At 32.3% G+C, this 243,793-nt stretch overlaps 8 protein-coding genes and 1 long non-coding RNA gene across 21 annotated transcripts; 3 read left to right on the forward strand and 6 right to left on the reverse strand.

The window, feature by feature from the left end:
- Positions 1-7,308: 7,308 nt before the first annotated feature.
- On the reverse strand, positions 7,309-13,308 carry LOC113397888 (UDP-glycosyltransferase UGT5-like). The gene is made up of 4 exons (XM_064216768.1): positions 13,076-13,308; positions 9,040-9,638; positions 8,396-8,618; positions 7,309-7,886 (listed from the first exon to the last, which is right to left on the reverse strand). Exons 1-4 carry the CDS (start codon positions 13,209-13,211, stop codon positions 7,375-7,377), a joined length of 1,470 nt encoding a protein of 489 aa, XP_064072838.1. The 5' UTR covers positions 13,212-13,308; the 3' UTR covers positions 7,309-7,374.
- Positions 13,309-24,894: 11,586 nt separating this feature from the next.
- Chas (chascon) lies at positions 24,895-156,163 on the reverse strand. 4 transcript variants are annotated; one of them, XM_026636611.2, is made up of 12 exons: positions 155,849-156,163; positions 136,810-136,906; positions 107,372-107,408; positions 106,532-106,701; positions 105,705-105,780; positions 104,096-104,283; positions 43,875-44,027; positions 42,448-42,549; positions 42,149-42,299; positions 41,534-41,620; positions 30,510-31,737; positions 24,895-26,467 (listed from the first exon to the last, which is right to left on the reverse strand). In XM_026636611.2, the coding sequence occupies exons 2-12, from the start codon at positions 136,888-136,890 to the stop codon at positions 25,279-25,281; spliced, it is 3,462 nt and encodes a 1,153-aa protein (XP_026492396.2). In that variant the 5' UTR covers positions 136,891-136,906; positions 155,849-156,163; the 3' UTR covers positions 24,895-25,278. The 4 variants fall into 4 exon arrangements, with proteins under 4 accessions (XP_026492396.2, XP_026492394.2, XP_026492393.2 ...); XM_026636609.2 differs by having other exon boundaries at positions 136,810-136,910; XM_026636608.2 differs by lacking the exons at positions 136,810-136,906; positions 155,849-156,163 and adding exons at positions 107,545-107,717; positions 127,823-128,036.
- LOC113398029 (alpha N-terminal protein methyltransferase 1-like) lies at positions 45,257-46,036 on the forward strand. Its single transcript, XM_026636589.2, has one exon. The coding sequence runs from the start codon at positions 45,257-45,259 to the stop codon at positions 45,932-45,934; it is 678 nt and encodes a 225-aa protein (XP_026492374.2). The 3' UTR covers positions 45,935-46,036.
- LOC135193582 (uncharacterized) lies at positions 128,464-134,026 on the reverse strand. The gene is made up of 2 exons (XR_010309308.1): positions 133,869-134,026; positions 128,464-128,642 (listed from the first exon to the last, which is right to left on the reverse strand). It is a non-coding gene; the product is annotated as an uncharacterized LOC135193582 (long non-coding RNA).
- A 10,640-nt stretch (positions 156,164-166,803) lies between the features above and the next one.
- Vkor (Vitamin-K epoxide reductase) lies at positions 166,804-177,469 on the reverse strand. Of its 2 annotated transcripts, none has more exons than XM_026636622.2 (4): positions 177,356-177,469; positions 173,880-174,060; positions 172,181-172,278; positions 166,804-167,260 (listed from the first exon to the last, which is right to left on the reverse strand). In XM_026636622.2, exons 2-4 carry the CDS (start codon positions 174,044-174,046, stop codon positions 167,058-167,060), a joined length of 468 nt encoding a protein of 155 aa, XP_026492407.1. In that variant the 5' UTR covers positions 174,047-174,060; positions 177,356-177,469; the 3' UTR covers positions 166,804-167,057. The 2 variants fall into 2 exon arrangements, with proteins under 2 accessions (XP_026492407.1, XP_026492406.1); XM_026636621.2 differs by lacking the exon at positions 177,356-177,469 and adding an exon at positions 174,792-174,925.
- Positions 177,470-177,503: 34 nt separating this feature from the next.
- Tay (tay bridge) lies at positions 177,504-228,541 on the forward strand. 8 transcript variants are annotated; one of them, XM_026636613.2, is made up of 15 exons: positions 177,504-178,167; positions 189,025-189,147; positions 196,062-196,181; positions 196,594-196,629; positions 197,694-197,720; positions 221,624-221,683; positions 221,806-223,431; positions 223,624-223,778; positions 223,867-223,996; positions 224,144-224,343; positions 224,663-224,778; positions 225,207-225,472; positions 225,618-225,749; positions 226,143-226,202; positions 226,319-228,541. In XM_026636613.2, exons 1-15 carry the CDS (start codon positions 177,928-177,930, stop codon positions 227,312-227,314), a joined length of 4,287 nt encoding a protein of 1,428 aa, XP_026492398.2. In that variant the 5' UTR covers positions 177,504-177,927; the 3' UTR covers positions 227,315-228,541. The 8 variants fall into 8 exon arrangements, with proteins under 8 accessions (XP_026492398.2, XP_026492400.2, XP_026492401.2 ...); XM_026636615.2 differs by having other exon boundaries at positions 224,666-224,778; XM_026636614.2 differs by having other exon boundaries at positions 177,505-178,167; positions 223,870-223,996.
- Positions 228,542-231,344: 2,803 nt separating this feature from the next.
- On the reverse strand, positions 231,345-233,135 carry LOC113397880 (NADH-quinone oxidoreductase subunit B 2-like). The gene is made up of 4 exons (XM_026636406.2): positions 233,011-233,135; positions 232,608-232,915; positions 232,216-232,404; positions 231,345-231,590 (listed from the first exon to the last, which is right to left on the reverse strand). The coding sequence occupies exons 2-4, from the start codon at positions 232,907-232,909 to the stop codon at positions 231,452-231,454; spliced, it is 630 nt and encodes a 209-aa protein (XP_026492191.2). The 5' UTR covers positions 232,910-232,915; positions 233,011-233,135; the 3' UTR covers positions 231,345-231,451.
- A 1,608-nt stretch (positions 233,136-234,743) lies between these two features.
- On the forward strand, positions 234,744-238,886 carry LOC113397878 (cell cycle checkpoint protein RAD17). Of its 2 annotated transcripts, XM_026636403.2 has the most exons (10): positions 234,744-234,933; positions 235,005-235,103; positions 235,177-235,468; positions 235,582-235,747; positions 237,297-237,425; positions 237,702-237,883; positions 237,975-238,133; positions 238,204-238,397; positions 238,487-238,608; positions 238,686-238,886. In XM_026636403.2, the coding sequence occupies exons 1-10, from the start codon at positions 234,925-234,927 to the stop codon at positions 238,783-238,785; spliced, it is 1,452 nt and encodes a 483-aa protein (XP_026492188.2). In that variant the 5' UTR covers positions 234,744-234,924; the 3' UTR covers positions 238,786-238,886. The 2 variants fall into 2 exon arrangements, with proteins under 2 accessions (XP_026492188.2, XP_064072871.1); XM_064216801.1 differs by lacking the exon at positions 238,686-238,886 and having other exon boundaries at positions 238,521-238,608.
- Positions 238,887-239,623: 737 nt separating this feature from the next.
- On the reverse strand, positions 239,624-242,758 carry LOC113397879 (RNA-binding protein with serine-rich domain 1-A-like). The gene is made up of 7 exons (XM_026636405.2): positions 242,620-242,758; positions 242,431-242,538; positions 242,119-242,256; positions 241,896-242,039; positions 241,400-241,641; positions 241,201-241,318; positions 239,624-240,871 (listed from the first exon to the last, which is right to left on the reverse strand). Coding segments are annotated over exons 1-7 (879 nt in total). The 5' UTR covers positions 242,622-242,758; the 3' UTR covers positions 239,624-240,744.
- Positions 242,759-243,793: the final 1,035 nt, after the last annotated feature.

The following is a 243,793-nucleotide window of genomic DNA, read 5'->3' on the forward strand; positions in this document are numbered from 1 at the left end:
CTTTGTGGTGATCATCTAAGTCCAAACATCCCAATAGCAATTCTTAATATAGCTGTGCAGCACAATAGACATAAAATCTTACATCGGTGTAATAAATGGTGAGAATATTTCCTTCAGTGCAAGTGCTTATGAGTGGAGGTAACTGCTTTAAGCTAGGCTGCCAATTTGCAAGCCTTCCTAAAATAAATGAAAAAACTGTAGCAGCTGTATACTATTGTAAAGAAAATACAATAGCATACATTTACCACGGAGGAAATTTTAAAAATAGTGTCTTTATAAACATACCAAAATAAATCGACTTGTTTCGTTAATTTCTGTTGTACAAGCAGCGCTGGATTTACATTCGAAGATATATAAGAGAGCGAAAATTATACAATATAAAACTATTAGAAAAAAAAAGTTGTCGAAAAGGCTAAGGTTTTATATGTAGAATACATTTTCAGAAAGCAAGGAAAGCGTTTACCGCATCATGGGACCGCAGTTAAGCTGTCTTTAGTCATCATTGACATATAACTTACTTTGGTCGGCTTAGTTTAATTGTTTCTTCAGGCTTCCGTAGTAAAATCTACTTTCCCTAGAGTAATATTTTTCGTGTTACAAAAATCTCTCGGTATTTCGATTAAAACTTTTCAGAATTTGATCTATATTACTATACAATATAAAATATATTATCTATACTAATAATATAAAGTTAAAGAGTTAATTTGAACGCGGTTTCTACCTACTTAGTATACGCTACTAATTTTACATTTACTCCGTAACAGGCTTCGTCTCCGTTTGGGTGGGGATATATACAGGAATGCAGCAGTAATTTTTGTATTCCGACTTGAAGGATAAGTGAGCCAGTGTACAAGGGATATAACATCTCAGTTCCCAAGGTTGATAGCGCATTAGAGATTTAAAGAAAGGTAAAATTTTCTTACAGCACCAATGTCTCTGGGCAGTGGTCACTTACCATCAGACGAGTCATTTTCCCGTCCGTCTGTGTTATAAAAGTGTAAATATATGTATTACAGCTTATTAATTGCATATCAAGCTGTATTTATCATATTTTAAAAATATTTTGCTTGCAATCTTTACTATTATGAAGAAATAATCGACTTTGATGCAAATAATTAAGGAACGAGAACACAAAAAGACGAACCCGTCCTATCCGTGCATCGCGTTGTTTATTCATCATCAGTATATTCTGCAGACGAATAGTCTGGCGAACAAATTAGTTCAGTACTGACGTAAATTATTTTTACTTGCAATTCCATTCACTTGTATATATATCCCAGTGATAAATAAGATATCAGTATAACAAAACTGTAGATATGTTTCAAACCAAAAAGCACGTTATTTAAAATTACTTAAATTGTTGCGATAATTTAAAATTTGTACTATAGTAGATGATTTTATTAAACGCTATAAATGGTATAAATTATATGTTATACGTGATTATAGTTATTAACGTTTTTAACGCCAACATTATCAGCCTAAATAAAGATTCGCATCAGTGCCGTCTCAAACTATGCTGGGGCCCTTGGGCACACATGAATTTGGGGCCCTTTTGCTAGATATTTACTAAAATGACAACGAAACAATTTATTTTTAATTGTACGCCTACCATGTAGAAATAATTTGCTTATAGCCAGGTTTCGAATAAACGATGCGGTAATTTTCGTAAATTCTTAGGAATCTGATTGGTTGGTTATTTATATAATGAAGCGTCTATAGCTTTCAACTTTTAATATCGACTATCGTCGCCAGCCTTTTGATTAAGATATTAGTTATTTCTTACAAATACGGCAATTTCGAAAATATACATAGCAGTCAAAGTGCGCACAAACGTGTGAGAAATTGTTGGTTCTTCGGGCCCCCTCAGGATGGGAGCTCTGGGCACGTGCCCCGTGTGCCCTTATGGTAAAGACAATAATGATTCGCATATTTTCAACTTAAGAAATTACGAATTCCCATTAATCTATTCTGTTTTAATAACCTATTTAGACCGTGTGTTGTATTTTAAAATTTTATAACCTATATTAAAATCAAGTCATTACGTCATTCAAAAAAAACAACAATTGGAATATATAATAAATATTTATATAATTAATTATATTTTATGCACATTTTGCCTAAATAATTACGCATAATAAAAACAGTTTACTATGATTTAAAACGAAAATGAATACAGTTTTCGTTTTTCTATAAATTTATTTTCTGCGTTCCTTATTTAAATTACACATTGCGTGAAATGGAATTAATCAAACATCACTGTAACCGTACGTACTATATGAAAACGATTATAATATAAAATTAACGTCACCATTACATAGTAGGTACTAAAAGCGGAAACCTGCTGTTATTAAGTAGAGCTCCGTATTCAGACATATGAAATTAGACTGTCGATTTAAGTACCTAATTTACGTTACGTAGAAATTCTAACAAAGATTAAAATAAAATGAGTGTCAAATTTCAATGCTATTCAAATTTCGAACCACTATTATTTAAATAAAAAGTCATTAAATTCTGTTTTGTACTTACGGTTATGGTTATGCAAAAAAAATTATTAAACAGCTTTATTCGTTTGAGTCAATGCAGATCTGATATAAAATAAAACTTGTCACGTTATAACAACAAATATCCAACTTCGTTTGGAAGTTTTATGTTACTCCTTATAATATTTGAAAATAGTTAAGCGGAAAAGAATTTAAATTATAGGGCTTAATAACGTCAATAGTCGAAAATCAGGCTTTTACATAAAAATGGTTAAATGTACAATATCCTGGGCTAAGACTACTTCTCCGTTTGAGGAATAAGGTTATGAACTATCTCCTTCCTACTACTCGAAAGCAGATTGGCGGATACACATGTAGCCGATTTACATCCAACACGGGCAGGTTTCCTTACGATACCGGTGGTAGCTTTACTTTAAATAGTTTGTTAAATGATGATTCAAAAGTGCTTGTAAAACTTGAATAAAGTTTATTTTGATTTTGATTTATTTTATTACAGAAATATGTGGTGGTGCTTGCCCGGATTTGAATCTACAATCTATGTTAAGATTCAGATGTTCTTACCTCTAAATTATCTCGTCTTATAACAAAACTATTTCGGAATTAATAAAAACAACAGTTTTTCAGTCTTAGTTCTCAACTTCCCTCAGAATTACAGTTATCCGACTCAAAGTAACAATTCAAATTACAAACAAGATACTTCATTCCGGAAACAAAGAAAATTAACGTAGTCTACGCTGATTTCTATTTTTCAATGACGGTAATTCCCACAAAATACACAAATTGGAAGTTTTAATTACGAACTCTTTGGACTGGCGTGCTGAATGAGGACTACAATACATCTACCAAAACATTGTGATCTTATTATCCATAAAATGAATATTAATTAAAACCTAATAATAAGTCACTACAGATGTTATAATGAGCCGAGATGACCCAGTAGTTAGAACGAGTGCATCTTAACCGATCATTGCAGGTTCAATCCCAGGCAAGCACCACTGAATTTTCATGTGCTTAATTTATGTTTATAATTCATCTGGTGCTCGGCGGTGAAGGAAAACATGAGGAAACCTGCATGTGTCTAATTTAAAAAAAAATCTGCCACATGTGTATTTCACCGACCCGCATTGGAGCAGCGTGGTGGAATATGCTCCAAACCTTCTCCTCAAAACGATAGGAGGCCTCAGCCCAGCACTGGAAAATTTACAGGCTGTTAATGTATAAAAAAACAGATGTTATTATATATCCCCACAGATGTATTATCTGTATGTTTCTTTGTGTTTGTGAGTGTGTGTGTGTTTGGTAGTTTGATAGATTCAGAATGACTATTTATGTATATTTTGGTTGTATGCCCTTTGACTTACTTGTAATTGATCTAAGTGGGGTTCTGGATTCCTAGGCTGGCCTGCATGGTATTCCACCAGCCCGTCCATGATTAGGCTATCTCTTTTACAGATAGCTATAATAAGATTAGTCTTCATTTGTACCGTCATCACCGTCTTTAAAAATAGTAGCTAAACCTCTTCAGACGTTATTAATGCCTCATTAGTTAGGGCTGCATCCTAAGACTGCTGTTATTAATTCTAATTCCGGATCACGCTAACAAAAAGTTATTTTTTGTCAAGAATTAGCTTATTAGCCCTTAATTAGAAACTTGACCGCTAAAATAAATAACATTATACTATTTATAGCAAAATATCGTTCAATATAATCGTACTTACGTCTTCGATTAGAACAAATAGACTACGAAGTCAAACTATAGTTGATGAGCTTCAAATTTTTGATTAATTACCCGCCCTCACCTATCCTTTTTACGCCCCTTGTGAGTTTATTTTCGTAAAAGATTAAAATATGATCGATTATATCGTGGTAATATGCCTCGAGCTACGGCTTTCGTAACTGTTAGACTTAAAAGGAATTATCATTAGTCAATTTTTTTATCGTAAGAAATAACTCAGAATTTCCCAACTTAAATTCTCTTAAATCTAATCATTATAACTCCGTCAGACCTATTTAGTGATAATTCAATGCGATCGAATGTTCGACTCAAACCTGAAAAGGTTGTAACATAAGTAATTCATTCAATGAGATATTCACATTAAAGAGGTAAAATTGACTTAATATATAATCGTAATACAATATTATTACGACTTTTGGCATTTTATTAAAACAATTACAACTGTCACAGTACAAGAGCCATTGTTAATTTTAAGTATCTCTTATACTATCGTTAGTCTAGCTTCTTTTGCTAGAGCGTTTACTTAATGGTAGGGCTTCTGCAAGCCTGCCGGTAGGTACCACCCATCAGATATTCAACCGCTAAACAGCAATAATTAGTATTGTTGTGATATTGAAGGATGAATGAGCCACTGTAGCTGCAGCTAAATAACAGATAACATCATAGCTCCCAAGGTTAGTGGCGCACATTGGTATGATGTAAGGAATGGTTAACATATCATACAGCGCTAATGTCTATGAGCGGTACATAAAAATAAGCCAGATTAGATGAAGATCAATCCCTGGATCCAACCACGTGCCAGAACCCGCTTCGGGAAAAGGTTTCGGGAATAGTGCCCTTGCGCTTAACTTATGGCTCGTCTTGGCGGAGGCACTACCATGCCTCAGATAAGACTTTTTAAACTTATCGAAGCATAAATATTAAACTAATTGATTTATTACTAGTTGTTGCCCGCGATTTCGCTCACGTTTTAGGAGTTGGCCGTCAGCTGTAAGGCATAAAAATGCCTGTGTCATATAGCGGTTATGATACGTTCCTGATTTTAATCCGATCCAACTTCGACAAATCCTCACCAAAATAAAACTTAGCTTTAACGTAACTGCGGGTCAATTCTACTTATGTATATCAGTTAAGATACGATCCCAATTATATTCCGATTCAACTTTGACTTTACCGCAACTAGATCGTTGCGTTAGTACAATAGGAAAATGGTTGAACGGCAACCATAACTTTTCGATTCGGTTTCGATAAAGTGTCATTTTTAGTAGAATTGGCCCGGGTTTGGTGACGCATTGTATTGTAAGGTATTGTGAATATTTCTTACAGTGCCATTGTTTCTTCAATTTGATATAAGTAGGCAATAAGGCAGATAGATCGCCTAAAGGAATATGGTCATTTGGCATAGACAATGGCACTATGAAAAATATTAATTATAAATGGCGACTAATTAAAAAAAACTAACAACAATAATAAACACAATTAATGATGTAATTGTTTTCAAAATTTCTCTTATTACGAGACTCCGTTCGACTTTCGCTGAATTGTTTGACATTAAATTATAAAGTTGAGAGTAACGGGTTCAATTGAAATTTGTTTTAACATTAATTTCGTTGGAAGTTGGACCTTCTTTGCTGCTGAGTATTAGTATAGAGACGAGTAATGAAGAAAACCCATTTAAAGTGTTTAAATAACTTTTACTTTAAGCATTGAAATTACTCAAAGATTAGATATGATTATTTTAATCGTGTTTTGTTATAAGATGAGAATGAAAATGTACTTCTTATCGTGATATGTTAACAGTCAGCTAAACAAAGTAAAAGAACACACTGTTTAATAAATTCTTATTTTCTTTTTTAATTATACAAATAGATTTTTGAATGTCATTTTAAAAAAAGTAGTTATTTAATTAATATAAATCAGAGATACATATTTTAATCAAAAACATAATAAACAAAAAGATAATAATAACACAATCAGTATCGCTGCAAGTTCTTTCTCCATTCCTACTAAAATATCAAACTTTTTATATTTCTAGTGATATTATTTCTAAAGTACATACTTCAGCTTTACGTATAAACATTGTGTAGGAGGTTATTGCTTAAACAATTCTGTAATTTCTATATAAAAACAATTATAATATAAAAAAAGAAATCAGTGTCTAATAATTACTTTAGAACCACTGAATCACATTTATCAATAGAGCCGTTAATTGCTATTGTTCACATTCCATTGGAATTCCATTGAAATACTTTAAACGAAAGTCTTGAAAGGACGACTTCCATGAAACGCTGATTTGTGTCAGATTTACTAGACCGTCTAAATACTAAACGCTCATTAGTCGTTGCGTCATCGGATATGATCGACCAACTACAATTCAGATTAAAGTAGTTTATTTATTTCATTAGAACTGCGAATATTTAAGAATAATATGAAACATAAAAGTCAATGTTTCGTTTTTTTTATCGTATTGTTTACGTTCACGTACAGTTTATATGGAATTTTATCCGATATTTTGACACGTGCGTGAATTCTGACTTATGGGATTATGTGCTGCTCGAGTTGAATCGATTAATTAATGACAAAAAAGAAGATATTCTATTCAAACAAAGGGAATTCTATAAATGATTCATTAGTAAACTACAAAACGGACCATGTTACAATCATCATTCCAGAGCATGTAAATTTCATAGACAGACTAATTTAAATATAACAAACGAAAATTGAAACAGATATAAAGTTTTGTCATCATTAAAATTAAACGAAACAATCTCGACATTTGAATGCATATGTTAGCTTATAGTTAAGACTCTACTTACACAGCACAGACGTATGGCTGTTCAAACAGGAATGCTTACGGCAAATGTTGGTCTAATTATATGTGGACTGTTTCGCGATATGCAAAGTGTCAACGCTACGTTTATTCACTGACGAACCAAAACTGCTAAACGATTACCCTTTCGTCAGACAATTTTGTGGAGGTAGGTATATGAAAAACATCACTTAAACAAATAAAGTAACTACCTAGTCAAACTTACATTGTCTTATTATAATTTCACATCAAATCACAAACAAGATTCAACTACCGGCTATTTATATATATAAATGAAATATTCATCTAAAAGCATAATTACCCTATTTTTACAAGCGCTTCTTTTTATTTTTTACTTGGGTTTTATGAACACATAAAACATTCAGAATAGATCTCGTCACTTTAACAGATGTTGCAATAATGATAATTAAAAATATCAATATTGAAGCATACACATCAATCATAGTGTAAGCGACCCAGCTCATATTTCTTGCCGGATTCTTCATATAATCAGCTCCTTTATTTCTTATTACATATTCTATCCAGAACATGGCTGAATCCAACGCGGTCATCGGTCTATCCTTAAATGCTTGGGATATTTCTTTAGCCTTATCTATATAAGAATTATTATTTAAAATTTCACTGAGAGAATCATAAAGCGTTTTTTCATTAATATCTTGATACTGGAGAATTTTGCCGAAGCCCGCTTCTTCGACGAGAAGCAAGTTGTTAAACTGATCAGCATATATTGGAACGCCGATGAGAGGTACTCCATTAAATATAGCTTCTTGCGTTCCTATCAAACCGCCGTGTGATACAAACACTTTAATATTACGATGTGCTGAAATATAATTCGATTTTAATTAGCACATTTTAAATAGATTAAAATGTAAAGATTTATACGAGTTCGATTTTTTGTTAATAGGTAGGTACAAGTAAATAGGTAATATGCCAAATAACATGCCCAGTAGCGTCCAGAATTTTCAGTCACATAACTTATTAATCGGATGTTTCTAGGTATAGGAAAGTAGGTAATAAATAGTGTATGGTCATAGGATTACTTTTATCATATCATTAAACCCTTTAGTGTCCAAACTCCAAAAGATTCGGCATACGCAGCTATAGTAGTAAGAAGTTATAAATGAATACGAAAATTTACTTGGTGGTATGGGTTTATGCAGGCTCATCTGGGTAGGTACCACCCACTCCTCATATATTCTACCGCCAAACGGCAATACTTAGGTTTTTTGTGTACCGGTTTGAAGATTGTATTGAAGATCCTATCAGGTGGCGCATTTGCTTGTCAGCCTACCGATATCATAAAATTAATAATAGATCAAATGAACTTACCAAGAATTTCCTTTTGAGGTAACCATTTACGTGTAACCAAATTACTAGGCTTGTTATCTAACTGGTCGTCCTCCCATTTCCATAATACTGTTTGTTTCAGTCTTCTAAAAACATTTAGAAATGCTACCTTCTTGTCTAGTGGTAACTCAGAACTCCTAACGTTTGACCCGAAATTGATGTACACAACTCCATTATTTGATTCATCCAAAAGTTTCTGAAGATCCTGAAATAGTATATTATTAATTTTTTTTAATATTTTCTTAAAATTATAATGTAAATAAAATAAAAAACAAAACATGAAATTTGTTTGCTCTTAGCAAACAAATTTTCATCAGATTTACAATATGTTTAGTATGAAAAATTTAATTGGATAATATTAAAAATTATTTGTCCTCTCAGTACGCCATCCAAAAAGCCATTGTGACCAAATAATTAAATAATAAAACTTTTCAAATATAATCTTCATAATCAGATAATAAAATATATTCAAATTAGACAATTTTATTTAAATTATATTTTCGTGATTCAACTTTAATAATATAAACCGAAATTCTTACTATTCTATATTTTATGACAATGTTACAGAATATGTCATATAAATGTTATATAATTCGTTCTTATAAAAAATATGCTTGTTAAGTTACCTCTGGCAAACTTGCATTACTGTTGGACAGATGAACTCCTCCAATTTCGATTATATTGGGTAACAGAGCTGAGGGTGTATCGTAGCTGAAGTGGCTATTGATCAGCATCAATGACACATGCTTTTGCAATGCGTACAAACTCGGCACATCATTCGCTATTTCTGGTAAATATTTTACAACCAATTCCTCTTGTTTCTTCAAATACCAGAATCTCCACCAGAAATAATCATAAGCCGAAAAATATAAATTCCTAAACCTTCCCCAAAAACTCGTCGGGTCCCTTACATCTAAAAAGTCTGATGTCACTGTAGCGAGTTGTAGAGGGTTTCTATTTACAAAATTATGCCTCATGCAATTACCAAAAGTCGTGACTAATACTAATGGTGTGTTATATTTGTAAGCTAGGGGATACAAAGCCTCTTGGTAAAATTGTTCACATATGACCAAATCAAAATTGTTGTCTTTTTTCAAAAAAACTTTGACGTCAGTTGAATTTAACGTTAATTCTGTAAAAGCTAAGCCACCTGCCCACAGGATATTCTTATGGAAATCTTCAGCTGTCATATTAACCATAGTAAATACGTTCGGTCTTTCTGTGCCTGCGGACAATGAAAAATATATATGAAACGTATACGTATTCATACATTTCAGAACTTATAAACTAAATTTATCGAAGAATAAAATTTGACGAGTTTTATTAATATTTAATGGTACAAACTTGAGAGTGAGGTATATGATGTTCTTCTTACCGATTACAAGCCCAACAGACACTAAATATTTAACTGTGCAAGATATATTATAGAGACTAAGCGTGTGCACAAACGTAGATGCCCTCTAAATTCCTTCATTCTCATAATCCCTGATAGTTTAAGTAATGCCAAATTTCAAAATCAGAGAAAAAACCAATAACATTATTAGGTCTATCAGATGTTTGAACTTTACGAACGAGGCAGTTTGATATGATACCACTCACGCCTCGGCTAGCGGCTGAACAAAATACACTCTTTTCCAATTTGACGATTGACAATACCAATAAATTTTTAATGAGATATATTATTCTATACGAAGTCACACTGGGAACATTAGTTTGTCTAGCATCAGAGGAGGACCATACATGCTATAATACTGACGACCTCCGTAGTCGAGTAGTGTGTACACCGGTTATCATGGGTACGCCACTCCGAGGTCCCGGGTTCGATTCCCGGCCGAGTTGATGTAGAAAATGTTCATTCGTTTTCTATGTTGTCTTGGGTTTGGGTGTATGTGGTACCGTTGTTACTTCTGATTTTCCACAACACAAGTGCTTAGCTACTTACATTGGGATCAGAGTAATGAATGTGAAGTTGTCCAATATTTATATATTTATTTAATACTATCTGTATCGACAACAATAAATGTTAATTAACGTTAAATGACAGAGAATATTATCTGCTTTGATAATATTTAATTAAACATGTCACATAATTAAACATGTCTCCCCATAATCACAATATAATTGATAAGCATTTCATTCTACGATTCTAAAGGCATAATATAGTTGAAACATATTTAACTGATATAACTTTGTATTTAAAATCGTTCTTGTTCTTCTTGGTAGACTTTACTTCCGAACCTGTAAAAGCCGTGAATATAGTATAGGTTGCTTTTGATATGACTCGTATAAAAACCTTATTTCGTATCGATTATTGTCACCTCAAATAAGAAGCAAATTATTGAATTTATTCATACGTGGGCATTCAGATTTGATAACCCTATACTTACAGCCAGTCTTTTTTATGATATAGGTTGGCGGACGGGCAAATGGGCCTACTGATGGTAAGTGGTCACCACCGCCCATAGACAATGGCGCTGTAAGAAATCATTCCTTACATCGCCAATGCGCCACCAACCTTGAGAACTAAAATGTTAATGTCCCTTATTCCCATATTTATACTGGCTCGCTCACCCTTCAAACCGGAAAACAACAACACTGTCACTGATTATTACTGTTTGGCGGTAGAATACCTGATGATTGGGCGGTATCTACCCCAAACAGGCTTGCACAAATCGCTGCCACCAAGTATCCACACTCAGAATTAAATAGAACGATCGATGATATGTTACTGTTTGTTAGAATAATGAATGAGAGTTCGTAATGTACCTTATATTCATTAAATATTTTTAAAGCATACATTAACGTCAGTAAATAAGTTTCATAATCAAGTTGGCGCGCGAAAAAAAAGTATAATATGATTTCAACAAATCGACTAACTATCGTAAAAAAGTTTCTTGGTTCAGACTGTTTTACAGCCATGGAAGGTGACATACATATGTCTATTTTAGAATTCCAAATTCTAATCCATACGAATATTTACGCGACATACATGAATTATATTTTAAAAGAGGGAACAGTTCATTGTTATACAAGTGAATTCGATAGCCAAGACTATAGAAAATAAGGAAATCGAAAAACTAATTCATGAGACATAACTAGTTAGCGGAAAAATAATATAATAGAAAAACTGATGACCAAAAGTAGAAGATTATTTTGGCAGAGGTAAGACAGATTATGCCGTTACTAATTTGACGACTAATCCTTATGAAGACTTTTAATTTAATACTGTTAACAATTTGAACGCGCTTAAAATCTATCAAGCCCAGTATCTTATCCAAGATCCTTAACTTATAAGCCAGCAGCTAAAATATGTTTATTGAGTTATTAAACATAAAATAGAATGTAATCAATAATTTTTAAGTTAACAATGTTCTCATGTGGCTGTTTGAGTTTTTGTGTATTTTATGAGAATAAATATTATTCAATATAAAGGGATTTTGTTATTTAGAAAATGTATTGGTTCATTTATACCAATACATATTATGTAATAACCAAAACGTAAAATTAAAATTTTATTTTTATTTTATTAACGATTTTTTTCTAGCTCTGATTAATGATGAAACCTGTAGAATAATTGTTGCCTACTGGGATCTATATTTGTGGTTTTATAAGTATATTTAGAAATTTAAGTTAGTTAGTCGTCTCCAAAACTGATTAATATGAACGAAGTAATTTTTTTTGTTTAATCTTGAATGTTTTTTTTATTATCCTTGATTTGTGGACGTTGAAATTTGTTTTATATTTAATGTTTGATCATTATTTCCAGAGCTTTTACAAATGTGTAAAGAATAAATATTTTCAAAATTTCATCTATATTATATCGGTTTTATTCATATGTCTAATTTATTTTTAAAGCAAAAATTTTTTTCAAATACCCGAATCACCATATCAGACAAAATCTCTCATTTTCTCGATATTTATCACGAGACATGATCTATAACTATAGGTTAGGCTTAAAGCATAAATTACATCAGAAAAAAAGATTATATACGTATATTTTAATGATATAATAACTATATTTATATAATACTTCTCATAAATTAAATGATAAACCTATTTAATTTTTTTTTTATATACATTACATACTTTACATTAACAGCCTGTAAATTTCCCAATGCTGGGCTAAGGCCTCCTCTCCTTTTGTTTTCCTTCACCGCCGAGCACGAGATGAATTATAAACAAAAATTAAGCACATAAAAATTCAGCGGTGCTTGCTTGGGTTTGAACCCGCAATCATCAGTTAAGATGCACGCGTTCTAACCACTGGCCCATTTCGACTCAATGTTTCACTGTAAGCTTATATATTAAGGTTATCCTATAACATATAGATATGCATTATTATTTAGCTAATGGTTTTATTGCTAAACAGTGTGTTTAATAATTTTAATAAAAATTAAACGGTAGTTGAAAGTAATTCCTGTATAAACCGGTCATATTTACTACTTACCTACTTTTTTATTTTAATCGAAGGCTTACCTAGTAAAAACAGGCGGTCGAACAAAATGAAAGTAATGTATGTTTTGCTTTTGGTAACTTGGAAATTATCAAAATTAAGTTTAAAAAAAAAACCTATGGATATAGAGTGAAATCATTCATTCCCAATCAAGTTTAACTGATACAAATAGCAATTGGTCATTAACTAATATTTAATTTTACACTCACCTAATATATCCCAAATCTTTTTATCATCTACTAGGACCTCGTGGTAATTCGACGGTGGATCTTTTTCTTTTTGCGATGTTATGACAGTGACATTGTGGCCTCGGCGCGCTAGTTCCAGACCGATTGGACGCAGCATTATATAATGTGACACCGACGAAAACGGTATAACATATAAAATATTTGCCGACTCAACGACGTTTGTTAACAGAGGCACTAACAATAATAACAACAACCCATTCTGAAATTGAAAACAGTTTATTTATTAATCATAATAGGCATGATGACAGTACCTAAGAATCACTGAAATTATAATTTAAAATAATAATATAGGATAGAGAGACTCTAAGAAATAAATAAATATCATTTATTTTTAAATTACATGTGTGATTCTATTTATTTTAATAAAAATAAAAATACAAAACATAAGAATCCGCCATATTAGGTCAAACACCAATCAGAAACGCGTGACGTCACGCTTTTGTAATATTGTTTTCATTTGACAATTTGTATATCGTTCGAAGTTCGAACTTGCCTTGTGTTTACTCGTTTCGATATTAACGTCACCGTTTATGTGATATTGCGTTGTTAAATACTATTATTAGTGCTGGGTCATTCCTGATTTTACGTAAAATTAAACGAACCAGTTTTTTACATTAAAATAATAAGCTAAAAAGGAGCCTACGAAAACTTTTTTTTTTTGTTTCGTAAATTTTTATTGATTCTTCTACAACCAAATGTGTATTGTATTACTTTTGGAATAAGTTTCATTGTAGCAAATTCGTTACTTCAAATCCAAAGTAGTTCCTTATAACTGGTTTAATATTCATACAATAATAGTCCTTACGGCGATCAAAATAGAGTGTTTAGTTAGTTACACGTGATCGAAACCAGTTCGCGCAGCAGTACCAATAAAATAGTTTTTCAATTTAGTTTATTCTTCTACAACCAAATTTGTATTGTATTTCTTTAGGAATAAGATTCATTGTAGCATATTCGTTACTTCAAATCCAAACTAGTTTCTTATAACTGGTTTAATATTCATATAATAGTATTCCTTACGGCGATCAAAATAGAGTGTTTAGTCAGTTACACGTGATCGAAAACGTTTCGCGAAGCAGTACCAAAACGACGGCCGCCGGTGCCGAGTGTCGTCTCGTTCGTTTTAAAACTATATGTCCTATAATCAAGAAACAGTTCGTTCGTTCTTTATAAAATAACTAGTTCTTAAAACCGTTTCAGAAAAAAACTCCCAGCACTATAATGGCGTCGGTCTATGACGTCACGCTTTCGTAAACATTTGACAGTTCGCATGTTAAACGTTTATTTAGATTCCTAATTTAATTTATTTCATACTAAAATTATGAATTCTAATGTGTATCGATGGTGTGCGGTTCCTCAATATAACAATACGTCTATAAAAACTCCGAAGAAGTTATTTATTAATGTTCCTTTGAAGAAAAAAGTTAGAAATATGTGGCTAAATCTTGCACGACGAGACCCAACAGCTATATCTTCAAGTTCTGTACTTTATTTCTGCGAAGACCATTTCGACGTAAGTATATCTCTTATTTACTATATAATAATTAAGTAAGCTTGAGATCATTAGAGAAAATTGTCAATAATATTGGCCATCACGTTTCAGCTTATGTTCCATTCCTTTATTACTACTGCAATACTATATGTATATTAGAACTTACCTAAAACTTTTATTCTTGTTACAGTTACCAAACGATATGGAAAATTATATTCAGTATCTTGTGATGGGTTCAGTTTCGCATATGCGCATGAAGTCACGGTGTATGCCCACAAGATTTGAATGCCAATCGGATAGAAGAAAACGAACTTCTAATACAGAGCGACCCTATGTTCTTAAGAATCAAAGAAGGATACTAATTGAAGAAAGTGAAAAAGATTTTGCAAAGAAAAGTACACCTACAAAACATTTAGAACCTGCAAGCATTTCATCAGCAAGTTCAGGTACTCACCAATACTATAATGTCAGCAAATAAGTTTCTGTTATTGGGTTAAAGTGTATATTGATTGAATTTGCCTATTACTTTTATCAATAACAGAAAACATAAAACAATCCTATTATAACAAAGTTTGTTACAAATTTTTTGTAGAACTATGCATGCATAAGGCACTGGTTTATATATATTTTTTAAGTAATTATTTTTATATTTTAGTTTTGCACACAATTGAATAAAATCAAGAAGGGCTTACTACGTATCCAAAATCAGTTGATAAATCTGTACAAGTACATATAACACATAAATTTAGAAGCAAAGCTGTCTAGACCAAAATTAAGCTAGTAAGCCAGTTAACATCATCCTTGAAACCCTATTCCTGCACAAACGCTACATCTCCATTTAAAATTGAAAACTGTGGTAAACCAGTGATACCAAGCAGTGGTGTCAAGCATGTTATCAAGAAAAAAATGTGTATAGAAGCTCAATCTGACAGTGATATTTCATATGCACCATCTGTGAGTCAGTGAGAAACATCACCATCAATACAATCTCTTATAATGAAATCAACATCAGACTGCAGTGAATTAACTAAGGAGACAAAAAAAGAAGAAGGATTAAACATTCTCAAATATACAATACTTAAGATAATGAAAAACCCAAGGTCTTACTTAGGTCTTCCTAAAAGCTGTTGTTATTTATTAGATTTAATTAATCGTTCGTTCTTTATTTTATAAAAATAAAGAACGAACGAACTATTTCTTGATTATAGGACATATAGCTTTAAAACGAACGAGACGACACTCGGCACCGGCGGGCGTCGTTTTGGTACTGCTTCGCGAAACGTTTTCGATCACGTGTAACTGACTAAACACTCTATTTTGATCGCCGTAAGGACTATAATTGTATGAATATTAAACCAGTTATAAGGAACTACTTTGGATTTGAAGTAACGAATATGCTACAATGAATCTTATTCCTAAAGAAATACAATACAAATTTGGTTGTAGAAGAATCAATAAAAATTTACGAAACAAAAAAAAAGTTTTCGTAGGCTCCTTTTTAGCTTATTATTTATTTATTAAAGATTTAGTATTGACTGCTTATTAATATTATTAATCGGGTAATCCTCAGCTGTAATAGTTGTAATAAATGCAAATAAGCACGGAGCGTAACGGAGAATTAATCCAAATAAATTATAAAGTCGACTATTTTCAAAATTATATAATATGACTCCAGCGTTGAATATACATTATTTCAGTAAAGTATCGTAAGTACAGTAAGTTCTCGAACCTATGAAAACAAACCGGTTTTTTTTATAACCGTTTCAAAGTAGTGTTTTGTAAATGTAAAAAACTGCTTCGTTTCATTTTACGTAAACTCAGGAATGACCCAGCACTACGCCATTAGTATTCTAGCGTTTTTGTACAAAATTTAAAATTTATTTTTAAAAGATCATTTTTTCCTAATAAACTTTATTTTTTTGCAGAATTAAGATTTATTTTGTATAAAGTAATAACATGGTAGTGTAGTTTTTCAAAATATGTCATCATGCCTATTGTTGTGATAAATGTTATGTAATACATTACATAACATTTTTCTAAATAAATATTATGTAATGTATTATTTTATAAAAATTACAATTGTAAATATAATATAAAATATAAAAATAGTACTTATTACTTTTGCAAATTAATAATATTTTTTTCAAATAAATTCTTGTAATTATGACTAATTAGTCATAATTAAAAATTAAAAATTAAACTCAAGTGCCACCAGAATTAATATAATGTAATAAAATATAAATTTATTGTAAAACGATAAATAATTTTATTAATTAAGGCATATATTGACGTTCAAGGAAATGTTACAATTTGTGTTCGTGAAAAATTTATTGAAATAAATATAAATATAATCAATATAATATAAATCAAATCAGTCAATAATATTAGATAATAACTACGATTACATATTACCAGTGGCGGACTAACAGGGGGGCGGAAGGGGGGGGGGCGGCTTTTGCTAAACAAGACTTTAAAAATGTGCTTAGTACCTACAAGATGATTCAGCTTTGCCGCCCCGGGCCTCTGACGGGCTTAGTCCACCACTGCATATTATTACACTTATAGGTGAAACATACTATTTTATATATATATTTATATGCTCATTATTTAATACAGATTTCAAAAATATTTCTAATGTGTTTTTAATATATAAAACTATTTCAAAATACTAAATTTAATATTTAAAATTATTAAATTAAAATAAATACTTACCATTTTCGCAGTAATATTACACTATATTATTATAACACACTAATGTAATCATACAGTATATTGAGGCATAATTCTCTTTGCACACTAATAAATATTCCTAACCAAGCATACGTCACACCTCTAGAAGTTCGAAATGTAAATGATTAGATTAGAACGCTGAACTTTACACAAGTCACAGATAAGCAATATCAGTTAGATAAACTGTTTTTGTTTGATTTTTTGTTTGTGAACATGAATATGCATTAATTCCTTCGACTTCACAAAAACTCGTCAAGACGAGTTATGTACACCATTCGTTCTATGTTAGATTACACCTATTATTCGTTCATATTTTTAATGTACTGTAATTATTACTAACATAAAATGACAGAAGATTAACTTTATGTAAGTATAGCTAGACCTTCGGGTAGTTACCGGCTTCGGCCGCATATTACTAAAGTTATGTTATTAATAAGCGTAATTCATTTTAAATAATAAGGCTTTTTGATTAGAAATAAGAATATATGTATTCTTATTTCTAATTATTGATTATGTTTAATTTATGTTTTTAATACGTATTGTGCAATGTGATAGCGGATGGTGAGACTACCTCTAAATAGTTGAACATTTGTCAAGATAATTTTAAAATGTATTTTTTTTATTTTGATATGATATTGTATGTACTGTTGGTTGTCCTATTGAAAATAAAAATAAAATAAAAATGTATAAAATAAATAAGCTTTTTTGCCTATTAAGGTAATTGGACATTTGTGCAATATTTTAAATCAATTTCTTTAAAAAAAAATGTCTCAAATACCAATTTACGATGTTCAGTTACTACTGCGGATTTACAAGCCAAAATCCTCAATCGTTTTTGTTAATAGTAAGTGTCTGCCAGTAAATAGATTTGTTTATTTAATGACAATAAATAAGGATCTAACTGATTTTTATAAAGTAAACTTATTAGTAAGATTAAAATTATGTATACGTCGATGCTGATTGGCTAATTTAAGAATTGATTTATAACACCCTTATTACGATTGTCTTTGTTATCCAATCAACGCATCCATCAAGGCCATTACGTTAATAACAGCCAATCAACGATCATAAAGCGATGCGCTGACATAAGGCATTTTTTTCAATGATTCTAAAAATAACCCAGACGATTGTAAATAACTTCCGCATGTTCCATTAACCAGTTCTTAGCAGTCGTCCTAACATTTTCGCTATAATTAAATTTGTTCAATTATACTACGACGTATTACTACTATGCAATATTATATATTTGTCGTTGTGTCTTTTTTCTGTTTAATGTATCAAATAAAGAAAATAAAATAGGCGTTTCGAAATCAGATAAAACTAATTATGGGATGAAACGTCGAAAACTGGTGTATAGTCATGTTAAACATTTTTTTAGTTACCACAACAATATTTGGACTTAAATCATTAAACACTTTCCTTATTAAAAATAAATATAACATAATTTCTTCTTCTATTTTTAAGTAGTTTTTTCTATAGTATTCATTATTGATTTCAACGTAGTTTAACTAGCAGGATAGAAAACTAAATTAAATATACAAGGCGCAGTTGTTCTCGCAAATAATTCGATTTTGCTTCATTCGTTTCATCCATTCATACTCGATTCACAATCGAAACATTTCCGTTTATCTTAATATTCTTATCTATGTTTATGAAATCGTTTGCCCTGGCTAATTTTCAGCACACAGCGAAAACTAGAGTCTACAAAGCATATTTTTGGAATATAGATCCATTTTGGAAATTTCAAGTTTCTGAGAAACGGGAAGGAAGAGAACTTCGTATGAATTTAAGACGTTTGAAATCGGAGCGGGCAGCTATAAGGTATTGGAACATTGGCTCAAAAGTTTTGAATTAAGTATTAAAAATTCTAAATGTGACTGTATCCAGTGCGTTGCGACAAACAAATCACTGTTCTTGTTTTTCGTGGATACTGATTGGTACGTAAGAAATGTACGGCACGGTACGTTTAGGTAACTATGGAGGCTATTTTGGGTAGACACATAATATGTTTATTTGTAGTGAATGTAAATTTGTTAAAAAAAAACGCTGGTCTTGGGTTGGTTAAGTTGTTTAACTTAAGAAACAAATACGTCGAAACGACACGTTCAACCAGAGTTTATGTGAATTGGAAATGACTTGTCAATTACAGATGTGACCTATATGGCTAAAAATATTCCATATTATATAAAGAAATATATTGCTTTAAAGATAACTCTACGCATAAATTATCATAATTAGATTAAATAACATAAGATGTAATTATGATTCTATTTTGATATTGAAAAGGGTTCTGTAGGAATTTTCCTATTTATCTTTCATCCAATGATAGGTTGTGGTTTGCATGCTCATTTGTAAAGGAACCTCACAGTCACCAAATATTCTACCACCAAGCAACAATATAAGTAGTTAACAATATAGATAGTGTAAACATCAGGCACAAGGGACATAATATCTTAGTTTCCAAGGTTGAAGGCGCATTGACCATGTAAGGGATGGTTTATATTTTATACAGTTGCAATGACAACCAATTGTCAGTGACCACAATGCAACGGTATTTTAATGATTATCTTATGATATTTACCAATAACAATTTTGTTCGCGTTACAATGTCTTTTGGATGTTCATCAAAGTCGTTAGCATGAAATAGTCAACATCTAAATGAATTGACTGTTATTTGCGAACTTCCACAGAAAATTGGTTTGAACGAAATCTAGTAAGTAGGTTTTTTAATACGTCATAAATCGTAAACCGCAGTTTACCTTATATTCAATCAACTCAAATTTAAAAATAAAAAATTGAATTTCATAAACATAAGGTTTATTTTACTTGCTGCTTCGGAACCCTTCGTGGGCGAGCCCGACTCGCACTTGGCCGCTTTTTTTTTAATACAATTCTCTACTTGTAGTTGCAATCTGTATCAATTTATAAAAGTAATCAATTATTCTATCACGCAACGGATGTACTTGGTTTCGATTCAGGATCATTACTTACGATGACGAAAGGAGTGTTCATGGTCATATATATAAACAAATCAATTGACACTGTAAAAAATACAGGAAAAAAAATATTATGAAATAATTGAATGAGTTTTTTTTTTTTAGCATTAGCAGCCTGTAAATTTCCCACTGCTGGGCTAAAGGCCTCTAAGGCCTTTTTTTTATTACTACTTAAATAATCAGATAAGATTACGACTTCTAATAATTGCACGCAGATCACCGTGCACCGTGCATTTACTAGTGCTGAGTCATTCCTGATTTTACGTAAAACGAAACGAACCAGTTTTTTACAAAACAGTTCTTTGAAACTGTTATAAAAAAACCGGTTTATTTTCATAGGTTCGAGAACTTACTATACTTACGATACTTTACGGAAATAATGTATATTCAACGCTGGAGTCATATTATATAATTTTGAAAATAGTCGACTTTATAATTTATTTGGATTAATTATCCGTTACGCTCCGTGCTTAATTGCATTTTAAAAAAAAAAGTTAAAAAATATTTTTAAATTATTTGTAATTTCAACTGAGGATTACCAGATTAATAATATTAATAAGCAGTCAATACTAAATCTTTAATAAAAAATAATAAGCCTATAAGGAGCCTACGAAAACTTTTTTTTTCTTTCGTAATTTTTATTGATTCTTCTACAACCAAATTTGTATTGTATTTCTTTAGAAATAAGATTCATTGTAGCATATTCGTTACTTCAAATCCAAACTAGTTGCTTATAACTGGTTTAATATTCATATAATAGTAGTCCTTACGGCGATCAAAATAAAGTGCTTAGTCAGTTACACGTGATCGAAACCGGTTCGCGCAGCAATACCAACAAAATGGTTTTTCGATTTAGTTTATTCTTCTACAACCAAATTTGTATTGTATTTCTTTAGGAATAAGATTAATTGTAGCATATTCGTTACTTCAAATTCAAAGTAGTTTCTTATAACTGGTTTAATATTCATACAATAGCAGTCCTGACGGCGATCAAAATATAGTGTTTAGTCAGTTACACGTGATCGAAACCGGTTCGCGCAGCAGTACCAAAACGACGGCCGCCGCGCCGGTGCCGAGTGTCGTCTCGTTCGTTTTAAAGTTATATGTCCTATAATCAAGAAACAGTTCGTTTCTGAAAAAAACTCCCAACACTAGCATTTACGTTTCGAGTAATTAACCCACTGCATTATTCTGTACCTTACAGGCAATGACAACACAGTCCAGTATGTACCTGTACTAACTAATGACGAACTTTAATTTGATCTATAAAAACGTTAGTTATATCAGAAAAAAATATGTTTGAAACATACTCGTAAAAAAATTCACAACTTTGCCATAATGAATATGGCATAATTAATATTTCGTCCACTGAGCGAACACTAGCTCTTATTATTTAGTAGTATTCATTACTTCAAGAGCTTATATTACATAAGAGGGTTCAATAAAATAGTGCACATTATGACGTAGTCTTTATCATGGATATGGATAGTCATATGTAAACCCTTGATACCGTTGATCTTGTAGCTAGTTTATACGACTGCAGATCTCGTAGTCTCCGATGTTTCTTTACAATTACATAATTATGATTACATACAAACGTAACTATACGACCCAAAAACCATAAGTATACCCTGTACGAGATAGCTTGATCTTTTTGACAGATGTAAATTTTTCTGATCGACATAACTTTGCAATGACGAACATATCATTTTCTTAATTTAATGATCTTAAAAATCGTAAAAATATTTTAAAAAATACATATAATACAAAAGTTCCTAAAGATTCAAGCGTTATCCGAAAATCCTTATTAAAGATCATTTTTAAGTTATTGTTACGAACGGGGGTCCTTTTGGTTGGGGTCTCTTTAGGTGGTATAACTCTTTTTAGAAAAATAACTTAAAAAAATTGAATTCTAATTTGAATTACGCATTCTATCGTTCCATCGACTGTTATATATGTTATATTTTCTGTTTCTAAGCTAACTTGAATAGGGTATAAAGGTTAGCAATAATATAATTGAATATATATAATGAATCAACTATAAAATTGATAATATTCCAGCTCATTTGTGTTTACAAGAAAAATGCCATTCAATAAAAATAAGCAAAATAAAAACAGGTTCATTTATTTTTGTATGTATACCCCAGAAGTTAAAAGTTCACCTCTAACAGAATAAAGAAAGTGCTCTTTCTAACCGGAATTGAGCACTTCAGATCATGAACGGAGCACAGAGCTGTTATCACATAGAATCCCACAAAAACTGATCCTTGTTCAGGAAGACCATTGCATGGATTTTAATAAGTAAAATCCAGCATATGACATTACCAAAACCCGTTTGGTCGGATAGCATTTGTAATATGTCCCATTTTTTAAAAATACAGTGTAATTAATGTATTTACCTGAGTGTGTCACTAGTTATTTGATGATACGCCATAGATAATCATTATTTATGGTACGACATCTACTGTAATGATCTGTAATTATGAATAATTGTCTTACAATCAAGTATCTAAATGATATATTATTAGAACTGTCATCGTTTAAGATTTTTCATTCTCATTATAATTTGTCGAGATCAAAGTTAATTCGTATTTTTTTTTAATGTAATTAACTTTAAATAAGTACAGTCAAGTCTATTCAGTAATCATATATCAGCAAAATTATTATACCTAGGTTTTAACCTTGACAATAATGAGCGCATGTTCTTCTGTGATTTAATTTTTTGTGCTAAATATATATAATCTTTGAGATCTTTGTGTATGTACAATGTAGGTATATTATCATTACATTAGAGATTATAATTTCGATTGCTGTATTCCGATTTTAAGGACGAGTGAATCCAGTGAAAATTAAGACGCAAGTAACATAAAATCTTTGATCCGGTGTTAAGCGGTTTATTAGTGGTGTCGATGGTGGTTTCGGAGAAATACTTTGAAAGGAAACTCTCGAAGTTGTCGAGAAAATCTGACCTAGGTGAAGTCGTACAGGTTCTTTGAGTTACACCGCCTTCACCACGATGATTTAAATCGAACTTTTACAGTCAATGAATGCTGTCATGACATACAGTACCAAAATGTGGACACTAACAGTGAGTCTGTAAATTACTAAGCGAGCTATGCTTGGACTATCCTTAAAGAATATTTTGAGAACACCTACATACTTACTATTACTAAAATTTATTACTAAAGAAATACGACCGATTTGTACGCGATGGAGGCCCGGATCTAAGTGGGCGCCCGGCTGTCTACCTGCTCTTTTTATAAGCAGTTGTGAGGGTAGTCGTGTCATCGTTGGGATAATTGCTGATAATATATTATATACAATTGTTCAGTACACTATTTAGACATAATTTAGTTTTTAGGCGGCTAATAATGCGTATATTATTCTGCAACAATAATTTTTATGTTGTAACGCCATCTGTGTTTTAATGATAGCACTATTAAGTAGAAATAAACCAACATTTAAATTCTATAATTGCCGCAAGTGGTGTGTCGTACGGCCACAATTTTTGTTTATAATCATTCCATATTTTGATTTTCATTGTTAATTTATTAATAAATAATATATCGTTAACTATTTTGCATCCGGAACGGAATAAATAATAATTGATTTTCATTGGATTTATTTCCAACTAGTTTCTGCCTTCGGATTCACCCGCGCGTTAGGGGGAGGGGAGGTTGTTTCAGGTGTTTCGGATACTCCTATGGCATCATTTATCGTTACAATTTAACTTATTCATTTTCAATGTAATAATCATTGTATACTTTAAGACCACTTGAATAAATAACTCCTTGCTTAAATTATATATGTTTTATTGGCATAAGTATGATGTAGAACGTTAATGGGACAAAAATTAAAGGTTTAAAAAGTCTGCAACTTATTATTATTGATGACATATGCGAATCCAAAGAACAAATTTATTGCAATATATAAATACGTTAATTAAATACTGTTACACTAGACATCGTTTTCAATTTTCCTTTTTCTTTTCAGACACGCAATTAGGTTACTTTACGTTTTATTATAATTATAAATTAGCCTTTTTTACTTGGTGGTAGGGCTTTGTGGAAACCCGTCTGGATAGATACCACCCACTCATCAGATATTCTGCCGCCAAGCAGTAATACTTGGTATTGTTGTGTTCCGGTTCGAGGTGTGAGCCAGTGTAACTACAGGAACAAGGGACATAACATCTTAGTTGGTGGTGTAGATCAAATTGAATTATTAAAAAAAAAACATATGAAGATATATTAAGATGTATAAGAATTTAAACTAGTATTTTACTACATCTACATAACATATACTGTATTAAATATATTTATTCGTCGGAATTTAATTTTTTTTTTATTTTGAATTCAATTGTTGATCTCTTGTAAAAACCCCGGGGCTGTAGCCCAAAACGGTCACGGTTGCAACCCCACATTTGGAATATGGTAATGTTTACACTAACGTTCCTAGGTAGACGTGTAAAGCCTTTAGTCAAGCAACTGAACCGTCTCTAGTCAGAAATCTCTCGAGACATATATGTAGTCAATATTTATTTAAAACAAAACAAACATATATTTTAGTGTTCATTAACACAATATTTATTTGATGAATACATTTATTAAAATTCTTATTCAATAATTATATCGATTTAAATTGTTATAAAAATTATGATTTAACTCACAAATCATTAAAACCTTTAATAAGGTATAAATGTATAAAATAATCGTTTTATTATCCTCTGGACGGAATTAGATCACTTATTTCAGATAAAATAAAATTAGTAAAGCTCTATGACTTTTTACATGAAGCAACTAACATTAAATTAACAATAAAATGTTAACGAATGCAGTTAATGACAAACTTAACCTAGTGTGATGCGATTTAACATTTCAGTCTATGTGACACAAATATGTTATATGAAGAATATGGCAAAATTAAATTTATATCGTTCACGTTAATTAATAATCTCTAACTTTTTCAGTCACCTTATAATTACTTCTTCTCCGCTCAGTGTAAAGAGGCGCAGCTCCGTTCCTTGACTCGAAGCCGTGCGTGTTGCGTACCCCGTTCTCATAGTACTTGACCGCGGGAGGTTCCTTGTAGCCCCGACTCTTTGTCACCGAGTTCACTTCCCTAGACTCGATAATCTCCTTCGAACGGCCGTCTCTGGACGGTATAATCTTTTTACTAACGGTTTCGACGGTATCGGTGACGCTGGGCCGTTCCGGATCACCCGAACGCGTAGTGTATCGATAAGTTTCTGAGAAATTGTCACTACTGTTACTTTCCCGCCGATTTACTGGCGACTTTATTCTGGTCTCTAAACGTGATACGAAAGGACTCGTCTCCCTGTTCAATGATTCAGTTTTATACAATGGTATTTTTCGTTCCTCCGATATCCGTTCCTTGTAATGAGGCGATGGGGTGCCGTATCTTGATGATAATCTACTACCGTCGGATTCGTCGTCTGCGTGTAACGTTTGATACAATTCAGGAGCTCTTTCGCGGAGTCCTTTGAGAAATATCTTTTTCTTATCTGTTTCATCATACGATTTATTAAATCCGTTCGTGTTGCCATTACTTATCGGTGTCGTCTTGCCGTATCGCGCGCCAAATAATCCGTCACGTCTACGCTCGGTTTCGCGAGAAACCGCATCGGCTAGATCACGCTGGCTGCGATTGATTATCGACACGATTCCTGGGCTCTTCAGCTGCTCCGGTGTTTCATCAAGTCGGCTCAAGTGGGGATTTGATTTATACATCGTAGAATAGTTTCGGCTCATTCCTGTGACGTAACGTGGATGGGTCTCTTGTTCGGGAGCTCCCATAGCAAAACTCTTACTTCTGTTTAGACCTTTGTAGGTCCGCGCCGGTTTTGGTGGACCAGTCGTATATCCGTTTACTTTTCCTTCGGGTGACGATGAAACGTTATTCGGTATATTAATGGCACTAGTAGACCGTTTGTTGGACGTGAGCCGTTGCCAGTACTTACTGGAACTTGGCTTCTCGTTGGTTTTCTCTTTACGGTCGTGTAATTTCCTCGGTAATGTTTGGGCGCTTCGTGTGTAATCTTCCTCAGCTACACCGTTAGGGTTCAACCTGCTCGTGGAGTGACTGAAGCGGCCAAGAGTGCTCGAGTACTGGCCCCTGTAATGTCATAAAACAATCGTTCATTAAGATTTTATTTGAATATCGTGATCAAAAGACAAGACGACCCACGCACATTCATTGTTGTCTCTTGTATCATAAAAACATGTAATCTTGTGTTTTAAAACGTAATTGGTTTCAATGGAGATTCTCTACCCACACGACTAACGGCCGGGCTTTGTTTACGTGTGATAAAATGCCGGCAAATCAGCTTGTTACTCAAACTAACTGAAGATACATATCATGACATGTATACATAAGCGGAAAAAAAGACGGTCATTAGACTCGAATATTAAGAATTCAGTCACAAATGCAACCGATAGATTTTTAGTGACATTTTTTGTAAGACTTCAAACGTGACACATTATGAAACAACTAGGAAACTATAATTTACACGATTCTTGTTAAAAACTAATTTACATCAAGCGCCATCTAAAACACTTGTTTCTGTCGTAATGAGTCATTCCTTCATTACCGACCAATAGTTCGTGTTAACTGACTGTTTCACCAGACAAATACGACTGACTCAACGTTTGTAGGCTAAATAAGGGCTGTTTTGTCGAGAAACCGCGTTTATCCATAATTGGTAAACCCATGGACAACTGCAGAATTAAATGGCAAGATATGTATGCCGGAAAATATCGCCTCTACTTGACGGAGGTAAAACAATGATTTGATTGATTTAAAAGGTAATGTTTTTCATTTTTCGAATACCATTTAATTGGCTATAAATACGGACTTGAAACGAGAAACCAATAAATAAATTTTCAACTATAAATAAATACAAAACACACTAAAAGTTTATTAATAGAGAAGTCAATTATATAGAAATTGAAATATGATTAAATGTATACACATACAGAGATTACAAAAGTACATTCAAGAAATGCAATTTATTCCGGGCTACCTTTAGCTAGAATATTTGAATTTGAATAAAGCAGGGAGGAGGTATACAAATCGGTTCACTATATTTTATAATGATAAAGAAACGTGAAGTTACTTTTCGTGAATTTTCATGCAGGATAATTTATTATATATACAGAGAGTAACTTCTTTATTAAATGACAATTCTTCTCGTTAGAATCTACGTTCAGAAGCGGTAGGTCATCGTACGAATTCATCCGAAAGGTCCTTGTAAAATCCAGCTTAAATAAAGTATACTTATATTTGTAATTTGGTAAATACTATTATATTATAAACTTTGTTATATAAATAAAATACGGTCACTAGCTTTCTCTCTATAATGGTCCGAAGATCCAGTTAAATTTCAATTTCCTTAAACGATTTTAGGATATGGATAAAAACAGATTAATTAGTATGCAAGTTGGTCAGCAGTTTCAAAATGAGCAACTTTTGAAAGTGTGCAAATTATGTTTTGTTACATATTTACATATTCCATAACAAAATCATAGTTTTCCGGTATTTCCGCTACGGTTATACTAAGTAGGAATGCGTATAATTTCATAGTGAAATATAACAAAGGTACGCATTACGTATATATAGACATGGTTTTATTTAATTTAACCTGCTTGTATGTGCGGTTTTGTAACTGGACTTTGTATCAGTTTTAGTGAAATTTTGTTCACACTTTTAGTTACAATCTTAGTATTTTATAATACCCTGTTCAACTTAGCTTGATCTTTTTGACAGACGGGCTAGTGATGAGAAACAGAAAATATAACATATATAACAGTCGATGGAACGATGGAGTGCTTAATTCAACTTAGAATTCAATTATTTTTTTTTTCTTTTTGTTCTAAAAGAGTTATACCAGCTAAAGAGACCCCAACCAAAAAACGTAAAGCGTACGTAACAATAACTTAACAATGATCTTTAATAAGGAATTTTGTAATCGATATTTGTAGCAGTTACTGCCTGTTACTCGCGTCCCTACCGTCCGACCGATGTAACATTGTACAAGCGTCTATTATTTTCAGTATTTCTATTTAAATGTTACTTTGAAGCAATAATATATAATAGAAAAAGTCTTAAAATTTTCGGATAACGCTTGAATCTATAAGAACTTTTGTATAATATCTATTTTTTTAAATATTTTTACATATTTTAAAATCATTATATTAAGAAAATAATATGTTCGTCATTGCAAAGTTATGTCGATCAGAAAAATTTACATCTGTCAAAAAGATCAAGCTATCTTGTACAGGGTATAATCATAGAAGGAAAGACAGCTTTGAAATTTAATTGACATGATATAATTTGTCGTCTTTATTATTCAATAGACATTTTAAAGCGATGTTTATGGTATTCGAATGAAATTTGATTAAGAACTATTTGTAGTGGATAATATATCAGAGCTATACGCAAATCGTATGTTATATGTGAACCAAAGTTTCGTTTATTTTTTTCGCCATTGATTGGTTGGAAATTTTATTCGTTTTTATAATTTCGTAATTTTATATTAGGTTTTAAGCAACTGAACGTAATTTCATCAAATCTATTATTTATAAAAACAATATTCTAATTCAAATTTTAAGTGGAATGAATGATTGTTTTATCTCATAAATTTTATAAACCGAGCATAAAGTAAAACTCAGTGATTTATAATTCTAATCAACTACGTCGTTGTGGTGATTATAAATTGTAATATACATTACAATAGCAAGAATGTAGCCACAAGGAAAAATTCTCGAAACCACAGCTTATAGTTCAATCTTCCGCCTGCACTATTTTTAAAATTTTCAGAAATATTTTATTTAACTACCGACCACTTCTGGATTTCTTACGTTTACTTATGGTCAGAAGATGTAAATATACTGCGTGTAACATAATTTACTATATATATATATCTATCTATTTATTTCCCATTATGTTAAGCACAAAGCCTGTGATAGGCATGGGGTGGGTCGTCACAAAATATAACGTATTTATAAACCTTCCTCATGATCCTCATGATCCTAGGTACATTATTATGAGCACAGGATGAAATTTCCCGCTGCAGTTTTTGAGATTACTGCGAATACGTATACCGACAGACACGTTGTGTCACTTTAGCATTTTAACAATTTTCAATAAATTTTCGTATTTATATTAATACTAATAAAATCAAAAAATACTTAAGAAATCTTTCAATGTTTATAAAAGTATTATGTTTAATATATTTCACATTCACTTGAGTCTTTTCTATTATGTACAAGTTCCTTGTCAACACTAAAGATATATTGCATTGATATATATTGTAACCTTGTATGAAACTAGTTATAGATTCATAATTTATTGTGATAATTTATAAATCAGCGATTACTTTCATAAACGTGAAACCTGCAGTATCTCACGATAAATAAATTCCATAGAACGTATTTAAGATTTAAAAATAATTGTTATTTTTTTTATTAGATCATTTGTTTAAAAGTATAAAGATTTGAAATATTACTGCCACTATTAATTACTTAGATATAATTTAATTAAAATAATAATTGATACGAAACAATTTTAAATACAATATAAAACATATCGTGCAATCTTTTTTTTTTTTTAATGTGTGTGATTAATTAATTTAATAGATAAATTAACAATTGTATTTCGAATATTTAAATTTCAAATAATTTTAGTTTTTTTTTTAACACGGTTACAGTTTGTTCAAGAACATGGAAAAAAAGTATTTAACAACAGGTAAGAATATAAAAAATTATAGTGTATTGATTTGATTATTTTTAGCGACAATGATTTCTTCCGTTGCTTTGTAGTTATGACTAGCTTATTAAAAACATAGTAAATTATTTTTTAACGTAAATAATTACGAAATTTTTCGGCCCATAACTTTATGATAATTTCAAAACAAGAAGCAATAATTAAATATTATGCATGGTTTCATATCAGTGTAGGAGGTGGCATGGATCTTTGTAGGACAAGATTCTATTTAAGGTTGAGATAATAAACAAGTGGGCATTGTTAATAAAAATCTAATGCTTGTTAACACTGCTTTGTGAAGTATATATTAATAATTCTATAAAATTAATTGGTATGTAACTTCTTTATACGTAATTTTTTTGTATATTGTAATTTGTAATTAAAATTGTCTCACCTTTCACGGTGGTCACGGCTGTCAACAGCTGCGGCTCGTCTCGGACTGCCCTCGTACTTGTGTTCGCGGCCGTAGATGCTGGGCGCGAAAGGGTCCTCTCCGAGGTAGTACCGGTGCGGGGGGCCGTTAGGAGGCGCCAGTTCGCCGCCGTACTGTTTATACGTGCGCGAAGAATGTTCAGGCGACGGCGTGCGTGAATTGCGCCACCGGGACCGTCGCTCTGCGGACGCTGAGCGAATCTTCCTAACGAGTTTCCTAATCGAGTTACCGATAGCCGAGCCGACCGATTTCCGTGCTGGTGAAGGACGTCGTCCATTATCTGCGAAACGAGTCTTTTGATTTTGTTTACGTTCGTCCCGGTCACGTCGGCGCGGTGGTGTCCTGTCTCTATCAGAGCTACCTCTACGGTCTCGTGGGGGTGAATAATCAGGAGGAGGCTCTGCGGCAGCTTCTTCGCGACTATCCCTTGATCGACCCGAATTATCATTACGAGACGAACTCCTATAACCACTGTCATATCGGTGCTCTTCTGAAATTCTGTGTTTTGTTTGACGCTTTCGCTCTGGTGCAACTGGTGGCCGATAATCGTCTTCAATTGAAGGCTCACGGAACGAGCGGTCTGTTTCTAATGGTCGAAAAGGTGATCCACGAGGCGGACTGTGCATAGTCGACGACGAAACGTAAGTAGAGTCATCGCGTGAAGGTGGATGACGCCTGATGAGAGGCGACGTTCTCCCTTGTGGCGAATCACGCTTACTATATACATGTCTCGGCGAGGAATCATTCAAGCGATCATTACTAGCATATGGAGACCGCACGACCGGCGGCGATGGAGATGAACTACGTGGCTCCGGCATTCTCGGCTTACTGGCACGCCGCTGAGACCAATCTGCTACACCTTTGAAATATCCTCCTGTTCTATTTACTGTTGCGACTGGTCGTTCATCAGATGGTGTTGACGATTTTGTTTTGCGAAGTACTCGATCTCCATACACAGGTGCCGGTGGAACGGATGATGATGTTTTACCGTAGTAGCCTTCGTCGTCCGGTTTCGTTTTCACATAGTAACCGGGTACAGGTGGCTCTTCTATTTCTTCGGCAATTGAGTCATGGGAGGAGCGGGATTCGCTGCCGAAATGACTCTCAAGCCACTTAGATGTTTCTTTCTTCCGAGTCTCTTCCTCTATGTCAATATTCAGGGGTCGTTTCGCGTATTCTTTTTCCTGTTCTGAAAAAAGATAGCGCTTTAGTAAAAAACGAAAGCGACATGCGCGCGTCGTGTTTCACGGTGGAGTGATTGAGCCGCACCTCGCCTCATCGCACATGCTATGGCGTAATCATAAGTCAATAAGTTTGCCAAACTACTGAAGGTCAATGCGAGATGCAAACAACCGAGACATTTTACTTAACCGCCACGAGACAGTAGTGCGGTAAATCATACATTGCATTTTAATTTGTAGGTCATTCTGCCTAGGGATATTACGCGCTCAAATTATATACTTTTGTAAATATTTTTTTATGATTTATATAGTGTATTTCTGACTACTTAAATATAGGTTTTAATTTATAAAGCTCAAATAAAAATATAAAAAAACGGCAAATTTCACAACTAGGATATATCCTTCTTGCTTTTTGAAGAGGTTTGGCACTAATTCCACCTATATAGGTTGGTCACATGTGGCAAATTTCCATCCGATACATTTAAGTTTCCTCACGATATTTTCCTTCATCGAGATTCCCGATTTCAACTCGTACTCACGTATTCTGACTACTGAACCATCTTGTCTGTAACTATATTTACAAATATTGCAATTGTATAATTATTGACGAAGTTTCGTAAAATGTGGTTTTAAAAACCTGCAACAATAATAGTATCCCGTATTCCGCAACGATTCGTTATCGAGACGAACAAGTTACGGTTATTACATTTAGCATTTGACATGCATCTTCGGAGATTAATCAATTACGTAAAGGATAATTTAAATCGGTTTTAGTATGAATATCGTATATTAAATGATTCTTGCTTCCGTTGTTAGTAAATAAACTGGTTTCAAATTTTGGATTGCGTCTCAACATATCTAACGTAAATCCGTTGAATGTTAATCGTTTTGATGAATTTGTTAATTAATTTAATCTATGTCAGTTATGTCCGAGTACAATTAGTTGTATATATGGCAAAGTGAATGCAAGTGAAATAAATACGAATTTATAACATAAACACGTTTATAAAGTTCATTTTAATTAATATATATAATTCTTGTTTCATTTCATTTTTTTAAATATTTTATTTTTCTATAGTGTTATATGTTGTCACAAGATATATATATATACATAAGAAAACATTGTTTTCTTATTAGTGTTTACTCTTACCGCCAAGTACGAGATAAATTAAAAAATAAATGAAGCATGTGAAAATTCAGAAGAGATTTTTTATGGTAAGTGGTCACCGCTCATAGACATTGACACTGTAAGAAATTTAGAATATCTGATGAGTGGGTGGTACCTACCTAGACGGGCACAGGCCTCTATAATCAACCAAATACCAGCCCGGATTTAAACCCACAACATTCGGTTAAAAATCGCGTCGCTATCTAATTTTAACTTAAAACCAAATACATTTATAGCAAAGATATGATACAGTATTGCAAGTTTTTAATTAACAAATACACATGCTTTTTATCATGGCAACATTAGTACGCAGCACTAAAAAAAACACATTTTTAAAATTAAGAACAGTCTTTGAAGTTAAAGGAAAATGGTAAAATTAAAACTGTTTAAGTTTTTTAAAAGCGCACATTAAACACTAGACACAGGTACATTCTGCCACAAAGTTTTCTAATTGAGCATGCCAAAGTGACCTCAGACCTCGGCGTAGGCCCAACGATTGACCATATATGGTGCTTGATGGACGCGGCCCAATTTGACCAGTTCTAGGCTAAACGTCCACTAGATAGTGATCTTTTAAAATATTTTTTTATAATAATCAAGATATGCTGTCAGAAAATGGACAAACTTTAAAATAAAGGACTCAGTTATTATTGTTTAAAGCATTACCTTTATAAATTATCTTGTTTCCCATATTATAATTAATTTTAATTAATAATAATTACTAATAAATGAGACTTTTTTTTTGTAATACGTAACTGAAACAATTAAACAACCAACTTACATAAAACTTATACGAGAAGATGGCGCGCATTTTGGAGAAGATTTTAGTTTATAATATTATTATATAAATAGACGTGTCTCTCTATTTTACCGACTTTTAATTTAGACTATTGAAGTGATAAGCGGTAACTTCATGTTTTTGTGCGATATAACTCAACAATCACACACAGAATGATGTTACATTGCTTTATTTTATTTTCAATGGGACAACCAACAGTAGATACAATATAACATAAAAATAAAAAAAACATTTCAAAATGAATTCTTGGCAAATGTTGTACTTTTTACAGGAAGTCTCACTATCCCCTATCAAATTGCACAATATGTATTAAAAATATAATAATAATAATTTAATAATAATAAATTAAACATAATCAATGATTAGAAAACTGATTTATAATAACTTTTTTTAACTATTATATAATAAATAATAGTTAATAAAACCAATAAGATATCAGATATATCATAAAATTAGAAATGAGCACGTATAAAATTCTATGTTTTTCGATTGAACTGAGGGCGATTATTGATAATTGACATAATTATGTCACGATAGTCGCCCTTTTAAATCTTTTACTTGATTACTAATGGTGATGTATAACAATGTTAACCTCGATATGATGGATTTTTTTCCTAATTGCGTTCTATATAATCTGACTAGCTGTGCCCGCGACTTCGTTCGCGTAGTTGTCGGAAACACTATCATGATTATCGTTTGATTGCTCACGTTGGTTTTTGTTATTATAATCGACAATAAGATTTAATAATATGTTTTACAGTACTTCAGCGTAGATTATATTTTTAGTTTTATTTTCTTGTGGTAGAAGAACATACTGATTTTGCCCGCAACCCGATCTTGACAACGCGACATATATTTGGCCGTGTGAAAAGCAGTCTTGACGTAAATCGATTCCTACGTGTTTAAATGTTTGGCCCTGTGATTTATTAATGGTTACGGCAAAAGATAACTTAATGGGAAATTGAATTCTTTTAAAATTAAAAGGTAAATCATTTGGAATCATTGGGATGCGAGGTATAAGCACTGTTTGACCAACTGCCGGACCAGTCAAAACTGTTGCAACGATCACGTTATTGCGAAGGAATTTTACTTGAAGGCGGGTCCCGTTACATAAATTTGGTGGTTTAAGATTTCTGAGTAAAATTATCGCAGCACCTATTTTTAACTTCAGGGAATGTGGTGGAAGGCCGCTCGGGTTTAAAGAATTGAGAAACTCTTGTGGGTAATGGACAGCATCTTCTTGATCCATTACATTATCAATAGATGTGTAGGTAGTTATATCGCCTGGAAGTTTGGTTAAAATTAGGTCGTTAATTTCGTCAACGGTACTATTTCTCGCCGCCAATATTGCCCTTTGACACATCCATTGGTAATCTTTATTTTCTATTTCGACGATATTAGGGTAAACTTTTGATATTAAATCCTCTATGCTAGTCACTTTTTCTCCTAAATCGCGATCAATTTCAATTATATTTTCAGAATGAGGTACTTTTCCATCTCCTATTAAAAGTAACTTTGAAGGAAAATTTGTACTTCCTCCTCCCAAATGTGCTCTCATATTCGTAGATAGTTTTAAGGTATGGACAAATTTCCATAACGGTGAACTTTTAAGGCAAGACCTTACAATGTCTGCTCTAGTTCCTCTTAAAATTACCGGTAAAGTTTGTCTAAATAAATTACCAACATCTGTGTTTTTATTGCTTATTGTTATACGGTCAATTATGACAACCCTTTTCTTAAACATAAAAGAAATATTGTACAATAGTGTACGATTGCGAATATTTTTTTTGTTAACAATTCGATGCAGGTGTATCGGCATCTGGATGTAAGACAAAAGAAAAAGTCAATTGTAAATAAATAAATCACAAACAAAATTCATACTCTGCCAAAACAAACAAAACGTTCAACAGGAAATGTAATAGTAAATCTGAATGACTTTTATTTGTCTTGGATTAGGAGAAAAGTTCATGAATTGTAATACCTGACGGTAGACATGTTTGCTTAAACACTCAATTTTGATTCCAATTTTCTGTCATTACATAGGACCACTATGTACGTATAGGGTTTAAAAAAACATCAAGAAGAAGTGTATTTATCGATAGACCAGATTTACAAATTTGGAGTATATCATATATTTACAAACCTACCTTGGCTGACACCGCCTCCAAAAATAACAATAATTTTAACTATAATATATTATCGTAATAACTTTGCTGACATTTAAATAGTCTAAATATTTTTAATTTCATTTTACATAGTATAAATCTAAAAAATATTGTGATCATTGTTTGTTATTCATAGGTTTGTGTTAAGTTAGATTTAAATTGGGTAGGTACATACTTATTTCCTTGCGTGGAAACACAGAATGTACCTACATATTGGTAAGTAGAATAAGTTACTTGATTATTAAGTTGTAGAATAATAAGCAATTATTTTTTACTTTTTAGAGCATATTACTTTTTTTCTCTTTTGAAGTCGGTTTTTTTTTTGTCAAATTTTTTGTTTCTAAAAGATTCGGCCGAGTATCGCTAACGTGCTCCTTAGAATTGTTCCGTTCCCTTCCGTACCGTTACTTTGTCAAGGATCCTATGCTCAGAACCTTACCAAACTTTCACCATAGTACCCTTGAAGTATATCCTTTATAATAAAAAAAGAATCATTAAAATTGGTTGGCACAATTTTGAGTTATTCACCTATTTATCGCGCACATACATAATGCACATTTAAGACTTATATCGTTTTCATAGGGATACCATCATCGTAACAGGATAAAATTAAAATGGGGCCCCACGGGAAGCACTACCTTTCAAACAAAAAAAAATTATCAAAATCCAGTGAAAAGTTATGAGGTAACAAACATATAAAAAAAAAAAAATACAGACGAATTGATAACCTCCTCCTTTTTGAAGACGGTTGAAAACAAATAATATTAACTTAAACGTAATAAGATAAACAAACCGAACAATAAGAAATTTAGATTGTTTCTCCTTTGGTGTTATTATTTCATAAGGTGATTATAGTACAACCGTGTTGAATATGCTTGAACGTAATAGAAATTACTTGAAATATTGAACCACTAAATTATTTGTGTAGTCATTTTAAACGATATTCACCTATTTGCTTATTTGTTTATTATATAATTTTTTTTCTCAGTGATGATTAATCTGCATCGGTGAAAGTATCGCTCGCCATTTTGAACTTTTTTACGTGTGTAATGTAATTTTTATACCTTATTTATACTGTGAAACGTTTGAATTGTTTACTTGCAAAGTACGAAGGAATGTTCATAGAAATTTTATCTTATATCGTAAGTTAAAACTACAGCAGATTATGATTTAAATGTAATCGATTTTAAACGATAAAAAATAATGAGCAAATAAGCTGATAACAAAACCTAATTTTGATAAATAATGTAACTATTAAGAATGTTAATTTTTTTAAGTCGTTATGTGCATTGTTACTTCGCAGAACTACACCCGCGGGTGAGAGTGGCGAGCGCGGCGGACTTTTTTTTTATTATTAAAAGAGGAATATATCTTTTATACACATTTTTTGAGTAACTTAAAACGTTTATGCTGCGCACGCATCGAAAGTCCATAAATGTGAATAATTTTCCCCGTTTTCGCAACATTTCTCACTGTCGCTGCGCTCCTATTGGTCGCAGCGTAATGTTATATAGCCTAAAGCCTTCCTCTATAAATGGACTATTCAACAAAAAAAGAATTTTTCAAATCGGACCAGTAGTTCCTGAGATTAGCGCGTTTAAACAAACAAACAAACAAACTCTTCCGCTTTATATATTAGTAAGTATAGATATGAAAGAAATGTCTCGTATTACGGGAATTAATGTGAGGGACGTTTAAGGAGAATCTTGATAAAAGTTCCGGACAGTCAATATTATTCTTAAATAAATTAAATAAAAATTTCATTGACACTATTTTTCGTCTATTTCCAGACTTTGTATATTAAACATTTATATGTACATCATTCGCATCTTATACTTAAAGAATAGTCAAAAGAGATATTTCGATTGTTGAGCTATACAGTGCTATAATGCTCTGTGATTAACAAACCTTAAAGCTTGAAAACAAAACTGCCTATTTTTACTAAGCACTTTTGTTTTTGGTTCGTTTTCGTATTAATAGTATCTTAAACAAAACATTTTATATCAAGTCTTATTTTAAAATACTTTAATTGTATTATTATAGATGAGAAGCTGTTTATTAGTGTAAAATTATTTCTCCCTATACGTATATATGTATATCATTATGTAATAGAATTAAAAGTAATTATCAGGTGGAGGCTCTACGACAGCTTCTTCACGACTATCCCTTGATCGACCCGAATTATTGTTACGAGGCGAACTCCTATAACCACTGTCGTATCGGTGCTCTTATGAAATTCTGTGTTTTGTTTGGCGTTTTCGCTCTGGTGTGACTGGCAGCCGATAATCGTCTTCAATTGAGGGTTCATAGAACGAGCTGTCTGTTTCATTTTGTTTCCTCGATGAAGGACACCATCGAGAGGAATTTTCATGTGTTGGATGAAATAATATGTGTGATTTAGGGGTTATTGACATTGAACATTGAACGGAAGAAAAAACATACACCACTCCAAAATTATAGAACAAATTATAACGAATAATAATTTAAAAAAAAAGAATTCTTATTTTTTTTATAATGAACAAAAAAAATAAACAAAATGTAATTAATACACTTGTCTTTCGAAATTTAAACGATGTAACGATTGAGTTATCTCGCTTCTTACATCAGAACGTTCCATCAACAATGAACCGAAGGCGATCAATTAATCATATTTACTCATTAACAGTGAACAAATCTATTGTGAAGCAAGGTCGTATGTACCGCCGTTTTACCTGGACGAGTAGTCATTGTGACTATAATACGTATTACTTGAACATACACGCATATTTCAATAATTACACAGTTAAAAGTTAAAAACTCAAAGATTTCAGATCATACTAGAAATGACATAAATGTTATTAATTCTTGTATTAAATCACAATGCCAAATTGTCTATATAACTCTGAGTTACCGAATAACGATCTTACTATTTGGTAGAGTTTTGATCTTTTCCGGATAAACGTTGCATTTTTTTTTAATTACAGATTCTATTTAAAAATTGCTATAACAATTACTACTTTGATTTTTCATCTAAAAGTTTTAATAATATTTTAGACCAATAAACAATAAATAACATTAACCAACTGATTATGTGTGCGCCACTTCCAGTATAATCCATGCTTAAAATAAAACTTATACCTTCGTTCACAGCTTGACAGTTTACATGAATTAACTCGTTCTGGTTAAAATATGTTAACAAGCAGAATTTGTTAAAACATTATAAGGAGTTCCTTCTTTTCTGTATAATCACTTATTACCAGATATTTTTACCGTAGAAACTTAGATATCATATTTTATTAAAGTTAATATTTCTCAAAATTTAATTAAAAATTGAAAATTTTAGTTTACTTTTTTTTTTATTTAATACATTTTTTTGTATATAAATGGTAAAACAATATAATTAAAATATAGGCGAGAATCCCGATCAAACAAAAACCTATTCTACAACTAGTATATCTCTAAATCAACAATATCGTACAAAATACCTTTTTATTATATAATAAATAAATATTGGACAACATCACATACATTACTCTGATCCCAATGTAAGTAGCTAAAGCACTAGAGTCATGGAAAATCAGAAGTAACGACGGTACCACAAACACCCAGACCCAAGACAACATAGAAAATTAATTAACTTTTTTCTACATCGAATCGGCAGGGAATCGAAACCGGGACCTCGGTGTGGTGTACCCATGAAAAGCGGTGTACACACTACTCGACCATGGAGGTCATAAATATATTTACATACTTAATATACTATTTTTATAAGCTTTGTCTAAGCGACAGCATGTTAACAGTCACAGACAATTATATTCTATTAATGTTACATCCATTTAGAATTAGGGATATTATGTTATCCCAGGAAATTAAAGAGTCGTTAACACATATCAAATATATATTACCTAATCTAGCTTCTCGTTTAGTCGTAAAAACGGCAATCGATATATAATATATATAACACTAATCGTGTCTATATTTGTCATCTAATAATAAACCATAGCAGTCATGACAAAGTAATGCGTATTATTCTAATGTATGCGTAACAATTCGCGACAGCGGCCTACCTTAAATGGTGCTAGAACATGCCAGTGGGTAGATATCGAATACCTGTCTAACTATAATTTGTATAATATTTAATTTGGTTATCTATGATATGCCAAAACGATATTATTATAATGAAATATTACAAGTTATAAAAATTATAATTAACCATTAAAATTATGAGTTTTATCTAATTCAGAATCGTCTGGGTATTTTAGATGCTAAAGGCGTTTGTATTGATATCTTCCGGTATTATAATTATTTCTTATATAAGAGTCATAACAATTCCAATTATATTAGAAGCAGCTAGTTAGCGTTTATAAAGAATGTTTAAGTGCCTCGTTGGTAGTGGTTATTTAAAGTAGGTTAGGGGCAGTTTCTATAGCACCAGGCTTGGATCTTGGTTTGGGTCAAGATAACGTGGTTTATTATTCGTTGTTTATTAATATTATATATCCGATAGAGTACAGTACGACATAAGCTCGTTTTTGCAAAGCAATTTTGTCTCTTTTACTTTGATAAATAAATTATTATCTAATTTTATTATATATAAAATGAAGAATATCCAAGTAACTTCAAAATAATATAAAATCTTTAACTAAAAAAAATACAAGATATATATATATATAGCTTAGGTGATTTGAGTATTTATACCGGCAAACCAAGATGTTCGAGGTAAAACGTTTGAAAACGGTCACAATGACGGATAGCCATGCAAAATACCGACAACTGTATATGTTCAGGAATGTCGTATAATTATTTAATTCTATTTAAATTATGCACAGATAATGGTGTCAATGTCGGAGTACCTACGTAATTAGTCACATACATACGTGACTTTTTTTAAATCTTTCCGGTGGAGATTTGCTGTAACATGGGATTATAAGAGGGATAAGGTTAGCAGATGAATTGGCACACATTCTTGGGACCAAATAAATGTCTTGCATGTACTTGATTCCAGTATCATTCTTTCAAAGTCATGATTATAATGACTAGGATAATTTCTATAGTCTATCCTATAGCCTACATAAGGTTTTTTCCTCTAAAATTAAAAGTAACTTAACTGAATTATATTTATTTATTATAAATAATATTTCTAAATTTTAAATTAAAGCAAACTAAATAACGACCGTGGTCGCATTTAAAAATTTGAATAAAAATCTTTTATTCTACCTATATCAAAAGCTAAATAGTTATAATAATATTTCGTCTCGTATTCGGTTAAAGTAACATTGTGTGAAAATGGAAGTCTGAAACCTGGACGCTTGTATTACTTAAATAGTTTGCATCAGCACATCCATGGGTTTTAAATTTACTATTAAAAAATCGACAATTTCCCAAATCGACTCGTAAAACAAATTCTTATTGGAATTATATATTTGTTTTAACTATCACCTTTAATTCATCGTAAAAAGTACAATTAATATTATTAATAAGTTGCAAATATTTGACTCCAAATATAAAAAAATAATATATATTTCCTAGTGATATAATTAAAAACAAATAATAACAAATACAAATACTAGTTTAAAAGAAAAATTACAACGCCATCTAGTGTTAAAATTATAAACTAACATAAATGTGTAATTATGGTAACGCCACCTATCGTCGAACAGTTGTACTCATATATCAATAGTTTCACTACTCACCACTATGGCGCAGACGGCGTTGACGACGCATTCTTACAGATAAACTTTCCCAATCGTCATCCATATTTGGTTGTCCTTCCTTCTCAACTGAAACAAAAATAAGAAATATTATTTTTAAAAATAAATTATATTATTAATATACATAATTAATCAAATTCTGAATTTCATAAAAATAACTTGTTAATATTATTAAAATAAATGCTAGTTTTTAATTGAAATCAAATGAAATCAAAACACATTTGCGACGTATTTGCAACATACTAAATTTAAAATTTTAACATGTACCAAATTGTTAAACAAAATTATGGTAACAGCGTTCGTATACTAACGTGATATAAAATAAAAAAAAAATAGTTGATAAAAACAGCATAAGCAACGAAATCATAAAAAACAACATCAATAATTTAGTTTTACACTTACGTTATACTAGAATTATATTGACCTCATAAAATAAAGATAATGTACATTACATTTTTAATCAAATTCACTGCAAGATTTACTAGAGCGAAGTTGCCTTTACAACTTAGTAATAAGTAACGAAAAAAAAAATCTTATGTAAATATAGTATAAATAATTATTATATAAGATATTTTATTAAGTCATCTACCATCATACCTTCTTCGGTGCGCGTCCGCGAGTGCACTTGTGTCGCCACTCGCAGCCCACCCGCCATGTGGTCTGTGGACTGCTCTAAATCAACGCGCTTACGTCGCTCCGTGCCACCAGTTTCTTCCGCAAGGCTCTCGTTGCTTGCTAATGATTTTGCCTAAAAAATAAAAATAAAATACATTTCAAACAGTCTAATATCAAAAAACTATTGGTAAATACATAATTATATAATATTATTACATTAAACACGTAACACGTGTTAACATAGAGTTGTGTATGTAACGGCAACATTTCAATAAACGTACCTCGTCTTTCCCAAGTTCCTCGTCACAGAGTCTTTCTTGTTCTTTCGTATGCTTCGTCTCCGTCACAATCGTTCCATCTGGACGTAACGCTCGTAGCTCCTCCTAATCACGTTGCATATTTTAAATTAAGAATAATACATCGTAATAGTGTCTTTATTGAGATTTCAATTAATAAAAGATTAAAACCCATAATTCTTGTTCGAATTCGATCTTAATTTTTTCTCAAATAAATTTTACTAGAATAATCTTGAAAATCTATTGAACTTTAAATATGAACTAGCTACCCGTTCTGGCTTCACGCAACGGGAATAAGGGTCTACATAGAACGATAAAATCCATGTAGAAACATACTAAGCAAAACAAAAGTTATCCATCTTCCATGAACTTTCGGGTATGCATGCAGAATTACTCACAATAATGTCATTACAATAGTTGATTAACAACGCATAAAGTACAAACAGACAAAAATACAAACATTCATTTTTATTATATAAAAATATCATACTTTGTATTTTAAATAAATATAAATGAATGTAACTTTAATTTGAGTTAACTAAACCAAATTACTTTATAAAACAATAGTCATATATTCCGTTGTCCCGTTATGATAATACAGAAACCGATCACAAAATTTTGAACCGATGCTCTACTTTCAAGACTACTGTTAATCAAATAAATGATTTGACATATTTTTTTGCATCTAATGTATATTACAATACTACAAATAATTAGTTAATTTTTAAATAAATAAAACTTCCGCATTTAAAACAAATATTATATAATCTGTTTTAAATATATCCAAATTATAATAAATTGCGTATATAAGTACGAAACACTTATACGCTTGCTCGACTAATATCTTATAATGCTTGCTGTATTTGCTTATTCGTATTTTAACACATACAACAAACAAAAACAGAAGATAGTTGCGAATGGTACCTGACTACGAAGGTATAATAACTCTTTGGGAAATGTGTCCGTTTCTTTCGCCGTTTTTTTTCAGGTATGAAGTGTTGCTTTCCGAACCCGTGGTAGTTTTTTTTTTCTTGACAATCATTTATTATTAATGCTTCTATAGTGAATAAAGATTTTTGAGTATGACAATTTTAATTTAAACTTCTATTGAATTGATTGGATAGTCCAGTCGATACAAAATAATACAGAACCGCGTGGTGGATGAAAGTGTTTGGTCAAAAGTGGCATATGTACAACAATTCTTTTCATTTTAAAAGAGCTACTCGCCTCGACTTCACACGGATGCGATTTATTAATAAAGAAAATTATATAATTTATACCCTATACCCTCAAGAATAATGTAGCTTAGTGCCAGTGAAAAAAATATTGAATTGGATAGAGTTCTAGATTCCCCCGGCATACAAACAAACAAATAACCTCGTTATAATATTAGTATAGATAGACTTGTTTACCGTATCATCAGTAGTGATGGTCGTATTGAAGGCAACGGTGTCCTTTACGAGAGTCGGTCCCCTTGGCACCAAAGCCAACTGGTTCTCCGTCTGCGTCTTCAGAGCATCGCGTATGTCTTCTTCGCTCGTCTCGTTAACCGCTGTTATAAGTGCCTGTAACAATAGAACAATTTAAATGAGATCAATGAAATAATTATCCTTTAATTTGGTTCCAATGCTAAATGCACAATTGGCAGATTTTCAACGAAAACTTCAGTGGTTGCCTACCTGGGTTTGAACCCGAAACCGTCAAGATTTACATGTTCTAACCACTGGCTATCTCAGCTTACTGAACCATCTGAGCCCTGAGGTCATAAATAAATTATTGTATTTATAAAAGGCTGCTAATGTCCGGCATGCGTTCCAATTTTTCTTTTTTATTGACAATAATCTTAAGCGACTTACGTCAAACTATTCTCCGTGCTCAAATGTAAATATATCAATTTTCATGGTGATTGGTTGAATGGTATTGAAGTTGAAGTAACGTCTGATGACGAGCTTTAACTTAGTATAAGGTATACTACCTACGTATAACCAAATATACGTCCTCTTCTATAACAAAACTACAAGATAAAAGTTTCGAAGTCTAATAATACCAAACAGATACATATTATATACAGGCAATGATCATTATTAAAAAATTTACAACGTATGATATGAATTTACACGTTTCGGACATTAATGTGTTCCATTTTTTTCCGCAAACAAAAGAAAGTCGAAAAAAACAAACACAGGAGAAAAAGGTACTAACTGTTTTATTGTATTACACATAGATAAGATATCAATATCATATTTCAGTGCACCAGTAAGTGTAACGTATTGCTGTGTAACATTAGGGTAAATGATCCAATGTTAGCACAGGTACAAAGAAACCATCTCAGATACCATTTGCCATGGATATTACTTATAGTGGCAATGTTTACGGGCGGTGGTCACTCATCATCTCGTTGACCCTATACCCGTCAGTTGCCAGTTAAAATTTAAAAGAAAGAAAATTTTATATTTATCATGTAAAAAAATAAATACACATGCACGTAACTAACTAACTAACTAACTAAAACAGCCTCTTCTTCATTGACAGGTTTATCAGGTTTCGTAGGAGCCCTACATTATTCTTTTTTTTTTTTCGAATCTTGTCAGTAACAAATTAAAAATTGTTTAAACCTCTATCTGGTATGAGGAATTCAAAAATATCTGATATCATTCGAGACTGTAATACGAAACTGCATTAAAATAATTTAAAATGTAGGTTACTTTAGATAGTGATACCTACTGGTCGCAAATATTACACTGACATAGAAAAAAACCTCAGTGTCAAATATTAAGCGTAGAGCTACGTCATTATGCAATCTAATTTATACAATGACGATAGTAAATTTTATAAGAAAGCCGCGAAATACTGGGCTAATGTACCGGCAACAATAGACGGAGTACTCGGAGGCTACGGCTATATTTCGGGCATTGACATCGACGGTTCTAAAGTATTTTTAAACCACATACTATCTCTAGTCAATCCACCGAACAGAAAACTGGCCTTGGATTGCGGAGCCGGTATCGGAAGAGTGAGCAGAAATCTTTTAATGCCTTATTTCCTGAAGGTCGATTTAGTGGAACAAGACGAAAAGTTCATTAACACCGCGAAACAATTGATCGGTGAATACAATACTAAATTAGGTACACTCTACCAAATCGGTCTCCATCATTTTAAGCCACAAAAACAATATGACGTCGTCTGGTGCCAGTGGGTATTAGGGCATTTGAGCGATTACGATTTAATAAACTTTTTGGAGCGGTGTAGCAACAATCTAGCAAGACGCGGCGTCATTGTTGTAAAAGAGAACATATCTCCGTCAGACGAAGTCGAATATGACGAAGACGATTCTTCGGTGACACGCCCTTACAGATCAATGTTAAATATATTCGAGGAAGCGAATCTTTCTTTAATAAAAAGTGATTTACAAACTGGTTTCCCGGACGGTTTGTATCCCGTTCATATGTTTGCACTTACACCATTAAAGTAGTTGGCGAAATATAAAATACATCCGTTATTGCTCTGAATTTAACGATATTACCTAACAGTACATAATTATTCGACACGGAAATCAATCGGTGATCAATCAAACTTTTTACGAACGTAACAGACTTATGTCAAACACATATATTAAGCAGGTATTCAGATGTCATGCAGGAGAGCAGCGTTATGAATTTAAGTCAGTTGAATTACTACAGACAAATAAATATGACAATACGCGTAACGAAATAGTACATAAATTAATGCAATGAACAGTTTCACGTGCGTTTGTGTATGTATTGTCTTTTTGTGTATGTGTGAGTACTTGCACGTCATCACGATTGTTTATCTTATATTTTAATATTCATTACAATTAAAAAAAACTCTTTTAAGTAATCGTATGCTGTTTATCTTGCTATTGAATGATTTTTTTTTTTTTTACTTTAACAGCCTGTAAATTTCCCACTGCTGGGCTAAAGCCTCCTCTCCCTTTGAGGAGAAGATTTGGAGCATATTCCACCGCGCTGCTCCAATGCGGGTTGTGGTTATATGCTTACTTTACTTTACGAAAATTATTAACTTTTTATGAATGCATTAATTTTCGCTAAGCCTTGCTAATCAGTAAGGAAATGTTTGAATAATGTTAAAATGAACTAAATTTTAGCTAGAGCTAAAGCGGAAGGTAGGAATTTCTATCACTGCACCATGTTTACAGTGAATGAGGTTTATCGTTGATGAAGTACAGGATCGTGGGCCGAATTCGTGATTGTACTGTTAATAACGTTGGATCTTGGACGTGCCGAGGCAGCTGTGATATTCGCAAGTGCATTCACCGTTTCAGTAGTTACGAAACACTTGCATCAGACTGAGCTTTGTCGGATTCAATTTAACTACTTTTGCCTGCTTCATTACAAAGATCTGTAAAAATTTCTCACTCATTCGATAATTTTTCAAACGATTGTAAAACCTTATAAAACACCAGTTGTCGCCCGTGGTTTTGCTCTCGTTTTAGCGGTAAGTCAGACGTTACGATATAATAAAGCTTGCTTCGTACCAAATTCTATCAGTTCAGTCGTTTGACCGTGAAAGAGCAACAGACAGGACAGAGTTACTTTCGTATTTATTATATTAGTACAGATTTAAACAAGTTTTCTCATTGTTAAGCTCAATAGTTGTATCATACAATTTTTAATTCATACGAAAGAATGAAAGATATGAAAATTTAATGAATGGAAAAAGGAACAGAATGAAAGTTAATTTCCATGAGTAATTATAGGTAATTATCGTTATGTAACTATTTATTTTCATATAAGTAAGAGATATAAATTGTTAGTACGTAATTAGAAATGATTGATCGTGCCGCTGTATTATTAGGGCACCATTATTAGCTATTAGTTTACAATTACAGTTATTTAAAATATACATCAGATCATTAATGTTCATTAGTTATTCATCGAAGATTTCATCGTTTAGACTTTAATATTAAATGAAATGCGTCACAGATTATGAAAATAATTTACGGAAATGTTTGTGAGTTTTTGAATATGTCAAATTAAATATTATGGATGCGTTCAATCATAATTTTTTACATTAATTAAATTTGTCATGCTTATTTCGTTTTTTTTTTTTGTAACAAATTGCTATTCGCTTTTTTATATGGTTTTAAAAATGAATGTTTTTATAAAACATAAACTAGATTTTTTTTTATATAATAATAGTTGATCAATTCACGTTGAGCCAAAAATGGGTAAACCCCCTTTTTTACATACGGTAAAAGAGAAAGTTGCGATAGTTTAAAAAAAAAGTTGGGTATGTTTATTACATTCGTTAACATTGCATAGATAATTGAAATGTCACGATGCGGTCCATTTGGAAACAATAAAAAATGCATGCTTATTATCGAAATCATAATATATATAAAACTGAAGTATAAATTAAAAATTTCATACAGTACTCTGTAAACGTCCTACTTCTGCATAAAAGCGAAGAACTTCGAAAGGAGAAGAGGTCTTTGCAAAGGCTTAGATCTTGTTACCTCACGCTATTATAATGTGTATTGGCGGATGGCTAAAGTATAGCAGAACATAGATAAAAATACAGAATAATTTAATGTATTCTTCGTATTATTAAAAAGTATATAAAGACTAAACAAACACGTACACGAAAGACCAATTCACTTATTGATAGCCTTCGATATGTTCAATTAACTAGGTACCTACTTCACAAGTTTAGAGTATATTTCCTTGCAAAGTATAAATGAATACATGTACAGTATAATCGAATTACTAGTTTGTTTTACATACAAATTTACTGAATTACGCACGAGTATAAAATACAGACTTATATAAAACGAGTTACAATATATCACGAAGACGACCTTATAAAACTATTTGATACAGAAAAACTTAAATCTAAGATCTGTAATTGCTTTGACCATACTAAATACTCAAAATACACGTACTGAAATCATTAAAAATAAATACTATTTTATTCTCTCTCCACTTGTTTGCTATAATTAACGATTTTAAATTAAGTAATAGAGGGTATTGCCCTGTGAAGTAATTACAGAGAATTCGCGGTCAGACAACATTATTCCAATATAATTGCCGCTCAACGCAAAAACAATAAAACAAAACAACGTTCAATATAACTGTATCCAAGTGTTCCTTGAAATGGACTTGAGGTTTCTGAACTTTCCCTAACAATTGTTTTATTGAAGAAATGTATTTCAAATATCGAATATAAGCTAGTGTCACCATATATTTTTCATCATTTTTTTTTTGTTTATGTAGGTTAAGGCAAAAGAAATACAGTAAAGTCTTTGTACACTCAAGTTAGTAAAATAATAATAAACTATATATGTATATTGCAATTTAACCTCTTCTTATCTTGTAAGTATAAAATTTTATTCTTCTAGAAAAAGAATCTCCTATTCAAAGTATATAAAAAAAACTATTTTATTATATATTATAATCATAACTCTTACCAATAAGAAATTAATTTATTAAATATAGTAATTTATAATATTCAAAGTACAAATATAAAATAAGTTTAACATGTGTACAATTAAAATTACCGAAAAATGTTTAATTGACATGTTTTTAAAAGATTAACATAATAATGAGCCCTATTTTCCTGTTACTGTGAGATTTAGAAAGCATCGCGGGTCAAGTGAAATTTTATGATAAATTGTTTTTTTTTTTAAATCGCAATTGTTTATGCGCCAAAAACGCCTTCATTGTTATTGTTTGTTATAATTATAGCTTCCAGGTTATTAATTATCAAATAATTTGTGGGATTTTTGGTTTTTATATTAGTTAATTTTAGATCATGTTTCAGATACGATACAGTCATATAGAGTCCAACAAAAGATGCCTAGAAATTGTTTAAAGCAAAACATTTGAATCAATGTTTATTAAGTAATTCATAGTTAACAATTATGAAAAAAAAAAATTTCAGTAGAGCGAATAAACCCATAGAAAGAACGATTACAATACGACATAGAATTTTAGCGGAGAGCTTCACATAATATTAGTTTAAACGTGTCGTTAGCATTTATAATAATTGCTTTTTTTTTTTTAATTAATTTATTAAAAATATAAATTAAAAAAAAAAAATTTCGTTTGTAATTGTAGCTTCTTAACCTTCAACTTCATCTGGAACTTTAACGAACGGTAACACTGTCCAAATTAAAATTAAGTATTGATGTGTCGATCAGACATTCAGTCGGGAAAGATTTTGAATGCATATAATATATAAATTTAATTAATTCACTGAATTCAAGATGTAAAAGTAATATCATCGAACATGTCCCAGCAAAGTAACCGGTTGTCGATACATGGTACGTCTGCGCATATTTCGCCAAAGTCATCGAAACGAGACTGCGTGCCTAGCTTTGATGGATATCTTAATCATTCCTGGACATATTAATGTCACTTTTAAGATGATGAATACCTGAAAAATGAAAGGTATTCATTCACATGGACTTGTTTTAAGATAGACTAGCAATATGATAATTCAAGCGATCATAGCGAAAGAGCTAATAAGCTTCGAAATTTGAATTATTATAAAAAGAGGCTGAATGCATTTCGTTTGACAGCACCAAAACATGAAGAGCTTCCCTTAAACCTCCGTCTACACTTAATTTATTAACACAATAGCTGTATGTTTTCTATGCTTATAAAAATATTTTTAATATATACTTTAACTAGAATAGTATACTGTTATATAAATTTATAAATATGGCCGAAAAGATTTGAGGCTGGTTGAAAGTTGAGACTTAAGTATTTCTAAATTTAAAATATTTTCTGTTTAACTTTATTTAGTCAAGTTTAATGCGATACTCAAATCAAACGATATAAAATGTGTAATTAATATACTACAAGGAATTTAAATGTATTATAATTTTCGATATTTACTTAATTCGATTGCGTTCAAAAGTAAATTGATTAACATAACATTAAAGTCAATAGACTTTGAATCTAAAATATTGTAATCATAATATAAATTCTATTTTGAAATTGATTGAAGTTGACATATTCAGTGTCTATTACTCCACGCAATTTATTTTCGATGTCAAATAGAATATATTATTATTTGAATAATAGTCTGGTATCAAAGAGATTTGAATGCGATAGTACTTAAGATAGGCAAATCTGCAAATTCCATGCAATTGAATTTAATTTAGCCATAACTTTGCCCTTGTTTGCGACAACATTTATACTAAGGACTATTGTAATAATTGTTTTTAATTAAACTTAATACCCTTAGTAATGAATTATGAAAACGCTTAGAAATGTTCAAATGTAATATATCATCAATAAAAACTACTATTGTGTAAAGGGAAAATGTTTTTTTTTACATGGTAATACATCTCTGGAATCAAAATGATATCTTTCAAATAAAAATATCTGTTTCAAATAAAAATATACGTAATATTTTTTTTTTTTTTTAAATTGTCGCCAATCCTCCTCAGTTCTGAAGTGTTTCTTTTCGAACCGGTAATAGATCATTGACAAACAATAAGCAAATGGAACGATTTTTATATTGAATTAATATTTTTACTTCGAAATCGTTCTATACAATTAAGATTAATTTGATTTTTTTTTTTGATATAGGAAACAACTTGAATGAACAAATTAGCTGTAGTGATAGCTGACTTTAAAAAAATAAATATGTCAATATTTTAATTAAATTAAATATGTTCTATTTTAAAAGGGCAGGTTTACAATGAATTATTATTATTTTAATAATATAGATTTAGCAACCACTCGGATGTTTAGTGACAGGAACAAGCCCGTATGGGTAGGTACCAACCACTCATCATATTATATACTAACGATAAGCAATTTGAATGGCGAGCAAGCCCGTGTAACTACAGGCATAAGGGACTTAACATCTTATTTCCCAGTTGGTGACGTATTAGCGACGCAGGGAATGGTTAAAATTTCTTACGCCGCCTATGTGTTTGGGCAGTGGTGACCGGTTTTCATCAACTGCTATAAAAATCCTAATGATCCCAAAATTTCGAAATTGTTAAACATTGATTTGTCTCTTTCTATACTTATAATTATATATTGATTTTACATTCGAAAGACGACACGTGATAGTTTAACTAGCCCCCTAAAAAAACATTTAAGCCGTAACAAAACATGTACTAGGATTAAATATCCTCGTTTTAATCTATATAATATATTATCTGTGGACAAGTTTGACGTAACAAACGTCACTGTACAAGACGGCGCAAACTCTCCTCTGTCAAAATAACCGCTTGTTACATTGAATGATTTAAACGCAATTCAATACTAAGATTTACTATCTAATATGTAACCGCACCGTGACTGATTTAATTGAATATTGTACAGCATCTCATTACAAAATAAGAGCAACATCTAGCTTAGGTTTAAGCAATAAAGCGCTCGGTGGGGGAGGACACGAAATACCACTTAGTTGTGTTCCTTTGACAAAGCTACTTGAATAAGATCCACTTATGTGTAATGTACGTGTTATTTGTGTTTAGTTTGTTGTTGGTTAGTTTGATGCAAACGTTCTTAAAATACTTTTGTATTTTGTTATAATTATATTTTATTGAAATCGATTTAAATAAAAAAATATGTTAACGTAATTAATACTTCAAATGTGTATCTTATTAATGATTTACATAACATCTTATTTTATTTTAATAATGGTACCTAAAATTATCAAATATTATTACAATTAAAATAAACGTTTTTTAAATTATTTTATGGCTTCCCGACTTTCGGTCATGACATGTCTTATTTTGTTCGCGGCTCTCAACGGATAGAAGCAAAAGCACAGGATATATTATAGTGGACAAACACATTTGCACTTGCATATTCTGATGCGATGGCAATCCGAGAAATCAGGAATAATATGGGAGAGAGTTCAGGCATATTACCCACGGATTTATTTACCTTCCGTGGAACATTAGCACCCAGTATTTTTTGGTCAAATACCACTTCGCGTTGAAATAAAATTGGATTAAGCATGAATCAACAGAAAGCAACTCTTCTTTCAGCATCCTCTTCGTAAATAACGTGCACAGGATTAAAATGATAATACAAAATATCTTAATTGTAACTTAGCTACTGAACTGTTCATGTATCTAAATTTAATTTTAAATTTGTATTAAGTAAATAAGTAAGTTTTTTACATTGGTTATTATTTTAAGTCAATTTTGTGGGAATTTTAAAGAGCGACCTTTAGTACGAATTCGGTCATGTTCGAATACGAATTTCAACCAGCGTCCTTTCTGATCATTTTATTTCGGTTGCTTTGAAATAAATTCCTAGTTTTTGTACATTTTCGGAAAGCTAATTAAACGATTATGTTTTTAAAATAATCTGCAGAACAAGTTTCATAATGATTTTTTTTTTTTGTTTTTCAGGCATATTTAAGGGAAAAAAATATTGAAATATTATCGTTTTCCGTCTCGCATTTTTAAATTTGGATCGATAATTATTGTTTAAATATTGAAAAATATCCAGAGTTTAATCGTTTCATAAATCAGAAGAAAAAAGTAGATTTTAATCGAAACTTATTTTTTAATAAATTTTTGAAGTTGCAATTTTGAGTTATTTTGAAAAAATCTAAAAAACTTGATAACTCAAAAATGGTTCACTTTTGCATCATGCATATGTGGGTTAAAATTATTGCAAATAGTCACCCCTATCACCTCCTAACGGGAATACGTCGAATTACCAATAACCCTGTATATATATTATTTATTATCAAAATGTTAACATAAAAAACGTCTTAATATTTTAAAAGTCACAATAATCTCGAATAATGTGAAACGTATGACCAGGCGAGTAACGATTAATAGGCCTATCTTTATAGAATATTGCGAAATTAGATTTAACAAATGGTCCCTCGTTTAACTAAACAGTATTAAGGAAGAGATATTAATGAGATGTTTGTAACGACTGGTCTCGCGTCCCACGCGATAGCATTCGACGAGAATTTCATTCATGCCAGACGATAGGAGTAAAGCTAGTCCTTTTAAGGCTTTCACTGTAAGCAACCGAATACAGAATAAATATATAAAACTGCAGTGGTGTGATTATATTTTAATAGTTTTTCGATATATTTTTCGGGGATAAAACTCTACTAGATTTTTGGCATTATTCTAAGCCCGATAGATGTTCTGCCAGTGTATTTACATCAATTGTCATGCTGATCGATCAATCGGTTTAGAAGTTGATGTGCCGCAGCATCATCTAGCTACAAAGTGTTACAACTTTTTCCATGAAATATGTTATACACCAACTTCACGTTGATCAGTGGAAAGGTATCGAGGTCTATTAATCTCATACAGATATACTTAACAACATCAATTTATACTTACATTAAATTAAATAAATCTTAAAATCGATGTTCTGTTTAAAACTATCAATCCTTTTTATGTTAAAATGTAAATCATGTAAATATCCCACTACTGGGCTAAGGCGTCCTCTCTGTTTGACGAGAACGAAGGTTTATCAATATTCAAAAGCAGTTAGTAAAAGAAATGAAATTTTCAACAAAAAAATATAGTTATATTCAACACCTTTGTAACAATACAGAATCTTTATTCTCTATTTTAGAAATTAAAAAAAAAAGTCGCAAAATTTTACAACCATCACTTATTGAAACTGATCTATAATTTTAAAAGCGCTTTATTGTTTAAAATATGTTTTGCTTAAAATGTATTCAAGAATAGCTTAGTATATTAAATAATCTTGTGTATGTGTGCGTAGGTTTCCAGACAAATTACAATTAATGTGATTCGCCTTCCTATCTGATGGATCACAATGTCACAGGCTTTCTAGCGACATCTGCTGTAGTGAGATGAAACACGCGATAAGTTTGCTGAGAATCTAACCATCATTCTATGTCTAGCTTTTCGTCTCGACGTATAAATTTTCATGTAAACATGTTCAACTTGTTTTATTATCCAATTATATTTAAATTAATAATATTATTATTCAAAATTACTTTCTTAGATGAGATCGAAATATTTATTGGAAATTATAATTATAAATAAACGATAGAATTATCAACATTAAATATTGTTTAAACATATTATAGATAATAATCACAGAATTTAGTTTAGAAAGAAACGAGTCAAAATGGCACAATATTCAGAACGCGTGCATCTTAATCACTAGTTACCTAATACAAGTACCACCACCAAGGGTTTTGTGCAAAACTGTTGTCGTAGGTACCAGCACTCATCACTAATTCTGTCGTTTAACGCCACTTATTTGATGGGTGTGCGAGCCAGTTGTAAAGGCCAAAAAAGCCAATTCTTTCAAACCAATTCTCAAGTTTACATACAAAATATTTTCCTCGTTATAAGATATATGATAAAATATATTACAGTAATATTATTACCATATTATTGGCTAAACTATTTATTGGAACAGAACAACACATTCTCCCTTCGACGCAACCGACCTTCAGACCTGTCGCAAATACTATCGTAGTATTTACGAAGCAAAGAATTCTGGTGCAAATATTTTAACTCTACAATTTTTATTTAAATTGCATACTATGTAAGGTCTAGTAAAACAGTTGTTTTAATCATTATATATTCTATTTAATCTTTCAATCGAATGTTAGACCAATAAAAAACAAAATTATATATATAAAAAAAATCTTTAAGTGTCGGAATAGAGTTTCCACTGACATTCTTATCGGTTCTTCTAAGTAGAATCTACATTCCGAACTGACGTGACGGTCGCATTGAATTCAATGTAACTTAGACGCTGGCGATACAAAGCGCTTGTAAAAATCTATCGAAAAAAATGCGAGTACCCACATTTAAAAAACATGATTTTTTACATATTTGACGAGTAATGCAATATATTAAATTAAATCTACTATCAATAACATTTTCATGTATATCTATATTTTTCGAAGACAGAAGGTCAATCCTCGGCCTTTAATATATCTTTATGAAGTCTTCGAGTATCTGTGTTTTGTTTATTTATTTATTAACTAACAGTTTCTTGAAACATTACTCACTTGGGTTGGTCTTAAGATCAAGATAAAAATATGAGCATGCTAACAATATTAAATTAGTATTCAAGATTTAGAGTTCGCTTAGAACTCTGCTATAACATTTCTTCTTATCGAGATCGGTTCTTAAAATAACGTCAAACGTAGTTTCAATTATATCTACATATATAGCTAAGTTTTAATTTTTATTTTATCTTAATTCATATATTTATTGTATGGATAAATATTATCTTTTTTATATAAAATGTATTGACATTATTAAGACAAACCTTGTATCATAAATATATTAAAGGCATACACGAATTAAATTTAAATAAGAATTAAAATGATATCTTATAAGTAAATTGTATATACACTTAAATTAAAAACATTTTTTATTTTTTTTTTATAAGATAAATAAAAGTTTCGAGGCAAGGAGAACAATATTTGAATTACCTTGATTGCACCGACACTAAACTATTCATGGTTACATAATCAGCCTGTAAATTTCCCACTGCTGGGCTAAGGCCTCCTCTCCCGTTGAGGAGAAGGTATGGAGCATATTCCACCACGCTGCTCCAATGCGGGTTGGTGGAATACACATGTGGCAGAATTTCGTTGAAATTAGACACATGCAGGTTTCCTCATGATGTTTTCCTTCAGCGCCGAGCACGAGATGAATTATAAACAAATTAAGCACATGTAAATTCAGTGGTGCCTGCCTGGGTTTGAACCCGAAATCATCAGTTAAGATGCACGCGTTCTAACCACTGGGCCATCTCGGCCCATTATTATTATATTCATGATTACTAAATAAAAAATCTACTAGCTTCTCAACTCGGTTTAACTCTCATTAAATATAACTCCGATTCCGTGTTATTACTATAAATAGACTATTTAACTAGATCCTAAGAAGAGCGCGTCAAACGAACGAAAACACTTTATAATATTATAAATTAGAATATCACACAAAACTATTTTAACTTGTTCAAAGTAAATATTTCCAAACACCTGTAATTCGGCCTTGATAACATTCGATCAAGCATAAAACAATTTTATGCTCGTAAAGGGCGCGTTCATTAAACAAGCTACCAATAAATACGAACGTCGGATTATCTAAAATTGAATATGTAAAGAAATAATATCTCATCTAAAACCTTGGTCACAAAAGGTCTAAGTTGAGCTCAGTCATAATCATTAAAAATAACCATCTAATGTCCGGTATACATCACAATTACTCATTTTTCATTTTTTTTTTTTTGTATTAAGATATCTTATATTTCTAAGAAAATTAGTACGTAAGTACATTGATTTAAAAATGCCAAAATAATCACTCAAACAAAACAAAATTTCGACTCAATCGGATGAATGGTATAGAATTATACGCGGGATGTACAAAGACACAATCCTGAACTAAAATCTTACTTAAAACTAGCAATCAATTGAAATTGTAACGTCTTCTGTATAAAAGTTATTTTTGAAACAGAATTGTATTTGTAAATCGAATAGACTTCGGAAGTGTCTTCGAATGTTAGAAATAGAGGCAGGAAGACTATCCCGCTGCGCCGCGTCCTTGTTCGCTTCTCAAGATCCACTATCGAATTTCCACTACGTACTGTTTTTAGTTGAAGCCTCCTTTTATCAATAACGGTGGATTATTTATTGAGGATTGAACTGTCAATATAAAATATTGTACTTAATATATCTGTACCAACTAACGTCGAATAAGCTGAATGTATAATTTTGTTCTTTAATTGATGTAATATTTATTACATATACAATTAACTTTGCCTATCAATTTTAGAACAATTGTTTATAAAATACTAATTCATAAGTATGATTACACATTAACAGAATATACAAATATACATAGATGATAAACCGTAGAGTTCTTGATTCATATTGTTTATTTTTGTACAGAACTGTTTATATATTTTATTGTAGTGTATAGGTGAGCTGGTATACATTTAATTTAAGAAAAAGATTAACTAGTGAGTCGAGCTTGGCCACGTTACTCGGTAGAATTAATATTCCAAATAGATAGTAGCTAACATTATGAATCAAATTATCCCTGAACTTGCATAAACAATATTTAGATTTTAAATAATATTATAACTTTTTTAATTTATATTTATTGTGTATATATAGGATTATATGACGAAACAATGTCAAGTTTAATAAACATCACCTTAACGAAGAGTAGCTAGTCGTGTTTCGAAACGTGCAATTTCAACAAATAGAAGAGAAATGAAGCTCGGTAACCTACTTAAGTTTCACAGGAAAGAAAATACTGGGATCATGCCCAATAAGTCAACTAGAAATTACTTGATCGAGCAAGGTTATCCAGTTGTCAGACGTCCGAGAAAGTTATCAGCGTGTACAACGCTCACGTATTAATCAAGAATTGTTGCGACCAGTTTAGCGCTTGTATCAGCTTGTCTATTGATAAAATTGGCGTGGAATTGCATTTTATTAGAGAAATACACTGCAACATCTAATTTCTATAAGTATTTTTTATATTGAAAATATTTCTTTCGTAATGTAAATTCATAAATTTCATGGTTGAAATTAAAATTCAGTCATAGAGAATTTTGGTTGAAATTTATGATTATATTAAATTAGTGAAATATTTAACAGATAAATAAATATATCAATATATGTTGCAAGGTATTCTATTATTAAAGAAGTATGTCACAGACAAAATAAAAGTTTTTTTTTTTAATTAACACTAATTTTATTTCTGTAATTTCGTAAATATCTGTTCGGTTACGGTGTATTCAGTCGTCGAACTTTTTGTATAGAAGATAAGCCTAATATTGCCAGGGCCATTAAGCAAACGTCTGTCGTAGCTAATGCGCTGGGAACTACAAGGTTCTTGAGCTTCGAGAGTTGACAAATACGGAATAATGTAACTTCGCGGCTGAATGATTGGTGCATGAATGGTTACCACAAATGTTACCCACAATTTGTCACATTACTGTTAAATTATTCTCTAACTTTGTTACAACTATAAAAGTCTCAAATTCACAGAGCACACTATAATAGTACTCTATTAATTTTGAATGTCAATGACCTCTATTTTACGAAATAATTTGTTATTATTATCTCTAATTATAATTATAACAATATTAATTTTATTTAGACACAGCTGTTTGACCTTTGATCCCAAGACGGCCAGGGTTCAGAGTGCGTTGAAAAAATAGGTGCCAACAGTTGACCAAGGTACACGCAGATTCAGGGCGTCACGGTAGCATGCGCAAGCGATCCCGTGGCGCCCGCCGAAAGACGGAGAGGGTACCGCTGGTTTTTTAGTGTGTAAACCCGGCGTACCTGGGCGCACTCGGCGTCCAGGGCTCCGGGGAGTCCCACACACTCCACTTTCCATCACGTGGGGGAAGCGCGTAACGCGTTTTTCCAGAGAGAAAAAAAAAGGTACACGCACTCTGGCTGAGTCTACCATCTTATCTGCCACAGGGCGTCAGCTTCGTTGACGCCCAACCTTTAGTGGCGGACTCGGGAGAGTTCGCCACATTCCCACGTGGAGGATGAGGGGGAAGGCGCGCACTAGGCGCGCTTTCCATGAATATTCAGCCGCTGGTGGGGTCGCGATTGCATGCTCTTGGCGATCCCGTGACCTCACCACTCGGCGGGATGGTGGAAACCCGAGGATGGTTTTAGTGGGTAGGACAGGGCATTAGCATTAGCGTGCCCTGGCACGGGGCATTAGATCCCGGTTGAGTCCCACATACCCGTCCCGGTCCCCCGACCGGGCGGCATGCGTAAATGCATATCCTCCTCGTAAAACAAAAAAAAAAGGTACACTCACACTAGAAAAACAGTATGACGTTTAGTGAGTGTTAAATGTAGCTGTCACACACACCAGGATAATAAAGCTCGTTTTTTGTAGTACGAAACTCGATCTAGATACATAAATAATAATATATGTATCTAGATGTAGGTAAAATCAAACAACATCGTGACCATACCAACGATATTTGCTTTTTAAGTCTAAGTTATCGATTTTCGTTATTAATTGTAAAAGACAAGCAATTAAAACTGCATAAAATAATAATTACATTTATTGAGCAACAGCTACTTGAAGACGACTACAGGTAGATTGAAGAAAGATTTCCATTACATTCACACCATAGATAACAGAGTTATTGGCCCCACCGTATACGGATCTGAGTAAAAAGCTGAGATACTTCTAACCTTTCCCACTTAAAACTTACATAATAATAATCAGTTATTGATGAAAACAGATATATTAATTAAAATATGTAAATCGAAATGTACCGTCATCGTTTACCACGTTTAATTATTTATAAGAGCATTTCTTTAATCGATTTTAATCTTCTTGCTACCGATTTTATTATTCAAATTTAATTGAAAGTTACAAAAGACGAAATGAAAACAGTTTTTTGGGCAATGGTAAAGTAAGAGAGTAAGATCTTGTATTGGTCCCGACGTTGGACAAAAATGTTCAACCTCTTTTGTCGAGGAAATGATTTGGATCTCATTTCGCCACGATACTCCAATGAGAGGTGTAGAATGTTTCGGCTGGATTCTTTTAACCGCCAAGCACCGGGTTAATTACTAATGCTTACCCGGATTTGGATCCGCAATCTCTGATAATAATTCATATGTACCACTGGGCAATATCGACTCTTATACTTGTATGCAACAACATTTAGGCATATAAAATTACAGTTTAACCTAATCACATCATAATAGGTCCGACCTCTTAAACGTGTACAAATCAAAATTTACTGCTACAATCGTGATCGTTTGACCGAAACGTGAATAAAATTTTAGCCACATTAAATTGTCGGTATGAATAAAAACATTAACCCAAATACCAACAATTTATATGTTCCAAAGCGACATCTGTCACAGTTACTATCGAATACAGCACCGGTGGGCTATAGACCCGTCAACTCTTTAGCCAATAACTAAAAAACTATACATTTTCACTGATCGTCACGTGTAGACCAAACACTGTTGTTGAAATTATTTTTTACGTCAACATAGAAATGATGAGACAAAAACTTATTACTGTAATATTAAAGTATTGTTTATACGTCATTATACCATATTCAAGAAATCATTTTATAATATATAATATAATATATTCATAGTCAAAAAATGCTTTTATAAGACACTAGCTGTGCCCGCGACTTCGTGCGCGTTGTTGTTAAGTTATTTGGATATTGTAGAGTGATTTTATTTTTATTCTATATATAATTCTAAAATAAAAGTATAAGCCTAAGTTACTCCTTATTACATCCGCTATCTGCCAGTGAAAGTACCGTCGAAGTCGGTTCAGCCGTTCCAGAGGTGTATACATACATATGCATTTAGTAAAAATAGATTATTTTAATATTACAAACAGACACTCCAATTTTATTATATGTATAGATTATAAAAGTAAATTATATTTGCGATATAAAAGTTTATATAAAATATTTCCTCCGTTTTTATTGAATTTATTAATACTAATACACGTTCATAATTATAAAGGATACTTTCATTAACATAAATTATTACCGTAAGTCAGTAATTAACATTTACGAATTGAATACGTAGTATATTCTTAATTCTTGTAGAGTGTCACTGCTGTTCGGACAGTTCGTACTACCTCTTTGACAAAACGTGATATGCGTTATGTATTCAAGTCGCGACATTAAGCTGGTAGACTATTCCAAGAATACAACCTGTCTGTGTTTAAAATATATGTTCCGAGTATTAATAAAAATGTAAAACAATTGTATGTATGTATAAAAACTAAAAATGTTAGATAGTCGCATCCTCAAAAGCATTTTAGCGGAAGTAAAAATTAGTAAATATTAAGTGGAGGCAAATAAAGTAGATTACCGTATTTATGACTGGGGATAAACTTAAGCTTTGTCACGGACCGTAAATCAGTATGTTGCACTTTCATTATATCTTCATATAACAGTCATCTACACAATCATAGGAATAGATCATCTAAAACATAGTAGGTTATATCCACGTGTTAATTAAGTTTTAAAACATATTCATATATTAATAGGATAATATCAAATTATCACTTGGCGGTACTGCTCTGTACAAGCCCGTCTGTGTGAGCCAGTGAACTAAAAGCACAAGGGACTTAACATCTGAGCCCCTAATTTAGTTAGTTGCATTCATTGTGTAAATAAATGGTTTAAATAAAATCAAACAACGTCAATGGCCATAGGCAGTGATGACCATTTACTATCAGGTAGCCCATTTGATTGTCCGCCAAAAATATAAAAAAAACAATTAATCTTTCGACAGTTTTTAGTATTTTTTAGTATGTTTCAAGTAACGAACTCTACCTACAATAGGGTAAAGATAAAAAAATCTATTTTTAAATTATTTTCTTAAATGAAGTTATAACTTACTTTGCATTCATTTTTTACTAATTTTCTATAAAAAATACTAATAATATTGTACGTATTATAAATTTTAATTCAAATCAATACCTTAGTGAGATATTTGTCAATCACAATGACGTCATTGAATTAACGTACTAAATACAGAGATTGAAATTCTATCATTATTTATTTAATTTGTAAAGATGTAGAAGATTTACAATAGTTACTTATTGAGCGTATGAAATGTATAAATAACTGTTATTGATAAATATTTTACCTAATACTATTAGGTGGCCATTACCATTATCCGACTCATCTATCAAATATGTAGTTTGAAAACATGTATTTGTGTAAAATAATTAATAATATCGTGTAATGTTAATTTATTAATCGTTATTTTGCTTTAGCTGACGCGTGTAATGCATAAGCCTCTAAACTAATGTAGACAATAAAAAAAAACAGATCGATTTTTCAAAAATAGCACGTTATATGGTGGCAGTATTATATTTTGATTCTTCTCGTTTTTTATTTCCAGTATAACCTTAATTTAAAGCCGATGGTAATTTAACATTTAATTTAGTAATGTTGTTTGGTTCAAAGGTGATTGTAAAATAAAGTTTACTTTGATTTTAATTTTGATATATCTGCATGAATGCAATGCTGTTACTTACTAAGGCAGTTCCGATAAATTGCAATTTGCACAGACATTCCGTAATGTAACTATATAATGTGCATTGTCTGGTTGTGGATGGTGATTGGCAGCAACACTGTACTTGTCTTACGCCTTTGGAATACGAATAACATTTACGAGGTAAGTTTGCGTGTTTCAGAGTGAAATAGATTATGTAATCAAATCATAGATTTACTAGAGTGTATATATAAATAAATTATAATAATTATCATTTTACAAGATGCGTTTTTTAAGATAAATATAAATTAATTTATTATTTTTTTTTAATTTAATGTTTAAAAAATTATAATATTTGTTGTGCAAGTAAAAGTTGAATATTTACTTATTTATAAAATCTCGTATTATAGCTATGGCCGATGGCGCGTTCATTTGTCAGAGCTGGGAGAAAATATGTCAATTCTTATTTTAAATTTATTTAATATAAAACGTAATGTTACGAAACTGAATCCAGCGATCAATTTAATTTTAACTCATATTATCTTTTCTGACTTTGCTTTTGTATCGACATTATTATTTACTTTTATATGATTTTTACTACTGTATCTAATTGATTAAATAAAAAGCATGATAATTTTTTGAAATATTTTACGTGTGTATATTAAAATGTATTGTAAGTCCGTATGAGTTAAATCTTACAACCGAGTTTAAAATAATTCTCACTCGATATTGAGCTAAAACAAACAGAGACGTTCGGTGTTAGCGATAATACGCTGGTGTACAAAGTAGTACATGTTTAAGAATATAAAATAATGCTTGTTTTTTAAAATTTTATACTTTGTTCTTTAATGATAAAAACAACAAATTCAGAAATAAATATTTTTTATAATTTTTATTTTTATATTGAGGTAGGATTATGTATACATTAATAAAATTTCACCTTGTGGACCGACTACTTACTACTTACGTAATTTTGAAAGAAAAATTTGAGCAAAACTCATAAAATACTCATGTGTACGTATGTCGCCTAAGTATGAACTAGCGAGAAACTTCGTGACAATAAGCTGTTTGGCACATAAAACTATGTTTCGTCGTAAAATATAAGAAAGTTTTGCATAAGAAACAGTGAAAATAACTGTCACTGTGAAATTACCACACTTGGAAACTCTAAACAGTGGTAAGATCACACAGCAGGATGACAAACACAACTTGCATTTAACAAGGAAGTCAACTCAACGTGGAGATAAGAAAATAGGTTACATTCCCACCTTTAAATTCTATTATGAAATATTTACCATAAAATTACATGAAAATCATCCTTCACGGAAAAAGGTCGTAACCACAGAGTCTTGTCTAAAGTTCAGCCTGTTAATGTCCCACTCCTGGACTAAGACCTTGTCTCCCTTGGAGGAGAAGGTTTTGGACATTATCCCATCACGCTGCTCCAATGCGGGCTGGATACACATGTGGCAGAATTTCATTGTAATTTCCTTTACCACCGAGCACGAGATGAATTAGAAAAATAAATTAAGTGTGCTTGGCAGGATTTGAACCGTCAATCATCGGTTAAGATGCACGTGTTCTAATAGCCAGTCTACCTCGGCTCTTGTCTAAGCTTTATTGTTTTCTTGACTTTTCCCGCAACCTTACCCTAAACTATAATACGCATAATTTAAAATCAACAGTTCAGATTACATTTGTATCAGCTAAAGAGAGATAGAAATCAATGAACAATGGTTTACTGGGAGTTGAATAGATATTGCGTATTCAAGTTAACTGTACTGAAGGAAGCACAATTACGTTATAGATACCGTTAAATGAACCGTGCTATATTGAACCCGTTATTAAATGCAGTTTCGCATTATAACGCTGTTATTAAAATTTGAATATGGAATCTATTTTATATTCCGAAGGTTCATATTGACATCATAAATTAAAGTCAGATAACGATGAAATTCCGTTATTCAAATTTTAGACGACGAATATGCGTTTAAAGATACGTGTATAACGTATAATTGGCATTCAAATCAATACGTAGCATTTATTACGAAATAAAAAGACACAAGATTGTTTCTCATTGCGGTTGCAAAATTATAACGGAAATCCGTTCCTGATCATTCAAATTAAAAAAAAATACCGCAATTGACTCTCGACCCTAACTTTACTGTTACTTATGTAATAATGGTGTAATATTTACGGCATTTTTAATTTAACCCGTTTTCATATAATATATTTATTTTATATAACAATTAAACAACTTAGCACAATAAGAGACGACAGGCGGTTTTTGTTTGCAATCTCTAACTGAAATAACTATTAAACCAATATACATTAAACGTATACCAATAGATGCAGCGTGTTTTGGGGAAGATTTTAGTATATTATATTATGATATAACTACGTTTTGTAGTATCACCGCTTCAAATTTAGACTACAGGCGTGACGAGGGAGAATTTCATATACTTATATTATAACTAGTTGTTAAACTTCAACTATACCACACAAACCGTCCCATCGTACCCCCTCGAGGGGCGAATTAAACAAACTAGCCTATGTCCTCTCTCGTGACTCAAACTATCACCATATCAAATTTCGTCTAAATCGATTCAGCGGTTAAGGCGCGAAGAACTAACAGACAGTGTTACTTTACCATTTGTTATATTAGTATATATGTTACTGTAAAAACCGACCAACTCATGTCGGTAAATCTTAAGTTTTACTGGAAAATCTTAAGATTTACCTTAGTTCGAGCTTTTACAGTAACATATATATTCATAGGAAAAGGACTTTTTTGTTTACGCGACAAAATTTCAGCAAAACTTGTTGCATAACCATGTGGTTATCTGTAAAGTTGATTATCGCTTAAAACGCACAATTGTTTAACTTATGTAATGTCTAATGAGTACTCAATTGTTCAAGGTAACATTAACTGTACTTATTTCACGGTTCTTTTTACGTTATCAACTGTAAATTAAAATATAATCTGTGGAATATTGAGCAAACTAAAAAAAGCCTACTTCTATACAAAATATTCCTTGAAATTTACATTTTCTATGATTTTATGTCATTGGTGAAGTAAAATGCTAACCAAGTCTTCGAAATTCGTGGGTTTATTGTTTGAATATGTCCCATGTGCCTGTAATAATACTGCCTCGTTGGACTATTGGCTAATAATAAAATAAATTATAAAAAGTTATTGGGTTTTGGTAACAAATTCGAAATTGCAGTGACAGTGAGTACACTCCTGGGTAAGGTGGACATCATTGTTTATCTTCGAATCGAAACAGAACAATACAATGTATACCTGTGCAACTAAGACATTTGGTTAAACATCGTGATTCTATATTTTAGGAAATTACAATTAAAAATACTTATGTCTTGCTAATAAAAACAAAAGTTACCATAAATTTAAAATGATTGCTCATTGGTCTAAATAAATCTTGATACTAAATTTCATATGATCATTACTTGTTACGGTCTACATAAAGTGTTGCATTACACTGCATAATCCATATAAATTATATAATAGCAAATTTCAAACAAAACCAGTACAACTAAATTCTAACATAACTCAAAATGTCAGTCACATATCATTATTCAAATAAATACCACTTAAATGAGGTAACAACCGAAATTACAATTAATAAAATTAACCATTTACAGGCTTTTTAGTATTTTTTACATACAAGTCGTTCAAAATGAATTAAAATAGAATATGAAATCTTAATTCTCAAGGTTAATGACACATCGGCGATGTTAGAAATGTTTTATTTTTGATAAAACGCCAATATCTAAGCGTCAATAATAATAAATAAATAAAAAAACAGCATCCGTAAGATTACTATAATTGGGAAGGGGCTTGTTTCGAATATTATAATTAAATACAAATTATTTATCAGCGGGAAAATAGTTCCGACATAGAAAGTGTATGCAAAGTGCATGCTCCAATTAATAGCAATGGAGTTCACAAGGAAATCGTTCAGCGTATTTATTATGCTTTCCTTCCGATGCAAATATAAATTCTTAACATATCACCGGTTTTATACAAAGATATAACGCGATAACTTTTACTTTTCATTTCTCGTTCAAATTGAATTATATCTGCACGGATTAATCGATGGCCCAGTAGAAGAATATGTTAGTCTAACCGAACATTCCGGGTTCGAACCTAGCCAAGCATCAGTGAATATTAATGTGCTTAATTTGTGTTTATTATTAATCTCATGTTTAGGTCAGAGTGAAGGACTTTTTTTTTTATGAATTTTGCATGCGTCGAATTATAATCTGCCGCAAGTTTATCCACAAAAAATCATTAGAGTGGCGTGGTCGAATAAGCTCCGACTCAGCGGTGGGACATTTACTGATTTATAAGTAATATTTGTAGTAGTAATAACATATGCTTTAAATAATAACTACAGTAATTGATTTTTACTTAATTAGTGTCATTAATAGCAATAATTATTATGAAGTTATTTTAAATTATTTAAATGTTGTATTAAAATTGAATACCAACAATGTATAAATAATTAATAGCTCAAAAATGAATGTCTGTGTATAAAGTTTACAAGTACTGTTTTATATCTAAAACGAATATAAACTCGACGATATCACAAGGTCCACAACACGGATCGAAACGAACTGTTTTCAACTTTTTCACGGCTATAAAATACAAATTCTTGTTAAAGTTGTCGGAACTATACCATCTTACATCTAGTTACGATTGTTGTTAACGAGATTAACTTAGACAACAATCTTTAAACAACAGTCCAAGTTTAGGACATAAGATCTATCTTATCTCTTAGAAGAGTACACTCTTTAAAGGTATTTACGATTTAAATAATAAATAAACTTCAATTTAATGGTCACCTATTTAAATTTGACTTTAAGAAAAGCAATCTATTTAGAGATTTTACAAGTAATCATTTTAAACTAACTATAAACGGGTTCCTTTAAATTTATAAAGAAAGGATATCTGTGGAAATTTTCTACTGTAATCAAATAATTCTCTTTGAACTATCGTTTGTTTATGTTTATATTTATTATTATTAATTCAAACATTAAATTAAGATTATTAATTGAAGGCATACCTCATTGAAACAGTAATAACACATTCAATTAGTTTAGTAATGTTATGACAGTTATTAGAAAGACTATTGAAGATCAAACTACCTAAAGATATATATCTGAAGTATAATCTAATATCAAGACAGATTATATATTAATGTTAGAGTGAAATCTTTACATTCAAAACCACTACATAATTGAGAATTGCATAACAAATCAATGCTGAAAACAAAACACTGAACAAGGTATAACCGCGTATATATACAATACTACTAAGCCCGCGGCTTCGCTCGCTTTTTAGAGGGTTGTTTGTCATGTGTTAGGCAAAAAAGTAGCCTATGTCCTTCCTTTGAGTTCAAGTTTGCTTCATCCCAAATTCCATCAAATTCGGTTCATTGTTTTGATAGTTAAAGAGGGAGAAACAGAGTTACTTTCACATTTATAATATTAAGTATAGTATAGATATACGGATTATATGTTTCTAATACAATTAAATTTAATCGTATACCGTACAGAGTGATCATAACTATAACTTTATAAGTGAAAGCCATCGATATTCTTCACATGAATCCTACGCCTTACATTCCCACATGTTTATGCTATGCCGCTGTTACACGTGAGGTTGCTCACCTCTATTGTGCACACATCCAATACATGTGATGTCACATAATTAACTACACAGACGTACACCACATCTACAATTTCATTAATGCAATGGAATGACAATCTATCTGTAATAAAATGATGAATACGAAAGTAATCGTCTGTTACCTCTTCACGCTTAAATTGATTTGTATGGATTTGGAGACCCGGGGATGTACAAAGGCTATTTTTTTAATTAAGCCCTCATTGGGGTAACAAGCCATTGATATGCAGAAGAAACAGAGTGGGTAAAAATCCACAACAGCGCGATTTTTAAGACATTTTTTTTGCTTCGCACAACCACTCTGTGGAACCAGCTTTCGCCGGCAGTTTTTCCGAACCAATACCACTTGGGAACCTTCAAGAAAAAAGCGTACTCCTTCTTCAAAGGCCGGCAACGCATCTGCAAGCCTCTCGGTGTTGCAAATGTCCATGGGCGGTGGTAGTCACTTTCCATCAGGAGAGCTCAAAAAAATAAAAATGGGGATGAAGGTTTGTGGGTAAATTGTTTTGTTACCAGTACTAGAATCGTGTGCCTTATACCAGGCTTGGTACAAGCACTGTACTTGGTACCACTTGCTTGTACCACTTTTGTGCTTGTGTCTGGGTTGGTACCACCGCAGCACCTATTCTTCTGCTAAATCGCCATACTTAATACTATATATATGTAGTAGTGTATACAATATTAAGTATTGCTGTTAGGGTTTGAAGAGTATAGTATTGTTGTGTTACATTTTAAAAAGTTAGTGAGCCAGTATAACTAGAGACTGAGAGACATATTATAATAATAGTTCCTATGGATAATGGCATATCGACAATGTGTCTAAGGAACGCTAAATATTACTTACGACGCCAATTGCGATGAGGACCACTTACCACTTACATATATCAAAGATTCCACTCTAACTGAAATTTTAACGTTCCAAAAAGTGTGAAATTAATAACTGAATTAGTCTCGTTACTGAGACAAATTCAACATATTACATACAACATTTTCCCAATCCGAGACGAAACATTGCAGAAAATTATGTAAGATATTTTTTTAAATTATGTTATATTTGAATAATTGCATTAGACAAAATAGGCTTATTATGTAAATTTAATGTTAATTTTATTACCGTATCAGATTACATGGTAACCGAAGCGTGTAAATAAACCGTCAATATGAGATATATCGATGCGTCGCATCGCACCGAGCAATTTTCCGAAGCGTGGCCACACGCGCTTCCTGACCACCACATCGCATTTTGTTATGATTAATTTAACCTTCATTATTATACACATCATCTGATCGATTATTTATGAAACTATTCCCAAGATTTCAAGTAAATAAAAAAACTTTTTTGTTGAAAAAATATTCTAGAATTGTGACTTGTGATAATTATATTTTTCCTGATTGTACAAGTAGTAGATTAAGAGTTGTAAAGTAGATATTTTTTTTTACAAAATTTAATAAGCTGCCAAAGGAAAGTCTTTAATGTGCCACTGCCGAGCTAATATATTTTTCCGCTCTATTTTACACTGCCACCACTATTAATACCAGTATTGAATTAATTCCAACTATAATAAAATGTCTAGAGACATTTTTCTTCACTATTGAGCAAGAATCATAAACGTAAGGTTTGAAAATTACGATTGTAGATCCGCGTGTTTAATGTAATTATATTAAAATTCTAGCTTTGATCCTCAGTTTTTATATAATACTGGGAATAAATATATACGTAAACGTTTCTACATATTTATAAAATAAAGACTAAAAAATAAACAGCCAATACATGGGGTTAGTATTTTTTTTAAAATAGAATAAAAAAATATACGTTTTGGTCGTTTTTGTTTGAGTAAATTTAATAAAAGATTTTAATCATTATTAATTAATTTTAAATCACAGACACTTTAATTTTATTTATTTGCTACACTTACATACAATGTTACGAATGACAAAATATCTATAAATGTTAAAACCTTTTAAGGTCACAGCAATTGCGATTACATCTACTTATTTACGAATTACATTGCTTTCGAAAACGAAATCAGATCTCATTATGCAAAACGTACGTTTAAAGAATAATAACGAGTGCGACACAACTTTTATCACTAATTAAATAAATAAGGATCGAAATAATTTACGTAAATTGAATAAATGCTTACAAAGAACATAAAAATAAAACTAACCAAAAATGTAACTCTCAATGTTTCTTTTAGAATAAAACGAAAATTTATGAAACAGTATTCATGAAAATATTTGAACGTTCTTAAAATAATAATTACATAGGAAATATAAGAAGACAATTAAAATTAGCCAAGTCGTGTTGGCTACAGTCTATTTTCTGTAAATCTACAAATCCTTTGTTACAATTTTCAAAATTAAGTGCTGCATCGTAAGAACTGTCATTGACATATCATGACAGCTTTAGCAATTAGCTACGAAACAATTATTTGTTTTTAATCTTTTGTATAGCTTTTATTCAACATTGCCAAAATTAGCTCCATCATATCTTAACCTATAAAATACATAGTACATTTATCATTGGCTACCGCAGCTTCTGAAGTTGAAATACATTGAGTACTTTGCCCACGTCACCTATGTACCTACTGATTGTATGAATATAGATTCATAGAATTTATATTTATATTTTATAGATTGCTATCGAGGACTCCCTATATGCTTTATCCTAAATATATTTTATAATCTATTGATACACATAACAATTTGGTTGACTAGATTTTTTAATTTAATTTGCAAAGTTTTGGATGGATAGTGTCCCGATCGAATCCTAACAGCAAATTTGACATATTTTCTTTCCAGTTTTAAATCTCCAAAGGACTTCGAACAGGCTCAGTTTGCCTAGTTTTAAAGCAAGGCTCCATCGTTTCAAAAATATGTTATATTTTAATTTAAATACAAAAATACCCTTTTCTCTTGTTAAACTTATATGCAAAAATACATAAATATAATATAATAAAGTTCCATTTTATATACTAAATTGTATTACAATAAAATCCAATTGCAATAATAACCCTGTATCAGAACATTACATAAGTAACGTAACATCATGAGTTAATTTAAAGAGGAATGTTATTTTACTTCCTCATTGTATCGTTAAGGACATTTTTTCACACAACAATATCAGTATTAATAATAATCTCAATTACAAAATCAATGGCTATTGATATGTATGTCTCCGTAAAATTGTAAATACCGTTAGATCTGTCTCACGAGATTGTATACGGCGATTCAACTTACAATGAAACGTAAAAAAATTTGATAGCTTATAATCTTTTGTTTTGGTTAGGTTGGAGATAGACTTCGAGATAATATAGTCCGAAAAATAATGTCTTCATTGTGTAAACTATCAGAACCGGCCACGTGTTGCTGTGGCTACTTTGTACGTTAAATTAAATTGTAGGATAATGCTTACCTAAAAATCTTCCATAAAACCGTTTGAATATAAGGATATGAATTTTATGTAAAAATATTCAGAGCCTTTTACTTGACGCGCGTTAAAAAAACCAGCGATCTTTTTATAGATTCATACGTGAGAGAAATTACTATATCATTCGGAACATTGCCATAATATACATATTATATGCAAGTTGAAAATTCGACTCTAAAACATAAAATAAATCTAATGAAAAACAATTAAGTATGTGTAATATCGTGACGTAATAAAAAAAAGTTTTAAATTAAGAACCGAACGTGACAAACACAAAAACTAGGGATTAGATTTTCATTGAGATTTTATGTAAATTGGCTGAAATTAGGGATCATTATTAGAGATGTCGACAAAAACATGCCTACTGAAGTGTGCCGAGTAAACAATTTTATTTTTAATTGATAGATTATTATCATTTATATACCCTTTTAGGCTCTTTTTCTACCCGTAGTAATTTATATGATTTAATTGTTTTTAAAATTTATTTCACGACATATCCACGTGATTTTAATTTGATCGTTAGTTTTATTTGATTATCAATCGTAATTTAAAAAAAAAAAGTCTTGGCGGTCTATTGGACTTAGCATTATTATCGTAATTCTTACGAAAGCCGCAATAAAATCCAAAATAAGGTCTGAGCAAAGGCGCTGATTACGGATAATCACAAGGCCGCATTGAGTGGCCGTTTACAGGCTGTATCAACTTGAGATAGCGATTAAGCTAGAACGATAGGGCTGCTAACGTCACAGTTATTAAAATAATAATAGTATTCCCTGAAAACCTTAATAATATTGAAATAAAAAACATATAGATCAAAAATATAGATAATTTAGATGCATATTATATTTAAAATTATGTTAGTATTATTTTCCAATTTCAGTAGTATTATAAGTAAGTTTATGGGTAGCCCTTAACCGCAGAGATGCTTTGATCCCGGCGGGCGCGACAAGTCGTCGCTTCCTCATTGCTTCGCCAGCGGTTGTTATGAAAACGAGTTAACACAGGGTTGTCGATTTCATATAAACCTTTTTTTATTTATTTGTTTCAACAAACATTGTACACAATAATGTATTAGTTCTAAACTAGACTACAAATAAATAGTAATTGCGACAGCAGCAACATTAACCACATATTAGTAAAATATATTGGATTTGTGAAAAATACCATTATATTTTAATAGCATCGATAAATAAGCCTTAGTATAAATAGTTGATAATTAATAAGCGATTTTGACTAATGATACTCTTTTAATGCGCACTCTTTGGATTAAAGATATTATAATGTTCGATGTTCAAAATCGAAATTCTTGTTTTTAATATACATCAACCTACTGATTGTCAAAGTAAATATTAAGATAGGTTAAAAAAATAAAATTGTCTGACCTGACAAAAATGCAGTTGAGGAAGAACGCACTCAGTCGATTAAACAAGTGAAGGAAGAATGTTTTCTTCCATTATGTGTTATAAATTGAAATTCAAGCGCTTGAAGCACACTTGTAAACATTTGTTTGTATTGTCTTTAATTGCTTTCAAGCATAAACGTCAGACGAAAGTTATTATTATAAAACGTCTTTATACAAATACATATCAGTTCTCATGAAATATACCGTTACCTGTAATATTGGGCAATTATAATTCTAACTATCTGTGTACGTGTGCGGAACACAATGATTTTACAAATTAAATGTTTGATTACAGTTAACTTTACAGTTGATTAGGGGTCAATAACATCAAACTGCCACTTAGTTTTACTACGCAATGGACTGTAAGTATCCAATCTTGAAAAATAAATTGTATAATTGATAGAGGAAAAAAATATTTTTAATTTTATGATGATACAGACGATTGACGTCTGCCTTCTGACTGAGAGATAGAAAAATGAGAGAATATATTATTTTATTACATATTTAGTATAGTTCCTGCTTGAAATATAATATCGTTCCTTTTTTCGCGCTCACTAAGAAAAAAAATTCATATTTTCAAACTTCAAAGGGGAAATTGTTAACACTCAACTTTGTATGAATTCTACCCGTACGGAGTCGGGGCCGGTAGTTAGTATTAAATATCGTCAAGAATAATTCTAACAACAAATAATATGAAGTTGAAATAGTAAACATAATAACATAATCAGCCTGTAAATTTCCCACTGCTGGGCTAAGGCCTCCTCTCCCGTTGAGGAGAAGGTATGGAGCATATTCCACCACGCTGCTCCAATGCGGGTTGGTGGAATACACATGTGGCAGAATTTCGTTGAAATTAGACACATGCAGGTTTCCTCACGATGTTTTCCTTCACCGCCGAGCACGAGATGAATTATAAACAAATTAAGCACATGTAAATTCAGTGGTGCCTGCCTGGGTTTGAACCCGAAATCATCGGTTAAGATGCACGCGTTCTAACCACTGGGCCATCTCGGCTCATCGTTGAAATAGTATGTCGATCTTTAGCGATATGCAAATATAGACTCTTCATATCGGAAGTAAAATTCATTTAAGCTTTAAAAAGAACAATTTTAAACACACATTTATAAATAACCTTTATTATCAACCAGTACAATCATTCCACGGTTTATTATTGACGAAATTAATTTATAATAATTACGTTCCGAAATTAAATTTAAAAGTGATCCCGACTTCATTTATCTTAAAAAAATAAAATTTTTTTTTTCTCGATACGTATTTGGCGGTGGCCTTTACGGAGATACAAATTAATTAAATTTAATCTACAATTAAGGTATGAATAAATTAAAGCGAGATATTTAAAGGTTAATAATCCGGATTTACACGTAAAAATAGTTTTGGTATAATATTTTAAAGCTTTAAAAAGCAGCGCCTTTTTGAAAATAAATAATATTTTATAAAGTATACTATTTATTTTAGTTCCAAGCACGAGAGGACAAAAGCCGAATAAACAACATTTGACAGTAAATTGACGCGATATCCTTGGTCGAGGGCGATATTCATATATGTTATTCATAATGTATTTAAGAAAAACTGGGGTTTTGAACGTCAATGAAACTTTTACAGGATTTTTTAGAGGATGTCGATATAAGTAGTTAAATGAAGTAATTTAGTTATAAATAAATATATAATAATCACGCATTCCTAGTAATGCACAATATAGCTGAGCTATTAGCAAATCGCATGAAATACGTAAATCTATAGTTTGTTTATCTTTATTCCTACTTCGATTGGAATAGGCTATATGTGGGTGCTTTAAGGAGTTGCGTCAATAGCGCTAAATTATTTGATTGCAGAATAGGACAAAACAACGACTTGAGTAACGTATAAAAGTATACAATTTATTCTAACGTTTGAATTTCGAATGTTCTATACATTAAAACGCACATACAAGCACAACGACGTATACTTTTTTTATTAAGGAATTTGTTGGACTGGCAATTGTACCTGGTGATGAGCAGTCACCGCGAATCAGGCATTGGCACTTTGAGAAATATTCACCATTCCTTATGTCGTCAAAGCACCACCAACCACTAGGAAGTATTATTAAGACAAAATCAGTTACTAGTGTCTCTCTCAACCTTCAAACTGGAATACAAAAATATTAAGTAACGCTGTTTAACGGTACATTAGAATTGTAATCATGGGTTTTTTTTTTATCAAAATAAGGACCTGTATTATTTTACCTTTTTAATTACAACTCAGCTGTCGAGGCGCAAGTTTGAATAAAGAACTTTTTTTTTTTTTTGCTTCAAGCATCAAATAAATGATACTCAATTTCGTAACACATAGAAAGTTATTCAAAATATAATTTCCGATCATAAATATATTATTAAAATCGTTTAGAAACATTTAATAATAACTATAATCTAAATGACCGATGCATGATTAGTGGAACTCAAAATCGATTACGTCACAAACTTTCACTGGCGGCAACGATTCACTCTTTCATATGCCTAATTGAAACGATATGTACGAAACAAGAAAACAACAAGTCTTTATTTAAACATCTAGGCCATTATGTAAACAATATTTCATAAGGTTTTTCTATGATCAAGATTATATTTTTGCATCTCATGGTTTCGACTGTAACTCTGCTATGAATTGTATTGACTGTTATCCACTCTTCGATCTAGTGGCATATCGCCACATATATTATGCCCCATATCCTATGTGTCCTGGGTTCGAAACCTTTGTCGGACTTTTTATTGAGGCAATAAACTTTATAAGTATGTATGTGTCGAAAAGTTCGTAAAGCCATTGGTTAGGTGACGGAACAATGTTCAGCTGTATGTGCAGTATCTATTCGAACTTCAGTTTACGCACACACTTTTATACTTATGACAAGCACACACAAGCACAGGTGAGACTCCTTAATTAATAAATAAAACTTTGCATTAAGCTTAACTAGAAATTATATGATACAAACGTCTATTATCTGATTCCAAATGATTACGTAACAAGATGTATGATAACTCCAAATCTAACATGCACGCCCTCGACACCCACGATGATAGCAATCGTATACTTTCACGCCTAACATTATAATATTACACACTGCGCGTGCTTAAGTGATAGGTTTGACAGGTGTTTTTTTTTTTAATTATGGCGTATCATGGCTTGTCACATTGAAAACATTGTGCCAATGTAACATACTAGAATTCCATTAAATTTACATATTTAAAACGAGCTAAAATCAATAATAATATTATAAATAACGACAAATATTTTTACCGTCTACATTCTTATTGAAAAAAAAATAATTACATTTATTTGTTTAAATTAAGTACCTACTAAGTAGTATTAAACGAATGTTGCCAATTCAAAAATACGATATAAATTTAATTATTTACTTGCAAACTGTATTTATTGTATAAAAAATATAATAATAACAAAAAACTAACTTTAAGTAAGTAAAATAAGAGTTATTTTGAAGCAATCCATATTTATTTTAATACATATTTGCTTAAGTTAGTGATATCGCCATTATTTTATATATGTTTTCAGGACGACATAAAGTATATTTTTTATAGCAATAAAATCAAAGTCTTATCAGTTATAATTCCCATTGGTGTAGTTATTGGCATCGTAAATCAGGTCATCCAAACACTACATCGTCGTACTACAGAACGATTGGCAGAATAAGTAATACCCTATGCGTGAATAGAAAAAAAAAACTAGAGCGTCCTTATTAAAATAAGAACTATATATATAATCATGAAATGCAAAAATAAAACCTTCACTACCAGGATAATCTTATATACATGATATGCGTGAGAGGCAATCACGCGCAAGTCGCAAATAGCAATCAATAATCGGGAGGGAGTGGAGGGCAGCCGATACATCAGTAAGATATGATCTAAAACACTGTCACTTGCAACTAAACTGCGCAATTACGCGATAATTTACGCATACTTTTAGAGCACCGCCCCGAGAAAGATACACATCTTAGTGATTGGTATTTTTATGAATGAATATGTTATTCAAATTAGCTTTCTGTTATTGTAAAATTTATATCAAATGTCATGACACAGCTAATCTGAAACCCACACCTCTTGGGTGTTACGCTAAATGAGCCTGTTGGTTCTGTTGGGCCATAGAAATATAAAGACTATAAACTACAACTATGCAAGAAAAAATGTTGATCAGTTATTCTGTTGCTATGAGGCTTAAGGAAAATCCAAAAAACAATATTAAGAATTTCAAATTTTAATAGAGATGAGATGATATCAAACTATTTAAATTAATAAAATTATTAATACTACTAATTTTATATAATATTTTGCGCGATTTGATCCGGCTCAGCCCCCTGTGGATTGTAGCGTGCTGTTATATAGTCTGATTATTTCTCAATGAATGGGGTATCTAGTGCAAAAATATTTTTACAAATTGGACTATTAAGCCATAGATTAGCGCGTACAAAAAATATCTTTAGCCTTCTCATGTTAATATAGACTTACTATACTTAAAATATTAAGTCCGAAAAATATCTTAAGAAATCTTATCAACAATGATATGTTTATATTATGATATATCTCTATGAAAGATTTACGTAACAGCGATTAGGCTGCATGCCTTTCTCTGGTCATTGGCCAGGGCCATTCAAGGCCAACTAAATTAAACCACCTCAAATATTACGTGTTATTAACAAAGCACTGAATAGGTTTATTTAAATAATTAAAATAATATATTCAAGCCTTTCAAAGTAATCTCGAATTAGTTCGAAGCTTCGAATTTTTATATTTAAAATGTTGGTTTGTTTTTACTGTTAGAATAAATAAAATAAAAGTCCGTTTATTGTTTAGACTTTGAATATATTTTCCTGTACTATCAGTGAAAACTAAATAAGATAAAAAAGATTAGCCACTGAGAACAATGAAATAAAAAAAAAAACTAAATAAATTATTCGAAAACGAATAAAAAAACTTATTACAAATGTTTCCATTATTAAATCGTTTATGTTGTTATATAGCTTTGAATCAGCAGGTGAAATGAAGTGAAGTGAGGTGTTACAAGTTACCGACAATGAGAGTTTTTGCTATTACGTAAGATCTGTCGAACGGACACGCCAACGCCGGTCATTATCACCAACTATTTTCTATTTGACTTTAGTTTTGACAAGAACAGGTGAAAGGTGAGGTTTGTGTGCCAAATATTGTCGTATGAATTGTATGAAATATACTATGGTATCTGTCCCGTTGGTCTAGTGTCTAGTGTGAGCTGCAGATCTCAAGGCTGTGGTTTGATTTCCCTGATGAATCAATTAAAAGTTATTATGTTTGTTAATAAACTCTGATCAGATGTCTAAAATTTTATCGGAACTTGGTTGGTAAAAGTTTTAACGAGAGATAATGACACACTCATTATAAAAGAATAGAGAAGGTCGAACTGTCGGTCAAGTAAATCAGCCAACATGCCGACTCATTGAACAGAATCAAGTATTGCCTAATCCTATTCTTCCTATAAAATTTTGTTTATATTTCCATCTGTGTCTATGTGAGTCTGTGTGATGCTTTCGACGCTCGGCACGAAATTAATTATCAAAACAAATTTCTAACGGTCATCATCCTTATTATAAAACGTCTAAGATATGACATATAAATTCGTTTACAAAATATATATAAAGATATTACGCTAATCACAATATTTTAGTAATTTTAATTATTCTGTGGTGACCAGTAAAAAAATAATATGAACAAGTCTACTGACAGGTTCATATTCATAAACATATATCATCATCATCATCATCCCATTCAGATCCACTGTTAAGCCCAGCGTTTCCCAAAGTGCGACAAAGCTCCCGGTTCTCCGCATTCCGAACATACCTGTATTACTAATTACTTACACAATATATAATCTATATGTTAATACCCCGAAAACATCCTTATTTTCTTCTCGGACGTTTGAATTGTTTATTGCTATTTGTTAAATCAACTGCATTGAATATCCAATTGATTAATGTTTGAATCGCTTGGTTGCTTTGTTCAGCACTAGTAATTCTGGTACCGATTTCATAATTTATACAATACTGTGTCAAACCTTCGCAACATATTATTAAATCACACGCATATAAGTAAATGATGATTGATATTTAATATCACTAAACAAGTTCGTTATAAAAAATAATAATAATGAGCTTGTAAATACAAGCTAACAGTTTAATCTATTCATTATAGGCGTGTAATATATACGAAAGTTATAATACAAATCGTAAAGCATACAAAACGATACATATTATTAGCGGAATGTTTAATTAGTTATTTATTTGGATATAGACGAATACTGTTTGTTTAATAATTTATTCTAAAATTATCGGGAGGAGAACAATTAAGCCGATTTTTATTTTTAAAAAAAGTGATTACGCATTTAAATTGGAAACAAATTATAAAGGTTTTTAAATAGAAAACAAAACATTGATTTATAAATATTGATTTTATAAGCTCAATATCCTAGCATCTCAACCGAATACAGTTTAAATCATCAATAAACACATATAGAACCTCCTTAGTATTTTGAAGTCAGTTAATAAATGACTCTAACGTAACAAATAATTCAAGAATCGCAATTAAACTTCGCTATCAATAATAACCAACTAGATTTCACTTGAGGGTATCAACACAAAACATAAATAGTTAAAGAAAGTTTTGCTTTTCGAAATTATATGATCAAATCGATATAGAATTTACCAATATATGTAAAAACTTATATTGATTGGTCACATTAGCTTAAAGATTTTTCCCATATACGACTTAATTTGATTTCAATCTTTTGCGATATCATGTGAAATCAAATAATTATTCAATCATATTATCTATAAAATTAAATTAAAATAAACTATAGAAATACATTAATTGTGTTCGTTTTCAGCTATTACTATTACTATTATTCTTAAGCGATATTCTCTGTTTTTTTTATTGAAAAGTAATTACAAATACGTTTTGTGTAACTTCAAAACGCTTCAAAGCGCTCCAAAAACATTATCGCAATAAATGATAAACTAGAAAACTTTGCAATAAACTTTTGATATTGATTGAATTAATATCAAAAGTTGATATTAATTCGATGACGTCACTTCGAAGCCCGTACAATTTTATATTTATTTGCTTTTTTGTGCTCAATAAAATAACATTTTGAACAGGTCGAATGGATGCAATTGAAGATTGAAGTAATGTAGCGCCTTTAAAAGCGACCTTCTACATTACGATAAGCCCGCCAAATCTATATAAATCTAGTCTCGTATTATAGTTCAAGCTCTTCATTGTTAGTCAGTACAAACATAGCCTTTTTTATGTATAAAATGGATTCCAAAAATTTAAACGATATGAAAAGATTCTGTTTAATTCTTTACATGTATTTATTATGGTGTAACCGAAGTATAGCTTCTACATTTATGTCGTACAAGTAATATTTTGTATTAAAGAAAATTAATAGGACCATAATTTGATATGCATTTCTTGTTTGATAAATAACCTTCTCGTGACCTGAGACCACACCCGACATCTTAATAGACACATAGTAACAAATGACTCAGCGTTGACATTTAAACCGAAAACAGAATTATAATGTTTCCAGCCGTTTGTAATTTTTTACCATCACTTTAAAAGCGAGCCAGTTTTATTTAAATAATTCGCAACCATCGTTCATGGCCCCTCGGCTTTTACTCTCCGTATTCGCGTTCTAAGAATCGCTCGGTGTGTTTACGAAAACTTGAAAACATTTGTCAGTGAAAATGCAATAAAATACATCAAACTCATTTTATGTATACATATTTCAATACGTGTTATATACAACATTTTCTAATCGTACATATAAATATTCAAATGGCAATTAAATTGACATTTATTCGAAAAAATCCATTTAATTCTAACTTACAAATGAGCCACATTAAGATTATGACCACTTTAAATTACAATGTGATATTTAAACAAAATAAATGATGTATATATTTCTCTACATTTACATAATAAGCCTTTCGCTCCACAAGTTTTTTGGCTAGAACGCGTGCAGATAAACTGGTTGTGGAGACCATTTTACGATGGTGGCATCCCGGTTCCAGCCGGTCAGACGGGCTTCAAGATTCCAGAATACACCAACAGGGTCCGCTCTCGAACTGAAGAACTTATCGATGCTAATTAACTAGTATCAGCATCGCATTACGAATCCTTAATAGCATTATTTATAGGTATTTGTTATCTGCTAAGTGCATGACTCTTAATTATTCAGTGACATGTCGCGAAGTGAAAATTTGAATTTAAATATTGTTTAAATATTTGACAGTTTCGTATTTCAAAGCTGCAATAAATCGGGTGGATTGATATGTCCGAATGGAAACCAACGGTCTTGACGTTAAGCAGGTAACAATATAATCCTTTCACATATTTCCAGGAAATGTCTGTACATTATTATTCAATAACTCTTCGTAAATACACTAGTTTAGTTTGAAAATATTTTAAGTCCGATCTTATTTATGTTTTTTTTAATGCTTCTTTGTCTTTCCTACAAACTAATATTGCCATACGAAGGTATTCTTTAATAACATGTTATTTTCTTAGCGTCCGGTTTCGACGTATCCTTTACACATATCTAACGGGTACCATCTTGAATACAAATAGCAAATAAAATTTAAACACAAACAACAAAATATTTAAATTATATTCCTTACCAATTCTTATTCCTTGAACTTTAAATCACCTAAAAATAAATGTCACACATCAATAATAAAATGCACAAGATAATCACCAATCACATAAATATTGTATATATTACTGAACAATAAACATTTATATACTTTTGAGTAATTTTCAATCACACGTGTTTAGAGTTGAACCGGTAGACGCGCGCTCTCAACGACGTCTCAACAATGACTGGAAGTTCAGGTAACTATCTCCTGAACTTGATGTGATAACGGATGAAGAAAAGTCTTTATTTTTAATCTATATTTCATTTATTATATTTAAATACATCATAAAACTTGTTAATTGATTCAATGACTGACGAGAGCTTTTAAGATGACTTGGGTTTTATTTAATTATTATATTATATGGAATTATATGTAATTAATTATAAAATAAATAAGGAAGAGCAACTGTGTATTTTTGTTTTAATCATGATATAATTAAATTCTACTGAAGTGTGTGTTTCTTTTAATATAACTTTCGTATCTAAAGCTGCATCTAAAGTGCATCATGCATACGTAAATATTATATAAAAATAAACAAAATTAAACAAAAATATCATATTATTAAGATATGAAAAAGCAGGTATGGTACTTTCATACGAAAGTAAGAAAGTACCGTATACCTCGTATATTGGGGTATACACCCCTTATTCTTATTTTTTGTTGAAGATTTTATTTATTAACTCTATAAATAAGTACATAAACTTTTTATATATGTACTTACTTTCTATTGTTATAGGTTATGCCTTTTTTATATATTCAGATTATTTATCTAATAAATAATATTTTTTTACGGTTCAAGTGAAACCCCAAACATTATTATAATATAAACTAAAATGAGATAAAATATTTTTCAATAAAAAATGCACACCTACTATGGAAAATAAACGCAAGTTATTTGTAATTATAGGCTTTCCTTTTTTATTAAATACTTTTGTAGAACCGAAGCCAGATTGATACAATCATAGCGAAAAGTGAATGGTTTATAATAAAAGATGCGCAGGCGCACTTGAACTTTTTATCGAAACTCAAGCCCGGCGGTGAATTAAATAAAGTGCTTTTCTAAATATAACCGCTATCTCGACAAACCATTGGCAGGTTCGCGTCCACGTTTTCTTTTTGTTATCATTTCTTCATATATTTATTTTACAACATTTTTTATACGTAAGCCAATGGATTTATTGTCGTTACGAAGTTGAAACAGTATTCTTTGTCTTTTAAAATCGTATGCTTGCTTAAAGGTGACATGACTTTGTTGACTTTGTTGACAGGCCCAGTTCTCCCGGGTATTTCTATTACTGATTTTTTTTCATTTAAATGTTAAGTGAGCCAGTGTAATTAAAGCAAGGAAAATAATATCATATGTATGTCCCAATCTAGGCAGCATGAGAATATGAGAAATTGCTTATAGTTCCGTCTATGGACGAAGGTGACAACTCAATCCAATCGGACTGGATCTTTTGTTTACTATTTTACCCATTTTAATATTTCTTAAAGACATTATGTAAACAACATTCGTAGACTTATACAATATGTGTAGCATCTATTTAACCTTTTACACTAAGGTTAGAAATGAAACGCGTCCATTACTTATTGTATACAACTCCCACGGCACCGCACTGAATGACAGCGAAGAAATCGGAACCTGTGTACGTTGTCCTCAAATTTAACTACTTGTCAACATATTAAAATACAAAAAGTAAGCAAAAAACGTCCTGAGTTAACAGACGACAACATTTTGCAATATTACTTACTACTAAATTACATTTTTTACATTAGCAGTCTTTAAATTCCCCACTGCAAGGCTAAGGTCTCATCTCCCTTTGAGGAGAAGGCTTGGAGCATATTTCACCACGCTGATCAAATACGGGTCGGTGGAATACTCATGTTGCAGAATTTCATTGAAATTAGACACATGGAGGTTGCCTCATGATGTTTTCCTTCACCGCCAAGCACGAGATGAATTATAAACACAAATTAAGCACATGAAAATTTAGTGGTGCCTGCCTGGGTTTCATCGGTTAAGATGCACGCGTTCTAAACACTGGACCATCTCGGCTCGGCATCTATTACTATTATTAAAGTCGAATTAAATTTTCATGATCCTAAAGCTTATATTGTGATGTTGATGAAATGAAAAACATTTAATATACCAGTAAAGTTACACCAAAAGCACGAACAACATTTATTATCCCCGTTTTATGGAATTGACATCTTATGTTGAACAATGCCCAGATTTTTAATTAGAAAGTATGTAGTTTTGAGTCGAGATCGCCCAGTGGCTGGAACACTTAATTATTTTTATTATTCAGGCCGATTTCATTAATTCTCTTCGCATCAACAAATCTATACGAAATGCACAATGTACTTAAGGTAATTTATTGGATAAGGATTAATGCTGTATTGCTTAAAATCGCTTCGAAAATAAGCCATTATTTCTCGTAAAAAATAAGGGGGTGAGTTATCCCTAAGAGATAGATATATACCATCGCAGACGTTTTTGAAGGGTTTTTGAAGATGTACAATATTGTAGTACATTATTTTGATCTATCTTGTAGGGTTCAACCAGCGTTTGCAATGTAAGCGCAAAAATGTGTTTATTTACGACATCACATTAGAAATTATCAGTGTTTCTCTACTACATTGTACATGTATTATAAATAAGAACCTTCCTCTTGAAACACTCTATCTAATAAAAAAAACCGCATCAAAATCCGTTGTGTAATTTTTAAGATCTAAGCATACACAGGGAAAGACAGACAGCGATAAGCGACTTTGTTTTATACTATGTAATGATACGCAGATAAAATCGTTCACAGCTAATAAAACATAATTATAATAAAAAGTATTATAGGATTCATCGTTTTCAAAATGAATAATTACATTTAATATACCTATCCTAAGAACGTGTATGAAACAACGGAAGTATGACATAATTTATGATTAAATAAAGAAGTTTAAATTCAAAAATATATTATCAATGAATCCGTTCACAACGGAAAATGACCTCTCATTAATACAATATAAGGTATATATTCATTCGCTAATTGTTATCATATCCTGTGTATATTTTATCTAATAACAAATGTCATCAACCTTTAGAATATTTTCGGGAAGCTGCAAATATGATCAACGACGATGGGGACGTGAAATAACGGAATAATCCATTATGGTAAACATTTTCTTGTTAATTATACGTATGGTGAGAAATGGGAACCTGAAGGTCAACCACCCAGAGAGTTTTTGATACAGTTATATTTATTTTATGACATGTTTAACGAGGTCCAAGAATCACATCTAGAGCTTAAGGCGTGGTTACCAATAATAGACTATTGCTTTTAAGTATATTATTCTTGAGTGAGCCAGCGTTACTATAGGCACAAGGATGATTTAAAGACTACTTAATTTTCCAAGTTTCTCAATGACAGTACCAATGTATATGAGCAATGGTGACGAATTAGACTCCGTAGCCAATTTGCGAGCCAAATATATTTTATAACAAAATAAAAATGGAGAAAATAGCCGCTATATAAAAACTATTTTGAATAAACATTATTGCTTATAGCCATCCTAAACCGTCGGTAGCTTATAGAGCTGAGTTTTGTTTTTTTTTTTATATATATGAAAAGTAACATGGTCTCGGTAGTAAGTGACTTTGACAATTAACTCTGTAATAAAACTTTAATTTAAAACACTTATATGTATCGATCAGGTCCCATTGAAACGCACACTTTGGCAAGAACTTAGTTTATCATATGCAATAAACTTAATGAACGAGTTTAAAGGCTGTCTTTAAACAAGTATTTATGTATGTTTTACTTTATATAAAAGTTCTACTCGATTTTATGTTTAAAATAGCAATCGATTCCTAGATACATATTAAACGTAGACAGTTTTATTTTATACGTATTTTATACCTTTGAATATTACCATCGACAAAGGCGTCGTGTTTTTTATATATTGTCTCTTGCTTTCTGTGTTGCTCTACGCATCACGAAAAGAAAATAAAACATAGCATATTGGTTTTTTTTTTTAATCTTAATCTCAAGATATCTATGGTATATTTACTGATTTATCTCAAACTGCTTGATTAATTTGATTAAATATTATAAGCAGGTTTTATATGTAATTCAAACTGTTTGATGTCGATGTTAAATCCTTCAAGAACTATATTTCTTTTTTTAAATACTAGTATAGCCTGCCAGTCACAAGCTATATCACTATTCAATAAAATAATTCGAAAGTACTTTTATACTACTTAATTATAATATTCGAATTCAATTACTGAAACATCAAAGTAATATAAGCTAAAGCAAGTAGTAAAAATATATTAGATATAAAAATATATTCTTCTATAAATTTGAAATCAGTTTAATTTTTATTAAATAATGGTGAAAGATGTTTTTTAAAGTATGTTCAAAACAACACAGAGTTGATCTTCTTCCTCGTTAAACATATGCTTCCCTATATTTCGCATTCATAAGTCAAAAGATGCGGATGTTCTTCAAACCTAGTATTATACAAGAAAGGTATGCGACATCAAAGGAAAGCGCCGTGACAGTTTCCACGCATCGAGGTCGACCATTGTCATATTGTCTGCTCACAATTATTATGAATTAGAAGTAAATGAGAGAATCTTATAATAAATTTAAAAAAAAAGAATTATTATGTTATTTGACACACATCGAGGCGACTCTATGAGATTTTTAGTTCATGATATTGATTCCAAGAACGTAACGAAAGTGAGACTGACATATTTTAATTTCAGAATGGATACGGTACGTCTATAAAAGTTATATTGATAATTTCAAAGCATGTATTATATTTTGTTTACTTTTATTATTATAATAATAATAAATCCTAATAAATACATAGAGATGAAGAAAATGTAAAATCATACTATTTAATAGCTTCCTATTACTTTGAGTGTTATATTTTTAAATTTGGAAACCTCTTCTGTAAAATGATTTATTATTTATTAGCCTTTTTTATAGTTAACAAATTGCCACATGGATTAAGAAAGAAGTATATATATATTTATTTCGTCTCGACGATAAGTTAAGTATAAGAATTGATATATGAGGCTTAAAAAGAAGGATCTTAACAAGGAACTTTAAATAACATAGTTAACACCTCGTATCTCGACTATCGATGAATGCACAGAGATTTATGCACGGTTATGAACGTATTTCACTTGTGGTTGACACCCGTGGGTGTGAGATAGCTCACCCAGACAACCTGCTCCATTGCTCTTTTAAAAAAACAATAAGAGACTCAGTGGCTAGAACATGTGACGCTTATCCGAAGGTTACGGGTACAAAGACGCTTGAAGGCCTTTGTATTCTCATGTGCTGTTTAATTCGTCTGGTGCTCGGTGGTGAATAGAACATGACAACGTGGGAAAAAATGTGTTGCATTAGAGCAACTTGATGGATTAGTCTTCTTCCCCTCAAGAGGAGTTTTTCAATAGCCGTTAGTATTTTTACAGGCTCATTTCCTGGTGAAAACTTACCTTTTAAACTCTAACTTACCTAAAATTGTAATAGGCTATTTGACAATGCGAAAAATAAAGTGTCAATTATTGTAATCAGTATATATTATGAGTTTAAAAATGGTTATTTATTAACGAAAGTTGAAAATAATAATTAATTTATTCAAAAATCCATAAATAAAAATGCATTTTTTTAAACGTTTGTCACGTGACACAAATCGCTCCTGATTGGTCGGGCTTATGATGACGTCACTTTGTTGTTAACCTCGTTTGCCTACTGTATGTAGGCAAGTGACGTCACCGACCCCATTGCTGCCCCATATTGTCAAATAATGTCAACATAGCGTTTTCGCGCGCTATTTAAATATGGAATTTTTAATTTGATATTTTTCAGCAAATATAAAAGAATTAAAAAAAAACAACGTTTACTGGATTCCTTAACCTCTACTAAATAATATAAAATGGATTTTAAAAACCAGTCAAATAGTCTATTCAAAATATTTTGTAACATTTCAAAATGAATATAAAATAAGTTGCGCTATACGTTAGATTGGAAACGTGTTCCAATTTTTTTGTATAATTTCTGTAATAGGTCAGACATTTCGAGATCAAATTTTGATATCATCTACGTTTTCAGGTTTCTAGAAATGACGTGCGTGCTCTTATCTTGTATGTGTGCTGTTAATTACTTTCGCCTCGTATATCTCAAGAACAAATGGTAATATCGACTGCAATCTAATTTTATTCAACACGTAAATGCATAATGAACACCTGCTTAGCTTTTTTTAGACGATTCATTCGCTTTTTTTACACCTACTAAATAAAAATTGCTCACATCCTTAAGGGCTAGGCTAAATCTCACCGATATTGCTTGTATGTTATTTTATATATACTACACACAGAGTAAAAAACTACAGCTAGTGCTATGAAAAATTTCAACGAAGGAGCAAAGTTTGTTCATCTCATTCGATATAGCTATCCTACTAATATTATAAATAAGAAAACTTTTTACGTTTGTTTAATCTTTCCCGATTCACGTAAAGACTACGAATTCGACTGATCTTTCATATTATTGCTCGTGGGAAGTGTCGTACAATGCATAGCACTAGGGTGTAATTCTACTACATAGTTTGGATCCCTTGGAAGGACATAGGCTACTTTTTTAATTCACCCCTTGAAGGGGTAAAATGCGGTTTAATGGTTTGTGTGCTATAGGTAAAGTTTTATAAATTTCGCGCAGGTATCAGTCGCAGGTTCAGATAATTAATTATAAATTATTAATTATCGTCGAAACGGTAGATTAAATGAAAGTTTTTATTACATTGTAAAAACGTCGTTCTTATTAATTAACGCCGTACAGTTGAGTCCAAAGTATTAAGTATTTGTCATTATTCCGTAGAAGTTTGTTTTAATAGGATGTTTTTTGTTAAAGGAAAACACATTTCTTCTTAGAAACATAACCTGGGATTCGATAAAAACGTATCTATTAACACTTACAAGCGCATCCAATTTATCAAACAAATTCTGTATTTAATGAGATTGAGGAATTTTCAAAGGCCAAGATAAATATATAATCAGCGATTCCACAAAAAGGTTCGGCTCAGTTCGCCGCCTGCTTACAACGAAATTTCGTATATCATTAACTTATATTAGCGAAACACGCAAGCGCACATATAAAACAATTGAGAGAACATTGTTTGTTTGTTGTTTTTTTTTTAATACTAACAATGCATGTTGTCAAAGAAACTTCGTAAACAATCTCTTCATGAACAGCTCGGTGGTAAGCTGTCGGTAAACGATAAGATATTATGATATATATAGACATACCAAGGCATCAGGATCAGACCTGTGATTATCACATTACTAGGCAGCTCATATACCGTTAAACTACATATTATATACATTCAATTTTTTTTATTGTTAACCCGAATAGGGTTATCGAAATTATTATAAATTTTAAACCACCTTAAACTGTAATCTATTAAAAGTAGTATTTGTTTAATAATAAGATACTACCTTTTTGCACGTTACAAAATTGACGTTTGTAATGAAAACAAATCCGTGAACAACAACCAAAGTTAAAAGAACGAAAACGGATGTAAGTCAGCTTTGTTATGTAACAATCGCTACATGACCACGGGGCGGAGGAATGTGTTTTTTTATGTAGGCAAGTTTTTGCCAATATCGCCGTGATACTAATGATATACTTTGCTTTAATCATTATTATTTTATAAGTAATCATATAAAGAGTAAATCGGTTACATTTCAGCGGCTAAACCACAGAAGGTGAGATATTATTTATATTTTAAAATAATACTTTTATCAATATAAATAATATAACTGGTAATTGGCTACGTATTTACTTGGTGGTAGGGCTTTATGCAACCCACTCATCAGATATTCTACCGCCAAATAACAGTACTCTGTATTGCTGTGTTCCGGTTAGAAGGGTGAGTGAGTCAGTGTAATCACAGGCACGAGGGACATAACATTTTATTTCCCAAGGTTGGTGGCGCATAGGTGATGTAAGGTGTGGTTAATACTTCTTACAGCACTTTTGTCTTTCGGCGGTGGTGACCACATAGCTTCAGGTGGCAAATATGCTCTTCCGCCAACCAATGCCATAAAATATATATATATTTCGTAGTACACTTTGACAGTCGTCAGTTAACGCTTGCATGTATTTATAAGGATAGATTAAAACTTTCGCTGTATATCATTATAGTAATGTAAAATTATTTATTCAATAATCAACACTTAAAGTCAGCTATTTAAGTAAGGATAAAAATACTTTCACTTGCAAAACAACATAAGAGATTATATTAATTTAACAAAACAACGCACACATCGATAGATCGATTAAACTTAATGATATTTTTTTCATTAGATAACTTATATTGAACACAGAATAGTAACCTTTTAGAAAGGCCATCGATAGAAATTTACACGGAAAAGTATTATTTACTTTGAAATATTAATTAAAATGTTTATTCTATTTTATTTAAAGCATTATTTTGATTTTTATACGAATTACTATTGTTTTTTTTTTTTAATTTATATTAATTTTTTAAATGTTGGTGTTAAGAGCTTGCTCGATTGAGATTTACATATAAATTTGCTATGAGGAAACCTCAGACAACCTGTGCCGAATAAGTAAAAAGTATTAAAAATAAAAAGCCAAAGATCTTAATATTGTGTTACTTAATATTCGCTCAGAACAAAAAAAACGAACAACAACGTTTACTTAGAATAAATAGAATGAATCTAACTCGAAAGAAACCGTTTCTCAAATACCCTCGCCTTACGCTGAACACTCATTGGTTGGCTATGACGTCAACGGCTGTCGCCGACCAATGACCGTTTAGATTGAAACGACATTTAATCTTACTTTCAAAAATGGGGCGTTAATTTTTTTAGAAACCCTTCTGTATTTCAAATTGTTAGACAAAAAACTTTGCATATTATATTAGCAGTGTATATTATTCTTCTAACAACAAATTCCATCGCACTTTCATTATGCTCATGTTTCAAGGAATACCTTCAATAGATTCATCACCGACCATTTGAATGCCGTTTAAATTGCTTAACACACGCGAATCGACTATTCACGTTTTTTATATTTTTTTTTTTATTTTGATACGAATCAACGTTATACCGATGAGAACCGATGTGCACAGGAAAGTTGATTGTTTAGTGCGAAGCCATAAAAATATAAATGCCTTGTAAGATAGCTGACAATTCCGTTCTATACAACATTTTATGTAATTTTACAGGGCTCAAAATATTTTTATATTTTGAGGAACTAATTAATTTTACATATTAAGAAGAATACTAATAATAATAGGTTTATTTATGTCGAAATAAAAAAATAAAAATTAGTACTAACATTTAGTCCTTAAATATACAAATATGACGTATGAAATTTTAAAAATAGTAATCAATTAATTCTTATGTTAATAAAAATATTCATTTTTATTACTATTACAAGTTTATTATACATGTTTATTGTACATGTACCTATATTAGTTTTAGTTGTGGACTTTTCGATAATAAACTAAAAATATCACATAAAACAAATAACTGTTGGGTCGTAATCAAAAACCGGTTACAATCATTTAAAAAAGAAAATTGCACACGTCAATAGCTCTTTAAAAACTACATACGAGTCACATACTTTCTATTTAAGGTGGGATGGGGAGTTATAATTATTGTGGCTTTACTTGTAATACTGCGTTAAAGAACACACGAACATGTCGTTGGGGACCCGGTTGGAAATTCCTTTGTCTATATAAAAAAAAAACTTTAAAAAACCTAATACCTAAAATCATCGGCAGACGCTGTCTGTCACTTTCGTAGTAAAACCTTCTCCGAAACGTGTTGCATTTAGTTAGGCAATGCAATAAATATGTCGCGTCATTTATTAATACAGATTACATAAAAGGCACAATTAAAGAAATGAACAATATTTTAGGGCAACTAAGTAAAAATAACGTATACTAAAAATTATTTTTTAAAAGTTATGAAATTAAACATTTTTTTATCAATAATTTGAACAGTCACTCACAGATCGATTATAGCAAGATTAAAAAGGTAGGTTATTTATATCTATATTAATGTATATTGGTAGAATCTACTTTCCGAACCGGTAGGCTTACATTTAATTCGACATTGTAATTTGACGATTCAAAAGTTCTTCTATATGACTACTTGAATAAAGAATATTATCATTTTGATTTTACTCTCCTGAGAACAAATGTGTTATCGATATATCTTCTGGATATTCTTATTTTGTATCAAAAGTATAATTCTGTGAATTATATCCTATACATATATTGAAATGTTGCGTCTTGAGTTAGTTTACTACGTTATTACATAAACAATACTTAACATTATAAATGTAATTAGTCATAATCCATTTAATTGTGTCAGACAAAAGTTATATTAGCGTGAAAAGGGTACTGACTGTAACATATATTATATATTTCTTTAAGTAAACTATGTCGTTGCATAAGATATCGCAAATTAGAATTCCACTCGAGCGCCTGGATCTCAGCGTATCGAACAGGTTTTGAAGGTGAAATTAAGAACCCTGATAAAACTGACTTTTTAAATATAGTAGGTTATTGAACCAACATTTACTTCCCGACGAGATTCTCGTACAGATAAATATTAATAATATACATAATAGTTAGATGCCCGTGGCAATGTTTCGGTAATAGTTTATTCTTAACGTAGGTTATAGGTTACTTTAACGGTTTTGTAACAATATAGACAGTCCATTGTCTGACTAATGGCTATAGCAGAGGTATGATGTGAAACGTCCGTATGCCGGGACGGCCAACGGCATGACGCCGTCTCATGCCTTCATGGCCCCTCACCGCCGTGCCGCTGCATTATTGCCGTCTTGTTTATTATAAATGCAAGAGTTGTGTTGATATGTCTCTTATGCTTCCACGGCTAAACCATTTAACTGATTGTAACGAAATTTGGTACTTCGTAAGATTAACCCCCAAGAAAGGTAATTTTGAATTGACCCCTCGAGGTACAATTGGTGATGAAAGTTTGTGTGCTATGAAGTTTTCATTCAGTAATGTCAATTTTATAATTGCGCGTGCAAAGCTGCGAATTCAGCTAGTATTACATGCTTCGCTACGAATTTAATATTAAAATTAAAAAAATATATAATTACTTTTTATTTTTGAAACGATGTTTTTATTGATTTTAATATTTGTTTCAACTACCGGTTCATACGCATACGACGATACCAATGCATATCTGCGTGTATACTTTATTAGGATTCACGCAACAAGGTAAATGTTTAACATAATAATGTCCAGACCGGACTCATCGGATAAGACTTATTGCACAAGTGTATAAACACATCCTTCCCTCCAGTCCGTAGGAAATCAAATTGTACTGAAATTTAATAAAGAGTTACGAATTAATCATCCGCAATTCTTATAATTTCAAATGTAGTGAAATCAATTTAAGTGATATTATTAGTCTGAAGAAAATTAAAATCTCTCTATAGCTCTATCAAACTCTCTTTTATTAGTTATCAAGGGGAAAAATACTGTGAACAATCATAGTTGATATTAAGTTTATTTACGGTCAGTAACTATTATGAATATAGAAATTATTTAAATATATTAAGATCATATCTCATATTAGAATATTTTATTGCATTAGTTGACTCATCTGAGATACTCGGTCGTATATAATAAGGAAGATACAATCAACATATTCAGAGGTGAAGGGTCACGAAATTGAATATCCTATTAACATACAGTGGTCTCTCTAAGGACATAGACCTATTTCAACCTTTGCGTATTGCCAATAACACGATTTACTGCACCGTTTTATGGAATTCTAATTTTGTTTTTATTGAGCCTTTTATCTGTACGTCGAGGGTGTGCTCTATCATGTCTTTAACGATAAAACGCAAGAATTATTATTACGAAAATAAATAATCCGAAAAAAATCTACGCATTTCAGAGACATGGTCTTGTAGTATGAAATAAAAAGGGGAAATTTGTTACTAATAAATATTCATTAAATTCCAGTTCCGTTTGCAGTTTTATTTAATTTAGATTTACATCGCCTTTTATCATCCAACTTCAGGAACTAAGATTTTATGTACCTTGTGCCTATAATTACGCTGGCTCACTCATCGTTTGAGACAAACTAAAGGCATCAGAACTTTCGGAATCCTATTCGATAGTCCGACCCAAACAGAATTACGTTGAGCTGACCATTGCATAAATGAACTAGGAATAGCTGTCGGGGAGAGATGGTCTCACGTTGTGTAGAGAAAAACATCAGCCAAGACCACGGCCCTTCCAAGTTATTGTTATTAATTCTGAACTCTCATTTGATTAATTCCTCCTGGATCTGCTATTAGAGTAGGTTGAATCGGCACATTTAAAATGATTCTCTGGGAACAGACAATAAAATAGAGAATGACAAGACAGGCGAAGCGTGCGAAACATTATAGTGAATCAACAAAAGCGAATACAAATTCGCGGTATTCATATATTTGACAGCATATTTGATGTTTTAATACATACTTATATTGCGTCGTTTTCCACTAACGGGAATTTGTATCCGTAAATACAGGCACCTGTAGGTACTTATACCACGTAACAACAAAGAGTACAATCTATTTTGACCTTAATTTTAATAATAATAATAAAAAACATAAACAATAATATCAGTTATATCGACCAATAATAATACGCATTATGTTACAAGCATCGTATCTCTGATTTTTATCTAAATTCTTTCGATTATGTTAAAGTAGATCCGTTTTATAATCATTGTTGAAAGTTTTCTGACATTTAAGATTAGAAAAATGTAAAACTGGCCTTAACATTTCGATCTAATTATACATAACCTTACCATAAATATATTTATAATAGATGTACGAATTAAGATGTACTTTGTTTAGAAGGAATAGAGGCAAAGAGGATAAAAATTAATGAGAAAACTGGCACTCTTTAAGGGGAGTACATTAATTGTATTATTTTCATTATATTCAATTGACTTATTAAAGCAAGCCCGTCTAGCTATGTACTACCCATTGCAAGGATTTTCTACTGCAAAACGTCAACATTTTAAAGCGACTGGAATCATGTCAAATACAAATATAAAATATATTATATATCGCCCAGCTGATGGAATTTTGATTGTTAAAGGAGTGTTTTTACTTCTTACGTTAACAATTATATATATACGTACTATGACTAGATAACCTATTTGGAGTGTATATTCAAGATCTGGGCTGTATTGGTGTCGTGGCTAGAATATCTCAGTGCGCAGTAAACCGATTGAGTGTCCAGATGCATAATTTGAGCTCATAATTGGGCACGGCGGTGACGGCTCAGCAATTAGTCTTGTATCGTATTTTAAAAAGCTATTAATGGCCTTAAGTGTTATCAATAAAAAGTATATTTTGATTTACTGAGAAAAACGTACATTACATGATGGTCGAATTTCGACCACTGTGCAAACACTAGTTTCTATAAATAGCGTATTAATCATAATATATTCAATAAACAAATGCATCTTATCAAATCACAATCTTACTATATAATTTAATAGACAGAATATCTTGATCGACTCCCAAGGTAAGCAAGTTCAGATCTTACTGTACGCAATCATTGAATATGATTTTCAAAATACTCGTTACCTTGACAAATAATACCGATAAAGCGCTTGCTCAGATTAATCGAGATATCAAATAAATAAACCAACAACAATTTTATTATATTAACAAATCACTTAAACTGTCAGAGAAGTTGCATTTATGCAAATGTGTGATAGCGAAATCCATTCTGATACCCATAAAACTATATCATTGTGAACATTAAACATTTCTTTTTAAGTTATGAATATTAATATACAAATCGTTGGATCGTTATGTTTAAATCGTTGACAATGAACACAGTCGAGGGTGTAATTTTTCCTAACCTCACCTTGTTACTATTATCTGAGATTGGATCTCGTTGTGATCACATGAATTCTTGTAGCGGCCGGGGCTTGTAGATTTTATCAGCAGTTCTTAAATTATCCACCGCGCCCTTCATCTAGCGTTATAATCGAGGGCTCGGAATGACAGACGCGCCTAGTAAACCATGTCTTAACTCATTAGTAGAATATATTTTTCTTTTTCTCTATTGTCTTTTAAGTAAATAATTACTATACTTTAAAGTAATAAAAGTAACATATATTAGCTTATCTTAATATCAATTAACTGGCGTATACAAACGAGCTTTTAAACAACATCTCGTTATTGACGACTAATATTTTGGAATACCTGCATTAAAGAATTATTTAAAAAAAAAAACTTTCGATAGACAAGCTTCATTATATTATGTTTAGGGATTGCAATCCGGCGTAATTTTCAGTCCGGCCGGATTCGACCGGATTCCCATCGATCGGCCAGTCGGATCGGGCCGGATCGGTTTAAATAAATACGATTTTATAATTCTGTCTAATGAGTGGAACAATTACCACAATAATGAGTTTGTATTATAATTACAAAAAATATTTTCAACACCTTACGGTAAAATAAAAACATATTAGGATTTTAGCGGAAATACAAAGTAAGGCGTAATTCTTTACTTTTCTTCTTGTAATTCTTTTCTGTTTCGCCTGTCACATACGTTTGCAGTTACATATCGTTTTTAGTAGACAATCTTTTGAAAAGCTTTACCACTTTTCGCACTTATTGAAGAAACTCATTGTATCTAATAATTACTTCTGCCTTAGAAAGATAAGGATGACGAGGATCAGTTATTGTAACTCCTTGTTCATCATCATTCGTTGTGTCTTCGTCATCTGTGTCTAATTCATTTGATGTTGTTGGCGTTGTTGCCAGGCGGTCATCTGCCTTCTCTCCATTATTTTTATATAAAATATCGACCATAGCTAATCATAGCTAATGTGCGAAGCACAGCTCTTCATAACAATTCATAAGCTTACCTACTTTGACCATGACTCTTGCTCATGCCAATAATATCAGTTCAGTATCAAAACCGAAGTTTTTTAAGCGGTGCTGATAGTATGTTCTGCAGTACATTAACGATGTAATTTAATCAAGCCTAGATTAAAGAGTTTTAAACAATTAAGCGCATTTAAAGTGTCTACTCATGCAACAGTTATTTCATTTTACCAAAATTGCTAGCACCGGATCCGGTAAATTGGTAACGTATAATGATGCCGGATCCGCGCGAATTACCGGATCCGGTTTTCCGGATTGCAATCCCTAATTATGTTACAGTTATACGGAGTAGAGGGAGCACCTGTGTTTGCACGAGCTTTTGTTGAATATTATATTCCTGTGCAATATCTTTGATATCAGCCTCCGCGACTAATTCTCGGCAAAAGGAAGAAGAGCATTATCGGGCAGACGTTGGTTGAAATAAAACAAAAGATATATGATTGAACTATGTTTGAATATGTTATATGTCCTGGTGGCCATATTTGATACATTTCATTACAATTTTCAAACAGGCGTGAATACTCATTTCAGATTTTATTAAGAATTAAAAGACGCGATTATAATTTATAATATTTATAATTTTCCTTCAAAATATTAAATATATGTATGTCTTTCTGACTTTTAATGGAACAACAAAGTTCCATTAAAAATTAAAAAATCCATTAATATTTAACCACTCAGGGTCCAAGATCCAGAAAGATGGAACTGAGTCATAAACAAGACGGGAAGAGGGATTAGTCCCTATGTTTGCGCACATTTGCACACGACAATATATAGGTCAGGAGGGCATAGTATATATATATATATATATATATATATATATATATATATATATATATATATATATGTTACCAAATACCAATACAAGAGATAACTCGTGAGTAAATAATGTATTTGCCATAATATAAACACGAATTTATTTATGTGTCAGGGTTATTATATTAGCGTCAACGTGAGATATTTCAAAACGATAAAATCTTACCTAATTTATGAAATTGCACTGACAAATATCTATACACACAGGTAGCCACAAATTATAATTCTCAACTATAATCAATCGTTCACTAAGATTAGAAGACTTCCATTGGAATCCCCCCCCCCCTCATTCCCAAACGTAATAAATATATTTTTTTCTAATTTAGAAATATTTATGAGCTATAACTAACAGAAAAATGTTTGCTTTACAAAGTACACCTGTGTGTAATTCTGCTAGTCTAACTTTCATGAAATTCCGATAAGGAATGTTTTATTTTTCACACGAGCAAAGAAAATTAAATAAAACCTTTATTTTCATAAGAATTATTAACGGTAAGATAAAATATAGCAAAATATGAATAAAACGCAATTAGATAGTAATAACATTTAATCGTGGATAAATAAAGTTTGTAAGATGAATATAAAATAGAAAATAAACTCTTGGTTTTCTATACAATTATATACTCGCTACGTCAGTCGCCAATGACTTCCGTCTGCACATAATCTTACTGCAACATCACATTACTATGTTAGACACAGTGTGCAGGATATGCCGATTTTAATTCCACCATTTAGAATGAGCGGTTCAAAAAAATAACAATTTCGATTGGTTGATTTGAAATTGTCTCTGTATCAATATTAAAGTGAACTCTATTTAGAGTTAGTAACGATTTTCGTTCGTAAAATTATACATTTGTTGTATAGTTTTAGCCTTTATGTTCAATAATATATTTGTGTTTGATTTTTTTTTTTTGTGTAAATTTGTCAGATATTTGTTTCTTTAGTGTCACAACATTTAATGGTACTCTTGGTAACAACTTAACGCGCGCCTTAAAGACTACTCGTAATATATCTATACTATGCAGCTTATACATCACTACGTACCTACATGACAAAAAATGATAGACTTAGTATTCGTTCATTTTCACACACAATAAATAATTATTTAATTTTAGATATTTTATATACATACCTTTATTATTTAATCAGTGAAATAATAAACACAGTTTCTTGTCGGTTCTTATCAATTGAATTTAACTTAATTTTCGATCATAACAATTCAAAAATGCGTACAAAAGCCTACTAGAATAAAGAATATTTTGATTCGGAACATTTAAGCGGTACTAACTAATAATTTCAAGCGTTTTTGTTCTTGCTAATAAATGCGTTAGTTACAAACGCTTACCCTCAGTAAATTATAGTGAATGAACGACCTAATACCAGACGGAATCGGTTCGATAAGCAGTTTAAAGGGGGAAAATACACTCAATAAACGTTTCACAATTCGTAGTTATCGTATTGAAAAGCGAAGTACTAATGTTTGAGGCCAAAACACTAGTTAATGTTACCAATCCGAGAATTTAGATCGAGTGCTCAAATTGACTCGAATAAAAAAAACGATACAAACCGATTGCTGTTTCCAATCGAGTTTAACACCGAAGCAAATTGTTGCTTATTACGTTTGAATGGGTATTTTTTTACTTGTTTAAAAAAATCGCTTGGAAGTTGACGCCGCTTATAAAAGCAATATTGCTAACTCAATTGCAATATCATTTAAAACATTGTTTTCGATTGCGGTCATCGAAGAAATTATTAACTTATAAACTATAAACATTATCATCGTTACGTATCAAAGGTATTTAGTGTAGATGTCTAGATAGACGTTGAATTGTCTCTTTTAGTCATCATAGATTTGACATTCGAAAGAAGGAGACGCAGCATTTTTTCAACCCCTACATTAAAAGGTAAAGGTACACGTATATATCAGTATCCGTGTCGCAATCGCCTAATTTAAAACGCATGTATTGTACCAACATGAATCGTAGAAAAGTAAGTATATATGCCATATAAAAAAACTGAGCCAGTAAGTGAAGACACCAAAACATTTTATACAATAAACAAAATATTTTTTTATTCGATTATAATTTAAAATAAATGTATATGTATATATATGTAGATAGTGATTTTCATAAGGTTGTTTTTTTTTAAATTAGATCAATTAGTTTAGTCGTGTTTTGCGAATGTTGTTCTTCAAACATTCATACAGGATTTACTGATGAGTAGTTTCACCTTAGCCACATTTTTAAATAAATATTTTTTTTAAATTTAAAATATATCTTTTATATTTTTTGTTTCTTTTTTACTTTTTCAAGGTTTGAAACGATTTTAGATCAAAGAAATCGCGAGAACAATTTAATTTATCAGAGCCACTAAATGAGTTTGTATTGTGCATAATTTGAATATTTAATTTATTAACTGAAAAAATAGATGAATCGTAAGACCGAAAGAAGACAACGCACAAGAATGCCATTATTTGGTAACCACGTTAACCATATTATTATTTTTTGTACTAGCAACCCATCGTGGGCTGCTAGTATAAAAAATAATAATTCAAATATTATTTTGTTTGTGTAAACACAATTCCCTTAGAACTAAATCTAAGGCTAATAATTTGTCCAAACCGCAGATAGAAATAATGATTATAAAATTACTCGTAGGTATTTTTAAGCAGAGATGCGTTTGCGCAAGGAATTGTATCTCAGAGGTCATTCACTAAGTATTGGTGAACAAGTAACAGGTATCTGCAAATAGAACAGCTTTTAGCACCATATTTGTATAACAAGCCATAATCAGGTAATTTATTTGTTTTAAGTTATGAGTTAATAATCTAATCTAATATAGTCCATTTACATCTAAATAATATAATCCATTACTTAAAAGAGATACAAATAATAAAATAACTACATTATTTATACAGGGTTATTGGTAATTCGACGTATTCCCGTTAGGAGGTGATAGGGGTGACTATTTGCGATAGTTTCGGTCAATGTCTGGATGGCAATAATTGACGACAATTTAATCGGATAAATATTTTAATTGTAACTTAGCTTTATTTTAACTGTTTATGTATCTAAAATTTATTTTCAATTTGTATTAAGTAAGTAAGTTAAGTAAATAAGTAAGTTTTTTTACATTGGTTATTATTTTAAATCAATTTTGTGGGAATTTTAAAGAGCGACCTTTAGCACGAATTGGGTCATGTTCGAATACGAATTTCCACCAGCGTCCTTTCTGATCATTTTATTTCGGTTGCTTTGAAATAAATTCCTAGTTTTTATACATTTTCGGAAAGCTAAGTAAACGGTTATGTTTTTAAAATAATCTGCAGAACAAGTTTCATAATGATTTTTTTGTTCTTCAGGCATATTTGATGGAAAAAAATAAAAAAAATATTGAAATAATATCGTTTTCCGTCTCGCATTTTTAAATTTGGACCGATAATTATTGTTTAAATATTGAAAAATAATCAGTGTTTAATCGTTTTTTATAAATCAGAAGAAAAAAGTAGATTTAAATTGATACTTTTTTTTTAAATAAATTTTTGAAGTTACATTTTTGACTTATTTTGAAAAAATCTAAAAAACGCGATAACTCAAAAATGGTTCACTTTTGCATCATGCAGGTTAAAATTATCGCAAATAGTCACCCCTATCACCTCCTAACGGGAATACGTCGAATTACCAACAATCCTGTATAACAAAACAAATATTGGCTGTATACAAAATACCTTAGTCTGATTAACAAGACTTTATTACTAACATTTTAAAATGTATCCACAGAATATCTAAAAGTAGAGTTATTTTTAAACATATATTTAAAGTTCAACATTGCAACAGTTGCAACTCGTGGGCGCGGCGCCCGCGGCGGTCTATCTCCGAGCAAATTATAATTTCAAAATATCCCATCGATTTATGCGAACTCTCATCTGAATAAACGCTGCTCCATTTTATGATACGTGTGTATCCTACCTCTGTAAGTCGATCGAATAATCATTTTCAAATACATTCAACTTCAAGAGAAGTTCATTCAAATATTAACAGATTGAATTTAACACACAAAAATAAAAAATACAGAAGTAATACCACAAATTAAATTTTATTTTTGAATATATCATTTTTCAATTATGTAATTGTTATAGTCTTTATTCCAACTTAAGGATTGTTGTGGAGGTCTCATATTTAAAATTCGAAATGAAAGCATATAACCAAAAGGTTTAAGTAGGTTCCGAGGCATACTTACTAAATACCTGTGAATTTATAAGCAAAAATACAAAATAACTTTTATTGGTTTAAAATTGGAATACAGGATTTCGGAATCTGCAGCCTAATATTTTAACATAGACTAAAGCATATTTACGATAACAAATATTGTCTATATGGGTCAATTCAAAACACGATTTTTTTTAAAGTAATATTTTTTAAATTTATAAATAGAACATATTATATAAATTTTCATTCGATACCGTTAACTGTTTTTCGCTTAGTTTAAGATAAATGTATGTTTCCATTGAGAATAATTACAACGCAAAACAGTGGTATTAAATCTTACAGGTTTTTTATCAAAAAGAAAAATTGGACTGAGTGGCGCCAGCTATCTTTGATTTTAAATGCCATTTAGATTGTATTCCGAGAATACTTATTTTTTTAATACAGCAATAATTAAAAAAAATACTTCAATTATTTTCAAATCAGATTTGTATGGAAACCTTCTTTGAATAATTGAGCTTATATGACTTTATCATTAACAGTATTTATATTATAAGTTACCAAATTCGTGGCATGTTGCGAGATTAAATCAGTTATAACAGGTACTGGTTGGTATGCGGTCGCCCTTATCAGAGCAACAAGTTTGCCTTCAAAATGCTTCAGATGACCTCTGATAAGAGCAAGGAACTCACGAAACAACTTGAAGCAAGAAGATTCTATACAGAAAAAAATATATATTCACTTATCTATCTTTTGTGGTGCTATCGAGGAGGCGCATCTAAGGATTAATACTTTAAGTATTTTCATATAATGTAAACATTACCGTTAAAACGTTTGTATATTTTGTTTAAAGGAAATTTAAAAGTTAACCTTAAAAAGTATATCCATTTCTTTGAAGCTATCTTATATATGTAAATGAGACTGTGTGACGTCTATTTCTCCGTGTCGGCTTTTTCATCATATTTACATACGCACACACACTCATACTCACACTTACACACAGATACACACGGAAATGCAAATATATCACGATTTAAGTTATACACTATACATATAAAGCAAATCGTCTTATTTCCGTGACATTACCACGTTAAGCTATTTATATAATTTAATTGCGATTAAAACGGTAATTCCAAATGTCAAGTACACATAGATTTTTTAATTCGCGTGTCGTGAGAAATTCTTTGACTTTGTATTCCTTATTGGAGTGGCGTGATGGTATGAGCGTCAATCCTCACAGAGGACAGGAAAGTTTTTATTTCTTCCGGGAAATCCAGACTTTTGACATTTCTAGGGTGTTATTTACATAATCAAATTAAAAAAAACTAAGAAACAAACAAAAAAAATCTATGTTACTAATTCAACTTTTATGAAGACTAGTAACCTCATAAGGAGATTGCAGTTCTAGACAGGTTAAACAACTTTAGTATCTAGATTTTATAATTATCATAAACATCCGTCCATTAAATCAGAATATTATTGTAAACACAAAAACAACTGTATGTCTGTTTGTTACCTCAATACGACTAAACCATCAAATAAATTCACATAAATGGACCTGGATACGAAGTAACAGAATTGACGCAGACGAACTCGCGGGAATCAACTAACATTCGATAGGACCAAATGCAGTTAAGTGATTATGAATGATGTTATTTAATTTTTGATTTAGAATTACAAAGAAATGCTTTAACGTATAAAGTCAAACTTAAACAAAATATATTGCTATCAAGTGCTTATTAATATGCAAAGCGTTTTATCACTTAAAGAGCTGGAATCCAGAACGAGTGACGTCAGATCCACAATGCAGTTCCCAGGCCTCCATTAGCGGCTACAAGATATCGTTCTCTGAATAGAATCGATCCTTGACACTCTATCAACATGTCTCTCTGATAAAACTACGAGTATGAGTACTTGTTACTTTCTTTGGTTAGCGTAATAAGTGGTTGCTATGGCAACATGCGTTCGAAATTCGAATAAGCATAGCCGACGTTACAATTTTTGATAATAACCTAAAAGAAAATGTACAAACTCAGTAACTACGCGACACAGAAATAAATATAAATAAAATATTTACCTCTTCTTTTTTGCGAGAAAACATTACATAAAACTATAGAAACATTTGTATTCTCAATCTCGCTCTCTAATTTCTATTGAAATTTTACAGCCATCGTACCCCTTAAAAGTAATTTTCCCTCTTAACTTAAGCCTTTTGACGCATTCCTACGCGATATAACAAAACGTTTTTAGATCAAAAGTGAATTGCAATACACTTTTACTACTTTATCTCAATAACGCTATTATAAACTAAGATTAATTAACATTTGGTTTCCATTACTGGTTACATAAAGGAAAATAGTAAATGCACTTACATCATGCGTAGTGTCCCCTCGATGTATTCTTTCTTCGGTTTCGCGTACGCGCTCTGTGACGTTTCTGGTTAGCACGCGCCGATCCTTGCTCTCGCGCACCTTGCCATCAGGATTTGCGACGACACAAGATGTCACGAGAACTTTTGCACCGGCTGGAGCAATTGTTCCGTCAGGTGCGTCCTCCAGTGCTAAGGAATGTATTCAATGAAATTAAAATTATTTAATTTTATCGTTGATCATAAACAATCCCGTTGAGTGCCCTTCAGCGGTTTCCATTTTCGAACCGCTGGTTGATTTATGATTTCAATGTAACGCTTTTATATTCAATAAACATTTTGACATTAACTAACCATTTCGAACAAAACAAATTCAAAATACACTGTTATATCTTTATACAAATGCAATTTAAATTCATATTATAAAGGAGAATGTTTTGTGCGCTTGATTTCATGAACTCGCATAAAAATATAATCAAATTAGCTTACCGAACGGCTTCGCAGGGTGCAATTTATTAAATTAGAATTATATGACATAAAAAACTAGCAGTGATATTTTTTTTAAGAATCGGATCATTATTTCATCAGTTTACCCCCTACATACAGTAACTAATTTTACCTCTTTGTAATATTAGTATAGATTGATACTTATAGAACTTCTATTACACAGTAGACAATACTTTAAAGCTACAGATTGTTAAAATAAAGTATAGCATATTTATGATGTATTTCTGGCCCATTTTGGTAACAAATATTAAAGGAGACCATAGAGTGCATCTGTATGTGCAAATGTAGGTATACTCTCTGTTCCCACTTAGAATTCGATTAGAAGGTAGAAGGAATTACACACAACGACAGAGATTTAAGATGGAGAACCAACACCTACACGTGCTTTCCGAGGCACGGAATTTTAGGATTTTTTTCCAAAAAAAAACCCTGACACTAGACCCAACAAGAGATGATAGTAAATTGTAATCGGACAGAATAATACCTTGGTGTTATTTATTTTTCTAAGAAATAAAAATTTCGTGTCTGTTTATGTTCAATAATTTTAAATGAGTTACATTAAAATGATAGCAGGTGTAATCCACACACTTTATACATCATCTTTGTAGCAAAGTATTCCTTCATTATAAAACAACATTAACAATTTTATTTATTTTATATGCAGCAACAAAATGCGGTTGTAGCTTTGTTATTTGAACTAGTATTTCTTTTTAAAACTTATTTTACCTACATAAACTATACTATAATTATAAATGCAAAAGTAACTCTGTCTGTCTGTTGGTCTCTCACAACCAAAACCACTGAACTGAATTTGATAAAATTTGCTATGACGTAAGGTAGAACTGCGAGGAAAGATATGTGCTACTTTTTTACCTAACGACCACCCCTAAAAACGTGAGTGATGCTACGGGTGATAACTAATAAAAAATAATCATTGCGCATCCAATAATAAAAATATAAAAGGTAAGCGTAATAACCAAAGTCATAACCAAGGCATAGTCCTCCATATTGGTCGTAGTTTGCCTAACCCACACGCAATTTAAACACAGCACCCCAAATAAATGGGAAAAAGACAAACAAATGATGCTGAAGTCTTTGAAACTTACCTTCAAGAGGTCTAGCAGCTTCATCACCTTCAGTGAGTTCATTTTCATCTTCTTTCTGATCTTCTGGTACTCTATGCTGAAACAGGAAACGGATATTAAATTTGGATAATATAAAAGTAACTATCAACACGATATGTATATAATTGAAATATAAACTCGTTGTTGTCGTTTATTAATAAATTTTAATATTATACTGTTATAATACCATATTTTATTCAGATTTAAGGCAAAAAGATCAGTATTTGATTCAAGAAGGATTCCGGATATTGATACAAAACAAAATATAATAAAGTATATTATATTTATGTACCTGGCTGTTGCTCTTTCACCGACACAACACTTTGTTTAAAAAAAACTGAACTAAATTTGGTATGAAGCAAGCTTAAACTCCTGGAAAGGCAAAAGGCAATGCTTTTTTAAGCATAACACCGGCCGACCAACCTCTAAAATGCGAGAGAAGCAGCTGGCGACAACTAGTTAAAAATAAATAATAAATAATCCTATAATATTCACTCGTTATATATGTAAATATTCCACAACATAATCATATAGGACACCCACATAATTTTATTAAATTTGGTACAGACGTTGATTAATAATAAATTAATAATATAATTGTCTTATTTATGAATTGATCGTCGAGAACTGCAACGAATAGTGACGTATGTTTAAATTTACGATTAGAAGAACAAATTATAAGAATATTCTGGTGTTTTTGAACTATAACATAACATGTATTTAATTAGATTTTTGATTTATAATCCACCGATTAATCAAAACAAATACAAGTTTATACGTCAGCGGTGTCGAAGTATAATTCTACGTACCTCAGTTTGTTGGAAGTTAGTAGTATGCGTGTCTTCGTTGACAGAGGTAGAAATCTTTGGCCCGGAGTCGATGAGGATGCGTCCGTCCTCTAGCACCAACTCACGCTTCACCCGCGTCGCTATTTGTCGCGTGGTCGTCACCTCGCTCGTTTTACGAGTCACCCATTCCTCTGAAAATACGAGGACAATAATAGAAATAAAAAAATAATTTTACGTTATTTTTATTTTTAAAACCGTCATCAAGACGCGTACCTGTTGTTATTATTATTAAACATTCCAGTTTATCTTACGTCATTTATCGAGGAATACTCGAGATGTTTCAAGATAATATCCAAAAAGGTACCCGTAGTCCTCCATAAAAATGATGAACACTCTTCGATAAAGAACATAATTGTAACCCACACATTTTAACAATAATATTGTAAATACTCGAAACTAATAGTGAAAGAGTACCTATTGATTAAATTTTCTATCGGTTTTTCTCAGATACGGGTAATTTATGGTTTTTGAGGAACAGTGATGAGGTTTAACCAAAATATATATTAAATATTTTGAAGAGCTGATAGTCTATTGGTTAGAACACTGGAGTTTTACCCAATGTTCGCGGGTTCATACCAAGGCAAACACCAATTAAATTTAATGTGTTTAATTTATGAAAACAACGTGGAGGAAACCTGTGTCTAATTTTAATGAAATTATACCACATGTGCATTCACCAACCGGCATTAGAACATAGTGGTGGAATTAGCTCCAAAGCCTTCTCCAAAATGCGGCTTCGGAGATCGATTTAACTACTTGTGATACATTTTAAAAATAAAATTTATATATAATTCATCTCACCTTCTTTGGTTGTGGCTATTGTTTCTCCCGGCTCAGCCTATGAACAAAAAAAACACAGAATTAACATCTAAACAATTTATTGCTTTATAATCTTCGCTAAAAACCAAAAACAATAAGTATAAAAAAGCATTACTAAATAATTGTGATACAGAAGATAGAGCGCCATCTCTTACCGAGTAGCTAAAACTATTTATATCGAAGTCTTCATAGTCAGGTTCCTTAAAAGAAGTGTAATGTAAAAGTACTTGCGGCCGCCGCTTGATGGAGCCATGTTCACTTAACGTAAAAACTGTCACCATTAAAATACATAAAATTGAAAAACAAGTTTTCTACTTATATGCACTCACTATTAAAATATTCACAAATCGTTTATTGATATTATAAAAAAACACATTCCTTATGAATCATATAAAGTAAACAATATATATGCGAATGAATAAACGTTGAATTAAATAGCTTATTAATTATTATATTTGTTAACATATTAAAAGAAAAACAGATTGGATTATTTAAAATAAGATTAGCACTGTAATTAATTTTTCGCGTGTTCAAACACCTAACAGATATTTGACTGAAGGCGAACTAAAGGTAAGCTACAATACAATTAGCAAATCAAACGGATTAACATTTTCTTTTGGCAGTCTATCGTCAATAGGGCTACCACAATCAAACAATTATAAAACATATTAAAAATGTATGTAGCTAAATTAGATTTCGAATTTAAAGAAAACGGCGAAATAATAAGAGTTAACAAGAATAAATTGTAAGTTTAAGGGATATACTCGTAAAAATACCTACTAAGTGTCTATCTATAAATGGTCGAATACGTATAACTGCAATATATTGCTGATTGTGGTGTAAAAAAAGTTAAGAAAAAGTGACTAGGCAGTGACTACACTGATGGACTCGAATCTATGTTGGAACATACTCCGTGTACCGTAGAAACGTTTATCTCTAATATTATAAATGCAGATTTAATGTAGCAATATTTATATTATTAAATTGAACATAGTCTGGGACCTACAAAAATCCATATCAAGTCCCTAAGAACATATACTGTACATATAAAATCTTTCAAGACACGTTCATAATTCAAGAAAATATTTTACACACAAAAACTAGATTTGAATAATGCCGGTAATGCCGTGGTCCCTTCGACAAATGGCGAATTAAAAAAAAAACAATGCCAACCCTAGTAACATATTGCAATACGTATTCCAACAGTAACGCAAAGCTTCCGGTGGGATCGCACGACTGTATTGAACGCTTCGCTTCATATTAAACACCTTTGATCATAAACATATGACAGAAATTATTTAACAAGGCACCGTTTTATTAGAATCAAACATTCGACTTCCAATATGGTTAAATATATATTTAGCATACAAAAGTGAAATAGATAAAAAAAAGACAAGAATGTAAGTTAGTTTAAACAATTTACTAACAAACCAAACAGTTCTAACTTCGAATGTATCTTAACATAAATAAATCACCAAATCATACATATTGAAGTAAATTACTTACTCAGTTGAGCTTACAAATCCAAATAAAAACACAAATAACACTTTTAACAAATTACAAGTCGCGCCAATATTGACCTTACTGTCCGCGCCTAAAAAGCCAAAGTAATGACAGCTTGATACGGTTTCGCGCGCTTTTGTTCTCTTTTTTTATTTTATTCATTCCAGCCAGTTGTATAGTTAAAGGAATCTCCTAAATCGGCCGTTTCTGACATCGCGACGTCCTCGTAGCGTTGGTAGCGTCGCTCTAGCTCGGAGTCATACTCGTTACTGTGTCTCCAGAAGAGCCAGAAAATTCATTGATATGATCCAAGGTACACCGACGATTTTTCTGCAATTGGCTCACATTCGTCATCTGAAACAGTAACATGTCTAGATATGCTACAACTTGTATAGACGGAAAAGAACCTAGGCACACACAGCTAACTATTAAAATAAAAATTATAAGTGAGAGCTCTCATTACTAAATTTACCCAATACCATCTCATATATCTTTATTGCGGTGAATTCTCCGGAGACAGGGTCCGGGCGTTGTAATATCTGTGAACAGAGCAGCAGACAGAAGGCGTCCCGACTGTCTGAATGGACCACATGTCCAACGTGACCCAGCGTCTTCCAGGACCACACGTCCAAGACCAAGCGTCAATGAAGACCAAGCGTCTTCCAGGACCATACGTTCAAGACCAAGCGTCTTCCAGGACCACATGTCCAAGACCAAGCGTCTTCCAGAACCACACGTCCAAGACCAAGCGTCTTCCAGGACCACACGTCCAAGACCAAGCGTCTTCCAGGACCACACGTCCAAGACCAAGCGTCTTCCAGGACCACACGTCCAAGACCAAGCGTCTTCCAAGACCACACGTCTAAGACCAAGCGTCTTCCAGGACCACACGTCCAAGACTAAGCGTCTTCCAAGACCACACGTCTAAGACCAAGCGTCTTCCAGGACCACACGTCCAAGACCAAGCGTCAATGAAGACTAAGCGTCTACCAGGACCACACGTCCACCATAATCAATCTTCTATGAAGATCAAGCGCCTTCCAAGAGCACACGTCCATCATGACCAATCTTCTAAGAAGACCAAGCGCCTTACAGGACCACATGTCCATCATGACCAATCTTCCATGAAGACCAGGCGCCTTCCAACACCCTGATCCAATTTTTAGTACCGGGCATGATATCAGGTAGCTTCTGTAATAAAACTTTAGAGCCAACCAATTAACATGTCAGTCTGTATGTCTGTAATTGGGATTATTACAACTAATACCTAGGGAATGAAAACAATAACTAGATTAACGTGACATATCCAAGTCACCTCCTCTCGCATGATAGCTTTTATTTTTTACTTACATTCAAAAAAGTCTGCACAAGACTCAGGACACCACTCTCCACTCCAAGGCACCATATATTCGGCAGCAGCTTGTGTTGTTTTCCCGTAAGAACCGCTCAACAACTTCAGTTGATAGCGATTACTAGGCAGGATTTTAATCACTCGATAAGGTCCTCTCATGCCCGAATCCAGTTTCCCTGTGGACTGGGTGTACTTAATTACGAAAACTAAATCATTAATTTTAAAAACACATGGCGGGCGTCGTCGCTTGTTAACGTAAAGGTCTTGACTGGCTTGATTTTTCTTTAAAAGTTCGCTAGCTCTAGATCTGCACAATTCTCTCCAGCTCTCATGGTTCTGTGACATGTCTACCGCCACGTCACGAACTAATGCTCGTATGATAGGTGTCGTGGCATCAGTTCCGATAAGAAGCTTTAGTGCTGATGCTCGCGTCGTCTTCTGCTTTGTTATATTCAAAACAAGTTGGAGCTTCCACAGTTGTTCAGACCAGGAAGTGTTTTTATTGTTTACTTCAATACGTATCATGTTTAAGACAGTGCGTACGTATCTTTCTGCCTGTCCGTTTGCATTGTGCATTTCGGGTGTAATGTAGTGAATATCGCAGCCAAGCTCAACAAGGAATGACGTAAACTCAGTGGATTCAAACATCCGTGCTCTATCAGTAACGAGGAGTTTTGGGGTACCAAAGAGGGAGATTGCGTTGTTGAAAGTGCGTTTAAGTTCGTTTACATCTTGTTTATAGATGGGATACAATAAACAAAACTTTGTAAAAGAGTCAACCATAAGTAAAACAAATTTGTACCCGTTGGATTCGGGTAATGGACCTAATGCATCTAGATGCAACGTTTCAAATGGGATGATGGATTTTTTCCAAGAGACTATAGGTTGATGGGAAGTTCTTGGAATGCGTTTCATAGAGATACACACCAGACAATGTTTGATGTACTTGGCCACAAACTGGCGAAGCCCCGGAAACCAAAAATATTTAAGTATTAAGTCCTGTGTTTTTTCAACACCAATGTGCTCTTGTTCGTCGTGAAAGACTCTGAGTAAACTTAGTCGGTGCCCTTTGGGAATGAAGCAAAGAAGTCTTGGCTCCTCGCCTACTGGTGTATAACGATAATACAGAAGTTCGTTTTTACAAACATATCGTTGGGGATCTAACTTCCCATCTTGTAATTTTTGTAAAAGAATCTGGGCCTCTGAGTCGGCAGACTGTGCAATTTGTGCCCAACTACGGGGTTTGAAAATATGGTGAACTTCGGCAGGAATAGGGTTGCGACTTAGGTAGTCTGCATGTGGCATCATGATGCCCTTTCTGTATTCTATAGTGAAGTTAAAGTCTTGTAAGTAGATCCACCACCGAGCGACGCGTGGCAAAAGATCTTTCTTTTTTTCTGTGGCCTTGAGAGCATTGCAGTCAGTAATAATTTTAAACTTTAAACCAATCAAATAATGTCGAAAGTACTGCAAAGCTCTCACGACCGCCAGAGTTTCTAACTCGTAAGAGTGATACCTGCATTCGGCACCTTGAGTGGTTTTACTAAAATAGGCTACCACATTTTTCATGCCATCAGCCTTTGCTTGCATTAACACAGCACCATAGCCAATGCTACTAGCGTCCGTGTGTACCTCAGTCGATAGTACAGGATCAAAAATGGACAGTACAGGAGAGTTTGTTAGTGTGGTTATTATTTCTTGTTTGACTTTTTCTTGTTCTGTACCCCAATGAAATATTATGTCTTTCTTGGTCAGGCGGGATATGGAGGTGGTCTTAGCTGCATAGTCTCGGATGTAGCGTCGGAAATATCCCGCCAGTCCCAGAAATTGTCTAACTTGTTTGACATTAGTGGGAGATGGAGCGTTAACTAGGGCTTTGATTTTCTGAGGGCTCGGCTTGACCTGACCCTGACTAATAACACGTCCTAAGTATTCAACTTCTAAAGTGAGGAAAGAACATTTACTAAGATTAATCGAAAAACCTGCCCCCGTTAGAGTTGTTAAAACTTCCTTCAGCAATTGTATACCCTCTTCTATGGTATTGCTCATAATTAAAACATCATCGACATACACTAAGACATTACCAGCCTCAATATGCTCACGTAGTGTATTATTAATAATACGCTGGTACACAATTGGCGAGTTAGTTAAACCGTAGGGCATACGCAAGTACTCGTATTGACCTTCGGGAGTCACAAAGGCTGTCTTATGAATAGACTCATCATTGATAGGGATCTGGTGAAAACCAGTAGCCATGTCAAGGCTGGTGAAATATTTAAAATTCCCTAACCTATCTATGTGATCCTCTATTAGGGGTAAAGGGTACCGTTCCTTAAGCGTCAGTCGGTTTAGCGCTCGATAATCGACACACATTCTGTCGCTTCCATCTTTCTTTTTTACAAGGATAATGGGGCTGGCATACTCAGACTTTGAGTCTCGAATAATACCCTTATCCTTCAGGTCATTTATTATGTCACGAACTTTAAGTTTCTCTGAGTGTGATAGCCTGTATGGTCGATATGCAACAGGAGTGTTATCTATGACGTTAATGTGCATTTCACCCGTAGTTACAGTAGTTGATGCTGTACCCGAAATAAAGAATTCAGAGAACTGTTCAACTACCCTCATAAGAGACTTTCGCTCAATACCCAGAAGGGGCGTATTAACGTGTTCTACTGTTTGACTCGATACTACATGAACATTTTTTTCTGAAGACCGAGTAAGATATTGCTTGTTTTTTGTGCGTACGTATGTAACACCATCGCGGTTAAGAATATCCGTACCTATTATAATGGGGGTATTCATACACGACCCCGGTACTACTACAAAGTCAGCCTCGAAGGAAATCTCATCGAGTTCGACAGTTAGTGTCACAAAAGAGTCTGATTCAATTATTGAATTGCTTATACCTTTTAAAGTGCAACGTTTGGGTTTTCTCTCGCATGATAAGTATTTTAGAACATCAGACGACACCATTGAAACATTTAAAGCACCGCTGTCGATAAGAACATCGATGGGAATTCCTTGGACAACCGCAGTGGTTAAATCAGTATGTCATGGGGCACCAGATAACCTCAGCGACGGGTCAGTGCAAAGGTTAACGTTACGAGTATTACGACTGGTAGACCGGTCTTTGGCGAAGCAAGAGGTCTCACTGTGACCTGCCTTTTTGCAAAAATTACACATTACCTTACCGCCAGTTGTATTTGATTTAGAAATTTGATTAGAAACGCTCTTATTTGGGCATTGTAAATATTTGTGTCCGGTTTGACCGCACGTAAAACATTTCGTCCTAATAGGGACGTTTTTCGAGCCTTTCTGTGGTTGACATCGACTGTCTTGCTGACTGCGGGTAGGCTTAACATAGATCGACATAAACGACACTAAATCTTCGCAAGAAAGGTTAGCATTTGTTGCAGCTGCTCTAACCTGCACGTCTGTAATGCCCCGAATCACGATCAGTACCCTAAGTTCGTCACTTAAGCCCTTTACTATTTTAAGGCGCATTAGCGTTCTTCGGGCATACTCTGCGTATGTTTTATATTTGTCAGAATTTGATTGCAACGCATCATATAAAATATTCGCATAATCAAGTTTTCGCGGACACAATGACTTGAATTCACGGCAAAAGTTTGACCAAGAGCGATCAGTGGTTACCCACTCATTAAGCCATGAATGTGCGTCACCCTTGAGACATCCCGACACGCGTGATAAACATTCAGAGTCATGCCAGTTATTAGAAATCTTGGCTCTTTCAACTTCATCACACCAAACATCAATATCATGTTTGGCGGGATCAAAGTTCGACACAAAATAGTTTTGTTTGTTTGATGAATTCAAAGATTTAAGAGCTTCGGCAAGAATTCGGCCCGAGTCAGTTAATACTGGATCAACGTGTGGCTGATCAGACGCAGTAGCCGTCAGCGGTACATCAGACACAGTACTTTCATGTGGACGCACATTCAAGGCATCACAACCTGAAGGGTTTACAGATATCAGCCTATTAGTAATGTTAGCCGCTACATTTTGGGTTTCACTATTATCACGCGGAACCTCGAGATGGCGATTTTCGAGTGATTCTAATCTTGTTAAAATTATTTCTAACGTATTATGCAAAGAAACATTCTCATTTCGAGGCTTAGGGTGTCTTAAAGGAGTTCTACCTCGGAAGTGGGAATTACCACCTGAGCGGGATCTTGTGCGAGAACGTGACCTACGGCACTGAGAACGCGATTTTCTTCGCCTTCGAGATGAATTCCGCGACCTATCATCGGTCTCATATCGACGCGACTTATTTCGCGAACTACGCTGTTCATCAGCCATAATAATTTACGAAATTCAATCTTACAACAATGAATTTGGTGTTTTATTTATAAATTATTTACTTACTATTCTATTGAATAATAAGTAATTTTAACTGAATAAATAAACAATAAGAAATAAGAAGCCTGAAGGGTATGGATTAAATATCCCACTTCTGAATTTAGCATACAAAAGTGAAATAGATAAAAAAAAGACAAGAATGTAAGTTAGTTTAAACAATTTACTAACAAACCAAACAGTTCTAACTTCGAATGTATCTTAACATAAATAAATCACCAAATCATACATATTGAAGTAAATTACTTACTCAGTTGAGCTTACAAATCCAAATAAAAACACAAATAACACTTTTAACAAATTACAAGTCGCGCCAATATTGACCTTACTGTCCGCGCCTAAAAAGCCAAAGTAATGACAGCTTGATACGGTTTCGCGCGCTTTTGTTCTCTTTTTTTATTTTATTCATTCCAGCCAGTTGTATAGTTAAAGGAATCTCCTAAATATATATTATTGCTGCAGTATTTATTACTCCAAAATAAATTACATTTCATTTACTTGAGCACTGATAGAACTTAAGCATTTTTATTCATCTCTTTACAATTAATTAACGATTTTAAATATTTTATTCGTACTTTATTTACATTATTAAAAGAAAGTTGTTTAATAGTTCAATTTCACTATAATAAATCTACCCTTAAATTAGCGACAGATAATATTGAAATAAAAGGAATGCACAAACGTCACAGTGTAGAAAAATCGTTACGTAGGATCATTTATTTTATTTTAATGCCAATGAGGTGCCATTTAAATATTCGCGACATTAATAGACAATGTACTAGCAACTAAGTTCTAAAACACGAAGTATTAGTTGCAAAGCAAGTCACCCAAAGGAATAAATGCAATCGATATTGTAAGTTATCCTGACAATTACAACAGCGCGTCTCACGTGACCTCCCGTAACTCAAACCATGGGTACCACCAATTATGGATAAGAACAGTTATTGAATATGGAATGTCGTGAAATCTTTTGATTGGCAGATTGAAAGCTAATTTTTAATCTATGTCGACCACTGTTATGATTGAATGTAGAAAACAAAGCCAACTCATATGTACATCGTTTGACAGTTCATCGGTCAAGAGGGTGAAATTGGAGATAAAAGTTTGTATGAAATTACGCCTTTTTTGACATTAGTAGCCTAATCAGTATTTATTCTTGTGTTTAAATTAAAATATATTTATTACAGTATTAAAAAAAAACATTACCTACGACGGATGAGTAAATAAAGGAATCAATAAGGGGCGAACTTTTGTATGGATGTTCGTCATTTGTCAAATTATAATCGTTGAAATAAATATTTTGTCTGAAGTATTAATATTAAATAAATATATTGTTACAGTAAATATGTTATGACAACTTTTTTTAATCATTGTTCTAATTGTTAAAATTGAATATTTAAATGTATATATTTATAACATTGGATATATTATTTATTCAGTACATAAGAATAGATGATGTCTCCTAACCGTTTCTTTTTTCATGGTATGCCATGGCGGACGAGTATATGGGCCACCTGAAGGTAAGTGGTCACCACCGCCCATAGACAATGGCGCTGTAAGAAATACTAACCATTCCTTACATCGCCAATGCACCTGCAACCTTGGGAACTAAGATGGCTTACTCACCCTTAACGGAACACAACAATAATGAGTATGTACTGTTATTTAGCGGTAGAATATCTGATGAGTGAGAGGTATCTACCCAGACGGGCTTGCAGAAATCCCTAGCGCCAAGTAAAAACAAGATTTGGACCACGTTTGCCATTCTCAAGGCAGAGTAGTCTACTGCGCAGGACAATTTCAAAACTATTTACAATTTCTAGACACAAAAAACTGTTTTATTCACCCGATCCCAAGTTTGAATCCAGGACCTTTTAGCCTGCGGCATTGTAAGTTAGCCATTATACCAACCAGGCAGACAAAAAAAAAAAGTATATTAAGTTGCATCATTTTGTCTATAAAAGAGCAATGTACGATAGGCATTGAGGCCTAACGCACACGTTTAAAGCGTATTATATTAACTCAGTATTATAATCTTCAAATAGAAAAAGGTTTAATTTTAAAGATAACGAATGTCATGGGGATGATGAGCGATATATCTGACACTACACACGTGTCACTGGCCGCGCCCTTGTGATGATCACTGCAGCGCAACGCGAGGCCGATGCATTGTGATGCAGTCAGCACGCATTGTTCATTGAATCAGGTCACGGTTTAAAAGATAAACTTATAACCATGTAGGAAACGTTTGTGTGCACATCTTTTTTTCATTATCCTTGTACTCAGCAAAATAACTGCTCTTGGTTAATCTAGCAGTCAAATTCATCGAGGTCGTTACACTACGCAGAACTTTACCCTTCTAGTGATTACATTACAATTTTTTAATAAAGTACGCAACCAATGACAACCAGGGTGCAACTGTTAATTGACATTTCTGAAGTATAAGTGCTTTCGTCGGGTTTCTATATGTAACTTATATTAACATTACATATAGAAACCCGACGAAAGCACTTATACTTCAGAAATGTCAATTAACAACATTTCTTATGTCATAGATAATGTCCGACCGTAGAGGTAATGCCGATAGGTACCATCGATCAAAGAATCGATCAAAAAAAATATCGTTTATTTGCCTTTTACGAATAATATAATTTTAAACTAATAATTGTATCTATCGACTTACAGAAATGTATTCTTACTATACGACTATTAAGCAATAGCATAACATTAAAATATAAATCAGATAACGTTACGGACCATATTAAGACAAAACTGAATGTTATCTCTACCTGTACGATTGCGTCCGTTCATTTAATACGGGGTTCAGTATTGATGCAAAACGATTGTGCATTAATTAATATGTACTTTATTGTTACCATCAGCCTTCAACCCCGGTGATCGCCTGCGGCTACAGAAATCAATATCAGAGACGTATTGTGACCATGGATTTCGAATTAATTAAAATAAACGGACAATCTTTTACAGCCAGTTTTTATTATATGGTATAATATATTATATAATAGAATTTATCATGTAATTAGGTCAAGCCACAAAAAATACAAAAGCCATAAATTCAACCACGATTTGAAAATATGAGGAAAACATACATGATTTTCATTTGTTTTTTTACTTTTGTTTCTTTTTCGTTTTATTTAATAACGGTCATCTGAAGTCACCAAACAAAAAAAAGTAAGAAATTACGACAATTGACGAATAGAGGAGGAGGAAGTTTTTTTTCTTAGAACTGTTTTCTTTTTACCTATGTACGTATATATTTTTTTCTATTAGGTACGTATATTGTAACTGACATTTTTTTCTCTAAGGAATTAGGAAGATTTAAAAAATATATATTTAAGGGCAATTTTGTAAAGGGTGGTCAAAGTTTATTTACGGAAAATAATGGTTTATAGAGCTTATGAGCCACTTATTCACAAATGGTTGTTAGACATACACTAGTCAGAATTTCAGCACGTACAACCCGCGTTACGTTCTCCTTTTCCACCGAACAAGAAAATCATTAAAAATACAAACAGGTGAAAACTTATTGGACCTTAATCGATTTCAAGGCCGCGTCCATCGTTTAAATTCCACGCTTTCCATCTACTGAGTCATATTGGTTAATGCAAATGTAACCTTTAAAATACTTTAATGGAAAATTTGAAGGCAATCAAGTCCCTGACATTGCCAACACTCGACAGATGATGGCGCCGCAGATTATGAGTATCTTGTCATGATTCTTGTATTATTTTTAAATTACACAAAAATCACTCTAAAATATTCCCAGATATTTATATTTTCCCAGAGCTATGTTAAAAAAAAAGGTTAAATTATATCCGTACGAAAATATGGTTATCCTAATCGCATGACTTTGAAACAATGAGTTTAGGTTTGAGATTTCATACAATCGACCACATGTTAACGATTATTAATAACATTAAGGTACATTACATTTTAACTGATTGAATAGGTTATTTTTAAATACATATTATTAGGTTTATTATTATTAGGCCATAATCAAATATTTATTTATAACTATAACGTAGTTGTTGTAGAAAAGCCACGTCTAACCTACTTTGCCACAAAGCTTTATAATACACTACCTAACCCCACTCCACCGCTTCGTACGGTTAGAATAAGAATAAAACAATTAAATATTAACAAATGAAGTTTTTTTAGAGCAATATTTTCGCTTTAATAAAACCAACTCACCGAAGTTGCATATATATTTAAGCACTTAATGTTATCAATTCTTATAATAAATCAATGTGGTATGCAACAACTGCCGGTATCTCGGTTCACTCATTCAAGGCGATGGCGAAATAGATCGAACGGTGAAGCACAGGATTAACACAGGATGGATGAAATGGCGGCAGGTTACGGGAACAATTTGTGACCCCGTATTCCCCTTAAACTAAAGGGGAAGATCTATAAGACCATGGTTAGACCTGCTGTTCTATATGGATCAGAGTGTTGGGCTATAAAAGGGATGACTGAAAGACAATTGCATGTGGCGGAGATGAGAATGCTGAGAGGAATGTGTGGTGTTACGCGAATGGATAGAGTAAGTAATGAGTACATAAGAGGAAGTTTGAAAGTGGCACCGGTAACCGAGAAGCTATATGGAAACCGGCTCTCTTGGTATGGGCATGTTATGCGGAGGAATGAGGACCATGTTGTGAGAAAGGTTTTGAAAATGGATGTGGATGGATATAGAGGTAGGGGAAGACCCAAGAAACGATGGATGGATTGTGTGAAAGACGATATGGTTAGAAAGAATGTTACTTGTGAGATGACGTCCGACAGAGAAGTATGGAAGAAGAAGACATGTTGCGCCGACCCCAAGTAAAATTGGGATAAGGGCAGGAGGATGATGTAAGACGCCCCTTGACTGTGACATGAAAAGTTAGGAGAAAAACACTCATTCAAAACTAAATTATGTTTTTTTTTTAAATCTTAAGTTTTGTATGACATACGAGCATATTGGCGTGGGCTAATAAGTGTTTGGCTAGAAGTAGGAATCGATCTTAGATGTTATGTTTGCTCACCCTACGAACTTGAAATACAATAATCTAGGTTCTATACTAATATAACAAAACTATCTCTTTTTCTTTCAAGGACCACACTGAACCGAATTTTATGAAAAATGAAGCTAGCCTGAACTCCAAGCAAGGACATAGATATTTATGCCTAGCACCCGACGACCAAACCCTAAAACGCGAGCGAAGCCACGGTCGACAACTAGCACAAGGTAATGTGTCTGGCGGTAAAATAACTTGAATGTGGTGTTTAAATAAAACATTCATACATACATAAAACTGCGTGCCCACATAGTTTTTTTTATTATAATCATTAATAAATTATTTACACATATAATTAAAACCTCCTTTGTTTTTAATTCCATTGTATATATATGTTACGTGATACGGGAAGAAAATTAAACATTTATATTATATAAATATTGGCCATCAAAATATCGCAATACAGTGGTTCTTGGATTATGAGTTGGAGAAAATTAAAAAAATAAATATATTAAAAAATCAGAAAGTGACTTTAACATACCAAAAATAGTTTAATATAAAGAGGCAAACTGGCTTTAAGCAATAATTTACAGACACACACCTGAACCTAGCAGTTAAAAGCGAGAGTAGAAAATTGGCCCAATGACCTAAGTGCTGACCCTTACCGCCGTTAAGTCTTAAGGCCGTTATCTTGTCGACGAGAATGACATAATGTAGGAATTACTTACCGAATACAAATGCCTAATAAAATACACAATGCTTGTTAAAAGGATTTATGTCCATGTTTTGATTTTTTTTTTTAATTTTCTTAACTATACTTGACAATTAAAAAACCTATTATCAATTTTAAAAAAAATAATGAAGTTTGACGTTATATCGGGGAACATTAAGTTGTAATGAAATAATTATTTTCTATTATTCATTTAATAAATACTACATAATATAAATATTTATATTAAAAACTTTCATTCTTTACTAAATAAAAATAAAAGATATTGATATTACAATATCCAAAAATCAAAAGTTTGTTTACTAATATTACAAATGCGAAAGTAGCTCTGTCTGTCTGTCTGTTGCTCTTTCATTGCCAAAACATTGACCGAATTTGATGAAATTTGTTATGAAGCAAATTGAAATTCGAGGAAAGACATAGTCATACACATAGGCATTTGTATGCCGAACACTTGACAATAAATCCTTAAAACGCAAGCGTTGCCGTGGACGACAACAAACAATAAATATATAACTATAAATCATAATGACAATATTTAATAAATATATTTCTACATTTATACAAGATACCTATAAATACGTGATTGAAATTTATCCTCATAGCCTTAAACAGTAAATAAGTGAACACGCTGCTAATAAAATCAGGATCCGTTTTACGACTATTCGGCGATATTCATTTCGTAATATAAAACAGAAAATAAATACCTTTGATACCTTTATACTACAAATCCAGGTTATATAGCAATAAATGTATTTAAATTGTTGTTTTGTTAGTCCACCTGATGGTAAGTGGTCACCATATTGGCGTCGCAAGAAATATTAAACATTATTTACATCGTCAATACGCCACCTAACTTGGAAACTAAGATGTTATTTCCCTTGTGCCACATTGACTCACCCTTCCAACTAACACACACAACAAAACTAAAAGTATAGCCCTTACGGCACGTACATTACACAAAACATATATTTTACAAAGAAATAATATTTTAAGTTTGTTTTTAAATATAAATTACACTTTTAATTTGTTGTTTGTTTTTGTATGCTAATCAAATCAAATTAAAATACCGTCCAGTTGTACACCAATAAACACATACATAAATCACATTCAAGAAAGATGCACAAGAGGCGGCCTTATCGCTAAAATAGCGATCTCCACAAGGCAACCTTAAGAAACAGAGGTAAAAAGAGTAGACTAATTAATTTAAAAACATAATAAAAGCAATAAGGCAAACCCTAATTGTTGTATAAAAAATTGAAATACTTTTAGTCAAAAAAATATTTAAACGATTTGTTTTTTGTTCTCATAGTCTATAAAATATTTAAAAAGTTTGACTTTTTTTTTTTATTATTAAACTCCGTGCACGCCGTGGCAGTTCGTCGGTTTATTAAATAACCGTTGTCCAGTACACACGAACAATGCACATCGTGTTATCGTCTTCATAAATGGTTCGTTACGCGACCAATATCGTAGCTCGCTTTGTTCTACGTAACCATTGATCGGCTATACTGATAACTCATATTGACGTACATACATTATAGTTAAGCGTGACTGCATTGATGCGTTTATTCCTTATTTTTTGAACAAACAAAGAATGTTTTATATTTAGACCTCACTGCGAAACGAAGTCTGGATGTTTTTACTTGTTATGTTTGATGGCTGTTGTTTATGTAGGAATGAAAGTAAATATCAAACCTATAGTGTTACTTAATTAAAACAAACTAGTGTAATACCAATGATTCAATCATATATACTCATATAAAAGACAGTAAATGAGTTCGAATCTTAATTAATATACGTACCGTGTTACAACAATATTTACACTGTGTGTAAAAGAATTACATTTCAATGACTACTGAATTTACTTTAACAAAACTCCACAATTAAACATGTAGCATATATGGTATTATTGATACTGGCAATTTCTTTTGCCCATTTGAAATTTTGAATCATTAGTTAACAACAAACTCAGTAATTACTATTTTCCCAATATTTTAATCAAATACAAATAAAATTATATAATATATCCAGCCTGTAAGTCAACAAGTACTAGCTCAACGTTTTTATCACCTATATAACCTTGTGTTGAATAAAATACTTCATTTACTAACGTTTGCTTAATAAACGATTAAAAATATCCGTGGAATTTTATTAAAAAATGGTATAACTATGCCCCAAAAATGATTTATTGACTTCGTGGAGTCTGAAACTTGGCTTTCCAGGCTTACTAGCAAGCTTCTCGTGTTTGTTTAATGATTATTACTGATTCTATCAAGATGATCAATGTTATTGTGAATGTACTTAACATTATTGTAAATATAATGTGACGCAACTGTAAGTATTCTAACTTTATTAAAAACATACCGAAGGAAATCTTGGGGATAGTTCAAGATTATATATAGACCGAACAACTCGCTTTTGTTAAATAAAAATAGATTCAACATCTACCTGTACCTTCCTGACCTTAGTGTGACATAGGTTTTCCCGAAAAAAATGCACTTAGCCACGAGTCAAAAAATAAAGTAATCGTATATGTAATTTAAATTGAAAGCTTATTTTCCTACGCTGCTTTTAAAACAATTTGAATTTACGCAATTAAAACGATATATATTTATATAATCATAATACATACATATATGTAATATTTTTATATACAAGCGTGTCCTTACACGTATATTAAGATAAGATTTATGCATATTTTCTGTATAAGTCTATTGTTTTGACAACGTCTTGCCGCGACGCATTACAAGTCCAGCGTGGCCCGTTAACCTTGTTCTTGACTATTTACTTTGTTTATTTACAACAATGAATCAGAATTTATATTATTATGTAATAAATATAAATACTTCTGGACTTATGTTTTGTTTTTTTGTTGCTTATTTCTAAATTGTTTGATGATGTTCATGCATTCTGTTATGTCTTATTTACGTGTCGCTGAAACTAAAGATGTCAAAGGTGGGTGAAATTACAATTTCTATCTAAAAATTTGGTATAAAAGAAGGATTTTCTCTTAATCGCATCGAACAGCGATCGGGTAATATCGGATGTTCTCGTCGCTTTTAATAAATACTTTGATAATTATGAGAACATTACTATTTAAAATTTGAATTTAGATTTTTTTTTAATTGTCTCCGTTTAATCAAAGATCAAAGAATCAAAGCAACAAGCCCTGTTAGATTTAACATCGGCTCTCTCGCATGAATGAGCAAATATCGCATGTCAGTGAGTCAGCCGCAATGCGATCTCTACTCCAAGGCGCTGCCAAATAACCGTTAACTAATAATGGACTATAATAGTCTTGTTAACTTATTTACATACACATATATCGTTACATAAACGATTATTTACAATGAAGGTGGAATTATATAAATTTGATAAGGAATTAGTTTCTGCATACTTGTTTTCTGTTTATATATTGTTTGGCAGATAAGTGATTTACAGCAGCCTTATTTATCTGACATTTTAAAATTGTGTTTTAACTGAAAAAGTTTTTATTGAATTTGAGTCTTTATTTTTTTTTATGCAAAATTATTTCGCTCTATGCTATTGCTATTTTCTTGTTCATTTGTATAGTACAATTACTTTGTTTTTTTTTTATTTAAACTATTGGAAAATTCGGGACACCGTGTTACTCTGTGACCATGACGTGACGTCGCATTGTTAAACCCTACATACACTGAAAATACAAATATTTTATGAAAAAAAAAAATTATTCATTATATTATTTAAGTATAACACCTCGCCTTATTGCCTCCACTGGTGACAGGAGGGATGGTTCGTTTTTTGCCCAGAGGATCGAAATTGCAATTCAACGGGGAAATGCTGCTTGTATTAGTGCCACCATTCCACACGGTCAAGATTTATACAGTAATTATTTTTAATTCATATTTGTATACATTTAAGTACTTAATGATAATAATTATTATTTATTGTATTTATAAATACAATTCTTATATATTGTATGTTGTATTTGATATAAGAGGTATTTATATTTGTTCTTTCCTATAATGTTTTTTTTTTCTTAGATGTTTAATTTATAATTTAAATTAGATTTCTTTTATTTTTGTTTTTGTAATTTATTTGTTTATTTAATAAGCATAGTAGTATTTTTTGTCTGTTTCTTTACTTTTTTTTTGTTTTTTGTCTTACACGATGAGTTAGCCTGTAAGAGTGATGTACATGGTAATATTTTTTAAGACTGGATATTTATGTAGAATTAGACACTTTATATATCACGTTGGCTTCCCAAATAAATAAATAAATTATTATAATCTTTTAAAGTTTTTAAAAAAGTATACTTTCATTATTTGTTCAAATATTTGCGAGTAAATGTCGGCAGTGTAATCAATACGAACCTCAAAATACACTTTTTGTTGAGCCATATCACGTAACATTTGATTGACTGGCGATTTTGATAACGTTAAAATCACGAGATTGATTACATTAGACTCAAATTACTTGCTGTCAAAAATATAAAATAATGACCATTAAGAAGCTTATTCTGATCAAGTTACGACGATTATTTAAAAGTAGTTTCCGCCTGCGATTTCACTCACGATTGAAGGGTGTAACGAATTATATCCTTTTCTGTGTCCCTTATCTTCAAGAGTAAAAAACGAACAAATAATCAAACTAACATTGGCATTTATAATTTAACTCCCCTTTTCTCAGTGGAAAAAGTAGGAGTTCACGAAAATATTAACCTATAACCATCTACTGACGATCCCCAGTCGATAGGTCATAACCTGATGCCGATTCGTTCAGTAGTTCTCACGTGATTGACGTACAAAGAATATGTTCGAATTTGACTCCTGGAGTAAATTTCGAAATTTAAACTCGCACCGCAGGGGGGCGAGCGGTAGCCGCCATTATTAAACACACTTTGCAAATATTTGATAAATTTATAATTTGAATTTGGAACAATTTATAACGGTTTTCTTTAATTATTTATCTATGTTTTATCAATTATTCAAAGCCATAAAGAGTATGCAACTATATAAGTATTATATTTTGAAGGTTTTTTTAAATTTTCAAGAATGCTATTTAGCAGTTTAAGATATCTATTATATTTTTTCGTTGAACTACACCATACTTTAGTATTATCTTTCGTTGTCTACGTTGTCATTTTTTTGTAACTTTCTAATGTTTTTTTCTCACTTAACATATTTTACCGCCACACATATACTTAGCATAATTGTGGAATGTGTTCCGATTTGAAGGGAGCCAGTATAACTTCAGGCATAAGGTATATAAAATCTTAGTTCCCGAGATAAGTGGCGCATTGTCGATATAAGGGATAGTGAAAATTTCTTACAATGGCGTCCCATTTTAGGCAGCAGCCTTACCACCTATACTAATATTATAAATGCGAAAGTAACTCTGTCTATCTGTCTATTGCTCTTGTCTTATCTTGTCACGGCCAAACCAAACTTAACTTAGCCGAATTTGATGAAATTTGGTTTGTAGCTTCTTGTACCCCATGGGAGAACATATGTTAGTCAACTCCTAAAACGTGAGCTAAGCCCTGGGCGACACCTAGTTTAACATATAAAAAGTCTACGTTAACATAACTGCGTTCATTTCTACAAAATAAACTTCTTTAATTGATGTAATAAAGATAAAAGAATTTTAGATGTACCTATTAAAAATGGCGAAATAATATTTGGCGAAATGCGGTAGTTAACGTGGAATTTACATAAAACGGCGCTCCCACGGAGTAACAAGGTGAACCGGGCTATTCTTAAATTGTCAAAGTTCGTTTACATTACGAGGCCACGATTTTTCTAAGCCTCGAAAAAGTTTTTAGCAAGCGTATGTGATAAGATGATTACGCAACTATAGTTTAAATAGCCTTGTTAGGAAGCGGTATCTATTCCTTGAGACAAAATCATACAGACGAGGAAATATAACCTTACATAAATATAACCTAAAAACAATTCATACGAATAAGATTATCGATATAAAATTATAGAAAATATTGTCTATCCGCGTGTAGCATTCGTATTATAAATAATGCTGGTTATTGTGGCATACCCAGGCATTTCATATTATTCTAAAGATATACTATTACTTACCGGGACTTTTCTGTATATTCATATCTCAAAAACTAAAACATAAATTATATTTTCGGAGATTTAAACAAGATATACTTATAAAAAAATATTTTTCTGATGAATAATTATTTTCAATAATTCAAACGAATCTATATACCTTCCATATATTTATATACATGTGTACTTCCTACTAAGCTAAGGAGCAATCATTAAACGCTAACCTATCTAACAAATCATATGAGACAGACAGGCTTAATATAAATTTTAACCATTTATAAAGTAACAAATAAGAACTACAGGTGTACGTATCCTAAAAGTAAAATTACTACGAAACTTTATCGAAATCATTGAGTAATGTGAAACCTATTTTAAAGTAAAATACAACAATAGATTTTTATCAAATATCATATTACAATCTCGTAGCTTATCAGTTAAATGTATAATAACATTGCATTTATACTAGATAGCACGTTACGACTTACGGGGCGGTAACGAAACGTTTATCGCGAGCAAAACCACGCGGAAAGAGTCATATCATTTATAGTCGTATACATTATTTATTTACCTAACTTGTTCACTTGTATATAACTGAGCGATGCTGCAAATACAATTTAACAAACATATCCCAAATAAAACTTTAAAAAATTGTATCAATATTTTTATATGTCAATATAATTTTTTAATTTTAAATTCAATTGTAATTATGTAAATAACATAATAAAAATAAGGAAATAATTCGTTTTTGTAATCACGTTAAGTACACAATTTTGTTATACGACCTTTTGAACTAGCAGTAGCGCAATGTGACGTCAATTTTTTTTTTCGTCGTTCGACAACGGCCACAATCTATTCAACCATAGACTGTGAACATGGTGTACTATTCTTAAATTGTCTATGTTCTATGTGAATGGAATTACGTAACCGATTCAGTACTTACGTGAGATCAATGCGCAATACATCGACAATAGATTGAGTTAAACAATGAACTGATTATTTTGATTATAATATGGATTGATGAATTGTCAATTACGCATAAGCTGGCTGTTTTTTTAGACGTCACATTTTATAGATTTGTAATACATTAAAAATATAAATTAAACTTCAAAAAAACAGCGTCTCTGGTTGACTGATAAAGTACATTATTTTTATTTAGTAACATTATTTAAATTACTTTGTAATACTTATGTATAAAATCAAACCTTTTTCGTTAAAATATTTATGTATTACACAGAGTATATTGCAACGATAGTGTATTCAAAATAAAAAAATAAAAAACCCTTAACCAATATCGTGACTGATAACGATTGGAATTATCGTGAGAACGAAAATGTAATATAGTGCTATTCAATTAAAACGTCCTTAATAAAATAATCAAGGTGAATTCGTATACTTTACATGCAAACTATTCACTTATTTCTCAATATCAATAAACGATTCGTATCGAAACAAATATTTATTAAGAGCAAATAAAACGAATCGATTCGATGAAAATCGATGAACATAAATCACCACTCTACATTAACACGATACAGACACAGTCAATATATGTTATATATATCACAGTATTTTACACTTTCTTGGATTAATAATTTATTTTTTTAATTTTCTAATTGAATCCGCGAGGCCGCGCGTCAGAAGCTGAGAACTGCAATAAACTACTAAGCTATTGTATGCAGTCGGATTGTACTACACGTCCGTTTGCCTTGTTATAGTCATTTTCCATTCACACAATGGAGCAATCCGTTTACTTTGAAAGAAATATCACGTAAAAAATATAGTATGTGCGAAATGTAATTTGAAAAAAAATATAATAATGTCTTGTAATGTTAATATGAAGGGGAATCGTATAGTTCCCTTAATTCCCTTTGTAAGGGCCCATCTGGATAGATACCAACATATGTTCCACCAAACAGCAATATTTACTTTTGCTGTGTTTCGATTTGAAGAATCAGTGAGCCAATGTAACTACAGGGGACAAGGAAAATAACATCCTAGTTCACTGTTCGTGGTGCATTAGCCTTGTAAGGGATGTTCAATTCAATTCAATTCTTAGTTTAATGGCTTTTAGTTGTGCCGACAGGGCACAGATTATTTCGCCAATGTCACGTAGGATGGAGAAGACACGAATGAGATTGATCGGTATGGGTGAGATAACAAACTCAATTAAATTTTAAAGCCAAGTATAGTAGTAGTAATTTCCTTGTTAATCCGTAACCTAGAACAACACAAACATTAAGGGTTAATAATAGGATAGATTACAAATAATTGTTAGTATTCTAAACTATATATAATAAGATATATCACTCAATTGGACTATTCACAACTTAATTTTATTACATTTAATGTATTTACACAAAAAAGAACAAAATGGACTAAACACAAACGTCAACAAACATTCAACATTTATAGGACGAGGAACTTTAGGAGGGAGAACGTCGTAAATGGGATGAAGAAGTTTAGGACAAAGGAACAGGATGTGGGTAGCGGAACCTTCGTCTAGGCCACATTCACACAGCGAGTGATCTCGAACTCTTATCTTTGCTAGGTGGGTAGGTGTGCAAGAATGGCCGAGGCGTAACCGACAGATAGTGGATGTGACCCAACGGTCAGCGTGCCTGTGAAGTGAAAACCAAGGTCGCCTCGGAATTTCAGGTTGTAACGCCGAATAATACTTACCTTTAACCGATTTTGATGAAATCCAAAAAGCATTCCAGGATTTAACCATTTGAGCTTTCGCAAGAGTGAGCAGGTCTCGAGAGGAATTGACAAAATGCTCAGATGAACCAGATTGGATGGCAATCTTAGCATATGAGTCAGCCCTCTCATTTCCAATAATACCGGAATGACTTGGAATCCAGACCAGCAAAACCTGAAGGCCTTGTTGGTGACAGGACAACAGAGCCTCTCTGATCTTAAAAACGATAGAAAGTCTTAATTTGCTACGAAAAGGATTTTCTTTAATGGCCAACAGACAGCTTAATGAGTCACATAAAATAACTGATTGTTGTATGTTGTGTGACTGGGCATACATAATAGCTTCCAGTAAAGCAATGGCCTCACCGGAAAATATAGAGGTTTCAGGGGGGCATTTAAATAAAAGGGCTATTTTATATTTAGGTATCCAACAAGCTGCGCCAACGCAGCCGGTCGGTGAGAGTTTAGAGGCATCAGTATATATAGGGAGGTGATTTGGCCAATTTTGATGAAGCATTTTTTGAAATTGGACACTAGTATCAGGGGAACCTTTTATAAGACCAAGGTTTGTAATAACGGGGGTATTATAAATAAGAGCTTTAAAGGAGGTGGAAAAAAGAGGATTAGAGGGAAAAGTGGTAAGGGGATGAGGGAGGTTGGTATACTTGAGGAAACTGTTTAATAGGAATGAGGATTTCGGTCTGTCTGGGTTGTAAAGGTGGGATAATTTGTTTAATCGGGCCAATAGAGGATGGGAAGATAGCTGTAACAATTTGATGATAAAGCGGTCACATAAGTATTGCCTCCTTATATGTAGAGGAGGGTCAACACACTCAACCTGTAGAGCATTAGTAGGAGTGGATTTCATCGCACCCAAGATTATGCGTAAACATTTAAATTGAATTTTGTTTAATTTTTCTGAAGCTGATTTATTGAATGGATCTAGAACAAACAGTCCATAGTCCAAATGACTACGAACTATTGCGTTATAGATCAGCTTCAATGTATAAGGGTGAGCTCCCCACCAAACTCCAGATACTGCTCTAAGGGCATTAATTGATTTTTCACATTTCTTGGCTAAATAGTCAGAGTGTGAAATTCCGTTCAGTCGGTGATCGAGAATAATACCAAGAAATTTTGTTTTGTCTACAAAGTTAATGCACTGACCCTCATAAAACAAATTAAAGGTAGGTATACGTCTTTTTTTAGTAAATACCACTGCTTGACTTTTGGCTATCGATAGCGATAAGCCATGGTCAGAGAGCCATTGGGATAGGTAATGCAAAGCAGAGTTTAATCGAAATGTTAAATTTTCAATGGAGCTAGATTTATAATACAAAACAATGTCATCAGCATACTGGAGAATGTTACAAAAATTGTTAACAGACAAATCGAGATCATGGGTGTATATGCTGTAAAGCAGAGGACTGAGTACTGAGCCTTGAGGAAGACCTTTCCAGACAAGTCTGGGGGGAAGAGAGAGATGTTGGTGTCTAACCGTTATTGATCTGCAACTTAACAGATTACATATGAGGTGAACTATCCTCGGTGGAATACTCAGCTGTTGCATTTTCTGCCTGAGTAACGGAAGAAGTACATTATCATATGCAGAAGATATATCTAGAAAGATTCCCACAAGGTACTCTCCTTTAGCAAAGGCAATTCGAATGTCTGTTGTGAGTATGCTTAGATTATCAATGGTGCTCAACCCCTTCCGAAAGCCAAATTGGGAGGGAGCAAGTATATTTCTGCTTTCCATTAACCATTCCAGGCGGTTCTTCAACAGATGTTCAGTGATCTTTGCCAAAGTTGATGATAAAGCTATCGGTCTATATGAGTTGCAATCCGAAGGGTTCTTACCCGGTTTAAGGATCGGGATAACAATTTGTGTCTTCCAAGATTGCGGGACAATTCCTTTGATAAAAACCGAGTTAATTATGTTTAAAAAACATTTTTTCGCTTTATCATTTAATTTACAAATAAAAGAGTAAGGAACGCCGTCTTCCCCAGGAGTAGAATCAGATAAACCATTTAACGCACATTGAAGTTCGGAAAAAGAAAAGGGGGCATCCATTTCATCCAAAGTGGATGTGGATGCTGGCGTAGAATTTAGAAAACTGTCCTCATAAGGGACAAATGGGGGGGCAAGCTTATCAGCGAAATTGTTAAGCCACTCAGAAGGAGTATTTGAGGAAGGGTCAACAGAATTAAGGCATCGGCGGAATTTTTTAAGTTGGGACCAGACTACAGAGGAAGAGGAACGAGGACTCAGGGATTCACAGAAATGAATCCAACTAACTTTTTTCTTTTTAGAAATTAATTGTTTAAATTTGGCGTCGATTTTCTGATACTTACAAAAGTTATCCAAAGACATACACAATGAGTATGATGCTTCAGCCTCTAGTCTCTGTTCAGATAATCGTTTGCATTCCTCATCCCACCAGGGGGTGGAAAGCAAATGATTTTTTGAGGTGTGTTTTTTAGGGAAGTGGAGATTAGCTGCAGTTAAAATACCATTAAGGAAAAGATCATAGCAAAGAATTACATTTCCATAGTCTTGTGAAACAAAGAGGGTGTCGATCATGGAATCAACAGACTCAGCATATGCAGACCAGTTAGCATTTTTTAATTTGAATTTTAATAAGGGATTTGGATTGATATGGGCAATGGATCGGTGATTTAAAGAAAGGAGGATAGGAAAGTGATCACTGCCAAAAGAGGATGAGAGGACATTCCAGGATATTTGAGAAGCAAGGGCTGGAGAAGTTAAGGATAAGTCTACAGCGGATTTTGGGTTTTGGTTAGGGTATACTCTACGTGTTGGTGAGCCATTATTGAGGATGCAGAGGTTTGCATCATCAAATATGTCCATCAACAAGAGAGCAAATGGGTCACAGAAATGTGAACCCCAGGCGGTGTGATGGGCGTTAAAATCCCCCATGACTAGGATAGGACTAGGGAGAGAGGAAATGATGGCAGATATATCAGGAATTAAAGCTGGATTAGGATGAGGAATATACAGGGAAAGAAAAGAGATGTTAAGGGCTCTAACAGCAACAGCATTAATATGCTGGCTGGGAAGGGATAAAGGAATTTGGGAGAAGGGAAGAGAGTGCCGAACGAAAATGGCACTCCCAGCATAACCATCACTTCTGTCATCCCTCAAACAGGAAAAGCCTGGGACCCGGAATCGGGATCCAGGGATCAACCATGTTTCAGAGATGGCAATAATGACAGGTTTATGGAGGTTTATTAGAGAGAGGAGTTCATGTTTTTTAGGCCGGACGCTCTTGCAGTTCCATTGAAGGAAGCTGATTGGGGCCATTGTGAAGGATGGAGAATAACTGACATAAGTCTTGAGCAACGTTGGACGGTAAGGGGATATCATTACATGTTGAGATAATACTAAGAAGTATCTTAGTTAGCATTTCTAAGAAGTTGGGATTGTTATTAAGAGGGTTAGGAGTGTTTTGGTTGAGAGCACAACCATTAGGAGCAGTAGAGGGACAATTACTAACGATCGATTGATGGGCCTGTTTATCATACCCTTTCCCAAGAGGTGATCTTGGGCGAGGAGTACTGATAACAGTCTTCCGATAGGACCTGGTAGTTGAAGGGATAGGTTGACTAGGGAGAATTGAAGAATATGTGGGAGGGGTAAACATCTCCTTTGCAATCTCTGCATAGGATCTACGTACAGGAGGGAACCGAGAGGATGCTTCAATGTATGAAATGTTGTCCTGAGACATAACAATTTTGATCGATTGTTGGCGAGAAAACTCTGGACAATCCTTGTCTGTTGTAAAATGGTTACCAGAGCAATGTAAGCAAGTGGCGTTATCCTTACTTACACTACAAGACTCACCTGTGTGGGATTTGGAGCACTTAAAACACCTAGGTTGAGATCGACACTGAGTTTTAATATGACCATAACGGCAGCAATTAAGGCATTGGATAGTGGGAAGTTTATAAGTTTCTACTGGAAGGGACGTATGGTAGGAATACACTTTTGAAGGAAGTATTTGACCTCTAAATGTAATTACAACAGATTGGGTAGGAACCCATGTAGTTACACTGTCAGTAATTGTCTTTCTATTCAGGCGTCTTATTTTCATAACTTCACCACATCCAGTGGGAAGCTCAAGTGACATTGCCAGTTCTTCCATCGTCCAGTCCACGGGAATACCCTTAATCAATCCCATTCTAGTTACATTAAAAGTCGGTACAGTAGCTTTATACTTGCACATTTCAACAATAGGATTAACTAGAAAGGTGTTTGCTGCTTGAGCTGTTGAAAATTCAATTGAAATTTTGTTACGGCCTATGTTCTTAACACCATCGTTAATAATACTCTTAATTTTATGAGTGTGCAGGAATTGTCCGAATTTAATTGCCCGTATAGTAGTTCCTGAAGCTGGGTCAGATACTTCCCGGGACACATGAACGATGAAAGGACCCTTGTCATCGTCGGAATATATTTTAGGGCCTTCAGAGAAGGATGGATGAGTGTAAATCGTTTGTATTGAGGGATTTACTGAACTAGGATTAATTATGGTTTTTTTGGCATTGGAATCGGAATTAATGGAATCATTACCAAGGCGTTTTCGGGAAACAGGTACAGAGGGAGGAGATAGGGTATCGGGAACAGGCTCTATTGAGCCACCTGGATCAGGGGGATCAGGAGGAGGATCAACCTCCATTATAAAACTTAGAAGCTAAAAAATATTAAAACACGTTAAATACTCACAAGATTTACAAATATTACTAACACCACTTAACCCAACTACCAACTAAAGCACTATTAACAATAAAATATACTACAAAACAAAACGAAAACACTCAAAATCTCTTAACACGTGTGTTAACCAACGCTAACGCAAGCGAAAAAAAAAAAAAACCGTAAAAAAAACGTAAGGGATGTTTAAAATTTCTTGTCAACAATGTCAATGGTCGACAGTGACACTTACGATAATGTAGGCAATTCGTATGCTTGTATGAATAATTTAAAAAAAAAAGGTACAACTAACCACACAGCTCGTTTTAACCCAATTACAAAATTAATTTTATAAATATCAGTTGTTCCAATAACGGAAATCTTACGTAAATCCAGCAATTTATGAATATTAAGTATCGATTAGTATTTCGCTATGTAGCTCTATCAATGTAATAATGACTAAGTAATTAATGCCACTTTTTTCTATTGCAAATAATTGCTACTGATTGCGACTTATTAAAACATTAAATTCCATGTTCTTTAAGTGTATTTCAAGATAACTTAGATAAATTAAAATGATGCATTATTTTTAATACGAACCGTACATTAAATTAGTTTTTTTACTGGATTGTGTAGCTTAGACTTAAAACTAGGTACACAAACTAAACTAGGTAAACGTAGGAACACTTGATTAAAAAAAATAAGTTACATAGATATTAAAAAAAAAATTGAAATAGTTATCTTTCCAATAAGATACTTAGAGATTGTTAAACATGATACAATATTTTAATATTGATAATGATTGATGAATAAAACACTAATAAACAATAAACACTCAAAAAAACTATGAATAAAAGATGAGACAGCTATTAATTTACATTGATATCATTTATATCACTACAGAACAAAACTGAAGACCTGACAAAATGTCTAAATATTATTTTTTATCAACAATGCATTAATTATCTAGAAAGAAAATATAACTTCAAATACTTATTTGTCAAATTGAGAGAATTTATGAGGACGATGTCTTGTAGCGGACCTTCCAAATTCAAAAGTATATTAAGCTGAACTTAAATCGTCATTCATAGAATCCTTTTTAAAAAAGTCCAACCATGTAGGTCACATTGCCATAAAAATGTGTCCAGTAATAAAACTTCATTGGATATAAATAAAAAAGTGGTCCGTCAATAACTTTCGCTTCCGAAAAAAATATCTGTGGATCTGTTATTCCTCATTCTGTGACTGGCTTGCTGGCCTGTGACCAAAAGCGGATTGCATAATTGCGATTGGATAAATGCGTATTTTTTGCTTAACCATTCGATATTTTTACGATCTATCAATTTGTTGTTTCATCGCCTGTATTTTGCATTTTTATGAGATTTTGATTTGATGTCTTGTTTTAGAAGTCAACATGATGTATTTGATAAATATTAATTTAATAGAAAAATCATAAAAATGCTAATCATTTTTATAAATTATTTTATTTTAATTTGTCATATTGAAACATTAAAAAATTTTATAGGTATAGACTCAAAGAATTTGCGCTATAAACGAGTTTGATAGGAATTCAATATAACCGTCGATCACTATGTGTATCAAAAAAAAAAAAATATTGAACTATTTCTTGTAAAAATTGGCAAATACGTCTTGCCGCCACCTATTGTATATTGATAGTAATACCACAGAAACCTTCACGCAAAGATACCACTTCAACTACAAAGTTTTCAACTCATTATTAAACGTGTTAAATATTTTTATATTTTTTCTTTTTTTCTATTTGATATTTGCTTTGGTGTTATTGTTGATTATTAAAGCCACATTTAATTTTTTAGTAGACTAGTTTTTTCGATGTATGATATCTATAATAATTTAATATAAAATAAAATATAAATGAATTATGTTACAAACTACTGCGCAATATCTAGGCAGTCGATACAATTTATGGTTCAATGGGCCACACCGTGAAGCATCCTATAGTTCCTAATCGACACTGACCATAGAGGTCATTTCATGGTGACGTGACCTTATAAACTGACATAACATATCGAATTCCAGATTGATTACCGTAGTGGTCACCTTTAATGGCTTCAACGGTAAAGGTCGGTGGATCGATTCCAACTTATGAGATTATCTTGTGTTTACCTTTAAAGTTATCAGGTTATCAAATGAAATTTTTTAACCTACTTTTCTTAAAAGCATGACTCATTTGGAGTGCACCACTTGGTAGATGGTGTCAATTATGAATCTGAACTATAATAGGTATCATTATTAAAAATCTTACCGGCACGATTCAGAAACGAGAATTAATAAATTAGCGCCAAATACGTTAAACCGCTTAAGATATTAGGACATATGTAGCTACATATTTGTATTTTTTTGTGTAAAGTCGATGTCCGTTGTAAAGGTAACATACATACGTACCTACTCAATATAAATGCCGATATATTTTACCACTAAAGTAAGTCAAATCTGATAACGGTTATGAATATTGCTTGTAACTTAAGTTTTATAAATAATTAACTTATTTAATTATTTACAAAACTTAAGTAGCGACGCAATTATTTATATAGTATCGGCCTCCTTAATCGGACCCTAAAAATAAATTATTCAAATCGAACTACTAATGACACAAGCGCATTCAACTCTCGAACTCGCTAAGCCGTATAATATAAATATACATTTACATATAAATAAAATAATACACTAAATATAAAATATACATACCGTATATGTATTATATTAACGATAATCAAAGATTTCAACCAAATTTTCGACACCGTAAAATAAATGCAACCTTGGAGTTTATCTTGCACCAGTTCGCACTTACCCATCAGACTATAAGAGTTACAGAATAGCGAGTACAACAAGATTATATAATATTATTTAACTTCGTAAGTGTACCGTACTATCTATATAACTATTTCTAGTGGTTTACACAAAAATAGATTTATACTTCTTAATTCTAACTTACCGTTGCCAGAGCATCTTCATACGTGGTCGGACTTTCGGGTAAAACGGACTTGGTATCCGTATAAACAGCTGTGCTTGGCATGTCAGCGCATTACTGGCTATCTGAAACAAAATATAAATGATTATTTCATCTATTCTTATTAATACAGGATGGACACTTGCCAGAGAAAGTGGTTATCCGGCACGGCACGGCAATAGTGGTTTCTTTCTAATACGCATTTGATGTTTGAAATCGATAAAAAAAACTTAATGGTTTTATCGACTCTTTCAATCCGGTCAGTGTTATTATAACATTATTTATTACAAAATGAAAACTCGGGTTCGCTCGGGTAAAATAAATTAAACTAAACAAATACTTTTCATATAACATATAACTTTTTCATAAACGTCGATCTTTAATATATATTTATAAGTTTCCAACGACTCTACCTTACCCCCACATGAAATTATTATTTGGAACGCACTTTCTGAACGCCACCGTAAACGTCAAACATGGCCGCTCGTTAAACTGTCATGTCATTGAATTTTATAGAATATATTAATATCGAAATATCTCGATTATACGAATTTTGGAGATATATGTTGTCGACTAAAAAAAACATTATTTTTTAACGATCTATAATTATGGTTAGGTTTCGGTCCATCGTAGACCTGCTCGAAATTATTATAGATAGATTTGCATTGTTTATAAGACCGCAATATTTATATGTCACTTTTAAACTTAGAATTTTTTGTGTTAATATCTTCCACACATTATTCTACAGATAAAAAATCCTAAGTTCAGTTGTAAGTCGAAACGTAATGAATATAATAGATAAATATTTCAAATATCGGTTCAAAATATAATGTACTTAATAAATAATTACTATTTCTAAAATATAACATTTGATCAATTAATTTTATCGTTTAGTATTACTTGACTTGAACTTACCCTATCGTATTAAGTAACTATCAATACGATGGAATACTTAATTATATAAAAAATATATTTACTTGACGCTCACTCTGCTATGCCTCCTAGTAGTAACTATTAATAATATTTATACAATGATTCTATTTAACGATTATGTATAACCTCTCATACATATTGGTAATTAGAACTTCATAGTAACCTACATACAGTATCATTAATTTAAGTTATTAATTATGAAACATGCAATAAAATTTAAAATGATAAATCAAAATTAACTACATATATTTATTTTGAAATTATGTACTAAACTACTTCCTTCGTGTGTTATTATTTTATAATATACTAGATTCCGCCCGCAGGTCCACCCGTGTGTAAGTGGGGAGGGCAGGGGGGTAGCAGGTCCATTAGGTGGTACCCAATGTTTTTTCTGCCTCGTTTGTCTGGTGGCTAGATATATGTCAGCAGATATAGGTCAGGCCGATAAAAAGTTATAAGGGTTTTTCTATCGAAAAATCCTCAGCAACCGCCCGAAATCTGGAAGTTGAAAGTGTGTACACTCCCGGGTTTCGGAAAACAAGTAAAGCTGTTGGTCCTGCGCTTAAACTCTTTCCGGTCTTGTTGTCTGGTGTCCCTTTACATTGAACGCCGTGGCCAAAATCGGACAGGACAAAGTAATTACGTCCTTTTCTGTATCCCGAAAACGCATATGTATAATTTCAAGATGGTGGGTTGAGTAAATAAGACGAGAAAGTAAAATATTAGTTAGGGTCACTCTAGAGATCTCGCCTCACTAGCGTCTCGTTCAAATCAACCGTTAAATATAAAAACGTTTCATGAGTGAAGTAATCGACGTTGAAGACTTACTCTAGTCGCGCCTAAAAAAGTATACTTTAAAAAATATTTTGACCTTGGGGTAGTAGTGCAAAATTTCATTAAAAGTATAGTTTTTACCTCGCCTTATTTTCTCCACGGTTGACATTAGGGTAGACGGGAAATGCTGCTAGCATTCTTGCCACAATTCCATGCGGCCACGATGAGTGTAACTATTTTTAATTTTGATTTATGTATAATGAATTACTGTTAATAATTCTTATGTAAAAAAAATTATATCCTATATAAAATAAATATTTATTCTAAAATAATAATTACTTAACAACCTATTCTTTTGGTATTCAGAAATGTGGCAATGTGTAAAAACTAAAATTTACATGATTAACATTTTTAATACGTTGTAAATACAAGTTTTTAATTAATTTATTAACATAAATTAAAACTCACTAGACCCGTTTATTAGTTCAAATAGGGTTATAAATATTTGTTACGTATTACGACTATAAATTGTGCATTAATATTACGAAGTATTAGTACAATTTTAATTATTTTATTAATTTCCTCAATGCTATTTTGAAGAATAATCTTCTATATTAATGTCATTGAGCAAACCTAGATAAATAAATAAATGTAGGTGTTTATACAATTTCTAGGATTGAACGAATTTTCCTCACTGAATAAGGTAGTTTATTTAAATTGAACAGTGAAAACATCAGTACACGCCACAGGTAATACGCACTATGTTTCAATTCGTGATGGCGCACATGACATGTCAAAACATAAGTATTGTTATTTATTGCGCATGCGTTTTTAAACAATCCTCAACAGATATAATTATGTCGACTATTTTTGTACTATTGGTTATTATTCGCAATATTTTCGTACTATTGGTTACTGTCAGTACCAAACCTTTAACATTATGCAACCGCTACTGATCAAACAACAAACAAAGAAGCCGCGTCAAAAAGAGACAGTAAATTTTAATTTAAAAAAAAACTTGCTGACAATCTGTGTATTACATACAAATAACAAATTTCATATATATACTTATATTTATTGTGTATACATTTAAACATTCTAATGATAAAAAATAAAGTTGTAAAATCCTCGTTGGCCTGTTGTATTGCAGATAATGTCTCGAGTCAACTTACAAAAGTTCGTCAGTTGTCAAGAAATTATCAGTGTAAGCCTAAAATAAAAGTTGGCGGTACTACAGTTCCTTTCTTCGGATAGCAATATCCTAATTATCTTTAAGATAAAGAGAATAGAAAGCGCACCGGTGTGCACACACTTGTATACTCGTAAAGTAAGGTCAGTAGAAGAATAATCACTCCATACAAATTAAAAAAATAATAATTATTAAATTTGATCAGTCTAAGAAATACTCATTAACATTTTTTGTACTTAGTTGTATAAATAAAAATAATACTCAAAATGAACATAAATGTGTAAACAACATTTTTAACATTGTATAACATCGTAACTGTACGATGTCTCGAACCGATATACGTTTGACCTTGTCATTAGTGTAGTTAGCGTCGCTATACGTCAACTGAGTAAATACTATCATAATGACATATTATACAGTCACAAAAATTCTCTAATATAAGTATTTATGTAAATATTTCAATTGATATTTATTTAGTAATAAAATAGATTATTTTATGGAAAAAAAATTGTAACTAACAGAACCATCAGTTGCCCAGGGAATATTTTATAGTAGCACACAGGTATGCTATCCATTTCCATACTATTGAAGTGTAGCAATTACCTACTGTATATTTCTAGCTGCACTCTTAGACTATATATTGCATATGTATGTGCATTATCAACAGTTACAAGTGCTCTCCGAAGTACGAGAGTAAACGTCCATCATCCAAAATTAATCAAAAATATCAATAGTTTTTTAGTTGACTGCACACCTTGGGAATGAAATGATCGCCTCCAGGCTGTTTCAAATAACTAAAATATAATTATTATTGTACATGCAAAATGGAAAAAAAAAAAAAATATCCCGCTGAGTTTCTTTCGCCGGTTCTTCTCAGGTCCGAGGTGCTAAATTCCGAACCGGTGGTAGATTTTTGACAATCAATAAGCAAGTGTAAACACTTCTATATTGAATAAAGATTTTTGATTTGATTTGATTTGATTTCTTCGACTCGTTTTGAGTCTCATATGACTACAACATCATTGCGTTGTTCTTGCGATATCCATACGCAATGGTAATACATAGACGTTGAGCTCTACCCAACTTTACATTGAAATGGTCATAAATTTGTAACTTCTTTTTTTTAAAGTATTTTATTATACCACTAGAAACAAAGCGTATAAGGCATATATTATATAATGCCTCCATGATGACGTATCTCATAAAAAGTTTGATAATTTATTGCAGTGATTTTCTTTTTTAGATCATGTAGAATATTCGAAAAACTAAGTTAAGGGTTTATTGTGCACGCAATTGAAAACAAACTAAAGTAAGGATAGTATTATAATAAAATAGCATATTAGTTATCTTAAAGTATAATACGCAACGTAAACACATTTTATTTGATGTTTTACGATGTAACAAACCAACAAATACAAGGCCTTGTCGTGAATGTCGCTTGGCGTCGAGTTCGACTAAACAAACACTTACCATACTAGGAATACGCCATGCCGTGACTAACCTGTCTTAACATATCGTACGTTTCACTCGATGTAAGCATATATTCATATTCTTTGAAATATCTATGTAAACCAGATAATGCCTCTGTCATTGCGGTATTTCAATATGTTTTCCTATCTTATTAATATAGTAAGTATTCTCTACATAGTACGCGTACTCCTTACGTCCCTCCGTCTAAACGCATATATTTTTTAAACTAGACAACGGATTTTAATGCAATTTTCATTTTAAACAGTGCGATTCGAGAGAAATCTGTATAACACGCATATTTGAGAAGAAAAAAAGCCGAGAATTTCAACTTTCCTAGTCGATAAAATCCAGAATTTTTTCGTTTATGGTTTTTATTTAATCCAAAAATTGTTTTTATTTTTTGTACTCTTGTGAAATCGGATAGCTGATATCTTATAATTATATAAGTAAATAAATGCTGACAGCCGCATGATCTGATGGATGGTGGTTAATATGATTGCGGCTTCAAATCCGGAAAAGCAAAACTCATGAGCTTTTGTGTTTATAATTCATCTCTTGCTCGACGGCAACAGAGATTATGATGGGCGAATTATAAGATTATAATTTATTATTAATAATAATCATAAGATTCAGAAGAAACTTTGCCAAATGTTCCACCAATAGGCATTCGTGCAGCGTGGTGCAATAAGCTCCATGTAATTTGTACATGGAATAAATTAAAATCTTTGTTTAAATTCACGATCAGATTAATAAGTCTTGACGCAATATCAATATAAATAAGTATTTCATTCTTTTATTTTTTTCAATCGTAACATTGAATCTAATTGAGAACTATAATATATTTTTTCGTCTATATTTTCTTTAGTATGAAAACTCAATATTCACTTATAATACCAACAGCATTTGATTTATACTTTAGTTCAATATAAATACATTCTTGAACAATACTGTCATAATAGGTTTTACATCATAATCTTTACACGGAAACAGCTAACCTTTGGCACTAAAGACGCTTTGACGTATCGCTTCCTCGATATGTTGATGCACGTGTATGCAATAAAACATAGCTTACTGGAGAGATGAGGAGATGTACATAAAGATCATAATTCCCATACTGTTGTAAGGGAAACGGGCGCAACAAACCAAAACACAAAAGAGAGAGATGAAGATATTTCTTATCTGTTTTTATCGAAATTCCAACAAAATACTATCTCTTTCTTTAGGTATTTATTTAAAATACTTTTTAAAAAAAGGTATATTTTATGATCGAATTCATTTTCACTAATCGCTAAAGCCTGTATGACACTACCCTGCGATGATTTGGTCTTAACGGGTCATAATTTTGGTTATAATTGCTGACTTTCGTTTTCATGTGTCTCTATTTTCTATAGGTTGATTGTATTAAACAAGGAGTTTGATTCTAATTTGATTATGATTTTCCGTCTTATTGATGGTAGGACTTTGTGCAAGCCCGCCTAAGATAGGTACCATTAACTTATCATATATTCTACCGCCAAACAGCAAAGTATTTTTGTGTTCTAATTTTAAGTAAATATAATATATTATGTAGTCTGGTATGGAATTAATCGATTATCAAATGTTATATCGCCAATAAGGAAACGCCAAGCTCACCCTAGAACGGGAACAATAGCCCTAAGGGCAAATATCGAACCTCTAACTTCTACATCGAAAGCACACCATACACTCGTATTATAATCAATTCAAGAATAATAGTTTAGTAGCCAAATCAATAAACTGTCATGTCTTAATGACTTTGTTTTATTAAAACTACAAGTAATATTATATTGAAATGATTCACGATTCTTCAAACCGTGACTGCTTGTATCATTAAATCCTAATACTCGAACACAATATATGAAATGTATTTCGGGGGTTTTTTTATTTCCTTCAGAAACGGAGCAACTTAGTTATATGATAGTCAGTATTTGTATGATCTTCTAAAAAAACTCGCGGTAGAGGCTGCATACTCTCATTCTTCTTATGTATATTGTCTTACAATACATTGTCAAAAAACAACTACGTAAGTTAACGTTACACTATAATATACATAAACCTTCCTCAATACGATATAATATACTAATAACAAAACAAACAAGCACTTCTATTTTCATCAAAATATACACAGATAAAAAATAAATAATAATACTATGTACAAATATACACCAGCGCAATTATAAACACACCACACCGCATACATCTGGTTACAGCACTTAAATTACTAAACACTATCCAAATAAAGTACGTACGAATTATTGCGATGTAATTTCACAATACTATAAGGAATGTGAAGTATTGAAAATGGTCCAGGCGTGTCTCTCTTGTTTACAGAAACTTGCGTAGGAGTATCAAACTTAGCCAACTGTGTATAAACACAAACATTATAAAACTGCGAGAAGTGTTTCATTTATAGCGCAAGATATTTCGCATAAAAACTTTATCTTACATTTTCAATACGTTTGTTTTAGAAGCAAAACATTATTTTAATCTCAATACATACATACTCAAAAATTGTACTTCATATTAAATCAGTAGCTGACGAAGTTGGTATTATTACATTACATACATAATAGCTTATAATAGCCTGTAAATTTCCCACTGCTGGGCTAAAGTCTTCTCTCCCTTTGAGGAGAAGGTTTTGGAGCATATTCCACCACGGTGCTCCAATGCGGGTTGGTGGAATATACATGTAGCAGAACTCCATTGAATTTAGACACATACAGGTTTCCTCACGATGTTTTACTTCACCGCCGAGCACGAGATGAATTATAAACTAAGCACATGATTTTTTTTTCTTTAATTGCATGGCTATAAAGTTGAATTATAGATACAAGAATTGCCATAAAATGAAAACGCATACAGGCTAAAGCAAACCACGTGATACCTAAGGACAGGCAGTTGTAAATATCACTATCTCGAAAAGTAATTATTTAATAAATCTCCACACCACTTCGATGCTTTCCGAACAAGTTTGATAGCTATCAACATTTATATAATTAAACTATACCATTAACACATATGTACATTATTAGCACATACGTATAAACAAGACATTGCGTCACGGCGCTTCGAAACCCATAGATGGTCAAACAGTTGCCTCTTGAGATGTGTATGAAAGGTTAATTATACGATTCATCGAACAATTTGACCGTGAAGGCTACACTTGCGTTAATTTACTAGCTATTTCGTAGTAAGCACTATCTATTTACATACCCATTCAAAAGATTTGATTGGGTTTTAGACGATTTTAAATAATGAGATGTTGTTTATTATTTTAGATTTATAGAGGGAAAGAAAATTTATAATCAGATCTGGTTTTTGCAGATTCTTAACTTGGAATTTCCAAATTTAGGAATAAGACCTATTAGACTAGAAATGAAACAAATATCCATCAATTATACAGTATCGATTCAATTTTATTATGAGGTCTGATTCTGGACACTAGGTTTGTCTTAAGGGAATATATGTTAACGCTGTTGCAAGGCGCTCAAAGATAAATTCTGGAAAGCTATGTCAAATTGAGCAAAAGTTTCGTATTAATACACAACCAAATAAAACGGTCGCCATTTCCGTTTTTAGGTAATTGACAATTTTATTTGCAATTTCATTTTATTTGTGACCTGGAGAGTCGTGACTTGAGTTTATTATAACAAAAACAGTCTTATTCGTTTAAAAGAACAACTGAAATTTTAAAAGTAGCCTTTATTCATAATATATATATATATATATATATATATATATATATATTCTACTTAAACATCCCTCGCATTACTTCCCATTATATAGAACGCAAAAGAATCCATCATATCGAGATTATCATTGTTATACATCACCATCAGGAATCGAGTAAAAGATTATACATATGTCACGATAGACGCCCTCAGTTCAATAGAAAAATAAAGAATATTATTTGTGCTCATTTCTAATTTTATGGAATATTTTATTGGTTTTATTAATTATATAATAGTTAAAAAATGTATTATAACTTCTAATCTCTAATTATTGCTTATATATATTTTATATTTTTAATACATAATGTGCATTATGATAGTGCATGGTTTTTGCCAAGATAATTTTGAATTGTAATTTTTTTTATTTTGATGTAATATTGTATCTACTGTTGGTTGTTCTAATAAAAATAAATAAATAATAATGATATACTTTTATAAATGTAGTAGAAAGAAAAATAAAAAAAACAATTAAGTTTTGACAATAAAATAATGTACGACGATAATCCTTACAAAATTAAAATCACTACAGAAATAAAAACATTGATTGTACAGGTATATATGAGAATATTTACTAATGTAATGTTGATGAAGATTTCATCTAGCACTAATTATTTAAATTATAATAAAACAATGATCGTAACAAAACTGTATCCATCTTTTAATCGTTCTCTAACAATCTATTGTGCCAATTCCTAGAAATCGCAATAAAATGCCAATAAATACAGAAACACAACCATAATTACGTATGCTGGACGAATATGTGAGATCTGTTTACAAAATCTCGTCGAACGTTCATATCAGATTTTGGTACCATAAATAATTCATGAGTCTTCGATAACACAATTGAGGTTTATGGAATCAATATTTATGGTTACCGTTGAGAAAATATTTATATACTCAACGCTTTAGAGATAGCTCTATTCGAAAGAATAATAAAAATATTAAGAACTTACAGTTAAGAATTTATCACTTTTATTAATTAAAATTTTATGATGTTTAAAACTCTAAAATCCACTTAAATTATTCAAGATTTTTTACTAAAACAAACTTGATTTATGTAAAAAATCAAATATATAAAAAACTTTAAAATATTTTTATTAGATTTATTCGCAATAAAAAATGTATTTAATTTATTCATTATATATCACAGTATTGAAGTTATTTTAATTCTTTGAGTGCTTTTTTTCAAAACGCTAAATTTAATTAAAGATAAGTATGAAGGATAAAAGGAAAGGCAAATAAAGAACCTTGTTTCAAATTCCCTGTTTTCAGATATGTATATTGGTAATAACTACATATGCTAGTATTTAGTAAGTGGCTATTAAGTATTAGAATCTTCGGTATCTGTGGTGGATATAAAAAATTGACAATTTAAATAAAGTTAATATTCCACATTACTGACAGAATATTTTGCGCTAAACTAGCAGAGCTACACGCCAGAATGCCTCATCGGACACGGCGCGTCACACTCTGATGGAGTGTGCCGCATGAGGGCCCCAGACGACAGTCCCTGGTGACGCCAGAAATCTCTTGCTGCTGTGCATGACGTTAATCACGTTCCGCAGCGAGAGATCTCCAGCTTCTGGATCTGAGTCTCTTTCTGTGAAAGAGTCATGTCACAAAAGAAGGCTGCGGAGCGGGAGCGTAAGGATGTTGCATCCGCTGACCCGCTCCAACAAAAAAGTCTAGAAAGACCGCTGCAAGCGTCCCGATAGTTCTCGTTACCCCGGGAAACTCTCAAGCTTCAAGGGCCTCCCTAAAAGGCGGAGTGGGTACCGCTGTTTTTTCAATGGGTATTCACATATCTTCACTTCAAGGAGGAAACGCGTCAGAGCGTTTTTCCAACGAGATAAATGAGAAACAAAAAAACGTACCCGCGTGTTAATGTTAAAAGGATAATAAAATACACTTTATATGTATGCTAAAAGTAAAATGAAGAATAAATAAAACATTCTAATATATCTTTGTTATCGTATAATCTGTTATTTTGTACTGTTATACAAATGTTTCACGCTAATTTATTGTATTTATAAGATTATTTAATATAAAAGACTCTTTTACTGTAATATTATCCTCTGTGGCCGACGGTTTTGCCGCGTTACATTTGCATAATCACATATAATAATGAAATATTCTAAAACCAAACAACATTAATGTATCTCATTCTATATCAATTACGAAAAATCTTACATGCCTAAATAGTGATAAACATATATGTTTATACAACACCTTATTTGTTATAACTTTTGGTACAGACAAGTGATTTAAAAAAAAGCGTTACTTTAATAAAACATTTTTGATGATTACCTCCGGAAATACAATCAGACGAACATAAAACAGTGGTTGTTTTAGTATTATTTTAATAACTTCCAAATATCCATATTAAACTAAATAACTCCGTTATTTTGGTGACTTCAGGCAGAGACTTCCAATTTATTTATTTGTATTTATATTTTAAGTAAATTTCCACGATTATATTTATTTATATAGGTCTTCTCATAAAGGTAAAAAAAATAATAAACTGTAATAAACGAAAGTTGACGATATAATTTTAAGCTAACGAAAGAGCAAGATAAAGTTTATAACTGTGAATGCATATAAAAATTGTTTAAATAAAATGTTACAAACGTTGTATTTGATGAATGGTTAAAAAAAATTATAAAGATATATTTATTGATTAATTCCTCAAAGTCAAATACATTATAAAAAACCCTTGTAAGAATACCAAGCTATAGATAAAAAATATATGAGATACAGCGTATGACTTCATTCCATAAGTAAAACTAAAATCAGCTAATATGAAATAAGTACTTGGAAAAAACACCAAACAACTAGATTTAAAGATAGAAGGCATGCTCGGCTATGTTTATTTATTTTTTAAACCGTAGTCCTTTAATTTACGTTCCAACTTCAGGTTTGTATACCACTGAACCTATCATTTTAATTAAAAAAAAGTATTTATTTTTAGTATTGTTTATTTTTTCAAATTGTTTTAATCATTAATTTTTAATTTATCTAATATTGACTTGACTTTAAGTCAACGTAAAAATATTAATTTTGTCCTAAAACTAAATAAATCACCATTAAGTTTATAAACAAAAAAAATAACGCGTAGAATTTCGAAGCATTGTATGCTTCGAAATTCTTTATTTTAATGCAACATTCAAAACACTTAAGTTATAGTAGCCGCCATTTGTCACTGGTCAGTAAGACAAATGCTTTGAGGAAATATCCTCCAGTAGAACAATAACCAATATATTATCTAATTCACATGTCCTTAACTGACACTTAGTTATTCGCTTGATGTCACTAACCTATGTCCTTACAACTCGGTCAAGATCCCATATTCGCGTTAGTAAAATTTTTCCTCATATTTTGTATGCTATGACGTTACAACTGCCGATTCCGACATCTTATAAAACCTTTTTTTAATATTGAAATATAGATACATATTTTTAGATGAGAATATATAACACGGGCCGTAATTAAGTATAAATATAAGTGTAATCATTGTTAACAGCAATTGCCAAAAAAGATCCATAAGAGTATCTTTCGCCGGTTCTTATCAAGTCAAGGGTATTTCATTACGAACGTTGGTTGATTGATGAGTATCTATATTCTATAAAGATTTAAAATTTGACCAGTATGAAACGAATAGAATATGTGTAAACTAACCGTTACTATAATATTATTGTCATAATAATAAGCGAAATGTATTCACTGGAATTATGATTAATGTGATCTACTAAGTACAAAGTCAGTGCTATATGCCGAGATACTGACTCACTCGTGTCCGCCTACTGGACAGATGACTGAACCTCATTACCATTGTAGTATAGAAGCAGCTGTCACAACAATACATGTTCACTTGTCATAAGCACAAAAATCTACATATTATCCTTGAGTGAAAACTTTAATGAAATTCGAATGTCTTCTATTTTTATACTGCGACTTAAAGTTTTTTAAAATAAACAACTTAAAATTCATTTTATTCGAGATTTAATGAGAATAATAGTATGTTACAAAGCGGTGTTTACTTTTTATCTCGTTGACTAATGATTTTAAGTTATGAGCCAATTAAATAAGTACCTTGTGATTATAAAACGGCAATATTTTATTATATTAATAGCAACTAAATATTCATATGCTTAATATGTGTTTATTCAGAAAAAACATCTATAATGAGGACCAACACTGGCATGAACTCTAATATACATACAAACATTATGTCTAATAAAATTCTATAACATGTGTGTGAAACCGGAATAGAATCCGAGGTGGAATAAGTTTCAAACTCTCTCCTCGATATTAGAGCCTTTAGGATTTTGGCCAAAATTATAGGATCCTTACCGCGGCAGTAGAACATTTACAAGTACTAAATTACTTACTAATTATATTAACAACATTCTAGTTATTTTTTAACAGGATAGTTTCTATTATCAGTATTTTTTTTTATAAAATTCATTTATAATTAATTCCAAGGAAAGAATGCTAGAAAACGTAATACTGACAGACGCGATCGTGATGTGACTATTAGTTTTTTGTCGTTATAATTGTAATACTAAGCACGTTAAAGCTCTTAATGCGATAGAATACAAAGATAGTCATTTAAACACATACACGTAATAATGTTACCGAGAAATTGATATAAATAAAAAAAGCAAAAAAAATTGTGAGAGAGCGATCAGAACTGTCAACATTACAACGTCAACAAACGCAGGACCTATGACTCGACGTAATTTCCAGGCACGATAATGCTAACACTGCCGTCTTCCAAACTTCGGGTGATTACTTGATTGAAAAACCTAGTTACATTTTATTTAAAAATCGAGTTCTTTTTTAAAATAAAACAGTCTGGATTTTTAGAAATATATCAAATGCTTATTGTACAAGTACTTTGAATAAAATTGCATAATTGCATTCTATAATTCTAGTTTTCATGACATGCGTGAAAGAAGATACACTAACGAACATACATATAGTATACTTAAACAGAGCAAAAATCCTAAAAAAAAAATTAAAAAGAGACGAATGGTTTTGATCATAAATACACATATACCCATATAAGTCATTTGGCAATGACAACACGGGTTTCCGAATTCCGAACGTAGAGGTCATTCCGCAAAATACCCAGTAGGATCACACGACAACCTCGTGTTTGTACTTGTTGGATCCACGCCAACACGTGACATGAATTACTAATAACAAAAGACATTTCAAACGTCAATATATTTTCATAGCGAATTCCATATTGGATCTAAATATCCGGCTACTAATGGATATAGCTATCTCATATATAAGGCAAGGTTTGTTTAGGAATTTCAGTAACGTTTCCAAACCATATTCTTTGTAATAGTAATTAAGTAGGTACTAATAATCAAGGTACGTTAAAAATACTTTAAAAGTCTAGCCTTCACATGCAATATTTAGTAAGTAAAATGCAACAGCTACTTATACTATTTTAATTGGTGTGGCCAGTAACAAAAAATATAGCAATTTATTTCTAACTAGCTTATGTCTGTCATTAATGGTAATACTTCTTATTTTTGATAATTGTTTACTACATTTTTTTTTTATATTTAGTAAAGGACTAAGGGATATGTGGCCTGTATCAAACGACGGTTAGCACAAAGATCAAATACAGGAGATAATAGTAAGTATAACATTTATTTAAATTTATAAAGAATATCATTATTAAATTATTTATTTACATGTAAATTCATACTTATATAATATTTTACTGTGTAAAATTTGTTTGCGCTTCAATACTGATATCAAAAAAACGAAGACAAGGTCGACGTGCGGTCAGCTGACCTGGCCATGGAGAAGGTCCTCTATTAAACGATAATTATAAAATCTTAAATCAATATCTTGCTTCATGTAATAATGCAATATACAAATATTATTTATACTTTATTTTAATTTAATTTTAATATAATAATATTTTTACTTTAGTTCATAAAAAGTGAGGAAAATATGTAAAGTTATTCTTATTTTTACATTTACAATATACAATCAGCTGTTTTTGTAATCTTTGTTCATATTGAATGAATTTGTTTTCACTGATAACGATAATTCTATCCACCTAATCAATAACATTACAAAATATACAAGGAAAATACGAACAAGAAGTGATTCGTTTTATTTAATTACAAAGTTAATAATGTATTTTTCATGAATTGATTCTATTTAAATATGTATCGATTAAAATCAAAAAATTATTACTGTAAATTCAGTCATTATGTATACTAATAAACGTGGAGACCTTTTAATGCCTCATTGAAAAAACTACACCGAATTTAATACAATTTATACCAGAAGGTGCAGCGCGGTCCGGAGAAGGTTTTAGCATATACTATTATTATATAAGTAACGTGTCAAGGGTGTCAAGGGATCGTGGGTGAATCAAAGTAATCCTGTCAAATTCTCAGTACCTTCACACTGACATTGAGAATTAATTTTAATATAGGAATTAAGCTTGGGGGTCAAAAATATATGAGTGTTGAAATTTAAAATGTTTCCAGTCCGGAGGTTTGAAAATCACCTAAAGGCGGTCCTGGGCCTAAATAACTCTTCGGTCGTATCGGATTATTAGAGTGAGAGAAAAGAGTGCATCTTTGTTTTTGTGCTCACACTTGTTCACTCTAATATCACCAGCGCAGTGAACTCCATTCCACTCCATTCAGAATGTCCACTGGGGTCAAAATCGGTCAGAAGAACGTCATTGATTTATTTAAAATCAGCGAAGGGTTTTAAAAATACGACACTTCTCTTTAAAATATCTAACAAAACGCTTGTTATCTGTTCCTAAAACAGGTAACAATTTAGCGAGGTTAATAAGCTCTCAGATGTTCGCAGGTATCGCTATAAAAGTAAAACATACTGAGGTCCTTATGAGGTAAATAACCTCGACCAAAAAAGGTATGAGTCAATATTGAAGCCTTCGATTGCATATTCCTTTATGTAATTCATCTGATTAACTTGATTGCAGCCATAATATAATAATTAATGCGGTAGTTATTTCTAAGTAGATACTTACAGCTGTCATTTCATAAAAGATAAATGTATAAAGTTACCCGCTGTACTGGCGAAAATAATAATTCATTAATAAAAAATAAATATTCTTTTTTATTTTTATTTATGCCAATTTTTTTTTAATGTGAAATGGGTAAATAATTAAAATCTAATTAATATTGTTAACAATCCAAATACAGATTAAAAATATTCTATATAATTAGAAAAGATCAATGATTCAGACGTAACAGTTATTATTAAATAACATTAAATTTGTAACCGATCAACAAAAACTCGCGTAGGCGCATCACTGACAAATAAAAGCTGTCATTATTTTACAATCTAACATAATGACGCCTCCGCAACGTACTTCTTATGTTGTTTTTTTCATCCATTGTAACGATTACATCGAGAATTTTATATGAGTTTTTTAATAATTGAATGCCGAACAAGGTATGAGTACCAATCTGTTACATGCTAAGATATTAAATGATAATGAAAATATTTTATGTTCAACTTATAGTAATAAGTAATAATATCTAAGTAACTGCCTATACATACTATTCCAGAAAGTTGCATTTTTAAATACGAGTATAGTCAAGCTTCAGGCTGTGCAAAATAATTAAAATTCAAAATATTCTTTATTTAAATTTGAGCGTTTTACATTATAAAACGATCACATTTATTAATTCATCACCGATTTGAAATGTAGATTCTAATAAACGAACCACAAAGTAAATCATTTTTTTATTTATTACATAGTATAGGCAGGACGGGCGAATAGGCCACTTGATGGGAAGTGGTCAGCACCACCCCTAGATTATAAGAAAAGATACACGTTTATTTTTAAAAGACGTGGTAAAAATAGCTGAAGATGATATCGTCCTGACCCAATTCGGTCAAAATGGCCAATGTCAAGGGCGTACGTAGGACAAATTATAGAGCACAAGTCTGTGCGCAAACACAGATGCACTCTCTAATCCCTCACTCTCACAATCCAATGGGACGGCAAATCTGACACGAACGGAAAGATATCGAGCTTTACGTACTTTCCGATGCACGAGAGTGTACACATTTTTAATTTCCAGACTCTGGGTGAAAATTTTTATATAGAAACCCCCGATAACTTTTTACCGACCCGACCTGGAGTTTGAGCTCAGGACCTCGGGACCTGCGACTTTATCTCGTCATTATACCAACGAGGCAGTAAAAATAGCTTAGACATTAGTTAAATTCCAAAACAAAAAAAGAACAATTGTTCTACGAAAGAATTATAAATTATGCTGTACAAACTGTTATTACGTGTACAACTAACCGCACAATCGACTGTAATTATACCAAAAATTGTAGTTGATACTTAAATCTTACTTAAACGTGAAAACAAAAAACGTTATTACAGTTCGTAGGGTATGATCATTAACCTTAAACTTTATACAATATATACATAAGTATATATATATTATGAACTCATTAATAAGGTATTGAGCCCTGATAATGCAACAAAGAATACGTGCATCTTAACCGAAAATTGCAAGCTCAATTAAAGGAAAGCACCACGATTTTTTCATTTGTTTTTAAAATCTAGTATACGCCAACATGAATTGGAATAGCGATGTGGGTTTTAGATGTCTTATTAAAAGGCTCACTCAAAGTATTTACATAACAGTAGCACTTGACGACTTAAAAGTACTTTTCTATACGTATTTGAATAAGAATCCACTTCCAAATTACAAATTGGCGAAAGTGGTCTTCAACATGTTATCAAATGTAAATGTTCGCTGACAGAAGTGACATTCCATCAATCTACTTATCTTTGTCTGCTTGATGAATTAAAAAACAGTGATTTCGATGTTTCACATGTGACTGCACATGTGAAACATCGAAATTAATGTTTATTGAAAGCGAAAAAAAAAAACAATATATTTTTTTTAATACATAGAAACGCAGTATATAGCTACGCACACACGTGAGAGTGCCGGCGGAAGAGGGGGGCATGTAGACATAAGGGAGTGTCATAAAGTTAGCTGTCATGACATACGAGTCAGTCAAATCTCAAGGCACTCCATTATATATGTTACTGTTAAAATTAAATCTAATGAATAAAGATGATAATCATATCAAATGAACTGTTAAAATCTTCATTAAATTGTATCAATTATTTTTTATTCAAATATTAATTACGATCCAAATCCAATTCTGACTGATACGTGAAATGCAATTGAAATAAAACAAGACGCTTTAAAACATCAACTCTATACAAGATATATTTCAAAAAAACATCGGGACCCTATATTCATTTCTAATGAACAAAAGGTTAGCGCGATTCAGATATTAATTCTTCATAGAAAATAACATTACATTAATACAGTTTTATTACGTCCTACAAGTCAATTAAAATATTCTTAACATTTTTTTGCTGAAAAAAATTAATGATTCGAATTGGAGTTGTTTACATCATAGATACATTTCACATGTTTTATCAAATAGCCATCTCGGCTTTACCATACAGTATGTAATTAATAGACTTTTTACGTAGTTAATTACACCATTAATTAGACAGGCAGCATTTTTTTTCATAACCTCGAGTCTGTCGCCATTAATTTTTAATTAATCCGACTTAATGATAATCGTAATCATTAAATACATATATGGAAGGAGATTCTAAAATACCAGGCCAAACATATATCTATTCTTGCTTCGAAGATTTGCGGAAAACTCACAATTACCAAATATGTACAAGGTTGGTTTTCTAAGACCATATAAGATGCTTAATATGTATGTTTTCAAATGTTAAAAGGTCGGTGAAAATATACCGAAGTGATTTTATTGCAGACCTGATTTTAACCAATCACCAAACTGGAGGGCTGGAGCCAAAAACATTAGCTTCTAGTCGAAGCGATTACTATCGTCTTTATTTTTATATTTTTAGTCATGTGACATGTCATTTCCGTGTATTTTGATTTTTGATGTTTTAAACAAACGTCAATGGATTTAAACTGCCTGTAAGATTTTAAATACTTCAATTTGATGTGCGCTACGATGCAACAATGAGTGTTAGGTGACTTGATGCAAGATTATTTTAAATAATATAATATTCATACTTAGTTAAATATATAGTCCTTATTATCACACAGGTGTGCTCGAACATAAGTCATCGTTAGAATCCAATGATCATAAATATTCTTTTATTCTTCTAAATTATTTGAAATATTCTATTATAAATTACGATATTCATAAATTAATCTAAGCATATAATTATTTATATTAACCCGCCATTAAATTTGGTTACAGCTTTGAGTCACAGACTGTATAAATATATTAATCATATATTCATACTCCATAGTATCGACGCGTTATGTCATTTCTAATCTTAAGACAACTTATTATTCCGGAAAAAACTTTACAAGTACAATATTGTCCTAACAATAAATCATTTGTCAAACACGTTCAATAGAGTCCTCCTCATAGAAAAATAATAAAATTTAAGGAAAAACAATATTTAATAATATAATAAAATAAAAATAAACCTTCGAAAATAAATCATTTAGATTTAGAAGACCCGATTTAGAGAGAAAAAACTAATATTATTATACCATATTAGGTTACAATTCTTCATATCAGGTTAAAACAGTTTTTTCTGACCATATCAAATAAATTTATTGTAAATTATTAATAGATGTTGTAAGATAAATATATATTTGTAAGTCAATTCACACATCCCTAGTCTTAATTAACCAAAAACTACATTCTACTCAAAAATTAAAAGCAAATTAAAATTTACTACGAGCATTAATTTAATTTGAATAATTACGAGGGAATTAATAAATTAATATTATATGTTAATATTACTTAAACGATCTATTCATGCATATTTATAACTATTTTACATATTTACCTTGTATTTATAAAAAGCCAACTCGTGAAATTCTGAATGAATGAGAAAATTCACGCTTGTTTACAAAACATTCAGCCACTGAAACTTCGCACGGCTTCGTAAATCGGTATTCAAACAATAAAATATTTTATGAATAATTATCTAAAACACAGCACTAAAACACTTTCTGATACATTTTCGCACTAAACACTGACTTTTCATTCAGAAAAGTTGATAGATCGAATCGGAAAATTATGGCGTGTGATCAATCGAAGACGCGCGATCGCGACAGAGCAATATAACATGACAGGCGCAGAAACCTGCGCGCGCGCAGTAGTGGGGGCCTCGAGGATCAACGCGCTAACTGCGTGGACGCAACCTTACCATTAAATATTTATTTTATTCGTAATCAAGTTTAACGAAAATATGGTGGCAGAAAATTTATGACATCATCACACATATATATATATTTTTTAAATTCTCAATCTTGTTTGGTTGGTTGCTAATTCAGGTTTTATATTTATTTTGTCTTTTTGTTAGCAACATAATTCTAAATATATTTACCGGATCTCCATGTTTTATTTCGTTTCTAAATTAACTATAATAAAATATATCAAATTCATCTATAAACGCCCTTAAATAATACTGTAGCTAAAATTATATTAATTTTTAGGGCTATGATTTGTAAGAGCCGGTGGGAGGACCGGCTTTACAGCACTCCGGAGGCCTAGATGCATGTCAATGAGGCGTAGGCGCCGCTCTACAAGAATATTATCGACTATTTCATAATATACTTCAATTATTTCAAAGCAACCGTTTTGTAGAAACTTTAAATGATCAAGTGGTTATAAGTAACAGTTTGGTAATCGATAAATGTATTCAAACGTTAAAAACTATTTATACTTATACAGGTTATTGTAATAAAGTAGTTACTATAGTTTTAGAAGTAGCTTAGCGTAGTTCTATAAAATAGTCATAAATTAAATTATTTGTAATATTTAGTTTTGTAAATAACGATATAAATATGCCTGTAATTTTTACTTGAATAAAGTATATTTAGAAAATTATTTAAATTGATTTAAAAAATGATACTTTATAAAATGTAACATCAACCAACATCAAAATCAACAACAGATATTTAATTATAAAATTAAGCGGCTTAATTAAATGTTCTATTTATATGTACACTACCTTCCAAAGTTTTGGAAACGCCAGGTAAAATCAAATAAACAAAACCATTTATTTCGTATTGATATAAAAATAAAAATGAAACTAATAATTAAAAGTTACAAGTTTTTCTTATCTCAAATTATAAAAATAACAGCCTGTAGATGTATGACTACTGGGTTTAGGCCTCTTTTATTTGTAAGGAAAAGGCTTGGAACGTATTCCTAATTCTCTCATTTTATGTTATAAAAAAATGTGGGGTGGGGTGCTAATTAGTGAGTATCCTGGCAAATGTACCACCTTATGATAATTAGTTACCACTTTCCATAGACATTGGTATCGATTTTGTATTGATAAATAAGATAAATAAGTACTTATTTAATGTTAATTGGGAACGCTAATGCATCAATTATGACGTTGTTACTCCTTTGTTATGGGCCGACATCATCTTTAAACACTGATCGCATACTGCACATTTTTTACAGATAAAAATCAATTGGTGTATTTAATGTATTAGAGGTCATTATTAAACAAAGAAACCCGGTTTTAAATTAAACCGATCCAGTTCGATCTAGTATTTTGAATCAAACTACAATGTAACGTTTAACTTTTGAGAAACATTTTTAATTTATATAGTTTTAAGTCCTATATATAGATACTAGTTGTTACCCGCGGCTTCGCTCGCGTATAATATGAATATATTTACAAATTAACTTAAAATTACGTTACGTAAGACCTCTTTGTATACCGTATTGGTGTGTATTTCAGCCCTTAGGGTAGAATATCCAGAATCGCTTAAATACGTATCAACAAATTTTTAATCGGTATCCCAAAAATAAAATTTCATGCTTCTAACTTCAAAATGACGGACTTCCAGACTAACCTGTATACGAATTGTCAAAACCTATTTTTCCCTTTAGGCCTAAAATATCAAGAAACACTTAAAATACGTATCTACTCATTTTTAATCAGTAGCCCAAAAATAAAAGTTCTTTCTTCTAACTTCGAAAATGACGGACTTCCAAACTAACCCGTATACGAAATGTCAACCTCTATTTTTCCTCTTAGGCGTAAAATATCCAGAAACGCTTAAATACGTATCAACTCATTTTTAATTAGTGGCACAAAAATAAAATTTCTTGCTTCTAACTTCAAAAATGACGGACTTCCAGAGTAGCCTATATAAAAATGACTACCCTTATTAAACATCTTATATGTTGAATATCTATACACCCTTAAATAAGTATTTAATCATTTTTAATCAGTATCCCAAAAATAAAGTTTCATTTTTCTAACTTAAAAAATTCCATACGAACGTTCAACCCCTATTTCACCCATTTAGGGGTAGATTATCCAAAATTCCCTTCTGAGTGGATGTCATGATATGTTATTTTATAAGTGTACAGCCTAAAATATAAGTTTTATGCTTCTAATTCTAAAAATTGGATAAGTGTCTAAGCAACCAAAAGCGCACACTCTATTCATTTGTTATCATAATCCAATGGGATGACAAATCTCATTCGAACGGGAAGAGACAGCGCAGGACGGCATCACGTACTTATCGAAGCACGTGAGTTTAAAAACTATCAGATTCTAGCCTCCAGTCCACTACTGAGACCTCTTTAACAGTAAACCCAATAACTTTTTACTTGTCCGAACCGAGACTCCAGAAAGTTGGGATATGCGACCTTATAAGCTAGCAAATAGACCAATAACTTAACTATGAGTTTTACTTATGCGTATTTAATTTTTTTACGCACAATAAATGACTGTTGTTGGCCTGCCGTATTAATAAAAATATTCATTAGAATTGCTGACGAATGTCAAGCTCAAATACGGGTTCAACGAATGTATCATTTCAAGCATTATTATCGATAGGATTGTCATGGTGTTAGTGACGTCATATAGCAGTCAACGAGGCGACCTCATTGCATTTGTAACCAATACGAACCATACACAATAAAAACTAAACATATCCTGTTGTATAAATACACTAGTTGTGGATTGCGATTTTGTCCACGTCTGTTTTAGATTAAACATGCCTATTGCTTGCCCGCTGTTCGCTATTGGTTATCGTTACTGCTTCTCTTCTTATAGTTGTAGCGTTGTATAGCATATAACCTCCCGCAATAAACAAACCTTCTAAAGTCGTCCGGCCAGTACTTATAGATGCAAAGGAAATGTACCAGACGTACTTAGGCGATCTGAACACGTGCTGAATGATAAATAAGGTAGGATCAACATATCCAACGCTCCCTTCGGAAGGTCAAGACCGAAGTAAACACAATACGTTCACCCTCTACGTTGACTTGCAACCTCTCCCGAAGCGAATGCAATAGGACAGTCAATAAGGCGAGGTGAGCTCACAAAGAAAACACCTTAAGAACTTTCCTCTCACTAAGCCCTGTCAAATATCTGGTGACCTGTCAATAGCAGTAGGGCTCACAGGAACTTATAATGCAGAAAAACAAACTGCGGTCAAATCAGTTGCTAATATTATCACGTCTGTCTGTCTATTTAATACTCTTTCACGGCAAACTTGATGATGAAGCAGTGTTGAACTCCAAAAAAGTACATAAGTTTATAGGTATTAAAAGTAGCCTATGTTCGTTCTTGGACACCACCTGACAACCAAAACACTAAAACGCTAACGAAGCCACGACGACAAACGACAACTGGTTGTTATATAAATATTTCAAAGTTCATACATACCTATAGATAACAAACTGAAGGAACTTGTTTGGCAAATAAATTCTGGCTTACTGTTCAGTAGTGTATAAAACTTGAAATATATTTATGTCCAACTTTTTTTTTTTTTTTGTTAAATTTATTAGGATTTCGTAAGGTGCTTTTTGGATTGGATTAGATTGAGTTTTAAAATAAAAATGTATCACTCCAGGTTATAGTATTAATTCGACAATTAATTAATCCGACTAGTTTAAGTAGTGTTCGCTTCACTTTATACACTAAACATTCGGAGGTTCGTTCCCACCTCATAAAATCGTACAAGTGTAAGGGTTTGTGGTCGCGGTACTATGACACAAGGCATTGAAATGAGATTGACTATAAGACCCGTATTAGATGAATCATATTCTTAAAAATATATCTAGAATACTTGTCAGAAAACCAATAAAATTATCTTTGTAGATAAAATTATTATTCTATCACTAACGTATTCTCAACATATGTACATTAAATAAAATATTTGATTATATACTTTTGATGTATTGGCTGATTGGTCTAGAAGCCCTCTGATATGGCTAATCACATCATGGATACAAATCCTAGAACAAATAAATTTAGTTTATAAGTTTTATTGGTCAAAAAGACTTCAATGGCAGTCAGAAAAAAAACTCTCATGGCTCGGATATCAGGTATAATCAAATAAAAGATATAACGCAATATACGCTAATCAACACAAAACCAACACAGCTATATACATTATTAATTTATTAGCTAATGACTTATGACCGGAATGTGTTGCAATGCCTCTTTAAATTTTATTGTTAACAATTATACGATACGACTCGCGCGCAAGTTTCAACAGCCGTACAAAGTATCAACTCAATCGGATACAGGATATTGGCATACGAACATACAGTCATTTTTGTACTTAAATTAATATTTGGTATTAAACTTTCAATTTATTTACTATACACAAACAGCTTAACTTATTTCTAGCAGATACAATAAGATTTAAGGTTAACAATGAAATTATTATTTCCTAGATATCTTTCCTGCTTTCGCACTGATATAATGTTGTAGAAAAAACGTATATTGAATGACAAACATATAAAAATAGTCTTGTTTTTTTAGCCATCGCTATTTCTTATGCAGCGTACACCAAAAAATTGTTACAATTGCATGCAATATGCAGCTTAAGAACGCATACGATCACACAATTTTATTTATTTAAAGCTGAACTGTAGTAATGGATGACTGAAGTAATTTCTAAACTATCTGGGAAAATATTTATTAAACGTTATTAGTATATTGCTTTAAGCTTAACGTAAGTAATCATTTCAAATAACATATACTTAATCGGTATACCTACTGCCCGTTTCTCGATCGTCGGGTCAAGACATTACGAATGAACTCATAATCAAGAAATAGAAACGGAATAATCATTCAGTATTTAGCAAATTCTGGTCACATACGTAATGACTTCGCGCTTCATCATTGTTTTTAATCACTGTGTTCCTGCTCGAGCAACAACAACATACAAAATTCACGTTATGTTTAAAAAAATAATGATATAATTCATGCGTACCAACGAGTATGTTCTATAACGAGCTACTGAATTTTTCTGTAAGATCCATATTTGACAACGGTGAAGTGTTGATAACCGACTTATGGTGATACGTTTTTCTTGTGCGTGAATCCTTTTAATATTGTTGTTGTTATAGTCAATGTCACTTATCACATACCAGGTGAAAATACTAGTTATTCGTAACGGTTACGATTCCTATGTTATTACGATCAAGCTTCGTCTGTTCTTCACAAAAAAATTGTTCGTGTATGTATGTAGGCGCGTGAGAAGTTCTACTTGTTTGATGTAATTGAAAATAGTCTTTAATTGCATGCAAATAATAATAATTAGTATTGTTAATGTAATTTCTTCCTTTTTCACCACTATTATAAGCTAACACGTTTAAAAATTAACAATTCAAATTTGTATAAAAGTAAATATTGTGAAGTAAAGAGATGTGAAATTGTCTAATTGTGAAATTGTGTAAAAAAAATGTCACGTCGTTCACATTTCATTGGCGGTTAGCGAGGAATATTCGTATTTGATAAGCAACATGCGCGTCTAGTTTCCATGTCACCCTGTGCTTAAAATGGATTCTCATATTTTTTCATAACGCCCCAAAAAAGTCATCATCCTCATCCTCCTGCCCTTATCCCAATTGTACTTGGGGTCGATGCAGCATGTCTTCTTCTTCCATACTTCTCTGTCGGACGTCATCTCACAAGTAACATTATTTCTCACCATATTGTCTTTCACACAATCCATCCATCGTTTCTTTGGTCGTCCCCTACCTCTATATCCATCCACATCCATTCTCAAAACCTTTCTCACTACATGGTCCTCATTCCTCCACATAACATGCCCAACGCCCCAAAAAAGTATAACTTCAAAAACCTCAGCTGAATCGTAACTGAGGGTGATTCTACTAAGTTCAATTAATGTTGCACCTCCAACCTTGGAGGCAAAAATGTCATGTCCCTTGTGCCTGTTACACTGGCTCAACCTTCAAACTGAAACACAACAGTACTAAGTGTTGGTTTTTGGCGGTAGAATATATGAGAAGTGGGTTGTAGCCAATCGGACTGAATAAAGTTCCACCACCAAGTGAAATTATAATGTCACGAAAGTCGGGACATCATATATGTTTCTCCATATATTCTCTACAATTTCTTTTGATTAAAATATTTATGAACTAAGAATCTTACATGCTAATAATTAAATTAAACAGTTATTAAAAGAGTATTTATATTTTTAACAAACACATTATCAGATTTGTAAATGAAAATAAAGAGAATGAAAGATGACCAAGAATTAACGAGGACCTAATAAACTCAGCCTAGGTATGTATAGTCAAACTTAAATATATTTGCAATTTCTAAGCAAAAATATATAATTACTATACCGTTCTCAGTTGTGAAACCTTGAAAATGTCTTAATTATCATGTTAACATTTTAGACAAATTATTAAAATAAGGAAATCCGTCCGAATCCAGCGATGTACTTGAATCTACTTCATAAAAGTATATTGGACAGATTATAAATGTGATAATTTTTTTAGTACATTAATAAGCATGTCTAAGCCAAAAATGAGCGTAAAAAATAATGACTCTGTTTTGGCTTCTGTGATTGTTGATTACACTTATTAAGTTGTTCGTAGGAAATTATGAACGTTGGAGGCAGGCAGGCAATAGGTGTAGCTGGCCTTATAAGGTTTCTGGTGTAGGCATAACACGCCGCACATTATTATAAACGTATAAACTAACTAACATAGCGCGTAGGTTTACGTGCGAATTGAGAGGCACTCAGGTGCTATAAAAAGTTACCGAAATTTCAAAATCATGACTCATCAAATAAATTAATAAGATACTAATAATTTTATACTTTCCATTTCGTCCTTGTCGGTATAAGCAACAAACGTTAGCACTTGTATCTGCTAAATTTGTAAAAAAATACATTAGGGCCTTATAAAATACACTCGATATAGAGAAGATGTCCTTCTAATGATTTCGGCAACGGAGACTAGACAACTGCACAAAAATATTACAGCGCACAATATGAGCAGAGGAAAACTCTCATAATGACCCTGTAACGTAGAACAACAAACCAACATACGACATAAGATGCAGAAACTACGGATATATGTGCTTTGCAAGTGCTAACGCTTAGTATTTATTAACAGAAAAATACAGTAAAGTTTTACTGACCAGACCAAGGATTCGAACCCATGAAACCTAAAATTTGCAACCTTACTAGTTAGTCATATCAAAATGTCATCATAACAAAATAATAAAGAATGTTATATTTTATGAGAATTAGGTATAATTTTCCTTTTAAAGGTTCCGGAAACCACAACGCTCCGCCACACCCGATGTTGTAACATCAATTTATGCAAAGTAAAATGTTTTTATAGCAGTGTCATTTCTATTTACAGATACATTAAATGTGTATAAGAAATATTTACATTTACGTACACAAATAACTTCGCCGCTAGAATTCAATGCGGCAATTAATTAATATGTAAAGCAATTCCAATTCTACATATGCTTGGAAATACTGCTAAGAAGTATCTAGAACTAATTACGTATTGAACAGGTAACAAATACATAATAGTCCGATTGATTCTTCTGAACTACCTAATTAGATAATTTAAAGATGCCTTGAATGTCCGAAAACTAAAATTACGTTTGTTTGGTTTAGCATAAGCTAACTATTTATTGTGTTTTTAATGCGCTTACATCAAATTATATTAATTTGAATCGGTTACAATTATTCCGCGCTGCATACAATTAAAACATAATTTGCCGTAAGCGAAAACACATAAGAAAGCGTATTATTATTTACTTCTTTTTGTGTATGGTACAATTTTGCTTGGCACACAAATCATTTTAATGGCAACAAAATCCCAATATCTACATTTCCACAAACGATGTCGGATTATCAGTCTGATGCAGTCCAGAGCGAGAATTTTCGTTGCTTTGATACTAATATATATGTACTCTTCGGACATAGTTCGGAAACGAACCACACGAAATACTTATTACTTTCATTAGTATCATCTTGCGTTCTATGCTTCCATTAAGCTGTATTTCATTTCTGTGATTAAAAACTTCATGGTCAAGTGCTCGTACATTACACTTCACGATGAAAATATTCTTCTTTCAATAAAAGTAACCTCATCGTTCATAAATGTTTTTAATAATATAAGAAGATACGTCTCATTAATGGAATCACAAAGTATTACAAAAATATTATAATAACATCATTCGTATCGTATTCTTTCATATTTTTACTTTTTGCTTGAATAATTTATTGAATGAACTATAGTTTATGATATTGGAATGTGGCAGCACTAATAATACGTAACCGCAATAAGAAAATTCTCCATTCCAATATAAGCATTCCACATTTCCATAATATTTAGATTTTATCTGTTTTGTAAACGCAACTCGAAATACTTATGACCGCAAAAACACATTGTCTGAATTTCTCACATAACGCGAAGTTTTAGTTTATGACCGAAAGTGGTGACCGTATATATAATGGAAATTACCATTGTTTTAATTTTATTTCTAATTATGTGCCTATTATAACTAGAAATTTGGATTTATAATTGGTATCTTTAAGCGACGGACAATTGAATGATGAAAAAAAAATAATTTCAAGTCAATAATTCAAGTATGTAGGCAGATCTTAACATCTTAACAGGTTTTACTGAATATAGGGCTGCCAGATGTCAAGTTTTAGTGTATACATATGTTTGGTTTGATTGCGTCCGGACAAATATTAACGTGTACGATCCGCCAACGTTTTTTGGTCTTTGTCTAAGAAGTAAGAACTATAGTTTATTGTAACCACAATTGCACAAAAGCGATATAATTGGTGGATTTGCGGAAAAATGGCGTTTTGAACGTCGACGAATCTTATCGAAACTTTGGAAGTAAAATTAAAGGGGTATAGGTAGTAAGTGGAATAGTATTGTATTATTACTAAAGATATATTAATCAAGTAGTCGGTATACAATATAGCAGAGCTATTATAAAATCGCGTGGAATACGGTTTGTTTATATTTATTCCTTCTGCCATTGGAATAGACTATAGTTAATATTCGTAATTATAAAAGTTGTGTCCAGTTTTTAAAAAATATTTCACCCAGAATAGCTAAGCATGTATAGCTGTAAAAATATGTTTCACTTTTAGAGCAAAATGTCCAGCCCATTTTAATGCCAAGCTTGGCTTTTGTACTTTAGGGTCTGGCAGCCCTAAGCGGGCAGCCTCGTAACTTGTACAATACAGTGGTTCTTAACTGAGTTGTTGCCGAGTAAAAATGGGAATACAGATAATTATAGCTCTGGCCCAATTCCGGTTTCACAAAAACACTTTTTACAAGCTTTCATTTAACATTATCATTGAGCGTGGTTGGATCAAATCTTGCAACTAAATTTTAACCAGTTCCAACCAACCAATGGAGCTGGAGTTATACGCAGGCTCTTGACCCTTAAGACATAATCTACAATAAACATTTTTATTTGAAATTGGATTATAAAAACTTATTTAAAAAAAATTTTTATAATTAGCAATCAAATTTATAAATTATTCATAACAAACTGCCCTATTGGTCTAGAGTGTAGCCTTGTCAGCTGCAGATTATGAGATCGAAATCTAACCAAAAGATTTTTTTTTTAAATTGCGCAAATTACATTTTTAAGGTCAAATCGAAAACGGCTATTTTTTACTTCTGAAAAATAAGATACCCCAATCACCTATACTCTATATTATGTTTTAAAAAATAAGTGGTAAAAATAAGAATAAGTCTATTTAAATAAATATATAACCATAATTTAAGTATATGTAGGTTTTATGTAGTATAAGTTTTATGTAGTATCAAGCTGTTATCTCGTGCCGTCTTTTATAAATCGAGAAACGAGAAAGAATCCTTATTTCAACCATAGATAATCGGACGGGCTGATGGTGTGATAGCTTAGATTTTTGAAGTTAATTGGGCATTACACAAACTTATTTTTATTCAAGATACATTGAAATTAAAAACGAAAAGTATAGACTTTAGTCATACAAAAAAGCGTGTCAACTGCCATTCCAAGAAGTTGGATAATCCTGAGTCTCGTTTTGTAGTATTATTATCTTTATTGTAAGGAACAATAAGAACCACGTTTACAGTAAGGCCGTGTGCACAAACAAAGCGTCAACAATCGCTTCGCTAATCAAAGAAGGATCGGCAGGACTGCGTCGGCGTCAACGCACGACTGATATGGTGATCACGTTCTTGTTCGCGACGTAATAAAACTTAACAAGGAAATCTGTGTGTATCACTTAAAGGGGTAATAGTTACCGTTTTAGCACATGTGCAGTTTACTGATTACAACGAATTGATAAGGAAGGAATGATTAAATTTGAATTTATGGTTAATAGTCATTAAAAATATTTTTTTTTGTTTATTTATCGCTACGTATTGTAAGTATAAGTCATAACTCATTAAAATTATAAAATAATCTTCAGAGCATAGTTAATGACTAATATACCGTGACAGCAGAATAAAAATCAATTCAGAGCAAAAACATTTATTTTATAAATATATATGACTTTTAATGAATGAATGAATTAATCAATATAATATATTTATTTAACATAAAATTAAAAACTCATCGGAAATCGCGACAATCTGCAGCCGCCATCTATTGAGTAGTACGTACATTATATAAAGGCAAACACAGGCAGAGATCGCGTTAAAACTTAATAGTACATATATTCGATACTAGATGGCGATACGGTCAATATAATTTCAACCACATTAGATATCTACCTATTTTTCGTAAGTAAACCATTGTGTTTCTTGTTTAATAAAATAGCTACAATAATATTTAACAAATATGTAGATACACAAACGACACAGAAATCACGTAGTACAAAAATAAGTAAATATGCTAAATAAACGCATGTTGCCAATGATGTAATTGATAAAGCAATCTGCACTTTTACCACTGACGTCACGTTGAAAGTTGCTGAAACAAATAAAAATATTTACTTAATAACACCCGTGACTTATAATTAGGTATACATAATACTATTTAAACGCATTATTTGATTCCGTACGAAATCAAATATAAGACTTTAATTATTATCTGAAGTAATATCATTTATCTTATTATTATTTAACGGCTTAATAGATTATTACAGATTACATGAAAAATCGATTTCCTTAATATAAAGTAAGCCATAAAAATGAATATTTCCAACTTTATATTTATATTTAAAATATTAAAAAAACTAGTTAAACATATCATTGATTTTAAGCGATTCATTAAAATATTTTACATTAATAATTGCTCATTGAGTGTATCATAACTGGCAGGTAATTGGGAACTAAAGCAAACATTGCTATCGAATAAACCGGTGCTCGTTTCGATTACCTTCAAAACTGAAATACAATAGGTAACTATACAAAATAATCCGACCATTTACGACCATGTTTCGTGGTATTAACAATTTAACGGAGCAATAAATGCTCACGCAAACTCTCCATGATATATTCAAATAGTGTACGTTTTATTGGTTTAAAATCGTGCCGTGGTTTCGACTTTCGGGACCGGAATAATTGCAAACTGCATTAATTGACAATTTATATTAGCATAACCCGATAGCTCGACTAGTGGTTGCGTAATATTACATTTGAATAAAACATTTTATGGATTAAGCGAATATCGACTTACCGTACCTAATGAGATTTAAAACAGTAATAGATACACGAACATTTAATTATTACACAATTAATGTTATCACCAAAACTAATCGAGTGTTTAATCTTACACTAAATATTAAAACAGCTACTTAATTACTTAACTAACAGCTAACATGACTGATAGATCGCTATTATACGTAAAAGTAAATGAATAGTTTCATCCAAGTGACGTGTATGTATTTATTGCCTATTTTGCGTTATACAGCATTTATAATTTTATCAATGCTACAAAAACCAACTTTTAATACGTTTTAATCTTATAGATTGTATGTATACAACAAAAAATCAATACACGGTTTGCTACTAAAGTAATATTTATATTTGTAAAAGCGAAATATATAGCCACAAATATTGCTAAGCACCAGAAAGTCAAAAGATTCTTCAGAGCCCACCTTGCAGGCATAGCCCGAAGCGTATTTCAAATCTCTCTCCCACAGGTTCCGCAAATGTTAGGCTATTACGATAACAGTTATTCACAGCTCGTGAGCTACCAAATAAGCGTGGAGTAAGCGGCTTACCGCTTTCGCAATATTTTCCCGGAATCACGAAGCACGAACCGTGATGATGTGCGAATTGCACGGTACGTACAAGACTTGCGTTAGAACTTGTTTAAAGGAATGTTCCCATGATTCTGATATAGATGATTAAGCTATTTACGACAAAATTTACGTTCATCTGAACATCATTACTTTACGATTCAATATAAAAGCAATTTCATTTTTATTTTTCTCGTATCCATTTTGTACTTCATGTTGATTTTTGTAAAAAAATATAAATTTCGGTAACTCATTTCAAGACGATCTATTGAATAATGTACATAAATTATTAATAATAGTAATTAGCGCAATAGGAATTTGCTATAAAATGCCTCTCATTCAGTGTCATTAGTTAGCCGACCACAAGAAATATTAATACGTTTAGATACGTTTTTGGTATAAGATAAATATATATATAAATTCAAATCATAATTTTGTCCCGTGCCTCGAAAAGCACACGAGTTACCGTCCTATACGAATTTACTTAATATAATTTACTTAATGGAAGGGCTTTACGCAAGCCCGTTTGGGTAGGTACCAGCCAACCATGAAATATTCTACCGTCAAATAATAATACTTGGTATTATTCTGTTCCAATTTGAAGTATCAACAAGGCAGTGTAAACCATAGGCACAAGGGACATAACATCTTAGTTCCCAAGGTTGGTGGCGCATTAGCCATGTAAATCTAACAGCGCTAATATATATGACCGGTTGGTGACCACTATCTACTATAAGGTGGCTCATTTGCCCGTCCGCCAATTTATGATTAAAAAAAAATTGAGTGAAGCTATAGAAACTAAACTTCTAACTATTATATCACCTGCGCTGTCGACTAATCTAGTAATAATTAGGAACGGCCGTTTAGTCAGTAATCGGTCAAATTTTCGGAAGGATATCTTCAAAATATAATTGGGCTATCTATTTTTTTCAACTTTATTCGCTTGTCTATAACTTCAAATCAGTTTGAAGGATAGTTATTTAGCAAGAATAACACTGTTATTTTAATAGAGTCATGGGCAGATAGATGCAAGAATAAGATCCAGCTTTATAAAAGACTGCGAAAAAAAAAAGTTCAGTTGTGACGTTACTTTCTTTTCCAACATAAATTTATAAACGCCTTAGATTTAAAAACGATTTATATGTATCGTAAGATCGTAAGAATAATTAAATATCGAATAACACTAGCTGTTCAATAATAAAATCATCAATGTATGTAGATAATTCATCAATGTACTTGTAACCTGACCAATGTTTACTTAAGGAGAAGTATGCATATTAATATTCAATTTGTTTAAGGAAACACTTCGCTTTTGCTTTCATGTACTTATGTACAATATATGAAACTTAGTTAAGTCGGACGTAACGTGTCTCCCCCTTATTATTTTTCCTACAGATATTCCTTCTTTGTGATGCTGAAAAAAAATCCATCCACGTAAACATTCCTACGCATATTCTTTATATATTTTATTATCTTATTTTTTTGTTATTTGTCGGATAAAAAATTGCCATATTCTTCACGTGGAGTGAATGGGGCTTTTACTACATTTTTAAATCATCTATAAGCACCTTTAAAATTACAAAAAAAATGGGTAAAATAGAAGTGGCAATCTTCATTGTATTGCATCGTCAGTCATAAAAATGGCCATAAATGGTTTTGGTAGTCTAACTATTCCTTATTCTTGGGTAATGAGGTAAAGGATTCTCAGATTCTCATATTGAGCTAATAAATAAATTTTATAATGTTTTAGACGAATACGAATACAGGTATCGTTTTTTTAATAAGGACGAGGTGTAGTCACTCTTGGGTACCATTTCTTGTGATAAGATTTTAACCTTTGGTTTGTCATTATCATCTTAGCCACATGACTCCAATATGGTTATAAATAAATTTACTTGTGTATGAAACATATGGCTATTTTATACAAAAAGATCAACGATCGCAAAAGGTCACAAATTTAAATTCGTCTACGCTGAATTTATGTTTACAATTAAATTTACACACCTAAATTAAAATAATGATTTATAATTCTGTTACTCATTTATAGAGTAAGAACAGTTAGCAGGTGTGTATACCCGTTTAGTAGCTGATGGTGCTGACAATTTAGTGTCTTTGTCAGAAGAGATTTTCTTTTGAAGGAATGTTTCATTTAATTGTCTTATCGAAACAAACTGCATCCTAATACCCCAAAATCCACCGGACAAAAGAAAAGTTTCTTAATTTGATTAATTACACCAATTTCTAAGCCATTTTATAATTTCAATCTATTATAAAAAAATCATAAAATAGAAAAAAAAATATATATATTTATTTTTTAGTTTAGCATAAATTTTGTCGAAAATCATTATTTAGTTTTACAAATTAAAAAACTACAAGCTCCCTAACCTTTTCTTAACTACCTCATTGGTCTATTGGCTAGATTATACCACAAATACGGAGGTTTAAACACCAGGTCGACCAGATAAAAATTATTGGGTTTTTCTGTCGATAAATTCAAAGAAACGACTAGAAGTCTGGAAGTTGGAAGTATGAACTCCCGTGCCTCGGAGAGCACGTAAAGCCATTGGACCTGCGTCTAATCTCTTACCGGTCGTGTCGGATTTGCCTTCCTATCAAATCATCAGATTGAGGAAATAGAGAGCGCACCTGTTTGCGCGCACCTGTGCACTATGATATGTCCTGCGAAGTTGTCTGGTCTCCCCTGAGATTAACCGCCGTGACAGAAGTCGGTCAGGACGACATAATGCTTGTCTTGTACACTCGCTTACTATCCTATCACATTACATGCTGGTCAGCCAATTATGTGTTGCATAAAAGCGCTCGCGTTCATTCGACCACATTCGTCCGATTTACGTTTAACGATTTAACTCTACCTACTATACAATGCTGCGCTTCTCTACTACATAATGCTGCGCTTTAGAATTGTAATATCAAAATGATAATAAAATACATCTCGATTGATTTAAAGAAAGTCATAACAAAGCATTAACTTATCATTAAAACTGAACAGAGGATTTTATAACATTAGTAGGCTGACCGGAAAATAGACCTCCCGACGGTAAGTGGTCACCACTATCCATATATATTAGTGCGGAGTGAAATTTTAACCATTTCTTTAAATAACTGATGCGCAACCAACCTTGGGAACTAAGATGTTGTCGCTTGTGTCTGTAGTTTCAAATACCTACATCAAACATTTTAGAGAATATGCGGTTAATACAATTTGTGACAATGTAATTAAAAACAAAGATTTTGCTCGCTACCGTCCGCATCGACCAGATATTACGACTGTCCAACAGCGGACAGTGTATCGTAGAAAAATAAGTGTAAAGCATAGGTCATTATAGGGAATGTGGTAGTGCCGATTATGGGCGGCTGTTACATTAACCACTAAAACTATGAACTAAAATGATTTTACAAATTTTATTTTATTTGTTGATCTATATTTTTTTTAGTTGGTACACATCACTAGTACCTAAACTAGGCCGAGCCTGTTACATTGGCTCACTTACCCTTCAAAACGGAACAACAATACTAAGTGTTGCTGCTTGGCAGTAATATATGATGAGTGGCCGCTACTTACCCAGACGGGCTTGCACAAAGCCCGTCCCATCACCAAGTCAATAATATTATATTTACATACTCACTTAAGAATATCATAATGGAATAAAACATAACTCCGTACACGCAGTTCGGTAGTTTAAACGGTGAATCTTTGGGCATAATACCCAACCCCTTTCCGTACCTGAAACACAATAACGATTGTTTTTTAAACAAAAAAAAACACCACAAAAAGGATTATTAACTTTTATATTATATTATTTTTTATATTATTAACTTTTATACCATCAGTTCTAAAGTTTTTTTCTATCTTATCTAAACAACGTTATTTGAAGGTTCTTAGTTAAACACAGATTTATCTCTTTCTGCCATTATTGGTTTTTCATTTGGAAAAAAAAGACAGCATGACAGTATTATGTAAATAATCACACCATAACATTTATCTGTAAAACCTTTGTATTAATATTATAAGTTATTTCATTTAAATTATATGTAGATAATATATAATATAATGTAAAATAATAAGTTAAAAGAAAAGAAAATGGTTTTGCTGTCCGTACCAAACAGAAGCAAGTATAGACAGCAAGAAAAGAATACAGGTGACGGCGATCGTAATTATATTCTTTGTCCGAAACAGAAAGTGACTTTGTTTTATACTATTTATAGATTTGAACCTTAACCTAAGATCGTGGTTTTCAACACATTTTAATTGTTTACAAATCTATCTCATTCTCGGTTAAAGAAACATAACTAGGATACATAACGGAGTTGGAGGAAATGGTTATGAGTGAATTGTCTAGCACTGGGACACATAAAGATTTGTACTAATTATAAATTAACGCCCGACATCATTACTTTATTACATAATTTCTCTAGATTTTTTTTTTATTCCAATACTCAAATAATCCATCTTGTATAAACATTGACATATTACAAGATGAAGCTTTAGAGCAAAACCGTAAGATTATGTTATAAGAAGAGATGAGTCGGTAACTAGAGGCTCGGTAGCGAAAGAGGCTTTTGAAGAAGAAAATCGACCCCATTGACGACCCTGAACTATTATCTCTCTAGAGACATACGATTAGGAGGAAAGCCAACCCCAAATAAAATGGCGGCAAGATTTATTTTACTCAAACAGAAAAATGTAATAATAATTTAACATTTATATATTAATAAAGATAAGCTACGTCCTACTAGTTTGGGTGTCCATATTTTACTGAACGGCTCTCGAATTCATTTACGCTTTCTATTGTCTATGTTATCTTTTGTCTATGGATCTTATCTACGTGTCAGAATTAAACTGTGTCGTTTTCACGAACCACGTTTAAATATGTAAAAGTTCTACGCGATAGCTTTGCACCGAAACCGCATTGCTCGTATAATAAAATTAACCGCGGCCGGGTTACATTAAAAAAGACAATATATTATAATAATTTAAAATGGAAGATGTATCCGTTATTAAACATAAAAATACTTTTAGATATGAGGTAAATCATATTACACTATTAAATTCAATTGGCATTATTTTTTGTATAAGTTTTTTATAATGATTAATTATTTTGTAGCTGTAATTTAGTAGCCTTTGAAGGTCAATATTTATAACTGAGTTTTCCTTTATCTTATGTAACTCGTCGTCGTGTAAAATAGGATTATTATTAGACTAGCATAGTACTTGGATAACTTGTAAGAAAGTTATTAAATGACATATCAAAAATATTAGTAGCAAGCCACTTAAATATGAGTTTAAATTACATTCAAATGTAAACAATTTAAACAACAACTTACTTAGATGTTAACACTTTTGAACAGCTCGCATGTTCAGATATATCACACAATGCTTTGTACCCCGGCTTCATCTCAGCCGCCATCTCTACGTAGAGTGCGTACGTAGAGATCAATATACCGAGTAAACATGTTGCTATTAAACCACGATTCAGACCTGTAATTTGCATCTTATCCGAATGATCTGTGAATAAAAATAAAACTTTCAATATCGGTTAATTTATTAATATATTTCCACATTAAGTACCACATTAAGTCATTGATATTCACAAACAACAGTTTCAAAAATAACACTTAGAAAAATATAAAACAAACATTAAATATAACTGTCTATAGCTAGCATATTATTGATCAGCATGGTTTACAGTATTCTAATATAAATATATATCCATAGAAAAAATCTACAGCCATTTAAAATTCAATTTTTCAAAGCAATAAATATGTTAATCTAAAGTTTAAAATCAATTCACGCGAACCCTTGTAAATGAATCAATTCCACTATAAAGTAGGGGAGCCGCATGTTTGAAGACTTGCGTAAAGGAAAAAATAAAACGTCAGGTCTCGTACCAATCTACTTCATTTCACCACCCCTTCGTGTACACGCGGCGTTATGGCAAAATAAAAATTTTAAACAAAACCAATACAAAATCGACGCGCTTGAATAAAACATGATTTAAAATTGATATTAAAGCTTATGTAAACACAGCGATTTATTTCTACGGCTATAAATAAAATTATCTATATTTTTAATATATAAATATTAATTACATCATTAACAAACAAAAAAATCATGACCAATGATTCATAATGTATTGTTTGGCGAGGTCATTAATTACAGGTGTAGCGACAAATAAACAGCTTCATCAAATGAATAAACGTACGAAAACAAACAGTCGAGTCCGGTGTCGGACTTACCCTGATAAATAAGCTATCGTTTATCGTTTACAATATAAAATAATGTTATAACTTAAACACAACTTCACTATATGATTACACGAATAAGACTGAGCTTTGCGTAGGTATTAGATAATTCTTGTAGGCATCACTAATCAGTTATGACAACATGAATTGATAATATTCAACAACGACATAATACATTTTGATAGGTGTGAAATTTAAGCAACAAAACGAGAACATTTTCAATTATATTCAGTAAGATAGTAGTTTAAGTATATAAATTATATTATTTTTATAAAGGGTATAATAGTCTAAAGTCTAATTAATAATTATAAAGACAATTTTTATTTATAACTATTTCCTCTTGTACGAGGAACGATAAAACTTACAAGTAGTCGATATATCCTTTTTATATAAATTTGATTTAACTCTTGGTTCGTCTGTATATATTACAGTGCCAATGACGATGAGCCATGGTGACCACTTATCACCAGGTGGCGTTGGATCGTTTGCCTCAAATCTACAAATATTATTCAAGTAATCTTATCGGTTAGATAATGAATACGAAACATAAAAAAATCTACGGTGGGTCTAACTAAGATGTAAACTGTAAAGTAGCACAAAAATGTACGAGAAATAATCAACCCTCCTAATTTTTAGTAATCTTGGTTGAGATTTACAGCAGCAACAATGTAAAGTCCGACTGCTGGGCTAAGATTCCACTACTAAAAATATAAATTATTCCAATCACTAAAACTTTCCTAGATTGTGGCTTTTTGCTTAATGAGATGGATTGATCAGACCTGAAATTTAGTTGCTTAAATTCGACACTAACAAGTGAAGGCAATATATAGCTAATATAATATAGGCTGTATTATTGAAGATTATTAATGACTAGGTATATTTGACCGGATTCAAGAACTTTACCGCTAAAAGTTTATTTCGTTACACATCCGTGATTTGGCCACTGAACGCTTTTATAACTTTAAATGGTTTTTGTCTAAAATATTGCAAAGATACTGCTGCTGTCTTCCTGACCAATGTCAGCAATAGCAGCAGTTTTCGAGAGAGACAAGCCAAGTGCATTGATCATATTATTATAAGATTGTGCGTTTGCGAAATCTCAAGTGTACTCTTTTTACTGAATGATTGTATGATGATCATAACCCAAATCGGGAGAGACGGCAAATCTGACACTACAGGAAAGATTGCAGGCGCAGGCGATAGAAACACCTTCTTGACGTGTTTTCCGAGAAGCGGAAGTGTAAACACTGGATATTTCCAGACTCCAAAAAAAAAAAGCAAATAACTTTGTAATGACCAGCCCACGACTTAAACCATAGACCTCGGATCAGCCTTATAAGCTAATTCTAATGGAACAACAAGACAGTCTCAGATGAGTAATGAAAATAATTGCTCATATATGTATCCGACAAAAATGCGACTATCCAAATATTGAAATTATTGTTATGCAAATAATATATTTATCGTGCAAAGTAAAATAATCACGAATAATATTCTTATTTTCTAATAATATACGTACATCACGCAGAAGAGAAACTGTCTCTCTTATTGGATTATATATGAAACGATTTTTATGCAATTAATAAAATAATATATAGAGCCAATTACTACAATATCTTTTCCTACCTCATAAAATATATAAAACATGTCCAAAACAACGTAATACAACTCTAAGAGCAGTCCATCATAATTATCTTGTTTACGTGTGACAAGGATGCAATATATGTATGTATAAAATGATTTGTCGTCTGTCAAAACTAGTCTAAACGTTAAACAAGTGCGTCAATGTCACGAAAATAATGAATTCATTAAAACTATATATATTAATTATTGTGTTTCCATTGATATTTTACGTACTCTGATGACTTTTGTATATGTGTTAAAAATACGGTCATAGAACTAGGTCTCTAATCTATCCCCCAAAAAGTGTTTTACATTAAACCATGGGCAGTTGCGATTAAGAAATGTTATACACTAATATTACTAATACAAATGAAATTACGACTCGAAAGTATTGTACAGAATACAAATTAAAAATAAATCAAAATAACTACACTGCATATAATTAAAATATAAGTATGGAACAAAACACTTCCAAATAGGAGTTTTGATTTACTCTAGAAAATAATACACATTTTTTATTTAAGTAGTTAATTTTAACATTCAAATTAAACCGTAACATGGAATTTCAATTTATTTAAATTCGAATTTTACAAGTTAAAAATACTGACGAATATTATAACTAAGAACGCATCTATAAGGGTATGTCAAATAACGAGACAGTCGAGCTTAGACACTCACACAAACTTCACTCGCGTAGCCATTTCACATATAATTTGTCACTTCGTGCTGTTCTTTTTACTACTAACGCACTCTGTGTACGGTTTTTGGAAACAAATGACACAACAAAGGTTCTTTTATGACCAACATTATAATATAAATATATACAATAATGTTACAATTAAAATTATTAAATAGTAACGAAGAATATAACGTTTTCCTAACTTCATTATTATAATAAAGTGGAATACAACTGTTAAATCAATGATTTTACTTACTTCTTGGTAATAAAATAGGTCAGCAAGGCAATCTTAAATTTTATAGCGAAGAAAGAGATCGAATCATAAGCGTGAAGAGTAAAACCGAGCGCCACATTGCCAATGACGCCCGATATCGCGGAATGTACATGTTTTTAGGTTGGCAGCACTGAATTAGTTTACCATCGCGACCGCAACGCAGCGTTGGCGTCGTGCAACACCTTTCATTGTATTGACTATTGACTGATTCTGAACACAGAGAATAATGTATAAAACTAATTTATCCTTTAATTGTCTTAGTTCTTGTTAAAATATATTGTATTATACCTTAGTTTAAGTGTAATAATGCCTCCGTTTACATAAAAGTGAAACAAGACAGCCCGTCGAGTGCTACGCGGCCATTTTACTTGCAATGCGGCAACGGTGTATGATCCGCCATTGGAAACGGCTAGTGTCCTTTTCTGAGTGCAAGATTTGTATTTTGTCGATTTGTTCGACATAGAAACAACGGTGAACCATGTGTGATAAAAGTGTAGTGCGGACTTTAGTGTAGTGAAGCACGGTGGTCGGGTGTTTCGAATAATGTGCGAACGATGGAAAACGAAGTGAAGCAGCGCAATCAGAGAAACAGGCGAAGGGAGCGGGCACAGCGCATGCAAGCACAGCGAGAGAGTAAAGTTAAGGATGGGGACAGCGGCGAGGACGAGTCTCCGGCGAGAGAAAAGCCACCTCGTCCTCCGGCCAGGAGAAAGAAGTCGAGGGAGCCTCTCGGAGAGGAGGACATCATTGATGGTTTCGCCATAATGGCATTTCGCACATATGAAGATCTCGAGGTGAGTTTAGATTCATAAAATATCTCATATACTACAACTACACGAACCCATAACAATAGAAACTAGACAACGTAATCATTTATTATTCTTTAATTATTTATAACTATAAGTAGATACAACTGTTTATATTTACATGTTTTTAAAGTCGAGATCCTACATATTTTATATTGATAATAATTCGTGTAGCAGACTTCTAAGTCAATATAAAATAAACCAAACGACTCTAGGTATTGCGTTCGTATTGTCTATTTAAATAAATAAATTAAAAAACATTGTAAAAATGATTTGCTGAATTTTGGCATTGCTATTTTTAAAAGGTATTTATCCATGCAATAGATTGTTTTTTACTATCCCATCTAAAAAAATTATGCTATGTAATCGCTTCAGACTTCATCTCGGACGTGCATTGACCCTTGATTGAACCCTTCACACTAATACTTTAAAATTGAAATTAAGGAATTAAAACTGAAATAAATTCATTTAATTTTTTGCTGATGTGTGTTTCATTAAAGAATATTGCTTGACTGCATATCTATGAGCTAAGTGTATTTATTATGTGAGCAGCTGACGGCGCGGCGCCTGTCGGAGCGTGCGGCTCTGTTCTTCGGGCGAAGTGCACCCGCGGTCTCCCACTAAGTGTAAATTTGGTCTAAGTGGCTTTCGCTCGTTTGTGCTCATTTATCGCGCCGTCCTCGCAACGACAATATGTTGTGTATGTTGAAGTCTCGTATGCGCATAACAAAACTACATTTCGCGCTATCGTTCTAAATTATGACGACAGGCGTGCCGTTTCTGCCTCGTTGTGGCTCGGTTATATTATAGGCCCAAACAGGTTCCTTTGCTCCTATTTAATTCACCACATGCGGTGTGCAACGTTTATGCAATTTCTGCTTACAATGGCTGTAAGCTAATTTTCTACAGAAAACGGGTTTTTGTTGAAATTACGCCAACGATTCGACATATGGCTAATAAATATGAGGTTTCTCTTCATAATTGTATAAAAAAACTATCGTGCAAAAAATACGGAACAAATTGAAAACACACCTCCCGACAGCCGTTGCGCTGTTTTTTTCATTCGTTTATATTTATTCTTTTATGTAGTAGTTTCATTTATACTACATATACTACTTGTGTATTAAAATTATTATCGATATCGTGCAAATTCTACACTGAACTCGTATAATATCAACTTAGTTCATATCAACTGAAAAAATGTATTTTATCTGCAGGTAAACATTTATTACATGTTATGTTATCAATACGATTACAGGCGAAATTACTTTGCAATTAATATTTGGGTAATTCAAATGTGCTGCGCGTGTTATAAATTGTTCTAATATTGTACACTATTACAAAGCAAATATATAAATTATAAGCAAGAAATTATTATTAAGCATTAGGTGCCACTGTGAATGATTGTGATTTAATCGTGGACGAAAGCAGTAGTTAAACAATAATTAAAGTTATACGAGCGTGACCATGTCATCTTATGCCCGTAAGCGGCAAGCGACAAAGAGAAGTAGGTAATTATTTTCCCACGATATCCTTACAGAGTCCAGTTTCATATCAGGTGATTCTATGAAATAAACAAAATATCAGCTTCCAATCAGTATAGCAACGCGATAATATGTTTATACTTGTAATCGTTTTGGTTTGTTTATAACCTCATTGATGAAAATAAATAAATAAATGAATGAATTATACAGATAATTGAAAACGATGAAGATTTATTTTGAAAAAACATTTCTTTAAATGCTAATTTTTACCCTTGTTTAAATGTTACAGTCAGTGGTAATTAATAAGTTAAATCGGTTTTATAAACTCACTAAAAGTTAAAAAAGCGAATCTTTAAAGTTGTTTATTACCAATTTTTGTTTATACCTGTACATTTCTTGAAATGGACTAAATAATTTAAATTAAAACATATCACTATAAAAAGATAATTAATTCGAAATATGTAAAAGGGAAATATTTATTGTTGAACGAGTTTTTTTGAGTATATTAAAAATTTAAAATAAATATCTTCATAGTTTAACAATGTCCAAATCTGATAAACATCCGAGATAAATTGAATTTGGCACGTGAAAGTTGTTGGCCGTAAAAATTACCTCTGAGCTAATTCGTTTCTGAAGTATCTATCTCTGGTAAAATATTGTTTAAATGCAATTTTCGAAAACATATTTTTTAATACATTCATCATGTTGTTATTAAAGCATTTGTAAATTCATATTTATATTTACATATACATTAACCAGGCACTTTCATTTGTTTTACCTAATGGAGTGCTAAATAAAATCGCAGCGCAGTTTAACTCATTGTTATATTTGCGAAATGTTTCGGAGCAAATACCTACCTGCAAGCTTTATTACAGAACGTTGCACACAAGCCGTTAAAGCGATTCCCCGCTAGAGATGCCTCAGGCTTAAGCCGGTACAAGGTAATACCTGTGAAAGCTGCGGTAGTGAGACGCATAACAACTATACACTAGGTTCGGGATTCAGTGTATGCTTGTACAAAATCAATATATGTCGCTTTAGAAGACGAGCTACTACGATTCGGAGCAGCGACCGAGTGTCTCGGCGCCCCTAAACACCCCCGTGACCCATCCCCTTCTAGCATTCCCTGGAGCTTAATGTTAGCACGCCGTGACATAAATACTTACCTGGGAAAACTTTAAACCGCTTTCTTACATTTTATTACTTCTCACGTTAGCTCCTTTTGAACTTTTCGCACTTGTCAGCAAATTTTCCGAAGTTATCATGTAGAGATATTCAATTGATGTAATAAAATACTATTAGGCCGTTTGTTGATTAAAAATATTTATCGTAATATTTTATATATTTAATGTAATTTTACTTCGCTTATCATATTATTTTTATAACTTTTTAATAACAGCTTTAAATTATTTAAGGCCAAATTAAATACCGTAAGTGTAGTGCATACCCTAACAAAATAAATCCAGACATTTTGAGAGCAACTCACACAGACGCAAGCCACCGCCATTACTTTTAAGAATATTGTAGAAAAATTGCTTTGTCCTCCGCGTATAGGGGAAAGTTGTGTTCGCTTGTACCTACTACAATTTGAATTCACGAGTCGTTTTACTTAGGCAATAACTATGCAAATGCAAGTTTTAAGCCAGACAATATATTTTGCACCGTTTTACGTTGCACAGGCAAAAAGTGTTAACTATTAGTATTAGATAAATCCAATGTATTTAAAATTACCGATAAATAATTATTTTATTTCGAGCAATAAAATATAGACAGTAAAAAATATATGTTAAAACTAACGTTATCTTGTATTTCCAATACATTATTATGTATACAATAAATGAACATTACTGCCTAATTGAATAAATACGTTATTTCAAAAGAATAAGGGTACTCAATATATATGTTAATACCCTTTTAATAAGAGACAAATGTTACATTTATTACCGTCACATCTATTTATACACAAATAATATAAAACTACTACCTACTCGAAAAATACTAGCGAAAACATGTAAGAAAACTAATATGAAATTATGTTAAATTTGAACATTTATCCTTTTACTTTTTAAATTCTAAATAGGTAGGAATGCAAAATTGGCGAATGGGCAACCAGATGGATGGTCATCACCGCCTATAGACTATCTGCCACTAAGAAATATTAACCATCTCTTACATAACCAAGGCGCCACCAACCTTAGAAATAAGATTTTACGTCCTCCCGCCTGATGACACTGGTATACTCATTCTTCAAACCTTACCAAGGAGTACTTCCGTAACAATGTTGCTTGGCCTTAGAACACGTAATGAATGTGTGGTACTCTAATGAACTTGCACAAAGTTCTACAACAAAGTAGAAAATTGCAGTAACACTGTCTTAATGGCATTTGAGGGAGATATTTTAAATGTTATATATAATATATAATCACTCGAAAATCGAAAATACATAATTGGCATATATATATAATAAATAAAAAAATAAAAAAAATATTCCGACATAGTTAAGCTCGTTATACTATTACTTCATATCAATTAGTAGTATTTAAAGTTCCTTGTGTACGATGCCTTATCGGATCTGAAGTTTCTGTTCAACGTAACTAAAACACTCGTTATCAGTGTTAAGTTTTATTAAACAATCTTCGTAAATGTGTCGTAAACTGGTTCTCTGTTTAGAAATGTGGTTTTGTTTTGCTTTGTACGTGAAAGCGTTATTTCCAACGTAAACATACACTCGGTAACACGTACTACTTAATAAAATTAGCTTCTTAAGTGCATGTTACCATTACAACGTGAAACATAGCAATCATTGTTTTCCTAAGTGTTTATACTTATATGTGTAATTGTATTTATCCAATATGTATCGCTAATGTACCATTCACCGTTAAATATAGATGAAAAATCTTTAGAATTCATTTGTCTCTGTTTGCTCATTGGTTATCCATCGTGAAGTGGATATTAGCACACATTAGTGTTCATTGCGCGACATTGTATAAACATTGTAATATATCGCCCTATTATCATCTAACATACGTCAAGTCAAAGTAAATGTTTACAGTAGTTAGTATTGGTTATGAGACACGCTCGACCACTTGTACCTTTTTGATTTGGTGACAATACAAATAAATCTCCCATGATTGATGACCCGGAAATACACTTAGCGAAGTATGCGGGGAAGATCGCGTCGGACTATTAATTTTGTCTACGTCGTGTTAATTAAATGTATGTATTGATACAGAATCGTAAGTGTCGTAATGGCACTATAAATTTTATTAAGATATAATATAATAAATATCATCCGCATTTAAAAATAATATATAGTAAATGAAAATGAAACAACTAGTTTTATAACATAAATGATTATTTTATTTTATAAAACTTGAATTAGACTGTGAATAAAATTAAATTATAAACAAATGGTAAGCTGAATTTGTAAATTGGATTCTTATCAAATTATTTAAATACTCAACTATAAAGCGAACCATATGTAGTAAAACCTTTTAACGCTAAATATATTTTTGAGTAGCCTTTTAAAGTTACATCAGCGGATAATTATTTTTAAGTAACAGCCGCTTCTTTTACCTGAATGTAGGTTCACTGTTAAACACTAAAAACACTATTAAGTGGAAGTCCGAAGTAATTCAATTTAATCAATATTCCCGTCGCGAACTTTGCCTTACGGCCTCACAGGAATTAACTCAGTTAGTTTCGAAGAATGTTAATCACGACCTCGTTTTACAATCGCTATGGCGAACTATTACCGAATTAAATTAACTCGCATAAAGACTTAATGAATTCTTAGCTGATTTTAATATACATTAGTAGAAATTGAGCAATAAATTTAAAAAAAAAGTGCCATTTTAGCGTATATTTTTAATCAATAGATATTTTTGAACGATCTGAGCTCGCGAATACAATAATAAGTATCTAATATTAGATAAATATAATAAAGATATTATCGCTAATAATAGTATTATTCAATTCATGAGATATCGGCCCACCGAGATTATCAATAGTCTTATCATATTTTGTTATAATTAATTATGACAATAATTTAAATACTTATATTATATAAAAAAAAAAACTCGCATTAAGTAGCGGTTGGTAACGATTCAGATTGCACTTTCTATTTTATGTATCAGATCTAAAGTATACCGATGGAGATTAAAATAGTTCTACTATTTTCCTACTCTGATGATATAGATAATGTAAGCAAATCAATTTACATTGATATTTCTTTACAAGAATATATAATGCGTAACAAGCAACAAAATTTTTTACGTGAATTATACAATAATATTAGAAATACTACTTATGTATTTAGCCCCGAGATAATTTTATACCTATTTTTTTCTTAATATTTTGTTTTTTTAATAAATATATAGGACGTTTAAGAATTAAAAAATGAACAATACTTAGTTCATTATTAATTCCTTCATTCTGTAATATAGGTTGTAAGCTTACATATCTGCTAGATAAAAGATATATCTCGTTATTCTGTTCTTGCAATGTCGATTATTTTATGAAGAATAATAATTGTACTCTAATATATTTAAATATATGTACCACATTTTTTTTACTATAAATCATAACTACTAGAGAATTACATACAATTAATTTTACGTATGTCGATGAGCTAACATCAAATAAAAGCGCAGTGGTTGTAAGGTGTAAATATTAAGCTTTCCTCCATTTACCCGCAATTCAATTCCAATACGATTAATGTGAACACAAATAGAGGGACACGTTAGTAAACAGATTATTAAAACATATAAAACGGCAGAGTAAACATTTTTGTTAAAAGATAATATAGCAGCGAAAAATGGTTTGATGAGAAAAGTATTGACGAGAACATTGATCAGAGTGACGGGCTAGAATATTTACTAAAAACGTTTCGGTGAATCAAATAATGAAAACTATAAAATGCATTGTATTATAAATTATTTTTACTACCTAAAAACTTACAGCTCACTTGAATAATATATAGCAGTCATCTTTATTTTAATAAACAAACTATCCCATTTAATAGAAAAGTAAATGTACTGTATTTATAAAAATATTATATTATCAAATGTACCAGATTCTAAGTGAATTAAATACAATAGCCTGATTCAGTTTTCATAAAGTGTTCGAGACAGAAATAATAAGTGTCTAGAAGATTGTATCGTATCACTACAATGTTTACAAGGGTAATGGTTGAAATAGGGTCCTTCCGCCCACACGGGGCGGCGCGAGGTGGCGACATAATCGCTCTGAAACACGCGACTGTCGCAACGAAAATCGTTTACAAAATATTTCGATTACAACCCTCCCACTTGATTGTTTCCTCCATTATAGTTGAACAAAGTTAAAGAATGTTTAGTCGGGTTGGTGAAGATACTAAAACGAGGTATAATTTGAAGTTATGATTCGTCGCTAAGGCATTTATATTATGCATATAAAATTTGCTTCTATACAATAAATTCGAGCAATCATAATAAAAAAAAACATATAATAAAAATATGCATTTTTCTTTAAAAATTAAATATGTAGACAAACTTTATTTAACAACGTGAAATAAATAACACTAGTTTTTACATCGCGATATATTTTCTGGTTTTTTTTTTTCAAACGTTCATCCTTTTATGAAATCCAGCTACCGGCTGAGCTTCGTAATTGTTTTCAAAAAACATATTGTGTGAACTTTTTGTTATCGCTTTTGTAGTTTTATTTTTGGGTATTGTATAAAAATACAATTGATATGTTAAAATTTTATTGTGACTCCCAGGATGATTTAATCTTAATATAAATCCCCCCTATCGCTTAGCAAAAGATAAAGAGCCGTTTCTCTTGATAAGTTAATTATGTGCCGTACTAAGCAGAGCACCATAATCGTTCATTACCATGCAGTTCAGTATCTAATCCGGCGTGCTAACCCACGCCCGCTTGTCTGATGACTTAATTAATGACCCGCCGTGTCGCTGGTAATTAAACAGCTCTGGCAAATTGAAGTTAGCGCTTGGCCCCGCAGCTGCCGGTGGATTAAAAACCGAATGCAATTTGCCCCGGATTCTAAATTGTTTGATGGAACTCGAAATAAATAAAGCTCGTTTTTTTTCTATATCTTACAACGATATAACAAATGTTTCTAATAATTGCTGTTAATTTTATGGTGCTACCGTAAATTATAAATAATATAAAAAATAATTACAAACAGTTCACCCAAAAAACTCAATTAGCAAATTAAATTAGATAACTAATCACGTTGCTCGCAGTAGCTAGCACCTGTACTGAAATCAAGTTTTTACTTGGAACCTGACGTGTCCGAGGCAAAGTTTATTCGGGATGTTCCAATTTAGTTATAAAATACCTTCGATACACAATTTAGTTGAAGGGGTATTTTTAGACGATTAATTTTTTTGTATTTTTGTGTAAGTTATCTTTTTCGATTGTGATTGTAATACCGATTATAACAATTACTTTTGTATGGGGTAGTACTGTACTTTGGGTGGTCTAAATCATCGTTTAAATTTAAGGAAAATGTCACCATATTGTGTATGAGAAAAATGGGGTATTCGCCATTTATCTCATTGGAGCAGCGCGTTTACAAATACCTATCATCCATGTTTAATATATAAACTATGTTATTTATATCCCCAAAACAAACAAAACAATTTATCTCATCACAGAAATCGAATCGAAGCTATGTTTATTTAATTAACGCGTTTTTCTTTCGATCCCTTTGATTTATTAAAATTATGCTAAGTAGCAAGTTACAAATTGGCCGTAACAAGCCATTAAGAGGCCATTATTTCTTCATAATATTAGTATCGGAGCTGTCACATCGGTGATTAATTTGTTGTCGGTGAAGCAATTAGAGTAAATGACCGTTGTCGACGAGGTGTGACTGCGTGCGTGCGTACTCTAGCTGAGGAGGCAGGTGATTACCTTGCGGGCTGCGGCCCACTGAGTTATTGACCGATGCTAATTATTGGACAACGTCTTGTGAACATGCTATTATGTTTCATTTAAACTACACTCTTGACGATATAATGAAGGGTTAGTACGAATACTTTCCATTTTAAATTCATATCTAATTTTACTCGTTTATTTAGAAACCGTGTTTAAAATAATTATTTTATCATTAACGTACAGTTTAATTTTAAATGATACGCATACATGCGAACAATGCTTATATGTAAAACTTTTTAGTGAAATTAATAGAAAAATGCGAAAAATCTCAATAAAAACGGTAACTTTATATTATTAGTTATAAATCCCTCTGCGACTGTGACGAAAATACAATACTCTCGAGATCTTTATGTGGCTTCCACAAAAGATTTTATATACAATTCATTTTAGTCTCATAAAAAAGTTATCACGGATTCGCAGAAATCGGTTGAGCTATTTCTCTGCCAGCGTTTGCTGTTAGCCCGTGGGAAAAACAAATCTCAATATCTTTGCCATAAGATTTCTTTGTCTATAATTGATAATGTGCTATTCATCAAACTTAAACCAAACAAGTAATTTACTTCTCAATGCTATGTCTGAATCTTTTTAAGTGTTTACAGTATTATTTAAATAGTTTATTTAATTACTGAAGTAAAAACATCTTGATAAGTTGGTTTAGTAAAAAGTTTACTTAAAGATTTATAAAAACAAGGATGTGATAAGTACTTTTGGTAAACTTACAAATTTACTTATTATGACACTTTATTTTAATTTGACTTAATTAACATGATCTTATATCTAATTTAAGTTTTTGTAACCAACTAATCGCAAATATAATACAAGCAAGAAGTAAAACTTCTTCTATATTAAAATACGATTATTTATTATTGCACAATGTTATTGCATTATAGGTATATTTTGGGTATAATAAAGCAAAAATAAAAGTTAATTTCCAACCGACATACGCTCTACTTGACGATAAAGTTGACGAATAAATAGTGACTTTATGAATACGTTTTATCTTTTAAACTTCACAGAAACCAATAACAATTTTATGAATATTTATGACCGGCCTTCAGCGCTTCACATTATTATAAAACTTTTCAAATCCTCTTACAGTTCCGTTTATTATTACATTCTTAGTTTCTTTTTCTCGATAACTAGAAAGTACTATATCATGTCTATTACGTGTATTGAAAATGTTTAATAGACATGTTTATATTATGAATTGAATGCAAATAAAAAAAAAGCATTTATTTTTATATATAGAATGAATACAAGACGACGTTATTCTCTAATAGTCTTGTGACAAAAGATTACTCAAACGATTATAGCTACCGTGCCAATGATTGTTTGTGATAAACAATCGTGTTTAATGTCGAAGCCCTATTTGTGTATTTAATTATATTTAATGACTCTTAATTGCGTTTTTCATTCAAATGTACTATTCAATTAGTCCATTTATAAAACTCGGTTTATTTTGTTTTTATTTAGCTATTTCGTCTTAAAAGGTATTTTCCTTCTTTAGGTTCTCTGTTTGACCTCTTTAAAGATAGTTTAAATTATTCTTGTTTTTATTTAAATGTTAAACTAGCGACACGTCCTGAGGCCGCACGGGTGCAGTTTATTATTTAAGGAAATTATATGATATAAATATATTTTTTATATTTGTAAAAGCTATTGTTTGAATTGTTAAAGTGCATAATAAAACTTTCAAGTCATATCTGTTTTATTTAAAACAGCTGTATTAATTATACACATAAAATATACATATATACTAATAATAAAGTACTTTTTGCATCCATTTCGTTCAAACTACGTTGACATTCCTATAATTGAAAAATGATTATGTTGTCAGACAATATTTGTGAACGTTGTAACTTAATAGTAAAATGTTTTGTATTTAAATTGAGTTATTTAATTAAAAACATTGAAACCTAAATATCTAGTTATAATTATGTTTTTGTTTCACTTGAAACCATTTATATGTTATTTAATAATCTTGTTAGTTGTTCGATTAGATTTATTTTGCACTACTGAATTCAAATGGATACTATTTCAATATAATATTCCACGGAATATCTATATTTGTATAATTTATATTACACACAGCCTAAACTTGGAAAGTTTTTTGTAATAGAACGGGCTAATGTAAAGAATTTATCGCCTGTCTCATTTGCAGTCATTTTTACATTAACTAGTTAGCTTAAAAATATATGTTATAAGCTATATAAATAAAGGCTTGACATAAACATTAGCAAACATGAAACCGAGTGTTTAATGCAAATTTAATGCGAGTAAAATTGGAGCTATGCTAGTTAGGAATAAACATTCAAATCGGCCTTTAGACGCTTATGACTCATCCATCGAATTAAATAAATTATGTACTTATCCAAAGTTAAAATTGATATCTAAATAATCTTTTATTTTTCCTCAGGCTGCTGTAAAATGCGCTTCCTCACCTCGTACCAACGCGTTGTCAACCAAACCAAGACTACCGTTGGCTGCGCTTGCAGGCGATGCAACCCGCAACCATGCAACCGCCAACGTCAATTCACATGTAAGTTATGGGTGTTTCATGTGCAAGAAATTTGAAACAACTCTCAGTGTTTAACATAATATGTTAGAATGAAAAGCAAGCCTTGTAAATATGTCGTAAATGGAGCCTGCTTTAAATTCCGCACGATATGGTTAATGCTTATACCATTATGTCTTCTAGACTTGCATGTGATAAATCAATAATGTGTATAATATCACTGTTGAGCATGAATTGTTAATGTCTCTGTTATTTTCGTTCTCCGTCTCGTTCTTAAAATGTATCTAGTACCACGCCCCGTCCATAAACAGCTCTGCGAATTAGTAATGATTTATGTTGTATTAATAAACTCGGTCAAATAGGTAAACACTTCCTCTCTCAACAAGCCGTATAAACGCGTGTGGGTGTTATTCAATTGTCCGTATCACGATCATAGCCTACGTAAAGCATCGCTTTTACTTTTCACTGACCGTATCCATCAGAGATTAATGTGTTTGGTGATCTCACAAGTCTAAATGCAGCCGGTCTAAATCGGTATGCCATCGACGTGCTTCTTCCGGAGTGCTTTCTCGCCAAACACATAAAATGTACAAACGTAAACTATTATTCCACTTGTCAATTTATATAGACTGTTTAATATGCTCAACGCTTGAACACGCGCTAATAACAACTACAGAGCCAATTATTATATTTGAATTCGACTAAAATAAAAGTATAAATTTGAAACAATTAATAAAATTCAGGGTCAATGTAATGAACCTATAAAACTTTTTTTTATGTTATTACAATTTTAATAATAACTCTATTTAAATTACTATATTATGTTAATCATCTCATATTTGAATAGCGTTCGCTCGAGTGCTCGACAAAACGGTATTCATTAGCACCTTGGGCTAGAGATTAAAAAGAAGACGTTGTTTTTGCATAAATTCTTGATTGCAGTGAGAAAAGCAAGACGGAAGCTTGTGAATCACAATGCGCTTGAATATTACAGTGGATAAAGCTGGCTAGGATGGGGCGAATTGTGGATAGTCCGGAGCGTGCATTCGACATGATATTAAAATATAATGCCGGAGAGCCGGGCATGGCGACGGCTGATATTACCTATCGTCTCTACCATTATACTTCGTGCCTATACAAATTGACTCATTATTGCCGTACACAAAGGTTGAAATATCGATTTGGATGTGGTTATTTCTTTTAATGGTCTGGTGACACGTAATTGAAGCATAATGTTGATTAAAATTTTATTATTCTTTTACGACTTTAATTAAACTCTTAATAGTTACTAAAAGAATAATTTAACCCACTTCTTTATAAAATTAGATTAGTAGTTAATCCAACAGTACGAAATAATATTCTGTATTACTTTCTTGTGTAAAAGAACATTGCTATTATTAAAAAGATTTTCCTTGTGTAAGTATCCTTGTATACATAAGCTCTAAATAGGTTCACGTTTCTCCCGATGCCAAAGGAGTGCTTGGCGGAATGCGAGCAGTTTACCCCCACATTTCGTCGGTTCGCCGCGAGCCAAGATATGTCGCAATCCCATCCAATTTGCCTCCCACCGCTTGTGCTGTTGTTGGAATAAAGCGGAAAATCTTCCTCTCTTGGGAAAAGAATAAATTATATCGAAGCCTCCGTACAGCTAAATTTTGACTTAGTGTTTTTTATTGTGAAACAAAATCGTTGTATATTTACTGATTCATTTAACTGTTAATGTTTATAAATACTATTTTTAACATTATTTTTTAACTAGCTGCTTCCGACTTCTTACCGACTTCGTTCGGATAAAATTTATACAAAGTTATAACCTCGATTTCCCCCCTTTAAGTTTAAAATTAAAAAAAATCCATTCTTATCTATAATACTTGAGTAAAACGTACAAGATTGTTGCCACGCACAAGACGTGAAGCATACCGCCTCCGTCGCGGTGTCGACTAATAGCTCCTCACAGATTCAATTTGCCGTCAAATAGAATAGTCTCCCGGAGCGCACTACGCGATCATTAAGTTACGCCCTCTTCTCCTGTGAGATAGTGTTTCGAATTCTCACCAGAATAACTTGCCATTGAATTTATATTTCAATTTTACACTTTGTCCGCTCCGTATATTTAAACAAATTTTGTTGAATTTACTCTATTTGTATATATTAAAATAAAACAAACATATATCACGCAAACGTTTCGGTATCAGACACGTAAAATATGAGGGTGAAAAGTGAAAATGTAAAACGAAATTTATTTTTATAAATTCGAGTAAACCCTATCAAGGCACGGAATTGCAGCGAAATAATTGTGTGATAGCGGTTCAGGAAATAAAATACCGTTTCTATTATTTGTGAAAATATTTATAGCATTTTTTCACCTGTCGCTTTCATTTTTACATAGCGAATGTTTTTTATCGTTTTATAAAGTTTTAAATTATTTTTTATCATGTAACTATTGAATTTTATAGAAATTAAAATGTAAATTCACGTATGAATATGGTGTAGGTAGAATATACGGTACGGCAAGAGGTAAAATGTTTCACTACTTCACTAAAACAAACTGACTCAATTGAATACAGCACTAGTTGTTACAGCCAATAAAAGATACTACCAGCCTGTTGTCCAACAAATAAATTTAACCTCAAATCTAATGCAGACATCAATAGGTATAGAGCACAAACGTACTTCCGTATAAAATTGGTTGCGGTGAAGTGAACACGAGTTGATTGCTTTCGACAGAGGCGCATCCTTATTGTGTTGTCGCTGAGAGCTGGCGACTCGCCACAGACTGCGGCCAAAATGTTTTTATTCCCTCTTTCGATATTGCAGTTTGCTTACGTCGCCCTCCATTCACCTTATCGGTAATATATGAAACGTACGTTAGTTCTTTTATTTTTCATTAGACGGTTAAAATGTATTTTATAACACATCGAATAATACTTTCTATATCATATTATTCCTAATTATTATCTAGACAGAGCTCATACTACAAGTCAAAGAAACTAAATATTTAAAGAAAGACTTCGTTTTATAATGTACCTCTGCTATCTTTAACTTCATAAAATTGACTCGTTTAAAATGTCAGTACTTTAATATACCGAGGCAAATATATATGATAGTTTGCGTTTTAGGTGCTAAAGTAAAATAATATGAAAATTTGTATGATGAAATGAAAAGATTACATGAAAAATGAAAAAAGTTTTTCTTGCTTGTTGATGTTTTATAAATAAATACATATTCAAAAATATGAATAATAAGATAAGAATAACTACTTGTAAAATGTAATCTCTCCATCAAATTTAATATCTACCATAACGTAATCGCGAATCATGTCGAGAGATGAATTATTAATTATTCAAAATACCTTCATTATTATTCAGATAAAGACAATTATTGCAATAATTTAACATTTACGAGAAATATTAACAACGGTACGAGGTTAACTATAAATGTTCATTATATCGTAAGTTGCTAAACAGTACTTAAATAAAGATGAGTTGCGTAATAAAAATTCAAACGAACAGTTTTATCTTTAATTTACACAGTTAAATATTCACGTAACTAAATTAGACCGTATTATATACATAGCGTATTGTATTCATACGATACTTTGAACATTTGAACAGTCTATTTCGATTTGTGACACTAAATTCGAAATTAGTTAGCGTATCAACCACAATGCAATGGAAATGTTAATTCAATCACAGTTCCATTAGTTCGGCTTTCCGCAGTGTAATATTAATCTCGGAGCGGTCTGTCGCGAAATTCCATTTAGCAGCGCCGCGGGCTAACGACGAGCGCTGTTCACGCCGACGCCGACGCCGACGCTCAGTCTGATTGATCCGATGTGATGTTGTGTGCCCGGATTAAAACGTGATAACTTCAGTGTTACAAATCGGAAATGCTTTAGCTTTACGCCAGTTGTATTCTGAGCAATCTTGTAAATGTATAGCGAAAATTACATTCTGTTCTACGTTTGTTCCTAAGTTATTGTATCTAAATAGGACTCACGTAAACACAAGTAATATTTTAAACAAATATATTACTATATAAACAAAGCCAAGAACAAGAGCTTGGATAACGTATTAGATAGAATATGTATATTTTAACCGAAAATCGAGAAAGGTAAAAATTCAATTTTTTATTCATCAACCTGCACTGAACAGCGTGGTGAAATTGACTGAAAATCTTCTTAGAATCACCTTACCTGGCGCTAGGATATGCTGCTACTTTTTATATTCATAGAAGTAATGGATATGAACCATGTACAATTATATGACAATAAGAGATCAATTTTATTTGTACTAAACCTTCATTATTATTTTTTTCGTTTTAGCCAAGCATAATGAACCTTGCTAAAATAAACATGTTCTATCAAGAACGTTTCCTAGGAATATTCAATTAAAATACTAATATTCAGAGTTTAAAAACAATCTGAATTATTAAAAATGACCTTACTAAAAGTAAAACCTGCTGTGTGTCTGGCCATTTTGTGAAACGTCCAGATGTCGACTGTGAATTAATATTTAAATACCCGACATACATGATAACACGAAGTTTAATTTACTGTTTGGTTTGATTGTAATTTTTGTTTGAAAAATAAATGACTAACATTAGAACGAATTGTTACTTTATTTTCATTCAATAATATTAAAACTAATAATAGAAAATATATAACTGATAAAGTATAATTAAAAATAATGAATTATATCTCGATAAATTACTTGACTTACAAAAAAGGTCAACTCTAACATATTAATTAATCCATTCATTGTTAATCAAGACAAAGGTTTCAAATAAATGCTATGATAATATCTACTATTTAAACTCACAAGTCTGATTGACTTAAAATAGTATCTGTTATCTATAAGTAATTGAATGTATCAATTACACTGACTACAGTAGCTTGGTGTATAGTATCAAGGACTCTGGTATCGTTGACAAGTTTCAACAAGAGAGTTACGTGCCTCGACATAAATAAATTATGCAACGCGCCACTTAGCGATACCACACCTTGCCACCTCACCGCCGTCACCGTACACGCCGACGTGCCCTCCTTCCGCTCTTGACTCCACGATGACATATTTAACGCGTCGATACAATTAATCGCTCATACACATCGAATATATTAGCCGAGTTCATTAATTAATTTATTAAACGACGAACGGAGACGAAATACAATAAACCTTAATATTTAAAACACGACACTTAGTACAGATATTATCTAGACATGCATGCAATAAAATATAGCCATTATATTTAAATGGCTTTTAACAAGTTATTGCTAAAGCGTGATGTAAATGAAAAATACAATGTTAACGGTTACGTGTTCTGTAAGCTAGAAAGTTACTTAATATCCTGTTGATATAAATTTAAATAAATTGTTATTGGGAAACGTATACGTTCGGGTTATTTGATGCACAATAGAAGTGTATTCATGAAAAATGTAATTGAATGATTTATCGCGTTGGTCACGTTTCGCCGCCATATGGAGTCCTCATGAATAAGTAATGTTCGGCAGCGGTCGTTGTTTCAATTAGCGGTCGTGTCGTCGGTCGGGCATCGCCGCCTGCCACCCGCCGCTGCTGAACCGACCGGAATGCCATTTATAAACTGAATCTCTGCCACCCTCCATTAAAACTTACAATCGCGCAAGCATCGTAAACAGCAAACGTCTACTTCAATTTCATCGTAATAACTCGTTCCCTCGTTATACCTTACACACAACAATTTTCTTATATTGTACTGTTTTATTATTAAGATTGTACTTTACGTGAACATTTAAAGGTTATAAAGTTAAAATTTAATTGTTAACATACTAAGTTTCATTCTTGGAACGCTTTTGAGGAGAAAGGGTCGCGTGAGAGCTCATTATAATTAGGGCGCGTTGTAATGAGCAAAAGTAATTATGTGGTTAGCAACCGGCGCAACACGATCCACCCTGGATTAGTAGGATCTTACTCGCCTACACGATGTGGATTAATTTAATGTATGTTTTTGTTTATCTCTTTTACGTAAAAACTCGTAAAGGAATCCCCTACACTAGAACGGGACATAATCTACATCTACTACATGTGTCTTATTGTTATTTTTTGTGTGAGGAATGGATCGTATTACTTTTTATATATTGCCTGCCACTTAAGAGGACAGTAACAATATATTAAGTGGGCAAAAAAGGTAGTTATATTGTGTTTCTAAATTTATACAACGCGAATTATAAACTACGACTAAAATTAAACTGGAATCATTTAAAACTTCCTTTTAGCCGTAAGAAATGATATACTTCAATTTAAATTTCGTTACATAAATATAAGATTAATGACTAAATGACCTCATAACAATTTATTCATATTTTATAATATCAACTTCTTTATAAGCAATATTAGCAATAGAACCGAACGGCGTCCTGTCAATTTAGTGTAACAAGTTTTCTCTTAAACATAAAGAACATGACTGAAAAAGGAAAGCAAAATCAAATTGCGGACTAACTTATCCTAAGTAATAAAAACATGGAAGTTCACTGAGCGAGGGCGGTCGGAGAGTTATCCATTTACAGAGAGTTAGTCGTTTTATTTTCTTTTATCCGTCCCGTCGAGCGCTTATCGTTGGGCAGATTTGCTTCCCCCCGATTTCGTCTTCGGAACCCTCCCGTGAAATAGACGCGAAATGTGATAAATGGGATGCTCTTTTTATTGTTAAGTCCCGGGTGCGTTACGTTATAGGGAGGCCCATTTTGGCTCGAGTCCCTGTCTTATCAAATTTTCTTATATCCCATATACCGTTCAATTTTGAAAGGCAGTTTAAAACGCTTTTATGTTCTCATCCATTAAAATTAAATTGTATAAAAGTTTTGAATTTATTACCTTCCAACATTGCTAGATTTTTGCTGGATGTGCAGTATTACAATTATTTTTGTCGAATAGTGGGATAATTCTGTACTCCTTCTGCAGGGTATAACGCTGCTTCAAGACGCTGGTACGTCGGATGATAGTGGAAGGGCATCCGAACGGCTCACGGGCAGTTCGGTGGCACCCCGCGATCCCGATTCCTCCCGCGATCGTCTTAGCGACGTATGTATATAATTCTGTAACTTAAAAAAATATTACTTAAATCATGTGTGTCCAACGACTCGAATGCTTTACTCGTTTTCACGTTACGTATATACTTTCAAAATACATTTATGTATTCCGATGGTGTCCGTTGTTGTAACACTCATATTATTTTTTATTAAGATGCATGTTCATTGTTTCTTGATGTTGTATGTTCTGTTGCCGATGCTACTTTCCCAGCCTTACACACGAAGAGTACGACTTTATTACTTATAGAAATATAAAAATATTTCCTACATAAATATCAATTACAACTAAAAAATATATTGAGAAGTCATAACGAATCTCGACGTTTAAGGGGATGGCAATTAGGATAAGTTTTCTTTAGACTTAATAGTCGACTCACATCTTCGCTTTTTTTTTCTCCCTGCAGGCCAGTAGCCGCTGTAGTTCCGGAAAAGGCTATATCGTGAGTATACCTAATGTTGTCCTTGTTTTGCGCCCAAATATTTGTACCGCACGTCACGAGCTTGATTACTTCGCTTTTTACATCAGCATGCTTGCCATACCTTATTCGTTTATAAGAATTTCTGTTTATCTATATAATATATATTCTTTATAAATAAAACTTTTTATCGAAAAATCAGTTGCCGTAAGCTCGTAATTTATCTTTTAAATGTCAAACTCTATTAAAAGTTGAATGATGATTGAAAATATATCAAAATAATTTATGATCTCATAAATATTCAAAGTAGTAATAAACGAACAGGGTGTCTCTCCTGCATATTTTTCTTTCTAAACATGAGCAAGTTGTGAACGTCATTAGAGGAGTTGAGTTGTTCAAAGGTGAAAGCAATAATTTTCGATTACTGCGTGCAAATTTACCCCGATCACGCAACATATAGTCCCTGTTCGATATTCGGCACGTATACCACCTAAATCACGAGATTTGTCGAGGCACACTACGTACTCGTAACTTTACCTGCGTCCTGAATACTTCATGTTGTGTATTTATACGAAATTGTAATATCTACGTCTGATCCCTCCGTTGTTTCCCTCGACGCGGACTTCGTAAATATTCAAAGATTTATTCGCCAGCGTAAACTATAATGAAACTCATGTTCTCTTCGAAGTCTCTATTAATAATTTGAATTATGTATACGACTGTATTTATATGAAACCTCATTTATCTAAATTGATTTATAATAATATTTATGTATCTAAACATTAATATTCTCACGCCAATGATGTTTTGGATAACTAATTTTATGTTAATATATAGTATTGGGTGTACCGGTATATGCAAATGAGTAGACATTGATTACATCACAGAGGTAGGCGTATTTAATCCCGCCTTGGATGACGAGTAATTAGTGTTGATCTATGACTCATTAACTTATTATAAATTGCTGGTTAATAACTGATGTTCGCTTGTTTCGCTTCAATAGACTCCTTCAATTATTATGCATGATGCTTTCTGATGTTACAATGTGATTGACACTTGTTCTTATCTTTCTCTTTCTTCTTTTGCAGTGTGATAGTGAAGGCGACGATGACAAGGCAAGTATTTTAATAATATTATTCCTTCGGAAACACCGTTACATAGCCAAGTTTTGAACGTAAATTAATTAAACCAAGTATATTTCGCCTTCGAAATTGTGAAAAGTTAAAACAACGTCTGATATAAATGTCTGTGTAATGTAAGTGGCGAAGTTGCTCGTTTCCCGTTTATTACACGAGCGAACTCACTCGCACGGTGATTAATCTCACGGGAAGAAACGCCCCGAGCACCTGTTTACAAATTGTTTAGTCGCTATCTATTCCTCTAATTGGATTTTTGTCACGAACGATTTATTTGAAACCATTTCAGCATAATAGTCCATTTAAATCAGGACCGAGTTGGACGTTGCGAACGTGCAGTTTGAGGGTAATAGTTTCGCTTTGTGCGGACTTAACGCGCTGTAGGAGCTTAACTAACTCGTCAACAGGTTGTGAAATGCGAGTCAAAAGCCAGAGTTGAACGTAGAACGCTTTACGGCGTGTCGACGTAGCAAAGGGCGCTGATTACGCGCCGTCGCTCTGTTTCGTAATTACAAGATTGGCGCAGTCGCGAAGTGCCCGTAATTAAGTACGTTATATTACGCCTTTCGCCTCAGTACTAATATGCGCCTGAAAGTTCTAGTTTAAGTTATATTCGTTTAATAACTTTAATTGCTTGAAAGTTAGTTACTACCATTCGTTGTAAATAATATCGAGATGTTGACATGTCAATTAACTACCGAGAACATAAACTGTTACTCGAAACGAAAGTTTAATTTGTACAAGTGTAAATAACTGCTACAAATTAGCAACGGCTCCCATTCAAATCCCAAAAGCTTTAGAGACCGATAGCATTGTTCGCAAGCGCTGGCAATTCCGATTCAACCGCGTTCCTCTTAATCTAATTATGCCTGTCCGCTTCGCTGCCCTCAACTCACCCCCTTGTACCTTTGCTTAGTGTTTTATCTTAGTAGAAAACCTAGTCGTAATACGATCACATTACTATATTACGACTGAAATAAAATATTACAATTGAGTTAAATATCTATGATAAAAATAAACTTAATATAGCAATTAAGTAGGTGACTGGACTAGTATAAATTAATTAAAGCAACGTGTAATACGATAGACTAAAAATAACTACGAATGTAATTATTACAACTTCGGTATCATTGCGTTTACATACCTTTGTATAATATTAATTAAAATATTTATTAACCGAGTTTTCGTTCGAGACCTTTCAATTCCAATTTGTAAAATATAATAAATTGTGTACTTTTATTCTCCGATATAGTGACATATCTCATTTGCGATAATTACTTTATCTTTAATTACTTCCTACTTTTAAAATATTATTAAAGGTGTTTCATTTCATCATGAATGTTATCTGGTTTAATATTAACGTATTTCTGTTAAACTTTAGTTCTACTTAAAAGTTAGTACTTCTTTGTTATATAAAAATCGTTTATTAATTACACTCTATAACGTAACTAAATTTTAATAAATACGTCTAGTTATAATAGTCAATTACAAATCATAACTTAAGACTTAGGGATTAGTTAATATATTATGTCATAATCGAATCGAAAGTTGAGTGGCACAATAATGTCGGTAAATGGATGTCTGAGGAGGAAATCAGTCTCGGCTCCCCTGTTGTCGTGACGATTAATTAAATTATCCCGAGAGGTTGACAGTGTTGCGGGAGAATAGCTCCGAGCTCAGTCTGAGCAACACGTATTAAGGACCATTTCTCACTGGACCAAATATTTTTTGCAAACTTTAATTAATCACTAAAAATCGTCGTCGTAAAATATTTTTCATCCCATTTATTTTGGGAACTGTAAAAGTCTTAAAATATAATTTGCCTAACTCCGAACCTCTCTGGAAATGCTTTAGTTGATTTGTTGGTTTTCCGTCACCATGGATTGTTCAGACGCTGAGTAATGATTGTATTAGTATATACAAATTAAGTTAAAAAATAACTTAGTTGGCTCTTATGACACTACGGTTAAAAACTAATATATAAAGATATACTTATCTAATGGTATGGTCTATGCAGATTAAAACAAATTTATTATGTTAAAATAATATTTCATTTTCAAGACATTATTTATAAACTAATTTCGACAAAGGCGTAACATATCGCAATAAATTATATAAGATTAGTAAAATATTAACAGATAACATCACTAGGTATTTTTTTACATCAATGTTTCGATATCTTGAAAGGATCTTAATGAAGTAATTGAAATTCAATTTGTGTGAGAAGAAAAGAATAATAAATACAACATTTTTGTTCACGGAATTAATTATCATTTAAATCGCAAATATTCTGCATTTGGCATGTTTATAGATTTTATCGGTTGAACTGAATGTGTTCGTTTATTTACATATTCTTGAAGAAAATATCGTTAAGGCCCTCGTAGAAAAGGAATCAACACTATCCCAACTCTCATAACTACAAAGTTCCCTTTATCGAGTAATCTTATTTTCAAGTGCTCGACTCTGCCCGGTTTATGCGATGAGTCCCAAGCGAGAGGTAGCATTTATAGTGCTGGCTACACTTAGCCGGAGTGCGCCACTAACTCGATCCGATTCAACTTGGGCTATTTACACTCGGGGTTCAATTATGCTTCCACTTTGATATGCAAATCCTTTCGCGTTTGGGTAATTACGTAGACGCTTCCCAGGTTCCGTTGCAAACGTCAGTTTGAGCTTTACATTAATTTATTTGACTTGCCAGAACCACGCTTCTGCTGGGTCATGCGCTTTATGCAACCCCGTTCTGTTTGAATTTGCGTTTGTTATGATGTTAACAAGATGTGCGAAATTTAAATGGACGATCGCTAAGATTTATTTCCTATCAATAATGTTATTAATTTTACTGACCCACTTTAAAGGATATAATATAAACATGTGGAACAAGATGTTTCCATTAAACAAGTCGTTTTATAGTTTAATGAATATGAAAGTATGTCTCTTGATAGGATAATAATACATAAATTCAAAGTGAAGGAACTTAGCAACAAGTTATTTTTAAATAATTTGACATTTTATAATAAATTAAATGTATACATTTAAATACTTATATTATAATTTTTAAACACTAGAAATGTAAGAAAACACGAAACTAAAAAATCACTACAAAGATAATATTATTAGGAACGAAACGGACACCCTCAGGCACTCGTTGTAAATTGTTAGAACAAACTAGCCTCACTTCAAAGTTAGGTGCCTCAGTTATTAGCTCAGCTGAAATGGGAGTCAGCAACTAGTGATGCAACGCCTGTCTGACCGCGGCCATTTGGGATTGTTTGGAGCTTACGAACATTCCTTTGTTTATAACTGCTTAATTAGAAACCATTTATAAAACTATGAGGAATCATTTAATTTACTGTTTTATTTTCCGTTATCAATGTACGATATACATTTTCTAAAATATTAACGATTACAATAACATTTTTTTTTTATTTAATGTGTTTTATAAAATATAAAACAAAAGAATTCAGTATTTAATATATTTGCATTTAAATAACAAAGAGGCTCAGAAACAAAGATATCAGTGATGCTACAAAAATTTGTGCCTGAGAGAATCGATACAGGCACTATAATATCTAAATTTAAACGAACGAGGCATAATTATAAAATATTTTTAACATAAACAAAGACATATACATCATCTTTAAATACATTAAATGTCGTGGAAGCCTTAATCGTAACTACCATATGAAATCCGTGAAACCTCAATCATTCATCAGGTAGCATATCACTTCTAGTCGATTAGGTCGGGTGGATCGAGGTGAACACAATCTGCTCGCAAGGCCGTGTAGGGGGAACATTAATAAGAACATGAATACCAATATACTGGGTAGCGTCTATAAATTTTGCTTTCATATGCTACGTGTTATCACTTTTTATATTCAGATCGCTCACAACATTTATATAATGCAATTTATTATATTTTTTAAATTACATTTATATAATCCATTTAAATTCCATATCAAAACAAATAAATAAAATTGAATAATTTGACTTTGGTCCTAAATGCATATGAATAATACGGTACTCAAATAATAAAATAAATTGCCATCGATCTGTCTGTTCGTTGCGGCTAATTTCGAAAACGGCTGGAACGATTTTGAAAGGTCTTTCACTGATAGATAAATGATTTTAGGAGTAGTAATTTAGGTTACTTTTTTATTTTATAGACAATAAATAAGGTTTCGCTCAAATAAAGTATTAATCTATCAAAATCTTTACAAAATCCGATTCGACTTCCTATCGAACGGTAAAAGCTAGTCTATAATATGTTTATGTTTGTTAGTGACTTTGTATGATTGACACTTATCGTTACTGTTTTTTATTACCATGTTGCGATTTATTGAAATGAGTTTTCAGTATATTAAAATGAACATGTCCATAATTCAAATAGAAATCGTTTCGAAAGAAATATTTTTCCAAGGTTCACCAGTGGCCGCCTCTCGGCAGGATTACCTTACGCAAACCTGCCTCGGTTAATTGAAAGAGCTTCTTTCATTTAGTGTAATATTTTATGGCGTGGAGTCTGGCGCGATGCGGTAGGAGTTTGTGGTTTCACTTCAACTCGCACCAATCTTTCCATAGCGCCGTCTCGCCCAACTGCCGCTTAGCATTCTTTGTTATACGCCGAGTAATAAGAAAATAATTTAATAATCTCTCGTTTTATAAGAATACAAATTTATATCAAGCGCTTTATCTTAATTGCGTCCTTGATTTCATTTTAATATTGACCTTTCGCATAAATTGATTTTCTTAGATATAGTTATAGATGATAATTATCTTATTTATAACTAATAAATATTTATATAACTGTTTGACACGAACATAAAATATACCTAATACTTGTTTAGTTTGATTTATAACCTTCGGAGAGTATTAGTGTGAAAACAAGCAATAAGGTAGGTAGCGGGGGCGTGTTATAATTAGCGTTAAAATCGGAGGGTTGATTCTGCGGCTCACCGACATGAGCCGCAATAAATCGCCCACACCCGTGACCGTGCTGCGGCACGCGAGATAAGGGTCATCGCGACACTATCTACCACTATTACATTGTTGCACTCCTAACAACAACTTGAACCTCACACGACGCCGGCCTACGTCCGTGAACCTTTTATTACATCTCACACTCATAACACGCAATCTCTGTAAAGTCGTACTTCACACTTGTAAATTATGGTTCTTCAATATGCATTAAATAAAACCTAACGCAAATATGTTTAATAAATTATAGCGAACTATGTACATAACTGCGTGATTAACATAATGTTTCTGAAATGTTCCACTTTTGTCTTGTAAACGAGCATAAAGTGAAAGAACAAATTGCGAGTTTCCCCAGTATTTTCCTCGCTCGGAAAAATATATGTTTTATTAAAGCTCGGCATTTCCGAGAGCGAGGCAACCCTCCGGGCGGTGGACAGGGTGGTGGGCGCGCGGCGCGGAGGAGTGTGGGGTCGGCGGCGCGCCAGTGTATAACAGACACTGGAAGGATATAAAACATATTTACGCGCCTATAAAGTACTCTCGTACGTTCGCTCTCCACCATTTTCTTTGTTCCTCGCTCACAGCCAATGATAATGCTTTCTCCCGTTCTGTTAAACTTATTTCGCTTCCGTCTTATCTCGCTTTTCTTCGGAGCTTTTATTTATAACCAAAGTGGCGAAACAAAATAACCTCACATAAAAGGTTGACGACAGTAAATGTTTCACTGCCACTTATTGAATGTTATCCATCAGTATAAAGACAGGATAGGAGGCTTGTAATTTGCAATGCTATTTAATTCTTGTTCTCAATTAAAGTTGTTTAATTTAAAAAATGAAACGTCTTCGCTATACCGAGATACTAGGTTACCAAGTTCTAGCATCGAATTACAACACGGGACCGCAATGAAAATAAAAGTGATCTTGCCATATTAAAGTCAGCGAGGAGAAAAAGAAGCGCATTCTTGAAGCTATTCAGAGTGTAGAAGCCAAAGCGTTAACAGTAAAGCGAGGAGCGTCTTAATCTCGTGCGACAGTACAGCTCAGAGCAGAAACCCCTTGCGTAGGTGAGAGGGTGTAATAACAAGTCTTTCCACCCCTCTCACTTCTTTATCGTCCACAAGCTTACCCGCTTGCGAACTTCGAATACCCGTATTATATCCTCGTGTTAAACAGATTGACTCGGATAAGACTTAACTCGCAATTAATAGGTACTTTTGTCTCTATAGTTAATATTGTTAATGATATTTATTATACAAGTATTTATTTATTTATTACGTTTCATTATAATATATAGCGCTGCATGTGTCTTAAAATTCAAACAAAATGTTTTAATTTTAATAAGTAGAACAGTGTATCTGTTCACACGCCGACAACAAAGACGCTTCGTCAAAGGGTCGTAATTATCCGTAGGCAGGCGAGTGTTAGCACTCGGCGTTGAGGTCGAGATATCTCTCGACGGATCAGCAGCTCACTCGGGATGCACTCTGCGATTCCGTTTGTCACGGCACCCGGTTGCGGTGTGAGCTCTCGCTCTGATAAACGCATGTCAACGTGCTTTGACTACGAACAGTCTAAACCACTGCACCAATCTACAGGCTTAGATCTGATTCAAGCAATCCGTAATATTGAATCCGAGACAGGATTAAATACTGCTTATCTGTTTAGCACTTATCGTATTGTTAATATATCCGAAGCGGATTATGAACAATTAATAAAGAATGGCTAATAAACGCATGATATAAATAAGACGCGACACGTAGCATGCATAGATAAGCCGAACAGCTATTCACACGTCGGCGTGTGAGCGAACACGGGACGGGCCGTAATTAGCCGACCGCAAAGTTCACCGGAATGCTTTAAATACAGATACGTACTGGCCGATTCACATAACGCGCCTAATTTATTTTACCTCCAGTAATTCTCTCGACTTCTCCCTTTTGTTACGCACATATATATGTATAGAGCATACCATTGTTTGCGGAGTGAGTGCAAAGTTCCTTGCGATCCCGAACTAATTACTTTCGCAGATACTGGATTGTTTCTTTGTTATTCCAAGTCGACTAAATATTTTCTTATACAGTCAATTTACAACATAGATGTAATTATGTATAACGATTGTTGAAAAAGAGATTCTGATTGAAAATAACGGCACAGAACTCGTTGCGCTTCGTAATTAATAAAAGGTCATCAAAGAAGACGACACGTAATTATTACTGAGGAACTAGACTGGTCTGGATACCATGATACGTCATGATACAGTATCCCCGTATTTAAAAGTTATTGATGGTATTAGGTTGGACTTTAATAGTATAGTTAATATACTATTAAAGTCCAAGTGCCTAATACATTTTTAATACAATGGAATATATCAGTTTATTATATTTAAAAATTATACATAATAGACGGATATTGAGTGTCCTCTCTAACATAAAGCATCTTCTAAAGTTTGAGCAATATTCCTGACTGATTAAATAACGAGAATATTAAATAAAAAAGATTTCTTTTTTTTTCGAAAAATCCATATTTCTTTAAAATTAGAACACTTATATCTTAGTATTCAAAGACTCGGCTTTGTTATTATACAACATGATAAAGCGGTCGACTTTACAACACCATAAATTGAACATAATCCATTAATATTACACCAACTTCTAACAAAGAGCAATTTATATATTCAGTCTGGAGCGAAATTATTATAAAGTAATCTAAGTTAGACGATCCGTAGAGAGATAAGGGGGTTGACAGGTGTTTAAATATACTGAACCGCTTCCCCATCCACCAGAGATTTGCCGTATTACAACCGTGACGGATTCATCTGAGCCCGCGATTTAAGGATTAATAGCTGGATCGCATCGGGAATCATGCTTTATATGTACCTTTAGCTGCATTAATTGACTATTGACGAAGCTAAAATATGCTTAAGTCATGATTATTATATATCTTAAAAATAAATGAAATGAGCAAAAATGTTTACATCGTTTATTTATCAATCGCTGCTAGTAAAGGCATACAATTAAGCATATCCTAGGTACAACTAACTGATGACTGACTTTTTTTTTGTAATTAAATATCCAATGCCACTTGCGCCTAACTCTTTCCCGTAACACAACCCATAAAATACAAAAACAAGTAACTTTTCATATAAAATTATTATTATAATTTTACTAATCATAAATAAGGTTGATGAAATGAAAATCCTCACATTAAATACTTAAATATTTAAGACATTTGTCACACAGGTTTTTATGATTTTATATTTAGATAGATTAGATACTACATGGTTATATTTGAGGCGCATATGCTTAACTAACAAGTCTGTCGGCGCTTAGTCCACCGCTTTTAATTGGCTACCGTGCCTCGTTGCCTAAGCTCATCGCTCGTCACTTCGCTGTCACAATAAACACGCAAATTACTCGATGTTTTTGTTAAAACTTTTCTTGAATTATAACCAATTATTTTTTAAAATAAACATTTAAATAAGAAACGTTTAATCTACATATAAAATAACAAGAATAATTAATTGTATTTAACCAAAATCAGTTGTTCTTGTAAGGTAATATAGATCGTTCTAATTCACTTAGGATTCGAAACACGTTAAAGAGATTAAAATAAGACTTTAATGGATATTCGAGCGAGTGGAACCGGTCCTACGGTTGCGCGGGCTCGTGTAATATCACCAATGTACATTCTCTAGACCTCATTAAAGCGGTTTTTGTCCTCGTCTAATGTTTATCTTATTAACGGACCGGACCCTGTCACTGCTAAATTGCATGCAATTTCTTGTACCGAAGATCAATTACGGTTTACGTTTTTTTATCAGCATGATTTCTATTATACATATTAACATATGCCTCTTGATAGATATCTTACTACAAAATTAACAATAATACGAATGCTTAATCAGGTACAATATCGTTACTATTATATAATGATAGTAATATATCAAGAAGACAAGTAGTCAAATAAACACTATGTTATCGGTGCCGTAATACAGTTATCGCTTTCCCATCTGGAGCGCCATTCACGCCCAATGCACACAACCATTCTTTATAAAACAGTTTAAAGTAATTTGCCGCTACCCGTTATCAATTAGTCTTTTACAACAGCAATCAGTATACTCGCGGCGTTATAAGGTCGACGTTGTTTTATAACATTATTCAAACAGACCTGCTTTGTTATGTAATAAATTACAAGCGAATATTGTACGAGAAGACAGATCATTATTTTATATGTATCCTAAAGCAGTGTTCTCGGCACTTTAGCGTACGTTGTCGGATTATTCCCCTCTTTATGCCGTCGAGCTAGATGCGTCGACCACTTTGTTGTTTTATACTTTGTCTCGAAGCGACTTTATGCATCGCCTCATTGCTCTTCGCCGTTTCGCTTAGTTCTCCCTCTTTATTTTCAGCTCACGTTACTATGTAAATTTATTTTAAAACTAGAGACTCAACAGCGGGTGTTCTTTACAAAAGCGATTTGTTGACTATAATATTGTGTATGTGCATTTATTTACACAATTTTAAAAGTCAACCAATAAATTGCATATGTATGACGTTTTTATTAAATCAAATTAACAATAATGAAATACCCGTTATGCGCATTATATGATAATATTGATTAAATAATTTAGAAGATGACGATAATATTGATAAAATTTGGTTATTTCATCCTACGTCGTTTCGATATATTTCAATACAAGTAGGGTTCTAAAACAGAATTCATTTTTGTAGAGGGAAATCAAACGAAAATGACTTTGCACATATATTGCGTCGCTTTTCTCTGTGTTCGACGGAAACAAGCTTCAAAATCGCTTTAATACCTTTGTTCTACATCGCTTTACAGCTCTCGTGCTGCAACACAATGTTCAAGTGCGAATATTTTCAAGATTTTTCACTTGTATTAAACTTTTCTAAGATTAATGAATCCATATAACAAGTGCTTTTATAAAATTGACTTTTACTTGTACACACTATAAACTCATTAAGTCTTAGGAATAAATTAAAAGCACAAACGATGTCACAGATAGTGTCAACCGATCTATTACTAATATACTTAATTACTAATCTTACTCCTAGCTTCCCAGAAGAGTAAATTGACGAAACTAAATTCTTGACTTTATCTAAAATCTTATTAGGACTTGTAAAAAAATTAAAGAATTACATATCACCATTTATCTGATAATTCGCATTTTAATTCAAATTTAAAATAAAATCGTTTTGTTTATTTAGATAAATCGGTAGCCGACTAGAAGAAATTACTTGCATAGTGATAAAGAGTGGCCCGGTTACTCTCATCGTGAAATTGTGTTTAGCGAGTTTATTCATTACTCGGCACCGCGAACGCTCTGGGGGCGGCGTGGAGACGGTCGGCTCCCCATCCACCACTCTGTTCAGTTTATTGATATAACCTCGACAAAATACCCCTAAAATTGAACTGTTTTTATTACGTACTCTCTTTATCTCTTTTGGTTTGTTGTGCCCTTTATACGGCGTTATAATTTTATTAGGGAGTCTGAAGAACATTAAATAATGATTCGTATTACATTTCTTTTGTACTACGGAAAATTTTATTAAAACACTTTAAGCATTTCAAAAGAAATATAACGAAGATAATTGTGATAAGTGGAGCAATAACTTGAATGGCAGATATTTACATTATCCTTGAAGCTATTCTCTTCGAGGTTTATAAAATGATACATATATTTATTTCGAGGCTCTTTGATATGGTACATTATTTAGATTTTTCTGTATCATTAAATGTAAACAATGCTTATATGTCAAATATTTTCCTAGTGCGATAAAACAAAGCGGCTGGCAAACGACCAAGTCGCGCAGTGCGACACGAGTGGATGGGCGCACGATTTGCAACGGCAACGCGAACACTGGTTACAAAGACAAACGTCACATAGCTATCCCGCCTCGTCTCTTTGCCTCTCATCGCCGTGCTTAGAGCAGATTTGTACGAATTCATTTTAAATGGAGCTGCCAGATCGCAATTACTCTCCCTTTGAGCATACGGAATGCGTTCTATATGACATTCAATTCAATTTCGCGCACAAAGCGCGCGTCGAAATTCTCTTTCTCTTTGACCAGGACCTCTTGTGCAACGGCGCTTTGTTAACGAAATAGCTTCAAGTTAACACGCTGAATGTTTACCGAGTTTACAGGAACACAAAACATATTATGTTATGAAAGTTTCAATTACACTTGAAAAGTAAAAAGAAACTCGTTTAACAAATCAAATGAGTGATAAATCTTATGTTGTAATTAAAAATACAAGCATTTCGAAAATATAATACTAACTAAATGTTGTGGTTAGCTGTTATAGAGATTTAAGTAGTGTTACATTTTATATTAACCATTTGCAATTCATATATTTTTTAATTGTAACTTTGTTATATATGAATTAATCACACGTAATCTATATTGATTATCTGCTAGCATGATTCAGATCGCTTGACGCATAACCAAAGCGTCGCTTGATCGACGTTGTCAAGTGTATAACAACCGAGTTGGCAACCCTCGGAACATTCTCGAGATTGAACTCGTACATCTGGCTGATGTCGCGTGCTATAACTTTTTTTTCGTCGCACACATTAAGCATTTTTTAGATATTGTATACAGACCTAATTTTAACCATACATCGAATATATTTTGATTACACCCGTTGTATGAATACCTACCTAACTAGTATTCTTACGGATATATATGTTCATGTTGAACAACATAAATAAACGGTTACCGGTTAACAAGTTGCAATTAAAAAATTATTGTAATCTACATATGTATTCGTAATAAAAAAAATATTTAATACATGTATTTATTCTTCTGTTGAAAAACATTTTCACACTCTAATTAATTATTAAATTATCATATTGTATGTGTTGCTATTTCGAAGTTTTAGATACTTGGGTAATGTGAATTTCGCATGCATGGGTTCACTTGAGTTAATTAATTTAAGGCAAGCGAGGTACGGCTCGATTAGCGGAATAAATTGGGCTTGCGGCGGCAGTAATCCCGACGCAGTACAACGCTGGCAACAAAGGCAACGGGATTGCCCTCTGCAGGACGGAGGCTTAATGCTAACTCATTATTTATTCATATCTGTAATGATATTGTCAGTGACCGCGCCGCCACATTTCGGCGTTTGTCCCGCCACTCGTGTCTCGTCGCTATGTTTACGCTCACTCGCCCTTTTTGCGACCATTATACTCTTTTTACTTTTTTTCGAGCCATGAGGCAATTTAAAAATTTAAAATAATAAATTGTCAACTTGTCAAGTTCCACTTTTTATTATTGTTACAGATTTAAACTCAGTACCGTTTGTTATCAAACAGATATCATTGTAGAAAATATTGTACTTAATATAATTTTATTATGTACACGGTATACCCATAAATATTTTTCTAAAGTGGAACCAGCGTAAGCGAGCGAGAACAATATTACACTTGAGAATTTTTATTCAAAAGATATGAGATGCGGTGGAGCACTCGCAAACGGTTAGATAATGTCGGCAGATACTTGACGCAGTCGTTGAAAATTTTATGTCACCTCGCGCTGCATCGTCGACTGCTACCCGTTTCTGCTTTTCCAAGATATTTCAGATAGTTTTGTTTAAAATAAAGTGCACGTGGAAAATTGTTTTAAAAGTAATCCAATAAATATAACGATGAAAAAATATTTTATTCCGATACAAGATGTTGGAATATCGTGACTTTGTAGAAATCTTAAGGGATGAATCGCTTTGTGTTGTCGACACTCCCCGTATTTCCGTCCCTCCGTGGTTTCTTTGTCACAAATCCTGATTGCAACTTCTCAGTGCAGTACGCTTAGCGCAAGCACTGCGCTTGACAAAGGTTTTGAAATTTTAAATTTAAAACCACCTCCATTTTGTGTTCGTTCCATTGTTGTGTAGATTCAGTGAAATACATTATTCTTCTATGAACTTCGGAAAGTTTTTTTCAATAGTAAGCAAGTCTTGCGTAATTCATTTTTTAACTTGTATATGTACACAACTGAGAATTTCATTATTTCACTCTTAAACGAAGTAAAATGTTTTTGAAATAGACATAATCGTTGAAAATGAATTATAATTCAAAAGGCACAATGACGCGTCAGTCTTTTCATTAATATGTTCTGTGTGTAACTGACGCCTCGGGAATGCCGCCATACATTTTAAATTTCCATTTACCTCGTATAAACTTTCTCCGCAAAAAAATCGACGCAAATATATTTTCGGTAAACGAATTTAATATTGACATAACATTAAACTCCATTGCAGGATTAATTAAATGTTAAAAATAAAATCACGCACGTGGAATATGTCTGATACAAAAATAATTTAACAATTCGCTCACCGCAAATTGAATGAGATTCGAAATAAATCCTGCGGTCGTTATTTGATTCCCGATTCCCTCCCATTCGCATTGCACCCCTGTTTGCGATGCTCACAGTTTACCCAACAAAATTATCCGGCATAGATATCCATAATGTGTCGTATATACAATTTAACAGATGAAATGATGCTTTTGATTTTCTTCCCTGCGTCAACTTTATTTCGTTGTATAGTTCTTTATAACTTTATGCTGGATTTTTGTTTCCTCATAACGCTAACATTTAAATGCATATATTATGTGTAGGTACTTGCTTTTATTTCTTTTCTTTTTTATTATACTATTAAGAAATTGAAGCTAAATCTTAATATTTGAATACAAATAATAGATTAGGGATCAAATACGTTATTATTTGGTTCTTGATTGAATAATTTGGCAATTGTACAAAAATAAGTGTTAAAAAATTTGGAAATTAAATAGTTTCTGAAATAGCTTCGATCGTTATCACGGCCGGCTCCCTCCCTTATTAGAAGCCCCAACCCCGAGGGTTGGTGCCGTAAACCAACGCTCTAGTGTATCGTAAGTGTTAATTACTTTTGTCACTCCGCAAGCGTGCGGTTAACAAATCATGTCGTTACGTAATTCTACAATCGAGGACACTAATTTACAACGAAGCGAAATTGTTTGTATAATAAATTGTTATGCCTCCAAGCGTCCTCAACGGCTAAGTCGATAAGCGCCGTTTTTATTGCGTCATTAACGGGCTGCGAGGGAAGCCGAGCGATCCCAATCTGCGTAATCAATGCCGGAAGCAATCCACGTCACGTTAAGTAAGGCTTAATTGGTGTTAAAATATGAACACAGCCCTTTGGAGAACTCATTTTTTTCGTACCAATTAAATTTAATAACTACTTTTACTATACATATTTATGGTAATTTAAATGTACAAACACGTATATCAAAATAACTAAACTAAGCAGCGATATTTGGAAATGAAATTATTATATTAATCATTCATTACACAATATTTCAAACCCTGTTTGGCTTAGCGGGCGGGGTAGGTTTAATAATTAATAAAATGTAATTTGGATGATTTTATTTCAACTTAAGTAACGATTAACCTACTAACTTTAAATAAATAACTATAAAGTTATAAACTGCGTATGAAATTACTCTATGCTTGCTCTTAAATGTTGAGTCAAGTCGATAGAAAATACAAAAATATTTATTATTTCCTCAGCATTGCCGTTAAATTTCCTGCTTAGAGCTTCGCTATTGAAATTAATATAAAATACACAATCCTCTCATATAAATGAATATTATTTTATAAACGTTTTACTTTTACTTATGAAATCGGATTATTGCTTTAAATCTTTGATTGGTAGGAATTATTTATTATTTGTATGTATTTTATGATATAGAGCACACACTCGGCCTCTTACTGCAGGCCACGACATTATTTCATTTGTTCTGACATCCGGTAATTAATACTCGCGTAATCCGACCAGCCGACAAATATACCCGTCCGTTTCTCGTTTATGATAATTGAGTCATTGTGTTTATAGTAATTATTATAAATTAATGCTCTTTAAATAAAGCGCTTATTGTGGTCATCGTTTCGTTAAGTGCGGTTACGGAATGTTGCTGGTTAATTGATCGATTAATAGCGTTAAGTAGAACATTTTGTCGAATTAAAATCAATTAATAGATACTCGACATGCTAACGTACACAACAACTTGACGTTATCTGTATCATGTTAATTATTAAGCGTTAACGATTTATCAAAATGTAAATAATATATTATGTGTTGGCTTATTCTATTGGAAATTCCTCTTACATTAAGTCAGCACACTCAGCTTTCTAGCAATTAACTTTTTGCTTTGCAAACAAAAAGTAAAATAAACAGATTAGTAACTCTCACCGTCTTTTATTCTTTTACCTTGTAAAAACATCGCATCATTTAAAAACAATTCAATAACTTGGCAGAGAAAGCTAAGTAAGATACCCTTCGACATTTCCCGTAAGATAAGAAACGAGGGACGCCTTTTATCCCTTTTTTCTCTCTTTCTTTTCAAATAATTTATTCTGAATTAATATTTTCTGAAGGGAGCTTTTTATTGCGACGTACTTCAAATGGATCCGTGAATAATGTATGCCACTTACGTAGCAGTGGAATTTGTAAAGTTAACTCTGAAATTTAACTTACAGCTTATATTTTTTTGTTTCAATTATTGTAATAAAATACTCATATAGTTGACATGTATATAAGTAATATATAGTAAGACATGTAAATAGTAGTCATCCTGAAAATACTGGTCTGATATTGAACTTCCAGTTTCAAACCAGCATCATGAACTCTTTAATTTTTAACAACATGTAGTTTAGTCTTTTGAACAAGAAAAAGTAAAGTTATTAAAATAATAATTCAACTGTTGACCTATGTTGAATTTTATTTATACGGAACAAATTTTAATAAAAAGTGCTTTAGCGTTTGTGTCATGAAGTTTTAAAAAGCCCATTACATTTATTTATTCATAGGTATATGTAACGAAAAAAATGTAAAGACTATAAACTTTTAAACACATAGACACTACATAACTTTATAAATTAGATAAGTGTACAAAAAATAGTTACCATTGGTGGAAAACATTATATTATTGTCATAGTTAAGATACAACGATAATACATAAAATAAATATCAGTAAACATAAAGAATAATAACTGAATTCATTGTTTCACACTTGGTTGGTTTTGCTTATTTTTTAAATAATTCGCTCTCCATTATTCATGTTTCGTATACAGCTACATCTAAGATAAAATAAAACAAATCACAGTATTAATCCGGCTACAACAGTTATTTTCCGGATGGTATATTTACGTGGGGGTATGTATTAGCTTTCGAAAGCCGTTTACATGTGTATTGTATCGCGAGAAATGCTCAACGGAGCGTTTTGTTGGGCGGGCGGCGCGTGCGCGAGGCGCGGGGTGCGGGCCGCAGCGGACGACGACCGACCGTGCCGCTACCGCCTGCCGCCTGCCGCGCGGTTCGCCAGTTGCCGCCTCGTACCGCACTCTCGCCTCGGCCGCCAGGCCGATGTCATGTCTCTGTAAACGTATACTTGCTGTCTTTGTCTGCCGTTCGAATCACGATCTATTGTTATTTTTATTCTCTGACAGATTTGCACCCAGCTCCCGGAACGAATGCTATTGTATGGATTACAGTGTTCTCTGGATTGCAGTGATTTTCAATTGGATCTTAATGAATTTGTGCAAAGTGTTATAACAGTTTTTGTGACGCCGGTTACTGTTAAACCAATTAACGGATAAGTTCTAGTGTTTCATATTACCTTAATGAGTTTACTCTAGAACTTGAGCCACTGTGATAATTAATTAATGTGTGTGTTGATTTAAGTGATTGTGCGCTTAATAAACTATTGATAGCAAATAAACGTGTAAAAGAAGTTTAAAAAAGTTACCATAGTGAGGATCAAAGATTCACCCAAAAGCAATGCTGAAGGTGGTAGCAAGAAAGAAGGCAAGAAAAAAACCAATAAACAAAAGGCCGAAAACAACGGATCGGTGACAGGTAATAAAAACGAAAAGCCTGTGAAGACGGAGAAGGAAAATGCAAAACGGTCGCAAGCGAAGAATGAAACTGTTAATGAGGTATATAATAAGCGTACGTTACACGAAATAAAAATATGTATTGACTTAACCATACAACTCAACGTTTGGAACACTTGACTAGTTACACTAAGTTCGTAACATAATTAATTCATCGCCACATCAATTCAGTTGGCAGAACACTTTTAATATGTGTGCGATTTCCTCACAATCTCATTCCACATAGATGAAAATTGGACACTCTCCAATTTAAACTATCTTATAAATCAGTTGCTTGTCTTTGTTTTATTTATCGTTATTTGCATAGACAATTATTTATGTTTTGCTAGTAACTGAACGGTACTCTCGTGTTTAAATTATAAAAGATCGTAATATATTCAGTTAATAATAAATTATATATTTAATAATAAATTAATTTGTTGATGGTTGTTTTGAAATCTAGAACGGTCAAAGCAATTGCACCATTAACATAGATGTCAGATACATTTACTATAACCGTTGTTCTTGATAGTTGTAATAATTGTAGCTTTATCTATGGTAAAGAACTCTTTAAAGCTATATTTTATAATATTTTTTATTTAATAATGTAAACTATTTTATTACAAGAACAAACAAGTAACTCATTCCTCGTTTCAATACTATTAAACAATTAACATATTTCCTGTTATATGAGCTCTGGAAACACCCAGTGACATAATTATTAATTAACAATACGTCCATATCAAGAAACGTGATAGAATTGTTATTGCAGTTAGTCACGATAGCCCAAACAAACGCGGTTGACTACTTATAGCTCGTATCGCCATCCCGTATGAATGCGGTCAAATGTTATATTATAGCGCTGGTAACTAACTACATAATTATACTTTCTATTGCCCGCCGATTAAATTTAAATTTATTGCTAACATGCGATAGTAAATTATTATTTATGATACACCAAAGATTACTATCAGTTCGTGTCGTATGCAATTAATTAATTTTGTATTATAGTTGTCGCTTTATTTAAACCTAAAGATCTTTCGATAATGGCTGACGGCTTACGACTTAATAAATATTCCATACCTTAAAGTAGCCAGTATTCGCTGTATTCGGTATAACATTAAAATAATTTAATATCATATCGAATAATTTAAAATAAATATTAACAGCAGAGATTACAAAAATGTGGTACCAGAGTATCTCGTGTAACTACTTGATTATTAATACAATTCGAGTCTCGAGTTATTTTTCCGTTCACATAGTAAACATAACCGGCTGTGTCAATATTATATGACAATACAGTCAATATTATACGGATTTGTGTACACACGATAAATAAATTAATACTAAACAGTATAATTCTCGTTGCCTTATGGAACAAACAAAAATGGCAACGTATTTGATATTTAGATGACCGTGACGAATATTTATTACATTAAAAATACTTTTGTTAGTAGTCGACGTGATTATGTTTAATAATTGTGTACTGACACCACATCATATCTACATGGACTGTCTTGTTGCTCAAGTGGTTAGTTTACAAGCCCAGGTTAAAACCAGGGTTCGCCGAGCAAATCGGTTTTGACAAATTTTATCAAACTTATAATCATATTGTGCGTGGTATTCATATTAAATGACTAACGTTTTTAATTAAACGTTATAAATATTCTTGGACGGCTTTATTAAATAACATTCTAAAAAAGTGTAAAATACTCGAAAGATATAATACACGGAAGACGAGAGAACATTTTATGAATTCGCATAATCTCCTTCTTATTATTTTAATTTAAAGTAAGTGGTTCATGTTAAATCGCCGTTCAGTAATGCGCCAACTGAATAAAGGCATGTTTTATTAGGTATGACGTTTATCATGGTTTCTTGCGGCTTAGGTATAGATCTTAAATAAAAACGACAACTAAATAATTATTCATGCGTTACTACTTACTCCTTTTGCTTCAATAGTTGTTACATTAAAAGTGTGCCTTAATTATACTTTAGTCTTATAATACAATATAATGTAACACTGTTTGAATTATCTGGCTGCTGTTTACTATGCATTCGCTGTCACGATAGGAAATTTTTGTATACATACCTGCATGGTATACAGATTCTTGTCACGAACAAACGATTCCCGTTCTAAATATTCATATCATGTACTTAGGAGTGTTTTTTTTTCACAATGTTCAGACAAATTTATTTCTTTGGATTTAAATAACGTACTTATAAACTATTTATATTCTTAAAGAAGTATAAATAACGAAACTAAATATCTTTCCATGACTTAGCAACAAAAATTGGAGTAAAGTAAAATCTCTTATAAAGGTTTGTTCAATTTTATACAAGACGTTTCAATCTTCTCCTAAAAATTTGTTTAAAATGATTATATATTATTATATGTAAATATAAATTATAAATAATATTATAATATTACCTTATAATTCGTTCTAATAAATAAGAATAAATGTGTTAATTATTATAATGTACAAATTATAATAATAAAACTATGCAAAGAAAAAATATTTTAACAATAATCGATTTAACCTACGATGGCTGACCGAATATCATTTGTTATATTATTATTTATTAAGTGATTGGCTACTTAATAAAACTAGACTCGAGAGTTATTTATTTAAAGCGATTTACGATCTTGCTCGGTTTATATAAACCTGCTTTAATCCGATAAATCTATAATGGAAACGGTAGACCATTAGAAAGTTGCCGATGGCTATGATCGCGAGCCGCTGTTTGAACTTTCCTGCGAGTCTAAATTCTCGTTGAATTTTAAGTCCTATCCTATTAAAAGTTTGTGAAAGTATTAGAATTTCGAATGAGGGGCGAAAAGCTATCAGGTCGTTTTTTTTTTCCCTCCCTCCTTGCTCTGCAACAATAGCAGCGGGGGCGGAGACGGGAGTGTGAGTCTGCGGTCGGAGTATTCAGATTATACTTTAATATCCGTTTTGAATTCGTTATTGAAATATGTGCTATCAGATTATTTTAATAGCATAAGCCGCAAACAAAGCGATTTATATATTGAATTATTAAATCGTAGTAATGTTCTAAAGAGGTATAATTTGTTTAATTTTTATGGAAACACTTAGTAGGATATATTTTACAGAAAATACTTTGATAGTATTTATCTAACGGGAGACGATTGGACGCAATTAAACTATATTATGTGCTATATCGTTCGTGTCATTCCTTTAACATTTACCATTTCCATACATTTTTAACCTTAATATTTCAAACACATTTGTAAATAATAACCACGATAAAACCTCAATCATATGATATATCGGTATAAAGTTATGTCGCATGTCTATTCCTTCTGTAACATATCAATCAAATACATATCACATTTTCATTACTCATTTCATATTCAATATTATAAAATATCAAAACAAACATGTTGGTTGTATTTTTTAACATTTGTCACGACAAATGGTAAAAAAAATCCTGTTCTCTTTTTTTTTTTGCTTTGACAGCGTTGACTAATGGGGTCGTTTATTTTTATTGCTGGTTTATTTAAACTTGTGCGTGTTTTCCTCGCGGTCGGGCTCTACAAAACTATTATTACTTGTCGACACAACATCACTCACCGCGCTAATATCTGTGTGATTATCTATTTTAATGTTAAGTCGTTTTGACAAGTGGCCAACATTCATAGTCTCTATAAAAACTCACCGTCGAATGTATATTTTAAGAATATGTTGTGATTTTATAATACCCAGGTATTACACTGTGGAAATATGAATAGCTATTTATTTAAAACCAACGAAAATATTTCGACGTTATTCATAAAGTCGTTTGAATTGTAATATTATTTATAATTTTAAACGATTCAATACTCTTTTCACATAGAGTAAAAATTGAGTTTTCCTTATTGAAATGATAGTATCTTGGCAAGTAGCCGTGACCTATTTTTCTTGAACAGAATTATGGCTCATTCTTTTCTTGTCTCTGGCTAAATTATACTACATTAAATACTTGATACCATCCATTTATATCTCGTTGAATCCGCACACACAATTAATATAGATATTTACATTATTATAAGTTGTATAATTTATTCACAAACATTGTCTCGATCATTCACCTCACGTTTCATATATTTTTTATTTGTAAAACTTTTATAAATCTTGGTCTCTGATTTATACCGATTATAAATATTTATTTGGATGTTTTGTTATATAGCTATTGCGTCTTAAACAGTGGATGCGATCGGGGCACTTAGACGAATTTATCATGTTATCTTGTCATAAAATGACGCGAACGACGAAACCAACCAGCCGACCAGTAAAGTATTGCCAAATTATAAATCAGCCTACATATTGAAGGCATAAATTTATCATACCGTGTCATCGTTTAAGTAATAGCCGGGTGTCTATTACAAAAGACAGGCAGCACCGCCGAACCGCGGCTCCTTTGAAAGTCGCCGCCTTGCGAATCGGCCACCGGACGCCGTGCCGCCGCCTCCCGCCGGCACGCGCGCTCCATACTTGATTTATCACTCCATTGTTGCAGACCGGCGACCCACCCTCGCCAGAATCGCCGGATAAGACTAAACATTCAATTGCCAGAACGCTCCCAAAACGATTTGTTCGTTTCGCGCGATCGATTGACTGACTATCTTTATACGCCACTTGTGGTTAAATTCGTAATTCGTACCATCCTTTCATAATTAGTATAAATGTTTACCGACCGTAACGTAACATACCTACATAGCGAAATATAATTACTATAAAATTGACTAAGATTCGTTAAAATAATAAAATATGCGTTAATATTAGATTATTTTATTAAAGATAGTATATAACTTATATCGACTTACTATCATATATATATAGTTTTTTTCTTAACATAAGTTTCATTTAATGTGACGAATACACGTATAGGTATTCTACAATGTTTTCTTAATAATAATTACCAAATCAGTCGGATTTTGTTAATTGATTATTGACGTTGACATAATATAAAAAACTAATCGATAATTTGAAGTTTCTTTATCCTAAACAAACAAAATATATAATACGATAATATGTAGTTAACCTCATCTTATCGTTAAATGAATAATAATATCTTCGAAAACATGATACTGTAAAATGGTATTGTTTTGTAATGAAATTAAACTGAACGATCGTAAATAAACCTTGTAGCTCACGTTTCAGATACCCTAAATAACTTTATTGAGTCATTTACTCCGCCGATCGTAAATGTCTTCAAATTATTACTTTGCGATCTCTCTTTAAAAGTTTCATTCACATCGACACCATTTAAAATCGTATTTCGTTAATATCTACTTACACATTGGGATATATATCGCTTATAATGTGATTTTTTTTTTTTAAAAGCTGAGATGGCCCATTTGTTAGAACGCTTACATCTTAACCGATGATTTCGGGTTCAAACCCAGGCAAGCACCACTGAATTAACATATGCTTAATTTGTGTTTATAATTCATCTCGCGCTCGGCAGTGAAGGAAAACTATCGTGAGGAAACCTGCATGTGTCTAATTTCAACGAAATTCTGCCACATGTGTATTCCACCAACCCGCATTGGAGCAGCGTGGTGGAATATGCTCCAAAACCTTCTCCTCAAAGGGAGAGGAGGCCTTTAGCCCAGCAGTGGGAAATTTACAAGCTGTTAATGTATGTAATGTATGTATGTATAATGTGATTTATCAAATTTCGTAAGTAATTATTAAGTTTAATTAGTATAAGCTATTAATAAATTAAACAAAAAATTGCAATTATTATTACTATAAACAAAATGGCATCTACGCAATTTACCTTTTAAAAAATACGACTATCTTTTATATTTACCAATCGAAGGCCATGTGGTGTTGTCTACGAGGTTTATATAACATATAGTATAACATTTCGAGATCTTACGTCTATATTTTAAGTCCGATCATGTGAAAGAATAACTTACGCAATTATTTCTCATGAATACAAATGGTCATCTGTCTTAGTAACATGGTATGGAGGGTTTTTTAGTTATTTAATACTATAGTGCTCCCATAAATAGGTATACTATGTGTATTTTTCTAAACAAAATTATATAGATTACATAAAATCGTGTAATGTATATTATATATAAAAAGGTATTTTAAGTACGAAATTAATATAATGCTGTTTTCTTGTGGAACTTGAATCTTCTTAATCCTATCCTGTGATAGAAAGTTTCGTGGTTATCGTGGCACTCTTTCGAGTATATATATCGAATTTAAATAAATGCTATTTCTGATGTAAACAATCAAAATAACAAAAAAAAAAAACAAAAATTGTATCAATATTTATGTTGATATAAAATAAGTTATCGAGATAATTTTTTAAGTTATTCTATTCTTATTGCACTTATTTGTGTTTAAAATTAACACAGGTATTGAAAATATATAAAACATGTTCCAATTGTGTATCTATATTATATCCATAGAACATGATGAAACAAGCAGATATTAGTGAAGAACAATAGGTGTACATGAATATAAGCTAGAATACTAATGTGTACATTATACCAGCTGGCTTTGGCTTGGTCCCTCACCTGCCTTATGAATAAATAAAACGATCTCAGCAAAGCCTTTTATAGACAACTTATTCTACTGCATTTAATAGTATTTAAAATATAAATTTAAAAATAAATATTTGTCGACCTCCGTGGTCGAGTAATGTGTACACCGGTTTTCATGGGTACGCCACTCCGAGGTCCCGCGATCGATTCCCGGCCGAGTCGATGTAGAAAAAGTTTTCTATGTTGTCTCGGGTCTGGGTGTTTGTGGTACCGTTGTTACTTCTGATTTTCCATAACACAAGTGCTTTAGCTACTTACATTGGGATCAGAGTAATGTATGTGATGTTGTCCAATATATTTAAAAACAAAAATTGTTTAATGTATACATGAAAACTTAAAATTAAAACGAATCAAAAATAAATTAACTTGACGTATAATATTAAATGAACACTATTGTTGCAGGCGAGTCCAGAAAACAGCAGAAATGCTTCACCAAGATATCACGACGCATCAATGGATGATGTAAGCATTATTCTATATTTGTTTTGATTTTTTAAACAGTACATGTGGTATATAAGCCTACATAAAATTGTAGTAAAAACTCAACCAATCAACCAAATCAATGTTATACATATTTATTTCAGGCGTCGGACGCCGGCTCTTTGTTCCGGGTAACGGGTGCGGGTGGCGGCGGCGGCGGCAAGAATGAGCTAGTAGCGCGGGGTGGGAGCGGCGGCGCATTGGCATTGTCGCGAGCGCCTGTTGGTGGCAGTGCCAGCCCTGCACCCGCACCTTTGCCGCAGCCTGCACCGTCACCTGCGCCCGCAGCGCTACCTCCACCCGCACTGCCGCCGCCTCCCTTCCGAGCAGATACTCCACATCGCCCCAACGGTGCTCACATACCAGCCATCGATGGCCATGCTGCAACACAAATCCCAGCACGACCCGTCGGCGCAGCAGGCCCGGACACGCCGGAACGACCCGCAAGCAATAATAAGCTGCAGCCGGGTGCACGTGCAGCGGCTGATAGTCCGACCCCGGCACCGCCTGCACCTCCAGCTCCTTCGCCGCTCTTCCCCTCGCACACTGCCTACCAGGCACACGCTGCTGCTGCACTTCCTGATTATCGTCATACTAATCACGAAACGCGAACCGAGCAACCTTCTGCTGAACAGCCACATGCTCCTCTCGATCTCCATGCGCATCACGCCGCACCGCGACCGCCACACATGGCGTCACCTGCAACGCCTGCATCCCACCCTAGTCTCCCTACCCGTGTACCCCACACCCAGTCGCATCCTGTAATGCCCGGCCATGATGTTCGAAATGCTTCCCCAGCATCACAGACTCTTCCTTCCGTTCCTACCTCGTTCCCCAATCGTATTGTGTCAAACGGCGTGCCACAGAGTATATCGTCGCAATTGCCGACAGCGTCTACTCCTAGTAGTCTTCCGAGTCAAACACAAACAGGTCGATCTATGTCTCCCTCGCTTGCATCTCGCCCATACCCTACGCCTTCGATCGCGTCTAGTCATGTAAACTCGAGTCTAAGTTCCAGTATTCACAGCCATTCGATACCTTATCAAGGTCAATCGAGTTTACAGAAACATTCCGTACAGCCTGTTTATGCTAGTCGATCCTCGCATCACACGGCATTTAGCGTGGCGAACCACATATCTTCAAATCATATGTCTTCTTCAACTTCTAATCCGCCAACTGCGACGCATTTTAGCCATCCTCTTATAAGCCATAGTATTATGAGCCACCAGAATAATATGCAAATGAATAATACGAATCCATTGTCAACATCTGCGCCAAACCATATGAGCTCGCCTCTTATTTCGAGTGCCACGACCACCAGTACTTTGTCTAGTTTTACACCGAGTCTTAAACATTCTGGATTGAGCATGCCTCCTCATGCGGCGCCATTAGCCCCGGCTGTGTCGTTACATCAGCCAATGAACCATATCGATCCATCTCCAACATCTAATGCACCAGCAATATTAACTCCTGCGTCGAGCAGCAGCAGCGTGAGTCATCCACTGGCACCACCGATGGTAGACTCAAGGCAATTACCAGTCGCTAGTGAAGTCCCATCTCGCTCAGAGAGTTTTGCTATAAGCTCTGCGATGGCAACTAACGGCTACCCTCCGCCTGCGGTGTACACGGGCGGCTCATATCCAACATTATACGCGCCTTACGCTCCTACGTTACAACACAGTCCCTACCTGCCTCCATCTGCTGCGTCACCAAGAAACTCGGCTGATACGGTTAGTATAGTATTCTTATTCAAAATGTACGTAAAGAAGTTTTTTAAAACAATAAAAATTTTAAATTCGTTGTTATGTAATGTAATATTTATATTTATTTTGGTTTATCAGTTGTATTGTTCAGTCAATTATACCTGCAGTAAATGATTTAATCGAATATACGTAACTATATTGCATTGTTTATTATTTCAGAGGACGAGTTTGTCGGCATCGCCGTTAGTAGCACCTAAAACTCCAAAAGGTCTAAGACCACACACGCCAGGCTCATTAGGCGCTGCAGGATCACATGCCCCGCTATCTTACTCACCGAGAGGACACAGTCCAAACAGGGAGCGAGAAAGTTTTAGGTGAAATTTGTTAATAACTTTAGTAAATTAATAGAAAACAAAGCTATGTTAAGGCGTAAGCTTAACATTTAATTTCGCTTAATTCCAGCAGCAACATTAGCAGTTTGTCGCGCAGCACGCCAGCGACTGGTGGCACAAGTGCGGCACCGACAGTGTCTTCAGCGCTGACTGCACCACTCGCTGCGCCGCTCGCCGCGCCTCTGACTGCTCAGTTACCTGTGAGTTCATATTCTTATTATAAAATAGACACGTAAATGACATTTAATATCTAAAAAATTAATAGTTAAGTATACAATTATAATAATTCCTATACTATTTATGCGATTAAGTATATCGGCTGTCTTAATAAATTTTTGTGGATACAGGGCCCAGTTCCAGCATTGGGCAGTTCTTTGGGATCATTAAACACCGGTCTAAGCTCTCTCGGAGGCCTGACGGGCCTCGCTGCGCCAACGCCGACTGCGCCAACACCGGCCGCTACACATTTAGCGCATTCGCTAGCTCCAGTGCCGACTGTGCCCAGCATCAGCTCAAGCGCCAAGCCACCCGCGCACTGGGGGGTAACGTGAGTATACGCGCTGAAAAGTCTTAGTACCTACCATCCCTATTTGCTAGATATAATTTACCAGATAGCCGAAATCATTATTGTCATAATTCACGACGTTTCTTGCTACTGTTATTTTTTATAACTACATTATTGCAGCAGTTGTATGACATAACAAATTGATGTATAATATATTTTAAGTGCTAACAGTATCGAAATTTACATAAAAACGGGTTTTTTTAGATGTATATTTTAAAGTACAAATATTTTACAAATTTTGCGTAAAAACTATATTATATTATTTTCGCACAATAGTTAATGTTTATATTTTATCTTCCAGCAGGCCGTCGGCTGCGGATCGGTCGACCGGGTTCGCGCCCGCCCCGCCTTTGTTTGGCGCGCCTCTTGGTCCGCCTAACCCGAATCCTTTTTCGGCTGAGTCACTTTTTCAAACAAGTAAGTTGGTTTTATTCCTATATCTACCGTAGATTATTTTTTCTATCAGATTTTTGTTTTATATATTTTATAAGAAGGCAAACAGAATGGTGATAAATGGTCATCATCGCCCAGACATTGGCACTGCTTGAAATATTAACTATTCCTTAAATTTATATCGACAATGCGCTACCAACCCTGGGAACTAAGATGTTATTTCAGATAATTACACTGATTTACTCATCTATTAAACGGAAACATAGTAATACAAAGTAGCTTTACTAAGTTATGAATGGATGGTTCCTACCCAGAAAGCCGTACACAAAGCCTAATCAATGTGAATACTTGAAAAGAACATTCAGCCCGAGTGTTATCACAAATGATATTCACAGAATATTTATTCTAACGAGATTAAAATTTGTAATTTACCACATCGTCTAATGTTCAAGGTCCTGGCGCGGATTTATTACGTCGCGAGCTAGACAACCGGTTTCTGGCTGCGGCAGGAGCTGTCGGCGTTCGTACCGAGCTACATCACCACCAGCATCAACACACACACGTGCACCAACACCCGCCGCCGTCGTCGCACGCGCCGCACGCCCCCCATGCGCCGCACGCGCCGCACGCCCCCCACGCGCCGCACGCGCCTCACGCGCCTCATGCGCCGCCCGGACCACACCATCCCCATCAGCTCCTGGTACCGCATGCACCTTTAGTAAGTGCTATACGATTTTCTTGAATTCAGTATTCTATCTTAATAAAAAAGTAAACTTAAGGATGATTAATATATATATATATATTACTAATGATCTCTTCTTTGGTATCATTTTTTTAACGTTCATAAATTATTCTTTTTTCAGTTCAAGGATGTTGGAAAGATGACATCACTGTATCGAACTGGTATCGGCCTGGGTTACCCATACTCATCGAGTCTTTTACACCCGACGGCGCCTTATGTACCACCAGCACCACTTACAACATATGCACCTAAGGTAAATACATTCACTTGCGTTAAACAAACTACTTCTCTATCGATCTTTAGAACCTGTAAGGTGTATAGAATATTAAATTATTATCCATAGTTTTCTCAATTTGTATATGATATTATTTATAGTTGCAACTGTATACATTAAACCTGTAGAATCTAGTATTATTTCTATATACGTTTAGTATTATATTATTATCATTCTACCATTTTGCTCTGCTTTTTCATTAGTGACTATTATTATTAATATTATTTAAAATTCTTTGGGGAATTATGGTTTTCTATATTCCATACTTTATCTCATGTTTCCTGTATTGCTACCATCACTGCAAGCAAGCTTAACGCTTCCCTCTTTAGTTTGCTCTATCATCATTAACATTGCATCGCCTCATGTTAACAGCCCGTAGTGTCAGCAGCAAGCGACTCCGCCACTAAACCACCACCACGTCCTGCTGTTATGGTAGGTCTCCATTCGCACTATATTATATGCATGCAAATATTTCTTCTTTATTTTGCATGATTTTGTATAAAGATTAATTACTAAGACTTTAAAAATGAATTGTTTTCTTTATTCAGAAAACTGGCAAATGGAACGCAATGCATGTGCGAATCGCCTGGGAAATCTACAACCATCAACAAAAGGAAAAGTCAGGAGGGGCTAGTGTGTCTGTCAGTAACACTGAAAAGGATAAACTTCGCGCATTCCCTACACCTGCGCCGCCGCCGCCGCCGACCTATCGCTCGCCTTACGAACTGCCCCCAGGCCCATACCTATCTCATCACGCGCCCCTAGGTATCGTCCGGTACCCCGCGCGGCCGTCTCTCACATCCGCTTCTCTAGGAGCGCCCTCTGACCGACATTTGGGCGTTTCAGGGGTATCACCGTTCGGGCGGTACGGCGTCGGTGCCTATCCCGGCGCGCCCACTCCCTTTAGCCTCTCGGCGTACGGGCGCGAGCTCGCCCTCTCGTCCTCGCTCCACGGCGTGCACCACGGTCCCCCCATGGGCTCAATACACGATGCGTGGCGTGGAGTGCGGCCGCCAGTCTCCGCCGCTGCCGAAGTGCGTCGCGAACACGAGGAGCGCGAGCGTGCGCGACGCGAACGTGAAGAGCGTGAACGACGAGATCGCGAGGAACGAGAGCGACGAAAGGCCCGCGAACAACGTGAACGCGATCTCGAGAGAGTACGAACGCGTTCTCCTCTACGAAATGGGGTCTCGGAACCTTCTAAGGATGATCGCAAGGAACCCCCTCGCCCGCCGCCGACTCTACCTGCCTACCCTCCGCCACCCCACTGGGATCCGTATCGCGCCTTTGATCCATTACAACATATGAGGTTCGCACCGCTAGTCGAAGCGGCGATACGTGCAGAAGAAGACCGAGCAAAAATGTTAAGCGCTTACGCGCACCATCAACAGATGAAATCGAGCCCATTAATGCACCGAACCCTACCGGGCGGCCCACTTCCGCCATTAGGTGCGCATGCGCCGCTGGCCCCATTGGCACCTCTGGCTCCCTCGTTGGCCCCGCTGGCGCCGCTCGATCTGCTCAAAAAAGAGGAACCGCGATGATAGCGACCGCCCGCGACCCGCCGCTCCCCGTGTACATAGCGTAACTTAAATGACATCGCCGAGTGAGAGTACGACTAATTCGAAGTGTATCGTTTCACATTATCGGTATAGAAAATTATTTATTGTAACGTCGCTTTCGAAAAAACGGTCGCTAGTCTCGCCAACCATCTGTCTCGGCACGTTTGACTCTTAGTGTAATATTAAATCGTAATGTAGCTGAGTGAAGTCGTTAAGAGGACGTGTCGGTCAGGAGCGATCGACGGCGAGGCGACCAGCGGCTAGCGGAGCAGATGAAACGAGCGATCGCTCAAGTGTCATGTGCAATATAGGACGAGAACAAGGGCGCCCGACGCGCCGGCCTGTACACTACTGCTTGTTTATTTACATGAAAATATCTATCGAGTTGTTATTGTGACCATTATTAGTTAATTATACATTAAATCGCTGATTATGTGAAGGATAGGATTATCGGAATCGCTATCGATATAATTATACATATTTATATATACCTATAAATAAAATGTAAATATTAGTTTGTAAATTAGTGTTAAAATATAGAATTGGTTTATTTAACGTCATACAAAGGAAAAAATCCCATAAATTATTATTCTACCGGGAGTTTAATTTACACTTCCGTTAAAAATCTCATAATGGTTTTTCAATTGTACCAGTGGTGGATTATTTATTTATTTATATTATACTTTCTTTTTCTGTCTTCGAATAAGATTGATTACAATTTCGTTACATATTATAGCAGATGACATTTCTTCTTAATGCATTTAAAATATGTGATATTATTATATTGTGAAACATACATTTTGTCTGACTTTAAAGTAGTGTCTATTTGCAGCTAGATAATATATTAACAGTAATAAATGAAATCATATTATCGTGTTATCTACTTCTTAAACTTATTTTCATATTAGTTTCGAGGATAATATCAAGCTGACAATGCTTCCATCTAGTGTTTTATGGTTTATATTAATAAACTCTACATGTGCCATTAAAATCTAATGTTAATGCACGTTAAGTCAGACAAAATTGAAATTATGATTATTATAACCTGTTTTAAGGCACATTATTAATGATTGTGTTCTCATGATTTCATGAAGGGTAACTCGGAAAAGTGTATTATAGTTTATACAAAAATCATTCTGTATACTAAAAGTAAATGAAAGCTTGGTGCGATTCAGAAAATACCATTAAAACTTTTGATTTTTATACCAACATGACTTTATTTATGCCTCTTATAATTATTTAAATATATTTTAATTTAAAATTGTTCTGAAAACTACAATTTAAGTGAACAAATTTCATATAAATATATCTAACACCTAATTTTCAAATAGTGAAATGGATAATAATTATTTTATTTTACTAGTGTTGTTTGCGAGTTCAGCAAAGTTATAAAAAAACAAAATTAAAAATTACTTTAGTAACTTGGTTTTATTGATTTGTTCACTATTATACAGAAATGTTCAAACTAATAATGTTGACATGTCATTTTTGTTATTATAAAAAAGGTAATTTTATTTGTTCTTATTAATTTCCTATTGGAAGTTACTATAACAGATCCCTTTATTTATTACTGGTTAATTTTGACAAACGTCTACGTTTCAGTAGTCGGTTGTAGGGTATACCCGACGAACGTGTATATTCATAAAAATACTTTCTCCTTAAATCTTGGTAATAAATTATGATAACTTGACTCAAAGAACAATTGCATCCGGGAATATAGTTCCATATTGAGGGTCCATCTTATAATATCTTTAAAATGAAACAAAAAAAGAACTCTGCCACGTGAAATCATCCTTTTTAAGATATCAAAAATTAAAATTTGTAATAACGAAATTAATATTTTTCAACTCCTTTACTTTTCCAGAAACTATGTATTTAAAATCGAACTTTCGAAACAACAGCCGCATCCCATTGCATAATAACATATTGAATACTAAATTAAGTTTTCAGTCAATTATTTTCGGGGGGTGTCTTTTTTATATTAAAACTAACAATTAATATCCAAATTATGGTTCAAGATAACTATAGAGTTCGAATTGTTAGTTGCTCTTGATCTTTATAATATTATAAATAATATATTTATTATAAAGTTTAGATTATAAAAATATTGAGTATTGTTGCGTGGAAAAAGTACTTGATAACTTACTCAATTACAAAATAAATTTATTGTAACAATTTCGTCTTATGTAATAATCATTACACATTTTTGTAGAACTACTTCTTTTAAAACTGTCTCCAATCATATCTTTCATTATGATCGCTTAATTTCAAATCATTCCTATTCGAATTATTTAATCTAAGGGGATTTCATTTTTTTATTTTGGCTTTTAATTGAAATTATTTTTTTCAAGGTATTTTATCCAATACAATCGTATTCGATGCTTTACGTTAGTCGTGCCAAGTTACTAAACAGAAACAAGGTTAAATGAATATTTTTAAAAATAATAAAAAATATCTAAATTTCAGGGGCATCGGTCAGTACTTGAATGTATCACAAGATTTTGTGAGTATGCAAAAATAACTCTGTCCGTGTTTCTCATCACGGCAATCACTGAATCGGTCGTAATGAAATTCGACTATAGCAAAAATAGCTGCTGATCATAAGAACTAAAATATTGGTTCACTCATACTATGAACCGAAACAGCAAAACAAATTAGCTTTTTAAGATACAAAAGGTGTTACTCGTGTTATCGAATCTCTTAGACTGATGAACCGTTTTCGATCGTTTTTTTTTTGTTTGAAAGATTACTTGATGGAGACTGTTTTTAACTATGATTAAAGAAAATCTATTTAGCTGTTTGCTCTAGTCTAGTAATTAAAAAAATAGTATCTTGTTACTTTTATTTACGGCAGCGTCATGTTGAATCAGCAGGATATCCAAAACCTATATATATATCAATACATATTGTTAAGTAATCACTATGTGAATAACTAATTTACTCAGGTAATTCTGAATATAAAATAAAAGCTATTTAACTTAAATAATTCAAGCCTTATTTATGATTTAGTTACTAATTCTGGAAATATTATTATTTATTACCTACGTTTAAAATATACGATCAAGCGCGCCATTTTTTCTACTAATTCCAATATTTAATTGATAACACGAGCCTGTGAATAGCTTTAAAATAGAGGAGAAAAAGATACTAAACTATTTCTATTTAATATAAGTAAGTCGTAATTACAGTTTAACACAATAAATCACTTTAGTTTTATTGCGGTGCAATTCGACCTCCGTGACGAAGATATTTTATGATACTACTTTGTTATAAAAACTATTTGATCTTATTCAAATAGTCTCGATAAATATGTTATGGTTATTATACGGCGGTAAAGGAACACATCTTGAGGAAATCTGCTTGTCAGATGATACCCTGCCACATATGTTTCCATAGATATATGAGAGATATAATTGCATATTAGTAAGGGTCCTAGTATGTTTTCCCCTCTAAATACCTACTACAAGCAAAACGATACACATTCGAACGACATAAAAGCAACTTCGTTGCAACTGGGTGTCATATCAACACATCTATTTTATATAATATTTTTATGGCATATACATAAATAATCTTACGATAAGATCAGAACGATCCGACATCTTTTTTATATTTTGAAATTATATGTGACTTATTCTATAACTGCAAAGCATTTAACTGAAACGCAGGCGTTGCTTAGATATAAGGTCAGTTTCTCCGAATGTGACGCGACACCTTGTACTGAAGATATATCCCCGATGTCCGTAGTATCTACCAACCTTCACCGGAGAAGCGTGCTCTTATTCAAGCCTCTTGAAGTTTCACTTACCACATATTATAGAATTATTAGTTTGTATTGTTTTACTTTTATGTTATGGAAATTATTTTAATCAAATAACACAATTTTTTGTTTGGATCCTTGTTTTATCTATTTTAATATATGGTTTCTATTAAATATATAATATTTTATATGCTTCTTTCATGATAGCTACTTTCAAATTCTATTACAAGAAGGTTAATGAATATATATAAATAAAAAAAAAAACAAAAAGTATTATATTTCTACAATATGATCATGTTACTGCAATGATAAAATAAAATCATAATATCATTTTTTGTATTTGCCGCTGTTCTTCTAATTTATTTTCTATACCACACTTGAATAGTTTTCATTCTCTTTACTTTCTTTTGTAGTTGTAAGACACCATAGAGTAAAGCTTCTGCTGTTGGTGGGCATCCAGGAACATATATATCAACTGGAACAATGCGATCACATCCTCTGAAATAATAAATATTCCTTTATAACATTGCAGGAAAGTCAATGATTAGTCTTACAACACTTCTTATTACAAATTATTATTATGTTATAGAAAAATATTTTTTTAAATGGACATTTATAACTATGCTAATGCTACTTGATGAGGTTTTCATTATAAACATTTGTAATTGCATGTTGCCTATAGTTTATTCCGATCAAAGAAGGAATGAAGATAAACAAACTTTATACATCTTTTTTTTTTACACTTACACTGGCTCACTCATCAATTAAACCGGAACACAACAATACTGAGTGCTGCTGTTTGGTGGTAGAATATCTGATGAGCGGGTGGTACCTACCAAGTAACTATTCACTATTCCATTTTACTACATAGATCCACTTTAATTTTATTTCCAAAGTTGCTATAACATCTTTAGACATTTAAAATGCCATTTGTTCCAACCAATAATAATGATTCAATTAATTGTCAAATTTTGTTTATTTATCTTTTATCCTCTTGTGTTTGGAATAGACTATAGACAATAATATTTAGAAAGTTTAAGCCCTAAAAATCCCTTTTGACTACTCCTACTATTAGCATAAAACTTATTTAATTTAAAATTTATATATTTTTATATTAATATACCTGACTACTGAATATGAATAGTGATAATAACCACCACCATTAGCACAACTTCCCATAGAAATAACCCATCTTGGATCAGGCATTTGATCATAAACTTTACGTAAAGCAGGTGCCATCTTATTGGTTAAGGTTCCCGCAACAATCATTACATCTGCTTGACGTGGTGAAGCTCGGAATACTACACCATATCTGGAAAATAATTTGCCATATCAATTTTAAGAAGAAATTGAACATCAAATATTGTATGCCCAATTTTAATAAAATGGAAGGCATTTTTATTTCAAATTTGTTTATATTAATGTTCATGTAAAAATCAAATGTGACATAATTTATATCACACAATATATTTTGTACATAAAAAGCAAAAACAAAATAAAAGTATCTAAATGTACCTGTCCATGTCATAGCGAGGTGCAGCAATGTGCATCATCTCTACAGCACAACAAGCTAAACCAAAAGTCATGGGCCACATAGACCCCTTCCTTCCCCAATTTAATAAGTCATCCAGCCTAGCTACAGCATATTCTGCCACATTACTAGTGTCTTGGAAAGGGGAATAAGGTCGTCTTTCCTTAGGGTTTGGTGCAGGCAAATGAGTTTGTCGTATTTGATCTATAATGGGTGCAAACCCTCCTTTCTTGACTACTGAAAGAACGGTTGGAGCTGAAGCTCCAAGAGCTTTAATAGCTTGCATTTTTATCTGGAAAACCAAGACGCAATATTCATAAAATCTATATAAACGAACATTTAACATTAACATCACTAATTTCATAACAATTTCTTAACTTCACTTACAGGCTTAGCACATAAGCTGTATTTTAACTGTATAACTTAACTCACTAGAATAATTACAGAAAAAAAAGATATTTTACGTAACTAAGAGTATTCTAAAACTGTCAATGACAGTATATGTCAAATGTCATAATGTCAATGTGACTACATTTTATATTTTAATAAATTTATTAACATAAGAATTGATAACATTAAGTGCTTAAATATATACAAATATGAATCAAAAATAGTTACTGTATTAATCTTATATTGTAATTTAATTTAGTAGCTTAATGTATGAAAAATAGTATCGGTGTTTTAAATTACAAGAATCTTAACAATTTTTTTTTTATTCTCGTTAGAAAAAAATATTATTGGTTTAAATATGTAAATAATAGCCTGAGATATAGTTGGTACGTCAATTCTGGTAAATTTATAACTTTAACCCTTAAATTGGCAGGAAAAATAATTCCAAAATTGTTATATTTTTTTATTGAAAGTAGAGTTTAGACCTTAATTAAGTTTAAACTCACTATATAATATAATAAAAAAGAAAAATATAAAAAATAAATTTCAGTTTTCAGGTTTTTCAGGAAAAGCATGAATGCCACAGTATACATTACCAGATATACAGGAAAACAATGAATTATTATTCTGTATGCCAGGTCATACTTTACACCACAAAGTTGAGGCAAAATTATCACAGTACACATCCTACATGATAGTCTAATTGGCACTTCCTATCTTTATTTATAACCTTTACCAGTAACAAAACACAAACAGACTTCGCATTTATTCATATAAAACTCATTAGTTTAGAACAAAGACTATATCTACCTTGAGTGGTCATGGACATAAAATGATCAATATTGTTATAACGTGACAAATCTACTGGGTTAGTTCGTGGTACACATTTTTTTGTTTCGCACACTTTGCAGCGCGTCCAAGTTTTGATAAACCCTCATATACCTCAAACCGAAAATTCTTTAGAAACATAGGTTGTTTGTGAGTTTTGGAGTAATCTTGCTTTTACAATAGCCACATATTGTTGATATATACGTCCAAAATCGGTGCAAAGATGCCGAAGTTAGCAGTAATCGACACTTATAATAGTGTATAGGTATAGCTTAAAAAAAATCACATAATTCTTCTTGTGTAAATCCAAGAGAACAATCGATATTGGACATTGCATAGGCGTAGGACTGCTCTACTATATCTGTAAAAATATCTGGCAAAAGGAACCTATACAAATAATCTAGTGTAGATATGTTTGAAATGTTAATGTAATCTGAGTCCTGTACTTCTACTGTAGCTCTATATTGAAAACAAGCTTTTGTCCATCCGTAGCTTAGAATAAACTTTGTTAATCTTTTACCGCCTGACAACACTAAGGATGGGACATTGAGATCTTGTATTTCTGGGCAAATGTAGAGTTCAGGAGGTAATCATGTTAGTACTAGTTGCTACTACAGTATAAATCGTAATACTGCTTTCTGATAGTGCAGGGGGTGAAAGCAATAATGGAAATGTAGTAAGTGTAACTCGGCTACCTCGTGCAACTAGTGTCATCTCTAATAAAAAAACCGGTCGATTATTAAATTGAATCCGAAATATGGTCATCTAGTCTCTTAAAAATGTAATTATATTTTTTAATTATGATGATAAGTGTGATATTTTCATAAAAAATAATAATATTTAAATTAGAAAATATATAAAATGCTCGTATCTAAAGCTAATAAGACAAGTACAAAAAGTGTCAGCTGTCGTAATATCAAGTGTCAACAAAACGATATCTAAAATTTCAAAATAAATTAACCCGAAGATTATTTTGTGATCATTTTTAATGTATTTACATAAATCATACTCCATTTCATAATATTAAGATTAAATTATATAGATTTTAAATATTCGCTTTGACGTGTTTAATAAAATACCAAAATGCAAAAGGTATATGATACTTTCTTTACATACAACTTATTCGAAAAAATATTATTTGTAATAAGTACTTTTTATTTTAGGAAAGAAAGTGGTTTAAACCGTTGTTTGAATTTAATGATAGCTCACCGCCCAAAAAGACCAAAAAAAATAATCCTGAAAGAAAACCTTCCACTAATGAGGTATTTTTAATAAATATATCATTATATATAATCAAATAATATTACAGTGGTTAAATCTATTTAATACTTTTAGAAACAATTAAAAGTGCCTATTGCGAATATACCATCCAATATAAATGATAAGAATTGGATAAAGAATTTCGATCCCATAAATGTAGAAGACTTAGCTGTTCATAATAAGAAAATACAGGAAGTTAACGAGTGGCTTAAAACAACCTGTGTTAACAGTAACAATGACATGTTGTTTCTATCAGGACCCGTGGGCAGTGGCAAAACTGCAACTATACGCACAATAGCTTCCAAGTACAATATAAAAATTTCTGAATGGATTACACCTCTTGATATTGAGTATCCTTCAGAGTTTGGTAATATTACTGTTGGATTTACTTCTATTAATGATATTATAATCTACAGCAGTATCAAATTATGTTTCACATGGGATAAGTGTCCTGAAATATAATTATTTATTATGTTTCAGGAGATTACGAATTTAAGGAATCACAATCAAAAAAGTTTCTTGATTTCATAATAAATTCGGCAAATTTCACATCACTCCTGGACAACAATAGCTGTAAATTAGTACTTGTAGAAGATTTTCCTAATGCTTTTCTAAGGTCACCATCAGAGTTTATAGATATATTGCAGTGAGTATATTTGAAAGTAATTGTTTAATTGTAATATGTTCAAAGTACTATAGCTTTAAACTATAAAATTACTATTAACATTTCATCTGGGTTATTAATTAATCATATTATACAACATAAGAATTACATTAAGGAAATCATTTCCTTCTGCATGATATAAAAAATATAATGCAGAATACATTTGATATTTAAATTTGAGAGATAAGCTGTTAATACTGAATTGATAGTGCAATACAAAAATACCTTACTTTTTCATGCCAAATTTTCTTAAATGTAAAAGGAGATATATTATTGAATACAAGTCACCTATAATATGTACATGCTGTTTGTTTTTTTTTTTTTTACTTAAATTTAAGCAATAATGCAAGTACAATTAAAATCGTTTATGACGACATCGTTTAGAACAACATATTGGTTATATTGACCAAAATCAAAGGTCCCGGCTGAATGCTATATAACTGTCTTATCAAAAATATTGCTTTGTACGACATTGCTTACTACGAAATACCGCATTAAACAACCACATTTGGCTAATGTTTTTGGAGAATTATATCTGTAGAACAACCAGCTGAGGTGTATTGTAAACAATTAGTACTAAAGCAGACGAGTGCATTGATGTAGATAGGTCTATTGCGATTTGTGCACCGGCTACGGAAGATGATATTGTAATTGTAAAATGACGAACTGATGAACAATTTACAGTGGCAACTTTGAATGATGGTCTCAATGATTGACGCAAGATTGTTCTTTTTAATGAACAGTTTCACATGCAGGGAATTTATAATGATACGCTAATTAAACTCCAAAGTGAATTACAAAATGTGTATACAAGACAGAACTGTTCCAAACAAACTAAAATTACAGATTTTATGCATACAGGAAAATGACATTGTTCTTTCTTAATATGCATACGTTTTGATTGAAATAAACGAAATATAATTTTATTTCATACATTAATATATTTTGCCTATTAATACCTATGACCTATACATTCAATAATAACACTTCATAAAAAAATAAGCATCACTGGTTGTTACAACTAAATATGAGTAGTCCCTTCAATGTCATTATAGCAGATTTTGACTGTATTACAAAATAAAAATTTACATTAAGGACATTTCTGAAGCTGTAAGTAGTACAAGTATATTCCCACCACCTATAAATATTGAGAAGATGTATTGAGGTGGAGGTGGTGTATGTCTCAGTGGTTTTTCTCAAGATATTCAGCACTGCAGCCTTGAGAAAGAAATTAAGTATTGTTACTCTTGCATGCCTTGGAAAACATGTAAAGCTGACATCTCAGAATGCCGTCCCTATAGTTTATGAGAAAGAGGGAGTCAGAATTGAGTGTACCTGTCTTTGTACATAAACAAGTGTACAAAATATGCATGTGTTTGTCTAGTTCGGTGGACATTGAAGTTTAGTTAACAATTCATTTTTCAATGGCAAATTATGCGTTTTTGATTATTAAGTAATTAGATAAATTATAATAATAATTATGCTCTTTGAATCATTGGTGCCTCTTTGTTCAACTATTATATGCTTCTAGGCAGTACAAACAACGAGCAAAATCACCTATAGTATTTATTTGTTCAGACTCTCACACTGACAATAAAAATACGGCTTTTCATCTGTTCTCTCCAAGTTTGAAAGAGCAATTTAACATTCATCAAATTATGTAAGTATTTGTTGTATATTACAATATAAGTATGAATTATATTATCAATTTTCATATCTGAATAGTTAACTTGTCCACATGCTGCACAAATGTTTCTACTGTCAACAATAATTTGTATTTTTGTGTTTCGGTTTTAAGGCTGAATGGCCCATTCATATATTAACATCTTAGTAGTTCACAAGGTTGGCAGTTCAATGGTAGTATGAGGAATGATTCATATTTTTGAATCCTCTCTCTTGATGACTGCAACTTAACTATATTTAAAACTATTTTTAGGTTCAACAGTGTTTCAGTAACTGGGTTAAAAGCAGCCTTGAAAAGAGCAGCAGATATAATTAGTAAAAAATATACTACTACATACAATGTACCAACAGTAGACCTAATTGAGTCTGTTGTTAATTCGTCTGGTGGTGATATTAGATCAGCAATATTAAATTTACATTTCGCCTCTTTAAAAGGTACATAATTGGTTAAAAAATGTAAAATTCTGCAACTCCTAAATAGTAGTGTTCTTAGTTTCACTTTAATTTTAACAAAGTATAATTAAAGGATCGGTGGTCAACTTGGAAACCAGTATTATTAAAGAAAAGGAAGTTAAAAATAAAACAAGTAGAAAAAAAAATACAGCTTCCAACAAATTTATGTCCTTAGGAAAAGATCAAACCGTGAGCATATTACATGGTGTTGGAAGAGTACTGAATCCTAAAGGTAATTAAAATAATATTTTTACACTTTTAAAATTTGAAAAGTTTAACTATGTTGCATAATTCTTTTTTAGAAATATCTACACCTGATGGCCGTAAATCTTTAAGTCATGCTCCGAAGGATGTTATTGAACAGTTCTTAAGCCATCCATCCTCATTTATTAATTTTTTAGAAGAAAATTACTTGCCACATTTTTCATGTATCAATGACGTTGATAAGGCTGCTTCAACGCTCAGTGAAGGAGATTGTATGCTAGCTGAATGGAGGGTGAGAATCGTTTTAATATATTTTCATTTAATGTTCTACTTGTATTGTAAAGAAAAGTTAAAACAAAGTTAATTTATATCATATACTAGGAAAAAATATGTCAAGAATATGGTTTATATACAGCAGTAGCTGGTCTAATGATAGCAAACAAGTCACCGGTATCAGCTTGGAATCCGGTGCGAGGACCAAAAAACATGAGAATACAGTATCCGTAAGATTTTATTTCATAAATATATTTTGTGATTATTTTATGTAAAAGCACTTTGTAATTTTGTTTCATTGTTTCAGATCCCTCAATGAATTACCACTTTTAGAACCAAACTACCTGTATAAGGGTAAAGTAATTGTTACAGATTATTTGACATATACTAAAATAATTGGCAGTTAAATTGTATAAAAGTATTTTCCCATCCTGTAAGCGTACGGCTGTTCTGTTATTGTAATTATTAATTTCTTCAATGTACATCGATTATCTGTTTTTGTGTGAAATATTTACGATTGGTCGATTGATCTGCTTTTTTTTTGGTAATGGATTTCGCACTGATAACGAATATGGCGTTCAAAAAACCAGCAAGTTTATTTTTAAGGTAAAATTAAAAATATATATATTTTCATTTATTTCCATTGTTTTTCGCGTTTATTGCGATAAATCTACTGGTAGGGAAAGATGTTTGCCACAGTAGTTGTATAATAATAATAATAAAAATATTGTATTTTTAGGTAGATTTTGTTTTTAAAAAAAAATGTGTATCATGTTCGTTATCAGCACGTCGAAATTCATATGTATACCAAAACTCAAGACCAATTGGAGGATGCTAAATAGATAGTACTAACTTTATATTTAAAAAAAAGAATTCAGGTCAGTTTCCAATAAATTATTTAAAATTAATGATTTTGATGAAGTATCAAAAATGTACAACGTTAGTCACTCAGTGCTAGTCAAATAATAATCTAAAAATATAGTAAGATGGACACTTTCCAACAATAATAACTTCTGCAACTTATTAACTTTAACTTTATTCACCTATTTGAAACTTTAACTTGTATTCATATGTTCTATATTATTTTAAAATAAAACAATGATAGCAATTTCAATTTGTTTTAATTACAGAATGTGTTATGAGAACATATTAATAGCCTTTCATGCCATTATAAACTTGTTAAAACACTTTCACTTGACATGGGAAACAGGATCATTGGATCTGAGAATCAAATAAAAAATCAAGTCATTTCTTTATATTTATTAACAAAAAGTTTATTTTATATTACAGAATAAAATTCAAAGATACATAAGCACTGCACTTCTGTCAATTTATTTCTAGTTTTATTTGCACTGATCACTCACTCTGGTCAGTTTCCATTTTGCAAGCTTTTATAACAAGAAATTATTTATTAATTTTTAGTCAAAGTTCCTAAATCGTATGACAATCATGAAATATTATAATACTTACCCATCCTGGTCTTTTCTATATTTCTTAGGCATATAAAATGGGTATTGAATTTATACTTACCCAAACGAAGTCTCTGGAATGTGTCATGCAGTGGTATTTATAGCTAATGTATGTTATGGTTGATTTTCATAATGAAAAAGTGTTATTCAATTTGTAATAGAAAATCATGTAAACATCCTTGGTGTTTTTGAGAGACCTTTGTGTGTTAGCTGTAACATTTTTTTAAATCCTAGATAAACATTATAAAATTTTAATTGTGTATATTATAACCTTATTAGTTCATAAGATGATAGAAATCAAATAATTAATTGTATGACATCATATCAGACTTGGCACTTTTAAGATATTTTAAAAATTCAAAAATAGAACATAAATTTAAACATTTTTACCAATGTGGCGATTTTTATTTATATTGACTATACATTGGAAAATTTTGTATTGATTTGAAGAATAATAAGCATTTTAATAAAGTGTATTTGATGGACATCATACCTAAGTTACATGCTATGTGTAAAGGAATATAATTACATACCTAGTATTGATTATTTGAACTGTTCACGAACCTTAAAATAGGTATAATTAAATATATTTAATGAAAGGATTTTGATAGACCATTCAGTATCATTTAGAAAACATATAAATTTAACATATAAATAAATGAATTCATATGCTCATATTGAAATGCTGTCTAGTAATAAACTAATTACATCTTATAAACAAACATGGTATAAAAGATCACTTAGGTCACCTTTTTTTATTTTATGTATATTCCGAATCACCATAATAACACAACTAAAATTTTAGAATGTAGGAATGGGCAGAAATAATATTGAATTTATATAAGGTTTAATGTGAGAAATGAGTGTGTGTGTTGAGTTATGTCTTTTATAGTGGGTCTACCGGGAGGAAGAGGAGGAGGACCTGGAGCGGCGGCGGCGCGGAGCGACGCGGGGGGAACGCGAACGCGAGCGGCGGCGGCGCGGAGGCGAGCGACGCCGCGGGGGCGGGCTGCGCCGGCGGTACCTACGACAATTATATTAAAGAGATCTATATTTTAGTGCAAACACAGATTCACCGAAATTAAAGTAACAGATGTTGCGCAAGAAAAAAATTATATGTAACACGAAGATAACAAGTAAAAAGAACTGATTTCTTCTATGAATCTGCTCATATTCAGCCGGGTTAATGTAGATTACATTCATGACCTGGCATAATTATTCTCTCGTTCCTTGTACTAACATTCATACTTGTACTACATTCTACATAGTATTCCAAATAATCATTCAATAAGTTTGACATGTTAATTACCTATATTATCAAATAAAAATGTAAGATACTCAAACAATATTAACCTCGGCGGCGAATGTCGACGGGGCGGCGCGTGTCGGGGCGGCGGGCGAGGCGAGGGCCGGCGCGGTCGAGACGGCACCAGCACCGGGGCCGCGGTGATTTCTTGACCGTCGATTTGTCCTGAAACAATATATTTAATTAATTTCAGTTAGCTTAAATAAGGAAAATACAACAAACAGATAACTTAGAATAATTAAATACCTCCATCCATATGTTTCATTGCATTTTCTGCATCATCTGGATTGCTGAACTCCACATAAGCATAGCCACGACCATTATGGGGGTGAAGTCTGTCCATTGGAAATTCCACGGCTTTAACATTACCATAAGTGGAGAATATCTCATGTATGTGATCTCTTGACACATTCAATGTCAATCTGCCAATATGTATTCGAGTGGGACGAGGTGATGGTGATCGTTCACGCTTTTTACGCCCTGGTGATCTATAGAAACAATATTAAATAAGTTTTAAAGAAGAACATTTTATCAGCAATGTATATGAGAAGCAATTTGATTATTATATATATAGCGTAAATGTACTACACAATTAAAGGTTAATTTTTTAGTATAATGTAAAATGGCTGCCAAAAAATAAATATTTGTCTAAGATACTACTAGATAGTTCTTGGGGTTATAACAAACAGTACTTTTAAGTTAATTTAACATAATTTAGGTAGCATCTAATAGTTAGACATACCTTTCAGTTTTCTCTTTGCTTTTAGCTTTGTCATTAGTTGATGGTGTTGCAAATTTTTTCTTGTCTCCGATAGGCGACCTATCTCTTAGTCTTTCTGCATCGGGTTCACGGCGATCTTTTATAGGACTCTTGTTAGGAGATGTTCTAAAAATGTAATAGAAATGATCATTTAGTTTTTATAAAATCATTTCACAATATAATTATAATAAAATCAGTCACTTACTTCTTCTTTGGCCTCGAGCGATCATTGTTACTACTGCTACTGCTTGAAGAGCTGGAACTAGATGACGAGCGAGAGGAACTGCCAGAACTGCTCGACGACGAACGCGATGAGGATCTTGACGAGCTGCTTTCCGATGAACTATAAAATAAAAGTTAGGCTGATTTAATAAACTGATTATATCTTTTAATAACGGGAAAATATTGAGAACATTTTCAAACTAATTGCAACATTATATCTACGTGAACAAACTTATGCGTCTAACCTCTACTCTAAAATTAATTAATTTAGTTGAAATATGTTTAGGATGTTTACCTGCCACTGCTTTCACTACTGCTGGATCCTGAATCTCCCTTTTTCTTTTTATCTTTAAGCTTCTTTTTATCTTTTTCAGAAGCAACCGACGGAGATTTATTCCGAGCCCTATAAAATATAAAATATATAAAAAAAACTTACTCTTATTGTGAAATTTCTATATGTTAGATATTACAAAATAAAGCTTACATTTTGAAATGTTTATTGCATTAATCAATATTATTAATTATAAGTATGCCTTTCCACTAGATAAACCGCACTTAAACAAAATTACAGCTTACGAGTCACAGATACTAAAAACTTAGCGCCATTTTGTTGTGTTTGTATGGTATTGCCATAGTTTTAAATAAAAGAAAACCCGAAAAAATTAATATTAAAAAAAAAACTATTATGAATTGTTGGATATAAACATAGACTGACACTGGAATATTTTAAATTTTTGAATCATTTGAATGGTTTAAAATTTTAGTTACTGGATATAGTAGTCGGAGATAATTATTAATATTCCGTTCAAAAACTTTGTACGATGTGTGTATTTATATGTCAGTATGTATGTATTGATAACACATTTGTAGATATGTGTATAAAAAAATAGGTATAATAAATTTAATTTAATTAATTCATCACACTAACACGGCATTTAGTCTTAACAAAATAAATAACAGACGAATATTAAGTATTTGGGTCTTTGTTTGTAAATGAACAGCTTGTTAATTTAAATAGAAGGTACATTCCACCACTATAGAATAGATGTGGCAGACTTTAAACGATAATTCCCTTCGACACCGAGCAACACAAATGAAGTATATGAAAACTAAATGGTACTTGCCCGGATTTGAATCCGCAATCTTTGGTGAAGATTCACGCGTCCTCATCCGTTTTTGCAGTAAAACCTTTATGAAAAGTACCCGGGCCGCTTAACCGGGGTTTGTGGGCTTCCTACTCACTAAAACTACTGCGATGACCGTCCTGCTCGGATCGGAGAAGCCTTCAGATCGTATCGATGTAACTGGTTCGTGATCCCTCCTGTCCAGTGCGCAGATAGCGTATGGCATCCTATATAGTTTCCCAACTATATAGTATCGGCGCTTTCCCACCGTCTTTTTCTGGACCATTATCTTCTTACAGAAGGAGGCTACAGCCCTCCATGCCTATTGCCTTACCTTGCGAAGCATCGTCGACACAATAGCTCGCGGACGAGGATCTGCCTCTCCAAGTTTCACCCGGGGCACGCCTTCAGTGTATGCTGGGTGATGTCCTGGTTCGCGCCACAGTGGTGACACACGTCGTCGCCTCGCGTCCGATCTTCCAGGTTTTCTCTAAAAAAACCGTGACCGATTATCTGCGTAAGTCGGAAGGTGGT

This window comes from Vanessa tameamea, chromosome 13 (assembly GCF_037043105.1).
Source record: "Vanessa tameamea isolate UH-Manoa-2023 chromosome 13, ilVanTame1 primary haplotype, whole genome shotgun sequence".
NCBI lineage: Eukaryota > Metazoa > Arthropoda > Insecta > Lepidoptera > Nymphalidae > Vanessa > Vanessa tameamea.

Bases quoted from the DNA above. Each gene is read 5' to 3' on its own strand.
- LOC113397888 (XM_064216768.1), bottom strand. From the start codon at position 13,211: ATGCTGCGTCCAATCGGTCTGGAACTAGCGCGCCGAGGCCACAATGTC. The intron at 9,639-13,075 runs GTGAGTGTAAAA...CATTGTCCGCAG, and splicing joins AAAGATTTGGGATATATTAG to GCACAGAAAGACCGAACGTA. The intron at 7,887-8,395 runs GTAAGTTCATTT...ATTATATTTCAG, and splicing joins ACCTCAAAAGGAAATTCTTG to CACATCGTAATATTAAAGTG.
- LOC113398029 (XM_026636589.2), top strand. From the start codon at position 45,257: ATGCAATCTAATTTATACAATGACGATAGTAAATTTTATAAGAAAGCC.
- Chas (XM_026636608.2), bottom strand. From the start codon at position 107,670: ATGGTGACAGTTTTTACGTTAAGTGAACATGGCTCCATCAAGCGGCGG. The intron at 44,028-104,095 runs GTAAGTGCATTT...CTATTGTTACAG, and splicing joins GAGGGGACACTACGCATGAT to GCACTTATAACAGCGGTTAA. The intron at 42,550-43,874 runs GTAAACAAGTCT...CAACGTGATTAG, and splicing joins CCATCACTACTGATGATACG to GAGGAGCTACGAGCGTTACG.
- Vkor (XM_026636622.2), bottom strand. From the start codon at position 174,046: ATGCAAATTACAGGTCTGAATCGTGGTTTAATAGCAACATGTTTACTC. The intron at 172,279-173,879 runs GTAAGTTGTTGT...ATTGTGTTTCAG, and splicing joins TCAAAAGTGTTAACATCTAA to GTACGGAAAGGGGTTGGGTA. The intron at 167,261-172,180 runs GTGAGTATGTAA...TATTTGTTTCAG, and splicing joins TTCCATTATGATATTCTTAA to CAACTTTCAACGTGACGTCA.
- Tay (XM_026636613.2), top strand. From the start codon at position 177,928: ATGGAAAACGAAGTGAAGCAGCGCAATCAGAGAAACAGGCGAAGGGAG. The intron at 224,344-224,662 runs GTGAGTATACGC...TTTATCTTCCAG, and splicing joins CCCGCGCACTGGGGGGTAAC to CAGGCCGTCGGCTGCGGATC. The intron at 225,473-225,617 runs GTAAGTGCTATA...TTCTTTTTTCAG, and splicing joins TGGTACCGCATGCACCTTTA to TTCAAGGATGTTGGAAAGAT.
- LOC113397880 (XM_026636406.2), bottom strand. From the start codon at position 232,909: ATGCAAGCTATTAAAGCTCTTGGAGCTTCAGCTCCAACCGTTCTTTCA. The intron at 232,405-232,607 runs GTACATTTAGAT...ATTATTTTCCAG, and splicing joins CCTCGCTATGACATGGACAG to ATATGGTGTAGTATTCCGAG. The intron at 231,591-232,215 runs GTATATTAATAT...TTATTATTTCAG, and splicing joins TATTCATATTCAGTAGTCAG to AGGATGTGATCGCATTGTTC.
- LOC113397878 (XM_026636403.2), top strand. The intron at 235,469-235,581 runs GTAATATTACTG...ATTATGTTTCAG, and splicing joins TGAGTATCCTTCAGAGTTTG to GAGATTACGAATTTAAGGAA. The intron at 238,609-238,685 runs GTAAGATTTTAT...TCATTGTTTCAG, and splicing joins AACATGAGAATACAGTATCC to ATCCCTCAATGAATTACCAC.
- LOC113397879 (XM_026636405.2), bottom strand. The intron at 242,257-242,430 runs GTAAACATCCTA...TTTATTTTATAG, and splicing joins AGTAGTGAAAGCAGTGGCAG to TTCATCGGAAAGCAGCTCGT. The intron at 241,319-241,399 runs GTATTTAATTAT...ATATTGTTTCAG, and splicing joins AATGAAACATATGGATGGAG to GACAAATCGACGGTCAAGAA.